Genomic DNA, 246187 nt, shown 5'->3' with positions numbered 1-246187 from the left:
CTTCTGAATGTGAAGTCTCCCCCGATTTGGAATTTCTGCCTCTGGGCCTAACATGGCTAAAAGAAAAGGAAGGGAAGGAGGGAAAGAGAAAGGTAAAAAACTGAGTTATCACCAAAGTGGGGGGAGAGATTGAGAGAGAGAGAGAGAGAGAGAGAGAGAGGGAGGGAGACTGGTGCGGCTGATGTAACTCGGGTCAGGTGTGTGGGACCCGAGCTGCCAGCCTGAGCAGCTCTTTCCCCTAAACTATCATTATGGGAAGAGACTTTTGACAGACAACAGTGTTTATCGCGCTGGCAGCTCTGCTCTCAGGAGCCCTGCTGTCCCCGGCGGTGGCAGAGGGAGCACACAGCGGGTGTCCCCTGGAGGGAGCAGTCTGCTCTTGGAACGTGCTGGGACCCCACCCTCCCCTGCCCCGTCTGCTCCTGGCAGCCCAGAGCCTAGGCTGGAAGGCTGGGGCTTGATTATATCAAGGGAGGCTTGGGGAGAGTGTGTGTGTGTGTGTGTGTGTGTGTGTGGGTGTGTGTGGGGTATTTGGGTGTGTGTGTGTGTGGTGGGGGGGTATTTGGGTGTGTGTGGGGTGTGTGGGTGTGTGTGTGGGGGGGTATGGGTGTGTGTGTGTGGGGGTGCCTGAAAGCTTGCCTGGGGAGTAAGGCGGAGAGCAGCCACCTGGACCGGGTGTCCAGTTGGGCTCCTTACCGCTTCTAGAAAACTGGCCCAGAGCCCACCCACTTCCTTAAGAAGTTGATGCGAACAAACCGATTAAGCTCCTAACATAGACCAAAAGGAAGAATTTGTACTAAAATGCTTTCTGGAACACATTTCTGGGTTCGATTTCCTCCCCCGTCTAGGGAGGTGGAGGAGGTCGGGCCAGTGGTATGGATTCATTGGTCTCCAAATCCCTGATCAGGGATTTGCAAAAGAACAGAGCCGGGGGCGGAGGGTGGGCTACTTCCTGCCCTTCCCGCGGGCCCAGCTCACCGGCCTCTCGGACTCGACTGTCCAGTAGGCACAGGCGCGGCGCTCAGGACCCGTCTCCACTCCCGGGAGGCTGTCCCGGCCACATGTGAATGCTTCACGCCCCTCTGATCCTTTTTATCCTCTGATTTTCAAGATCAGTTCTGTCACTCACAGGCTTCTGCACCCAAGGATTCCTGATGGAAACCACGAAGTGAAAGGTCCGTGATATTAAATCCCTTTGAGCTGCAGACGCGGGGAGAAAGGTTTTCTGATGAAGCAGGTCAGAGTGGAGGCGGAGGAGAAGCCCCACGTGGCTGCTGCGGCTTCCTGCGGAGCCTATGCCCCTCTCACCCAGGAGAAAACAGAGCTCGGAGGGGTTAGGACACTTAACCCAGAGTCCAAGTTCGAGCCCACGGAAGCCGGGGACACAGCGGCCCAGCTCGGAACCCACAGCCTGAACACCACCCGCCGGCCTCTCGACACTGCCGTGGGACTCGCAGCAGACTTTTAAATTAAAAAGTGTCGGGGCAGCCCCGGTGGCTCAGTGGTTTAGGGCCGCCTTCAGCCCAGGGCCTGATCCTGGAGGCCCCAGGATCGAGTCCCACGTCGGGCTCCCTGCATGGAGCCTGCTTCTCCCTCTGCCTGTGTCTCTGCCTCTCTCTCTCTCTCTGTGTCTCTCATGAATAAATAAATAAAATCTTTAAAAAAAAAGGTTAAAAAAAAAGTGTGGGGATTTCCTGTCACCTAACAGAGGCTGTTGAGCCAGTCACAGCCTGAACCAAGTGCCTGTTCCTTCAAGTGTGGCTGGACAGAAGCACTGCATCACTTGGGGGCTCTCTAGAAACATGAATTCTCAGGCCCCACCCCAGATCTCTCAAATCAAAAACTCTGGGTGTGGGACGCAGGAATCTGTCGCCACGAGCGCTCCAGGCCACCCCGCAGCACGCAGCTGGAGAAGCCCTGGTCTGGTCACAGCCTGGCTGCACGTTAGCATCCCCCGGGGAGCTCCGCGGACACAGCTGAGGCTTAGCCGCATCGGTCTCGGGCTGGTGTGCGTCCGTGCTTTTCGTTTTCTGTTTGTAGCCAGTAGTGTAGACAGGTTTGTTTTTCAGCTCCCAAAGGATTTGCAATATGCAGCAAGGTTTGAGACTTGCCAGTGTCACACAGAGAGCTGGAGTTTGAAGTCCGGGAACTGGGTACCAGTGATGGTTCTCCAGGCCACCAGCCGTGTCTCCGGCTTAATGAAGCCCCACTTTTTTTTTTTAATAAATTAATTTTTTATTGGTGTTCAATTTACCAACATACAGAATAACACCCAGTGCTCATCCCGTCAAGTGCCCCCCTCAGTGCCCGTCACCCATTCACCCCCACCCCCCGCCCTCCTCCCCTTCCACCACCCCTAGTTCATTTCCCAGAGTTAGGAGTCCTTATGTTCTGTCTCCCTTTCTGATATTTCCCACACATTTCTTCTCCCTTCCCTTATATTCCCTCTCACTATTATTCATATTCCCCAAATGAATGAGAACATACACTGTTTGTCCTTCTCCGATTGACTTACTTCACTCAGCATAATACCCTCCAGTTCCATCCACGTTGAAGCAAATGGTGGGTATTTGTCATTTCTAATGGCTGAGGAATATTCCATTGTATACATAGACCACATCTTTTGATGGACACCGAGGCTCCTTCCACAGTTTGGCTATTGTGGACATTGTGAAGCCCCACTTTGTTCATGGGGTGCAAAGGTGGAAGTGACCACTAAACAAGGTCATTCGTAATGCAGCTGGCAGTGTCTGGCCAACTGTGGGCACTCGAGATATGGGCGCTCTCACCTTGCAGGTGGGCAGCCCGCTCATGCGCCCCAGCTGGTGCCCGAGCCCGCAGCAGGAGTGGGGTCCGGGACACCGGGAGTGACCTTGGGGCCAGTCCATGCTGAACCCCCGCCCCGGGGGTGCGCTCCCAGGCACGGCCTGTGGACATCTGGTTTGGAGCTGGCAGGAGGCTGAGCCGAGCTGTGCTCCTGGATCTGGGGATTCCTGAGGGCACCAGCCTTTGTAGGAGTTCTGAGGGCGGCAGCTGTAGGGAAGGATCATTCACCGAGTACTTCAACATTGGACATTTATTTTCTCGCAATTCTGGAAGCTAGAAGTCTGAGATCAAGGGGTCGCCAGGGATCAAGGCGTTAGCTCCTTCTGAGGCTTATAGATGGCCATCATCTTCCCTTTGTGCGTGTCCTGATCTCTTCCTATAAGGACACTGGTCCTATTGGATCAGGGCCTCCCCAATGACCTCACTTAACCTCAGTGGCCTCTCTCAAGACCCTATCCCCAAACACAGTCACATTCGGATGTACTGGGGGTTAGCACTACAACAGATCAATTGCGGAGGACACAATTCTCTTTGGGGAGGGATATGACACCCTGTGCTATGACCCCCCCCCCCCAATCACATCCTTCTTATATGCAAAATACACTCACCCCATCCCAATAGTCCCGCAGGCCGGGACCCATTCCAGCATTAGCTATAAGATCCAAATCTCACGTAAACGTCACCAAAAGCAGTTATGGGTGAGACTAGAGGTACGATTGTTCTTGTACCATCTCAAACTGTTGCCTCAAACCAGACAACAGGTGAAAGGGGATTTCAACCACTCCATTTTGACCTCAGTCTGGACTAATTAAATTCTTTCCCGCTTATCTCTTAATGTAGGCAGAAGACCCAGCGGGCAAGCATCCCAGACCCCAGGAGCAGGAGGGGCTCCCCCCAGCCGGCAGGACCCCTCGTGACTGCCTGCAAGACAGTGACCCACGTGATGTTCCACCCAGCTGCACGGACCCACCCACCTCTGTCCTGCCTTCTCTTTTCATAAACCCAGGAGTCTTTTCAGCACTTTGGAGACTGTCTTTGAGGTGCTAGTGCACAGTCTTCCGGGTGTTGGCCTCACTGGACTAAATCCCTTTCTTGTTTCACCACTTTTGGATTTGGTCAGTGGTGAGTGGCTGGACCTGGTCTGTTCGGGACGCGCAGGGCAGGTGCTCTTGGACCCCAGAGCCCCGGGTATGCTTAATTATCTCCTTCCAAAATACAGCAGATCAGGCCTAAGACAGACATCCCCAATCCCAAAGGGAGAAACTGGAAACAAGAAAAGAATGACAGTCCCAAGCAAATCCCTACCAGTATCCCAGGGCAAATTCCATTAGAGTTTAAAGCTCAAGAATAATCCTCTTTGGCTCCATGCTCTGCTTTTTGGGCCAGCCAGGATGGTGGCCGTGACTCTGAGCCCTGGGGACTGTGTGTCAGTGGCAGCCCTGTGACCTCTAGACTGCCTTCAAGGTCATTCTTGTCTTTGCCTGAAGGATAAGGCATTCCCAGAGGGATGGCTCTGTTGTGCTACCCTGCTGAATCCCAGAAGCCCAACAGCCTTCCTTCATTTTGTCCTGTCTCTGGTCCCCTAGGTCTAAGCTGGCATTCCTGCTGCTATGAAATTCTGAGAACACTTGAGATGGGTCTGACGGGTCCTAGCCATCAGATGGGAGGCTCTTCATGGATCTTTCCTGGATAAGCCTGTTTCTATTTCTGGCTTCCATGGAGATGGCTGATCAGATCCTTAAGTGACACCCATAATCTCTTTCTCATTTTTCAAAGTGTAGACAGGTTGAGAATTTTCCAAATCTTCAAGTTCTGATTTCTTTTTCAATTTGTCTCTTTTCTCTTGTATTTTACTACAAATGGCAAGGAGAAACCAAGCTGTACTTCCAACCATTTGCTTGGAAACTCCCCAGCTCCAAGCTGATCATGCACGAGTTCTAGCAGAACACCCCGCAGTCAAGTTGACTGCACTTTTTGACAAGGACGGCCTTCCTCCAGTTTCCAGTCGCCAGTTCTTCATGTCCATCTGAACTCGTATTAGCACCTTCAGAGTCTATATTCCAACAGCAGCCTGTTTGTGATGATTCATGGGTCTCTCCTTTTTTCTCAAGGAGCCCTTGACAGAATTGTCTTTCATATCTATGTTTCTACCAACAGTTTCTTCAAGGCGATCTATGCTTTTTCTAACATTCTCCTCAAAACTCTTCCAGCTGCTACACATCTCTAGTTGTGAAGCTACTTCCATACTTTTTAGGTGTATATTACATGGCAACCCATCTCCCGGTACCAAAATCTGCATTATTTTTCTAGGTCAGCCAAGAAAAGTATCATAGACTGGGTGGCTTATTAGCAGAAATTTATTTTTTCAAAATTCTGCAGGCTCAGAGTCCGAGATTAGGGTGTTGGCAGGGTTGGCTCCTTTAGAGGCCTCCCTCCTTGGTATACAGACGGCCCTCTTCCCTGTGTCTTTGTCCAGTCTTCTTTATAGGCTTCTGTGTCCTAATGTTCTCTTTTCTCTCTCCTTTTTTAAAGATTTTATTATTTGAGAGAGAGACAGTGACAGAGATAGAGAGAGAATGAGCAGAGAGGAGACAGAAAAGCAGGCCCCTGCTGATCAGGGAGCCTGACATGGGGCTCAAGCCCAGGACCCCAGGCTCATGGACTGAGCCCAAGGCAGATGCTTCACTGACTGAGCAGCACCCCACCCCCCGGGTTCCCCTAATGTCCTCTTCTTATAAGAACACTAGTCATGCTGGATTAGAGCACCCCCTCCAAAGACCCCACTTTAACTTATTCATCTGTTTAAGGACCTTATCTCCAAATATAGTCGCATCCTGAGTTATTGGGGTTTAGGACCTCAGCACGAATTTTTGAGGGGTGAGGGGGATATAACTGAGGCTCCATAATAAGCCTTAAACACTCACCACTTGCTAAGAGCTGACTCACATGGCTTAGTGACGTCACTCTGTGGCTGTGTCCTGCCCGCCCCACTCCAGCCCTGTGAGCTGCTGTTGCCCCGACTGGAGAGACATGGGCCATGCTCTCATCGTGGCTCACTCCAGGCATTTGGCTGTGGGGAGGGGAACACTTAAAAGTGAGACATGCGGGGTGCCTGGGTGGCTCTGTCAGTTAAGCATCTGACTCTTGATTTTGGCTCAGGTCATGATCTCAGGGTCATGGGATCAAACCCCACATTGGGCTCCATACTCAGTGGGGGGTCTACTTGAGATTCTTTCTGCCACTCCTTCTGCCCCTACCCTCCCCCTGTCCCCTCCCCATGCAGGGGCACACACTATCAGAAAAAAAAGTAAAATCTTTAAAAAAGAATGGAGAGGTGCTTAGCTGTCCCTCTGAGGCCTCTGGTGCCGCTTCTGGGGTGTGTGATGGCAGGCCTGACACCGGTCACTTTCTTGCCCACGGTGACCTTTCACTGAGAACTCAGTCTCTAACACCGACCGCCTCAGCCCCCCTGTTCCTGCGCCCACATGCCTGGGGGGGAAACCACGGTGGCTCGTGGCAGCTGCAGCCCTGGCCCGGGAGGCAGGCACCCAGCCATCATCCTGTGGGGCGAGCCAACTGTCCCCATGTCACAGACCGGGTTAAATGACATTCCTCAGGTGACACAGGTGGTAAGTGGAAGCGCCATCTTTCCACTTTTTTTTTTTTTAAGATTTTATTTTTATTTATTCATGAGAGACAGACAGAGAGAGAGAGAGGCAGAGACACAGGCAGAGGGAGAAGCAGGCTCCATGCAGGGAGCCCGACGTGGGACTCGATCCCAGGACTCCAGGATCACGCCCTGGGCTGCAGGCAGCGCTAAACTGCTGAGCCACCTGGGCTGCCCCATGTCTCCACTTCTGAGACCTCACCTTTCACTCACAAGAAGACTCCCGAGGCTTCTGGAAGTCTCTCCTCTAGGCCTCGGCAGGCCATCAACAGCCTTTCTCACCAGCCGGTCACCTGCCCCCTGCTCCTCAAAGCGCTCCCCCCCCCTCCGTCCCAGCCCAACACACTGCAGCTCTGCATGGGCTCCACGCTCCCCCTTAACCGCACTCTGACCCTGTCCTGTCTCAGCGCGATCGTCTCCTGGCGGTCCCTCCCCCGTGGGGCTGGGAGGAGCATGGATCAGGGGAGTCTCAGCTTCCCGGATGGTGAAATGGGGTTAATGACAGCGCGGCAGGCAGGCCAGAGTTATCTGGAGGGCGGTGCATTTATTCCAGGGTCAGGCAAGTCACAGCCAGGCTTCTTGGGGTCACTCCAGTACCTCCTTCCTCTTGCCTTTCTTGAGTCCCCCCAGGCCTTACTCCCTGCCCTTAAACTTCTGTCCCCGATGGCACCCAGGGGTGGTGTCCGACAGGTGATACCCTCTGTCCCTTCCCATCCCACTCTCCCCGCAGCCTGTGGCGAGGAGCTCCGTGGAAGCAGGGAGTCCGGAGCTGCAGTCCACGCCAGGTGGGCTTGGACATGACGGTTTCCTGCGTGAGGCCAAGCCCAGGTTGGTCAAGAAACACCTCCATCTCTCTTATCAAGGCACTTTTACAAAGTCCTTCTTCCGGGTCCCTGCTCACTGGGCAACCTTCTGCTGTAGTCCCATGTGGCTCCAATATGGAGAGAAGTTGGTTAGATAATCCCAGGCCCCTTCCAGCTCACCTGTTATAGGTTTTAGCCGGTGGTTGTTCTGGGGGCCCGGTGGCTCCCCTGCAGCTGCTCCTGGGCTTCCTTGCCCACCTGGCCAAGGCATTCATTAAATGCTGTTCTCAATATAAATGAAAATTCCATGACTATGAGTCTCTGGGTGAATGGCTCACATAAGTCCATCCTCAGGGGCACCTCTTCCCACTTGGTCTTCGGAATTGGGGTGTGAGCCCAGGTCCAGTGTCCATGTCAGACTCCCCTCTGCTTTACTTTGCCTCACACCCCATTTTCAGGTGATGCTACAGCAAGGGGACAGACCCATTGAAGCTGGGGGATGGTTCAGGCACAGACAGGTCACGGATGTCATCTACACTGAGGTTCTTAGGATTCAGGGGTTCCAGAAACTTTGATGGGGAAAAAAAATCTTTTCTTAAAAAATAATTTTATTATTATTTTAAGATTTTATTTATTTATTTATTCATGAGAGAGAGAGAGAGAGAGAGAGAGGCAGAGACACAGGCAGAGGGAGAAGAAGCAGGCTCCATGCAGGGAGCCCGACGTGGGACTCGATCCCGGGTCTCCAGGATCAGGCCCTGGGCTGAAGGCAGCGCTAAAACGCTGAGCCACCTGGGCTGCCCAACATCTTTATTTTCATGAACCTCCAATTGAATATAAAACTGGGAACTCTTGTCACCAGTTTAAAAGAAAAAAGATCACAGATATTTTCATAGAACATTAATTATCACAGATTTTTCAAAATACTGCTCATGCTCATCACGACTTTGAAATTACAGTAGCTATGAGATGTGAGGCCTTGTTATTTAATGCACTGAGAAGCACTTATTATAAAAATATTTTGATAATTGTGTCCTAGTCAAATTAGTCGTGTCTGTAATCCCAGGCCATGTGTTTCACTTATTTGAGAAGCTCAGAAGAAACCCCACGTTGCCAGCAGACATCAGACATCAGGAGACCCAGAAGCCGCCACCACGGAGGATGCCCCCGCCTGTCCACCTGCTTCCAGAATTCTTCCGGGGGTAGCAAACGTGGTGGCTGCCATGGTGGCCCAGTGGGTGGCTGGCCCTCCCGGTCCTCCTCGGCAGCAGAACCCACGTCTGTGACCAAGGACAGTGGCCCCGGAGAGGACGACTGCTGGCCGTCTGAGCACCTGAGCGCCTGGTTCTGGGCTGCGGGCCCGAGAAGCCTGCGGGCGGTGGGGGTGCTCAGTGGAAAGGGGAGGAAGGAAAGAAGGGAAAGGGAAGGAGAAAGGCAGGCAGGCAGGAGGGAGGGAGGGAGAGGGAGAGGAGGAAGGAGGGAAAGCAAGGAGGAGGGAAGGGGGGAGGGGAGCCAACCTGGACAGGGAGCCTGGGGGGTGGAGGGGGGCAGTCAGGCAGAAAGCCGTTCTTTTTGTTCCGACAGTGTCGAGCCCCAGGACTGACCCGGAAACCTGTCACCTTTACACTCCTCGTTACACAGGATAGTAAATGTCTCTTTTCATTCAGGCTGCATGTAACTGAGATTTCTTACCCTCGACTCCGAGCGCTCCAAAAGTCTCCTGCAATTCGAGAGCGATGTGACGGCTCATCCTGCACGTACATCAGCGAGCCCACAGGGGCCACTCGGAGGTCTCACGTGGCGGCCCCCGGAGGGCCACCCCCTCCCCCAGCCTGGGCTCCAACAGGACCGAGGAGGCCAGCGCCTTTTGGAGGCCGTCTTTATTCTCATAACTGCGTTCAAGGTCGTCTGACCCCCGCCCCCCCAGGCCGCAGGTGTGACGTAGGGTGAGCACCACAATGGTCTATTTTGCAGCCTTGTCCCACTGACCCCAGGTCCCCAGGGGCTCAGGCAGGGGCTGCAGAGCCATCTCATTACTGTTTTGGGACCCTCTGGTCCTACAGTGTCTTGGAAACAATGTGTATCATTTGCAGCACACACGATACAGAAAATCAACTACCGACCCTTGTATTACCGGTAAATTGGTCAGGAATATTAGTAAGTTGGTCTAAGAAGGGAGTTTGCTTTTTTGCTTTTAGGGAGGTCCATGAACAGAAGAGATGATGAGAAGAGATTTTATTTTTCTGGCGGAATATTTTTTAAGAGTGTGGAATGTACTGTAGAATCAAACAGCTGAGTCAGGTTACATATTTTGTTATAATCAATGTTGCACATCTGATCCTCTCCAGCTCCAGTCCAGGGCTCACAGAGCTCCCTTCCCCCTGTATCAGCTGAAACTCCTTCCAGAGCATTCCAGAGCCCACACCTGACTCGACTACCCAGGCTCGTCTCTGCAAAGGCCCCACTCGGAGCCTGCAGAGCACCCTGTCATCTTCTTTTTTTTTTTTTTTAATTTATTTATTTATGATAGTCACACACAGAGAGAGAGAGAGGCAGAGACACAGGTAGAGGGAGAAGCAGGCTCCATGCACTGGGAGCCCGACGTGGGATTCGATCCCGGGTCTCCAGGATCACGCCCTGAGCCAAAGGCAGGTGCCAAACCACTGCGCCACCCAGGGATCCAAGCACCCTGTCTTCTTGCTTGGCATGGAACATTCCCTCCCCTCCTAAGACTTCAGGACTGTCAGGGCAACACAGAGTTTCTCAACAAATACTGAATGAATAAACTTTTCCCTGATGCCAAAGCAGGAACCTCACACACACACACACTCCTAGGACTCTGAGGGACACTGCACAATTATGCTAAGATCTTTGTTTCTCAGATGGTAGGAAAACTGAGTTTTTGGTTGTCTCAGATAATGGGGAAAGAGGACGCAGAAATGTGGTCTCTGGAACATTAAGAAAAACTCATCTGGGCCAGCCTTTCCAGTGTGCCCCTCTCAGCACCCAGTCCCCATCCAAGAACAGGCCATTGTAGTGTTTTTGTGATGTACCTGCGGGGTATTTCAAAGGTAGGTATTTTCAAAGGCTGAGAATAAGGGGGAAGGGTCTCAGGCAGCCTCAGATAGCCCCAGAGAGCCCCAGAGAACTGGTAAACAAGCCTGTGGGTTTTATTTATTTTTTATTTTTTAAAGATTTTATTTATTTATTCTTGAAAGACAGAGAGAGAGAGAGGCAGAGACACAGGCAGAGGGAGAAGCAGGCTCCATGCAGGGAGCCCCATGTGGGACTCGATCCCGGGTCTCCAGGATCACACCCTGGCAGCGCTAAACTGCTGAGCCACCTGGGCTGCCCGCCTGTGGCTTTTAAATACTATAAAAACTGTGAAAATGTTTGCCCCCTCGCCCCACCCCAATTCGGTGTGCAAGGCTCTGAGTGCCCAGGACTGACTCCAGGTGAGCACTCGGGAGTGGTGTGACCTTGAGCAGGTTAGCCCCTGCTCTTGAGGTTAAGGGCTTCAAGCCACAGCCTCTCAGGCCAGCTGTGAAAGGCACCCCATCACATCTTCTCTCAGGTTACCGCGAGTAGGACAACAGAACGAATCCCAGGGCTTGGCTCGGTGCCTGGCACGTCATAAACACTCCACCGACGATAATGGTTATTACTACAAATAAGAATAAACACCACAAGGGCGCAGCAGTACTTAGCAAATGCTTTTAAAAGTGTGCTAAGAAATGGTCATTGAGCAGGGTCCCCAAAGAAGACAGGCCGTTTCTCAGCCATGAGTCACCCCCCTCCAGTAAAGCCCAAGAATGACCGCAGCCACTGCCAGAGAGCGTTATCTATAAAGTATCTTCTCTTTATTTAAGTTAAACAATTTTCAAGGATGGTTTCCATCTATAAAATGGACAAAGTACAAGCTCTGTACAGCAGTTCTTTTTTAAAAATCAACTGGAAAAAAAATTACCAAACTATATTTTGAATTTGCAAAACATACTCACAGATACCATCATTTTAGCTTTTATGAAGACATAAGAAAGACCATCAGAGAGAAGACAACTAACTTCGCCACGCTTTGCTCAAAGGGCTCTTGGGAAAGAATCTGTATTTGTAAAAATGGGAGTGAGAGAGTGGGATCGTCCCGATGACTAAGAAATAATGCAACCACAGTAAGTCACTTTGGCACACTGTTGTCTTGTAAACATAGCCCACCTCCAGGGAGCCCTCCCGGCCCACCTCTACTCACGAGGCCCGCACGGCCGGCCACCCCTGCCGCCCCCACCCGCTCAGGGACGGGGAACAGCCCCAGAACGGGGGGGGGGTGCAGGGATCCTGATGGTACAAGCTCAGTGAGAGTTCTGGGTGGGGTGGGGGCATGTGGGGGAAGGATTCATCAACAACCTGACTCGAATTGGTTTTACATCAAAGCCAGATTTGTTTGCTAGCAACGGGTATTTTTTGCTAATGCCTGCAGGAGCTCACAGGTGACAGGGTCTGATGATGGAACCCAGGTGCTGGGGCAGAATCACCAGTACCGAGACTGGTTCCTGCCCCACCTGCCCTCAGCAGCCTCGCACAGGGAGCTGGCGCTGTCCCCAAGGGCCTACCTGCAGTCCCGACAGCCTCTGAAGACAGTGCAGAGGTCAGCCAGCTGTGGTTTCCCTGTGCACTGTGAGCACATCTGGTTGCTTGACAGAGGGCAGGAAGACGCAGGATGGTGGCCCAGCCACGCCTCTGTACCTAAGCCCAGTGTCCCAGGGCAAACACATGGGGCTTTTGCAGTGGAGGAAGAAAGACCAATAGTGTCCCCTTTCCTAGAAAGGGACAGGGAAGAGAGTGGCACTCTCACACTTTGCAGAGTGTCAACCCAGCAGAATCTTCTAGGGCCACTTCTCACTCTGTGACCTCCAGGCCCTCCCCAAAGGGGCCTGAGGATGTGCATGTCTGACGCATGCCCCACCACGCAGCAGCTGTGGGTGGTCCCGGGGTGGCCTCTCTGATGCTGGGCATACGTGTGGGAGGGGTGGGTGAAGGCAGTGAGGGGAGAAGGCAGGAGGGAGCCATTCTGTAGGGGGCCAAGGGGGCTCTGCAGGCACCTTCCTGGGCATCCCTTCCTGCTACAGCTTTTAGTTCCTAACTGTCTTGTGGTTTATACGGACCCCTGCTTCCTAAAGCACAAGCCTCCTGTTTTGTGCCTGGAATCCTCCACGTCAACTGATTAGGCATCGTCTGGTGTCCCCCTCTCCTAACTCTTGACCCGGGGCCCCGTGACCAAAAGCAGGCACACAGGCCTGGGAGGGACAGTGTGGGCAGGCTAGATTCGGGCTGTCTTGCCAGCTCATGGGACACTCACGATTAGCCCGATGCCCATCTAGGACAGCTTCCTACCTTCACCTATTGGAAGCTGTGGGGCTGGGTTCTTGTTTTTTTGCTTTTTCCCTAAGAGAAAAAAATCTAATTTTAAAAGACCCAAAGTAATGTTTGTCAAAATAAGTAACCCATCCAGGTTTACAGATACCGGGGGCACAACAAATGGATTCCGACACTTAGCAGCGACTCCCAAGCTGAAGCCCCCAGGGGCCCCCGCAGCACCTGCTCACTGATGGGGTTCCCAGGGGCCACGAGCCCACCTCCTCCCCGGGGGAGGGCCCGGTCCCCGTCCTTCCGGCTGTGAACTGCTTTGTGGGGAACTGACACGATGAGGACAACCTACAGAAACCATAAGGAACTGACCGTACATTCTTTCCTTATATATATTTATACTTAGTGTCCCACCATAGAAAAGTTCATATTCAAACAGAGCAAGTACATCACGTGGAAGAGGGGGCTGTGCTGGGAAGACAGCGGGGACGGAGGAGTGGGACAGGGGAAGAACAGAAAGCTGCAAAATGACACGGTTCGGCGTCGTGGAAACCAGACGGGATTTCGATGGGATCGAAAATGGAGATTTCAAAAGAGTTCTCCTCGCGGTGACGCGGTGACGTCGCAACTACACTCCCTGCACCCTCCCGCCCCTGCCCCCCGCCGGTACGTGTTCGGCGGCTTCTCGGGCCCTCCCAGGGATCGCTGGGGCTTTGGTGGCGGCGGCGGCAGCCCTGGCCGCCTCCCACAGGACGAGGAGCGCGGTGTCCACCCGGGCCCTGGGCCTCGTGCAAGTTCTCCGACTTTCAGACCATGATGGAATACTGAGGTATATAGTTTCGCAGAAAGTTCAAGAAACATAATCAATAAGGTGATCACCCCACTCGGCCTGCTGCTGTGGGCGCCGGGCCGGCTCGGCCTCGGGGCGCTCCTAGGGCTGCAGGTTGAGCGTGAACTTCCACTGCTGGGACAGGGCGGGGCCGCACACCTCCACGCTCAGGCCCCCGTTCTTGGCCGCGCGGCTGTCCAGGCACAGGTTGCTGCCCACGTGCCGCAGCTTGGAGTTGCCCTCGATCTGCTCCCATTTCTGCAGGAGACAGGACAGTCAGTGCCTTACGATCAGAGCCCATACCAAACAGTACGAAACACATCGTTTGCAGGGTCTTCTAGCTACGTTACAGACAAACAAACAAAAAAATCCAAGTATTTTTTTGGGGGTGAGGTGGGGGTGGAATCTCTGATCATAATGGAGGAATTACCAACTGTCCCAAGACAAAGCAGCCCAGGGGTGGTTCAGCATCCAGGAAGGAAACCCACACTCTCTGCCTTGGTCTGCAACTCAAAACCTCTGTGCTGGGCCTGCTAAGGATGGCTTCTCCCACCCCACGGCCCCCCTTCCCTGGTTGTCCCCGCAGCCAAGGACCAGTGCTCTGGACACGTGGCCATTCTGAGTGATTAACGCAAGGACTTGAGGTAGGGAGCTTCCAGTAGGGAATTTGCATTCATCCACAAGAAGGCCTCCTCTGAGGATATTTCACCATAAAGAAGGAGCCCCAAGAAGCTGAGCCAGAAAGAGGACCCCAATCCCTCCCCTGGCTACGGAAGGTAGCCCTGCCCAGAGGCCGTGGCCTGGGCACCTCCGTGCTCCCACTGAGGGCCTTATGCACAATTAAAGCAGGGGAATGGTACGAGATGCTTGAGTGGACAGGATGTCATGCTGAAGAACCCGTTTCTAATACTGTTTTCTCTACTAGTCTGTGAGCTCTTCAATGGGGGGTGTGACAAACCTGTCTCGGCCACTCCAAGGGCCCCCAGTGCTCTGCATGGCAGGGACCAAGCAATACTTGCTGAGTTCCAAATGTGACACTTGCGTTTTTTTTTTTCTTTTTAAATATTTTGTTTATTTATTCATGAGAGACACACAGAGAGAGGCAGAAACACAGGCAGAGGGAGAAGCAGACTCCCTGTGGGGAGCCCAACGGGGGACACTATCTCAGGACCCCAGGATCACAACCTGAGCTGAAGGCAGAAGCTCAACCACTGAGCCACCCACGTGCCCCTCAAATGTGATACTTGTAAAGCACAGGGTGTAGCATCTTCTTATTTGAGTGTGTACATCCTCCCTCCACCAAGACCAATCCACTAACCTCAAACAACCAGCTAACCAAACTCAACCAGTCAACCAACCAGCCAACTCACCAATCAACTAATCAACCAACCAAACAAGAAAGAAAACAGCCCACAGGCTAGCCTAAAAGAAATCTGAGGTCCCCTCATCTTGTTGTTTACCCCTATGTAAAAATTTCTAATGTTTGTTCTTTAAAAGAAAAAACGATCACACTTTTTTTCCCCAAAAGCTCTCCCTTCATTAATATAGTCTGTGATTCTAATTAATTTTTTACACTGTGTGCACTAAAGCTCCTTTCTGTAAGTATTTTTACAAATCCTTTTGACACCGTGGAATTGAATTCTCTTCCTCCTGCCTCCCTTTCCCCTCTGACTCTGCAAATGCACACACAACATGAACACACAGACGTGCCTGGAAACCAAATAGCCCAACTGGCAAGACGGTGTAGTTTCAAGATAAAATTAGCCGAGGATCCTCCTCTCAGAGGGCAAATGGATGAGATGGGGAAAGAGGTAGAGCGAGGCAGACAGGAACCCAGCACCTCCAGGACTGGCTTGTGCACAAGAAGAGGATGCTAGGATGTATCAAGGCCCCTATGATACTTACTCACGCCATCTCTAACCTGGAGTTTCTGCCAACAGTGAAATTCAGTGCAATCAGATGAGCAGTGGGGAGGTCACAGCTACCTGCCCATCATGGCCTCCTTTCTGGCTCCCTGGCTGTCAGTCATCCCTCCATTGTCATGTAAAGTGTGTATGCGCTGCCAACATCCCGGTGTCACTCTGAGCGGCCAGAAATCAGGCTTGACAAAGAATGTGGAATGAATGGAATCTGATTCCCTTCTCTGGAGGGGCTGTGCCTGTCATGTGTCAAAGCTTCAGCTAAATGAGAGGTCTTTAAAAAAATAAGCAAACTGCAGCTCTGTGTCTGGAAGGCAGTGTCGTCAGCCCAGAATCATGGGTCAGATTTCTAGGACATCGAGGCTCTAGCGAAACAGCCCCCACACGGCTCTCCTCTGGGCGAATCTCGGGGTCAGACAAGCTGTTTGCAGGACATTTCCACCCCATGGTGCGAGCCTTGGGGGCATCATTATGCTTCCCAAGACTTGGAGTCCAACCAGGAACAGCTGTTAGCTCTGAAATTAGGTGAGGTCCTACTGAACTCCTCCAGATGTTAAGCGTCCATCACAAGCCAGGCTGGGGTTCTGCAGCATGGGGAATGAGGGGCACCCCGCAAGCAGGCCAGGGATGGACAGATGGAAGCATTTCCCTGGCAACTGGGATCTAGGCAAGGGACCTGGTCCTGGCAGGTGACATCGGAGAGATGTGCTGACTCTATGGGTCTCAGCCTCCTCTTTTGTGAAATCTGTGTTGGACTAGAAGCCCACTGAGGCTCCTGGCTCTGGAAGGCTCCATGTCTCAGTTTCCGTACACCCACCTATCTCATATAAAAAGGGATTGTACAAAGACAAGACAGGGCTCCATGTGTTGGCATACTGGAAGTTCCTCTCGTTGGCTGCATCTCTATTTCTGACACTAGTCGTTACCCCATGGCTCAAGAAAAGGCATGTCTCCAAGCTACCACCAGGGAGCATGTCAGAGAAAATCAGCTTCAAAGGTTAAGAACAATCTGAACTGTTTGGAAAAAGTAATATATTCAGATAGATACTTAGAAGAGTATGTGTGTGTGTAGAAGGTCTCATCAATCCGACCTTACTCATTTAGCATTTTTAGAAACTTAAAAAGTAAAAATATTTAATGGATAAATAAGAACATGCAACTGTTCTTTAAAATATCTGGTGGCGTGGGAAGAATGAGAACGTCATCAGAAATAAGCAACATCAGACAGCTGACTTGAGAAATGGTGTGTGTGTGTGTGTGTGTGTGTGTGTGTGTGTGTGTTTAAAGGTGTGTTTATAGGCCTTTTCTTCAGGGCTGTGGGTTTACTAGCACACCAAAATGAAACAGAATGAAAGCACCTCCCCCTTTGGTGATGTTGTTACAAACCTCACTTTGTTTCCTAGTACTTATCTGCAGGTCAGTGTTTCACTAACTTCTCAGTGGGCTCTGAGCCTGGACTGTGTTCTCCACGTGGCGTGGCTGGCCACTGTTGCACACCCTGCCCAGTCCTTCCGGCTGTCCCTCTCCACTCCCTGGCCTGAGGTCCGTGCCTCCACATGTGGGGGTCTGAGGAGCCAGAAAGTGATGGGGTTCCAGTCATCACAGCCAGCACTGACATACACACGCACAGCCACCAGCACCCACCTCTCTCCCGGGCTCACTGACATCACCAGACAAATCTCTCAGGAGGCCCACATACAAGTGGCTGTGACAAAGATGCTTCTGAAAAAGGGACCAGCAGCACTGCTCACCTGGCACTGCACAGGGAACAGGAAATGACCTGTAGGTCGGGAGCCCCTACTGCAGTGCCCAGCCTAGGGAAGGTGTTTACAGACCTTCCCAGGAGCTGGACATAACAGATACAGCCCCTTCCTTTTCAGTCTGGTTAGAGGGTGAGGCACAAATATAAAGGGATTAAGCAAGAAGTTATGGAATGGGGTGCCTCAGTGGCTCGATCAGTGGGGTCTCTGACTCTTGATTTTGGCTTGAGTCACGATCCTGCGGTCCTGGGACCAAGCCCCATGTTGGGGTCTATGCTCAGCAGGGTGTCTGCTTAGGGTTTCTCTCTCTCCCTCTCTCTCTGCCCCTCCTGTTGCTCTTTGCACTCTCTCTCCCCCTTTAAAATAAATGTTAAAAAAAAAGTTATGGAAAGACATAACCTGGGATGGGTGAACTCAAGGTGGAGCAGCTCGGAGGAGGCAGAGGGCAGAAGGCATGCTGCCCAGAGCCTGTGCACCTGGGAGACAGGGACACCTCCTGAGCCCTTGCATCCCACACCTTGCACACAAACACCCCACGTTCACCCAGCATGGGATTCAGGGAGTGCTTGCTAATGCCAGGAGCTCCCCAGCAGGGTGGGAGACGGTGGAGAGCAGGGGCGAGCTCTGACAGGGCGGCTGGACATCGCTAACCAGGGCAGGCAATCTACTTGGGGTGCGCGCTGCCGCCAAGGCCACGGAGGGTGCACAGGAAGGCCGGTCCCAGGCGTGCAGGCGCCCTACCTGTCTGGTGTCATTCTCTCGGCAGCCCTGCAGCTTTATGACCGAGCCGGGCGCCCGGTCCACCACCGTCAGGCACAAGTCCATGTGCTTCACCGACTTCTCCTTTGTCAAGGCCCATTCCTGGAACATAAAACAGGAGGTCAGGGACATGCCACGTGCAGGGCTCGGAAGTGACGGGGCCCTGAGAGGGAACCGGCCATGCTGCGGAGTGCAGATTCGGAGCCCCTGAGCCAATGGTGCCTCCGACACATGACCTTCTGCCAAAGGGCAAAGCCACAACTGGCGCCTCCCAGTGTACCACTGGGTTGACTGGCTGATGTGGCAAAAGGGCTTTGAGAACATGAGTAACTAAGACAAACAGTATCCATGATTTTAGCCCCAGACACAAAGCGAAGTGCCACATCCAGCTTTCTACCACGGAAGGTGAGCTGGAAACAGGGTGGCTTATGCATGGTTCCCATGGGATGGACAGTTCAGGGCCAACTTTTCCATCCACACTATTTTGCAAAGACCCTGTCCCCCAGAAGGTGTGCTTTGGAAACCACCTTTGTGAACGTGGATTGTAACATATGAACACGATAAATTATACATGGCCTATTTAAGCAAAATACATGGTGTGCAGCCTCACCACTGAGCCGTGAGTTGAACTGCTGATGCTCACGAAGGTCTGAGATCCCCAGGGATGGATCTGTATATTTACACATACACCTCTCACAGCTAACACCGCGCACCTATGTGTTGGGTACCACTTCACGCTCCAGGAGAGGGGCTTCTATTACCCCCACTTTACAGATTGGAACACCAAGCCAGAGGATGCTAAAATAATTTGCTCATGATTTTTACAAATAGAAACACAAACACACACACACACATCCCTTAAGGGCTGAGAGTACAACCATTTATTCTGAGTGCTAATTAAGACTGTCTAAAAGGGCAAGAGGCCAGAGAATGGAGAGGATGGGTGAGCGTGGCCCCAGGAGAAGGTTCTGGGCAGGGCCACGAGTGTGACAAGAGGAGGGATTTCTGACCTTCACTGTAGAATCTGACCTCTCCAAGGAGGCGATACCCAAGCGAGACCTCGGGATCCAGAAGCAGCCAGGCGTCTTCCAACCCAGAATAGCACTGGGACACACTCCCTACCACCGCATCCCCCTCTGCTATCTGTGCAGGAAAACTGCTACGACTGAGCCATTCTTCCAGTAACAGTACACTGCTCCCTGCAGGCCTCGGGCACTCCCAGGCCTGGGTCTGGGGCAGTGAAGGACCTCACACCAGGCTGGCTCTCCAGCGGAAGAATGACTAACTCATGAATACATTTATATATAACTTTAGGTGCTATTAAGTGCTATAGAGAGATTACTTTTCTTTTTTTCTGTTTTCAGGGGATGGAGATAAGGGAGGGAAAAATGATCTTTTCATTCTTTCATTCATTCATTCACTCACTCATTCATTTATTTATAAATGATCTTTTAAAGAGGCTTCCCTATTCGGTACTTCGGTCACCTTGGAACAAACGGTCTGTCCCAGACAGGCAGCCCACCTAGGAAATGGAAGCCTGTTCCCAGCCTCCTCCTCTCCTACAGGGAGGCAGACTGGAGCCAGTCCCCTCACCTTCCTTGGCTTCAATGTTATCACTTTTACTGAGTGTTTCTCAAAGTGTGCTCCAGGAGGGATTCTATGAAAAGCTAGTTTCAGGTCAAATAAGTTTGGGAAACAGTTTGGGCCATGTTTCTTTCATGTTTCTTTTTGCAAAGTCACAAAGAAGCTCTTAAAGGCTCTGGAAGCCTGAGAATAGAAGAACCTGCTTAGGCTGTTTTCCTTAGTGTCTTTCAAACTTCAGAGCACAGAGCCCTGTTCCCACCTGTCCCCATCAGCAGCTCCTGGCAGTGAGCACTGCAGAGCATTCTCCGGGAAGGGCCACACGCCTCCCCCGAGGGTTGATTCCAACCTTGCATGCTGTCGCTCCTCAGCCAGGGCTTCCGAAGGGCCAACAGGTCCTCAGCATCATCTGTGCTTCAGGGCAGCATTCAGGGCCAAAAGGTCCTAGGAAGGAGCGCCTGCACCCCGCCTTTCATTCATTCATCATGCCCCCACTCGTGGGTAAGATTCTAGATACTTCTTTGGAAGCAAGTGTTGAACGATGTTGGAAGGGTTGCAGATACCCAGTGAAAGCTCATGTATGGATGTTTCTACCACCTTCTTGCTATTGTGTGCTTAATTATTTTAAAACAGACTTTACACTGAATTCCAGAAAACCTAATTCAGCTGTGCAAACAACAGAGCTGGCTGCCACTTTGTTCTTCTGTTGCATTTCAATGATCTGAATTTGTAAAATAAAGTTCATAAATATTTAAGAATTGCTTTTTTGAGCTGCCACTCTTAAAAAAGCATGGCCATTAATTTTCCCATTTCCTGTGTGTCTGCTGAGGCTCAGCCAGAAACAAGATAACAAACCTTACTCGTCCAGAGCATGGGATCCTGTTTTCAGTTAGGAAATGTTATTTATCCTCTCATTCCTCACCCGTGTGGCACACCACTCAAAAAAGCATCGCTTTCCATCAGTTCAGATGGGACTTACTCATGGCAGGGTTATGAGTCGGGACATCTGCAAGTGGCAAGCGTGAGCTCTGGCTTCCTGCTGCCTCCAGAACCATGCTTCCCCATATGGTGGCCACTATCGACCTTGATTAAGTCAACAGAATGAACACCTGACAGCCTCAGCCACACCCTGAGGGCTCTGTAGCCACATGTGGTTGGTGGGAACTATATAGGATGGTGTACATATAGAACATTCTCATCATACAAAGCACAACTGGGTGGTGCTGCTCTCTGGGCCACAGGCTGGTCCAGGAGGAGGGTGTTCCCAGGTTGTAGATGACCGTACACTACGTTGTCATGCTGCCTGTCACCCACTCATGTGGTCTCTCCTTCTAGAAAACTCTTTTTTTTTTTTTTTTATTTTTTAAATTTTTATTTATTTATTTATTTATGATAGTCAGAGAGAGAGAGAGAGAGGCAGAGACATAGGCAGAGGGAGAAGCAGGCTCCATGCACCGGGAGCCTGACGTGGGATTCGATCCCGGGTCTCCAGGATCACGCCCTGGGCCAAAGGCAGGCGCTAAACCGCTGCGCCACCCAGGGATCCCTACTTCTAGAAAACTCTTATTGTGCAGCTGCTTGTTTAGGGTCACCCACCTCGGGAGCCATCACAAACCACCATGCTCTGCTACCCCAGGCCTGTGAAATCAGACTTTCTGGGCAGGAGACCCATCCCCAGAATTTCCTAATAAGCTCTTGGGGCGATTCCAGCACAAAATCATGGGAGGAATGCTCAGATCAAGTAGAAACCTGCTCCCTGGACAGGCAGGGCTATGTCCTCCTGTCTAGGATCTCCGAGGGCACCGCACCTAGCCCAGTGGGCACTCAGCAGATACCTGCTGGAAGGAAGAAAAGCCCCGCTCTGCCCCACATCATTGTGAGAACAGCAATGGTCTCATAACAGAAGGGAAAATAGTGGGAACGGAGTGCTCTGCACCTGCTGTCATGTCTGTTCTTCATGACAGCCCCGCACAGCACTGGGACAGGCCGACATCTGGGCTGGGCCATGGCACAGCAGTGTCACCCATGCACCCAGCTAGGGGGCGCTTACCAGTTTCTTACACAATGAAGAACGTGATGCAGGACACTCAAGAGCAGCCAAGTGGACAGGGATGCGGTAGAGGTCTGGGAGGCCCAGAGCATGAGAGCTTCCTTCCCTGTGGACTTGGGGTGCCCCTCCCTCCCCACACTGGGAGGCGCAAACCCAGAAGCTCCCCGAACGTGTCTGGGTGGCCTCCTCCACCGTCCCAATCTATTTTCTCCCCCCCAAATGGCATCCTGAGAGCTGCTCGTCATCAGTGAGCTCCAGTGCCTATAACTAGGGTGACTGAACCAGGCTACTTTGAGACCGGGAGTGGGGGAGGCTATTAAAAATTGCACAGGAAACAGGTGTAAACCAGCAATGTGCTAGGCAGGCCAGGCCAGTCAGCCTCCCTGTGGGCTTGCAGAGGAGTGCTGGTTGGCTCAGACCAACTTGCAGGCAGGATCTGGGGGATCCAGAGCCACAGCCACCAGCCATCATAGGTGGTGGTGGCCACACAGGCCATGGCAGCCTGCTGCCCAGCAGCCACCAGCTTTGGTTAATCGGCTGTGGGGTAAAAGGTGCCCTCCCCTCCTAAGAACATGTTGAGTGGGTGAGAGCCAAGCACAGGGCCCAAGACAGAAGCAGGTGCCTGAGACACGGAGAAGGCGGGGTGTGGAGCAATGGAAAATCCTTCACTCGCAGCCATGGTACTTACTTTTCAAATGCTCTACAGAGTAAGGCTTCTCATGGCCCAGTAGAGCTGCTACAATATAAGGGACTGACCCCTTTAACTATCACCGAATCACCAGAACACTGCAAACGTGACAGAGGGAAACCCCAGTGATTCAATGGGGAGATGCGGGAGTCCAACTTGGCATTACAAGTCCAGCGATATAGATGGTGGATAACGTGGGCCACATGTCCTCTGCTGTGTACCACGCAGGGGGAAGGTGCACTTCACCCAGCTGCATATGCATGAGCCAAATTTCTGAATTTCTGCTGTGAAGACCAGAAGCACCCTCATGCTTACCAGAGGCACGACCTTTCTGAAGCACCACCTTTCTGACAAAGATTCAACTGAGCTTCTGGAGAATCGTTAGATCCAAGAAGCTTGTCTTCCCCCAAGCTTAACTTTTTGGAAGGCAACATTTTAGTATTTCCATTCTGGCTATGGAGTCCTCCCTCCCTCCTGTCCCCATCTCTGCCTGCCTCATCTTCCCCCCTACTCTCCTTCCTTCTCTCCTTACAGCTCTTCCACCTGACTCCTAACATCTATGGGGTCTGGGAAAGAGTACTAATGGGGACCCACATATCATAGGTTGAAATACTCGAAATCCACAAATCTGGCTGCACCCAGGGCTGGATCTGTGCTCACCCAAAGCTCCCAGTCTGTCCTTGGGGCATCTGCAGGACAAAGGTGAGACCCCAGGAGCCCGAGTGTGGCATGTGTGTGCTGGACCGGCCCTGGCTGCCACCTGAAGCTGGCTCTCCCTCCCTTGTCTAGTTTAGGACATCTGGATCGGTCCAAGCAACTGCTAAAATGACATTACCAAGCGAAGAGAGGAGGTAAAGCATTTGGAGATTGCAGTCTGCCCAGGTACTCCTTGGGGGGACTTGGAACAACCAACTCTTTTAAAAATACTTATATTTAAAGAAGGTTCTGGGATCAATAAATCTGAGATACACTGAGTTAACCCCCTCCCAGCACCCCCACCATTTAAACTGCAGGTCCTCTTAGAGCTTGGCATTTTTTTCAAAGAGATGAGAGCATTACCCAAACTTTTTTGTATACCCAGCCCACATTTTACCAAATGCTTATTATTTTCTTCTGGGAAAACTGCTTTCTAGAACATTATCCTCTGGAACATGTAGGCCTACAGGCTGTCACTTCTCTGTCTTGTTTTCAGTAAGGACAGAAGGTGATGGGGGTTTAGGCTTCCAGGACAAGTTGTGTGTGTCAGCCTGTCACTGTCCAGGACAAGTGACGACTAATATTTTCTATCTAACCCACTGTTATCTTATGGGCAGGGACCGATATGACTTTGGCAGCAGCCATAGGGGCTGTGGTTAAGCACCAATTAAACCAGCCAGGGGGCTGGTGCTTACAAGCATGCTCAGAGACCAGACACAGATGTAGATATAGGACGGGTGCTTTGGGGTGAGCACACACCACAGGGATGAGAGAGGTGACAGGAAGACGAGGAAGAGGAAGAAGAGGAGCAGATAAAGGTCCCAAGTGCTATGGCCCTGCCTTGACAACGGATGTTGGATGTCAATGTGAAGTACTATCCCCCTCATTGCTGCAGCAGGGCCTGGCCCGAGGCTGATGACAAAGTCTGGGGCATCCCACCTGATCCTGCAGCCGCAGGTGGGTGACCAGCAGGGGCCAGGGGCTACTTCAGACATCTTGGGTCACAGGACAAAGGCAGCAGCTGAGACTTGTAAGCTCAGAGCCCTTTTCTGTTCTCTCTGGGCCTCCAGGTGCTTGAGACCCTCACACACATACCTGGTTGCCCCCTGCATTGTGACACTCATAGACTCCAACGACACCATCAGCAAAATGTCCCAAAGTGTCCAGGCAGTTGGTTCCCTGCTGCAAGGCCCCAAAAGCTATATCCTGGTGGTCAGGGACCCTGGAAAGCAAGGGGAGAAACATCTGCTTGATTCTGCAGGCTGCACACCCCCGTGCTCAGTAATTGTCTCAAGCAGCAGGAACCACGGGAGGAGGCCTACTCTCCTGGCTTGTAACCTTCCTCCCACAGGCGGGCTGTGTCAGCCAGGCAGCTTTTCTCACAAGCCCTGGTTTGCTAACCCTAAGTGAAGACTTCAAGTTGGAGAAGGATTCTTTCTATTCCATTACCAGGGAAAGGTTTCTGCAAAGGAAAAGCTCCTCTATTCTTCAATCTTAGGCTGCTGGAAATTCTTTAGAAAAGCAATTCATAAGGTCAGGTCTTGTTGCCTTGAACTTCCCAGGAGACTTTTGATCTGACCTTTACCTAGTGGAAGGGAGAGCTCGAGTGGCTTTGTCAGGCGGCTGAGACAAACAGAAACAGGGCACGGTGGCTGGGGGCAACATGCCTTAGGATTTGACCCAAAACTGTGCCTGGCCTGGGCACCAGCTGTGTCACTTCTCAGACTCCCACTCTCTCTAAACCTCAAACCCCTCTTCTGCACAGCACCTGCGAACAGGTCTGTTGCAAGTATCACAGAAAACATTTCACTGTAAGCACGCAGAGCCTAGTGCCTGGCATATAGCAAGCACCCAGTAAACAGTAGTGCTTATTATAGACACAATACGAATATTAAGTTGGTGTTTCCCTTCCTTATCTGGCATGGATGTGGGGAAGCAGATTCACCTGCTGGTGTGGTGCTCAAAGCTTTACATATGGTCTTAAGTGGCACAGGCCCAATGTCATGGGTAAAATCATGGGTGTCCTCAGGGTGAAACTGCATTTAATGTCACTCGGCCTGGCATCATCACCCACCAAGTCACAGACAACTGTGACAGCAAAAGCAAAGTACGCATCATTTCAGGGCAACAACGCATTGGTGTGAAGCCCCTCACTGGCTAGGAGGGGGATAATGACTGGAGGCTTCCCATGGGTGAAGCCCCCATGGCTTTCTCAGCCCTCAGCGAAAGCCATCTTTCATGGAGGCGGCCAGAGGGAGGAGAACATTCTGATGTCCCTGCTCTCTGGGGTGGGGTGGGGGTGTGTGGCATGATGTTGTGCATTACTTCCCCAAGCACAGGAAACAGTTCCAGAGGGCGATGTAAATGAATAGCAGCGATGAGGCAAAGCCACATTATCTAACTCTCAAACAAATCTCTGTAACAAGGGCTCTGAAGGAGCCGTTAGCACAAAAGATAATGGGCGTGACTCTTGCATTCACTGTCCCTGCGCTGGAGATAGGGACTCGCTGTGCGATGCTCTGGGAATATTCACAATAAGGAATGTGCCACATTAAAGCAAAACCTGTCTGGCAATCCCGTTATGAAGATGAAGTTCAGATGGATCCCAAAACCCGCAGACCTGCAGGCCCTCTGATTAGGGTCTCAGTGCTCCCTTAGGATGTGGAGCTCTCATTAATTTAAGACGAAATGCTGGGTGTAGAGAGAAGACTCAGAAGAGTATTTCTGCCATCAGTGAGTCTCCGGGTGGGAAGCAGGGTACCGGTGTTATTACTTCCATGTCACACGGGGAAGAACAAGCCTGGAGGGGGAGGCGCTGCTGTAGGCAGGGTCCCGGGCTCTGGACCTCTGCTGGGCGCTGCCATCTGTTCACCAGCCCACAGGAGGGGCAGCGGCATCCTCGCAGCAGAAGCAAGGTGGGGAGTGGCAGAGTGGATTTATTCTTTGGCCTCTGCCAGGACCAGCACTAACCTTGGCTCTGGACACTTGCTCACAAGGGCAAGATGAGCAACGTGGGTGAGGCTCTAGGAGCCAGAACAGGGAGGCTGGGGAGAGGTACCTGCTGGGCAGAGGGTGCACAAAGTGCACACCTGGGGGGGCCAACTTACAGAGCTGGTGACACAACAGACCTTGGTCACTTAGCCCCTGTCCTCTCCCAATAGGGCAGGAGGTAAATGAGGTGACACCCGGAACTGTTTCCACCTCTGTGGAGAATGGGAAGGTCACTTGGCAGGAGGCCGCTGTTCAGGGTGCGTGTTTGCATTCTCAGGGGTGCCTTGGGACAAATGCAGGGTGAGGAAACCGGGACCCCAGCTCCTGGCTTCTTGCCTGAGGTGCAACCTTCCTTCACTTCTTTACCTCTTGGGACCTCACTGCCTCTCTGACATCCGTTGAGCCCTTACAAAGCGAGACCTCTGATCCCCGGTGGCTTACCTTAGTTCTGGGTAGACATTTTCCAGGTACCACTTGAAAGGCTTGCAGCTAAGTTTCTTCCTAAGCTCCAATCGGCTCTGAATACTGGAGGAGAGGGAAACAAGATTCCTTTACCAGCTTTAAGAACAGACAAGTTCCTTACATCAAATCTGAAAAACTGCTGATGAGAAAGGGTTGAGCTGGGTAGTGGAGTGGGGCCCGTCCACACTCCTGCCCCCACACCCTCGTTCCACTTCCCATACGCCTCCTGCCTCGGGCCCTCGGCCAGCCTAGCAGAGGCCCCTGCTTTGATACCCGGGCAACCGTCCTGGACTCCGGGAGGCAGAATGGTTCATGGGGTGTGGGCTGACCACAGGCTCTCCCCACCTCCAATGATCCTGAGCAAAGCAGCATGAGAGGGCTCAAGTGACACTTACTTTCCATAAGGAACATTTCTGGCGGAAGGCACCGCTGCGTAATAGAAATTTTTGTATTCATCCATCCAGACCTCTGCTGCCCGGCGGGTGTTACTAGAAACAAAATAAATCTCCTTGAGCTGTGATTTGCTTCCTGGCCATCAGCATCATTTCGTTTGTACTTGTCTGCATGGAGGGCTACTAAGGAAGGTCCTCTGAGGAGGGCTGGCAGCTATGGCAGTGATGCAGAGAGCGGGCTGTCCCCCTCAGCACCCATACCTATGTCTGCACGTAGTTGGCATTCAGTGGGTGCTTCCTGAACTAATAGAACTCGCTTTCTTGTCTTTCACAGAAACAAATTGCCAAAGAACAAAAGTCAGAGTTAGAACTGAAGCACAGGCAGGTACTGGAAGAGACAGGGGCTGGGCCAGCAAGAAGAACACAGAGCGTCACTGCAATAGCCTGCATGACGTATGCACAGATGGCTGGCACCAGGGAGTATAGCCCAGAAACCCTTGGCCTCTCTGCCCTGTCTCATCGCAGCTGTAACGCTACTAGATAATTCTGTGGAAAAGTTAAAATACATAAGAATTACTATTCAAAAGACTTTTTTTCCCCTGCAGACTTGAGCTGAGAGAGTGTCCTGTTTGGACAAGGAATAACAGTGCGAAGGGGAGAGAAGCTTTATGGCCCACATCGGGGGCTCCCACTAATGACATCGTGCTGGAGGGACACAGATAGAATGGTTTTTTTCTGACAAGCGAGAAAACCACATGCTTAAATCTCAAAATCATACCTACTTAAATCTCAAAACCATGATGTATGATCAGTCAAAGCCATTGGAACAAGCTACTTTTGCGTTACAGCCTGTATGAAAGGCTCCTGCATGCGTGGGCATCAACATTCATACCGTAAGCCTCTCTGCTCCCATATCCTGGACTCGGTTCCAAGGTAGACTCACTCCTCCTTAGAACCCATATAAGAGACATTATGTTCTTCCAAAATAAATACATCAGGGAGGCAAGGATCACCTTTGAAAAGAATTCCTTTTCTCTACCAGGAAGATCTCTTTTCAATGGTGAGCCTTTCAAATTATCTGAGCTACAATTATTAAAATAATTTCTATTCAGGGCACATTTCTTTCACATAAAGTGATGTATAGCCCTTTCCTTCCTCTTCGTGCAGTAGATGATGAACTGTTGAGAATGCCATTTATGAGACGGGCAAGACAAGATGAATGAGTGGGCCCTCACTTCGGATTCAGCAGTTCCCACTTCTAAAAATTTACCTCAAGGAGAATATATATATGTGAAGATAAGCTCAGTTCAGCATTGATATTAATGGCAAAAAAAAATTAGAAACCATATGATGATCGACAGGGAAGTGATTGAATAAATGGGTGACTCTACAGTCATTGAAAATACTGGTGGACATTTTACCTGCTGCTGTGGAATGATGTCCCTGACTGGTTGCTGGGTGAGAGACCAGTACAGGGTAGACCTGTGTGTGCAGGGAGAAGGGAAAAGACAGGAGGGGAGGACGGGGTGAGAGATGGATCCGCCACATTATAAGGCTGTCTTTGGTAATGAGATTGAGGATACTTTTTACTCTTGTTCTGTAAGAAATGTAGATGTACAGCAATGAGCTGAAGTAAAAAAAAAATAAAGATTTGAAGTGCCTGGGATGCTGGATCATAAGCATTGTTTCCTAGATGAGCCATTAAATACTCTTACTAGGATTTGGGGGCCTTCCGAAGTGGCCCATGCCTCAACTTCTGCCCAGCTTTGTGACTTCAGGGCTCTTAGACTTGGATTGCTCATCAATAAGATGAAAGAATTGGATTCAAGCATCTCCTAGGTCCCTTTTAGTCCTAATGGCTTCAGGGTTTTGTGAATTCCAATGACACAGTGGTTCTGAATCAGCTAAGTCATTAAGTAATTAAGTCATTTCTTAATTCCTAAATGCAAAGCAATATCCTTCTGTCTACTTGCTAGAGAAAAGATACTAGATAACTTCAAAAAATCAGCTTCCTGGGCTACTCAGTGCTCATTTCAATTCATTCATTCAAAAGTTTATTTGGTACCTACTATGTGCCAAACCATCTTCTTGGTGGTGTCCTCTAGAAGGGTCCACTTTCATTCATCCAGGCTCCCTTTGCTTTCTGCTTCCCCTCTGCCCAACCCTATACTCAGTGTAGACAAAGTAGCACTATCAGGAAGCAGGCAGCAGAAAGAAGGTGTGATTCCCATGGGCCAGCTCTACTGCTTGGTGGTTAAGAAAGTAACTTTAAACCATTGGTTTCCCGTATTTAATTTAAATCATATTAGTAAAGTCTCACTGTCTCACCGTTAACTCTAAACCTAAAACCAAGTATCCACCTAAGGATCTACCCCACCTCTACACTGTTATTCTGATTGGGACCTTCTCTGGCCCCTGGGGAACACATCCACTCAAGCAGACACAGAGCCCTCCAGTCTCTTAGGGGCTTGTAGGAAGCTAACTGGAAACACAGAGACCTGTCCAACTGGATCACTCTCAACTGGTCTTACGGGATGTGGATGCCATAACCAGAGACAGGAAGAAAGTTTTTGTGGGTGGGTCTCATCACCTTACCCTTTCTAGCACCCACATGCACACCTGGGAGTGGTAAAACAACAAAGGACCCCACTAGGCTACTTGCTCCACTCATTCATTCACTCACTCATTCACTGACAAACTAACCTACACAAATGAGATCATCCTCCACATGCTGTTCTACTGCCCATTTCAGAATCTCTATCTAGAGATACGTGGGTGGCTCAGGTTGTGATCCCAGGGTTCTGGGATTGAGTCCCACATCAGCCTCCCCATAGGGAGCTTGCTTCTCCCTCTACCTATGTCTCTGTCTCTTTGCCTGTTGTCTCTCATGAATAAAGAAATAAAATCTTTAAAAAATATATAAAGAAGAGTGCTTTTAAAAAAGCGTATAAAGCAATGTTCTGTGTATGCTAACAGACTCTTTTCTAAAAGCCCGCCGTGTGCTGGTAGCAACCAATAGCTTTGATTTGGGTATTTGATATGTCTACACAGGAGGTTTTGGGGAGGAATCTCACATTGTCCCTGGGGAAAAAAAACATACCTATCACTATTTGCTCTTGTAGAGCTCACTGGATAAGAACACATTTTTGTTTCTAATAAAGAACAGAAATGAAGTCAGACAACATTCGAGAAAGGACAGGCCTTTGAAAGAAGATCATTTGGTCAGAAGTTTTGCTATCTGCCTTCATGAAAGTTTCCCAGAACCCAGATTCTTTGCTGAAACTAACTTGTGTGTAATATGTGTGTATTGTGCAATCTGTACTTTGAATCCAAGTTTTAAAACACTATACAGGAGATAAGTTAGTCATTCTCTCCAGCTCATTTCCACCCTCTCTCAAGTGCCCCTAGTTTGGTGGGGGCACCAGGTCAGCCAAGTTGTAGGACCAACGTCCAAGGATTCACTCTTAATTCCTGGCTCTTGGTCTGTCACTGCCAGGCCACTGTAAATGCTGCCTTCCAGAAGGTGGCCAAGCCTGGCACCCCCTGGCCAGGGCACTTCCTCTTGGCTTGGGCCACGGCAATGGCTCTAAGAAGTGCCCTCACCCCTGCTCCTGCAGTGGAGGGGAGGGATGTTTGCACCATCATTTCCTCCTGGTGTCACCTCCTTGCCACCCTCTGTCCAGTGGCCAGATGGACCTCACGGTAGCTTAAACCAGAGAAAGTCAGGAATGTATAGCAGCTTTTCCTGGCATCAAAACAACATCCAGTTTCCCATGACCTACACAGGTGCTTGGCTAGGGCCGGTCTAGCTCCCTCATCCTGTCTACGGTCCCCTCATTGTCTCAGCTTCAGTCCCACCTGGTGTTCTTCTGCTCTGAAGAAGTCATGCTGCTCTCAGCACCGAGAACCTGCTCATCCTGCAGGAAGCACTGCTCCCTAAGAGTCCATAGCCCCTCCCTCCCACCTTTTGGGTCTGAAACAAGTGCCACCTCCTCAGAGGGTCCCTCTGCTGCATGCCACCCCACAAACCTCTCCTCCTGTCTCTTTCATGCTCAACCACATGACCACATTTTATCTTTTTTCACAGCATTTATCAGTAGTTGCAATCATCTTATTTAGCTATTCATATATTGGATTGACTACTCCCACCTCCTGGAGGCCAGGCTGGCTGGCTTGTGTGCAGTTTTATCTTTAGCATCTAAAAGAATTCCCTAGAAAAAACCGTGGGCCTGAGACTGGTAATTTGCCTATTTTCTTCAGAAAGCTCCTCATTTGGCATCCTCATGTTTACTAAAATATATCTATTATCTATCATAAATCACATCCCCATGCCCCGTCTTTTTGGCTTGAATTTAGTATGGCTTGACTTACATATTGTTCCTTGGATGGTAATGCATACAAAAAAATAAGTCCCTCTTCTTTACAATAATGCTTTCTCATACATTTTTGGAGGTGTGTACAGTTGTATGAGCTTTCACACATGTACAGTCTTGTGCGATGACCATCACATGAGGATTCAGGACAGCACTGTCACCCTGGACACCCCTCAGGCTGCCCCTCTGTGGTCACATCCCTGCCCCGCCCTGCCCGTCTGCTCTCCATCACTTTAGCTGTGTCTGAAACTGTGTTAAAAGTGGGATTGTACAGTATGCAACTTTTCACTCAGCGTAACGCCCTTGAGAGGTACGCACATTGCAGTGTGTACAGCTGATCCCTATCAATGCTGTGTGGTATTCCAATGAAGGAAACCTATTTCCATACGGCCCAGGGCTAAGTCCTGTCTGGGTGTCTGGGTGGTGGTCACCAATGTCCTCGTCCCTGCTCAGCCTCCCACAACCACTTACCGGGCAAAGACAGTGCCGCTGCCCCCAGGGAAAGTGTAGGGGTGCTGCTTCCGGAACACATGTCCCACGCGGCTGCAGGGGACAATCTCCAGGCTGCCACCGCACTGCCACACTCGGAATGAGATCTCTGCAATGAGGAATGAAGACAGGATGACTGAGAGAGCCCCAGACTGCTCTGAGCAGCAGCCACCCCAGACAGGGTACAGACACCTGCCAATCACCATCCCATCAAAGGGCACTTGTGCCCTCAACTACTGAAAGAGATGTGAATAAGGAACTGGCCTCCTTCCAGAACATGGTCCTAAACTTTCTACAGTGGAGACATCCGACACACCCTGGATCTCCTGGCTCCATGACACAATCCAGAAGGTATGTGCAGGCGGATATCTCAAATCAAGCTGTATACCTTAAATGTATACAATTCTAAATTGTCAATTGGACCTCAATAAAGTTGAAGAGAGAAAAAAAGATCGCATGAAAGTTCATCCTTGGGTTCACTAAGAGGGTGTTTCCCCAGTGGTGTTGTTTTACAGAAATGTAAAGTGATACAGACAAAATGAAGAATAATGTCAAATAAACTACCTACCCTGGAACATTTACAATCTTAGATTTTATTTTATTTTTTTTTAATTTTTATTTATTATTTATGATAGTCACACACAGAGAGAGAGAGAGAGAGAGAGAGAGAGAGAGAGAGAGGCAGAGACATAGGCAGAGGGAGAAGCAGGCTCCATGCACCGGGAGCCCGATGTGGGATTCGATCCCAGGTCTCCAGGATCGCGCCCTGGGCCAAAGGCAGGCGCCAAACCGCTGCGCCACCCAGGGATCCCACAATCTTAGATTTTAGCACAGATCTGAATTAGGGAAAAGCCAATGAGATCTGTGTCACCAAATCCGGTGTTTTCATTAAACAATTCTATTCCAAATTCAAAAGAAAGAGCATGTGGAAACACTTTCCAGATTCAGATGAGACACCCTGAGATAAGATAAGTGTGAATCTTTGGTCTATTCTGAATATAAAGGACACTGAGCATAAGACCATGCATGTCCACGTAGCATCACAGTATCTACCAATGAAATGCTCACATTGAATTCTTCACTAGCTGGTTCATGACCATGGGGTAGTACATTTGCACTTGCTTAGGATCAACACTGTTAGAAAAGGTGTCGCTGAAGGTGTATAAACATTGATAGGCATGAAATGCCCACAATGTAGCTTTGATTTTAGAAACAACAGGCCACCATATATGCCATCTTCCTCTAAAACTTACTTCCAGGGCACTGAGCATTACTATGCACCTGGGCTTTCTCCATCCAGGTGAAAAAACTATTCCTTAAATTTCAAAATTGATACTCATCCATAACTGTGCATTATTAGCAGGCTTCAAGTCACCTGGGAAGCTCACAGGTGTCTCTTGGACTATGGTAGTGACTAAAGATGCCTGAGTAATTCACAGATCCTTCAAAGTTGGCCACTAGCCAGTTTACTAGCCAGTAAACAATAGTTCGCCTGCTTTGACACAGAATCAACCTTCAGGAGTAATGAGATGCTTAGTTACATTGGCCAGCACTGCTCAGGCCAATGTCAACACAAACACTGTTCTGAATAACCGTATTTGGGGAAAGCTCAGCACGTGGCTGCCACCCACTGACCAGGCACCTGTCCTAATCACTAAGCATCCAAGTGACTGCAGGAGACTTCGTGGTTGGTATAAAAGGGCACTTTCTTGACATCAATAACACAAGGAGGAGGTAAGACAATCCACAGAATTAGCAGTCACTGCTACAAGTAGAGAAGGATCAGAAGTAAGGGGGGGATTACCGTAGACCATGAGTGAGGTGCTGGGTAAATCCTCTAGATAAAGCCTCATCTGTGGTAGCCGCAGGTGCCCCGACTGCTCAGTTGAAGGTGTGTTACTCCCACTTAGGGACAGAATCACAAGAGCTCGTACTGGATGCGGCAAGCTGAAGTAGTAGGAATACCCCATCGGCTGGAAATGAGTGATCCTGGCAGCTGTCATGGGCCTTTTGTAACCAATACCCTTGAACCCTTGAAAAATGTAGGGTCATGACTACCCACACCCCCTGCAGTCAAGGACTTCTGATTTTCTTTCTCAGAGTCCAAAAAAACCTTGAGTAAGAAGTTCTCTGTATTTCAGGAAATAAAATTTAGATATGTGGTTGCCTAACTGGAACTTCCAAAATTGGGGGCTAGGAAGGCCCGATGGCTTCTATAGGCAGAAGCTGTTAAACACGAAGGGATCCCTTCAGAGATCTAGTGGGAGATTTTGAAGGCCACATACAATTACAATTATATTCAGCTCTGGTTTTGCTTGAATTTGGGGATACTACAACTTGGGAATGATTCCTCAAGATAACTGGGTGGATTCTGAATTAGGGAGCTTGTGTTTGCATTTTAGCTCTACTAACGACCAGCTCTGAGATCTGAGGCAAGAACTTGGTCCTTCAAGAAAGCAGGAAATGAAGTGTATGAGTTGTGGAAAATTTCTATGTTATATACCTGAAACTAACGAAATTAACACTGTGTGTTAACTACTTAAATTTTTAAAAAATGGGGTGGGGGTGGGGCGCCTGGGTGGCTCAGTCAGTTAAGCATCTGCTTTTGGCTCAGGTCATGATCTTGGGGTCCTGGGATCAAACCCTGCATCGGGTTCTCCACTCAATGGCAATATCTGCTTCTCCCTCTCCCTCTTCATCTCCTTCTGTGATCTCTCTTGCTCTCCCTCAAATAAATAAAATCTCAAAAAAAAAAAAAAAAAGAGCATATAATGAGCTGATGTACCAGAAGCAGCCTCTACCTGAATACTGTGGGGACATGACACAAAGGATACAGGTATCCGAGGAGCCTGACCCTATGTCTCATGGGGGCTAGGTATCAGGTTCTTTGTCTTTTTAATTGCTTACATTAGCAGGTAGGAAACATGGAAGCTGTAGTGGTTCTTTTTTTGGGGGGGGGAGGAGAAGAGGGTGTACTTGGAGGAGGTGGTTTTGGATTTTGAGTAAAGGCATCCCTGCACCCTGCCTCCCCCGACACATATCCACACATACCACGCTGGCTGGACACCTGCTGGTATGCACCCAGTGCTCAGAAAAGGAAGTCAGAGTGGTGTCAGAAAGATGGACTCAGACTGGGGACTTCTGTTGCTGGAGCTCTGAAGACAGTGGAAGACTCCTGGGGCTCTTTAGCTTTACAGAGCCAGGTAAGGGGAGGGAAGGTACCAGACGGTGCCCAGGCAGGGGCTGCTCCAGCCCCTTCCTCCCTGTCCCACTCCACCCTGATCCCAATCCCCTCAAGCCGTTCCAGGGAACCTCACCTGTGTCACAGCTACATGAATATAAAAACCAAACCAACAGCAGCAACAAACAAACCAGGTCATTTAAAAAAATTCTCTCCCTTTTCTGTTCTCTGGGCGAAATACCCCTCTGATGCTTCAATCAATGCTCTTTCTCCTCTGTGACACAAAGGCTGGCCACCATCTCATCTGTCTAATCCGTGCTTTCAGCTAATGGCACACATTGCAAAGCACATCCTGGCTTCAGGAGATGGTTGCCTAAGTGATGCACTGTCCTATTGGGTGGGTTGGGGGGCTCCTGGCTGGCAGGGTCTCCACAAAGCCATCAGGGGATGTCTGTGCAGTGAGGGGGACTCAGAATTCTCTTCAGAAGGTTAATAAATCTTCTGACGCCTTTCGTGCTCAAACCACTTTAATACAAGTCCCTCCTACCTGTCAATGTATTGTTAAAAAAAACCAAAAGGAGTTTGACTCCTGGTCCTTTGCCCCAAGGTAGTTACTGAGCCTAGAGAGGCTTTCAACATCAAAACACCACAGACAAACGCTCCACAGGAGATGTTGCCACTAACTTTAGCATCATAAAATGAGAGAAAAATAAGAGGCTAGTCTAGTTTTTTCTTTTAAATGAAAAATATCCAAATTTCTGTTACAGGAAAAACCACTAAAAATGACAGTGATGTCACGTTTTCCTCACTGTCCTTGCCCTGCTTCCTCCCAGGGTGCACCCATCCAACGATGGAATTAACTCGACAGCATCCGTAGCTGAGGAGAATCAGTTCAGAACCCCCGACAGAAAACCCTAAACAAATAATTAAAAAAAAAAAAAAAAGAATTGAGTCTTTTTTCTCTTAATGCAATAAATATGATTTGGCTACTAAATGTAGACCAAAGTCTATAAAATTTCATTGTCCCTAAACCTAGGAAAACTGATTTGCATGGGTTATTAAAAACAAAAACAAAATCAAACCAAATTGGAATCATTCACAAAGTTGCAAAGGAGGGCTTAAATGCCAAGGCCTCTGCTCTGTCTGATTTCTACCATCCCAGTTTGGTCAACCCCAGAGGCTGGCCAGGGCTCGTTTTCCACTCCACATGGCTGAGCACAGATCCCACAGTCTGCCATGTTTCCCCATGCCTGTAAGCTCTTCAGGTGAAAGAGTTAACACCTGACCCCAGACACTAGTGAAAGGGATGCTATTGATACTTGTATGGGGGCCGATGGCAAGTGATGGTGACCAAGGCCTTTAGAGTTTTTTCCAACTGGCTCCCTGCACACTGCCAGCTCCTGCCTAACAGCCTCTTCAAAGCTTCCACTTTTCATTTGGACATCGCTGGTGGGTAGGAAAAGGCCACGGTTTCATCAGACTGGAAAGAAGAGACTCAGCCTCATACATACCCAGGTTTTCTCCTCCCCACACGTCCATCATCATGTCATACTTCCCCAGTTCTTCAAAGTAGAGCTTGTCCATCACGAATAGTCCACCAGCAATCATAGGGGTTCTGGAGAGGCAGAGAGAGGGTGGGAGGGAAGAGAGGGACGGGCCAGAGGCCAAGGTCAGATCTTCTGCATTCTCACGCCAACGTCATGTCTACAAGCTGATCTTAAAAGCAATGGCATAGCCATGGCTCCCCATTCAGAGCTCAGGACATCCTCACTGTTTTTCCACTGCTGACTTCAAATGCCTCCACCTGCCCTGCTCAGACACTCCCACAGAGCCAGGGCCTGGACCCAGCCTTCCCTGTAAGATGGTGACTGTTGGAGCTGGGGGCACTCACTGACAAGGGGCCCTAGGCAGGGACTTGGTTTTTCTGTGCCTCAGTTTCCTCATAGGATTAGAAAAAATAATATGTAAATAATACATATAAGCCCTTAGCATACTCAGGAGATGCTTGATAACGTCAGCTATCCTCATTCTCATCCTGAAGCTGGTTCCTGTTAGCCGGGACTCATCACTTCTGTGTTTCCTCAGCCTGGGCAGGGTGGTGGTGGGGTTAACTGAGCCACCACCTCCTTCCCAGTAGATGCCCTGAGAACTCAGTGTCAAGTGCTGGCAGGCTGTGGCAGGGCTGCCACCTAAGTGTGTGTCTAGCATGGAGGGGCAGCCCACACTCACGCCTCCCACAGGTGGTGGACTCCTGACTCCCAACCGCAAGTTTCTCAGCAGGGCACAGGCCTGAGTTCTCTCCTCTGTGGGCAAATGGGAACATAGGGGTAGCTCAGGGAGGGAGGCTGAGCAGGAAGGGGAGCAGCTGAGGGGACTCACCGCCCCCCCCCCCCAACCCTCCCTGTTCGCTTTAGTCTCCAAGCTCAACCTGAAGAGCCGGCCCTGCTGGAAACCGCTCTATGGCACAAATGTGAAGGAAGTCCCTAAACTTGGAGATTTGTCTCATACATATGTACGTCAGGCTTCATCTGAGGAAATCTCAAAGTACTTTATTCTGTGATCTGATGGAAGAAGCTAACTCTCCCTTGAGCTCTGACAGGGGAAACGGGGTGGGTGGTGGGCAGGAGGACAAAGAGCCTAACTTGGCGTCTAGGAAACAAATGCCCCGAGCGGGGTCACTGAGGGGGGTGCCCCCTGCAGGATGCTAACACTTACTTTATGGGGGCAACTGGGTTCCCCTGCCGGGATCTTCTCTGCTCAGGGGTCATATAATCCCATTTGAAGACCAAGTTCCAGTCAAAACCTGCAGGCCATAGGAAAGAAACCAAACATTAGGGCGCTGATGAGAATGGAGGGTGCTCCTGGCACCCCGTCCCTCACAGCTCAGACGATTTGGTATTTGGACTGGACTGCGAGCCACACACAGAAAAAAAAAAAAAAAACCCAAAATAATAAAACCACCACTAGAGAAGCAGCAGAGGGGAGGGCGCCTAGGGTGGACCCAGGGCCAGGCAGCCAGTGAAAAGGGCGCATACCAGTGACTCCTTCCCTGAGGAGCTCACCCCCAACAGAAAATGTGGGGCGGGCTTTCCTACATAAAATGCCTGCAAATAACTCTGACAGGGAACACAGGGCGGCAAGGAGGACAAAGTCCAATTTGCCACTGTGCCTCCCATCCTGTCCCAGGCCAAAAGAGCCCAGGGAGGGGACGAGAGCACAGGTCTCTCAGCCGGCACACTTGGCTTCCATGTCCCTTGACTGCAACCAAACCATACAGGGCAAGGTGGCAGAGGGAAGGCTTTTAGATGAAAATGAGCCCAAGGAAGTGGCAAAGCTGGCAGCAGGCTGCAACTTCTGAGAAATACGGCGGCTGTCCCAATTCATTTGTAGAATCTACAGGCCAGTCAGGATGGCTCAGCCCAGGCCTGGTGCCTGCATGTAGTTTATGACATTTGACAAGCTGCTGGGTCTCACCCTTACTCAAAAGGTCCCCACGTTGAGCCAGTGGGCACCAGTACACCCCACCCCATCTGCTGATGCTCTCAAGACGCATGAGGAGACCATTTCGTGGTGACAGGTGGCTCACTTACCGCATTTCCGAGGGCCTGGCAGCCAAACCTAATTACTCTAGGGTCATCTATCCCTCAGCTCTATGCCATCAGGCTTTTTGTCAGCAGGCCCTGTGCAATACCTATGTTTGGGTTTCTCCTCAGGGTGCTCTGAGGTCAATGGGTCTGTATCCTGAACAGGCCAGGATGCGAGGTTGGTGGTCTCTTGGGCCAGCACAGGATGTAGTTTCTGGCCCAGCCAGGGGCATGGGACCCAAATGGTCTCCCAGCTGTCACTGCAAAGTGTGGCAGGCTGGCCAAAAAGGAGTGAGCAGCCGGGGAGCCAGGCAGCAGAGACAGTGGCACAGAGAGGAAACTGAGGCAGGCCCCAATGGGCTTTCCTGAAGAGCCCAGCTCTGCCCGAGGGAGAAGGCCTGCCTCAACCAGGAAAAAAACAAACGTCCTGCCTATGTTATTACAGAAAATGCAAAGTCCTCAATGGGCCAGGTGATGTAACATTACTTGCACTTTTGGTATAACTGTTAATATTTTATTAATTTGGTCCAAAGAAACTAAATTAGGTTTTGAGAATCTGCCAAAAATGTCATCCTCGATTTTTTTCTTAAAGGAATTTGAGTAAACTAGGTGCCTACTCTTCCTCCGACCCAGCAGGAGGCCAGCACTCTTGCCCCCCGCCCCCACCCCAGAGCATCTGTGTCCCTGCACTGACTCTCACATAAGCAGCCCATCAAACCTCAGCTCTTGCAAATCCTCAGGGGAAGAACGCATTATGAACACTAATGTTCTCTTGATAACTAAGGATCTGTCCTCTTTAAAACTTCAAACCTTCTTACCATTTCCTAAGCATCTTCTCTGAATTTTACGTTTCCTGATGTAAGGAGAGTCGTCCCACCACGGCTGCCCTGTTGCTGATGCCCTGGGATGGGGGAGCTGCTCACTCACATCTTTGACCTGGTGCTGGCCACTCTCACCCCTTTACTACCCCCGTGGCCAGTGCTACTATGCCCCCACTTCTCAGATGGGCATGCTGAGGTGCAGAGGTGAACTGGCCGGCCTGCGGTGACAGGGCAGGTGGGTCAAGAACCCGAGTCTCACGGACTCTTGGCATTCTGTCTTCAGAGGCTATGCCCAAATTTAGTTTCACTGTCTTCTTCTTCTTCTTCTTTTTTTTTTTTTTGATGTTAGACTATCAGTTAATCCTGTGTGTGTCTGTCTGGAATGGTCCAACCTCTCTACTCAGCTCAAGGTGTTAGAAGATGGGAAAAGAAGGCCCTTGTTTCCCACCAAGCAAGAGGGGTGTTGGACAACTAGAAAAGAAATCATGGATCTTAGGCGTAAAGAATCAATAGTGAATAGATTGCACAAACAGAAGGCAAAGGCTTTGACATCTCTTTTAGCAGTCCTGGGGAGTCTTCGCTGACCTCTTGGCCCTCAGCCAAGTTCTGAGAGGTGTGGCTGCCAACCAGATGAGTTTCAGAGTTCAGGGCATTCACTGCTCTGACCCTGGAGCACAGGTCACCAGCCCCCAACCAACCCTGCCAGTCCCAGGGACATGAGGACAACCAGGAAGAACCAGATGTCATGTGACCAGTTCCTTCAAATGGCTGCCGTGATCCCTATGCACCTCTGAGCACCATGAGGCACCGCATGAGACCAGTGGTTCTCCAAGCATGGTCCAGGAGCCCATGGGGGTCCACACACCCTTTTGGGGGGGTCTATCACACCAAAACTACTTTTATATTTACATGCCTCTTTCACTACTCTCACTCTTTCAAAAGCATATGACAGAGCTTTTCAGAAGCCGCAGGACATACAGCATCGGTACTCTGATGGACAACAGGATGTGTACCAGCGTCCTCTTGTGTTTTAACAATTTCTTGCCTTTAATTTCTAATATAGCAAATGCTCATACATACACATAAGTTCTTTGGGGCCTGTGATAGTTTCTGAGAAGGTAAGAGCATGAGACAAGTCACTCGTGGGGCCCGAGGGGTGGTGGGTGTGAAGAGCACATCCCGAGGCTGTGAGGACCAACAGGAAGCTGGTGTGGCCCTTGGAGGCAAGGATGTGGGTGGTCAACAGGGTAGGGAGCAGGAGCCCACCACCAAGCCAGGTGCAGGGGTGACTAGGGGGTTTGGGTGGTCAGCGAGAGTTGGGGTGACCCAGGTGGTGGGGTAGATGGCTTTGCCCCCAGGGAGACACAGGCTGTCAGAGGAGCTGGTATCAGGAAGGAGGCAGAGCCGAGCCCAGCCCTGCTACTCTATAAATCCTGAGCTCCGTGATGCTCACCACACAGCCTGTCAGCTCTGGCGACTCCTCATCCCAGGCTCTGACTTGGGAAGGCTTAATCTTCACTGATTAAAAATGACACTAAAACTATGCACTAAGCCCCACATGTCATAACAGCCACAGAAGGTCAAAGAGATAAGAGGAGAACAGGAAACACAGGAAGTTCTTTAAGGGAAATGAGACTATTTTTCTCTCTTTATGAGATGCTACTTGTCCAGCACGCAGGCGCCCTCTGCTCGCAGCATGTGCGGCAGTGGTGTGAAAGCTGCTGTCACTGTTGCTCACGACCCTGAGGGGGAGCAGGGATCAGCCTCCAGGCGGACGGCCTGAGCAAGGCAGGGTGGAGCAGGAGCGGCACCTACCGCCTTTCAAGTCAGCGGATGCCCCCACGTACTGAAAGTTGTCCATATTAATGACATCGATGATAGGGGACACGACCCGAGTCCTGTCCTAAAAAACAAATCAACAAAAGACGGGAGTAGGCATCACCAACAAAACAAAGCCTCCTGTACCCCCCACCAGAGGCAGATATCCGTGTCAGGCAGTCTCAGTAACAGCCACCCCCTCTCACCACCTGTCCCACTGGGCCTACGGGGGCCCCAGGGCTCCCCACCCCACATGCCCTGCCCTCTGCCGTCACACTGATGGACCCTGGTCTGTGCCGAGCGGGGTCGGGGAGGCGAGCAGCTAGACAGCTGTGGCCATGTGACACCTCCGGCACTTGCTTTCTTGGCTGAAGGCAAGGACTGCACCCGGGTGTCCCCAGTATTCTTTACTGTTTTCCCAAATGTCAAAACTTCCAACCACGGGGGGATTTCATTCTGATAGAATCTAAGCTCAGCTGTCTTTAAATGTCCTAATGTGCAAGCTGCGGCCAACCTCGGGAATGGACTCATGGCTGAGATCCTTACACGATGATGCTAGGAATCTATTTCTGTGGGCCTGAGGGGTGTGTGATGAGGAGAGCATAGCTATTATTATGGCCGAGGGTAACCCAAATCAGCTCAAGAATCCCAGATTCGAACTTTGTCTTACCTGTGACTCTACCCAACAAAACATTTTTTCCCCCTTAGATGGAGGCATTTCTTTCACAGCCACAGTTATTATTCTGGTTGTTTGTGAACACAAGGTCTTTTACCTTTCCTGCCCTCTTTAAAATCAGAGGCTTGATGCTGGTGAGAGGCACTGCCCCATGCGGCGAGTTAATAAAAGGGTAAGTGCTTTCCTTGAGCCATTTACAGAACCCGTGTTAACCAGAAGAAAGACTTAGAAAAACAAATTAGTAACAGAATCTGGAGAGCTAAGAACAGAATACATCAGACGAACACATAAGAGAACAGTATGAAGTTCCAGCACCACCCAGCTTCAAGTTTACCGGAGGGGGGGGGCACTGCAAACAGAAGTCAATCTTCCTTGCCTGGCTCAGTCTGGACCTGGGGGTGGGAGTCAAAGACCATAATATCCCCTACTTTTGACTTCTTTTGGTAGGACTGGAATTAGTGGGAATTACAATTTTCCACTCCTTCTACTATCCTTACTTGAGGAGAGGGTATTTGAAATAATCCTGACAGCTCCACCGTAGAAATGTGTGGTCTTCACCAGTAGTATCTTGGTTGTGGCTTTCCTGTGTCCTCTGCTTCCCTGGGGGATAGTACGGTGCTGTGAGAACTGGCAGTGGGGTGGGATGGTAGATACGGGTTGGGGGGCAGGGATGGGGATTCCAGGGGGGCTTCTTTCAACTAGATGTGTGTTTATGTGTAAGAGGACTCAGTTAGGGATGTAGTAGAACCTGCTTTGCCATCCTGGCTCCGCCTCCTGTATGAATTCTGGACATGATATCAAGTTCTTCGTGTGCCAAATGGGGGTAATACCTAAATTAAAGGTAATATGTAATATGTCTAACATGTAGTTAGTACTAAGTAAGGAGTACTGATTATCGTAATATTACAAATTACAAGTGGACAATATCAACATATTATATCATAATTACTAGTAGCTTGTAGTTAGTATTTCATGACTTACCGTCCGCCAGCTATACCCTTGTCACACCTGACTTGTAAAAGGCATGACTTGTTCATTTTCCATTTCTCTAGTACTTTCATTAAGTTGGCTGTATCACCCCAAAGAAACACTTTCTCAGTAGGGAGGAAAGAAAGTCAATAAAACAAGTAAAAAGCAAGAGAAATGGCAAAAGGCCAAAAGTAATAGATGTTTCGAGAGACAAAGGCTCACAGAGTGTGCCACGGGTCACCCTGACAGCCTCAAAGTGTCGGTTGTCTGGTTACGGGCGCCCCGTGCTGCCACAGGCCTGCGGGGCAGGTTTCTCAGGGGGCAGTATGGCTGGAGAAGGCCAACCTGCCCCCCAGCACTCAGGCAGCCAATGCTCAGATCACACTTGGATGCCAGGCCTTGTTCTAAGCGCTCTGCCCCTTTTGAGCTCAGAGAGTTGGCTGCAAAGCTGCAGGCAAGGAAAGAAGGTCCTTGTGAGAAAAAGCAAAGGGTTGTATTCGACAAATCCGGCTTTCACCAGCCTCTGCTGATCCTTGCCTCCTACCTGTCAAGTGCTTTCCCCTCCAGACGTAGTTCCCTATGGTGAATAAAATACTCTTCGAATAGATGTCCAAGAGGCACCCCCTGCCCCGGTTTCCGGCATCAGGGAAAACCACAGTGTGAACCCTGGGCCTCACCTCAGCCACCCTCTCCAGGAGGGGCTCCAGCCAGTGCTCGTTGCACTCACAGTGGCTGTCCAGGAACGTCAGGACCTTGGCCTGGGCCGCATCAGCCCCCCGGACCCGCGAGCGCATCAGGCCTGCGGAAGGAATTTCAAAAGCGCATCAGGGTAGCTGAGCAAAAGGCCACAGAACAGCCCATCCAGCACCGCATCGCCTCCCCACCATGCGGCTCTGCAGCCCTCGTGCAAACTTGGGTGGTAGGATCAATACCACCCTGTGGTTACAAAGACACAGTTCCGTCAGGACTTATGTTTCCAAATTAATTGAATGACCGGGAAGACAATTTTCTTAGAACTACTGCCCTCTGAGAAAGGCCTTTACATAACTGAAGTCTCCTATATCAAGCAAGTGAGAGTGTGGAACTTTCACAACTACTTTCCTGCGACACAGCAACAGAGTTTTCTAATTAGCTGGGCCATAGAAGGTGTTACTCAGATGCTTCAAAGGGCTGATGGAGCCGATGTGAATGGTGATAATGTAATGAGAACAATGCTGCAAATATCTCTGTCTTTCTAAGACTTACCACCGCCCAGTAAACATACATGACAAACCTCAGGTGATTGGCTTTTACACAAAATTAGTCCCATTATCGGTCCAACCATACCATTTATCATGTATTTGTGATCTGTTCCTAATATACAGTGTTTACTACCACACCAAGTCCTATCACAAGTAGTATATGTGTCACTAAACAAGGTGGTTGTAAATGGTGTTTGTTCTTCATGCTGGGCTCTCTGCAGTACCCCCTGCTTCGTCTGTGGTTTAGCTTTTCACAATTTCAGTTAGCCATGGTCAACTGCAGTCTGGAAGCAGACGATCCTCCTGCTGATTGATGTATCGTCAGAAGGTCAGTAATGGCCTGACACTACGTCACTTTGTCACTTGTGTCACTTCATCTCATTACGTGGGCATTTTATCATCTCATGTCATCACAAGAAGGATAAGTACAGTAGAACAAGGTATTTTGAGAGAGGCCACATGCACATAACTTTTATACAGTATACTGTTACAATTGTTCTACTTTATTATTGTTGTTGATCTCTTACTGTGCCTAATTGATAACTCAAACCTTGTTGGAGGTATGCATGCATAGGAAAGAACACAGTATACATGGGTCCCATGCTACTCATGGTTTCAGGCTTCCATTGGGGTCTTGGAACGTATTCTGTGGACAACGGGGGATGACTATTTATGAAGATAACATGACTATTCACAACCAGTAAGGACAAGTGTTTTAAGTTCTTTTATACACAGTCATCAAAATGGGTGTTCAATGGTTCTTACAGAGCTGCACACCACAGGAAGGAAGAGACAAAGGTTCCAGGCCTGGTGTTGCAAAGGCAAGAGAATCCATTTGTACTGGGCATACCCTTCCTTAGAGCACAGTTATAAACCCTGATCAAAACATAGGAAGCAAGTATCGGGAAGGGCCAGAGAGCAGTCAGGAGCATGCAGAAACTAGAGAGGGTTCAGTCCATCAAAGAAGAAAATCACATGGAGTGAAGTCCCTGTGTATGTGCTGTTTCTCCTGAGGTTACTCTATGATCCACCACAACATCACGTTTTTTGCTTGTGGTGTCAGAGGACAGAGTTCAGGGTCTTTACAGTGGCTGGACTCTAGAGGGGGAGATCTGGGAAAGAAGGTTAGCCCCCAGTCTGGTGATAACCTCCCCAGAAGTTCTTGGCCGACTCCTGAACGTCAGGCACAGTGTGGAGGATCCCAAGGAGTCCAAGGAAAGAACAATCCAGAAGGCAGAAAGAACAGAGAGTTTGGCTGGTAACCAGCCCAGCCCTGAGACACAGAATTTGGCACACAAGTCCTGCCAAGTTAGAAGGGCTTGGTCATCTTTGAATTTCCCCAGCTGATTCTAATAAAGAGCCAGATGAAGACTCACTGGCATATAAAATCCCCAGCACTAAATGGGGTTACAGCCATTCCTTCACTGCCATAATACCTTAGACAACTGATTTTCTGTCATCAAGTAGTAATACTATAGGCACCTGTATATATGCTTAAATATATGAGATACACACACAAACACACACGGGTACACCCAAGCACACATGCAGTTGTATGCGTGCATTTTCTCACTCAACTCTCGCATACTTCATTTATTCCATACAGGCTTCCCATCCTCTGCCTTCCCCCAGCTGCCCCTCTTCATCCTGTTTCAAAACAAAGCATCAATATGGGCTCTTACCCAAATGAACATCCTAACCTGAAGTACTTAGACGCACTGATTTCTGAGGCTGAAGGCACTCTCTGACAAGGCAAGCAAGTGATCTGTCAGTTATAAAACGCCGACATGAAAAATAATTTCTTTCTTTTCCTCCTCTTTTTTTTTTCCTGTGCTAGCAGACACTTTGGGTTTAAATTCAAAAAGTCATTATGCAGTTTGGGAGCAAATAGAATTCAAGATTTTCTGTCTGATCTCAAGGTTTTGGTTTATTCTAAGCTTGGGAGACAGATGTGAGTCCCGTGAATAGAGCTTGCTTAGGAGCAAGGCTGATCCCATTGTCTATGTATCTTGAACATCTGGATTGACAATTTTAGTTGGTTAAAATACGGTGCTGAGGGCACTGTCCTAACAGGCTCAATCACTTTATCGTGGCTGAAAATTCATGCTAAGAAAGACTGCATTGCTTGACTCAGGCTGGACTGTACATTGAATCAGAAGAAAGAGTATACACTGGTCAGGGAATGCAAGCACCAGTCCAGGGCCAACAGTCATTCTCATATAATCCAAAGGGCACGTGTAAAATCTGTGCATCTTCCTATACTGACAGATTTCTCTGGATGATGCTAGAGCCTAGAATCCAGACACCGTGCCCTCCAACAGCACTGATGCACTGGATGTTAATTACATTGTGATTTTAGCTTCCTTTCCAGACACTTCAAAGTAATACTTTCCCCCTTTGGAGTCTCTCTTATAACTGCCAATAAAGTCAACTCGATGAGCCCAGCTCTAGCAGATAAGAGTGACAGCAGGTTTTGAAGCTGGCATTTGCAAGATCCAATAAGCATGTAATTGCAGTGTTATCTTCCTTCTTGGGATGCCTCACCTTCAGCGAGCTGTCAAACTTGAATCCCTTATTTTATCAGATGCCTGGAGCATAGAGTCATTAAACTTCTCATTGCTAAATCTTTGTTTTTCTTCTAAACTCTCGTACTCCAGGGACTGATAAGACTTCCTAGGTTCTAAAAGGAAAAGAGGAGCCAATTTTCTAAATACATAAATAAAAATGTAATTTGAACTCCTGCCCTAGTATACAAACAATTTCAATTAAGCTTTGAATGTCCTCCCTAGGCTTTGCTGGGCGAGGCTCCCAGGAGGCTCTGGTAGAGAGAGACAGACAAAAAGACTAGGAAGTTAATTGTGCTTTCAGCTGAAACATTTCTTTAAGTTATCTCTGGGCTTGGGAAAGTCAGAATTCAACCGTCTTGGTATTGAATTAAGAAAAAAGAGTCTTACCTTCTCGCCGATCATTTCTGAGAACCCGCACCTTCTCAATTTTTCCCAAGAGAGCCCCATCCTCAGCTGGGGAGAGAAAGAAGCAGGGCATTTGGAATCTCATTTACAAGGTTCGTATTCAAGGATTGTGATTCTCGGTCATCTGTGGGTGGAGGAGCTCCTGGGGCATCGAAGAGGCACCTCTTCTTTCTGTGGCCCTGACTTCTGGCTTTTTCAGGAAACTCGTCATTAGCACCCACAGTAAGGAGAGCTGGCATCCAGGAGAAGGGCTGGGGAGGGGGGCCGAGTCAGACTCAGTACTTACGGTCATTGCTGTAGTCATCCACCAAGATGATCTCTTTTATGAGATGGGGTGGGCTTTTCTTAAGCACACTGAGGAAACAGATAAAGAATGGAGGCCTTTTAGGGGCATCATTTGGGGTGGTCCCAATCCTTGGTTGGAGAAGCTACTGGCCACTCCTTGTGCTAGTGACCTGCCTGTCCCCCCACAGATAGTCCTAGCCCAGGTGTGCTGGGGTCTCAGGGCTGTGGCCAGCATCCCTGCCAGGGAGAACCTCCTGTAGGTCTAATGGGTGGCATCTCCTGCCCTCACCTGACCACTGTCCTCAGCAGGGCCGACCTGGCTTCATTGTGGAACGTGATCACCACGCTGGTGGCTGGCAGGTCCACCCGCCACTGCTTCCGCTGACACCTAAGGGGAGAGAAAGATGGTTCTCTGAATGAAGGACCCTGACCAGCCTCGGGAAGGCTCTGGAGAGCACAAGCAGCCCAACCTGCAAAGGTGGACACTCTGGGATAAACTGGTTATCTGCAGAAGGGACTGGTCTATTCTGAGAGAGAGTGATGGCGGGACATAAGGAAACAGAAAAACACAACCGGAGTTACATTTTAAAAGATGATTTTGGCGAAAAGTAACATATTGAGAACATCTTTCTAACGCTGAAAAAAAAAAGCGTGTTTTAAAACAGTGAAGTCCCATTTATTCTCACATGCAGATACACCTCTAGAGATGTGCTTTTCACAATTCACAGTGGTTATTTCTGAGGGGTGGAACCAAATTCGTGTCGATGTTCTTTTCTCATTTCGGCAGCAAGCACGTAAGGCGTCTGCGACTCTTGGCAGCACTGCATGTGGAACCTGACTCGGTCCCCAGGCACGGATGACTGCCCTTCCCAACCCAGGGCCACAGGGATGCATGTCTGTCACCCTGCCAGGCTGGGGCAGGGTGAGGGCCAGGCCCATGGGAACCTGAGCATGCCCGCTCTCGCCTCTCACTCTGAGGAGTACTGAAAGACCCCAGGGACGGCCTCTGAACGAAGTCGATCGGAGCAGCCAGGGATAAACTAGGGGCAGGTCAAAACAAGGCACTTCTTAGGTCTGGTCTCCACAAACAGACACAAGACTGCAAAGACATGGAATGGTTCTTTTAAAAAAACAGGACTGCTGCTCTAGGTTGAGGATGCTAAAGGGCCCCACGCTAGAGAAAGAAGTGACCCATCAAGGTATAGATGCAGCTCAGCAGAATCCATCACAAGGGACCTTTCAGAGGAGGCCCCATGGACAGAGAACATGCCAGCATAGAGGTGATGGTTCCAGAGACAGAGAAATACGTCCGGGGTGGGCTTACAGCCTCTCAGGACCACCAGGCAGCTGTCAGCTTGGGGTTTAAGTGCATTCAGAGAGTTATTAAAATGATGGTACCATGGATGCCGGCTTGAAAAAAGGCTGGGGAGACAGTAAAGAAGCTTTAGCCTGCGGGGAAACAGTTCTCGAATCGTCTTTTTTTATACCCAAGGTCCAAAGAGTGAAAAATTTTTGCTGTGAGCCTGCAGTAGGGTGGGGACCTGTCATTGGCCCCACAGCGAGGCCCCTCCAGGCTGGTCTCTGTGATCTGTAGACTGTCCCTGTAATTCACGCCATGAAGCACACTGCCACCAGCATGGAAGAAACTGAGAACCTTCCACGGGGCCAAAACACTTTAAAAACCTCCTTTTACCCGTTAGCTCTTAACGCAGTTTACCGCAGCTGTGAGCGATCCGCTTCCAGAATTAAAGGTACCTCTCTTCAATGGCGAATCATTGGGAAAAGGAGACAGATTTAAAACAAAAAAACCAACTCATCTTTGGAGCTCAGCACTTAAGCAGTTAAGGCCTGACGTGGCTGTGCAAGCAACTCACAATGGCCAGCAACTCCACACAAATGGGTACATGTGAAAGGCAAATGGTCCACAGACACTAATTTTCCCTCCTGACTGGGCAAACAACTTCAGAGGAGCACATTTTGAAAAGGAGCAAGAAAAGCACTGCAATTAAGAAGCAATTAGGTCACAATCACAAAGTGGACTTCTTTTGTTTATTCTGGTTATCTGGATAGCTTGCTTTTCATTCATCATGAGAAAACAGCATAATATACTAGTCATTGTTGCCTGGGGGACAAAATGCATGCTGGCCATTAACATGGTACACCTCATTCCGGCTCCCAACAGCCACATCTTTCATGACACGTAGATGGATGGGCAAGTTCCTTGTCTTTCAATTTCAAGAACTGACCAATTGTTAGATTTGGAAGGTTCATATAAACAAATTCCTGAGGACTGTCATTCCCCGGAGCTCCATCCGCAAAGCTAACGAGTAGCATTAGCATCAGGAGGGCAATACCCTCTGCAGTGAGTGAGCGCCACCCAGCCAGGTGGGAAGTGCGGAGTGGAGTGGGCTGCACGCACCCCATCTAGGCTCACCTGCTCACCGAGTGCCAGTCACCCAGCCATGAGAGGATTCAAACAGGGAAGCACTTTTTCTCCTCGAATCGTAGTCAACTTAACCCATCCAATCATGTCCTATTCTCTCGGCTTCCTTTCCTCTGTGTTCTCCGTGAGCACCAGGAGTCTCAGGGGGCCCTGGAAACATCTTCCTGAACACAGAGGGCTGCTGCATCCACATCGTTTTATTAAAACTCCTCTACATATTCATAAGGCACCCAATTTTGCTAGGACTTGGCAGTTGGGAAGCAGCTCCTTTTTAAGAGGTATCCCATTTTTAAGGCAAAGAGGGATAACGAGCAAAAACTGAGAAACAGCTTACACCGCATGAGTTAGGAGTGTATGTGTGTGTGGACGTGTATGGATTCAGATCCGAACTCCTCACACTGAGCCAAGAGAAGTAGGGGGTGGGGGGGGGGAGAGTGAAGAATTTCTTTAAAAAGAAACAGAATAAATCTTGTATTTAAAGAGTCCTATCTGTGCCAACCAGTCTTCACTACTCCAGAGCGAGTGAAAGGAGGCTCGATATAGCCACTCATCAGGGGACTTGGCTGCCGAGGGCACTTTCATACTTGAGCTTTCTTGGGGAATGGAGTACCAACCGCAGCTTATTTCAAGTCAGGGGCAGGACAAGTCTGCAGTTAGTTTTGTTCTCCCAGCTGAAGCTAGCTGGAAGCGATGTGATGCCTGGGGAGCGAACCTGGGCTCTGGTCACATGCCTGGGACTCTAGTTTGCATGAGTCCCCACAGGTCTGCTACTAGAGTGATCACTCAGGTAGCTTTCTATAACACACTTAAAACACAAACATGACTTTTTTTTAATCTTCAATTTAGTTTTAAATTTCTCTGGGACCACAGAGCTATCAATATTCGAACTTTTAAGGGGCTGGAAATGGAAGAAATAGTCGATCTCAAGCACCATGTGCTTCCGAGACCTTCTGAAGAGTGAATTTGTCTCTGGGCCCGACTTTTCTCTGATGCGGGTGTTGTATTTGGGGTTCATCATAAAGTTGATCCAAGAACCCAGTACACCTCTTCAGATGTATCCCCAGATGCACGGGGAAGCCAGGGTCTCTGTTTAATAATGGAAAAGTTTAATAAGGTGTAGTTTCTCCTCTACCCCAGTGCCATGGCTCACCATCACCCTGGCTGGTCTAGTATTTCTGCTAAGAGCCTGTGGTAGCCTTGGTTACTGCCTCTGTCAACTGTGAAGATGGTCCTCACAATCTTGCATGGTTACTGGGAAAATCAAATAAAAATATATGCAAAAAAACAATGAAAATGGGAAAGGTCAGTATAATGTAATGCAATGGAATACGCATTTGGCGGTTGTGCATCATTGGTGCCTGTCACAGGAACGTGGAGGTTAGCAGAGTTTTATATTTTTTTTTAATATTTTATTTATTTATTTATTCATGAGAGACACAGAAAGACAGAGAGGTAGAGACACAGGCAGAGGGAGAAGCAGGCTCCATGCAGGGAGCCTGACATGGGACTGGATCCTGGGTCTCCAGGATCACGCCCTGGGCTGAAGGTGGCGCTAAACCGCTGAGCCACCCGGGCTGCCCAGCACAGAGTTTTCTGTAGCAACCTGGAGTTCAGTTTGTGGTTTTCCTACTTCAAACCCCATCCTCACGGGAGTAACCACCAACTTGAATTTGGTACTTCATTACCCCAAGTAGGTCTTTAATAAACTATATATGTCCATATTCATAAATAGTATGTAGTATTGCTCTGCATATATCTGAAATTTATATGGGTGACGTTGCACCATGACTTGCTTTTTGCACCTTGTGGGAATATGCCTGCTTTGATACACGTTGTTCTATTAATTTCAAGTTCACTGCTGACTAGCTTCCCACAGTAGGCACACAATACATTTTACCTTTTCCGTGGATTGCCAACTTCTATTAGGAATAATGGAGTAGCGGACACTGTCTTTTGCACGCTTGAGAAGGCTTCTTGGCATTACCTACTTGCATGTGAGACTGGTAGTTAGAGATTATGTACTTCTTCATCTGAACTTGAGACAGCCAAGGGCGCTGGAAAATGGCTGTTGTAAGTTTCACCCCTACCCACAAGGACAAGTTCATCTTGCTCTATGGTCTCACCACCCCCTGGTACTGTCAGAAAGTTTTCATTCTGTCAGGCAGATTGGTATGAAATGGCTGCTTAGGATTCCGATTTTTATTTCTCCAGTTCCTAGAGCCACACATCTGTCCATACGTTTGTAAGTTCACTGGAGTCTTCTGTTAACTGCCTGCTCATATTTTTTGTCTACTTTTTGATGAGATTTTTACCGCACTATAACCTGATGACAGGAATTTGTATATTCTGGACATTATCCTTTGCCAGCCAGATGCGTTGTAAAAGTCTTGTCCAAGCCTGTGGCAGATCCTTTAATTTTGTGATGTCTTCTGTCCAACATATGTTTTAAGTTTGTTTTTCAAACTGTGGCCCTGGGGTAATTGTCCTCATGACCTCAGGTCACTGATACATTCACATAGATTTTCTTCCAGATGTTTTAACTTTTACAAATACTTTTCACATTTATGTTCTCCACCTACCCATTTACATTTTTATGAATGGTAGGACTAAGTCATCTCATTTTTCTTACGTGGATGATCCGTTGTCTTAGCACCACTTAATAGCTCATTACTTCCTCCCCAATTTGTAATGTCACTGCTGTCACACCGCATTTTTTATATGCAGACATCTATTTCTGGTTCCACTTCTGCTCTGTTCACCTATTCATGTAACCCTGCATTCACGCCACACTGCCTCAACTGGAAGTCCTCCCATCGGACAAGGCAGGTTGCCCATGATTTTTCAAGACTTTTTATTGGCTATTTGGGACCACCTGCCTTTCCTTTTGAATTTAAAGATCAGTTCTTGAAATTCCATGAGAAAAAGCACCATTTGACACTGTACTGAATTCCTACATTAATTCGAACAGAATTTGTATCCTTGTAATACTGAGTGGGGTGTTTTTTTTTTGTTCTTCCATTATGTTTTACTGTTTTTGCTTTTGTTTTGTTTTGCTTTTAAGTAATGGCTACACCTGACGTGGGGCTCAAACTCAGGATCCTAAGATTAACAGTTGCGTGCTCCATTGAGGGAGCCAGCCGAGAGCCCCAGTCAATTACATTTTGTACTTTTCTAATTTTCTCCAGAAAAGTGCATGGGCAGCCCAGGTGGCTCAGCGGTTTATAGCCCAGGGTGTGGTCCTGGAGGTCCAGGATCGAGTCCCATGTCAGGCTCCGTGCCTGTGTCTCTGCTCCGCTCTCTCTCTCTCTCTGTGTGCCTCTCATGAATGAATAAATAAAATCTTAAAAAAAAAAGTTGTGCATATCTTTTGTCACATTTATTCCTAACATTCCTACATTCTGCTTCCTATAAAGAGTGGGGTCTGCTGACAGGCTGGTGTGGTGCTTGATTTCGCAGGTGGATGTTGTGCTTGGCAATCTCACTGGGCTCTCTTCTTGGTTCTGACAGTGTGTAGGTTCTCTTGGATTTTCCACTAATCAATTCACCCACATTTTGTCCTTTTCTTTCTCATTTCTTGTATATATTATGCTTCTTTTCTTGGTAAGGCAGTGATTATGGGCTGCAGCATAACATGCGATTTTAAAAAACGGGTAGAAAACATCCCTGCCTCCAACCCATCTTTAATCTAATCACAATTTTCATCATTAAGCATAATGTTTGCTGTGGATGTTTTATAGATGCCTTTCATCTGGTTAGGGAAATTCCCTTGTTAAGTGCTACATTTTACTGATTTTTCCCCTCTTCCATCTATTAAATTGGTCATATAGCTTTTCTTTATTTTTTAAAAAAGATTGTATTTATTAATTTTAGAGAGAGAGAGAGAGAGAGAGAGAGAACACCTGCATGTGTGCTAGCGGGGGGAGGGGCAGAGGGAGAGAGAGAATCCTAAACAGGCTCCAATGCTGAGTATGGAGCCCAAGATGCAGACAGGACTTGATCTCATGAGCCTGAAATCATGACCTGAGCTGAAACCAAGAGTCAGATGCTCAACCAAGTCACCCAGACGCCCCTAGCTTTGCTTCTTTAATCCACTGAGAAGGTCAACTGTATTCATACAGTTTCTGTTGCTCAGTCATTCTCGTAGTCCCAAAATAAACTCTAACTGGCTATGATTTTTTTTAAATATTAGATTTTTGAGTATTTTGTTAAGATCTTTTGAATATATAACCATAACTGTGATTGGTCTACAAGTTTCTGCTCTTATACCTTCCTTTTCCAATTTCATAGCAAGGTATTCCTGCCTTCGTGAAGCACACTGGGTAGCTTTCCTTCATTTCTATTCTTTAAACTGGCTTGTGTATAGAACACTTGAGTAAACCTGTGTAAACCCACTTGAGCCTTGTCAGTTTGGGGAAGGCAAACTTTTTATTGCTGATGGCTTGTATGTATGTATGTATTTATTTATTTTTAAGGATTTTATTTATTTATTCATGAGAGACAGAGAGAGAGAGAGAGAGAGAGAGAGAGAGTGAGAGAGAGAGAGAGAGAGAGAGAGAGAGAGGCAGACACAGGCAGAGGGAGAAGCAGGCACCATGCAGGGAGCCTGATGTGGGACTCGATCCCAGGACTGCAGGATCACGCCCTGGGCAGAAGGCAGGCGCTAAACCGCTGAGCCATCCAGGGATTCCCCCATGGCTTGTATTTATTAATATTTTTTATTTCTTGAGTGATTCTGGTAACTTCCATGTTCCTAAAAAACTATCCATTCCATGTAAGTTTGTCACCTCTATTTGCATAAAAGTGTACTTACTATTTTCTTATGGTCTTTACAAGCTTTACTGTATCTATAATAATGTCTGTGCGTTTTTCCTAATATTATTTAATGATGGTTTTTCTTTATTTGATTCATCAGTATTCTTGAAGATTCCTATTTTTGAAGATCAAGCTTTAAATAATCCTGCCTATTTTGTGATTTACTAGTTCATTAAATTTTTCTTTATCCTGCATTGTCCTTCCTTCTGCTATTGAGGTTTTACCCTCAACGGAGTAAGTTTACTCCCACCTTCTTGAGTCACAGAGTGGGCCTGGGTTACCCTACGGAAAAAACAGGTGCCTTCAAATCCAATCAAAATTTACAGACGAGAAACAAAGACAGCTCTGTCCTCAACCAAGAGGAGGGTAGGGTGAAATGGGGAGACGTGGCCTGAGGTGTAATGATTAGCTTTTTAACTCCAGGAAAGAACGAAGTGGCACATATCACCATCCTATGCCAAAGTACACACCAAGGGCCAAGCCCTGGGGCGACAGGGCCACAAAGGGAGCCCTGGGGTTGCTCTGAGCACACTGTCCCCACAGACCCAGCGCCTGAAAGCGTCAGCCTCCACGCACCCCTGCCGGCCGGGTGAGACAAACCAGGAGAATGTATGAGGCTCAAGCTCAGACAGCAAGGCCAGGACGTTTCAAAACCCTCGAAGCAGATTCTGTTGCTTTCCAGCCCCTTTGCTTGCTGCTTGTGCTTGGAGACGTGTGTGTGTGTGTGTGTGTGTGTGTGTGTGTGTGTGTGTAGGGATGTTAACACCCAGGACGCTGGAAGGAAGGCTCTGAACAGCAGGTGACCCCAAGAGGCCCCGAATGCACATTTGTCCCCTTTGCTCACCCACAGAGACCATGTGCGTGATTTCCATTTCAAAGGGAAGAAAGGGCGGGTCTGTTCCTTGTCTGCATTCTGGCAGCCTGAGGGACACAGCTGTCCCCACGTGACCTGGCATTTCCCATATAAGCTGTACAGCCAGGGCACCTGCCAGGCTGGGGCCAACCAGGGTGCAGGCACCTGCTGGACACATGCTCTTCACTCAAGATGCCAAAGGATCTGGGGGGCAGGGCAGCTGCCCTGGCATGGACTCCTGATCACAAGGTCCAGACAGTTCGTGTCAGACTTTCAGAAGGGAGTACTAAAATGCCTGCCCACCTGAGTAGGTCTGAGTGATGCCTGAGATTCTGATTTTAGAAGATCCCCTTTTCCCCAGGTGAAGATGATGCAGGTTGTTCTTGGGCCTCATTTTCAGAAGCTTTGCAGAAGACTGCGGGACAACGGGCCTCCGACACAGAGCTGTGAGGAGCTCTGGAATTATACACCCAATTCTGGTATGGACCACATAGCACAAAGGTTAAAAACCACTTCTCTAAAAGATCTTGGTTTCCCATTCCCCCTCCACCTCAACCTGAGTCCCAGTGTCCACCATGTAAGGACCCCACCAGTGCTGCGTTCCTCACGCTCTACCACGGCTGTGAAGCCTGACACTTAGAGTCAAGTCTGAGGCCTTTGGACTAAGGTCCTGACACATCCAGGGCCCCGGGAATAAGCCCCAGCCCATACGTGAAGTCTGGACACACTATAAGAGGTGGGATGTACTTGAAACAGGCTGTCCCTCGACCTTTAGAGCATGAAGAGCATTTATAGGCCAGACTGGGTGGGATGCCTCCCTCACCCCCAGGCGCTTCCTCTCTGGCTGCCCACAGACGATCAGCCTCCCATGGCCAAGTTCACGGTGTGTTTTGCTGCGGAGTTCGAGGAAGGCTGCACACACCATGGCATGGAAGGGGTGTTGGAAATGGAACAGAAGGAAAAATTCAAAGGGAAGAAGAAAAAGAAGAAGAAAGCTAACTAGCTGTTGTATGGTGTTCATTTAATTAAAACACACTCTGAATAATCCTCCAGCGATCATGGCACAATATTCCACCTAATCAACTAATTTCTGATCAGTCCTAATAGCTAGAGAGCTTATTCTACGGAGGTCTCTTAATGCTGAAGAGAACCAAATCCTGAGACATTTAAGAACCCATCTGAAATTAAGCTTCTTAAAAATCTAGTTGGCAGGATATTTGAATAAGCCCCATTAATCACCATGGGTTTGTCTTGCTTTGAAATTAGTCTAAAACAGCTCTCTTGAATTCTGCAGGTTCTTGTATCCTGCACTTCATATGAAATAGGAGCCATGTCCTCAAACAAAATATTTATCCTCACTGTGGCACGGGAAACTCAAGCCAGTCTTATTGACCACACTCCCTGTGAAGTCCTCTGACACCCCTGGAAAGCCAGGGGTTCCAGAAACAAAAGCACACACACCCCTGGGGCAGGAGGGCAGATGACGCACCAACACACACTTCACGCTCAGCACCAGCCACAGCAAAGGGCACCCGGGATCCACAGGCGTTCTCCTCCTGGGAAAGGAAAACAGTAGGTTTCTACCTGCTGCCTGCTGCCTTCTTTCATTCAAAGGGCATCATCTACCCTTCACTGCCTCCAGTTTTACAGGCACTAAATTTTAACTGAAAACTTTTTCAGGAGTCCAGAGTTATTGAAAGTTGCAGAAATGACAGCCCTGTATGAAGCCATCTGAGCTTCACAGAGCATCCAAGGACACTTCAGCCATCCACTCAGGTCACCATTCTGGTGGGGTCAGTGCAGAGATGGAAAGTGCAGGACTTCAAACTTTCCTTCCTCCTGATGCCAGGGAAAAGGTTGTCCCCTCTGGAGGGAAGCCCATGCTGCTTATCAGACAATAAGAACCATATGCTCCATTTCTTGCCCCTTGCCTATTCCCCTGGGCCACGAGGCACCAACTGTCCTGCTCAACGACACCACCTCTGTTTCCAAGTTGCCAAAGATTGAGTTTTTATTTTCAGTGCTCCGTGAAGAGATGTGCTTTTATTTTATCTGCTCCCTACTGTCTTGAAGTGGCCAATCCTTAAGAGTATCCCTTTTGGGGATTATTCAGGCAGTGGGCTTTCTTTTCTGCCCTGGATCTTTCTTTTTCAGCTGTGGCCTCAAAATAATGGAGTCTGGGTGGCCACCGAGCAGCAGTTCTGACTTTTCAAACTTGGTAGGAGAAAGCGATGTGCCGTCAAGGATGATGTTTGAAGGGACCACTTCTTTCAAAGATATAGTTAATTGCTCTATGTTGTTGACTGTCATACACAGATAACGTTTCACATAACGATCCTATGACTAGCAACTGAAGACTGCACCAGATCCCTTCGCTTATAAGGATGAAGGCAGACAGCTCGTTCTGTCACTGGACAAGTGTAAAAGGGGAGCCTGGGTGGCTCGGTTGGTTAAGCATCTGCCTTTGGCTCAGGTCATGATCTCAAGAGTCCTGGGACTGAGCCCCAATTGGGCTCCCTGCTCAGTAGGGGGTCTGCTTCTTCTCCCTTTTTCCCCCTCTCTGCCACTTATGCTCTGTCTTTTATACTCTCACATAAATAAATACAATCTTAAAAAAAAAGTGTAAGAATGTAACCTTGAGGGACACCTGGGTGGCTCAGAGGTTGAGCATCTGCCTTTGGCTCAGGGTGTCATCCTGGAATCCCGGGATCAAGACCCACATCAGGTTCCCTGTGAGGAGCCTGCCTCTCTCCCTCTACCTATGTCTCTGCCTCTCTCTCTCTGTGTCTCTCATGAATAAATAAATAAAATCTTAAAAAAAAAAAAGAATGTAACCTTGAAAGAGAAGATTCACTATTTTAATTGCTCCTCTGGCCTAGTCTATCAGTGTTCCATATAGAGAACCAAACACCCAGTGTTGGTCTTGACAGGTCTTATGCATATTTTTTCCAACCAATGTCAGGATAATTTGTTTGGTTCCCTAATCCTTGGTTCATGTTAAATGTAACAGCAATTCTGGAATCTCGGGAAAAATCATCAACTTCTAGATGATGACAGAATGGCATATTATGGTAAAGAATGATAAGGTTTTTTAACATGTCCGGACACTGACAGTTACTACATTTTACGTTCAGTCCTTCTGACTCTACTACGATTCTGGATTCTGTGGGATGCCTCTAGGCACACCTGAAGAAAGATACATCCTTCTCATTAATGCAAAAACCACCCTCTCTTGTCTTGTTCCTTTCTACCGGATTTTGCTTTGGGTGAACTGCCAAGCCCCTGAGGTAAATCCTGAATGCCTCAAGACAAACTCATTTTCCCAACCTCAGTCATGGTCACAAATAGCCATGACTTAGTTCTAGTCCAGGGATTACAACAGTCTGCTGGGCAGACTTCCAGAAAAGTAATAGGCCACTAAAGAAAAGAGCATTTTTGACCCCTTGACTTCCTGTCTTCAAAGTGATTGTGATGCATGGAGCTACAGCAGCCTTTTTACAACCAGAAGGCAAAGACGATGAGGCTGAAAAAAATGCTGACTATGGCGGTGAGGACAGTTCTCAGTTCAGCAGAAGCAACTCTTAGAGGAGTTACCTCCTTGTTAAATAATTCAATAAAATGTCTTTCTTTAAAAAAAAAAAGATTTTATTTATTCATGAGAGACAGAGAAAGAGGCAAAGACATAGGCAGAGGGAAAAGTAGGCTCTTTGTGGGGAGCCTGATGTGGGGCTCGATCCCAGGATCTTGAGATCATGACCTGAGCCAAAGGCAGACGCTCAACCACTGAGCCACCCAGGTGCCCCAATAAAATGTCTTTTTTGCTTAAAGTATCCTGACACAGCACAAGAAATGAACACAATCAGAATACTAAACAGAAAACTATTAAACAGCATGTAAGAGTCTTAAAAAAAGACATGCCACAAGAATTCTGTGCATTGTGAATTTACCATTCGTGTACAAAGGGAGTGGAAAGTAATTCTTAGGATGAGCAAGCCCACGGAGCACTTCAGTTATCTGACTGCCTGAAAATATGTTTGAAGATCTACTCTAAAATAAATAAACTTAGAAAAATAAATAAAACCAAGATTCAACTTCTGGGAAAATATGGTAGGACTTGTGAAAAATACTTCAGTAGTAGGATCTTAACAGGCTTGTGTAAATATGGTGGCGCAAACAAAAAACTGCTTTAAAAATCATTATATGAAATATAATTAAATGATGATATAAAAGAACAATAATTTGTGTCAAATTCCGGGTAAATCAACAAAACCAGAAAGTGAGGAGAAAGTAAAAGCTTATTAATTCATCACCTGGAAATATGTATGATTTTATTCTTGGCATTAAACCAGTACTCCTTTAATTTCAGTGTTTTTGCTGAAGTTTTATAAACACAAAAAGGTGCAACTAGTTGACTCCTATGTGGGAAACAAGCTCTCTTAGCCACAGGAGGGAAAAATAATGGACAAAACAGAAGACCAACAAGTAAAACATGACATATTTTCCACGTGACAGAGGAAAGAAAGCGGTGCAAAAAGCAGGCATGAGAAAAACAGAATGACATGAAACAACCAGAGAACAGATCCACCATGAAAATGGCAGGGCATTCTCTTACACTTCAGACCATCAGGTTGGCCTAAACATAAAAATACAGTACTAGTTGCTTACAATAGACAAATCTTAATAAAAATGACACTAACACAAAAAGAAAACTAACAGAAGACAAAAATAGGGATGCCTGGGTGGCTCAGTGGCTGAGCATCTGCCTTTGGCTCAGGGGATGATCCCAGGTTCTAGGATCAAGTCCCACATCAGGCTTCCTGCATATAGCCTGCTTCTCTATCTGCCTATGTCTCTGCCTCTCTCTCTCTCTCTCTCATGAATAAATAAATAAAATCTTAAAAAAGAGAGATGAAAATATATCTAGAATGTGTAGAATAAAGTAGAAAATTAACACTATAAAAAGTAAGATGTATGGCCAAACAGGAAGACATTGGATGCAATACCAGAGGGTAATTTTTTGTTAATAAAGGTATAATCCATCATGAATACATAATTTCTAGGTACCAAATCAGAGTAGTCTCACATATCAAGCAAATACTCTTAGAAATAAGCAGAAATTGGGGCACCTGGGTGGCTCAGTGATTAAGCATCTGCCTTTGGCTCAGGTCATGATCCTGGGGTCCTGGAATCGAGTCCCGCATTGGGCTCCCAGTAGGAAGCCTGCTTTTCCCTCTGCCTATGTCTCTGCCTCTCTCTCTGTGTGTCTCTCTCATGAATAAATAAATAAAATTTAAAAAAAGGGCAGCCTGGGTGGCTTAGTGGTTTAGTGCCACCTCCAGCCCAGGGCATGATCCTGGAGACCCGGGATCAAGTCCCACATCAGGCTCCCTGCATGGAGCCTGCTTCTCCCTCTGCCTGTGTCTCTCATAAATAAATCTTTAAGATAAATTAATTAATTAAATAAAATAAAAAAGAAGCAAAAACTTGGATCAAGAGGTTCTGAATGCAATTAACCCGTTTAACAGGTAAATTTTGAACTTTGAAACAATGATACTATTAGCCTTAAAAAAAAATCAGATATTTATAGAAATGAGAAGGAAAGATTGCAGCCTCTGGAGTCAGGCTGTAGTAGTTTGACTCTACTATTCATGAGTTATGCAACCTGGGGATTCTGTTTCGTCCTATATAAAACCACAATACCAAAAGGGCCACGTATTTCAGAGTTCTTGCCAGAAAGGCCTGTGAGGTGCTTAGCAGAGCATCAGGGAACAAGACACTCCACTGCAGGCAACTACCCCGGCTGTCACGCATCTCACATCACAAATACAGCCCTTTGTGTCCTCCAGGTCAAACTATTACGTTGTAATGTCTGACTACAACACAATAAAGTGAAAAAAAGAGGAAAAAAAGATCCAAAAGAAAAGGACTTAAGTTTAAACAAGTAAAAAATAAAAAAAAAATCAATTTCTTATAATTTTGATACTCTCTGAAATAAGCAAGGTATTAGAAAAGAATCCAAAAGTAGAAATCCAGACAGAGTGAGGAATAACAGTATTCTGGTCACTTAAGAGGAGGTTTGAAATTACAATGCTACGTTTCATAATAGGGGAAATTCAGTCAAAGCGAAACAAATGTTAACAGACAAAAAGTAAACATTCAGTTCTAATTGGGGGGGGGAGAAGAGGGAAGAAAATATAAAATAACATAGGCTGACATGAATATGCTAGAAAACAGATAAATCTTAGAATTCACCTATAATCTTAGCACTTGGTTCCCAAGGATGAAAGGAAGAAAGAGTAAAGGACAAAGAGGAAAAAGTGAAAAAAACCCAGAGAGACAACCCCCTGGCATTTCTAAGCAGTGAAGAGATTTAAGTGCATATGCACAAAACTCACGCCAATACATTTGAAAATCGAGTGAAACTTATGATCTTCTGGGAAGATATAAATTATCAAAATTAATTCAAATACAACACAGACAAACCTACCATATGTCCACATCCACGAGAGAATTTTTAAAAGTCATTAAAGGACCACTGTGAGTAAAACAAAAACAGCTCTGGGTTTACATGACTTTTATAGTGAATTTCAGGAAACAATTTCTTTGTAAAGAAGTTTTTCTAAAGCATCCTTTTTTTTTTCTTGAAGATGATTGTTCTAACATTCATTTTACAAAGCTAGCATAAACATGAAACCAAAGCCAGATGAAGGGAGGGGAGGAAGGGAGGGAGAGAAAGCACAGATAATTTCAATGAATCTTAATCCAAAACCCAAAATAAAATAGTAGCCAAACTCAGCAATATATGGAATACATTCTGGTAGATTCTCAGAACCAAGTAATACAGTGACATTTAAAACAGGACTTCCTTTCAAATGAGTGGGCAAAAAAAGGTTATTCAAAAATATTCACCCAACACTGTTTGCATTAAAACTGAAAAGAAACAATCTCTCCTTCCGTCACCAGAGGACTAGCTAAATAAACATAAAATGGAATATATAAAGCCATTAAAAATGAAAGCTATATTTAAAATGTTTCCTATGGATCAATGAGTGAAAAAAAGTAGAATGCCAAACAGCAAATATAGAAATATATTTTTATATAATGCACATGCATCTATCGGAGGATAATATAAGAGATGGATCAGGAAGGGCATCGACAAGAATGCTAATGCTTGTCCCTGCCTACTGAGATTTTCAGATGGGGTTAAATTCCTTTTAATTCTTTAGATAATTTCCTTTTGGGGGGAGTGATATATAGCAAATGTGTATCTACTTTTTAAAAGCTACTATCAAAAGAAAAAGAAACTGGAGACTCCTGGGTGGCTCAGTGGGTCTGGGATGGAGTCCCAACTGGGCTCCCCGCGGGGAGCCTGCTTCTCCCTCTGCCTCTCTCTGTGTCTCCAACGAATAGGTGAATAAAATGTCTAAAAAAAAATCTTAAGAGGATTTAAAAAAAATAAAAACTGTTTAAGAAATTAGGTATTTTTGAGGAGGTCTGATACAAGCTGTCCTATGTAAGGTAGAACAAATTCTTCTGGGTGGATCACTGTCCATTTAGAAATGGACAGATTTTAGAGATTTTTCAGCTATCATTTGCTTAAGATACAGTTTGCCAATGACAGGAGGGGACATCGTCGTCACCATCACTATCAGCACTGTCATCCGTGTCTTGCCCTGAGCTCCTCAGGGTTGGTGCTGTTTGCATCACAGAATGGACAAATCCTAGGACCCTCTTCCCCTTGGAGGCCATGATAAAAGCGTGTTCAGATGACGACACCACCATGCACTGGTGGGCACCTCTTTACAAATGGGATTCTAAAGATGACAGTGCCAACTGAGTCATTGCATAAAGGGAGCTACCAAGTGAGATCCGGTTCTGCCCACTGGGCAAGTGGTGGACGGTGAGTTACAGAGAATACCAGGAGCTGCATTAGGTGCTAATCTGCAGGGGAAATCTCCAGGTAACTCCAGAAGCATTCCAGGAGACTGAGCTGGTTAGAGACTATTCCTAGGGTCTCTATTCTTCTCTATGACCTCTCTTCCACCATCTAATATACCTGAGAGTGAATACATCTGATAACTTGGGTTGTCTTAATCTCGAGCTATGTTAATGCAGGAGAAGTAGGCTCTGGTCCCTCTAGGGCTAGCTGCAATTCATCATGTGTGACAGCAGGATGACATTTACTTTGCTACTCTTCTTTATTTACCTACCAGGAGTCCATAATTCCTAATCTACATTTCCAAGGTTTGAAACTCTCAAAAAAAAAAAAAAAAAAAAAAAAGAAAAAGAAAAAAAGAAAAAGAAAAAAAGAAAAAGAAAAAAAAAACACCTCAGATCATATTTCATGGCAAAACCTGAGCCCATCTGAATTCATTTGGCAGTAAAACCTGACCCCAACTGAGGTCTATCAGCTTCATCCATCTCACTTTGTGTGAATGTTCATTAAGTTTTCCTGCAAAAAATATTAGCATTTAATTACAAGATATTGCCCCGGAATTAAGGATATTATGTAATAAATCTATGTAATATCTATCTAAAGTGAAAAAAATCTGAGTTCTTCAGGAGTTTAAGTGAGGGACTAGGGAGCCGTATGATCACAGATGGTCTCTATCCCCAAGAAGCTTACTAAATGTCTGAAGAAAGAGTATATGAGCTCCGAAACAAGGGAGCCCCTCCAGCACGCAGTGGGGATGGGGAAGGGCTGTGGGTGTAGGTCATCTGAGGGCACTGATCCCTGGGCATGGGGCCAGTCGGAGGTGGCCCTTTGGGAGAAGCAAGGTGAGCTGTGTCTTGAAGGATGAGCAGGGGGAGGAGGCAGGGCCAGCTGCTGTGGGATGCTGAGGCAAGGCCAGGAGGGCGGATTTGGCTCGCTGAGGTCTTCTGTTGTTTCTTGCATGGGAAGGAGCAGGGAGGAGGGGTGTTTGGGGAGGTGGGTCTGAGTGATGGGCCGAGGCCCCTGAGGGGAGCACCTGCAGCAATTTGGGGGGTGGTGGGGAGCCAGGGACTGGAGTGAGAGTGGCATGGAGAGGAAGGAGCTGCTTTGAAAGGAATGCCAGAAGAGAAAGGCACTCTAAGCCCCATAGGCCGTCCCTAGTCCCACAGGCCCACACATACCAGGCAACCTGGACCAGAAGGCAGGGCCCTGCTTTTCTTCTAGCTCAGAACACACACAGGGCTTCTCCAGCGCCAATACGCAGCCCCTGGATGTGAGTATCAAAAACATGAACTACCTTGGCCTTTGCACTTAATGCAAGAGCATATAAAAAGCATTTATCAACCATAAAAAGGTGCTGGTTTCAGGGTCACAGTGTAGGTACCAGAGGAAATTCAGCAGTCACCATAAAGGAGAGAAAGTCCATGAAGAACAAACCTATTAATACTGAAGCCATTCTGGTGATCAGAAATATCTCCATGCTTACTAACACACATTCAGGGATGGGGAACAGAATGGTCATTAATATCACAGAGAACTGCTTTGAAATCCCAAATGTGGGGGCCCCTGGGTGGCTCAGTGGTTTAGAGTCTGCCTTTGGCTCAGGTCGTGATCCCGGATGGAGTCCCACATCGGGCTCCCTGTTCAGTGGGGAGCCTCCTTCTCCCTCTATCTGTGCCTCTGCCTCTGTGTGTCCCTCATGAATACATAAAATCTTTCTTAAAAAGTCAAAAATGTGTATCTTCTACCCAGGCTTGTGCTCTGAATTTCAGATCTACTGCCCACTTGACCCTTCCTTCCACTTGGATGGCAAGTTCCATCCTAGTCCCTACAGCAAGGCTTCCCTACCCACAGCTGATGTTCATGCAGCGCCTACCACGTGCCGAGGAGCTGGATGGAGTTAACTCCTTCACACCTCCCCACAGCCCCATAGAAGGGCCACTGCCCTTCATCACCCCAACTTATACCTGATGGAAGTGGCAAGGGGCTCAGGGCTGCACCAAGGTTGGGCAGCTGGTGAGGGGACACCAGGATTCAAACCTGGGCACCACCCCCAGCACTCCTGCTCCTCTTCTCAGGATAGGGCCTCCTTCAGGCTGCTCGGACCAGAACCCTGGCCTCTTCCTTCACACTCCACATGCTATTGCTCAGCTTCCTTCTTGTCTCTACCATCAAAATGCATCCAGAATCAAACCACTTCTCACCAGCTCCTCTGCTAACCCCTTGCTGCGAACCACTGGGTTTCTTGGATTGTCTTTGCACCTCCCACTCCCCCAACCCCCCATAAGCCTGGTCTTAGCACACCCACCTTTAAGGGAATGATCCTCTAGATGCCTAATTCAGGTGATGTTTCTCTGCTCTAAAACCTGCAGTGGCTCCCATCTCTCTCGGAGGAAAATCCAGTGTCCTTATAATAAGCCTCCAGGCTTCCCCAATGCCCTGACCCGTCACATCTCCTGCTCCCCCTTCCTTGATGCCCTGATACGCCTGCATACTCCCTCTTCAGGAACTTTCCTCCACCATGTCCCAGGAAGGGACCCCTTCCCCACTATCCAGATGGCACTCCCCTGTCCCTCCCTCAGAACTTTGCCTAAATGTCCTCCTGTCAGGGAGACCCTTCCCACATGACCTGTTTAACTTCCCCCAGTTTTATTGAGATAAATTGGCATACAGCACCGAATACGGCGCAGAGCACGATGACTCACCTTAACACATACTGTGAGGTAATTACCACAGTAAGTTTAGTTAACATCCATCATCTCATACAAATACGAAGGAAGGCAGGAAGGAACGTAGTCTTCCTTGTGATGACAACTCTCAGGACGCTGTCTCTTAGCACACCATACTGCAGTGCTGACTAAAGTCACTAAGCTGCACTGACATCCTGAGTACTTACTTCTAACCGGATGTTGTACCTTACGGTCACCCTTCCTCAAGGCTCCCCCCCCACCACCACCACCAGTAATCACAAATCTGATCTCTTTTTCTAGGAGTTTTTCTTTTTTCCTTTCCTTTTTTTTTTGATTCCACATGTACGTGAGATCAGAAAATATCTGCCTTTCTCTGTGTGACTTATGTCACTTAACATAATGCCCTCAAAGTCTATCCATGTTGTCACAAATGACAGGATTTCCTTCTTTTTTTATGGCTAAGTTTCCACTGTGTGTGTGTGTGTGTGTGTGTGTGTGTGAGACATTTTCTTTATCTAGTCATCCATCAACATACACTTAGGTTGTTTTATGTATTGGCTATTATAAATTTTGCTGCTGTGAACATGGAGGTGTAGCTACCTCTGAGATGATTTTGTTCCTTTGGATAAATCCCCAGAAGTAGAATTATTAGAGTGGAGGGTTGCTCTACTTTTAATTTTTGAGGAATCTGCAAACTGCTTTCCATGGTGGCTGCATCAATTTACACTCCACATCCTCACCATTTCTTATTTCTTGTCTTTTGCTGATAGCCATTCTAACAAGGTGTGAGATGGTATCTCCTTGTCGTTTTGATTTGCATTTCCCTGATGATTCGTAATGCTAAGCATGTACCTGTTGGCCATTCACATATCTTCCTTGGAAAAATGTTTATTCAAGTCCTTTGCCCCTTTTAATTAAATTATATATTAATTATTAAATTTTTGCTATTGAGTTGTATGAGCTTTTTATATATTTTTGATGTTAACCCCTTATCAGATATATGATTTGCAAATATTTTCTCTCATTCTGTTGGTGCCTATTCACTTTATTGTTTCTTTCACTGTGCCTAACCACTTGTTTAATATTGGACCTTCAACCTTGACTATCACACTCTCTGACCCCACCCTTTTTTATTTCCCTATATAATATTCAACATCGTCTTACACTATATAATTTTTAATCACTTATTTTATTGTCTCCTACCCCTACCCCCTCCATGTAAGCTCTATGAAGGCAGAAATTTTTTTAATCAGTTTTGTTTATTGAGCTTTCCCTAGTGACCAGAAAAATACCTGTCACACACAGTAAGCCCTTAAATGCTTCCTAAATGAAAGCATGAATGCAAGAGTCAAAAGAAATCAACATGGAGTATAAAACTTCAAATCAAAGTTCAATTTTCCTATTGGGATATTTCCTTCTTTTAATAGGCTCGAATTTCCAAAGATGTGTATTTTCTTTTTCTTTCATCATTGTCAGATGGAGGAAATCACAGTTGATTCAGTATAGTTAAGATGGGTGTTATTTTAAAAGTTTGTACTTCTAATTTTACAGATTGAAATGGAGAGCTGGGTTCTCACAGACTCCACCACTAACACTTAGCACTCCAGGGCCCTGTGAACAGGTCAGTTACACCAGAGGGCAGGCAGATGGTTAGGTATAAGAACGCAGGTATCATAAATTGACAAGGCCACCTCTTTCCAGCTTATCAGAAAAGTCACAAGAAATGTCTGAAATCATATTTTTTCAGAAAAAGTAAAATATACAGTTTAAGGGACTGAGAGAGCTGAAACACAGTTTATACTATTTCCTAAAATATACAAAACCCTTCAGTTAGAAAAGAAAAGAAAAACTTTTAACAGTTACGTGGTGACAGTGAAGCAATGTGTTTAAGCGTGTGGCTGACATAGGAGGGTTTGTTCAGACCCAAAGATTCATCTCATTTACCAACAAGATGCCAATGACCTCCATCTTTTTTTTTTCTCTAAATTCTTTCTGAAATAGGCAGGATTACCATTTCAAAGTTAGTTCCTCAACTGTTTTTGATCAATAACAACACTCTCCAATGTTGTGCTGCACGAGAAGACCCACTTACCCCTCAGCACAACAGAGGCATTCATACAGAGAAGGCTGAACGTCTGCACTCAATGGCACGCACATATCGAGAGCAAAGCTTAACAGAATAACAATTCAGTCTTTGCTCAAAGCTGATTTCTCATACACAAGCTGCTAGTCACATAAAATAATAATACAAACTATCCTGTATTTGTGAATTTGTTTGGCTGCTTATGAAGTTCTTTCACAGATATCTGAGCCTAATAGCAATATGTAAGTTGGACAGGGCATGCACTATTGTGGTTTTGCAGATAAGAAATCCAGAGTTTACAGAGATTATTTCAACTTTAGTCTGGGAGTTAAGTGACAGAGCCATTAACCACTCAAGTCCACAGCTATTTCTACTTATTATCACTTGGGATAGACAATGCTGTTCAGGGCAAAATTTAAGAATGGTCAAGATTCAGGTTGAATTTGGATCACAAATAGAATACTCAGATTTTTTCCTATTTTCAGTAATAGTATAAAGTTCCTTGGTATAGACCAATCTAGTCACTAAAAGCAACTGCAAAGTTTGGGTGAAACATACCAAAAAATCTATTTGAAGGCATTGGAGAGTTGATAAGGCAGCTGGGTGTTAGAGGACCAGGTTCCCAGAAAGAAGAGAGGACCTCAGAGTAAGGCCAGCATTCTCTAATCCTCTTCCCCTCAAATAGTATGAAGCCAAGAGACTGGATAAGCCAAGCAGAAGTGAGGGCTTTGCAGGTAGGAAGGCAAGCCAAGTTTCTGCAGGTGTCATGGTGCTGTGGAGGCCAGAACTGGAGTTCAGGTCTTGCCAACGAGAGAGGGCTCTAATAAACTTCCCAGACTTCCAGGTGGAATCCCAAAGGGCTACTTCCTAGTAGCAAAAGAGAACTGGAAACTCACCAGTGCTCTACAAAAGACCAAAACCCAGCTTTAAGGCAGCTCAATTCCAGACTTGACCCAGTTGATCTGCCCTATTTTAACTATCTGCCAGGCAGCAAAACGAAATCCTCTTTGGAGGATGAAAACACCAGCTAGGGCCTTTAAATATCTCTACATTTGTCCGCACGCACCAAAATACAGTAAGTAAAATTAAGAATTCAGTAGATGGACTTTAAAAGCAAAATAGATACAGCAGAAGAAAGAATCCATGAACCAGAAGGAAGGCCAATAGAATGATATCTAGATTAGAACACAGAAAATAAAAAAAAGAATAAATAATATGGAAAAGAGCACAGAGGGGCACAGGACATTTAGAAATATCTAACAAAGATGTGATTAAGGCCCAAAAGGGCTCAGAGGGAGGAGAAAATGGGGCACAAGCAAAACTTACCAAAGTTTGAAGCTGTGGATTCAGGAAACTACAAACCCAAACAGGTTAAATACAAAACAAAACAAAACACCACACTTTAACACATTTCAGTGAAATTACTTAAAATCAAAGACAAAGAGAAATATTTTTAAGGCAGCTAGAGGAAAAAGTTAAGATGTCTGCAAAAAACCCCCACTACAGGTGAGAAGGTAAGATTAACAGTTGATATTTTACCAGAAACTAGGGAAGCCTGAAGACAAGAGAATGACTATATAAAAGTGCTCAAAGTACTATCATCCTAGAATTCCAAATTCAATGAAAATACTTTTCAAAACTAAAAGTGAAATAAAGTATTTTCAAATAAAAGGATAGCATTCATTGCTAGAAAAGTAGCACCAAGAGAAATACTAACAGAAGTTCTCAGATGAAAAATGGTCCCAAGTAGAAAAGTGAAAATTATAAGAAATGAGGAAAAATGGAAACATAAATATATGAATAAATTGAAATATGTAATAAATTTATACTGCATAAAACAACAGAAAATGCACCATGGAGTTTACACATAAAGAGGGAATTAAAGCCATATGACAACAAAGAATGTCAAACCGACAGGAAAGTTAATGGGGTGAAGTGCTGTTAAGGTCTGTGGGTTGTTCAGGAAATAATAAAATTATTCATTAATGTTAAAGTCTTATAAGTAAAGAAAGCAATAAGCTAGTAGAGGGGGAAATATTTAATGCAAAAGAAGCAGAAAAGAGGAGGAAAAGAACACAAAGCAGGTGGCATAAAAAGGACACCAACAGGGAGATGCTAGTGTCAATCCCAAATACCTCAGAACTTCCACTAAATGTAAAAGGGCTAAATAATTAAAAGACAAGATTGTCAGAGAAGATAAAAATCCAAAATCCTATTAGCTGCCACTTACATGGGATATAGTTTAAATGTAAGAACAAAAAGGTTGTAAGTGAAGAAAGCATGGGAAAAGATGGACAACAGAAAACACTAAACCAAAGAAAAGATGGGACAGCTTTACCAATACTGAGCATGACAAAAGCATTACCAGTGGTACAGGCCACCCAGAAGATAACAGCAACTCACATTGGGTCTAAAACACAAAGACAGAGTGCGGTGAAGAATAGCCTCAAGCTGGCCGGTTGCACTTCCTAGACCATGCAACTTTCCATTTAGCCGTTGGCCTCTTTCACTGCACTGTAAGTTCCTCAAGGACCAAAAAGACCTTTGTGTTCATCACTGTATCCCAAGGATGTTGGTAGAGAGGGGACCAAAGGATAAAACAACAAAATTATATTACTCATTTTGGACCATCCCATCTCTGCCCAAACTACAGCTCAAGAGTCACAGCCAGGGAAACGGAGCCATGTGTGTGCACAGCCACTCAGGGATTCAGCTTTCAAAATGTTCGCTACTGATCTTTTAAGAGGGGACCTCCACCAGGCCCTTTGGAGTTGCTAACACAGGCACAATCTCCACTGTCTATGCCTCAGACTGTCTCCCAGTTCAGGGCATTTTTAATTTTAGGCCTCAAATAGTCAAAAAGGGGACTGTATAAAGGGGAAGAGAGGAGTGGCCTGTTGCTGGAGTTGGTTTTATAAAAACACCAAAAATAAAAACAAGCAAACACAAAACAAAAGAAGCTGGTGAACAGAGGCATGGCTGTAGTCTGAATTTTGCATGAAAGGTGTAAGTCAGGCCCTAGGACAAGGTGGCAGGGGACCTGTGAAAGCAGGGAGCCTTACAGCTGGCTGCCTCTGACTGTCCAGGTCGCATGCATGTCCTGAGCCTGCCCACAGCTCTCCCAGGGGAATGAAGACGGAGTGCACCCTTCCATTACATTCCCGTGGAGAGCCTGAGACTGGAAGGAGAGAAACCAAAATCTTGCTTCTTCTCAGGATCTCATCAGCATGTAGCCAGCGGGGAACCAATGTGTCTCAGGCATTTGGCTCTAAGACACTAATTCTTGGGGCTTTTTCAGTGCATTTAGGCCTCACGCCTGAAAACCAGGAGTGGGAAAGACGTCTGTGCTGAGCCATGGCAAGGCAGTTGTGCTGGAGATGGAACTCCAACGGGGAGGTCAGGTGCTTGGCACTCCTGCTCCTCCACTAACTGCCGTGCTTGACCGCAGGCAAGGGGCTCGGCTTCCGAGTCTCAGCTCCCCATCTGTTGCGCAGACATGCCATCAATGTTATGGCTTCAGAACTGCAACTTGCCAGGACTCCCCAGGGGCTGGCTCAGGGCTCTAGATACAGGTGGTGCCTCAGGGAGGGCTGGGGACATCCCCCGTGCCCGCTGAGCCCTAAATGTGCTCCTGCTGACAACGTGACCAAGGATGGCCCCCTCTGCCCAGATGTCCCCTCTGTCAGGGACTCTGCCTCCTGGGGAGGCTCCTGCACCTTCTGGAGGCTGGGGTCTCAATTCACCGGCTTCTGGAGATTGGCAGATGATATCATCAGAAGAATAATCTCTCTACCTACTTCGCAGGAGTGCTAGCAGATTAAACAAAATCAATGCACATAAAAGGCTGAGCACAGGCCATGACACTGATAAAATGTCCAATAAATACTGTTATTGTTATTACTGAACAGCCTCTAAAGCCTGTTATACCACAGCCAAACTCCCTCTGCCCCACCGCCCACAAATGCCCAAGGCCACTTGAACTTACAGCAAGCTGTGGCCCTTGCTTAGAGAAGCATGTGTCTCACGTGCCATGCCTTGTGTGGCACCTGCCTCCTCCTCCACCAGTACCCTGCCCGCGGGACAGAGGAAGTAGAGTTCAGTTTGCAAAGCAGGTGCCAGGGATTCATGGGGCTGAGCCCACTGAGATGCAGAGGGAGCAGGTGCTCTGGCCAGTTCGGCCCCGGAGCAGCTGCCACACTGGGAGGTCAGTTGTGTGTTTATGAGACCACTTTTATAAGAAAAATGTGAAATGAAAGCAAAGCCCTGGGCCCTCTGAAAAGCCCCCCTTTCATGCACCTACTCACAAGGAGCCAGATTCCCTTCAGAGCTGTGCTTCTCATTTTGTTTCCCTGGATCCTCTGCTCTCCTAAAAATCGGACTCTGGGTCCTATAATAATTGCCTGCACCAGAGCATCCCTTCAAGCAGCTGAGTTTATGTAGCAAACTTTTTCTTGGCTTCCAAAGTGTTTATTCTTACTGAGTAACAATGAGAAGTTTAGATTGTATCTTTCCCCACAACCCTTAATCCTGATCAGCCACTCTTTTCAAACAACTGACATCAATGCTGACATTCCAGCCAGAATAAACAGCACAGCCCATTACTTAAATGCCTGCCTTTTTGTTGAAATTCTCTAAAAAATCAAAGAAAGAACGGAAGAATGGCCCCCTCAGGAGTCCTGATTTCTGTGTTTGGGCAGCATTACAGCCAGACATTTAAAGCTCTGCCTTAAAACACAGCCCCTCAGTGATGATCCTGAACCAAACCAAACCAAACCAAACCAAACCAAACCAAACCTTTACAACTCTAATTTATAGACTAAGTAAAAGCAGTGTTTTCTTGATTTAAATCCTGCCAGATGAATCCATTAGGTGGGTAGTTTGGACACACTTCTCTCTAAGAGAGGATCCTTTGTGGGATGTAGCTGAGACAGCCCTGCTCACAGGAGCAGTATTTCAGCTTTAGACTCAAAAATGTTTCACAACCTTTCATTTTAAATTTAGTGATCAAAGCGAAAGGGTGGTAACAGAGAGAAACTTTCAAATCATTTAACTTTTGCAACCTGAACAAAACCTGTTCTATCAAGCAGTTCTCATTTTTAAGGGACTTGAATAAATAAATGAAAAGGAATGGTGTTTAGCTGACAGGGAAAAGAAGAAAACAAGATAATAAGATTTCTCTCCCTAAAGGTTTATTTGATTTTACTTATATAAACAATTTTAAAGCAAATCAGCTCCAGCTTTCCCCAGTAGGCAGAATGATATTTGATAAACTTCTTGGGTTGCACTTGATTTCTGGACTTGACTTTCCCGTCAGATGCATTTCCAGGCAAACAAAGCAAAACAACCCACACATGCATGCAAACGAAAAACAAACTACACAAAACCCTTTGAGTTGGATGCTGGAAAGGCCTTAACATACCCCCACTCTAAGAAGTACAAGAGCACTCCCCCACTGGGGCCTTGGCACTCACAGGAAATTGAAAGTGGTCTACCACACTAGACTGTACTCCAAGTGTTAGCCTTGGCTTCAAATTTATAGGTGAACATTTCAATGGTGGAGTCATCTAGAGCTTGATCTTTGGGCCTCTCCTTATTTCTGTCTACATTCACTGCCTTGGAGCTGACATCAATGGCATGGCTTTAAGAACCATCAGCATCCTGACCATCCCCAAATTTACATTACCATTAAGACCTTTCTCGAGAACACCATACACAAATCCAGTCACATACAATGCATCTGGAACTTAACGTGCCTGAATGTTAATTCCAGATGTGTCCCCCACACCTCTGCCCCCAGGCAGACCCTTTGATCACTCTATTAGTGCGTCCTGTTGGCTCCGCCTGCAGTATATACGTATTTGGATTTGTCCAATGTGCTTTGCATGACCTTTTGCCACGGCCGTAACAGCTTCCCAGAGGTGGGAGGGGTACGAAACAAATCGTCTGAAAAAGCACTTTCAAATTCTCATCGGTTTTTAATTTGCTTTTACTCTTGATAACTTATTTGATTTCAAGTAACAATAAATGAGGTAGAGAAGCTTTTTTTTTCTTTTTTTTTTTTTTTGAGTGAAGAAACTGTACTTTCAAGAATAGGATGGGCTTCCACTGTAATTTCTAAGTGTCCAATATTTCCTGTATGTCAGATCTAGGATTTCACTCCCAGCAATCTTTCCTAGGCTTCCTGCGTCTATGTTCGTATTTTTTTGGCACAGTATTTTTTGTATACTTAAAAAAGTAAATAAAACACAGCCCAGGGCAGCCTGGCTAGTTCAGCAGTTTAGCACCGCCTTCAGCCCAGGGCGTGATCCTGGAGACCCATGATCAAGTCCCATGTCAGGCTCCCTGAACGGAGCCTGCTTCTCTCTCTGCCTGTGTCTCTGTCCCTCTCTATCTGTGTCTTTCGTGAATAAATAAATAAAATAAATTAATAAAATAAAATAAATAAAATAAAATAAAATAAAATAAAATAAAATAAAATAAAATAAATAACACAGCCCAAGAGTTTTTGTTTTGTTTTTGTTTTTGCAAGGCTCTGATGCTCTGACTTCTTTTATCTATCTCAAAGGACCGAAAATAAGGAGTAGACACAAACACAGTATAGTTATTTGGGGTTCATCATAGGGTTCATCTGATCTCCACTGCCTAAAAACCTCCCCTTTACTCTCCTTTATTCTTTTATGATTGTTAATATTACTAACGACTTAGTAGTTACTCACCATATGTCAGGCTGTGTGCTAAACAATACACTCACTCAACAAATATTTACTGAGTTTACTGAGTGCTGTTAATTGTCCAATAATAACCCTGGCCACGGTGTCTCACTATTCTAATAAGAAAAGGCAGATGAACATGTAAATAAGTCAAATGCATGGTGTGTAGGTGGTGATATGGATTATAGGAGATCAAGTGTGTGTGGGGAGATTAGGAATGCTGGTGTAGGGGCCAGAGGCTGCACTCCTAGGGCAGGTGGTCAAGGTCAAGGGCTGCCTCGTTGATGTGGCTCCCAAACAAAATCTTGTGGGAGGAGGAACCAGCTCTTGTGAACATTCCATTTAATCCTCAGGGTAACCAGAGTGATCGTGTGACATCATCTAGCAAATGATAAAAGTCACAAAATTAAGAACTGGAGAGTTTGGGATTGCAACCAAGATCTGTGTGACTCCAAAAACCTTGTTCTTAATTAACCACGTGCACTGCTTTCAGATTTATCTCAAGTGAAGACTGAATCCAAATGTTTCCATAATCCTAGACCAATGGGGATTCTGCAGAGACAAACAAAAACAAGTGACATTTATATGGAAGGTCAAATGCCTTAATTGTTCTCTATCAGAGAAATGGTGGGGGGAGATTCACAGTGGTAACTTGACCTCCTTAACCTGACATTCATATGAGCAGGTTATCCCAGGCTTATGCTTGGAGGAGAGCACACTGGCTCAGTTCCAGGCATCGCACAGACTTGGGTGGACTTTAATTTAGCCAAAGTCAAACAAACATGGAAGGCATCCCAGCTGTTCCTTTAACACATGCAAATGAACATGACACAGTAGCTGCAACTAGAATTAAACCCACCTATAACACATACCATCAAGGGATGAATAAACATCTGTTTGGACAAACTCATTTTTCAAAAACTGAAAAAAAAAAACTACATATATACACATACACCACACACACACACACACACACACACACACATATACACAGTTTGGGGGACTTTGAAAGGGCTTGCAGTGGAGGCAGAACCACAGCCCACACACTGATGAGCCATCACAAAAGACACGAGTTTCCCTCAGCTCTAAGGAAAAATCTATGGAGGAAAAGCCACAGCAGAAAAACCACTCAAACCCAAACAGTGCAGAGACACTCACATCAACTTACAGAGATGGGATTCCAAACAGTCAGTTCAAGTCACCAGGTTAGGTTTCTGAGCTAGATCCTGCTAGAACTTTAACTACTCTCTTGGGCTTAGGCCAAGACCCTCTTAAAAGCCACACTGCCCCTTCCTGGCCTTAAGTTTTTAAGGACAAGTGTTTACAGCAGGAGCCTCGGTTTCTTCTCTGTGCAAGGAGGCCATCCTTTGTGTCTGGTGCCATGAGTCTGGAGGACTGTGTAAGTGCAACCCCCAGGAGCACAGGGGCAGTGCAGAGTCCAGTTAGCTTGGGGGGGAGGAAGGTGTGGGGGAGACACAGGCACCTGGGACCTCTCCCTAGATATACCTTGGGACTGTACACACAGCTTTGGGGCTTTCAGGGTCCCAAAGCTTCCATGTGGGCTCCCCGGTGTCTATGGACCCTAGGTCAGCAAATCCTAGTTTAGATAGGGTGTTAAACACTTAACCATGCTGACTTTAACCAGGAGCACAGCATTAGGACTGAATAAAGCTGCCTTTGAAAAAGAATTAATGGATCATAGGAAATATCAGACAGACAACCTCCTGGACTGGACTTAGAAAAATGGTAAGAATTAATGTTATGTATCACATCCATTTATACACCAATCGCATGTTTCATATATTGAATACGTATCACACACACACACACACTGCACACTTCCTTCCCTGCTCCAAAAGACCTGTAAACCTATATCTTTATGCACTGTTATGGGCAAATAGAGCTATCTAGAAGGCAAAGACAACTGTTAGGAAGTGAGCACCTGGCAGTTAACTGGTACCTACATAGTTAAGTCAAGCTCCTCTGAGAGTGGGAGAGGGAAAAAAAACAAAACAAAACTTTTCCATCTATATTACTAACTCACGAAATAAATAAAGCCAAACTTTAAGATGTGTTCATGTGGAATTTCGTTGAATTTTGTCTCTTGTCCCTTACCCTCCTCTCAATCCCTGGAACACAAACCCAGAGCAATCTGATCCCTGGCTGGCTCTCTGGAAGCCCAGGGCTGCCTGTCACAGCCTTGTCCCTCTTTCTTTCTGGAGGCTTCTAGCTCAGGACCTACCTGTCCTTGGAGCCTTTCCTGACCTTCCCACTTCCATTTGGGGCCCCATTTGCATTAATTTGGAACAGACTGTCCAAGCCTCAGGGTACTGCATCCCCTTGCTTCCTGGCGTACTGTCATCCCCTGACCAGCCAGAAAAGGATAAAACATTCATTCATTCATTTATTTAGATTTTACTTATCTATTTGAGATAGAGCAAGCACGAGCAGGAGGAGGGGCAGAGGCAGAGGGAGAAGCAAACCCCCTGCTAAGCAGGGAGCCTGACTAGAGGCTTGATCCCAGGACACCGGAATCATGACCTGAGCTGAAGGCAGATGCTTCACTGACTGAGCCACCCAGGCACCCCAAGACTTTTCTGACTGGAATCCTGAGACCCAAACACAGTGTCTGAGTAGCAGCAGATGTGTAATCCATGACAGAAGGATGTGACTCTCTAAATTACTCAGTGAGCAGCAGTGCCTATCAAGCACCCAGGAAAACAGTTCTCCTCCAAATGCAGCTCCCTATTTTTTTTTTTTTTTTTACAATCTCAAACAAGACTAACCCCTAGTGATGCCCATGTGACAGCCTCCCCAACAGAGATTCTTAGCAGCAAGGCTTAGGGTATAGTTGCAGTGAGGGCTGTGGATATCACTTTTGTGGTATGTGGTGACAAACAAACACATGTTAGCATGTCTGGAGACCTCATCAGCCAAGCCTGATAAGCCCCAGGGTACCCTCCACCCTCAGGTCCCAGATCCCTGAAGAATCAAGAGAAGGACGTAGACGAGAGCACCTGGTATGGTAAGATGTCACCCTGCCTCTGTCTCCATTTTACACCTACTCTGCTAGATTGTTTCTTTCCCCTTTGTGGTCTCTACATCATTTCTGACTTAAGCTGTCCTAATAAGCAAGAATTCAGATTTTCTTCCTTCCAACAAGGTTGTGAACAGTGGAAAAATTATGCTTGTTTGTGAATGGATTTTAGAAACGATAAGTGATTAGTGAACATGAGGCCAGTACCACAGGTTTCTCTTGCTGATTCCCACACTCTGGCCAGCAACCCACAGCCTCTGGATCTGGCCTTAGGGCAGCTGAAAGACTAGAATCCGATGTCAAATGGGCCTGTCACTTCCAGTGGGTGAAGTTCCATTGCTATGTGCCTCAGAAGTTTTCCAAGTTTTACCACCCCGTTAAAGGCCCCGTATGCGTTCAGTTTCACAGAGTATCAGAAAAATGTTAGTGTTACGGTAAAAACTGCTTGCTGGACTGTGGGAAAGCAAGTGAAGCCCCAGGCCAGCACACGGCTTTGTACTTACTGGTCATGTCTGGTGTCGGGTATGGCTCTGTCCATCCGCAGCTTATCACTTTCCACTTGGTTGAATTTGTTGCGGGCATAGGGGTCCTGCCCAGAGCGGACCATCGTCCCTCCGACGTAGGCTTCCTGATTAAAGTCTCGCCACCGCACTTTTCCTGAAAACAGCAGAGCAGACGGTGTGGGACAAGGGGGAAATGAGGCCAGGGTGGCCAGCACGCACCTCAGTAACGGTGCTACCTTAAGAATTAGTGCCCAGGGCTTCCTCGGACGGCAGTTGTAATCAACAAACTAGTTAGAAACAGCCTGAGCAAGCATCATCATGCCCATAAATTGGAAAGCTGAATGTTTACAGTTCGCAACAGGGAAGTTAAAGACTTGGACCTCAGGTGTTGTCTAATGAACAACACTTTCTGCCAGCCAAAGTGTGCGCAAGCACGATACCACATTTTGTAAGAAAGGAGATTATTATCTGCTTGTCTCACCTTTCCAGGGGTTATGGCAATGCCGAAAAGCATCTCAGATATGGTGAAAAAGATAATGTCCAAATTAAACATAAGGCATCCCATTGTGTTACATCAGGTAACTCAAAAATAATTTTTTTAAAAAAGACTTATTTATTTTGAGAGAGAGAGAGAGAGAATACGGGTGGGAGGGGCAGAGGGAGAAGGAGAGAGAGAATCTCAAGCAGACTCTGTGCTCAGTGTGGAGCCTCTCACAAACCAGAGATCATGACCTGAGTGGAAACCAAGAGTCAGATGCTTAACCTACTGGACCACCCAGGTGCCCCATGAAAATAAATGTTTAAACAAAGAATAACACCCCCCAAAGAAGAGGCTGTCTAAACACCCCTCAGTGAGACTCCCTCAGGGATTCTTCTCAAAGCTGTTGCCATGTCTGACCCCACACGGAGGTGAGCGAAGCCATTCCTACCAAACATGCCTCTTAGCACACACTTCAAGAGGGAACAGAGCCAGGGCAGCCTGTCCTGTCCATGCATAAGGCAGCCCTGACTCATGACCAGATAAGTGGCTGCTGCCCTAGAAGGCCAAGCACAGAGTTCTCCAGGAACACAATAGTAGAGTGGGTAGTTTTTACTAGGATCTGGCGTAGGGGCAGTGTTGGCAGTACCTTGGGATCTAGAAGAAAGAGCATAATGTGGTGGAAGAGCCTGGACAAGCCTGGGCATAATGAAGGCAGAGCTGAAGAAGCATGCGAAGGTGTCAGGGCTGAGGCCAAGAGGTGGAAGGGAAGACAGACTCAAGGCAAAAGAGAAAATTCAGGACTTGATGTCTATCTGGCTTTAAAAGACCACTGCTTGCTACTTGCTACCTTCAGGGTCATGGTCAATTTTTTTATTCTTTGAAATAGTTTCCTAAAGATAAATAAAAGTAATAAAAAAGGGTTCTTCATGAGGGATATAATGGCCTACTATGTGCCAGTTTGGTAGGTGTAGCTAACTCAAACCAAACTCAGAAAAAAAAAAAAAATAAAGGAAAAAAAGGAAAGGGAAACAATGACCAAAACCCTGCCCCCATGCATGATACTCATCAAATTCCAGGTAGTCCTAGTGCTGTGACGAAAAGGCATAAAGGGACAGATCATCCTGGGGTTGCTGTTTTATGGGGTGTCTGATAGGAGCTCTCTACTAGGGAGACTTTGAGCAGACATGCAGACAAAGGGAGGGAGAGGGCCATGTAGCCTTCTGAGAAGAACATAGGAAAATGCTCAGGAAACCACAGTGCCAAGGCTCTAGGGTGGCAGTGAGCTCACCTGTCCAGGACCAGGCAGGAAGCCAGTTTAACAAAGAAAGGTGCTAGTCAGAGAGCTGAAAGCAGGCCTGCGGACAGCTACTTGGAACAGGCAAGTATGTGCAGGCAATAGTTCTGCCCCATGTCAAACGTCAGGTTGTTTAGTCAAGACCAACAATACCTACATACAAGCTTTTCCAACATGGATCTTTCCGCATACAATCAAAAGAATGTCCTGTTCCTTCCTCTATTTCAGAGATGAGGAAACTGAGATTCACTTACAGGAGATTTGTTCAAGGCCATAGAGTAAATTTTCCATCTAAAAGCTCATCTGCTTCTTGTTGCAATTGTCCTGCGAGGTCAAAACCCTCATCTCATCACAGCTGGTTGCCGTGGAAATGATACTTGGGGTCACAGAGGTCCAGTCTCTCAAATGGAAAAGCAGTTTCAAAACTCACGAGCTCCCTGGCTATGACGATGCCATGCCCTCAATAAGTGTCTGCTTATGGAAGCCAGCCAGAGTGTCAGCATTCTCTCCCACCTAAAATAAAATGTTTCCAAAACATTTTTTTGGAAACATATTTTTTCATGCTAAGGTGACCCTAGAAATAACTTGATCCTCCTCTCACCTCACCTTTCTGCCTTCACCCTTATAGACCCCTAGGGATGGAGAAGAAAAAAACCACCCACCTGTGCTCAGACTAACACAAGTCAGAGCCTCAGCCTAAATCTATACCTGCAACACTTACTACGGAATCTAAATGAGCTGGTTCCCACTAATGTTTAATGGCCTGAATATTCTTTACTGCAACGTGAAGCTTGTAACTATGAACTGGGAATTGTGGAGCTCCATCCATAGCCAAAGAAGAGACTGTCACCCAAGAGATGGTCCATCTATAATTTTGCTTATGCTTTACATGATCCTCGCCTGGAGCCCTGGGAACAGTAAGGTCACCTCACTCCCGGTTGGTGTGGGTCTATGTGCGGAAAGAGCAGTGGCTATTGGCCCTTAGCCTTAGGGCCAACCTTAGCCACTGCTGACCTCTTGGGGCTTTCAACCCACCCATACATCTTGTGCTATCAAAACCCCGCCCCTGTTCTGGAAAAAGACCTGAGTATTGCAGAGGGTTTTACGGGATGCCTGGTGTCAGTCCACTGCAGGTACTTGGCCTCAAGCCACTGGTGTGTATTAGGTATGGACTACACGCTAGGCATCACATTGGCTCCTGCAGGTGCAATAAGCAAAAACAGACCTGTCCTGGGGAGGTCATGTTCTAGGAGACGGAGGGAGATCGACAATAAAATGACCATAATGTGTCATTAAAAACTGAGCTAGGTGTTCTGATGGTAAGGAATGTAGTTCTGTGGAGGCATCTAGCAGAGGAAGCTGACAGAAAAGGGAACAGGGAGGGTTTCCCCAGGGAAAGACTTATCTGAGCTGAGATCAGAACAAAAAGTAGCAGTAACAGAAGAGAAACCATCCTCCAAAGACTACAGGAACCCACTCAGAGGCAGTCCACAGTGACTCTACCACCTTGGGAACATTCTTAGACAGGACTCGGTGGCTCTGCCTTGCCTTGTGACAATTTTCCCAAGGCATACAGCCATTTTACTGGAGACAGATTATAACTGGTTTCTCTTTCATAAAAATTTAGCAATATGTTAGAAATTGGCAGGGACTTTCTAGTATGTTTGACTAGGACACACATTTTCTATCCTGTCCCAGATGTCATGATGTGCACAAATGCACACAACTGAAATGAAGGTTTCACCCTTCTATGTGTGAACAGATCTAGTCTATCCTATTTTTCTTACGTGGGTCTGACACACCTTCTAATAGTCACAACCCGTAATTTGAAAAACGCAGGGCTAAAGTACCATTATAGGAATGAGTGATTTCTGTATTATACAGAATTCCTAGGGTTGGAGCCACCCGAAGAGGCAGAGGCAGGAAAAAGAGAGAGCAGGGCTCCCAGAGGGCATGCGTACCCCAGTCTGATCCCAGGTAGCCCCCCAGATGCAAAGATAACAGAATAGGAGGGGCAGGTTGGAGAGAAACAGTCCAAATGATAGATACAACGTTTGAATAACTTGACTTTAAAAAATGCCACTCATACATCATCTTGTACTTCTATCACCTTCTTAAAATTATTAGAAAGAGCCTTGCAAATGAACTTTAGAAAAATAAAGAAATACAGGCAAATCTAGTGACCGTGCACTTGGCTAGGCAAAAGCAGTGCACAGGAAATACCCTGGAGATAGACAACTTTACAGAGAAGCCAGAAAGCAGCTTCAACCCCAAGGAAAATGGGAAAAGAGCTGCAATTAGAGAACACTAGAGCAGAGAGCCAACATTACCCTACGAAGGCCCAGGAAAACTGCTTTTTATTAAATGAGGTTCTGAAAATGCTGACGAGGAAATGGATTTCCAGGAGGTAAACTTCTCTGAGAAGGAGGGACTGTGTGGCCTTGAGAGCGTGGAAACCTATGATTCTGTAAAACTGAGATGCTTCCTGGTGGTCATGTTCGGGCAGGAAGAGCCACTTGTCCGCGCCCTCATATTGACTGATGGGGCTGCGTAAGAATCCCCACCCCATTCCAGCCAAACCCCCAGGCAGCCTGCCAGGGTCCCTGACCCCTCTGTGAACACACACAGCCAGCCCAAGGCCAACCTGCCTTTCAAGGTCAAGTTTGTCCTTCAAGGCTAATAAGCTTCTTGGAGAAGCAGGAGGCTTCTGATGCTGCCCCACCTGCCTCCCATCACCCCAGACATACTCCTCCCAGCTGGACTGGGAAGGAACTCCTCGCCTGAGAGCGGAATCTCCTGTTTTGTTGCTATTTCTCACCCACAGAGCCCAGCACCCTATGCACACATGACCAATTGCTTCTGACATCCACCTCTGAGAAGCTTTCTCTACCTGTGCTGGACAGTGGCTTCCACTCGTTTGCTGACACTGCTGCCCTCGTGAACCCATCAGTCAGATCATCGCTCGCCATGCAAGCAATTGAGGACTCAGGTTGAACAGCAGTCCTGTGCCAATGCTCAGGTCACAGTGGGGGCTTGGAGGGCCACGGCCGGTGTTCACAGAACGTGAGCAGAGAAGCAGCCGTGAAGAGCAGGGGTCCCAGGCCGAAGACCTGGGCATGAGCTCAGTCCACCCACCCCTCCTCACCCCAGTCTGCATGTAATCAGAACATTCCACCTCTGAAGTTGTGAAAAATAAACGAAGTAATGACAGCAACAGTAATTCCGAAGCCACTAACTACTGTACAACATTAACTGACTTCATAGGCGGAACTGGCCAAGCAAACTCAATTATCACTTTGCTGATGTAACCCCTACCTAGGCTCCTTGCTTGGGAGGGTCGCTGGGAGATGCCGAGCCCACCCAGCCCCTCCATGGCTTCCCCTGGGGGTCTCACCTCTGCAGCTGAACCTGGGAAATGAGTGGAGAGCCTCACCTTCCTTCCAAGGTTCCTGTGAGCACCTGCCCAGGTGAACATGGCACCTGGCTAGGTGAGCATGGGCTAAAACACATAAGAGAATGCAGTTCATACCTCAGTGCTGCCCAGGAGCACCTTCTGCCTTTGGCCTACAGTGCCCACAAGAAGAGAGAAGGGGGACCGTGGGTAAGTTAACCTATGTCTGCACCTCTATTCCTCCATCTCCATCTGCTATGCCCAGGAAGCACTTAGAAAAAATAATAAACACAATGTCCGTGTCTGCTTGCTTCAGGCAGGGGGACAGTGTGATACCGTCACATTTCAATCATGGGCCACAGGGAGAGGGGAGGGAAGGCCTGCTTGGAAGCATGGGAATTACTGCCTGGAAGAGGAGAGTCAGGCTGGAGACCAGGCTAGAACATGGGAATTCTAGTGGCCTATTCTCAGATAATATTAGCTTTGCTGTCAGTCATATCATGATCAGTGAGGCCCCTCAGCTTCTCACTTCCATTGTTTCTTCTTAGAGATAGATACCCCAGGAGTGCAGGCAGGAAGCAGCGCGCCCAGCAGCCTACCCTGTATGCCATGGGCCAGCAGGGGCCAACTGCAGACACAGATGCCATGCTTTGGCTCAGTAGGGAGGGGGAGGGAGGGGGAGGGAGGGGAAGGGCCCCAACCCTGTGAAGCCGTGTGTGTGTGTGTGTGTGTGTGTGTGTGTCTGTGTGTGTGCGCGCGCGCGCGTGTGTGCACGCGCTCGCAGAGGACAGGAGACAGGGTGGGAATGGATTTCTGGTCCCATTTCTACCTTCTCATTTCCTGGTGAGTCCCAGAACCCACCCTGTCACCTATGACATCTGGAAGCCTCTTTTGTAGGGCAGCTCACATTCTGTTTCTGCTCACATTTGCAGTCCTGGGGAACTACTCACTGCATAAGACAGCCGTTCTATTCTGGGCAAACTTACTGTAAGGAAGTTCTTAATTTTGGAGGAAACATTCACTGCCTTCTGTTTCCCCCAAGCTGGGTGGAACAGGCCAGGACGGAGAAGATGCCAACCCTGAGCAAGCATACGATAAGGCGTGCAGCCTCTGGCCGGAGCTATACATACCTTGTGGGAAAAGGTGTGCCAAGTGATATGAACAAGATGAGAGGAGTCTGGAATCCAGAGGTAGAAAAAGCCCCAGAAGAGGGGCATTTGGGCTGGGTCTGCAGACATGAGTAGGAGCCTGCCACACCCTGGAAGGGCTGTGTTGGAAGACACAATAGGATGGAGGGAAGGGGGTGTGAAGATGGGATGACAGGAGAGAAGGCCAGTCCGTGCCCAGCCCCAAGTCTCAGCCCTAGCTCCACTGCTCCAACTATATTCTCCACATTCTGAGGAGCACAGAAGCTCTGAGCAGGTGAGTGCTGACCAAATTTGTACTCCAGGAAGTGATTCTGGCTGCGGGGAGAAGGACGGATGCTCAGAGGGGGAACCCCCAAAGTAAGGGCGTGGTTGACCCCCCAAACACCTGCCCCCTCGACTCCCTGCTGAGGAAGACCCCGTCTGCCCCCAGGGATGCGTCCCAGGTCCCCAGAAGCACATCTTTTCTTCTCTAAGCCCAGCGCCGTGGACCTGAACCTGTGAGGACATCTATTCTCTGGTGTGCGCTGCCCTGCTCTGTCCTCTCGGCATCTCCCATCTCCTCAATGAGGAACCGCAGCAGAAGCCAGGGCCCCAGGATGGCACTTCTCATTTATGTGTGAGATCTCATTCCTGTTGTCGTCAACCTCGTCTCTCTACCTCTATGGACTACCTGTAAACCTTTACTAAACCCATCCATGCAGAGCTCATGCTGTATGTACTATGAGACATCACGACACCGTGAGGCGGGGCTGCTTCTCAACATGGTCACCTCCTCCAAGAGGCCCTCTCGGGTGTCCCCGGCTACAGCATTCCTCTTCCCTCTTCCTCACACACACAGCTCCATTCCAACCACAGCTTTGGCACAAGCCTCCTACCCTCTAATAATTTAGCTCAAAATTCTGCCTAGGACAGAGCTCAAGTCCACCCTCGAAAACAGAGATGACCGCGTGTGCTCTGCCCTTCCCCAGGAATTACGGAGCGGGTTCTGCAGTCACTCATGGGTCCTCGCAGGGCCCATCTCTGCTTATCTGCACTTGGAGACGCTTTCATTAAAGCCATCTGACACCAGTACTCAGCCCCTCTTCATCCTGCTCAGCCCTTTGGTTTGGACATCGGTGTCTAGATAGAGGAGACAGAAACCAAATAGAAACTGATGAGCTCTGCGCTCTCCGCCCGGCGCCCTAGTTCCAAGCCAGGGTGGAGGCTGGCCTCCGTCTGCACCTCCACCCTCATAGGCCCGAGCACACCTCCGGTGCACCACACACATGCACTTGCATCGCCTGCCTGCAGCTCTCTTTGCTGCCTGGTCCCTTTGCTTGCTTGTTCACTCTTTTTGCTCCCAGGCAGGGGCCGAGCCTCAAACCTGCCACACAGCACATGTTTAATAATGCAAAGGAGTGTCCCACAAAAGGAGCCTTCTACAAGCAGGGCATGGCCGGCAGCCTCAGCTCGTTCTGCGGCCGCTCCCACGGATCCAGGCAGTGCAGGAACCCTGGCCCTCTCTGGGTTCCACGCTGGGTTCCTGGCGGCCCGCCTGCCAGAGCTGCTACCTGCTGGGAGAGGAGGCCAGGCCAGGGCCGGGGGGGCTGGCTACCGGCAGGGGGAAGCCAGAGCACTCCCCCCTCACACCCTTGGATCAACACCCCGAGGTCTCCCGGTGTGGGCCGGTCAAGGACACAGTCCCTTTCTAGCCTTCCAAGCCACAAGAAACAATGTCCAGAGGCAGGAGAGCATGAAGCCCGGGGCCACCATCTTGGGAGAGAAGGTTCGGACCAGACCCTCACACAGGCCTCATGAGTCTCAGCTTGCGGCCCCCGCGGACTAGGGGTCCTCAGGTCAGTAGTGAGAAGACAACTTCCTGCCACTTGTACCTACTGGTCCATGCCGCAGACGCGCACCTGCCCACTCTGTGCAGCTGTTACCACACTGCCTCCTGGCCACATGGACCTCAGCTCGGGCCCGACAATTTCTTCCCGTTTTCTTTTCCCGTCTTTGACTTTCCCCGGCAAGCCTGTCGCTCACATGCTTCCTCTTTCACGCTGCTTTCTGAAGCCAGAGTTTCTTCTCTCCCCCCGTAATCGGCCCCAGCAGGCTCTTGAGCTACTCCTGACTTTTCAGAATCTTTTTCTTCCTAGCTGAGTACCAGTAGTCCCCCCATTCCCACCCCCCCCACCACATACCCCAATCTCATCCACACTGTAGAGCAGCACAGCACCCCTCAGGCAGAGAGACCAGCTGGTGATCATAACTGCACACGATCCACGGGGCCCAGACAGAGGCCCCACAGGTGCTGAGGTCTATGGGAGGCCTGGCTCTGTGGTCTAAGGTCAGGACCTGTTCCAGCTACCGTGGGGGTCCTAAGTGCCGCCCAGGACAGCATTTCTGCAGAAAAGCTTGTTCCAGGCTCCTAATAACCAACCCTAAAACTGATCTTTTGGAAAAGACACTTTCATAACCAGGAACTGCTTGCATTTGGATGACTCTTTCCATTAAATTTAAAAGAACACCACATTTCCAAACAACATCATTTCTTTCTCAAAATTTGTTTTTGCTAGGCCTCATATTTAAAGCAACAATGATGTCAATCTATGAAGATGAACCTTCTAAAGGGTTAATACCACGAAACCTATGAAAACCCAAGTGCTTGGGGACATACACATGTGGTCTTCACATTAGAGACCTGTCAGGTGTGATGGTCCTTTGGCATATCAGGGCTGTGCTGACATGTGTCCATCCCCGAGGACAGCCTTGTTGTCACAAGTGTACAAGGGAAGCAAAGTGCCCTGGCTGGTGTGGGTCCCGCCGAGCCAGCAGATTGGGGGGTGGGGGGGCGGGGGACGGGGGCAGGAGACTTCTGGATTCTGTGCTACTACCACGGCTGTGCTGTACTGTAGTGCTTCACTCAAATCCTCCCCGGGAAGGATGGCTTAAACAAATTGAAAGCCAGTCTGTGTAAAACAGAGCAGCCTCTTCCGGGAAAGCAGCCAAGAAGGGAAATAGAATGTATTTTAAATCAAAGGACAAAGCTCTCAGATTTATTTTAACCTCCTGGTTGATCTCAAATGGAATGTAATTTTACTATACTTAAGAGAAAAAAAATCCCTAATATTTTTTCTCTAGAAGGTCATAATGCTATAACATGAAAGAGGAGACTGGGGCAAGGCTCGAGCTACAAACAAATATATCCATTTAATGACAATGACATGTAAATAATATTTTATTATTATTTGTCACTGAATAGCTGGTAGGTAAAGAAATTTTACTCACCAATGAGAAACTGTCTCCTGGAATAAGAAATCGTACACAATTCATTTTTAAGAATGAAAAACGGGAATTCAAAGAAGAGATTAAAAGTTCTTTAGTCACATAATGAAAAGAAAAACTCAGATGTTACAGGGTAAATACCCTTAATTTATTTAAAATTACTTGTGCCATCAAAATAACTACAAAAATAACCACCCTGAAGCAGTTATGATTTGCATTATGAGGTCCATACCTGTCTTGAAATCATGCAATCTTCATATATTTCTTTTCCAAATTTTAAATGGAAACTCTTCATTTTTCCTCTAAGTGACAGTGTCTAATTATAATTGATCTAGTTTGTTGTACTTGGTCTCCACTGATCCCCTATTTCATCCCCAATATTAGTAGAAGTATCAAAGTGAACAGAACTGAAGCTGTTGCATTGGAAGTACAGGTGGAGAAAGAGGTAGTAGCCTATTAACCAGTGACCACAGGACAGCCACTTCACCCAGACCCAATCCAATACCATGCAATCACCCTGTAAAATATGTATTATTACTGCTCCATTTTACAGATTGGGAAAGTGTAAAATGATGGTACCACAACTCAAACCCAGGTCTCTCACTTCCCAACACTGTGTTCCTTCTACTGTGGCCTACAACGCACTTTAAAGGAATTGAAGCAAGCACCAAAGGTAACTCCACAGGTCTGTGCAGGTCGCACTCCCCCTGACAAGCACCCTGTCACATGGCACAAGCCATGGCACGGCCTTCCCCAGGTGTGATGGAGCCCCTGAGTTGAAGCCATGTACTACTCTCTTGAATGCTGACATCCTATGTGGCTGGAGTCAGAAGGAACCAGGGAGGCTATTTATCTATAAGTGTGGGAAAATCTTTTCATTAAAACTCCTAGCATCCAGCCACTGCTTATGAGTTTCCAGTGATGGAGGAATCATTGTTTCAAAGGGAGTCTGTTTCACCAGACAGCTGGAATTGTTGGCATAGGCTTCCTTATACAATAACAAAAACTGCCTGCCTGTAACTTCCACTCTCTGGAGTCTCAAATAAAAAGAAAAAAAAATGAGACTTTAGCCTCTTTTGTATGGCGGCCTTCCAAATATTTGGACATCACGATTCCATTTTCCCCTTCTAAGCCGTTCTGTAAAAACATGCTGTTATTTTAAGTGCTCCTCATCAGATGCTGTTTCCGGCCCCCTCACCGTCTGAGTCACATCATCTGGACCTACTCTAGCTTATGAGCATCTGTGAAAACCCTGTGCCCAGAGCAGAACAGAGGAGTTCAGGTGTGGTGTGTCAGCATGAAGGGCACTAAATGCCATCTGAATTATTTGCAATGCTCTATTTCTACTAATAGAGCGCAAGACAATTCTACTTCTGGCTACTGACCTGATCTCTGTCTGCAGCTTTTTTTTTTACTTGTTGGAAGGTGGGGGGAAGGACATTAGAAGGTTTGTTTTTTTTTTTAATGCTGGCTAGGGTGCAAGGAAACAGGCCACCTTGGGAGACAATCTGGTGACCGATATAAAAAATTCTTTAACACGTGCCTTCCCCCTGACCCTGCAGTTTCACTTTTAGGGATTTATTTCAAGGAAGTAATTAAGGGCATATAAAAATTTATCTCTTTACTAGAAACTTTCTATATGTCCTACTGCACAGGATAAGTTCAGGGAGCTTAGGTAACAGTACATTGATGTCATTAAAAATGCTGTATAGGGGGAACGCCTGGGTGGCTCAGCGGTTGAGCATCTGCCTTTGGCTCAGGGTGTGATCCCAGAATCTCGGGATCGAGTCCCACATCGGGCTCCCTGCATGGAGCTTGCTTCTCTCTCTGCCTGTATCTCTGCCTCTCTCTCCATCTCTCATGAATAAATAAATAAAATCTTTAAAAATGCTGTATAAAAAAATAAAAATAAAAAAATGCTGTATAGGAAATATTCATGGACACGAGAAGGTGTTTATGATAGAATACCCCAGGAAGAAACGGGTGAAGTCCAGTGTGGTGTCTCATGTATAAAAATGTCGACGTAACCAGCTGGTAGAGGCTGCTTGTGGCCTGTCCTGAGCCATTCCAGGAGGAGGAGGGAGGATGGAGGCTTGAGGTGTCGTCCATGACAGACTCGGAGAGAGCCCTGAGGTGCTATGCCCGGGAGCGGGGGCCTGTGGGGGTAGACTTCTCAGCTAACCCCCCAAATCCTTAGCAGTGTTACGTGGTGGACTACTTGTATATTTTTTGTAAAGATTCATGAAAACATGAAAAGCCCAGGAGCTGATTCAGAAATTGTGCCTAGGCCCCAGGCCTCCCATACCTGCGCTTGGCACATCTGGCTGCAGAAACCAGGTCATCTTAGTCACGTGGGTAAGTGCATCTGGATATATGCCCAGAACGAATCCAGAGGAACAGGCAGTGGCAGTAACGGTGGTGACTTTGGGGTAGTAGAATTACACTTGAATACTTTCCTTATTTTTGCTGATCTGAGTTTCTGATTTTTCCACAATAACATATTGCTTGTTTTTAAAAAGATGCTTCCCCGAAGGATACTCAACCACTTATTTTCCTAAAGACAACGCTGTGCAGAGCAGAGCCCCGGGCCTCAGGTCTGGGTCATGGCGAGCCACACAGAGTGAGCTGTCCCATGGCTGTCACACAGTGCTCCCTGACCATGCGGCCTGCAGGGCGCCAGGCACAGAGAGATTATGGGGGAGGAGTGTTCAACCCTAAGCAACAACCCTGACGTGTGCTACCACATGTGTGAACGCAGAGGACGCCACACAGAGTGAAACACACCCGTCGCAAAAGGACAAATACCATATGATTCCACCTATGTGAGGTGTTGGGAGGAGTCGAGTTCATGGAGACAGAAGGAGAATGGTGGCCAGGGACCAGGCTAGGGGGAATGGGAGTCAGTGTTGAATAGAGACGAGTTTCAGGCTGGAAAACGAAAAAGTTCTGGGGATAGACGGGGGTGATGGTTGCACAACTGTGTGAATGTGCTTAATGCTACTCGACTGTATGCTTAAAAATGGTTAAAATGGTGAATCTTATGTTATGTGTATCTTACCATGATGTTTTAAAAAACACATACCATGCTGGAACCCAGTAAATCCCTGAGAAGGAGAAAGGTCAGGGGAGCATTTCTCCTGACTCTGCAGCAATGCTGAATAAATATACAAGTGGTTCATCTCATCTCTCTTCCGGCAGGTGGGAAGTAGAAAAGCTAAAACGTTTCCATTAGCATCAGCGGCAATTCACACCGGGATTTGGGTTCTATTACACACCTCGCCATTCCCGTGTCATTCATCTTTGTGTGAACGCAAGCCATTTCTGTTTGGAGAAATCAACTGTCTCAGGTAATGAAGCATCAGCGGGCAGGGCCGCGGCGGGAGAAGACCCCGGGACAGATCGGGCCACCTCCCAGACAGGCCAGAATGTAATCAGGACTCTCCCCCTACCTGTGTCTCTCCCCCTTCCACGAGGTTGTAACAAACACCACGGTTTCAGAGAGGCAGAAAGAAAATCTCTCAAAGGAGACGTCAGCATCTGAAGGATGAGAGCTGCTTACGAAAAACGTGCCTCAGAGACAGGCCTCGGCCTTCCCACCCCTGGCCAACCTCTGCTTCTCCCTGTCCTGGATCATCGGCCATCCTGCCCACTGGCCTCATCAGTCAGAGTGGCAGATGCCGAGGATGCAGGATGAGAGGATGCAGGAGGCACAATTACTAAGAGAGACTAATTTTTCAAGGCAGAGGACTTTTTCTGTATCCAGGGGGGGAAAAAAGATTAAATTTGTCTCCATCAGGGGGCACCTGGGTGGCTCAGCAGTTGAGCATCTGCCTTTAGCTCAGGTCTTGGTTTGGGGGGTCCTGGGATCAAGTCCTGCATTGGGCTCCCCACAGGGAGTCTGCTTCTCCCTCTGCCTGTATCTCTGCCTTTCTCTGTATGTCTCTCATGAATAAATAAAATCTTTAAAAAAATTCATCTCCATCAGATAGTTTTTAAGAAAACAAAAAAATAGACAATCAGCACCAAAAAAGAAACTTCAGTAGTTGAAATGGAAGGAATCAGTCCTGGAATCTCAGGGCCAAAGGCCTTCCTTCCATTCCAGACCTGAACTCTGCGAGGAGGGAATCACTCCATTTCTGAGGCTATGCGGTTGGTGATCCCAACCTCGGATGAGAGGCTGGAAGGCAGCAGAAAGACAGAGGTGAAACAACAGAATCTAGGGCTCTCAGAGTGAGAAAGTGTCTCTTTTACATAGAAGGGAAATGAAACTGCAAATAGTCACGATTTTTCTAAGGCCAAATACCTGGGGGCAGCGCTAGGCCCTGAGGCCGGTGCCTGGCTCAGGATGCCTTGTCCTTAAGCCCTGTGGTTCTCGAGGACAGCTCTCACATCCCAGTTGCTGTGCGGCTGCTATTTCAGAAATGGCAAAAACACTGGAAAGAGGACACGGGGTGTTGCTATCCAACGCGTTCAGGAGTTCAAGAATCTTACAGCAACTCCTCAACCTCTAAAAAAAATTGTGATAGAAGAACGTGTCCACTTGAGAATGCTGTGCACCCTCTCTGATGCCAGTGGACTCCCTGCGAGCGCTGGGCAGTTAGCAGGACTCTCCCCATGAGCATGACCTCAGCCTCCTCTGCAAGGCACCAGGAAACCCACCCCTGGTGCAAAGAAAACACACTACTCCCTCCTTCCTTAGGCAACCGGAGGAGAACTATCTGACTTCTAAGCTGTCTGTGACCCAGACAAAGTGCAGATCTATGAAGGAAAACGGAGGATTCCCTGAGTGACCCTTGAGCCCAGGGAGCTTCCAAGGGAGAACCCCTGGCCAGCATGAGCCGGGTGAGGGCCAGCCCACTTCACAACCGCACCCAGTCACCCTGATGACAGTGGGATCCGACTAAACAGAAGTAAAAGATGATGCTGACCAGATCTCTCACCCCAATTCCCAGACCTCCTTCTTGGATGGGGTTTAGACTGGAGAGCTTGCTGAGGAAATCACAGGTCTCTAAAAGGCAAACACTAGATTCAATTGTTTAAGGATTTAGCTGCTGCTGTTCACACACTGTGGTTCTGCCCCTGCCCAGAGCTCACAAAGCCCACTGGGGCTGTGCCCCGGCTCAGTGTGTAGCGCGCAGCTTGGTCTGTGCTCAAGCCCCTAGAATCTACAGCTGGGACGTACATGATTGAGCTTTCAACAGAAAATGAAGGCCAGGACCTCAGCATCCAGGCCTCCCCTCTGCCACAGCCACTTCACTGGCATGCTTTATTGAAATTCCAGATTCTCCCCCAAAGTACAATGGGCTGGGACAGGAGATCTAGTTAAAAAAAATAATCTGGGCTTTTGTGGCCATGGTTGACCCAAGAGCAGTGATATCCGAACTGGGGCCACATGAGACACTCTTCAGGGATAAAGAAACAGTAGATATTTTCAAGTATTTTTCCTAATCCATTATAATATCCTATTGAAAATATGCCTTAGAATGCATCAATAGATTCGTAAGGTAATATGTGTTTAATCTATGAATATTTTAAGATATACAGAGGGAGAGTGAGCTATACTCAAAATATTTTTGCTTAATAGGGTGTTTGGTCAAAAAAGTTGGAGCTGTTGCCTGGGGGCATCATTGCTATCTCTAATCTGGCTCCTACATCTGTCAGTGGGTTTCGTGGCCATGCTGAAAGACATCAGGCTCCTATATTCGGCTTCATGCTGCCTCCTCCCACCCATCTGTCTACAACTGCTAGATATCCAACACCTAGAACACAGGAAGCTACTGAGCTTCTGAGCAACCCACTTTACAAAGTGGAAAGTGCTATGAACAGTGGTTCCTTACAGACCACAACTCTGGCACTGCCCATCATTCTTGTGGAAAATATGTTTCTTAACCACGGCAAAATAACTTCTAAAGGGAAAATTCATGTGTATGCTGATTTAGTGAGAAAAAAAGGTCACAACAGAAACAGATGACATCCTCTGGCAAAATAAAAGGACACAGTGCCTTCATCAAAAGTTATTAGTAGTAACTCAAAAAAAGAGGAAAATCAGTACATTCCTATCTCTGAAGGAAATTACTGTGTAACAGCTAGAAACATGAAAGCCAGGGTCACTATCATATTGAATGGATTTTAACTAGAGTATGACTCTTAATAGTAACATCTAGTATATGCCCTGAAGATGGCTTCCCCCTCCCTCTCCATATATGTCTTAAAATCCACTAGAACACTCTTTTTTTTTTTAAACAGAAGACAACCCACAGGAAGTCTCTCATTAATCCACACAGTAGAAGCATATCCTATTATTATAATAAAGAAATGCTTATTAGCTAAGTATTCCATTCAGATGCTCCCCACTGCGTGGGTAATGCCTATTTTACATAGGAAGGAACTGTGGCTCACGCTGCTGACTCATCTAGGAGTTGGGAAAGAAGAGAGGGGGCCGCCCTAATAGATATATCTAATGCGCGTGCACACACACACATTTCACATCTAGTGTAACTGGGACAATGGGAAGGGTGGAGACAAAGGAGGGTCTGTATTCCCTGGGGTGATGCTTATCCAAGCTCAGTAAGAAACATGAATATACAGACTCTTCATCATCATCAAAGTAAAAATGTCACGGACCAACTTCTGGTTTCTGGTCTAGTGTATAAAGAGCTTGGAAGTTATCATTCCATTCTAATAATAAAGCAAAACACTGAACAAGGCAAAACATCAACTCTTCTTAGCTTGCTCAGAGAAGTGAGATCATAGAACATGCTGCTACTCCAAAAACTGGAGAGACCAACAGGTGAGTACAGGGAATCACAGCAGAAATCTCTAGGGGAACATTGTCTGGGGAATGAAAACCAAACTGTAGCGGATGAACAGCTGGAGGTCACCACAGACAAGGCTGAGAAATAAAAACTCCAGGGGCCTCAGCCATAGGTGGGCCCCCACACCTCTGTAAGTTTTACCACCAGGAGCTTAACTAGGTTTCTCATAGTGAATAGTGGGAGACAGATCCCTTCATGTTTCCCACAGAACAGGAGAGGAGAACAGGAGAGGAGAAAGAATCATTTTGAAATATGCCAGAGCATTCTGTTCTTAACAAGGCCTGCCCTCAAGAGAAATTGTTTTACCACAGCTAACCTATTGGGAGTTTATCAGAGTCTAATCAACCTGGAGAAAGGAGAATACTCATTTCAAATCACCTCTAGCCACACTGTCCCACCTATTTGATAGAGAAACTGAGGAGTATTTGTGAAGTTGACAGCCCAGGGGTGCAGATCTATCCTATGACTATAGAATGTGTCCCCTACCCCTGGAGACCTTATCATCATGTCACTGAAGGCCTATTTACTGGAATTCCTTTTACCCAGCACATCATATCTAGTGCTGAAGAAATACAAAGCATACTAAAAAGCAAAGAAACATAGTTTGAAGAAACAAAGCAAGCGTCAAAACAGACTCAGATATGTTAGGGATGCCAGAATTATACCAGGAATTTAAAACAACTATGATTCATATATTAAAAGTTCTAATGGAAAAAGTAGACAACATGGAAGGACAAATGAATACTGTAAACAGAGATATGAAAATTCATGTTAAAAAATCATAAACAATTATTGGAGATCAAAACACTGCCACAGAAATGAAGAATGGCTCTGATAGACTCATCAGTAAACTGGGCAAAGCTGATGGAAGAATCTTTGAGCTTGAGAATAAGATAGCAGAAGCTTCCAAACTGAAAAGCAAACATTAAAAAAAACTGAAAAAAATCAGAACAGAGTATCCAAGAAATGTTGGGCAACTACCAACAGTGTACAAACATGTGTAATGGGAATACCAGAATGAGAAGAAAGAAAGACAGGAATAAAAGAAGTATTAGAAGTGATAATGACTGATCATTTCCTTAAATTAAAGTCAGACACCAAAACACAGCTCCAGGGAGCTTAGAGGGCACTAAGCAGGATAAAGAACAAAGACTAACAAACAAACAAAAAGCACAAACTATACCTAGACATAGCACATTCAAAGTGTAGAAAATTAGTGATTTTTTTTTTAATCTTAAAAGAAGAGTTGGGGGGGGCAGTTTTACAGAAACAAAGATTAGAATTCCATCCAACTTCTCATAAACCATGCAAGCAAGAAGAGAGTAGAATGAAATATTTAAGTGCTGAAAGAAAAAAATTGCCAACCTAGAATTCTTTATCCTGTGAAAATAATCTTCAAAAGTGAAGGAGAAATAAAATAAAGACTTTCTCAGACAACAAAAATTGAAGCAATATGTTGCCAGTAGACCTGCCTTGCAAGAAATAATAGAAGACGCTTTTCAGACAGAAGGAAAATTATATAGGGCAGAAATTCAGAACTCCATAATCAAAGTAAGAACATCAGATAAGGAAAAAGTGATGGTAAAATGACAACTTTAGTTTTCTTATTCTTAATTTATCTGATAGATAACCGTTTATTCAAAAGAATAATAGCAACAATGTATTTGATTATATATGCTTATATATATGTATATACACACATACATGTGAAATAATAACAGTGATGATACAGGAATGGAAGGGAAGAATATTTTGTTATAAAAAACACTAAGTGTGAAGCAGGCTAGTGCTATTTGAAATTAGACTTGCATTAGTTGTAAATACATATTGCAAACTCTAAGGCAACCACTAAAACTAAGGAAAAAAAATAGGAGAGAAAAATGGATTCATGTAGAATGGTCAAGGAAAGCTAAAGAAGGCAGAAAAAAGTGTGGAAGATAAAAATAACAGAACAAGAAGAAAAGAGTAGCAAATATGGTAAATATTAATACAACTAGATTAATAACCACTCTAAATGGCAATGGTTTCAATACACCAATTAAAAGATAGAGATTGTCAGAGTAGACAGAAACAAGACCCAACTGACTATAGGTTATCTATATAGGAAATCCACTTCCAAAACAGAAAGCACTGAGCCCAGATGGGTTCACTAGTGAATTCTACCAAGCATTTAAAGGAACAAACCATATTAATTCCCTATAATCTCCTTCAAAAGATAGAAGCTAAGGGAATACTTTCTAACTTATTCTATGAAGCCAGCATCATCCTAGTAACAAAACCAGAGGACATTCCAAGAAAACAAATCAATATCTCTTATGAAAATAGATGCAAAAATCAACAAAATATTAGCTAATTAAATACAACAAAGTATAAAAAGAATTATATACCATGACCAAGTAGGATTTATCTTAGGTATCCAAGGCTAGTTCAACATGTGAAAATCAATATAATCAATTGACAAAATCCAACTCATTCATGATAAAAATTCTCAGCAAACTAGGAGTGGAAGGGAAACTTCTTCAACTCGATAAAGAACATCTGCAAAATCCTAGAGCTAACTATACTTAATGATGAGACACTAGAAGCTTTCCTGCTAGATCAGAAATATGGCAAGGATGTCACCACTTTCCAACATCATACTAGAAGTCTCAGCTAATGCAATAAGGAAACAAAAAATATAATATAGATTAAGAAGGAAGATGTTTGCAGTTGATATGACTATGTAAAAAATCTGAAAGAATCAAAAACTCCTAGAACTAATAAGTAATTACAGCAAGGTTGTAGGATACAGGGTTAATATACAAAAGTCAATTGTTTTCTTATACATGAATAATGAACAAGTGGAATTTGAAATTAAAAACAAAATACCATATACTTTAGTACCTCCCCAAATATAAATACTTTGATATAAATCTAACAAAACAGGCACAAAATTCATACGAGCAAACTGTAAAACTTATGATAAAAATTTTTTAAAAACTAGGTAAAAGGAGAGAGACTCCACGTTCACAAGAGGAAGACTCAATATCGTCAAGATGTCCATCCTTACCAACTTGATCTAGAAGTTTGACATAATCCAAATGAAAATCCCAGCACGTTATTTTGTATCAACAGATTCTAAAGTTTATATGAAAGGCAACAAACAAACAGAATAAGGAACACACCATTAAAGAGAAAGAACAAAGTTGGAGGACCAACATTATCCGAATTCAAGAATTACTATAAAGTAATCAAGATAATGTGGTATTGGGAAGAGAATAGGCTAACAGATCAATGGAACATAATAGAGTCCAGAAATGGACCCACATAAATATAGTCAACGGATTTTTGACAAAGGTGCAAAAGCAACACAATGGGGTAAAGACAGTCTTTCCAACAAATGGTGCTGCAACAACTGGAAAACCACATGCAATCAATCTAGACACAGAACACCTTCTGTGACACCCTTCTCAAAAATTAACTCAAAATGGATCACAAACTTAAATATAAAAGCATATTATAAGACACTTGAAACGTAATATAGGAAAAAAAAACTTAGGTGACCTTGGGTAGGGCAATTACTTTTTAGGTATAATATCAAAGCCAAGATCCATGAAAGAACTGATAAACTTCATTAAAATTAAAATTTCTGTTTTGGGAAAGATACTGTCAAGAAAATGAGAAGACAAAGATGGAGAGAAAATATCTGCAAATGAATATCTGATGGAGGACTGTTATCCAAAATCTATAAAAATGCTTAAAATTCAGTAAGAAAATGAGCAACCCACTTTAAAAAATGGGTGGAAGACCTGAACAGATACCTCCCCATAGGAGATAAACAGAGGGTAAATAAACATATCAAAAGAAACTCAATATCATACATTATTAGGGAAATGCAAACTTGAACATTGAGATTTCCACTTTCCACCTATTATAATAGTCCAAACTGAAAACACTGACAACACCAAATGCCTGCTGAGGACGTGGAGAAACAGGAACTGTCATTCATTGCTAGTGGGAATGCAAAATGGTACAACTACTTTGGAAGAGTTTGGTAGCTTCTCACAACACTACACATACTCTTACTATATGATCCAACAGTCTTATTCCTTGGGATTTACCCAAATGAACTAAAAATGTATTATCTACAAAAAAACCTGCACACAGATGTTTATAGCAGTTTTATTTACAACTACCAAAGCTGAGAAGCAACCACAATGTCTTGCAGTAGGTGAATGGATAAGACAGACAACAGAATATTATTCAGTGATAAGAACAAATATACTATTAAGCCATGAAGAGACATGGAGGAGCCTTCAATACACATTACCAAGTGAAAGAAGCTAATCTGAAAGGGCAACATACTGTATGATTCTAATAGGAAAAAGATGAGTGGTTTCAGGGATTGGGAGGAGAGGGGAACGAAGAGTTGGAAAACAGAGGATGCTTAGGGCAGTGAAACTATTCCGTAGGATACTGTAACAGTGGATTTATGTCCCCATAGATTTGTTAAAAGCTATCAAATGTACACCACCAAGAGTGAAGACTAATGAAAGCAATGGACTTTGGATGATTGTGATGTGTCCCTGTTGGTACCCTGATTGTAGCAATGTATCACTCTGGTGGGATATGTTGTCAGTGGGGGTGGTATGCATGTGCAGGAGCAGGAAGTATATGGGAATCTCTGTACTTTACACACAATTTTGCTATGAACCCAGAATCACTCTAAAAAACAGCCTTTTAAAAAAAATTGTGAATCGATATACTATCCTGTATTTTCTATTTTATTCTATTTTTTTTTCTTTCAACAAATTTTGGGCATTTCCTAGTACACTTATTTCACCACCCACTAATGGGCTTGAAGGAAGACCACAACACATTGCCAAAGAGCAGTGTCTCCAGCAGCCCTATGAAATCCATGTTCTACCCTGCAGGCTCCACAGGCTCTACAGGTCACATTCAGCTCTACAGTTTCTGAGCAAGAGGACTTCCCAGCCACTAGCCACCAGCCACCAGCCCAAGGCTGGATGGGTCCCCAGGGGCTGCTGTGGTACCTGGAGGGAGGGTCTCCATGCTTTGTGCTTTCTCATCCCCGTTGCTGTGATGAAGGTCTTTCTTTTTAATTGGGTCAATTTCATTCCAGTCCTCCTACGGGGAACAAAGACACCAAATGAGTTGATCAGTTTTTCAAGCACACCTGCATTCACCAGTTCAATAAACAGTAAGTGTTAGGATGCCAGTGGACTCCGGGGATGCAAAGGATGAGGGAGAGAGAATTCTCATCTCCAGGACCTGCATCCTAGAAGTTCTCAAAGGGTGGAGATTTGAGGGGAGAAAAGTATGGGAGTGACTTTTTCCAGTGAAGGATTTCCACGTCCCTCTTCATTTTATATTTGCATTGTGTATCTATGGGAAGGAAATACTCGGGGGAAATCCCAGGTCTCTGTGGATCCGCAAAGGTAGGGAAGGGAGATGGGGGAAAGTAGATTAAATAACTCAATAGTGGTTAAATTAAAGCCATTAAAATCAGGGTAGCTCTCCAGACATCTTAGATGGTTTAAGGACACCCTAGGACCCCATTCTCCCTCCGGGCCCCTTGGAGCCCTCCCTTGAGGTTGCTAAATGATTTAATTCCGCTGAATAACAGTGGACAGAGGAGGAAGGACCAGCCAAGCTTTTCCTAGGGCTAACTCTAATAAGACTGCCAATGGAACAGAGCTGTAAATTAAGGGTTTAATGTGAAACCAGAATAAGATATAAGTTCTGGCAGAATTTATTCAGCTCATCTGCACAAACAATTTAATCCATCAACATTAAATCAAACTAAAAAACATCTCCATGACCACAGAGCTAAATATATTTTTCAAGCACTTGGAATCTGATTTCTGCGAATCAAATAAGAAAGGCTTCTGTATATAACCCAGATCAGAAATGTCCCATGGCTAGTCATTTTCCTACACAGACTTGTGTGTGCCAAGCATTGCCGACTGGCCATTCTCCTGAGCAGATGCTGCCGGGATGATCCGCATGCAGCATTAAGCCCTTCCTCAGGGAGACCCGACCAGTTCCGCGCAGGTCTGTCCAGCTAGCATTCCTCCAGACCAACGTGGGCTGTGCGCTGTGCAAAAGCTGTCCACTGGAGACATTTTGGCTCTTCAACATGTAAAGTGAGATCTGCAAGGAGGGCAACCCTCGGGGGCTGGGCCAAATCATACATTTTTCCCAAATGTGACTTGCTTTGCCAATAATCTGCATTTTTACTCAAACGGTATGGTAATTAAAGAGCAATCATGCCTAAGCTTCCTCCCTCTTGAGGCCAGCTTTTCCTTCAGCTGCTTCTTCAGTGATAAAGCTAGGTTTAAACCAGCAGGGTCAACATGGAAATGACAGGTTGAGGCACCCAGGAGGATGACCCCACTGCAGAAACAGTGGGCTGGTGAGGAGCCCTCTGGCACCTTGGAGGTCTTTGTCCCACCCAGCTGTGATAATGGCCTCAGTCCTCCAAGCATCCCAAGTCCTGGGACTTTTGAAGATTTTTATCCTGCATTTTAACAAATGTATTAAAATGCATCTGTATCCCCATTCAAGTATTTTTTGCTGCAAAAAAAATTTTTTTTCCAAAGGTATTTATAATTTGGCTTTTGAGATTATTTGATTAAAAATAAACTTCTGGTTTACTATTGGCAATGATTTCACAGCAAGTTTGGCAGATGCATGAGAGGGAGAGACTAACCTACTACTGCCTTTACAATATATGGAAACGTGTGAATACTAATTCAGTAAGTAATAAAGTAACCAGAGTCATGCTGTGCAGGCTTTTAATTAAGCATTATTAATTTTTATTTTGCAGCTTGCTTGTAGCATTTTGTGGCTAATAACTTTTTTCTCCACAGGCATTATACTGGTTAACGGATCAAACCATTTAACCTTGTACTTGAATAAAATCAAAAGTGAAAGTTGCTGGTGGGGCTGGAGCCTTACTTTCTACGTGTAAGAACCACGGCATTCGCTGTACTGTTGACAAAATCAACATTGAGGTAGGCCAACCATCCACATGTTCTCAGAAAATAAATGCCTCTTTCTCCCCACAGGCAAGACTGAGTAGTCCACAGGCAACATTCCTTAACCCTACTCCCCACCCCAGTCCACGAAGCTCACCACAAAACTAAAGTGGGAGATGAGAGTATGCTGAATGACAAAGTCCCAAGCAGGTGAAATAAAGCTAAGTGCTGTTTATGAACACCTACCATGTGCCACATGTTGCACACAGATACCTCCCATCCCTGCAACAGCCACCCTGGCAGTTTATAATTCCTATTTCACAATGGGGACGTGGAAGACCAGCAAGCCTAAGCAATTTGCCCACACAGGTCAAAGAAAAAAGTAAGAAGCTTAAAGGTGGCTTTTCCTAAATCAGGACTCAGGTTAAACCAAGTTACAAAAGCCAAATTATCACAAAATCATAAAAATCCAAGGATACTAGGAGGTCATTCGTGAAGGACTCTCTTATTCTGGACTCCCAAGTCAAGAACTGCAAATTACCATGGTAACTACCTTCTCCTAGAGGAAAATGAGGAGAAGGAGGAGGAAAAGGAGGAACTGCCTAAGCTACTAATACGGAGCGTTCAGGAGATGCCAAGCTCCCCTCTAAACACTGTGCACACACTGATCTTCCTTACGGTACTCTAACTAGCCCCATTTTACAGAGGAGGAAGTTGAGGCACTGAAAGCTAAAGTAGCACAAAGGTCACAATGAGGCTACAATCGAACCCCAGGGGGTTTAGTATTGACTCCACGGTCTCCATCATTCTATGCACTGCCCTTAGATAAGAGAGCTTCCCCCTCTACCAGCAAGATAGACACAGTAAAGCAAAACAAAGTATTAACTATTCATCTCAGAGTATGTCTGAGCACCATAAATTCTTGATCGTTCACGATCATTGATTGGATTCGCTGCCTGAGACAGCCAGTGCCCATGTATGACCCACCACCTGTCAACAGCTCACCCTTCCAGACACCTGTCATGTTCTACTCTCTTCCTGAAACCCTGACCTGTGGCCTTCGCTGGGTTGAAGAAAGTCCCCAGAGACATGGTGGGGACCTGGCAGCTTCACCTCGGCTGAGTGTGTCCGCTGGGGTGCAGACAAGCATCCAACAATGATGGCACCGTGCCACTGAATACTGGCACACCTTGAAGACTGTGGGGGCAGGGCACACTGGCAGGAGTGCCAGGAAGGCTCCAAGAAGCCTATGTATGAGAACTGACAGCTTAGTAGAGATCTGAGGGGGTCAAGAATTAACCTGGCAAGGAGAAATGATGGGCATGAGGGAGAGGAGGGTTGTGGTGGAGAGAACACCATGAAAGACAGGAAACAAGATGTGGAAGTGGCAAGATACGGAGACTTGAGACTTGTGTTCCAGAAACATCACTCTGGCTGTAGTGTAGGCAGCAGAGGGAGGGGACAGAGGAGAGGCCAGGGGGCCATGAGGGCAATGCAGCAAGGGATGGTGGTGAGCTGGCTCACGTCCGGGTCTTGGAGATGCAGAGAGGAGGTCGGCACAGCCGTGGGGTGATGGCTGGAAGAGAAGAGCAAGGAAGGAAGGAAAGGATCAGAGATGGAGGCTTCCAACCTGGACATTTCAGACAGGCGGGGCATTCACCACTAAGGAATACGACGACGCTGTGTGGGTGGGGTAATGAATGGTGCTGGGAAATAAAGACCGCTCTGTTTGGGAAATGTTGGGGTTACTGAGAGATACCTAGAGGAGGTGGCTGGCAAACATGGGAGACATGTGGCTGGAGTTCTGGAAAGGCAGGATGAGCATGTGAGAGCACCCAGGGAGGGCAGGAGCTGAGTGAGAATGGGTCCTGGGCCAGTGGGAGATACCAATACTTGAGGGGCATGTTGGGAAGAGTCTCGGCCCGGGAGCTGGAGCCTCGGGTTCTAGCACAGGAGTCTGAGGAAGTCACCAGCCTCTCTCTCCCCATGGGGGGCCCTGGGCTGAAAGTCCCAAGGTCCCTGCTTGCCCAAGCATTCCTGGGGACCAGATACACCCAGCACTTTTTTATCCTTTCTACCTATCTTCCATATGCTTGGTATCCGAAAGCACTTCAGGGCCTTTGAGGGCAGAAGGGCTTTGTCACATCTCTGGTGTATCCCCGTGGCACCAAGTATGCTGCTGGTCGCACGTCAAATGCATAATAATAAACAGAGTTGAAAAAAGCTCTCACACTACTTACTCAGATTGATTTGACTGGCTTCGCCCACTTTGCAGTGGAAGCTTTTCATTACAACAACCCCCTGCCATACATCTACATACATTACGAGGCTTATTTACGCCCGTGGAGGCTCCTTTCAAACGGGAAACGTGCAGAATGTAAATAGATGGAGAAGCCTCTGGTGCCCAGGACCCACTGACAGCCGGGATGCGCTACCAACTGATCTGTTTTCTCCCAGTTGAGAGAAAACGATGCGGTGACAGACAGGTCCTCTTTTTAGTGACAAGGATAAACTGCTGAGATTAGAGGAGTCATGATGAGGTTTGATGCTGGGTCAGAAGTTGCAGAGAATTCAAAGCCCGGGATCTGGTAAACTGCTTTTATTCCCGGGCTGCAGCCCCATCCCTGCATTCTCTCTCCCACCCTCTGAGGAGGGCTGCTGACACCAAATGCATAATGAGTAACCCACTGAGGGCCAATGCTGCTGGCAAATGTAGACCAGGGAGGGCTCAGTGCTTCTGGCCCAACACTGGATTGTGTCAGGGAAGTTTAAACAGAGGTCTGCCAACACCCATCACCCATCGTGGAGCAGGGGGTGTGCTGTTCCCCGCGCCCCTGGACTTTATCATTTTGACCACACTGCAGGAAAGCCCTGGAGAGCCTCACCTACGGCATGAGATGGTCTCATCCCTGTTAAATGTTTGAGTCAGATAATGCAAACTCAATTTCCTGTCCTCCTACTTACTAACTGACCTGAGCTCACAGCTGTTATTATTCGTATTTGAATTGGTTGAGTTTTCATAGAGTCTTTAGAAGCTCGAGATATGCACTTTGCCCACATTGTTCTTACAAATGTGTACAACGGAAGCAGTCTATTACCTGAAGCACAAATGGAATTAAATCAGGCCGGGAGTGAAATCAGATGGAAACAAATGACTGAGTGATATCTATTTACCTACCGTAATTAGAGAGTACAAAAGCCAAAATTCATCCTATTTCCAAGAAGATAAAAGAACAATGAGTTTTAATAAAATGACATTATTTTCAGAAATAGTAAATTCAGTAGGTTGGTTTATTGAGTAGTTATGAAAATTAATTTAGTGTAAATATAGCTTTACTTATTAAAAGAGTATTACCCATATTCCCAATATGCTTTGTCTCCGTTTCAAAATAAGAAGAAGTAAGTAACAAGTGGACTTGACTTTTGCCAGAAACAGCCGTCAGTGGCTATGAGGTGTGGAGGCAGAAAAGCCAGTCGGGGGTTGGGGGGGAGATGCAGAGGGTCAGCTGGTTTTTGAGAGCAGCCTTTTACATAGGAATAGATTGTCATCAGTTTATTCAGGGCCCTATTTCATCCCTGTTTCTTGTCCCAGATGAGAAAGTGATCCAGAAGGGCTAAGTGACTTATGTTATTAACCACTGCAAAACAAGTTCCCACAAAACTGAGGAGCTTGAAACAAGAAACATTTTTTATCTCACACTCTGCTTCTGCGAGTCAGGCATCCAGGTGGCTCATGGTCCCTCATGAGGCTGCAGTTAAGATGTAAGCCCGGGCTGCCACCATCTCAGGGTCCGACTGGGCTGCTCCCAAGATTGGTCACTCACAGGGCTGCTGGTGTGCCCTCACAACACAGCAGCTGGCCTTCCCCGTAGTAAGAGATCAGAGAGGAGAGCAAAGTTGGGGGAGACAGGGAGAGGGGCAGACACCAGGGCTCCTTTTACAACTTAATCTTAGAAACCATATCCTGTCACATCAGCACATTCTGTTGATCGGGAGCACATCACTATGTCCAGCTCACACTCAAGGGGAGGGGAAGTAGATCCCACATTTTGAGAAGAGGACTGCCAAAAAACTGGTGAGCATACTCTAAAACCACTCTGTGTATCAATGCCTAAGACGGAGAATGGCAGAGCTGAGGACAGAATATTCCAAAGGGAGACAGAACACTGCTGACCCAGACAGTCAGTTATCCACACATGGGAGCCATGAGATGATGAGAGTCCAAGAGATGAGTCACGAAAGGGTCAAGTCTGCACAGTAAAAATGTCACTTCATCTCACATTCTCTTGTCCACAGTCCAATATAAAGACTAACACCACTTATGGTAACACGTTTGAATCATGAACCACCGAAGCAAACATGCTTACACACGTAAAACTAGATGATAAAGGTCGGGGTATACTGTAGACTCAGCAAAGGCTGTCTTCATAAATTTTAAGTGGCTAACATTGTATTTGTTAACAGAGATAAATATATCACTGTGGAAGGAAAAAGGAAAATAAATAGGTTGTTTTCAATCTCCCGTTACTGAAATATATTTTGTCACTGTTAAATTATTTCAGCCGGCTAGACCATATGCTCAGAGGCAGATTAAGTAACCAAAAATATCATCTGAATGACTACTTGATTTTTTTCTTCATCAACTGTCTACTTTCCACTGTTATTTAATGACTGTTCAGTGATCACCGCTACCACAACCAATCTCTAACAGCAACATTTGAGTTCTGGGAGGTAAAAAAGAAAGCCAGGTTGCTAGACCTGTTAAAAAGATATGATCATTTATATTTCCACAGCCCACTGATACTGAAAACTAACTAGTTACTTGAAAGCAAATTTTTTAAAGAGTAAACTTAGTTTCCTGCTAAAGACCAAGACTTCCCATACTCCAACATTCTCACTATAAAGTGATCCATAGAGGAACGGAAGGACTATTTATTATTTCTAATTCTTCAGGGTGGATATCCCACCACATCAGTGCAAAAGAGTATTCCTGGGTCTTCTTATGAGAGGATGGAAAAAATCTGCTGATATAAGGTATCACTATCAAAATTTTAGTTTCCAAATTAGGTATGACCCATTAATAAAGTGGCAAATGTAATTTTAACTCACTGGGGAAACAGCCTAAGAAAAGAATGTCAGAATACTCAGGGGAAGCCTCCTTAGCTAGGCTAGGAGTCAGGTCACTCTGAACCATGATCAAATTTCAGTTAAGACCAGAAACCTGTACCCTGCAAACAATGACCTCTACATTTATAAAAGAGATGGTTTCTGTGACACTGTATATCAACAAAGATAGTAATCTTTTTTCAAATCAAAGCAATAAGACATGAAAATAATTGGTGGGAAAAAAGATTTCTGCTTCTAAATAACAGTTCCCACTGAAAGCAGTAATTTAAGAGGAAGAGTGTGCTCCTCCCTGATTCTCAGGATAGAAAGGGGACATAATATACTGTAGAGACCAGAACCACACTGGCTCAGTTATTCAACCATTTCTGAACATGCATTTTGTGCGTGGGTACCAGTGAGAACCCCTAATGCCAGGTTTCATCACTTTAGGAGAGCGAGTCAAACAAGCTAGAAGAGTAGGAAGAGTTCAGGGTGAGCTTCCAACGGCAGCCTCCCAAAAGTTTCCAAAACTTTTATTCAGGTAAGTATCATAACATAGGAAGGGTTTAAGAATCAGGAGCTGGGTAGAGTGGTGAGGGAAGAAACAAGACAGAAAGGCCAGGTCCTTGCCCCAAGGCCTGGTCCGTGTCTCAGTTTGGGTGTTTTCTAGAAGCTCCCTCCGCAGCTCTAACACACAGTCAGGCTTGAGAACCACTGGCTTCACTAATGCACTTAAAGTTGCTCGCATTCATTTCTCCAACTGAGTTCATGAAACTCAATGCTGCTAAGATGGAAGGGGAAAATTTTTACTGTGGATTCAATTCACAGGCTGCTTCATACATAATCACTTGCTCGCAAATAAAAAATATATTATGATAAAGGTCACTGCTTTGTTTATCTTACAGTGTAGTCTCAGAGAAACGTGGGCTGGTGAGAAATACCATGGGGCTGCTCGTTATTTGGGAGCTGTAATGATCAATCGTACTGAAGGCATGAGTTAGAAGAACACCGCTTTTTATCCTCCGTTATTTAACTTTTCTAACGTGCAGGGGGCCAGGTGCATTATCCCGCACAGTCAGTCAACTACCTTAATTCGGTCAAAATCTTCCTGTTCACAACCTGGTGGCCACATATAGATGAAATGTCATCAGTGACCCCCGCCTGCTCAAGTCCAGAAACTCTAGAGCCTAAGATGCAATTAGGAAAGGTTTGGGATGTGCTTTGGGAATGGCAAGGTGATCCTGGTCTATCTCTAACACCCTGGGCAATTCAGGGCCTTGGGTTTCCAATATGCAACACAGAAATTTAAAAACCCCTCTATCCTATCCCATAAAATGTGACAGGGCTCCAATGGACTGTAAGGCATTATACACGTTAGACATTAAGTCCCATTACTGAGAACATCAAATTTGCCTTCTTCTAATCTGAGGGACCGGTCTTCCTCTCTTTGTACTCACACTAGGGTTACTGAACATCCCTCCCCGCCTCCATCATTAGCTCATTCACTGACTTGTTAACATGCCATACATATGTTACCTCTGTGGTCTTCCCTCCCCAAATCCTAAACCCCAGTCTCACCATGATGAAAACATTAGATAAATCCCAAATGTGGGATATATTTTTACCAAATGCTTGACCAGGATGCCTAAAAACTATCAAGGTCATCAAAAATAAGGAAGGCTGAAGACTGTCACAGCCCAGCCCAAAAATATCTGACAACTTAATGTAATGTTGGATCTGGACAGATCATAGAAAAGAAAAAGAACATTAGGGGAAAACTCAAGAAATCTGAATAAAGTAGGGACTTCAGTTCATAAAAATGTATCAGTATTGGTTCTTTAATTATAACATTCGTACCATCCTAATTTGAGATGGTCATAATAGGGGAAACTGGGTACGGAGTATATGAGAATCTCTGTACTTGTGTTCTCGTTTTTTTCTGCAAATCTAAGACTACTCTAAAAAACAGCTTAAAATGTTTTAAACTAAATGTGTGCATAAATCTTATTTACATAAAGGGAAAATAATTACATTAAACACTCCTGGTCCAACATCTGTCAACTGTATTTCTAGGGTGTCTGTCAATTTTTAATAGCAATTTTAATTCCACTCCCTTTCCCTGCAGGGAGCTAAGGTGTGAATCTCTTGATAAATGCTGATTTTAAAGCCAATTTTTGCAATGAGACACAGAGCCCAGGAGTAATCCATTTCACACCACAATTCTCTTTTCAAGAGCAATCAATCCATCCTCAACTCCCATGTTCACAGTAGATGACCAAAGCAGTAGGAAGCCCAGAGCAGGGGGAGCACAAGGCAGGCTATTAACATGCAGCTTTTCCTTATTCCGGCTTCTAAATAAGAGTTTATGAAGCAAGACGACTCTTGGGCCAGATCATAAACATTCCTGAATGCAAGAGCAGCAGGCCTTTTAATACAGAGGCACAGGATGGCAGAATGAGAGCCCACAAGTCAGCTAAGTACCTGCTATTTTAAGGAGCTGTTTATGGTCTCATTTTCTATCACTTGATCTGATTCTACCTCTTTCTTCCTATAAACAGAGAAACAGCTTCTCCTATTTGGGGGAAGGGGCTCTTGGACAAAGCCCCTTCTTAACGGCTACTCTACTTCTTGTTCTGGAATCTTCAACATTAGCTGAAGCAGATTCTCTTTAGGGAAATGATGAATAGCAGCAACCTTGACAAGAAAATGTCTTTTTTACCAAAAAAAAAAAAAAATGTATTCTAGAAAATTACTGGGGTGCCTGGGTCACTCAGTTGGTTAAGCGTCTGACTCTTGATTTTGGCTGAGGTCATGATCTCAGGGTCATGGGATCAAGACCCGCATCGGGGTCTGCACTCGGTAGGGAATCTGCTTGAAGTTCTCTCTCTCTCTCCCTCTCTCTCTACCCCTCTGGTTGCTCATACACACGTTCTCACTCTCTAATAAATAAAATCTTAAAAATAAAATTATTTCCCCCATGACTTTTGCGAAGATCACTTGTATATTAAAATTAAAAAAACATAATTCCCAGTAGATGAGATAAAAGTGGGAAGAGAAAGGTTAGGCAGGCAGTGGGCATGGCACGGTGTGCAGCAGCCAGCAGGGGGAGTACACAGGTGGCACCCTCCTCAGCCTTGAGGACCAAGAGCCACAACCTACCCTCACCAGCCTCTCTACATGCCACACCCATGCTGTCCCACCTTCCTCCACCCCCCACTACCACCAGGATTCCTCCAAGTCTGGCAGCACCCTGACTTCTGTGTCAACACCCCGGTAGAGCTGCATCCCCACTTTGCTTCAGCTCACGGATATATCAGGTCTCATAGACCTGTGCTGCAATGCTCCCCTGCCATCAGTAGGTGCCACCAACTTGCCCATTTGCTGATTAAATCCAACCTGCTGGGGGGGGGGGGGGTCCTCCCCTTGCTCAGCTCTGTAACCACTTGAGTCAGATATAAGGGAATGATCCTCCAGGAACAACAGATCTGTTTGGAAGAGCATCTGCAGGAGAAAGTGAGTCCTAGAATGATATGCTAAGGGCTCCAAGGGGACCCAGGATTAGAAATTAAATGGAAAACATGGAATTATGCCCCCGCCCCCTTTTGGAATCACAGGTCATTAGAGTCAGAAATCCCTGGTAGCACAGCCCAGGTGCAGCTGACCAGGAGGGATGATCTCTTATTAAAGCCTCAGCTGGTCTTGTCTCATTTCCTCCTCCTGACCGTCCAGTGAGGCTGATACAGCCATTCTGCCCCAAACCCGAGGTTCCCCTTACAGTACCTGACCCGCGCGTCTCAAAGGGTAGACTCTCAGTCCAGGTACAACAGAGATTTCGACTCTCTTTTCTTTGGGGCCAATTAAATTCAGAGAGATCTGGATGTTAGAAAAAGGAAAGAAGCAGAGAAGTGAGGGGAGCTCCCCCAAAGCTGCCCTAGGAGAGAAGGGGAAGGCAGCAAAGCCCAGCACACCTCTGTGGCCAACACCAAGGCTGTGCAACCTGAAGGCTGAGGAAGGATGTGTTTGGAAAATAAATGATAATTTGGGTCTTTTTAGAAAATCAGTGTGTATGGCTAGAGGACCAGAGACACCACATGTGAGCCACACCTTGGAAGATGCATGTCATGAGCAGTGAAGGAAAATAAACTATGAGCATCTCAGTGAGATGGTGGGGAGGAGTTTTCTGAAGTTTCTAACCAATGAGTAACAGCAAACGGGAACTATACAGCATTGACCTTTATTAATGTAAAATCTATTCTCATTAACATTCTCTTCATCTGGGGTCGATGCCTAGGAAGGCATTCTGCCATGGGAACACATGAACATCACAGAAAAACCCTAGAATGGGTTGTCCTAAATCTGTTTTTCTCACTGAGCTTTCATTTTATGAATTACAAATTCTTCTTTCACAAATGATTTGTGCAAACAGAACACTGTCGTACATCATCAGCCCACTTTATAAATGGGTAAACATGGGGGAAGGTGGGTGACCTAGCACCGCCTGAGCCCAGATTCCACTCCGGCCTGTTTCCAAACAGTGTTTTTCCCAAAGCTCCATGCTCTTCTCTTAGGAGGTTATTTACATCAGATCACAGAAGTGAAGTGGAGTGTTTGCATCCTTTGTCTGGTGTGAGGGGCATGCAGCAGGACGCTGCACTCGACAACACAGAAAGCCCTGCCCAGCTGGGTACAGTCTGCTGGCATGTTGCAGGGTGCTGGTTGCCACAGGAGCCTCCCACTGTCTTGTGTTCTGTCATGGGACAGGACGGACAGCCCTGGTCAGGGACAAGCTGTTTGCTCCCTCAACCCCTGGCACATTTACTTACATGTCCATTCTTTGCCTCCAACAGCTGGGACATTTTCCAGACTATTACAGTATGTGGTATTACAACATGAGTTGTAAATGTCCCACTATCTTATTAAAAAGCAAAAGGAGGGGCGCCTGGGTGGTTCAGTCAGTTGAGTGCTGCCTTTGGGCTCAGGTCGTGATTCCAGGATCCCTGGATCAAGCCCCCACACGTAGCCTCCTGCTTCTCCCTCTGCCACTCCCCCAGCTTGTGCTCTCTCTCTGTCAAATAAATAAAATCTTTTTTTTTAATAAATAAAAAAAAAAGGCAAAAGGAAAGAGTGTAAATTAGTCCAGCCTGACTGGAAAGCAACTGGGCACCACACATCAAGAAGTAGAAAGACACCTATAACCTTTAAGCTGAGAAATTGCATTACTGTGAATCTATCCTAATGAACTAACCCAGAATAAGGAACAAATCTTATGCACAAATGTTGCAGCATTGTTTCTTAGGGAAAAAAAAAGGTACCAATAAGAGGTTGGTTAAATTATGTTATAGCCCCTCAAAAGAATATTATGCCACCATTAAAAATTCTAATTATAAGGATCACACAGCCATATGTAAACGCTTATAATATGTTAAATGAAAAAGCAGGAAACAAAATTTTATGTACACAATGAAACAACTATATAAAACTACGTAGCCATATGGGTTAGCTTGGAATGAAATGCACTAAAATAAAAATGGTGTGTTAGAGTGAAGAATAATGAGTTTTGTCTCTACTTCTTAAACTTTCTGTCATGTTTTTAAATTACCTTCATGAATAATAAATTTAAGCACAGACACGTCTAGGTTGGAACTTCAAACCTATGCACTATTTCACATCATTAAAGGCATTGTGGCAGAAGGCTTCTATCTGGCCAGAAGGTCTGGATGCTGCCCAAAGCAGCCAGGGAAACCTGTGGTGGCGCAGGACCTGTTTCTGGAAATGGACATGAGCCTAGCCTCTCCTTTCAAGATGTGAGGACAAGACACTATTCTAGAATTCGGGGAGGTCTTCTCTTCCCTCAGGCCCTGGAAGGGCCCCTGCTGTTCTGGACAGGATTCAGCACTGCCAGACCCATGGAGAGGCCCATCTCCTCTGTGTGCATCTCTTCCTCTATTGAGTGTTCCTTCCAGAATGGTCAACAAAAGACCAAACTGATCTTGGATACTTAGCGCCACTGCTGGTGCTGACCTGAACTAAGGGGTACGCTGGGCCCTAACACTGAGTTCACAAGTATAGACACAGAAATCAAACCATTCTCTTCCACCAGGTCACCCATCTCTGGCTTGACTGGCCCTGTTCCTCTAGTGTAGAACATGTAGGCAATGGGAGTCACAGTGGCAGTGGCACTGCCTCCACAGAACAGACATTTACAGAGAAGTCCCTAGGTGCCAGGAGTGGTTGGGTAGCTGTATGTATGCTCTTTCTGCCATTCCTCACAGCATTCTGGAGATGCAGTATTAATGCCCCCATTCAAAGACGAGAGAATTGAACACCAAAAAGAGAATTGAGGGCATGTGACAAACAGGCAGCGCATCCAGGGTCACACCCGGGTCTGACCGGCCCAGGGTCTGTAATCCATCCATCATATCCAGGCAGGTCTGGGGTGGACTGGATGACTCAGTGCCTACTTACATAGTTAGAATAACCAAATCCAGCTCATCTAAGTTTCTGGCCCACAGTTTATAAGACAGTAACTGGGGGCTCCCCACCCTTCCTCTTTATCTAATCTTACTCAATTTCAGAAAATTATAATCTTACACTAATATTTCATTTCAAAGACTGTTTTTCCTATTCACAAACTTTATCTCATTTAATCATAAAGGGAAAGTTGGGGAGCAGGTGATCTGCTGCAGGGAACTTGGGCTTTGCAGGCAAATTCGGATTCCTGCTCTGGAGCTCACAGCAAGAGGAATCGTGTTTTCCACCCATGGTGATGTTGCAAGAATTAAATGAGTTAACATGCATGATGATAATGATGCCAGCAGGTTGACACACAGTAGGTTCCCAATAAAAAGTGAGCCTTTGTCCCACACAATAGTCTTCTAAGTTATGAGACACTCTATCTTATAGCAGAGAAAACTAAGCACAAAAAATCACCTGGGTTACCCAAGACCTCATAGTTACTGACAACCAGTCATGAGCCTTCTTTCTGCTGCAGACAGAGTCTATGGGACTCAGAAATGGACACCAAGGTGAGTCAACTCCACAGAATTTGTTTCAAGTGGTGCTTGTATCTCTCCTCTAGTACATACTAGGTCTGAGAAGTTTATACTCTTTTGACACAGTTTTTTTTTTTTTTAATGCTGCATTCCAAAGAGCCTGTTTGCCTGCTAATTTACTCTTGTAAGCCAAAGATTCATGTGCCCATTGGCTTTAAAACAAGAAAGAACTAGATGCAAATCCAGGTTCTAGAACCTTTTTTTTTTTTTAAGATTTTATTTGAGAGAGAGAACATGCGTGAGTGTGCACAAGCAGGGGGAGTGGCAGCAGAGGGAACAGGGAGAAGCAGGCTCCCCGCTGAACAGGGAGACTGACGCGGGGCTTCACCCCAGGACCCCAGGATCATGACCTGAGCCGAAGCAGATGTTTAACCAACAGAGCCAGCCAGGCATCCCTAGAACTTTATAAATTATCCCTCTAAGTCTTGGTGGCATTATCCAGAATGCTAGCCTCCAAGAGTATTTGAGCAAGTGTACCTGAACATAGCAGATAGAGAAGCTGTGATACAGCTCAGATACCGAAGCTTCACCCAACACCTCGAGGACATGGTGGACCAGATGTAACACGTGCCAGAAGGAACACACTACAAAGCTGACTCGCCCATGTGCTCGTGAAAAATGGCAAAGTTCATCTGAGTCAAATCAAGCAGGACATGCAAACTCACTTGCATTCCTGTGTACACAAGCTTGGGCAGCAGTACAAGAACCCAGAGATTTACCAGCAAAACCAATGAACTGGCAGTGCCGGGAATTTTTAGCTTTTTAAGGAATTCTGCTGGTGGGTCTTACCAAAGGTTTATACCCCATCTTCCAAAAGCTTAAAACGAAAGACTTAAAGAGCAACACGGAGGGGATGGGACACAGAGACTGGGGAAATGGGGAAGCAAAATACTGTGGTCAACTTGAATGTTAACTCTGAGCTTCCCAGGCACAGGAGTATAGGGAGTAAGATGAACGAGAACTGGGCTGCAACGAGCATCAGCCACGAGCCAGAAGACCTGTATGCAAGTAACCTCCCAAAGGCAAAGCGGTACGTGATGGAGTCCGTCTCCATTCAGCCCAGATCCGACGGCTACGCTTCAACGCTCTGCATTTTCAGTCCCCAAGAGAAGTCATAATTACCTTAGGAGAGACTGAATTTCTGGTGCAAAATCCTAAATTTGTCACGAAAGTCACGGACTGGAGAATAAACGTAACGTGGCGGATCCAAGTGGGCCACGTTTCTTGGCTCCTCCTCCCGCCCCTCGCGGCCGCCGGGCGTGGGTGGGCGTGGCCATGGGGTGGCTCAGCCAATGGGACGCCTGCCCCCGAGGCCGGGGGGGTGGGGCTTGCACCTGCCGTGCAGGGGGCGTGTCCTCTCAGGCCCGCACAGGCCGCAAGGAAGCAGAGGTCCCTGGCACTTAACCTGGGCCTTCGGGCACGGAGGCTCCCAGGCCGCGGCCCTCAGTCCTGGACCAGCCAGCCAACTGAGCTGTCACTTGACGGCAGGGACACACGCGAGCCCCGGACGGATCTGGAGAGACCTGCAGAGGCACTGTCCCACGGCGTCGTGGGGAGTCATCAATCATTCCCATTAGGGCCACTATGCTCAGGGGGACCTGCCAAAAAGCAACAGATAACAGACAAGGATGTGGACTGAAATAATACAGGAAATCCTCAACAACAGCTGACAGAAAACAGGAAGTGATTTTCCATGGCTGTTGCCCATAAAAACAGCGGGAGCATGACATGGAAGGGCAGTCACAGGATGCTACATGGAGCAAAACCAAGTATCAGACACAGTCTGAGCCAACAGCCCCCAGTTTAAATATTATACATGCCCTTAAGTAAATATAAAAAGGGATGGGGGATAACCTGTGCATCAGCAGGGCTGAAAGAGTTTCTGAGCTTCTGAAGCCATCTGCCAGGGACGATTTATTCCTTTAACAAGTTTGAATGCTTACTATATGCCAGGTCCTCTGCCAGCTAGTAGAGCTGCAGAGATAACTGCTCAGTCAGGCCCTGTCTTCAAGAACACCACAAGGCATTCTTCCTGAGTACTAGGTGGACACCGTGATCTTGGGCACATCTACACCCTCCCTAAGGCTCAGCTCTTGTCTAATGAATGGGAACAGCACTTGATAGTCACCACACAGGATTTCTTGGTATAGTGCCTGACGCACGCTGTATATTCAGCAACATTACTGTTATTAATACTGCCATCAGTACTATAATCCCGAACTAACACAATATCCCTTTGCTATGATATGGAAGACGGGCTGCAGAAGTCGTCAGTGGGAGGAAGGGAGGATGGACTTTCACATGACAATGGTCATCCTGGAGAAAAGAGATGAAGGTCTGACCAATAAGCAGAGGCTTAGGACACTGGCCCAGAAGCCAGGGAAGAAGCCCCTAGTGGGTGGCTCCTGGAGACAGAACACACCACAAGGGCTGTGACTTCCGCCTCCCCACCCACTCCTCCAAAACTCTTCGTAGTCATTCTGGCTCAAAAGGCAGAAATGGAAGGCAGGCTGGCCAACTCCTCCAGAGCTGGGAACAAACTGGCAAACATGGGTTGGCCAATGGCTTCAGAAAGCTGGCACTCCTCCAGGATTCTGGTTCCCTAGAGGCATAATGGTCTACCAGGTCCACCAGGTCCACCAAATCCCTGGTGAAAAAGGGATGAAGGGACGAGGAAGCGCGGTATGGCCAGAGCCAGCCTGCCTGCAGGTGGTAGGAAGACTCCGCATTTCCATCCTGGAGCTGACCGATATTCACTTGGCCTTGCTGCACATGAGCCATCCAATTCAGTCTTCACTGTGTTCAGTGGTACAGCCCACCCTGTCAGAACCAAGATGGACCAGGGTGATTCGGCACCCAGAGGCCACAGCACGCCCCACAGTTCCCTATGGACTCAGTGTGTGGTCTTCAGGCTGGCCATGGCAGTGTGGAGCCCTAGGGCCAAGGGTAGAGCAAAGTGACCATCCCTTTCCCATTGAAGAAAGTATGGTCCATGTGGTCTCAAACTAAACTATAGTTTTTAAATATTTTCTTCACACCTGGCCGAAATGCAATTAGGTGAACTTCTCTTGCTGATCCCCTAGTCTCACAACGAGTATCTTCTCTCTGGAGATCCTCCTAATAAACTCAAGGGAGTGCTCAGCATTTTGAGAGAAACGGATAGAACGGCTTGGTGTCGTGCAAATAGAAGTCATGTGCATCAGATATCTTTGTGGAGGCAGGAGCAACCAGTAAGAGAAGAGAAGACCGTTCCCTGCGTAAATAAAATATCACATTGATAGAAGCCAAAACTGCAGGGTGATTGGTGCTCTTCCTGGGCTGGGTAAGCTCGCATGTTTACAGACTATGGGTGAAAGAGCGTGCTTCTGATAAAGCTCTATTTCAACCCCGGCTTTCTGTATCATCAAAAAGCAGTGTCAGTGTCCTGGGCAGACACACTGGGTCGGCCCCTTCACCACTTCAGGCATGTGATGCAAGAAGAAACACACTGCTGCCCAGGTGCTGGACATTCAAGTAGCAGGGGCTGGGAGCCGTGCAGAAACACTGCCTCTGAGCCTGGTTCTTTTTGTGGTTGCTTGTTCACAGCTCTGCATAGAAACAAAGCCATCAGAGAGCATTCATCCAACCAACTTAGGGGCCAATGGTACAAAAATCTTTATCTGTGCTAGGATGGCAAAACACAAGAGCTCCCGAGGGAGAGTCAACTTGACTTGATTTACCTGGAGGGAGAGATGGTAGGAACCCTTCCAGTAGGCCAGACCAGCTGTCTCATGAGGTGGTTTAAGCTCTACTCACTTGCTGGCCACTTCTGCTCTCATGGGAAGAGGGGGATATCTGGCTAAAAATATTCTGCAGACTACCACTGGTCCCATATGCAAAGTCTGGCAGTGTCACAGGAGGTCTTAGCTTTCTCCTCTATTGGGTATTTTTCCAAAACAAAAGTTGTTGACTTCATACCTTAGTATTCCCATCTCTAGAACATGCAGCATATGTTAGTGATGGCCTCAAGCCCCTCTCTACAACCCCTCGACAGATCCACTGCATAGGCTTTACCCACATGCTGGAGAAATGCACTGGTCCCTGGCTGCTCCCTTATCTGTCCCTTGCATGACACAAAATGCCACCATCACTCTGCCTCCCACTGCCTGGGTAGTCCTGAGGGTGGCTCACCATCTTCTATCCCCTCAGGTACAAACACTTTCAATCCCCCTGTAGCCAGGCTCCGCCTTACCTACCCAGGTTTATTTCTTACTGATCCTGACAACGGCCCAATTCCAGGCCTGTTCCAGCAGGCTCTTTACAATGACATGATGGTTCTAAGTTCCCTGACTTGGCTCATGATTTGTTTTAAATTAAGATACAATTTACATACAGTGAAATTCACTCTAGTGTTCAGCTCTGTGAGTTTGGACAATTGCACATTCATGAACCACCACTACACGCAAGATATACAGCAATTTTGTCAGCTCAAAAATTCCCCTGCATACCTTAACTCAGCCCCTGGCATCCCCTGATCGGCCTTCTCTCTCTGTAGTTTTGCCTTTCTGGAACATCATGTAAATAAATCATACAGTAAATGACCTTCTGTTTTGCTTATTTCATTCTTGTTGTGCATGGAGATCCGTCCATGTGTATGTTTATCAGTACTTGCTTCCTTTCTGCCACGGGGTGGTATCTCACTGCGTACCACCACGCTCTTTCTTATGGGTGTACCACAGCTTGTTCACCCATTCTCCAGCTGAGGGGCAGTTAAGTGGTTTCCAGTTTTGGGCAAATATGAATTAAGTCATCAAAAATGCTGTGAGCACAAAATTTTCATTTCCCTTGGAGAAATACCTAAGTGGGATTGCTGGGTGGCATGGGAGCATGTGTTGAACTTTATAAGAAACTGCCAACAATAGTCACACCATTTTGCTTTCCCACCAACAACATGGGAATTCCAGTTGCTCTATATCTCTGCCAGTGCTTGGTATTATCATTTTGGTTTTTTTATTAAGTCATTCTACACAGATGTATGGTGACACGATATAGCTTTCTTATTTGCTATAATTATACTTCCTACCTGCCAGGCACCATGTTTAGTGGCTCATATACATCGCGATTCATGCTTATTCCAACTCTACACACTAAGTTCCTATATTTTCTCTGCTTTTAAATGCAGAAATTGAAGGGCACCTGGGTGGCTCAGTCAGTTAATCCTCTGCCTTCAGTTCAGGTCATGATCTCAGGGTCCTGGGATCTAGTCCCATGTCGGGCTCCCTGCTCAGTGGGGAGCCTGTCCCCTCTCCTTCTGTGCTAATAAATAAAATCTTTAAAAAATGCAGAAATTGAGGTGGCACTTGATCCAGGGTCATATGACTACAAAGTTCATGGCCTTAAATAAGACTTCACCTAGAATGACCTTATTTATACCTTCCTGAATTCTCTCCTTGCTTTTGGGTTCTGGCTCAAATTTCACTTCCTGCGTCAGTTTCTCCAAATCATAATGTAACACGGCCCAGTCCGACCTTGCATGCGTCCTATTGTACTTGATCAATTCCCTAATTATTTATCTTCAATTAGAAAACCAAAGTATTCTTCAAATACCTCATGTTTCTTGCTTCCCAAACAGGATGTTCAGCCTCTTGAGACCAGAGCACCCGTGTTCCCAGCACTACTTTTCACCCTCTACATTTCAGGCACTGATTGAAATGAATCAGAACTTGTAGAAAGTGTTTGGAAATTGAGGAGGGAGGTGTGCTTGCATGTCATGGCCTCAGAGTTCCGTAGTGCTTTACATAGCCACAACCTGCAGGTGGTATCTGCCCTACTAGGGGGACCAAGAAGTTAAATTACAGAAAATAAGATAGGTTATGAGTCAAGGTAAAGTACATTCCTCCCCTACCCAACAAAAATTACCGTAAACGGATCCATGACAAATGATAATAAAATATCTAGTGTCTGGAAAATAGGGTGAAAATTGTTGGTGACATCTGAAGGATCAGTTTTAGGAAACAAACATTGAAAGGCAAAAGAAACACAAAATGGAGCCTCTTGAGTTAATTAACCAATTAACATTCTACCAGGGACAAGGAAACTTCTTAGGATGACAATGCAAAGTAGTGCTGAAGCCAGAATAGATGCTAAAATAACACAGCAGGCCTCAGCCACGTCACCAGAAGCTGCCGGAAAGCAGCCACACCTGGAGGCCAACCAGCACACCCACCAGCTCCTCCCGTGCTCAACCCCATCATGTTGCGTTGCCCACAGGATTCAGGAGCCAGGTCCTTGCTGTAAGTCCACATCTCTGTACTCTGCTCCCTCTCCTCCCCCACCCCACCCCCAGTCTCATGACATCAGCACCCAAAGGCGAGGCCTACATGCTGTCTGGTCAGCATTTCACATCCAGGACCCACATCCTAGAAAGTGAAAGCCTTTGCCTCTTTTTCTATCCGTCACCCAGAGAAAGCTCCCAGTTACCTTCCCTCACCCCAGCCTGTGTCCTGGAGTCCTACCACGGTGTCATTCACATGGCTCTGGCCATCCGCAGAGCCAGGGACCCCAAGTCCGTGGCATGGATTCCATGGTGTCTCCTGACCTGATGCAGTGCTTCCCTCTTTCTCCATGTGTGAGCCGCTAGGGAATCTGCCCTTCACAGCAACACTTCATCCTCTGCTCAGGCCCTAGAGCAAGCCGTGTTTCACTTCCTAGAACCCTCAGGGCACTCTCCTGACCTGGCCCCTTAGCTAACCTGTCTTGGTCAGCACTTTGTCCTCCAGTCACACTAGAGATTCTTGACCTTCTGTGACTTCCCCATTCTGTGTTCTTCACACTTGGGAATCCAGTTTGGGTTTATAATCACTCTTTCTCTTGGACACGGCCTTCAGGTTATAAAAGCTGCAGACCCCAAAGCCTGACCCTGCCTGTGGAGCCATGCTGGGAGAGTCCTGCCCCGTTGCTACCAGCCCGGGGGACGAGACCCCATTTGGCCATACACCCTACACTTGTACCCCTATCATAACACTTGGGGTGGGATGAACTTACTGACCTATCCCTGAACATTTCTGATCTATTTTTGAAGGTCCTGGAATAAGATAAAATTTCTTTTTCTTCTTAAGATTTTATTTATTTGAGAGAGAATGCTCATAAACTGGGGGCAGGGCGGGGGGCAGCAGAGAGAAACAGACTCCCCGTTGACCATGGAGCCCAAAGTGGGGCTTGATTCTACAACTTGGAGATCATGACCTGAGCAGAACACAGACACTTCACTGACTGAGCCACGTAGGTGCCCCTAAAATTTCTTTTTCCTAAACATCTGAATTAATGGCCGTTTCTAAAAAATCTCCTGGTTGAGTTGTACGCCAATCACCGGTTCAGGGACAGCCAAGCCAAAGTATGGGCTGGGAGTGAGACACCTCTCACTGTGATGGGGAAGGCAGAGAGGGGGCCACTCTCCCACAGTTCAGAGGCAGCAGGCCCAACTGCAGAGATCAGACCAAGATTCTAGACAGAGAGCCTGATGCAACAGGAGAGAGAGACTTACAGAGCCAGAGCTCAGCATGCACAGCTTCGAGAATCCTTGGGCAGAAATCAGAGGGCACTCGCTCACCCAGATGCAGGGGAAAGTGATGCTCTTCAACAGGAAGGAACCCACAAATTTGGGAAACTGCTTAGAGGCCAGCCACAGGCTCCAAACCTAAACCCAAGTACTTAAAAGTAAAACTGAGTGGAGAGCCAGCCCTACCTGGGAGGCCCTGATGTATAGAAAACTAAGCCCCAAACCTAGATCCCAACCAGCAAGTCTCTGAGTCCAAATGTTTCCATCTGACAAGGATACCATCCTTGCTGGAATAGGGCTCATCTTAATAACCTTATTTTAATTTGATGACCTCTGTAGAGAACTTGCTTCAAGATAAGGTCACAAAAAAAAAAAAAAAAAAGATAAGGTCACATTCTCAGGGACAGGGGGTTAAGATTCACCATATCTTTTTTGAGGGGATGCCTGTAAGATGACCTCTCCCCCAGGGCAGCCCCAGTGGCTTAGTGGTTTAGTGCCGCCTTCGGCCCAGGGTGTGATCCTGGAGACCTGGGATCGAGTCCCACATCAGGCTCCGGGCATAGAGCCCGCTTCTCCCTCTGCCTGTGTCTCTGCCTCTCTCTCTCTCTCTCTCTCTAATAAATAAAAAATCTTAAAAAAAAAAAAAGGATGACCTCTCCCCCAGAGATTTCACAGCAGGGGCGGAGGATACAAATAGAAGGGCCTAGACACCTCCTGTGGCTCAGCTGCGGGTTTTCCCACTGACCTGAGGCTATTTGTTTTCATCCTATCTGACTCAAGACTATTTCTTAAAAAGGCAGAAAGCATCAGCTCTGTGCTACGGGGAAAGCTGGCGCAGAGGTCAGTGAGCTGAGAGGCCTGTGGTCCCCCCCTCTATGCAGAGTTCATCTCCTGTGGCGAAGAACTCACCCACCGCGTGACCAAGGGAACCACATCTTGATTCCAGGCACAGGCAGCTTGATTTCTAAAGGACTGAACAGTGCAATATTTAAAACGTACAAAATATACATTCCCATTGCACAATGGGGATAAGTTCTTGGCGTAACAGCTCAACAGACACTCTGATTACGCAAGTGCTTTTCAAAAAGCATCGAGCCTCCAAGAAGCTAATCTGACAGAGACTTATTATGCTCTCCAAATAATGGGTGAAAAGAGAAACCATTTCTGAGTCTTTAGAAGATAGACACTCAGGCAGACAGGCCACACAATAAATCTGCACAGAAGTTGGTAAGAGGCCTGGACACCAGTAGTTTTTATGAACATATTGATTCCACCAGACTCCAGTGAAGGAGAGAGCATGAATGTTCAGGGCCACCGGCAGGAGGGCCCCCCACCCCACACCCCGGGGCCCAGGGCCTCCTGCGGGCTGCTGGCGTGCCAGGCGGGCCAGGGGAGCAAAACAATGGCAACAAATGGCTGTAATCCATCCCGCGGGGGTGGGGACCAGGGGCCATGGCCAGACAGGCTCAGCTCACTGGGTCTGACAAAAGGAACTTTTCACCACTGAGACCTTTGGGTTGCAATTATGAAAAGGCAGCAGGGGTGGGGGGGTCAGGAGGGCACTCTGGGGGACTGGTGATTGGTGAATTGAGAAGCCGTCCTCAGACAGGACTGGATGTTCCCTGAGAAGTATTTTTCGAAAGGACTGGGGAAATGAACACCAAGGCCACTGTAATGCTGGTTTCAACGTAGCAAGAATTACGGGGATGTTTTCTGTTTCCCAGAGACATGAAAATGTGCTTATCGTGATGTTAAACAAAAAAAGAAAGAAGAAAAATCTTTAAAATGTTAAGAGATGGGTCCTCATAAATTGCTGTTTAGGGTGTCTGTCAAATCTGACTACAGAAATGCTCTTTTTACTAAGAGAAACAGACCTGGTAATCAGTGGGTCTCTACTGTGTGTGTGTCCCAGGCATGGCACTGAGCCTGCCTGTCCTCGTTCTCTGTTTCCATCTTACCTCTTTTAGTACCTAGGAGGGCTGAATGCACTGGAGTCAGGTCACCAAGTATTAAAAGCTTTACTCAAAGTGGTGGACAAGAAAATCTAAGTGCACGGAGCTGGGAGCTCTGTCCCAAACCAGAGCCAGGCACGAGGCAGGAACACAGGGGACAGGGGACAGGTAACAGGGTGCAAAGGCGACCCAAGGTGGACAGTGCAGTGTCTGAGTAGTGCACCTGGGAGCCAGGCAGCAGGCGCTGCAGGGAGATGTGGGGCATGGGCAGGTGGAAGGGGACCCTGCCCCATGAAGATGATTTATGAGGAGCCATCTGAGGAGTGGACCAAGGCCGCACATGACAATGATGCCCATCTTGTCACACTTACCCGAAACATGAATACGTGTTCTAAATGGGATTGGCTAGCTCCTCTCCTCTCCCTAGCCTCTCCTCTTACTCCTGTCCTGTCTATACTCTGGCCCAGCAACTTTCAAATTTTTTTTTGCCAAAACCCACAGAAAGAAATAAACTCAAGGTAGAGACCTAGTATTACATAATTTATATTAATATATAATACATATATATTACACATATCTAATATATGATACATATATTGTGTGTTATACATTAATTATATTAATATATGTATTTATTATAACTATAATACATACATTAAATTAATATATACACGTACACAGATGTATACACATCCACATACATGTAACAAGTTTCATTCAATACTACCTACGCTAGTAGATGTCACGTGCTCCAGTATCTTCTCTTCTATTTTTCTTTTAAAGATGGATGCCATCTTCCTAAAGGAGTTTCATGATCTGCTTTATGGGTTGTGACTTAAAATCTGAAAAACTTGGCCCTAGCCTTTGGAAGAGTCATGTTCCAGATTCCAACTGGGTGTTGGGTCCACTCACAGGCCACAAGTTCAAGCCTGAGTCAAGGAAGTAAAAGGGAATAAAGAGCCCGGACCCTCCGAGGGCCTTCTTTCCATTCACCTGCAGCTGAGGACACAGGTGGAGCCTAGCAGCTGTGTTGTCCTTCCTCACACCCATGTGGCAGGAGCAGAGCCTAGGAGGGAAGGTACCTTGGGCGAAGGCAACTGTGAGTGGATCAGAGGACTAGAAATCCTCCTCCCAGGGCCACACTGGGGAGGCCGGGTGCTCAGGGTCACTGCCTTATTAAGGAAACATGGGCCCTGCACTACCTCTTTAGCATCCTGTGCTCTCAGGTAGTTTTCATTTCTGGCTGGGCCATCACCAGGCTCCTGGAGGCATCTAGACGGAAAGCCCCACCTTTATCATCGCCCTTGCCTGGATCTAAATATGCAGCACTGATTGTACCTGAATGGAAACAGGGCAGGAGATACATGCAGAAGGCTCTGCTGGAAATGCTCCTCCAGGCTCCTGCCTCCCAGAGCTTGCAGGGATGTGAGGGACAGGGCAGGACAGCGAGGCAGCAGTGACAATCAGGTGCTCTGGAATCACTATGATGACAAAGCTACAAAATCTGATCCAGAAGGCCACACAAAACCTGAACACATCTGCCCAACAGGAGGAATATTACGCTCCAGGAAGCAACTTGGGTCGCAGATTAAACAGAAAAGAGCTGCATGACATCACATAAAAGCCCCGACACACCTGTATATTTCTGCTACATCTACCCTAGCCCAAAGAGTTGCACACAGCAGCCCTAAGTAGAGGTTCTGTGAGTTGCCTGGAGACCACAAGGACAGATTCCTCAGGGAAGGGAAAGGCAAAGACGGGTTCCTGTGTGCTCAGAAGACAGATAGCAGCTTCTGTCCAGAAAACTCATCAGAGACGAGCAGCAGAGCCTCTACTTGGGAGGCTCACTCTCCAGCTTGTCTGGCTGCCTCTTGCCATCTTGAAAGGCTGAGCGGAGGGCTGGGTGTTCCAGCATATCTTCCACGGGAAGGCCAAGCACTGCAGCAGCTCTACAGAGGTGCCCTGGGCAGAATTTTTATAAGTAGAGCTTTAAGTTTCAAAAGAAGAGAAGAAGAAAGAAGAAAGAAGAAAGAAGGAAGAAGGAAGAAGAAGAAGGATGAGGAGGAGGAGGAGGAGGGCTCTGAAACCGCTGTATAGGGGGTAAGACATCTCTGTAAGAAAAGTTTTTGCAACAGAAGAGATTAGACTTTCCTTTCAGAATAAAGTAAGACACACACCCCTCCCTGATTCCCAACTCAAACTCCAGCGGAGACATTCACTTTTCCGGGGAGGCTGTTGACAAAAACAAAGCATAAGAAAAGAGGAAACGTGAAGTTGCTGTTTTAATACATCTTCTGAAAGTAGGTTTCAGAAATAGGTTCAAAAGTTTAAAAAAAAGAGAGAGAGAGAGAAAGGATTTTTGTTTGTTTTATCCAAACATAAGTTTTTGGGAGCAAATATGCCACCTTGGGAGATGTATGAAATATTGCCTTTTATTTCAAGCCTGTGAAGTCTCTTCTGGGTTTTCTATCTCAGGCTTCTTTTGGTGAAATAAAGAAGTGAGTCTTCTGTACCGAGAAACAAGCACACATAGGTGGGCAGCTGCCCAGGCACCAAATGAACTGATGACTCCCTGGCTCCGAAGCTCAGGAATGGAGAGCAAGCCGGCAGGTCCCTGGTTCACTGGCTCCCAAGCCCCTGCAGCCATCCCCATCCTGGGGGCTGTCACACTCCATTATGACACAATCAGGTAAGACACAGGCAGGACGCGGAGCGTTCGAGAGGATTAGATCAGAGTGGGAAGCCCGCAGAGCCTACACGTCAGCATGGACGGCTCTGATGGCTACCAGAGAAGCCCTGCCAGACTAATTCAACAATCTGCCCCATCTCCAGAGAGGAAATCCTAATGAGGCAGGAGAGCCTGTAAGGCAGTTTTGTGGGTGTTCCGTCCAGCCACACTATTCTAAAAGTGAAGAGCATTTGGCTGCAATTTCCTGCTCTGGACACAGAATTATGCATTATCTGTCTGTTTATATTTACATGGCCAACATATAAAACAACAAAACCAAAACAAAGCCCATCGCCCACCTCGTTAAGCCAGCCGAGGCGGCACATGCATGTGCACACACACACCAATCAAGTGGTGTTTTCAACCCTCTAAATGCAAGGATCCTCAAACTTCTGTTGTACTCCAATGCATGGAGGGGGCCCTATGTGCCCCTGCCATGACACTGGGCCACCCCAGTATCACTACAAAGGAGAGGGGATGTGTTCAGCTGAGAAATGTCCCTCCCCACAACACCAGACCTAAGAGTTGCCATAATCATAGAGCGCCCAAACCAGTAGAGCTGCACATGCTCTGGGCCCCAGAAGCCTGCAATCAGGCTGCACCCATGGCTACCACTGCTAAACCCTAAGCGGCCCTGCAATGACCCCCTGCCAGGAGAGACGAGATCTAGGCCACAGGATGACCTCTAGAGCCAGGTGACAGCAGCAGCAGTTCTTGTAACCAGACAACCAAGACTCAGACTAGGAAAGCCCCTCAAGATGCTGCAGACCCCAGAACTGACTTTGAGGGAGTGAGGCACATCCTTCTGGAGAGATATGCAGGAGCAAGGCATCTGGCCCTCTCTGCAGCAGGGAGGGGGCCACAGGGTGCTCTTCCAGTCCGGCAGGGCCGGAGGAACCCCTGACTCCACCATCCCACCACCATGCAGACTATATTGAAATGTTCTAGATCTTCCCCTGGTAGAAGGTATCAGGCTTCCCCATTTCAGTTTGGGAGAAAAGTAGCTCATCACCATGCATTCTCCCTCACTGAGCACTGGGCACATGCGGGCTTTCTCGAGTGATCTGGCTGTTGGAGGGGCAGTGGTAGCCTTCATCTGTGGGCCACTGCTTCACCCCTCTGGGTCAGTGCTTCAGTCTTTGAAGACCCAGCCTAAAAGCAGAGGTGGTGAGGGGTGGGGTCTGGGTCCTCTAGGCTGGTGCCAAAGGGCTACACCTGTATTTATTACTATCAACAACTGTCTGAAGGGTCAGCAGGTGTAAGAGTTTCAGAAGCAAACTGGATGATACATAAGATGGCGTTTGCTATGAAGACCTGGGACATGTGCCTTCCTCTGTCCAGGCACATTGTATAAGGGCCTCCAGCACATAAACAACCCTCGGAATACTGCTCAGCTCAAGCTCCCAGGCTGGAAACCACGACACCCACCAGGCAAAGCCGAGACAGAAGCCTCCCATGCAAGCGGGGCAGTGCCAGGGGCAGTGCCAGGGGCAGGTGCGCTCCCCGCAGGAGGCAGCCTCCGCGAACAGTGACCCCCAAGCCTCAGCCCCTGCTCAGGGGTGCAGCAAGGTCATCAGCCAGCAAGTGCTCCCAATCAAGACAAGCTCTGCTGAGAGCAGGCATGAGGTGCAGCCCTGGCCTGAGATCTCAAGAGAGGGGAGGGAGAGAGAGACAAGGGACCTCAGGGCCAGGAAAGGGGGACCAGCTCTCTGTTTCTATTTCTTCTCTCCCAGGGGAGAGGCACTCACCCACCCTGCACCACAGCAGTCCCAGCCTGACCAGCTCTCCAACAGTTTCTGCCAGAAGTTGAGGACAGGCAAAGTGAACACTAGGTGAAACCACACTTCACCAGGAAGTAGGCTGCAGTCTATGAGAAGTTTCACCATAATAAATAGTTTTTTTGGTTTGTTTTGGTTTTTGAAAAGATGTATTTAAGAGCAAGCGAGCTCACATGCATAGGGCAGAGGGAGACAGAGAGAGAGAATCTTAAGCAGACTCCCCACTGACCATGCAGTCCCACATGGCTCGATCCCACGACCCCGAGATCACGACCTGAGCAGAAATCAAGAGTCAGACGCTCAAGCGACTGAGCCACCAAGGTGTCCCACCTTAATAAATGTTGCCATATGTATCAGTCAGGGATCAACATGCTGAGAAGAATACAAAAGCAATCCCTCCAAACTGAGGATGGTGTCAAAGCACAGAACTGAGGATGGAGAGTCATCGCTGGCCATTTCCCTGGACTCAGTGACTCCACCGCCCTCCCTCTCACCCCCAGCACTGCCTCAGGCCTCGAGTTCTGAGTCCACTTCCCATTTCTCTGGCTCCAGCCTCTCCCTCCAGATTCTCTCAGAAACACCCTCCCAATGGCCCACCTGCCTCTAGACTGGTTTCCCACTTCTCCCACGCAGTGCTGTCAGGGGAACATTCCATTCACATGCCCTACATGATTCTCCCCTTTACCTTCTCATGGGTATGTTTACAAACACACACACACACACACACACACACAAATGAGCTACACGTAGCTCCCCAACATGCCATCACCACTTCTTAGGCAAGACCCCCTGTTCCCTGTCTCACCCAACCCCCAGCATGGGCCACACTTCCGGCTCAGTCCTGATGACACTGCATCATTATCAATTATTTTGGTGCCTTCTTTCTCCTAAAAACATAGGCTCCCTGACCACAGGGTTGGCTTCTTACTCTGATGCCCACCGTGTGGTACACGCACAGTAAAAGCTGACCCAACTGTAAAGACATAGGGGAGTGATTCTGAAACATGATTTAATTATTAACAAAAAATACTGGAGAAGGAGGAATGGTCATGTCCATACATGACGCGGTGTAATCAAATTCTCGGCCTGGGGCTGGAGACGTGAGTCAGGACCACCCCCCAGCCACCCTGTTCCTCTGGGGCTCCCTCACAGTCATAATGAAAGGGGGTGGGCAAAAAGAGCCAGTCTGCCTTTATCAGTTTCTCATGCCTGACTCCAAAGTGCAGAAGTACAATGACTGTCTTTTTAATTCCCAGCTCAGGAGGAAGAAGGAAAAAGCGCTTATTTTTAGCCAAGCCAAAAAACATAAGCATCTACAGATCAATAAGGAGCAAAGGAGAAGAAAGAAATCTCACAAGAGATCAGAACTGGATCCAAACCCTCCAGGGAGCACCAGAAACGTGTACACTGATCACCTGAAGCGGCCTGGACAAGGAGTGGACCGTCTTCTCTCTTCTCTAGATAATTAATCTCAGGATAATGGAAACGCATGCCGTAAGCTTCTTGAAAACACACACACTTCCCAAAGGAGCTGGGCAAGTGGGTAAGAAAACAAGCAGTGTGAACGCCTGTTTTTCTCTGTAATTATTTACAGAGACCTTGTTTCAAATGTGATCTTTCCAAGTTCAGAGAGAACCACTGCCACCAAGGCAAGAGCTGGTTCTCTGTGGGGCATCCTACCTGGGCCTGCAGATACCACCACATTTCCTCCTGCACCCACTGCTCAGAGGCAGCACCCAACACCCACTTGGCCAAGCCCCACACAGGCATCATGCCAAGGGATGGCTTTCAACACTAGCTATGAAGCAGAGTTTTTGTTTTTGTTTTTTACATGGAAATGCCTAAGCCCCAGACTCAGCTGAGTCCAAGCTGAACAATCCAAGCATCCCCAGGTGTTTCAGGGGGCTGAGAGCCACTGACTTGGCTGTGTTTTCTCACCCACCACTGAAGTGCTTTAAAAACAAAATACAGAGGAAACTGGAGACTGGCTTCAAACACTAGACACACAAGGAACAAATGCACATACGCTTCCATGACAAACCATCTTTCAAGTTGTAGGCCTGGCCCAGAGACTCCCAAGCCTTGGGTGCCCAGGGTGGGAGTTTAAAATATGTATTTCAGAGCCCCTTCCCTGCTCCTCCAGGGATTCTGATTCAGAGGGTCTGGACTGAATTGGCCAGTTGTCAAGCAACACAGAGGCATTCTGAGAAATGGTGGTGTGAGGATCATCTTGGTAGTATGATGAAAGAAAGGATGAGTGAGAAAGTCTCCAGATGCCCTAACTCTGGAGGGGCCACCGGGGAGCCACTGGGATGCTCAGCCCCTTCTCTCCCTGCTTTTGCTGGTTATCAAGGAAAGGGAGCCCAACCTCCCTTGAGAACTTTCCCGAGGATCTGCAGGGAGATATCCAAAGGTTGCCAAAGGGAAAATGAGTTGCCATCCTCCCCTCCATGTTTGGAAGCCATAACATCAGAAATGCTCACCATAACCTCCGCCCTGAATCAGCTCCTCACAGGGCGTTTTGACACCTTCTAAATGCAGCTTCTCCCCCATCCTCCAGTCTCTAATTAGTCCCTTCGCTCCTCCTGCCCCTCATGAGAACAGGGACTCAGGCCAGAGATGCTTCCTTTGAAGTAAGCATCACAAGGAGAAAAACGATGCCTGGGATTTGCGTGAAACTACAGGGACAGAATAAAGTGCACATGGAAAGAGACAAACCAAGCACAGTAAAATCCCAGTGACTACTGAGAAGGTGGTCAGTACACAGTTCGCTGCATCAACTTCTGCGGGTTTTTCATTATTAAAAAAAAATTCAAGAAAAATTACTAAAATTCTATATATTGATTACTATCATAATTCTCACAGCAAGGAACAGAGACCATGGAGAGACCACTGGATCTGTGGTCATCTGAGGTATACAAGTGACCCCAATTGTCCTGATCTGGAGCTACTGTTCCCCTGTAATTACTGACTCTCCTCTCCTTTGCTTTCACTCCCAAAAGGGCCCTGGATCCTAAATTGCAGTCACTCTGGATATAGGGAACAATGAGCCTGTCATAACAGAACTATCTCTTTGAAACGCAGCCCAAAAGCAGCATAGTAACATTTATTCCCCTGACCTGCTCTAAATCATGATCTAGGTCAAAATACTGACCCAGATCTGTTTCTGCACACCTCCTTGCTACAGACACCAGGCTGCAAAGCATTCATGGGTGAGGCTTTTGGAAGTTGAGCATGTTTCAGCAGATTTCAGAGGCATGGTTGTGTTTGAAAGGGTCCTATTTTAAAACTGATTAAGATTCAAAGGTTAGCATTTAAAGCTATTAAAAACAAAACTCTTGGTATCTGACAAATGCCCAAATGACAGGAGGAACATCATCTGGGAGAAACAAAATGAGCCATTTACCACTGAACACGGTGACAGTCAAATGCTGCCTGAGAGAAACGTCAACGAACAGCTGTTGCAGCTGGAAAGTCTGGCCATCTTATGGATGTCACCCACGTGACTGTCACAGATAAAGACAGGCCTAGTATCCTCTGAATCATCAGAATGGTAAAAGAGGCCTGGGAAAACCAGGGGCTTCAGTAAGGGTTGTCGGGCTGACACTTTCTCACATGAAAACCATATGCTACATAAAGCCAAGGAAAAACAGTGTTCAGGGCCAGCTGGACCATCTCTTTCTCCTTGATCCCTTCTGCATCTGTCACATCTCTTTACAGAGCAACAGCAGCATTCACAAAAAAGGCAACTGGTCCCCGTGGCAGGTTCCTGATGGAACATCAGGGTTATCTGAAGGGTAGAAGCCAGCACGTCATGCTAATGTGGCCACCTGAACACACCCACACTGCTGCAGCTTCCACCTCACCTCATGATCCAGTTTCTGTGTTTCATTCCTGCTGCTGCAACAGATGGACAGGGGGCCCCTTGGCGTCTTACCAGAAAATAATTACTTGCCACAGAACCAGTCATATGGCCCCTCCCCCCCAAGTTTTCAGATGTGGAAACCGAAAGCCAGAGAGCAGGGACCCTGTCCAGGTCACAGGGCCCACAGTGATGAGGCAGAGAGTGCTCCAGTGCCGATTCCTAGGGTCTACTGCTGGAAAAGACTCCAGGGTTCTGCCTTTGGATTCACACTCCAGGAATACCAGAAGCTAAACTGAGCAAGCACCATTCTCTCTGCCAGCTGCTCACACACAGACAGCCCTCCAGCCCTCTCTTCTAAAACCAGCTGGGCTGAGGCTCTGATTTTCAAGTAGCCACTGCTGGGACTCAGCTGGGGACTCCCCATCTCCCCCTGGTATGCATACAGGCTGATCCGCACTTTGGGTTTAAAATCAACATTAAAAGGATAATTTATAAGTGAGTATTCAGAGAAAAACCATGAAAACCAGCCTTCCTACCCAGGTGAGGCAGGGGGATGAGAAGTAGCTGACCAGTTAAGTACCCAGAGAGCATTTAGTAAATAAGCAAATGTATTTTATTAAGGGATCAAATAGACCAGGCAATGTCCAGTTCATAGAAGTTATATTCCAGACTCCCACACTCACCAGAAGCCTGGCCTATCTTCACATATCTATCTTTATATGCCTGCCTCCTCTATCTGTCCCACACACCCCTGCAGGGATTCCTGATCCTGCAACAGCCCAGTCCCTTCCACCAACACACACACAAAGTATGATGATTTTCCAAGTTCCAAATAATCAACTCACAGAAAACTAAAAATGTTTTATACCTGCTTTCAAATCACTTGCCAAAAACAAGGAGGGGACCTGCCAAGACACTGAGAAATACGAGAAAGAGGGGACCTATCCCATCCCACCATCTTGATGCAGCCGGGAGGTGACTCATGGTGTGCCTCTGACCTATAGCAGATGACCCTGAGCCTGAGGAAGGGTATGTGTTGCTGTCATCAGGGTCTCCCCTCAGCTTCCTTATCCACAAACTTCAACTTGGCACAAATCATCTAGTCAGGTCTACAGAGCGTTTACAAGACTTGGTACCCTTTATAATCATCAACTTATTTCATTCTCTTAACAACCCAAGGTCGAGGGTACCTGGATGGCTCAGTCGGTTAAGCATCTGCCTTCAGCTCAGGTCATGATCTCAGGGTCCTGGGATTGAGACCCACATTGGGCTTCCTGCTCAGTGGAGAGCCTGCTTCTCCCTCTCTGTCTGTCCCCCGCCCCAGTTGTGTACTCACTCGCTCACACACACACTCTCTCTCTCTCTCTCTCAAATGAAGAAATAAAATCTTTAAAAAACAAACAAACAAAAACAATCCAAGGTCAAAAAGCAAAGTAAGATCAAAAAAAAAAAAAAAAAACAACCCCACCCAAAACTCAGAAAATAACAAGTGTTGGCAAGGATGTAGAGAAATTAGAACCCTGTGCACTATTGATGGGAATGTTAAATGGTGCAACTGTTAAAGAAGATAGTATGGTGGTTCTTAAAAAAATTAAAAGTAGAATTACCAGATGATCTAGCAATCCCACTTCTGAATACAGACCCAAAAGAATGGAAAGCAGAGATCTCACCAGATGCTCATAGTTGATTTGTAATAGCTGAATGGTGGAAGCAACACAAGTGTCCACCTACAGATGAATGAATCAACACACCATGATACATACATACAATGTAATTCCCTTAAAAAGGGGGAAAAATGGTACACAGATGAACCCTGAGGACATCACACAAGTGAAATTTGTCCCACCAGGACAAATACCGTATGATTCCGCTTATGTGAGGTTCCTAATGGTAGTGAAATTCCTAGAAACAGAAAGTAGAATGGTGGTGGTCAGAGGCTGGGGGTGAGGGAGGAGAATGAGGAGTCAGTGTTTAATGGGGGCAGGATTATAGTTTGGGATGATGAAAAAGTTCTGGAGATGGATGGTGGTGATGGTTGTACAACAGTGTGAATGTTCTTAATGTCACTCAATTGTACAGTTAAAAATGGTTAAGATGGAAAATTCTGTGTTATATATATTTTACTACAATTTTTAAAAAAATTTCAAAGCAAAGTAAGGGGCACAGCCAGGGTCTGAAGCCAGCATCTGAAGCCAGCATCTGAAGCCAGCATCTGGACCTGAAGTCCATGATTATCTTAAATGATGGGTAAGGCCCCTTCTTTCAGGGGTAATATCAAGACTCCATGATTGAAATACTGTGAACGTTTTTGAGATAAATCAGCTCCTGTGATCCTCCCAAAGGTCACCCAAATCACATGCGAAAAGAACACATCTTCTGTTTTCATGTTTTTAAGAATCTTTATTTCATAGCCATGCATTCTTTCTTAGTTTCTGGTTTGTTCCAAAATATACACATTTGCAGGGAATGCTGACATTTCCCCACGATGACACAAAACCAGAGAAATAAGGATAGAGCTCTTCCAAAACCACGAAGGACCCAGGAAAGCACAAATCTTATTTTTTTCTTCCCCTTAACACCATCATTCAGTAATCAGAAAGAATGATCCTCTGCATAAATTTAAATACTGTAGAAGTGGGTTGTATAAAGGCACGTGCTACCAGAGTCACCTTATTTTGCGTTATGCTAAATGATTTAGACAATTCATTTACCACTGAGACACACACGGGCCTCTCCCTGAGGAGAAAGGGAAGGGGGGCTGAGGAGGAGGATTTGTAAACAAGATGATATCTAAACACTGACACACGCAGAATCAGGCGTAGGAGGGGAAAGGATGGAACTGTAATATATTTGTAAAAAAGCCTCCCGCCGTGGAAGTGAGCTGCACTAGGAAACCCGGGACACAGATGCATCCTCTCATCAGAAGGAACATACACAGAGAAGAAAAAGCACTTGGGTGGCTCAGTCAGTTGAGCATCTGCCTTCAGCTCAGGTGGTGATTCTGGGGTCTTGGGATCAAGTCCTATGTCCGGCTCCCTTCTCAGCAGGGATGCTGCTTCTCCTCCCCATTGTGCCCCTCTTTGCCTCATGCTGTCTGTCTGTCTCTCTCTCTCTCTCTCTCAAGAAGGAAACCAAGCAAGCAAGCAAGCAAGCGAGCGCATATGCATTTCAACATAAAAACCATGACTCTTCAGATTTGCCAGTTAGACCTTCATTTACTGGAATTTCCTAACTATAAGATATACCCATGCTTAAGTTTCACCTAATTCCCTCATTTAAATACAATATTTGCTAAATGTTCACCTAAATTTCCTCATTTAATGTAAGAACTCAGAGATGGGGATGAGTCTACCTGCTTTGAGAACAAGCAAAGGGAAGCTCAAGGAAGTGGTGACTGCCAATGGTTGATGGTCAGTAGTGGCTATGAAGAGCCAGAGGCTTCTAGCTGGACTCAGCAGTCTGTAACTCCCTGGAGAGCAGATGCCAGGCACTCTTGCCTGGGTCTCCAGCAGGTGCTTGGTTAACAGCTGATGAGGCAGTGGGGCGGGGCCACAGCCAGAAGTCACAGGAGAGATGCAAGCAGTGACAAACAAGGTCACTTTTTCCCATCAAACTGGCACTGAACAAAATCCAAGGAGAAAAAGGCAAAAGGGATAAGTGAGGCGTCAGGATGCAGCACAGCAACTTGTAAAACAAATCAGAACTAAAAAGCCAGGGAATAATAAAAATATTTAAAGTCTGGAAGGAAATCTTCATTTCTAACACCACATCAAAAAAAAAAATCTAAGGAGAATATATTACATTTCTCATTAATGAAGGAAAATAAACATTTTTTTATTTTTTATTTATTTATGATAGTCACAGAGAGAGAGAGAGAGAGGCAGAGACATAGGCAGAGGGAGAAGCAGGCTCCATGCACCGGGAGCCCGATGTGGGATTCGATCCCGGGTCTCCAGGATCGCACCCTGGGCCAAAGGCAGACGCCAAACCGCTGCACCATCCAGGGATCCCTAATGAAGGAAAATAAAGGCTTAACCATATAGAAGCTGAGCTAAATCCTACTTTACCTTTAGGGCAGTTTGCTTTTTTAAAAAAAAGATTTTATTAAGTAAATAAATAAATAATAAATTTAAATAAAATATTTATTTATTTTTATTTAATAAAATAAATAAAATTAAAAATCTTTATTTATTTATTCATGAAAGACACACAGAGAGAGAGGCAGAGACACAGGGAGAGGGAGAAGCAGGCTCCATGCCAGAAACCTGACGCGGTACTTGATCCCGGGTCCCCAGGATCACATCCTGGGCCGAAGGCGGCGCTAAACCGCTGAGCCACCCGGGCTGCCCGATTCTCCCGTTTTTTTTGTTTGTTTGTTTTTGATTCTCCCATTTTTAGTGTGTTTCGCTAATGAGGTCCCACTCTTGAACTGGACATGTCCAGAAAGCTTGGCAGATACCATGGTGGTACGTGGCACTGGAGTCTGGCACGTGTAGCGGAGCCAGGAGAACTCAAGTGCAGGGCAACGACCCTTCTGCAAATCAGTCGGTAATTCATATCCACCTGCCAGCCTTGGAAGAGAAGGGAATTGCCCCTCTTCACTGTTAGACCAAGGCCACCAGCAAGCACCCCTGCAAGCAGCAGCAGGTGAGGAGGTGTGAGACCCACTCCCCAACTGCAGCACCTGACCACATGCACTTCTGGGCAACAGCACCCAACACAGTATGAGTCAGAAATGGACTTGGCTCCCAGTTGAAATCTTCCTGCTGCGTCTGCCACGTCCACGCAGGCTTTCTGCTGTGCAGCACAGACCCTGCCTACACTCCATTCCATGATGGAGCCCACGGCAGCAAGACAGACCATGTGATTCCTCTCCACAAAGCACTTGTGCCTCCTAGCACCCATTCATGCCAAAATGAGCAATACCATCTGGCTCCACCCAGTAAACCCTGGGGAAGCCCCCTCATTCCCCTAAGGAAATGGGGTAGAAAAGAGAAGCTCCACGTAGGGAAAGATCAGCCTTTTGTCTCAAAAAATGGTCTCTTAACTTAGGGACAACGCACTGACTACCTAGGGTTGCTCTCACCCCTCAGCCCCCTGCCTGTCTCCCACCCCACACATACCATCAGAGAAGCCTGATAAGGAAGCAAAGTGGAAAGCCAGGGCTCAGGTTTGAGAAAACCAAGCTATGCGGACAGTGAGCTCTCAGGTCTGAGGGTTACTGTAATAGGTTCTTGCTGAATGACCTTGGACCAAATACGACACTGTAAATTCTTACAAAATGACATTATCAGGACCCTCCTCCCACTTGTCCCCCTCCAAGTCTGGTAAGGCTAAAGACACACGGTGGTTTGAAGAGTCTAATAATAGCATCAAAGCAGAATATTGCCCCCACGATTTCTGATCTTACTCTGTCATGTCCAGTGCTCCAGAAGGAGCAGCACTCCAGAAGTGAAGCCCTACAAGTTGGTGATCTGAAGAGCACACCTCTCTCCTTAGGGATGAATGTATTCAGACAGGGAAGATGGTGAGTCTGGTCAGGAGGAGGTCAGGAGGCCAAACTGTGCTAGAAATCATGACAGGAAGAAAAAGGTCTATGGACCTAACTGTATTTTTGAAATGCTAGGTTAAATGTAAAAAGTACAGCTTGCCATCTCAGGCCACAAGGTATGGACCTTACTCTCTTGTGGGAGCTCTGTGGCAGGGTCATCTATAGAGGGCAGCCAGACACAGTTACTGAAGGGGACCCTAGACACAAGACAAGAGAAGCAAACGGATCATGCATGATCCAATACCGCATGCAAATACACATGCAGGTTCAACTGGAGGTACTTGATACACCACCAAGGGAGTAAAACTCACATCCCCTGCACTCTGCTGTCACCTACAACTTGTAAGAGAGGCAAAAAGGAAGGTGATGTTTATGGATAATCTACAATATGCCCAAGATACGCTGCTAGGGCTTCATACACATCGGCTCATTGAATCCTCTTGACAAGGCTCCAGAAAAAATACTTTCACCCTCATTTGCTAGAAGAAACAACTGAGGATCAGAAGGATGGCACTTGTCTCAGATCCCTCAAACAATAAATGGCAGAGACAGAATTCAAATTCAAAGCCAGACTGCAAAGGGTTCTCCCCCCACCCCCACATCTCCACAAGGGGACAGGATGAAGGGCTGCTGACTTCCACACAGAAGGCAGATTCTGATGGCTTCTGTGGCTTATGCCTGACAATTCAAAGACAAGAGGAAGACACCTGGGCTGAATTCAGAGCTTCTCTGTCAGCACAATGGAAATGAGATGTAGAAATTTGGAGAATAGCATCCTCTCTAAGAAAAGCATCACAAAGTGGAATTACAAAGAGGAAAAACGAGCCTCAGGAACTGGTGCAAAATGAAGATTCTGTATTGGAGAAAAAAATCTGGGTATCACAATGACTGTCTTCCCCTACTGTCCTTACACGAGCACCCAAAAGCCATGCCTGCGGTGAGAGCATGCCTCAGGAGAGGCAGGTCCAAACACCAAATGTCATTTGCTCAAAGATGCATGATTTTTCCCATCTTGACATCTCTGAAACAGAGAGGAGTCTTAAAATTGATTGCAGAACACTTTGGTCACTGTTTTGTTTTGTTTTGGATAATAAGGTGATGGTATGTCTTACAATCCTTAGCACCTAAGATTGAATTTAGTAGGCTATAATGCTTCAACATTATAACATTTCATTATTTAACATTTGGAGGATTCAACACAGCCTCAAATACTTTGTCTCATTTGAGCTTCAGAGGCAAGCCCAATAGGTTTTGTTGTTTTTGGGTTTTTTTTTTTTTTAAGATTTTATTTACTTATTCATGAGAGGCACAGAGAGAGAAAGAGGCAGAGACACAGGCAGAGGGAGAAGCAGGCTCCATGCAGGGAGCTCGACGTGGGACTTGATCCCGGGTCTCCAGGATCAGGCCCTGGGCCCAAGGCACGTGCTAAACCACTGAGCCACCTGGGCTGCCCACTGATAGTTTTTTAATTCCCACTTTTCTTACTTAAATAAAAATGGAGCAACCAAGGTAGACTGCTCGGGGATTTGTTCAAGCAAGTGGCAGCATCAAGACCGCACTTGAGCTGGGCCCAAGACCTGAGCTGGGCCCAGGGGAGGAGTATGGAATTACAGTGTGGACCATGCAGAGTGGGATGCTCCAGGACACGCTGTGTACTCGCTTTGCTCCTCCCCCTTCCCCGGCGCCTCTCCCTCACGTGGTCAGGAGGGTGAAGATCCCAATCACGAGATGTCCCATGAGCCGTCCCATGAGCCGAAGTGGGGGAAGAGCTTTGTCAATACAGAGCATCACTACCATCAAAAGAGGCTGAGTCAAGGAAGCTAGTCCCCACCCAGTCTGGGACTCCCTCCACCTGGCCCCAACCCAGAGAGGGGGGAGCACGAGGGAGGGAAAGTTAGAAACTGCTCCCCTGGAAACAAAGAAATAGCAAATGGCTGTCACGCCTGGACCACTACTTTATCAGCTTCTGAGAGCAGAGAGGGAAAGCGACTCAGAATTTCACTTCTCAAAAATGCCAAATAAATTCAGAGGAAGAGTTAAACATGGAAATCAAGCAAACAAACCAAACACCAGAACAATATGTAATTATTTTATATCTGATTTCTAGATGAGAAGGGCATTTTCTAAATTTAAAAGCAATGTAAGAAACCACAGAGGAAAAGAATGAGAATTTAAATGTATAACGTGAGGTCCTCCCTATTTAAAAAAGACAAGAACAAAGTCAGAGAAAATATTAGCCCCAGAAATAGATAAAGGGATACAATTTGTAACCCTTATTAAACAGTGTATACAAAGTGATGGGGAAAATAATCCAGTTAGTACACACGGGAAACCTATCAAAAGATTTAGCAAGGTTCAAACTCTCTGACCCTGTAATTCCACTCCCAGGAATTTCTTCTAAGGAAATGGTGAAAAACTCAGCCAAGGTTTGTGTAAAAACATGTTCACTTCAAGTTAAATGACTGGCAGGGAATTAGCTAGGTAGACTGGGACATAGCTATACAATCTTAAAAAAAAAAAAAAAACTTTTCAGATCATGTAAAAATACTTATGATGTAGTGTTAAAATTTTCAAGTAAGGAAAAAAAAAACCCTAACATGTTATTATCTCAAGTATATTAAGAAACAAAGAGAATGAAGCTTAGAAGGAACCATGGCAATGTCACTTATACATACGGATTGTGTATTACTTCTTTCAGCTTCCTGTGCTCTTCTGGAGTTTATCATTAATGTACAACAGCTCTATAATGGGGTGGGGGGTGGTAAACAGATTCTCACCCTCTCCCCCCATGCTCAAAAAACACAATTCCAAAGCAAAGGGAGGCCAGCACAACGGGTACTAGATATTTTTAGAGGTATTCAGAAAGAAAAGAAGCACCTAATATAGCAGGCCTTTACTCTCCAACAAAATGCTCAAAACATGTTTTTAATCACTGGTTTAATTCTTTCAACACTAGCTTGTACACGCTTGAAGAAAGGCACAGACTGCCCTCCTTCATTTGAATATTGCCACCCTGAATTTCTTTTTCCTAAGTAAGCTCCAAGACAGTTTGCAGGTCACCACGGCTCACTGTGGTTCCTTCCTTGAGATGCCTAATTTCACATTTATCAGCAAGACCCAGCCCTGACACAGAACCAGAGGAGGGGGCAAGGCAAGCTGGAGGGGCCCATGACCTAGTCCTCCCCTGGGCTTTCCCAACATTCGAGGAGCTTCCACATATAATCAGGGACCCACACCATGGGTACACCAGACAGATGGACACCAAACCCCTCCTAGGAGAGGAGTCAGGGTTTCTATCCCCTACAGTTCCGGATGGAGGTCCTGATGTTCCTCATCTCTGTCCCTTCTGGGGTTGTAAAAACCAGCTCAGGGGCCTCTGGGTGGCTCAGTCAGTTAAGAGTCTGCCTTTGGCTCAGGTTATGATCTCAGGGTCCTGGGATCAAGCCCCACATTGGGCTCTCTGCTCAGTGGGGAATCTGCTTCTTTCTCTCAAATAAATAAAATCTTAAAAAATAAATAAATAGGGTGGCTGAGCAGTTTGGTGCCTTCAGCCTGGTACATGATCCTGGAGACCCGTGATCGGGTCCCACGTGGAGCTCCCTGCATGGAGCCTGCTTCTCTCTTTGCCTGTGTCTCTGCCTCTCTCTGCACCTCTCATGGATAAATAAAAAAGCTTTTAAAAAAAATGTTTAAAAAAATAAATAAAAAATAAAATAAATAAATAAATAAATAAATAAAAACCAGGTCAGAAGACAGTTACTCCAGGAACCCCACACCTGGACCAGCCAAGGCCCCACATTCCTTCCTCTTTGGGGCTCACATTCCAGTTTTTCACTCCCATGAGAAACAGAGAGCAGTTGGGCGTGGAAGGAGTGAGGGGCCAGTGCCTCTGCTGCTTCTGTGCAAGTGCACCCAGAGCTCATCCTCCTCCTTCTACCTTAGGTCCATTCATCCCCCCAGCTACCATCCTGACCCAGTCTGCTGCATTGCTGGTGGCCTAAAAACTCATTAAAGCGATTTAGCCATCATCAGCCAAGTTTGACCCTGGACACTCGGAGCTGTCTCTGAGACTACCAAACCTGTCTAAGCAGAAATTCCAGACACTCCTTGGGGCACCGCAGGCAGGGGTTCCCTACTTGGGAGAGGAGAGAGGGTCAGCCAAGGTCCCGCTGTGCTCCAGATACAGGGCAGCTTCTGCCGGCTGGCTCCTCAGTGAGCCCCTAACAGCCTCTGTGTGCAACTGGTGTTCCTTTAGGCAGCCCGGCCAATAGTGGGGGTAAACACAGGGCTCCTGGACCCCTCCCAGCTGGGCTCCCAGCACAATGGAACCTTTGCATAAGTTAACGCACAGCAGCATCGAGAAACGAGCATTTAATGAGTGTTCTCTAACTGCCAGACCCCATGTTAAGTGCTTTTCCAAAGCCACTTAATTTATTTAACAAGGAAAGCAATAGTGGCCTCTGCTTTGCGCTGACATTAACTACAATGGACAGTGAGATCACACACAAAGGGAGCACGGCTCTGGTAAAGAAGCTCCAATGAGCATACAGGCAACTGGAGCAGATGGGGGCTGGTTGAAGGAAGTTCTCAAAAATCCTAAAATGTGAAGGAATTGGACAGGTTTCTTTCACAAGTGGCAGAAGAAGGTGGTGGGAGAGTAGTTTTCAAATATTTGGGAGATTCTCATGTGCCAGAGGTAGAAGGACCAGTAAGTTCCAGATTTGGTGGAGATCAGCTAACTAGAAGCTTTAGAGACGCAGAAGCTGTGTCTTCAGGGGCTGTCTACCCTAACGCTGTAATTTACAAATAAAGAAAATGAGATCCCCCAGACCTTTCTACATGGCTCAGACAAGAGCCTGAGTGAGGCTGCAGTGGTGCTGGCTCCGGGAATCCCAGCAGGAAGGTGAGGCCTGTCCTCAGGGATGCAGCGGAATGCTTGGGCGGGGGCCAGCGGGGGTCACTCTGAGTTCTAAGACTCTGATACTAAGTAAGTCACAGAACGAAGAAATCTTTTCAGTACCAGGGCACATGGCCGTTCCTGAAGGACACGCGGTGTACTGTCTCCTCTCAAAAGATTCTAGATTTGTGGCTTTTCTCCCCCAAATAGCACACAGGCTAGAGGATAGGAAAGAAAAAAGTATTAAGAAATAGAAAAATTCACAGCATATCTGCAGTCAGAATTTGGCTTTAAATCCTGGCAACATAATCTATTTTGAGCATAAGACAAGTTTGCTAATTCCTAATGAGCCAGATTAGAAACAGACTACAAACGAACAGCAAACTCATCACAAAACTATGAGAGTGCCCAAAATACACTGCATTACTTATGCACCGCGAACAGCGGCATGTGGCTACTGAGTGAAAACCGTGTCACGGGTGCTCTGGGAAGAAAGGGCTTGCAGAAGTATTACCGATCATCCAGAAAATCCTCTCCACGGACTCTCAAAGATCCAGAACATGCCAGGTTGAGCCGCTCTGAAGGATGCGGAAGCACTAAAAGTCCCGGGCAGGCAAAGTGCAGAGTGCCCTGGGACAGCGTGTAGGGCCACTGACCCAGATTCTAGAAGACAGCGGTTCGACAAGGCTCTTCTGGGCCAGGCCCTTCCGGGCACATGCAAGAGTGCTCTGGCACAGGCAAGAGGGGATTTCAGAGGAAAGGGTCTGGAAAATGCTTCCCAGCCAAAGCTCAGGTACTCTGACCATTCAGGTAAGACGCACCCAGAAAAAAAGTCTCACGTAAACATCCTTATCAAAGTCCCTTCTCTACTTTCCGATAATTCCTGCTTTTCTTTCTCGTGCACCTCCCTGCCCAAGAAGCGATGAGTCTATGTAGACAGACCCAGAAACCAGTGTTTCCAACCCTAGTATAAGAACCAACTGAGGAGCTTTATTTAATAAACGGGACGGACAGAGGACACCTGGGCTCCAAACCCTCCAAATGATGGGGCGCGCCACAGAAAAGGCAGGGCACGAGCCACCTCCCAGGGACTGAGGGGCCAGTGCCCGGAGCCACCATAGTCAGCAGCACCAGGGCCCTCACGTGACCCCGTCGAGGCTGGGACAACACAAGGTGGTGCAGACACTGCTTTTCTCTATAACCCCCTGAATGCGATCCTCAAGTGCACCTGCATTTAGAACGAGCTGCATATGGTGAGTGGGGTGTGAAAGAGCAGTTATAACAGGAGGCCTGTTCGGAAGGCAGGACAGATGGCCTAGGATGGGCTGGGAGGGCGCGAAGTCACAGCCGAGCCCCACAGTGCCCTTTTAGGGCCCATATGCTCCCCGCCCCCACGGGGACTAGAGAGGACCTAACCAGCAAGCTTGCAGTGAGAACCTCCAGAGAAGAAAAAGAAAAATGACAGCTGAGGCATACAAGCCAGCTCTCTGCTCCCACACCCACCCCTACTGCAGCCCAGGAAGGCCACTGCGTTAATGAACCCCCAGAGGGCATTAAGGGCCAGAGCCACCCACACACAGGGCACGACCACAAGGACACTCTGTCTTCACCTGCAAAGATGCTCTATATCCTGCACCCTGGACACAATGCTCTGGTGAAAGGGAGGGAGTTGTGGCACGATGACCTCACACCTGAGGAGAGCGCAGGCACCCTGCATACACCCCACGCTGGGCCTGGGTAACCGGGCCTGGAGTAGCAGACAGGCAGCCCTGAGGAAGTGGAAATGCAGCCCATCACTCAGGGCGATTAAGGTGCACAGTGAGGTGCTCCAGCATACTTGACTCTTCTTAAAAGCAACTGCTCACAGGTTTTAAGTCAAACTATTAAGAGAGTCCTCCAAAGCAGGTGGGAAAGGGGCGGAACAGTGAACTAGGGGAACCCACCACAGAGCGCCAGTTGCGGGGCTCACGGTGGATTTGGGAGGAGCCTCAGACCCTGTCCTCCTTTTTAAACCATGGGCCGCTGGCACCCAGCAGGAGAGAGCATATGTCTCCTGGATCTTTCTCAGGCTCTAGCACTTGGCAAAATATGAACATCCGTTAACCGACCACTGGGAATATAAAACCCCCAGACTGAGCTATGGAGTTGTATGTTTACAACCTCAGGGCTTGGGTGTGGAAACAAAAGTCAGCCTCGTGGATCCCTCCTGCTCCCAGTAAGCCCTGAGGGGAGAGTGGCGCACTTGCGGTCCTGGGGCCAGTCATCCCACGGGGCTCCAGTGGCTTCAGGAAAGCCCATCACCGAGGCCACAGAAGCCTGCAAGCTGGCAGCCCAGGCCTTGTCCGACTCAGAGATGCAACGGTTTTGGACCTGGCTGGGTGCATGATGGATGTGCCGTCCTCATTCCTGCTCTTTGGCCTGGAGGTGCTGACATATTTCTACACACCTTGGGGTGGGGAGGTGTGAAGCCCTCTCCTTCTCACCCTAACCCTCTCAAAGCGTCAGCATGCATTAGGCCTCAGCCGTAGCCCCCACAAGCTAGAGTAAAGAAGCACATGGCTCCCCAGTCAGCAGGCTCCTTGTCCCATTCACACCCACCTCCTCACAGCACCCCAGGAGGCCCCCCACCACTACACTCCTCATTGGGCGCCTCTCTGCCCTCTGCCCCACCCCATGATCTAGCCCTGCCCGTGACCCCACTCCGGGCTTTGGGGCCTCCTGGAGTGCCTCCCCACACCCAGCCCCCGCTCCACTAAGTTCTCAGGGTCTCTGCTCAAGCCTTCCCCTTAGCTAAGACTGTCCTGTCCCCACCCACCCTGCCAGCAAATACACTCTCGTCTGGATAACTCGCCAATCCTCAGGTACGGCTCAGGGGTCCCTGCTCCAATAGGCCTTCCCATGGCTGTCCTCTCCACCATTAGGGGCCCTCCCTCTTTCCCCCCTCCACCGACACCTACCCCAGCCCCACCACAGCGCAGGGCAGCTATCCATTTACACGTGGCCTCCACCTAGACCCCAAGCTCCTAGGAGGCTACCATTCTCCCTGCGTCTGGCCTATTTTGGTCACTGAAACACAGACTTGAGGGAAGGAAAGACAGACAGGAGGGGGACATCAGGAACTCTGCCAAAAATCCCTTTTAGAAGGATTGGCACACATGTTGTAGTTCTGAAGAAATGATGATATGAGGCAAGACAAGAGGTTTAAAAACAGCTTGACTTTTCACTTAAAGGGAAGACTGGAATATCACGGGAAGAGCTCTCAGGATCGGGTCATCCAACACAAAGTTGCCTGTTACCCTTCACACCCCAATTTAATTTTCTCATTGCCTGGAAGCTGCTACAAACCCCACTCTCCAGCCTACAAAAATCTAGGAGCTCTGGTGAGACACTCCCACTAGCCCTCCACACAACTGTGGACTTTTTTAAATGTGACTGGCCTTTCCATAGTTGGTGATATTATAAGATACAAAATTTAAGACACAATCTTGGCTGAAAGACTCACAATCCAAACCCAGAAAGTAAACCTTTCATCTCTCGTTATTCAATCTGCCTTTAATTAAACTATCAAATTCCAGCCCAGCCTGGTGTGACATCCTCAGGGAGGGGTACCCAGCAAACTGCAGAATTCGGAAAACAGAGAGACCTTTCCCAGCTCTACTTTCTTTCTCCACTGCCCTACCCCACCTCATATAACTTCCTTCCCCCCATTTCAGTTAGTTTGCTTTGGGGAAAGACACTATATTGTAATTGTGTGACGGGTTAGCATATCTTCACTACAAATGCTCCAACTGGTACTGACTTCAGACTTTGGCTGTCTTCTTTGGAAGTCTATTGACTTCAAACATTTTTTCAGCCGACAATGCATAACCAGGCTTGGGAAGCCTTCATATTTAACAAGAATAAAGAATAATAGCTTGGTGGAGATCAGCTTACATGGCACAACAAGTCAGTTCAACTTCATCAACAAATAAAGCAAAATCTGAAGGTCACGCCTGGTTTGTTTCGTAAAGAACAATAGTCATGAAAACAAACGGTAGTGCAGAGGAACATGATGATCTTCTAGTATTCATACAATTGATGAGAGCACAATATCCTGGATTTGATGACCATGCAGTTGGGTTCTCAGAAGGAAAGACCATATTCCCTAATGGACCCTAAGCCTTCAAGACCTCCATTTTCATTGCTGAATTAATGGGAAGGACTCAGGGCAAAAATCAGTAGAAGGTCCCAAGATCCCTGTCCATGCTTTCTCCAAGGACCTGAAGAAATTTGGTATATTCCGGAACACAAGAAAAGTACCTTCCCATCTCTCTAAGGAGAACAGCCACCTGCTTCCTTGAAGTGCCAGGAGCCCTGGAATTACTCCCACTATGCTACACCACAGCCACTTCCCCACGTAGTACAACCAGGGAGATTTTTCATGCAATGGACAGCCTTCTAGAGAACTCCTAATTATATTTTCTTTGCTTTTTAATAACATTAAACATTCCACTGGTGACAAGGTGACATGGCAGCTTGTCACAAACCCAGTACAACCACAGCTTGGGTTTAGAAGGGCTCTTCTGGTAAACAGTTCTTCCAGTGATGTTTACCACAAACCAACATGCTGAATTCGTAAGAGTTGGTGTGTTCCACTCTCCTAGTCTCCATGTTTGCATCAACACTAAAAGGAAATGATCAAAATTTACTGCAAGAAAGTACCTATCAAAACCTGTACTTAATTTAACTCCATCTAAATCTATGCTGGATGATATTTTTGACATTATACAGATCTGAGAACATCTGTGCTTCTTTTTAAATCTGAGCTGGACATGTGAGTAGTTGAAGTGTCACCAGAAGTCCAGAGGACAGGGACAAAATCTCTAGCTCATGCACACATCACTCTGTGCCTGCCTTCATTACATGGCAAGAGCTATACTTTGGGGCCCTACAAAGTTCACCAATGAGGGAGAATGCCTAAGAAAAGCATTTTTATGGCACTCCCGCATTTTCAGAGTGCTTGCTCAGTGTGGGCTTGGGGTTTGGTTTCTGTATCACATCTGCTAAGTGTACAAGTCATTTTCAAAACTGCAGATGCTGGAAAACAAACGAAAATTATGATCATGGGGCTAAAGTAGACAAAAGAAAGCAATTAGAACATTCTGTTCCCACAGGACAGAAGGGCTTAAGTACACCTGCTGCCTTATAAATAATCTATATACAAATCACACACACACACACACACACACACACACACACACACGCTTCCCCTTCTCATCTCAGCAGAAAGCGAGGAAGCAAAAAAGGCTCCTAAGAAATGCACTAAAGGTCTTTCACAACATAGACTAAGGGAGGATGATCCCAAGTGGGTACAAAGTGAAAGACAAAAGTAAAAAGTGGTGAGGGGCCAACTCCCAGAAGCCTGAATCGCTTAGGAGTCTATACTTAAGGGTGGCGGCAATGTAAATATGGCCATCATTGGGTAAGGTGGGCTACTTTCAGATCCTAGAACTCACACACCTGTTGTGTAGGCCGCCCTTCAAAACAATCCCCTTGGGAGACCTTTGGTATACCCACGAAGGTGCCAGTAGCTAAAATATTTCTGGAGCCCCTGTCATGGCTTGGTTCCCCCCACCCCAGAGCCAACAGCATAATTTTCATCCCTTAAGACATATTTGATTTTTGGAAATAGCTACTAATCACTCAGAGCCAAGAGTGATGAATAGAGCAGGTAATCAAGCTCAGTAATTTCATTCTTGGTCAGACACTCACGGTGGGTCCCAAACAGCAAGTGCAGTTTTCTCACACAGCCTGTAAGCTAGCTGTTGATGATGCTGTTAAAGGCAGAGCTCCAGCACTGCTCTGAGCAAGGACAGCATCAGTGAAGTAAGTGGATAGCCCCCTCTGAAAGTAACATCTTTGAAGATCATCCTTCCCTCTGAATGCACACACACTGATGAGTGTATTATTTTTATAAAGATTTATTTATGAGAGACACAGAGAGAGAGGCAGAGACACAGGCAGAGGGAGAAGCAGGCTCCTCCCAGGGAGCTCGATGTGGGACTCGATCCCCAGATCCAGGATCACACCCTGAGCCAAAGGCAGACGCTCAACCACTGAGCCACCCAGGCGTCCCTGATGAGTCTATTAAACCCAGTCTCCTGGGGCGCCTGGGTGGCTCAAGTGGTTAAGTATCACGTGGCTCAGGTCAGGCTCTTGCAGTTGTGGCACTGAGCCCTGTGTCAGGCTCCATGCTCAGTACGGAGTCTGCTTAGAATTCTCTCCCTCCCTCTCCCCCTCATAAGCACTTGCTCTCTCCCTCTCTCATAAATAATTAAAATCTAAAAAAAATTCCAGTCTCATGATTTTATAGCCATCCCTTAATATATCACTACAATGCCTGATGCCTTCCCCAACTCAACACAACCCCAAATAAGTTATTATTAATGAGGGACACTGGGCACTTCAACAGCTAATCAAGAAAATCCTGAACCACAACCCTGCAGGGACATTCACATCCTGTGGGTATGTATCAGTGTCCAGAAGTATACACATGTGTGTGCAGGTACACACACATATGTATATATATACAGCACAGATTTACAGCTCATCCTCGAATCATCTTTAGTGGGTTTATCCTAAGTTTAGATAATAAATTCAGTGTTAATAATAGCTGAGACCTTTAAAATCCTCTGGAGGAAAACACACACAGCGCTACCATTCATATGCCCTCACATTGATTGATCGACTGTGGTTTTCTGGTTTATCTAGCCTTGCAAGAAAAAAGGGGCATTAAAAGAAATACAACTAAGAAAGCTAAGATACAGTGCAAGTGCAAACATCAACACGGGATTTCCCCCGAACACAACACACCTGCTTCCTGACTTACAACTTGAAAAAGTGTAGGTTTCACAGAGAGACAAGATCAGGGGAGAGGTAGGATCAGTGAGCAGTGACTGGTTTGGAAGCTTTGAGGTTTGGGATTCATATTCTTTAAACCCTGACCTAATCCAGAAGGAACTTTTTTAAGGCAGAGTTACACTATTTTCCCCACCCAAATATGAATGAGTCGGTGATTAGCCTCTAGTTAACCAAATCTATCTGAGAGAAGCAACAAACGGCCAACCCACGCTTGTGGGCAGAGGTTCATTCTGCTAAGTCCTAGCACCTAGGCTGCTTACAAGAGACGATACTCATCCAGGAGGGAAGGGGAGATGTTAGAATCAGAGAGACCTGGGTGCGAATTCTCAATCTCCCCTCCTTCTAGCTGTGTGACCTTGAGCTAGTTGCTACCTTCCCATTGTCCCCTTTCCAGGAGCTATAAAAAATGGGTTCTGTGATAGCATGTGTCCTCCCAAGGCTGTTGGGAAGACTGAACCTGTTGTTAAGTGCTTGGTGCAGTGCCTGGGACATTATCCAGCTGCTCTTCCTTATGGGGAAGTCAACAAATTTCCCCCAGTGTAACCCTCCTCCAGGGGAACACACACACACCAGCATTAGCAGGTTGTAAAGGTGACACGGGGGCACCTGAGTGGCTCAGTGGTTCACTGTCTGCCTTTGGCTCAGGTCGTGATCAGGTCCTGGGATTGAGTCCCACATCGGGCTCCCCGCAGGGAGCCCGCTTCTCCTTCTATCTGTGTGTCTGCCTCTCTCTGTGTGTCTCTCATGAATAAACAAAATATAAATAAATAAACAAACAAATGAACGAATGTGATACCACCCATCTTTTAGGGGATCAGAGTGAAAGAGGGCATCTGCCCCAAACAAAAACAAATACTGGTGTTCCCTTACAATAGAAACAAAGCCTTGCAAAATGTCTCCTTGCCCAAACCTGGAGTATTCAGACACTGGAACTCTCCTTACCAATGACAGAGCCCATCAGGAAATGGATGAACTAAAAGAGAGATCCTGAGCATTGAAGAAAGGACTGAGGAAGAAGCAGAGAATATGAGAGGGGGCAAAATGAGGAAATGAACAGGTGAGGACAGGTCAGTAGAACAGAGTTGCCTCTTCATGCGTGAACACCTTGCTGGTGCTTCCTTTTTTTTTTTTTTTTTAAGATTTTATTTATTTATTCATGAGAGACACAAAGAGAGAGAGAGGCAGAGACATAGGCAGAGGGAGAAGCAGGTTCCATGCAGGGATCCCAATGTGAGACTTGATCCTGGGACTCCAGGATCATACCCTGGGCCAAAGGGAGGTGCCTAACCGCTGAGCCCCCCAGCAGTCCCTGCTTCTTCCAATACTGGAAGCTGCTTCTCCAGTGCTGGGGTGGCTCAGACTTCCTCACATCCTCACGGGCCTCTGCCAGCATATGGCAGGCACAGGGAGGACTGATGCTCCAGCAGAAAAGAGAGAAGAGTGGGAAGCAGACATCCAGATCTGGAAGCAGATCCAGATCCAGGGAGTGTAAATAAAGGGAGGCAGCTCCAACCCACTGGACACTGGCTCTAGCTCACTCACTGCTCTAAGATCACCCCTCCTCAGGGAACATAGGGCCAGCATCATGCACCACCATGGAGAAACATCTGGCATATACCCATCCTAGGGAATGCTTTCAATAAAGCTGGAGAAAGATGGGAAGTCCAAACCAAAATTAACCAATTTCTAGCCTGGTGTAAACCTCAAAGTTTGCTATGAGCCATTCAGTCTATCAAAAAATTAAGGAAGTCACTGGAAGTTTTATCTTAACCAAGGGGTTGAAGCTATGCCAGCATGACCTAGCCTGAGACTCAGCCATGTCTGGCCATGTGTGATGACCTCCGGCCACGGGCACTACTAGAAATAAATGTATTGAAGAGTAAGGATGTGTGTGTGCTCTTGTGTGTCTGTGTATGTGTGTGTGTAAGAGAGCTTTTTCACCCAGGCAGCCTAGAGAAGAGAGGAACTTTGACTCCTGTGGAGGGAAGAGCAGAAAAGAAGCTAAAGGAGCATTTCCACACCCAGCTCTGAACCATGAAGGTCCGGATAGCAGTGTCCAGCTGGCATAGTGACACTGGAGGGAAGAGATGCAGGGGCTCCATTTAAACAAGGAACACAGTGTTCCATGAAGCAAAGACTCCAGGGACGCACTGGTAGGACTCAGACACCAAGAGGGTTTGCAGCTTGGCAGCTCCAGGAGATACACCCTTGGCAGGGACCTCATCCCTCTCAGGAAAAGTCCTAGCAGGGCTGATTAGGGTGCAGGCAACATCCACAAGGCAGATCAAATCATACATCAACAGGCTGTTACTGGGCAGCAACCCCTGGACCACTTAGAACCAAATGGAGACTCTGAGAAGAAACAGAGGTTACCCTTACCATCTAACAACCTCCTTATAACCCAGGCTAGGAGTTGGGACCTGGAGAAATTCAGGGGTAGCCTTGAGAAACCCCTCACAAGCCTGATGAAGGGTCAGCAGGGGTCTGCATTAAGATGTTCTATGTGGCAAGGTTAGTGCTGGTGGCTAAGCATCCAAAGATGTGCGAGCCAGCTACTGACCCTGGGACACTTATATCCTAGGTAATGGGAGGAGTCACAAGGGTAACAAGTATTGGCAACATATGGTGGTGGTATCTGCAGAACTATCAGCCAGGTATGAGAGGGTCTAGGGGAAGAGCATGAGAAGCCCGCCGCCCCGGGGAACAGACAATGGCTACAAACACCACTTCCTAATAAAAGGAAGCAAGGCTCTCTGGGAAAATGGCTAATCCCAGGTCTGGGGCAAGAAATGCACAATGTGACCTCAGAAATCTTTTCATACCAGATAGCAAGACAGTGATCGAAGGTGACCAGGATCACATTGAAAGGAGCTAGGAGCCACCTAGAGAAGGGCTCACTGACCAAGGCTGAGATAATCTGAACATTAAACAGAATACAAACTATAACAAATTGAAACACATCATTAAATCCCTGAGTTCCCGGCACCTGGTTGGCTCAGTTGGTTAAGCATGTGCCTTCAACTCAGGTCATGATTCTGGGGTCCTGGGACTGAGCTCCACATCGGGCTCCCTGCACAGTGGAGAATCTGCTTTTCCCTCTCCCTCTGCTGCTTCCTTTACTTGTGCTCTGTCAAATAAATAACATCTTTAAAAAAATAATAATAAATCCATGGTTCATAATAATACAAAGCCAAGTCAAACCAACAAAACACTCTATTTGTTCACAACTCACTGAAAACCAATAAATAAAAGACAAAGAATCAAGCTGTGTGTTGTCTTTCCCATATGGGCAGCACAAGGTAGGCAGTGGATGAGAAAGAGTTTTCCTTTCTACAAATATTCTACCAAGGACAGTAAAAATGGCTTACAGAATTAAAATGCCACGATGCTGCAATCCCCATGAACTAGGGATCCAGGCATGAAACATTCACAGCTGCTAACATCACAAAGAGACAACCACAAGATACCATGGGTCAGGGACACTCACTGAACAATGCAACCCCAGCACATGATGAACATTAATCTTGCTCACTCTCTCCAAAAATGAAAAATTAAAACTCAAACCTGAATCTGATCAAACTTCTAGGTCCAAATTCTAATTTGCAAGAAATAAAGAGCACAAAGGAGCTTGCTTACCTATACCATGGGGATACAATCAGCAAAATACAGACTGTGGAGAAGTGTAAGGCAAACGCCTGGTTCCCCCCAACAAATGAATTGCAAAAACAAACCAAGAAAAAAATAAATGAGAGAGATAAAAAAGAAAGAAAGATATTTAAAAAGATTTAAAGGCAAATGAATCATCAGAGTGACTTTATCTAAATCTTTAGTTAACAAAAAAATCGTAAGATAAATTTGTGACATTTATGAACAGGAAATCTGAACTACTGAATATTTGATGATTAAATAAATGTGCTAATTTTTAAAGGTATGATTTATGATACTAGGAATTATTTTAAGAGCCCTTATATTTTAACAATGCATACTAAAATATTTACAGATGAAAATAATGATTTCTGGGGCCTGCTTGAGAAGGCACATGGATGGGGCAAGACTGTCCCCAGGCTGATGGCAGTTGGAGCAGGGGAACAGTATGTGGAGTTCATAATAATATTCTGTCTACTTATGCATATTTGAACTTCTTCACAAAATTTTTTAAATCAGGCTAGACTGAGAACAAGGGCCTCTCAGAGGAGGTGAGATCCAAATCAAGCCTTGCAGGGTAAGGACAGGCTGGGATGGCGTTGACACTAAAATGGCGTGAACAAAGGCTCTGAGGTGAGGTGGAGCCACACATAGAGCAAACTGCCTGCCAGTCTGCCATGGTCCAAACATCTGTGTCACCCTCAAGTTCATGTTTGTGTCCTAATGCCCAATATGATGATGTTAGGAGGTGGGGCCTCAGGAGGTGACTACATCATGTATGGCTGTAGTGCCCTTATAGAAGAGACCACCCCCATTTCCAGCTCCCTTCCATCAGGTCACCAGGGTGGCTCATTGGTTAAGCAGGTCACCAGGTGAGGACACAGCAAGAAAGCAACCTGAGAAAGGGCTCCCCCCAGAGCCTGACCATGCTGGCACCCTGACCTCAGCCTTCCAGCCTCCAGGGCTGTGAGAAGTTAATGCCCGTTATTTACCCGATCTGTGGGGTTTCTGGTCACAGCCCAAATGGACTGAGCCCCACACAGTCCTTACAGGGCAGATGAGAAGGAAGGCTGAGACCTGAGCGAGTTGGGGAGAAGCCTGGTCATGCACGGCCTTGCCTCCTAGTAGTCAACTGGGGACTCTGATGGGGAGCCCAGCCCTGTCACTCATAGCTCAAATACTGCAGACCACCCTGATGCCCCTGCAGATGGTAGCACTAAATGGGACTAAAGTGGGGGGACCACCCCAGAAGTCACACCGACAGTCCTGGTCACCATGCATGGCTAACCATCCTGGTCAATGTGAGGCCTGCACACTGGAAATGGCGAAATGACACATCGCCATCTATCCTGTTATGTGACACCAAGTGTTTATGCCAAAGCTCAAGAAACCAATCCAACATTCTAGATGCAAAGGTGAGCAGAAGGCACATTCCCTGGGCCATGCCTATCCCAGAAAGCCAGCTCGCTATGTCAGATCATGACTCACGTGGTCAGTATAACTCTGACCCACCTGGTCGGCCCAACCCTAATTCTGGCGTCCTGATCATTACAGGACCTAATTACGGCCAATCACCCTCCTCTCTGTAAGAAATCCCTCCCACCTCACTACCACCTAAAAATAAATCTTTCAAAGATAAAGAGATAATAACAAGGAAAACGTCTGTCAATGTATTAAGCTCAAGTGTCTTCCTAGATTTCACCGAGAAAGAGTCACTTGAGAAAACTCCTTTACAAGTAACAGTCTGTAGCCACCAGGTGACAGCGGACAAGAGAGGGGAATGAGGCATGAATTCACCAGGAAGCTAAACTGAAAACCTCATATTCAATATGGTCAAAAAGGAATCACAGTGGCCTAGTTCTCAAATCCTGGGTGACTCGGCAACTGCTCAGTGGGTGGGAAGCTCCCCCCGCACCTGAAGCCAGCTCCAGACTTCAAGGAAATACACGTCAAAACTGGCTTCCCTGAGGGGGAGATTCTGGGGCGCCCAGGGGGACTAGCCGCTGAGCGTCTGCCTTCCACTCAGGTCATGATCCTGGGGTCCTGGGATCGTGTCCCACACTGGGCTCCTTGCGAGGAGCCTGCTTCTCCCTCGGCCTGTGTCTCTGCCTCTCTCTCTCTCTGTCTCATGAATAAATAAATAAATCTTTAAAAAAATAGAAAAAGATGAGATTCTGACACTCAAGGCTTGTCACAAAAAGACTTTCATTCTATCACATCAAGCGTTGCACAGAGATTTAAGCCCTTCATGCAACTGCCTCCCCCTGTATGTCAGAGATCAGCACATGTTGAGTCGAGTCCACGAGAAAGAACCAGTGGCTCGCCCTCGGCCACAGTGACACGTCACCAAGCACAGGGAAGAGAGCCCCCCCCATGCACCTCCCAAATGGGCACTCCGACCGCAAGCCCAGGAGCACCCCTGACCCTCTTCCCCTGAAAGCACCTTCATGAGACCATGACCCCTTAACCACTCAGGCACAAACAGGCCTCCGTCACTCACTGGGCTCTGAAGGGAACCCAAGGAGTACCTGAAACCCCACATGCTGGTGGCATTGGGGAGGTCCCCGCACCCAGGCCCCATCAACCCTAAAACTCTCAGCTCTTAACTACCCCCCCGCCCCCGGCAGCAACGGGCCATGCCATCCACTCCCTTGGCACACTGTACGGGGCACTCTGCTCTTCTCATTTTTGCTCAACTCTTGCCCCAAGACAGTCTTTGGCTGTTCTGTGCAGGGTCATTGCCCTTGAGGGAAGGTCACATCCTCTAGTTCTTACACATCTCCCACAGTCCCTTCCTCAGCCTCCTTGAGAGCGGCTGTACCCTCTGGTTCCAGGTACAGACCAGACAGACACAAATGTCAGGCAAACAGGGCTGGGAGTGAAGGAGGAGAGAAGAAAGGAGAAAGAAACTTGTACAAGGAAGGCTCACCTTTGCTCAAGGGCCCCTGGCTCTCTGTGCTAGGCGGCTGCAGCCCCAAGCAGAGCTCTGGGTACCACCAGCATGGCCTGGACCAGACCATTCCAACGGTCTCAGCCCCGGGGCTTGCTCCTCCAGCACTCGCTGTGCTCCACGCACAGGGACAGTGCAGGCAGCTTTCTGAAGCAGAGATTCAAAGTCCTGCACACACAAGCCCAGACTCTCAGGTCCTGATGTCCAGCTGCCACCCAAGCAAAGTGGGCGTAAAGCACCTCAGCAGGCCAGACGGCAAGGGAAGAGAGCCCCACCAGGATGTGCTTGGAAGGGAGGGTGCAGGTGGGAGGGTGCCAAGGACATTTCTGCGGTCTCCCCATGCCCCTGGCCCACTCCTGCAGTCATCCAGGAGGCCTCAGTGGCGGGACAGGACGCGATTATGCCACGCGTTGTGTAAGTACCTGAACACACCATGCTTTACCAGGAAAGATGCTTGCTCAGGGTGCACTTTTGGCCTGGCTGGCACCCAAAGGCAGATCACAGGTGGTCCCTGCTCCCCACGCAGGCCCAGGGCAGGCAACAGCCATACTTCCCCTCTCCCTGGCCACCCCCCCTCTTCTCCCCATCGCCACCCTCACAGCCCACACACAGGGAAGGCTGACACTGGAACACTCGGGAGAGATCCCTGGGCCCATGCTGCCACTTCCTCCCCTCTTCCTCCCCTGCCTGCTGTCAGCTCAGGCGGGGGACCGTCGTGGGCAGAGCTGGAAACCAAGTGCTTTCAGATCCTTCACCAGGAGCAACCTAGGCACTTTGGACACATGCTTCAAAGGCAGGTACTCCTAGCACCTTGGGAGCCCGCAGTGCCCTTGCCCCAGCACACAGGTCATGCCACAATCCCTCCAGATGTGCCAGCAGTGAGCAGACACCCACGCTATGCTAAGCCAAGCAATTCCTCCGGGGAGGTGCTGGCTCAGTCTAGGCTGGGAGGCCCAACCAGGGTGTGCAGATTAGGATTCCCAAGGCAGAGAAAAGCCCTCTGCAGAGAGAAGAGGGAGCAGCAACCTGGGGGGGGGGGGGGCTGCTGTACCTGGGGCATGACCCAGGCCATGACCTAGGCCATGCTCCAGGCTGCTTCCAAGTCCCACCTTCAGGAGGCCAGGCAGCCTTCCTACTCTCAGCAATGTGGCATACCCTCACATCCTCACAATAAATTCCTTTCTCCACTTAAGCTAGCCTGCATTAGGCTGCTTTTGCTTGTAATCAAGAGGACGTTGTTGTTTTTTTTTCAAGATTTTATTTATTTATTCTTGAGAGACACAGAGAGGCAGAGACACAAGCAGAGGGAGAAGCAGGCTCCATGCAGGGAGCCTGATGTGGGACTTGATCCCAGGACCCTGGGATCACACCCTGAGCCAAAGGCAGATGCTCAACCGCTGAGCCACCCAGGCATCCCGAGAGGACCTTTTAATAGGACCTTTATTAGAAAGCAAAGAACGACAAAAGCAGGTGGCTGCAATGTGAATCCAGCGGCCCCTCCCAGGAAAAAAGCAAAAAAGCATTTTGCACCCAAATCTCAGGTCTTTAGCTCTAAACTCTGCATTCAGGGTACTTTTCTCTTTCCTCTATAAGACATTCCAGAGGGAAACAGTTTTCATTTTAAGAAGCTTTGGTGCCAGGCAACCTGACAATTAATTTAATGCAACAAGCTAATCACCGTGAGAGGCATAACAGCAAACTTGTTTCCATTCAAGGGCTGGCTCTGGCGTTTAAAGGGAAAATCATAAGTTAAAACTTTAAAACAATTCCTGATGATCTGAGCTGGCTAAAGAAAGCCCACCTGGGTCCCTGCATGAGAGTACAGAGCTTTCTCAGGACAGTGTCTTGAGGACCCAAGAGCATCTCTGGTCAGAACTTAATGGGGAAACCTCACTGTGGAACATGCAAACACACACACATGCACATGTGCACACACCCAGGTGCTTACATAAATATACACCCAACCCTTCCCATATTCCCATGACACCTTCAGCTCACCTGTGATCAGCTTCTACCTTGCAGCGGGTGTCTCTTGCATTAGAGAGAAGAACATGAATTTCCCCCAAGGTCCTACAGTTGTACTAGTAACCTGCCCAAAGAAAATCATATACCACAACCTCTCCATTTCTGCGAGAAGCCCAGGCTCAGGTCCAAACCCCTCTGAACTCATACTCAATGCATCTGCATTCCTGGTCTCAAACCAGGAAAAGTCCCCAGAAAAATCTTGGAGACAAACAAAACAAAACAGAAACAGAAACAGAAAAAGCACAGCTGAGGAGGGACCCTCAGGGCTTAGGTATAGATGTCTAGAAACCAAATAAATAAAGAACAGCGGCAGTGTGAGCAATTTATTGCATTATTACTGTGTCCAACATCCTGTTACACTCACTCATTCAATCCTCCCACAAGCCTCTAGACATCCCCACAGTGTAAGAGGAGAAACAGAGCAGAAGTTGAGCACCCCCCAGGTAACAGGGCTGGGGACAGACCCCAATGACCCATCCTGGGGTCACTCCATAGCCTGCCCCTGCGTGATGCTAGTGGGACACCCTGGCCACCACAGCTCCTGACAGCCCAGTGACTCAGACAAGAACAGCATGCACAGGGCATGCACAGGGCAAAGCCAGAGATCCCTTCTTCCCTTAAAATGTTCCTACCACACAGGAAAAACATAAAAGAGAGGTTAAAGAGGCACAGAAATTAAAAACCACCATAGCATTGAAAAAAAAGGAGCTAGAGGCCAGACTGCAAGAACCAGAAGGACCGCTTGGTGGGTGGTCAGGGTGCTTTGGTGGCTCTCACCAGTTGCTCCATGCTGGTATTCTGAGCAGGAGAGCTGTACCAGGCTAGGGGAGACCATCACCCCCAGGGCCTGCCGGAGGGCAAGGTGACAAGTCACAGGGGCACATGCTGTGCAGGTGGTTCCCCACCTTTGATCCTACTACAGAAACAGAAATAAACCTGAACGGTAGATAACCCATGTCCAAAACGAGGTAAACCATTAGTACACTGGCGCAATGGACTCATTTGGCCTTCTGACTTGGGGGCTCACTGACTGCTTGCCTAAAGGCTCCTCCCTAAGCATACCCACCACCCTGTGTCCTATGGCTGACCCAACACCCCAAGTCTTTCTGCCCAGGTCACCTGAGCACCAGCATCAGGTGTGCTTCATAAAATTACTCCAGTCTGCAGCCTCCGTTGAGACTTCTGTAACTCTTCACAGTGCTAGTGACCCAAGGTCCTGCCCCAAGAATCACCCTCAACCATTCTTCCCCAGCCAACCAGGCTGCCCCCTTCCTTTCCCAAACCTGCGCTTCTCCTGGTTCCATCCGGACACCACCCAGCCTCTGTGGTCCTTCCTCCCCACCTGTTTCCACCACACTGGCCCCTGTGAATGGCAGGGCTCATCAACTAGAAGGCCACCTACCACACTGTGCCCAGAGGCTTCCGTGCACACTCCAGGCGCTCAAGATTACATGAAATGGTGTAAGTCATGCAGTCACATCTACTCTGGCCACACTGCCTGTAGGAGCCCAAGAAGCAGTTTCAAAGTGTAGCCTCCACTATATCCTTCAGGCAATGTCCTTTTCTTTTGGATCAAATATCATCAAGGGACATGGGTAAAGCAGCCTAGAAGCACGAGGTAGAGCTTTCCACACCCCCTCAGGGGACTCATAGGGAAGAAATCTCTCTGAGTCAATCTTTCTTTGACCTTGCTCATGGGGTTACTTTTCCATGACCCCAACTTCGTAACTGTGAAAGCACTCAAATTCTGTAGCACATTCTGCCAATTGAGAAATACTTGCTGCGCAGCTGCATTGTGCTGGCTCAGCGGGGGGCAGGAGGGTCCCCCTAATGCCTAGCACTGCTGCCAGGCTCCTCCCATCCTATGGATGAGTGGGTACAGGTCATCAGAAGAAAGGTCTTCTGACAGAAAAACAGGAAGTGAACAGGATGTAAGTAGGAAGGGTCCTCTCACCTCCTTGGGCTCTCTCTGTTCTAGGACTCAGGGGTCTGTCGGGAGGACTCAGAAGTCTGTCTGGAGGCCTCGGGTAGGGCAAGGCAGGTGGTGTCCAGAAAAGCAACTCACATTCACTGTGCTTGGTGAGCACGAGCACTAAGCTAATAAGCCTTTGCATGCATAACAGATGGATGTCTGTATCTCCTTCTCTTCCTAAGTAGGGAAACCCCAAGTCCAGTTGTGAGCATGAGGGCTGCTGCCCCACGGAAGAATGCTGGGAGAAGGCAGGGCACCTAAGCCAGCCCCCAACTGCAAGAAGGTGGTCAGATCTAAACTGGTTACCCAGCAGTCTAGCTGTGCAGCCCTCTGTCAAAATGTCCACATGGGCCCCAGCTGTGCTACAAAAACCTGAAGCATGAGATGTGTTCTCATGTCTAGGCAAGAGAATTCAAGGGGAGCTCTCCCACCTCCAGGCTGGTGTAAAGGCAGCAGGGACTAGGAGGGGGCCACGCAGGGTGTGAACCTAGAAGGCTTCATCTGGGGCCTCCTGCCCTCCTGTCCATGCCCACATGGCAACTGCCCCTCAACACGCTCTTCTTCAAGTCCCAGGGTGTAACTCTATTTATCCTTGCCTTACAAACTCCCGGTATGGAAAATAAACAGGTAAACCACTATGCCAGGGAAAAAGTAACTGTTACAGAGATACAGGAAAACACTCTGGCAGCAGCAAAGAGGCGATTTATTTTAGCACAGTGGTTCCTAACCTTGCCTGTGGATGCCTGTCCCCATGCCCCAAGAGATTCTGAGCCTGAATGAGGGCTGGCTGGCCTGGCATCAGAACAAGCCTCTGGCTTACAAGCAGCCAGGGTCACTCCTTGTTCCTTATGGGCAAATATGGTCTTGGCATATGTTACACTCCTCTTGCATCCCACAAAGCCTAGGACAATTGCTGAATAACCACTGGTTGGTTTCTGGTGAATCCTGATGAATGATCTGCCAATCAAATGCACAGCTCTGAAAGAAAAGAGCTACCTTTTTTAAAAAGATCTTTTAAAATTTTATTTTAGGGAGAGGGGAGGGACACACGGAGAGGGAGAGGGAGAGAGAATCTCAAGCAGACTCTGTGCTGAGCACAGAGCCCAACATGGGACTCAATCCCATGACCCTGAGATCATGACCTGAGCTGAAAGTCAGATGCTTAACTGACTGAGCGACCCAGGTGCCCCAAGAGCTATCTTTTAATAAGCAAGGTCCATTTATTGTTTTTGCTGTTAACCCTGTAGTGTCCAACCTGAGCAGCTTCCACCTGCCCCATTTCACCACTGTCTCTAAATGTCAATAGGTCTAAACTTTATAGATGCAGCAATTTTATTATATTGTAACCTAAATGGTAATGGAGTCATGATACATACATGGGATCCAGCCCCAGCCAGGCCAGAGAATTCAGGAGCAACCCCTAATGGCTCAAAGGCATTGGTGGCTCCAGACACAGATACATGTCACAGAGAGACTGACCATGCAAACCCGGTGGCAGGGCTGGTGGCCCTCCTTCTGCTGACCACTGGCAGGTCCCTGCCATACCCTACAGGGAGCCTGCATAGTCCCATGCCCACTGCTGCAGTAGGTCACCCACCTGCTCCCCGAGGTCACACGCCTGCTCCCCCCCATCCCGCCCCACCCCCGTGCCTACAGCAAGAACACCTGGGTATTCTCATCCATCCACTACTCTCTAAGCATCTGGCCCAAATTCACCCATCTGAGAAAGCCTCTTTAAGCAACTAGATCCCATTTACAGGACTGCTGGAGCCACTTCTCCTAAGGAGACACAGATCTTAGGGGAATGCTTTTCAACTGCCAGAGGAGGCCAGCAGTGGAGTGTGAGATCAGTTCAGTGGGCTGAACAAATCCATGTGGCTCAGAGTGAGCGCTCCTGGTGGCATTGAGCTCGTCTTCTACCACTGTGTTTACCCCCACCCCACACCCTGTGCGATGCAAGCCAGTAAGCCTGATGAATGAGCCTGTCCAGACCTCAGCAACACCTTCCACAGTGCTTTACGGTTTACACCACTGACATCCACCTGTTTGCACCCGCAGGAAGAATGGGGGTACATGCACTGCCCAAGGCCGCACAGCCAGCGGGTCAGCTGAATCCAGGCATCTGGTGTCACACCACCACTGCCCAGAAGCTCATCACCCACCAAAGCTGCCCAAGGGACCGCTCAGGCTCTGCTTCTCCCTTCCCTGAGCTCTGTCTCTGATTTTTAACATCTCAAGTCTAATGAAGATCTAAGAAAATTTTTTGTTTTAATTGTTCATATAAACTACCCTACGAAATTCATGCTCTACCCACGATACGTAAACTACTTTTACTCATAGAAAGCCTATTTGTGGGACGCCTGGATGGCTTACCGGTTTAGCACCTCCCTTTGGCCCAGGGTGTGACCCTGGGGTCCCAGGATCGAGTTCTGCATCAGGCTCCCCAGAGGGACCCTGCTTCTCCCTCTGCCTGTGTCTCTGCCTCTCTCTCTCCCATGAATAAATAAACAAGATCTCTAAAAAAAAAAAAGAAAGAAAGAAAACCTATTTGCAAGTTAGAAGACCTCCATAATTCTCTTTTCTTTAATCAACAGTTTAGAATGCACACACGCGCACATGCATACATGTGCTCATACACACGCAGAATCTGTGAAACTACAACCCGTTTCTTCCCAACTATGTCTCGGTCCGTACACGCAGCTGACCCCGAGGAGGAGGTGAGGGCCTGCACGTATCAGCTGCCGTCTGAGCCCCTGCCACCTCTGCCAGTCCCCACACTGCAACATATGTCCCCAAAGCACCCCTTCTGCTGACGGGACTCGATCCTCTCCAGAGTGGCTGAGGAGCCCTGCCTTCCTGGAACTGTGATCCAGCTTCCAGAACCAGCGTTTCTGTGTTCAACCAGAGCACTGGATTCAGGGCTTGGCCTGCCCAGACCCACAGGGGGACCCCCACGTTGCTGTCACATGCCCACTGGCAAGTCTCATAAACGGGGGGCCCCGATTATCACTGAAAATACGGGGAGAATACAACTGCCTTTCTCATGGCGTTATTACAAGGAGTAAACGAGATGACACATGTAAATAGGATAAACTCGCTCATTTCGTCCAAACAGGAACGCTTCCAGAAGTGAGAGGGAACGTGTTGGTCGCCACTGGGCAGCAGGGCGCCCCACGACCACCCGGGATGGCAGCATGGGGCCAACCAACGAAGAGGGACCGTTTAAACAGCGCTGATGAGGGGCATCATCAAATTCTCTCTCACCAGTGCCTGGCCTACAGTAAGTGTCGACCCTTACTCGTGATGGTTCCATCATCCGCTTCCCATCCCAACCCCTGGAGCCTTTAATGTAAAATAAGAGGAACAGGGACTAATGCTCAACATAAAACATCAGCACTGAGGTCACAACCTTAGCGACCAGGTCGAGGGACAGCAGGCCAAATCACCAAAGGTGTCAGCAACCGAAGGGACATGGGGCCTTCAGTGTCCAGGGCCCTGCCTCCAGGCCACCAGGATGCCCCGGCTTCTGGAGACCAGCACTGGGAAATGATCTCCATCCACTGCTGCTCCTCATGCTGCAAACTCCCGGCGATAGGACACTCTCCCCACACACACGGCCAGGCTCCCACGGAGGAATAAGCCGTCCAGAGATAACATGGCTCATGCATGCAGAAAACACAGAACTCTGCTCTCAAAGTCCAGGACCCAGAGCAGACGATACCTGGCAATTCTCCAGTACACAATCCTAAGCAGAAAAGAGCCTGTATGCCCTAGGTCATGGAGTCTCCACATGGTTAATGTACAACTACTGCACAACACTGGCAGGTTTGAAAACTAAAGAATGAATCATGTCTACTGCATTCACCCGACTGCTCTCGGGGACAGGAAAGGTAAGCGAGAAGGACTGGAGAGACAGTGTGCACATTGCCACGCACACAGGGTACTGGACTTGGTATCAGACAGAGCTACTCTGCCGCTTACTAACTGTCCATCCTCAACAAGCTGCTGGGCCACTCCCTGGGAGCCAGGACCCTGATGTGTAAAGGGGTTTGATCATCCTCGTGAGCCAAGAGGACATGAAACACCAACACAGAGTAAAACACAAGTATGAGTCTCCTAAAAAGGCACACTGCGATGACAGGGACAGAAGCTCCCGCTCGCTGTCGTGTGCCGCTGCTCATGTAAGCTTCAACGCTTCGCCCGTGCTGACTACCATGAGTTATATATATGAGGTGGGCCAGAAAGAATCTGCTCCCACAACAGCATAAGCAAGAGTGACATGGGTCATTGAATGGAGATACCATCGACTGCAGGGCATGCCATTAGTTTTACATACCACTTAGGAAGAAAAATGGCATTAAACCATGAAACACTGTCCATTGTAAGATGCACCCTGGTTTCAGAGATGTTAAAACATAAGAGAGAAAAAAGGTGCATTTTAGAATCCATGAGATACAGTGTGACAAGGACCCCAGGGCGGCCTCGAAGTCAGGCTCCAGTCCTCACTGGACAAGGTCCGAGGCCAATTTGAGCACACTGGGCAGTGAGGGGTCTAGCGGAGAAGGCTCTTTATAACCACCAGGAACTTGCATACATTCCTTCCCCCCACCCCAACTTCTGGCATCAGAACACACCTTCACTAAAGAATGATCAGGACTGAAGCTGTGGGTCTCTACATACAGCACCATTCTGTGGCCCTCCCACACTTCCATTTCTGCTGAGTTTCTCTTGCACACTCCCCCCTCCCCACTCTGATTCATTTTCTGAGTATGCAGTTGCAAACCTCCATTTAGAACAGGGGGGGAATTGAAGGCGTCCTGTGTGGCATTTCCCTAAGTCAGCTGTGACTCAGCCTGGCAAAGCCCCAAGTGCCTTTATAGAGGCTTCCTTCTGCCCCTTTATTAGCTCAGCGAGCAGCAAAGACCAGTAATAACAGGCCAATCACTGCTCAGGGGCGCATTTGCCGCACCTCCAGGGACCCAGGGAAAGAGAAGGAATGAGGGCCCCTTCCTCCCAGCTCTGCAAATTTCATTTACATTTTGAAGCGACAGGGGACATGGGTGGAACTCCACGGTTGCAAATTATGCACTCCAGGATTTCTGAAACCCTATTAAGAAAGGGGAGCCTAAGTGGGTGGCGAGCATGAAGCAGCTCCAGCCACCTGTTCCCTCCTCCCACCCCTGCTTAGCACATCACATTTATTTTATGACTCAAGGTATCCAACTAGGCAGGGGTTTTAAAGCTTCCCATTTCTGATGCTAGAGCACCAGGGGGCTGAGAATCCAGATCCTCAAGCTAAAATGTCAGCTCCGGCCCTCCAAGGCCCACCAGCTGGTTCTGACAAGGCACTGCACTGCAGGAGGAGGATTCCCCAGAAGACAGGATTTCAGTTTTTTAGACAGTGGTTTCATGAAGCTTTGGGGAAAGGAGCCAGGGTGACAGTGGGTGAGAGAGCCCTGTGCCAAATAAAGTCCATGCCCATATGCCCTGCTTCCTGCAGCACTTCCTGGCCCCAGAGCCTACAGGCCTCAGGGGGTCCAAGATCCCTGTCCCACATCCTAGGAGAACACAGACAAGCCAAGGGTGCTGTACCCCAAATGTTGCTGTATCCTGAAAAGGAACACAGTGCGAGCCTCGCCCAGTGAGCACGCAGTGAGCAAGAGTCGAGTTGATTTGTTTAATTGAACCCAATACATGGCTCTCTGGGACAAGCGTCTGCACCCTGAGTGAGGAGAGTCCTGCCAGAGATGCACAGCATCACTCCAGAACATGCTGAATGGAAATCAGCGAAGGTCAGGCAGGACCAACGCTCGCTGAGTAAATGACTAGGGAAGGAAAGGCATACATAACAAGCCATTACCTAATAAGGGGTCTGTCTAAGCAGCTGACTTGTTCCAGAAAGGAGGCCAAAATCAGGGTTAACTGCAAAGTGCCTACATGATAATTACATGGCTGGGGGGTTTTGGCATTTTGTTTCCTTCCTTCCTTCCCTCTCTTCCTTTTTTTCCTTTTCTTCCTTAGCCACCTCATTCTCTCCTTACAGCCACACCATAAAAATCCTGCAAGATTCTCCTTTCTAGAAGCAGCGACTGATCCTTGAGAGCCCCTGGGGATAAGGACAGCCTGGTCCACATCTGATCCCAACCAGGCAGGAGGGAAGCCCACCAGCATTTCTTCTCAGCCCCAAGGCTGAAGACAGAAGCTTGCTCATGGCTGTAGACGTTCATCTGGAGGAAAGACAGCAGTCGTGGGAGAGCATCTCCATGCTCAACCCAATTCCTGCCAAATGAAAAATAATCACCTTCTCATGAAGGCAGCACAGTCACTCACATCCATGAGCAAGGGACAAAATAAACCAAGGTGAAGAGAGTAAGAGCCCCATTACGTCCCAGGATGTGCAAACTGAGATCCCACAACCATTATCAACGTCCATTAAGGGGATTCGGGGCTCCCAGAGATCTAAGGGATGATGACTAGAACACAAAGGACCATAACCCTCTGTCTCTGTAAACAGCTCTTTCTAGCAACTGTCACCTAGAAGGACGTGGAGGCTGTTATAATTTCTCCAAAACCAGACTTGCCTAGGGTCGTCAGATAGCCTTACTGCGAAGTGCAGTATTCCCAACGCCACCCCAGGAAGGCCTGGGTCTCAGCCTCAGAGTGACCTATAAAAAGCAGAATGTCACTTCCGGTCCCACAGAGGGAGTCCTCAAGTAACACCCTTCTCCATGCCACTTCTGAGTACTCTTCGCTCTTCTCCTACGGCCCACGCTCACCACGGCTGCCCCCAGAACAGTCCCTTAGCACTTCCACTGTCACAGCTACCGCAATGTTTTCAACTTCTGCATTACTCGAGTGTCTCTTTGCAGTCTGCCCCACGGAATCTGTTTCCATCAATGCCTACGTGAAAAACTGTGTGAGACTTACTTTGCTCTTTAAAAAAAAAAAAAAAAAAAAAAAAAAAGCCACAAGCTGTCCCAAGTTCTCATACTAAGTGCATGTCATTACAACTAAGAAGCCTGTGCAGCCTTATGTCAGATCAACAAGCAATTTCCACCTCGCTCTTGCAGATATGAATACTTCAAAGACCCCAAATTGGGTATCAACTTTCCCCACAAAACCACATCTGCCACAAGCTCTTCCAGAAAATAAACTGGGAATTCTAAAACAAGAATTCATCCATTTGGGCTTATAATTTCAGAGAGACACAACTTCACTCTTGAGACCAAAATTACTGATTTATTTTGAAGCTGCAGTTGCCGTCTCCAACAGAAGCTTCCCCTGAGAATGCTCCGCCCCTGCATTTACAGCACAGAAGACCCATTTGCCCACCACCAGTCACTCTGGAGACAATAAACCAGACACATCTGCCCGGGAGACACATCTGCCCTCAAGGGGCTTGTCTGGTCTCCCCTTGTCTGCCTTGAAAACAGTTAGGCTTGTTTTCCAGGTGGAAAGGGTGCTTCTTCTGAAACAACAGAAACAATTTTGAGCCTCGTAAGCCCTTAAAATTTACTAGCACCTAAAATTAGCTCCTCTGACGGACAATTTGTCTTTGCACTTTTACACAACGCAGACAGCTTACCAAGGAGGGCAAACAGTGCCTATGTCAACCAGTAAAAAGTGTTGAGGAACGAAGAGGAGAGCTAATTTTAGGAGGCAACTTTTCACTGCAGCCACTTCTTGTGCTTCTGTCTGGCACAGGGACAGAAGAGGAATACATACACCATCCCCAAAATCTCCCCTATGAACTTCTCACCACGCACCAACCTCTATTCCAGGCCAACTCACTCCAAAGTGCCAGGAAAGGAATCCATATTATACAGCTTCTTGAGGAAAGAGGGGAAACCTCAGGAAGAATGGGAATCATTACACACAAAAAAAGCAAAGACAATAATCCATCAAATTCATAAAACCCACACTTCCATTTATGATACATGCTTTTTCTCCATCACCCTTACATGGTTTATTAAACACTTATTCCTAGCCCAGAGTTTGGCTGACCAGGACTTGAAAACCTGTTCAAACACCATTAGGATCATGTCAAGAATCTTTTAAGTCATCTAAAAAGGCATTGTTTTATCTGTCTTGACAAACTGGGAATATACCTGGCATGCTTGGGAATCTCAGCTCAACAAACATGCCCTGGCACCTGATACGCTCAAGAGCAGGCATAAACTGTCTGAGAAGATGTGTGTCCAGTGCCTGGACCCAGGGAGCACCTGACAGGAGCCGGCCACAAAAGCCAAAGAAGGAAAGCATGGTGGAAATGCTTGTATAACACTTACTGCCAAAGCCAGAATTACAGTGAGGTGCCCCTGTTGTAGAGCACATTCAGGAGGTGTCAGGGGAACCTACACGTACATATACACACATACACTTGACCCTTGAACCACAGGACGGTCAAGGACACCACAGAGTCGAAAATCTGCATCGAATTTTTGACTCCCCCAAAACATAACTATGACTAGCCTGCTGTTGACCAGAAGCCTTATAGAGAACATAAGGAGTCGATTAACATACACTCTGTATATGTATTCTATATTGTACTCTTACAATGAAGCAAGTTGAAGAAAATATTATTAAGAGAATCATTAAGAAAATACATTCACAATACTGTGCCCTATTAGAAAAGGTCTGTGTATAAGTGGGCCTGCACAGCTAAAACCGTGTTGTTCAAGGGTCAATGGTACATTGTGTGTGTGTGTGTGTGTGTGTGTGTGTGCATATTTCCCACACGTACACCTCCTAAATGTGTCCTACACCAGGGGTGTGCGTGTATACATCATGCACATATATATGTATTTCTCCATCTTCTAAATATGTACACACATACATAAGTATGTGTGTATACTTTTTTTCCCCATTTGAAAGTAGCCATTTATTAACTGACCAGATTATAAAAATAATCATGGTAGATACTTGAGTTCATTAGCCTATTGATCTGATCTTCCCTGTTGCCAGCATCTCCACCTTCTACAAAATGGGTGGCCTTTTTTTTCATTCCCCCCAATGGAGAAGAACATTTGAAGGGCCATAAAAAGTTGTTTGCTTCTTTGAAACATTTTCCAACCATACAGATCTCATGAGTCAGACCCTCCATGCTGATGATGCCATATCTACCAGAGATCAGGCAACCAATGTGTTCTCTGCCATGGTAATTCACTTCTTGTTAATCTTGCCATAACCACGCTCGTAGATCAATTCAGTCACCGACTTCAGGTTTGGGTCCCCCCATGCTATATATAGTTCCACAATCCTTAGCATGTTAACTGAAGCCTTGCTGAGCCTAACCAAGGTGCCATTAAAGATCTGGTGAAAGCAAAGAAGCTGTAACACTTTTAGAACCTGTGGGCTCACACCATTGAAGCCTCTGATCCTGATGACAAATGCCAACCTGGGTTCTGCAGGCACATGGAAATTGCCAGCTTTTCTTACCAGCCCCACCATTCAAACCTCAGTTCTGTACATCTGCCTATATTCCTTGTGGTAATGCTCAGCTTTTTCATAGATAAGCTTCCTCCTTGCCTTTTCGAAGCATCTTTTGGGCAAACTTTTTTCTCAGACACTTGATCTTCAACTCTGCAAAATTCCTTTGCTTTTTCTTATGGGTTTCTGGCAAAGCAGGAACCTTCTTTTTCTTCTCTTCTGCACCCTCCATGGTTGCAGCCAGAGAAGAGGCCATATATATATTTCTGTGTACACAAATATGCAGGCACACGCACACACACACAGAGATTCTGCAGGGAGGCAGCCCTACATGTTAGTTACACTTGTCTAACTTAAGAGCATTGTGACCATGAGTGAGCTATTCAGCTCTGTGGTTGCTCATTGCAGAATGAGGGGAGTAATACCTACACCTCACAGGATTTGCTAAGTTGACCACAAACCCTGGATGGCCCAGTTCTGCACGGTAGCAGGCACACAGTAGGTGGAGAACCAAGGAAGTTTCTCCAATGTTCTTTGGAGCCACTTGAGGAATATTAGCTACACCTTAGAACTTAGAAAACTGAAGCAGAATAATGGGGCACATTGCCTGGAATTGTAGCACGTTAAAACTACTTTCAGAACCTGACCCTTCATTTTCCAGTCGCTCATTGAGCAAAAACCATTTTGAACTTCAATTCTTCACCACAGACTGCATGAGAAGCTGGGATAAACCATGGGCCCTGCCCTTAAGGCACCTGGGTCCTAGTGGACAGGAAATAAATGCTATTAACTAAATATTCACATATGCAGCATCTGGGACATCAAGCCATGGATGAAGCAATTCCTTAGAGCCAGGTGTCTCATAACCCTAGAATGGAAAGAAGCTGAGAGTGATGGGAGCAACTGGCCTCCTTGCAAGCATCAGGCCCAAAGAAAGGATGGAGCCCTCTTGCTTGGGTCTACAAAGCCATCTGCAGCGCCAGATGGAGGGAGACTCCAGGAACTCCTGCCTGGCAGCCTCAGAACATGGGGGAAGAAAAAGTCTCCTTCCAGGAACAAAGGCCAAAATACCATTAAGCTGTCCACAGTGAACCCTCTGAGGGCAGGGGCAGTTGCCAAAAGACTTGCAATGGCTGTGGCCACAATGGTGTAACATATGCCATCCCCGGGGTTTCCCTGCTGGCGTCTCCTGGGTATCACAGCATGGGACATGTGAAGAGCTCTAACAAGGGGAAACAAGCCATTCTGGTGAGAGCTATAGAGCTATATGGACTTGCTGCAGATTCGGAAATGCACTAGTAGATTAATGCTTTCAAAAAACTTGCAACAAAGAAGCATATTAACTCTGTTTACTGTCCCAGACTCCCAAGACGTCTGATGTGATGTGCTCCTGCCATGCACCCCAGCCTGGGGCTCAGGGAACCCTGGAATCGCTATCATAGGGGTGTAGAATAGGCTGTATACATGACAGCCAATTAGCAAAATGGATAAAATTGGTGCCAGTAAAGAAAACAAACCAGGGCCAGGGGGCACTGAGACTGCTCCAAGTCCACAAGCAAGCCCAACAAACCACATGGTGAGTTGCTTGTAGAAATGCCACCATCAAAGATGGCCAGTATGATACAGGAGGGTATGGAAGGCCACCTCTGCTGAGAAGGCAATTAAAAGTCTATGGTTAAATGGCACTGCTGAAGCTCAGATTCTCCTTTCACATATGTGATTTTGCGTGATCAAGAACATCAAAACTCGGGATCCCTGGGTGGCGCAGCGGTTTGGTGCCTGCCTTTGGCCCGGGGCACGATCCTGGAGACCCGGAATCGAATCCCACGTCGGGCTCCCGGTGCATGGAGCCTGATTATCCCTCTGCCTGTGTCTCTGCCTCTCTCTCTCTCTCTCTGTGACTATCATGAATAAATAAAATCTTTAAAAAAAAAAAAAGAACATCAAAACTCAACAGATGATTGGGTCTGTAACACCATACCAGTTAGAATTTCTACCAGTTAGAATTTCCCAGATTCATCTAGGACTGAAGTCCCTCATATCTCCTGCCACATCTTGGGCAGTCCCTGGCATATGATCAATAAATACATCCAGGAAGGGGACATGGCAAATCCACAAGACATCTGGGTGGTAGCTTTGATGCGTATCCTCCTGGATTAATTTCTGTGTCCTAGAGAGGGTGTTTTGGCTATGGCCAGCCCTCAGGGATCCTAGCAGCCTCCAAGAGCCTGCGGCCCACACAATGGCTAAAATATGATATAATCTGAAAAGTTCTCACTTTGGGGTGGGCTACCAACACGGCCTAGTGGACCAACCTGGATAATCACTGGGAGGAAAGAAACTGAGGAGTAAGGTAGACACACAAGTTTGGAGGAGGCAGGTTTAGTCCAGTCCTCTAACACCCCTACCCTAAGCTGAGCTGTCAAGGTGTGTGGTGGGCAGAAGCCAAGCAGCCTAGGGTAGGACATAGCCCCTGCCACCTCTGGAGTGCTGCTCCCTTCACCTGTGTTGTGAGGAGCCCTCCTGCCTGGGAGCTCATTCTTTGGAGGACATTGGGCCCAAAGTAGCCACAGTCAAGTTAAATACTCTGGCACCCCTGCCTGATTCCAGGGCCCTCAAGGTTAAGAGGAGCCATGCCTCATCTCCTTTTTCATCATGCTGGATTTGTTACTATTTTGCACTCAACATCTGTCAATAAATATCTACACTGAGCCAAAAGAGAGAGAGAGAGAGAGAGAGAGAGAGAGAGAGAAGGAAAGAAAAAAAATCATGTGCATACAGTCTAAAACGTATACTATCCTACATTATGGCCATCAGACCTCATACGAACAGATACAGCCAAGCAGAACAACAGGAAAGAAGAGAAAACTCCGGCATTCTTCTACAGGGGTACAGGACATCCTGCCACACTAACTCTAGAGAACCTGCATAATATTTAGATATGCCTTCAAAACCTCATAATCCCACCAATAACACCTTATAGTCCAAGTCTGTGCTAAAAAGAGTGAGTGTAAAGTGTCTGAAGTTTCTAGAAAAACATGGTTATAAATGTGTACTTACCCAGAAGGCAAACAAGGAAATTCAGAATTTATCCTGGTTATTAATTACTAGCATTTATATACTTTTTTTTTTTACAAGGGGCACTCATACATATTAACTTATCTTTGATCTCTGAAACCAAGGCAGAATTAGCAGTATTATCTATTTTATAGGGGCCAACCTAAAGAGTCAGTTACACATGTCCACCCTAAACTGCCAACCAGTTAAGTATGATACAACATATTATTTGGTACGTTACCATAATTCTCTACTATTAAAAGAGATTTCATGGCGCATGAGTGGCTTGGTCAGTTAAGCGTCTGTCCAACTCATGATTTCAGCTCAGATCATGATCTCAGAGTTGTTGAATCCAAGGCCTGCCTGGGACTCCACACTCAATGGGAAGTCTGCTTGTGATTCTCCTCTCCTCTGCCCCCTCCCCACTTGTGTCACAGACAGGCATTCTCTCTCTCTCTCTCTCAAAAAAAAAAAAAAAAGGTATTTCAAACTTTCTAATATCAAAAATAGATAATTGTTTCATTCTTAAAACTAAAATGTAAGGGACGATGTTATTTACAACAGCCAAGAGGTGAAAGCCACCCAGGTGTCCACTGACAGATGAACTGATAAACGAAACGTGGCCTACGTCCGTACAACGGAATGTTACCTAGCCTCACAAAGGAAGGGAATTCTGTCTCCTGCTACAGTGTGGATGGACCTTGCAGACATATTGCTAAGTGAAATAAGCAATCACAAAAAGACAAATATTCCACAATTCTGCTCATAAGAGGTCCCTAGAGGAGTCAAGTTGACAGAGACAAAAGAAGAATAGTGGTGACCAGGGGCTAGGGAAGGGGAAACTGGCAGTTAGTGTTGAATGGAGACAGAGTTTCCGTTTTAGAAGACGGAAGAGTTCTGGAGCTCAATGGTGGTGATGCACACACGACAATGTGAACATACTTAATGCCACTGAATAGCCACCTGTAAATATGGTTATGATGGGGAAAAAAAAGTAGTTGGTTTGCTGAAACATAGTAATCTCAACATGATAAAAATTGTATCTCCTGAGCAAAGTACCTAGCAGTTTAACAATTTGGATAAATAGTTCATTAAATTCAAGAGTCTGGTGAGGAACGTTATCGGTGTCCCCCATGACCCTGAGTCTGAACTGTGAAATCTCTATCCCCTCCCTATAGACGTAGCTCTGGACACTAACTTAGTATGATCCTGATGTTCTCACAACAAATTTAATAGGAAGAGGGAATCATTTTGTTTGCTTCTAAACAAACCATTCAGACAGAAATGAAGGAATTACTCATCCTGCAGAATCTATTTACCATCTGTTGCTGAAGGGGAAGTCTTCGCTGAATAAGGAGCCTGAGCTGGAGGACCTCAGAGTGAATTAAACACTTGCAGCTTCCAGGTCCCACTGATTCTAAGCCTGTATATAACTCGGATCACACCGATTCTTCCCTTGAGAAGAAATACATGAAGGGCCATTAAGGAAACCCAACGTGGACAGCACCTCCCCACCTGCACCCCAGGCTGCTAAGGATTATACAGAAGAGGCTGGAAAACTGAATTACTTATGAATTAAGAAAGACTCTGCTTGATGGATAACAGAAATCTCTCAAGTAAGATGAGAATCGAATGCAGAAGCATTAAAGAGGTCCTGGAGGGGAGGCGGGAGAGGCTGCTGTGGGGCCTCGGGTCAGCCTCCCAGCCCCCTCAATGACCAGCAGCTAGCATTGCCCCTAATCACCAAATCACTTCAGCAAATAACTAAGCTGCATTGGTAAGAAATTCTTCTTCATAATTATCACAGATAAGTACGTATTTAATATGTTCGGTTTCACTACTTAAAATCTGAAAAGGTAATATTTTCTATCCTGGTGCAAGCCACACTGACAGGTCCTAGAATGAGAAGACAGCACAAATGCAAGCTGATTTGTAGGTTTTCTGAAAGCAAACCCAGCTGAAGCCAGCCAGGATCAGTGAGAAGAATTGTGAGGGCAACTGTCTTCAGACCTAGGGCAGAGCCCACTCCCTCCTGCTCCCCAGCCTCAGGAACTCCAGGCACACTCCCACAGAGAAGCCCTCTGCAAAAGCAGTGGCCTGGACGACAATGATTTATCAGATCTCAGGGCACTTTGGGCTGCCTGGGCAGTCCTTTTTTTTTTTTTTTAAGATTTTATTTATTTATTTATTTATTCGAGAGAGAGAGAGAGAGAGAGAGAGAGAGGCAGAGACACAGGCAGAAGGAGAAACAGGCTCCATGCAGGGAGCCTGATGTGGGGACTCGATCCCCGGACTCCAGGATCATGTCCTGGGCCAAAGGCAGGCACTAAACCTCTGAGCTACCCAGGGATCTCCCTGCCTGGGCAGTCCTGATGGCCCACCAGTGTCACTGGGCATAAAGGGGGCAGGCCTCTCTTACCAGAGGCACAGGCCCGTGGTTCTCCATGCCACCACCACAATGGAGTGTTCTATCCCCCAGGGAAACTCCCCTAGGCTTCTCTCACCAGCAAGAGGGGCCGGGACTTCTCACAGCACAGTAGCCCAGCTCCAGGAGAGAAAGGCAGAGACTGCCCAACCTCTGAAGGCTGGGCCTACAGAGCTCAGTGTCCCCCCTTTGGCAGTCCACTGGTCATGTAAGCCACCAGACTGGCCCAGACTCCAGCCAGGTGAATTCAGCACTTGGAGCAGGGGCATGCAGAGCAAACAGGGAGGAGAACCTGCCAGGACGTCGCTGCAGACCTCCTCTCACAATAGGACACCGGAGTCACCATCTCCTCTGAAGCCAGACTACTTGGTTTTGTTCTGAGAAGTGTGCACTGGAACCCATCACGTGGAGACAGCAGTGGAGTGTGATGGTTAAGGGCAGGTCCAGCCTAAGGGGCCAGCAAGAGCAGGTGTCAAATCCAACACCTAAGGTAACTCTTTTAACCCCTCTTTATCTGGCAGTCTGTCCACAGAGGAGATGATAAAACTGCCTCATGCCGTTTTTATAAGGATTAGATGAAGTAACACATTACCAAGTGCTCAAAAGAGTCCATGGGACACAATCAGTTCTTGGGGTCACTGTTTTTATTTCCCGCTGGAGGGGCCACACCAAAGTCTGTCCAAGCCACAGAATGCACAGACGCAGCCCCACGGGTCTGCTGACCACTGACACATTCCATACCAGTTCTCTGCAGGCTGGATACATAGAAGAGCCAGGTTCTGGGTCCCCAGCTCGCGCTGATCGCTTTTTCTCTCTCACCCTGTTCAATCAGAGACAGATAACAAAAATCTGGGAGTCAGAACACCTCGGGCAGAGGGGCCAGTTTTTAATCACAGTGAAAACCCAGAAACCAGGAACCGGAACCATATGTGACTCAAGCCCTGTGCTGAAAGCTTTCTCCACATCGCTTTAATCCTTGCCACCCCAATGGGAGTTAGGAGCACACCTAACACAGGCTAGGTTCCACGTGTGAAGCTGTTTCGTCTATAAAGAGGGTATCAGCCCCCCACAGACCTGTACACAGAACAGTACTCGAGGTTAGTTCCCACGCACCTGGCTCTTTAGCTCCTTTCCTCAAATTGTTTAGTTCTATTTCCTATTTGATAGTTTTTACTTCTACTACATATATTCCTTTTAACATCAGATGTTCTGGGAAAATGTGCAGATTTAAATCAAAAGAACAGTAACATTATAATTACCCCACACACACACACCTTCTGAGTGACAAAACTAAGGCTATGACAGATTGAGGAGCTTACACAGCCCGAGTTTACACAGCCAATAAATGGTAGAGGGTGGATTCAAACCCACTTATCAAAAGCCTGCCCTCTTGGCAACTGCCTCATGTGCCTCTCAGGGGTTAAGTGAGCAGGATGAGGCACGTGGCCCACAGACCCCTGGGTCTCACCCATGAGCCGTCAGGGCCGCAGAAGGTGGGCCTTAGAAGCAATCATTCTCTCTCACAAACATGGACTCCATATCCTTGCTTCAGCTTTGGGCATTGACTTAAATAAATGGCCACATGCACCTCTCTGCATTTAGTTTTTGATATTTTTTTTGTCCAACTGACACCATCTATTATGATGTGCAGTGATCTTTAAAGTCCAGTATTCTCATCAAGTGTAAAGGCTACGAGATGTTTGTCTCTCATGAGGAAGTGCTTCATTCTGTTAGAAAACGAGGACGATGTAACTCAACATGTTTCCTTTGGCTACCAAGATCCAACTTATGCACAACTGACGGAACTTCCCTTGGTCCAGTATCAGCGGACTTGTTAAAAAGCTCGTGGGCACTGAGCTATTCTGTTAACTCTTTGGGTCTCAGGCTCATGCTCTACATATGGGGATAATAATACCCACCAGGCAGGATTATGTTGGGGGTTAAACTCAACACAGATGGGCAACACTTACCCAGTATCTGGCCCCACAGAGATGCTTCATGTTCATTCTCCTTCATTCTTCAATTCTCCTAGCACTTCGGTTTTCTTCCCCTCTTTCTCCCCACCGCTGCAAATTATTGGGCCCTAGATTTTTAAGCTCTTGTTTTAATGAGTCTGTGTTTATATACAATATACACATTTTTTCTTATGTGCTGCCTCAAATCTTTTTTGGAGTGTACACAGCTTAAATACACAACAGCCATGATCTAGATAGTTGAAGGAAATTTCAGAGTTATCACATAAGGGGCATAGAATTTAGTGATAAGGTTGGAAAATGTCACCCTCTGAAAATAAAGCCAAAAAGAACCAAGAGAATGAATGGCATTAGCCATCTGGGGTGATCTTTCCAGGAAATAGCTCACTCTAGCTGATGACTTAGAAGTGTAGCTGATGAGAAAAGAGTATGTCTCAAATCTCATAGAGGAATCAAAAACAAAATCTCATCAGAATGACTTGAGCAAAAAATCTATGGAACGTAACATAAACCGTAATCTAATTAAGTACAATATGTCTCAGGAAATAGTTCTGCTGGCTGAATACTAAAGAATGTTGGCAAGAAAGTCAGATGTATCAGTCAGGATCCAATTAGAATTCAGATGCCACATGAGCTTTTTAAACAGAGGGTAGCTTTAACAGGAATTGTTAACTAGGTGTAAAGTTGTTAACTAGGTAACTGAGGTATCAGGGCTGTAGCAACTGCAGAACCGGCCAGCGCCCCCAGGACTGGGGGGACGAAGGGGAGAAGCTGGAAGGACTGACCCTTACAAACTCAGAGAGGAGGCCCTGATGCCCAGAGCACTGATGACAGGGCAGAGGCCATGAGGCAGTTTGAAAGCTAGATTCAGCTGCTGCAGGTGAAGTGGACAAGTGTCCCTGAGGGACTGCTCATGGGAAGAGGAAGCCTAGGGGAAGGACTAAGTCCTTTGCTGGTCCTTTGACTGCCCCCTACCCACACCTGGCCTGCCAGGGAGCTGCTGGCAAGAGCAGAAATGAGCTGGCATGCAGAGTACTAGCTTGGGTATCACAGAGCAGAGTCTGGAAGGATTTGGGGCTGAGATAATACGTTCATAAATTGTACACTGGGTTTTTGTGAAAAATTAGTCTCCACTGCCACCTTAGGAAGAGGGTATTGATTCTATATACAGAAATATCCCCAGAATGGTGAAGGCCAATTCATCAAGCTTCATAGGCAGAGGGAAATAAGCCTACAGAAAACATAGCTGCTCCCTCAGCAGTGTTGTGGTTTCCTGATTACACGAGCCCCTAGGAGCCTTCTTACAACAGCATGGTTCTCATCATCAGTTAATAAACTGTCAATCTTATTTACCAAAATTTTACAACCCTGATTCATGGAAACCCCAATCTTTGATTGATAAATTCCAAGGTGAACTAATCAAATTCAGTTTCAAACCTGTAAAACCCAGAGTGAGACCCCAGACCTGTGGCAATTCCTCTCTCAAAGCTCTGACACAGCTTGGTGGCCTCTGTTATTTTAACTGTGTGTTTGACCACATGTGATTTACACATTGGGAAATTTATCAGGTATTCTAAAGACAATAACTGAAGTCTCAACTGTTTCTACAAATTTGTTACACACACACACACACACACACACACACACCTGTGCAGAATAAAGAAAACAGATGCAAAACTTCAACCTCCCCGTGGATAAACCCATTCATGGCATTCCTAAATTCTAGCCAGTTTATCCTTCAACAGAGAAATCGGCCGATGTTCATAGATTTCAGAAACCTCAGAACCACGGGGACCTCCTCCCCTTCCCTCCCAACTCGGCTTCTCAACACACACAAAGTAAATCATCCTGAGTTGATAACAATAGGGAGACAAGGACAGAAGTGCTCCTGGAAGGTCCTCTACCTTCAGTTCAAATGGGCATGTGTGAGACTGTGGAGGGGAAGCAGCCGGGCTACTGTGCAGAGTGCTTAGTAGCACTCACCAATTCCAGGTCAGACTGGGACAGACAGCTTTGTTTATATCCCCCCAGAAGATAAGTGGCTAACAGGCAGCCTAACGACAAATGTCAGTGTCCTCTAATCATGTAAAAGTTCCCAACACTCCCAATCAGCGGGTACATGATCCATAACAGGTTGTCTAGAATAATTTTTTCTGGAGATTTACAACCACATGGTCACTGACACTCAACATTATGGGGTCAAACCTCCCTCCTCAAAACAAAAAAAAAACAAAAACCCATAAACACAACAAAAACCACCAAATCCAGAATAAAAAAATACACAAAAATAAAACCCATGATTGCTCAATGACCGAATACCCTACTCCCTGTATCACTCAGTCCAGAGCCTATAAGAAAAGTTACATTTTCTTTAAGCTCTAAACTGTCACTTTGGTATCTTTTGATCATTTTCTTTTTTTTTTTAATTTTTTATTTATTTATGATAGTCACACAGAGAGAGAGAGAGAGAGAGGCAGAGACATAGGCAGAGGGAGAAGCAGGCTCCATGCACCGGGAGCCCGACATGGGATTCGATCCCGGGTCTCCAGGATCGTGCCCTGGGCCAAAGGCAGGCGCTAAACTGCTGCGCCACCCAGGGATCCCTGATCATTATTTTCTATTGTAAACAGCAAGCTTCTTGGAGATTCCAGAATAACTAGTTATAACTAAGAGCCTCATTCAGTAATCCAATGGGCAATCCATTATATGCTCGTCAATATTCAACTCTAAATCAAGCACCCACAGAGAAGACCCAATTCAAAGTCCACAAAACTGACCAAACATATATGCAAGGACTCCATGATGTTTAGCAATTATGGCCAAAGATGGAAACTCTCAGTAATTAACCTTCCTGACCACTGTTTCCAAACCTGACTGCATGCGAATCAAGAGTGGGGAGCTTCTTCTAAAACATTCTTCAGCCCTATGGCCCAACATTCCAATTTAATTGGTCTGGGGTAGTGACTGGGTGCCTGTACTTTTAAATCCCCCCAGGTGTTCCTCTGTGTGGCCAGATTGAGAAACACTGGACAACAGTTTGCAGGGTGGGCTGGTATGAAAGATGTAATAAGCTGCAAGGAAAACCAATTAAAAGACACAGGGGAAAAGCAAGGGGGGGTGGGGAGAAACAAGAAGACAACAGAGTCCAAGGCTACTGCAGTCCTCGAAATTTCATTTCAAGCCAGCAAATCAAGTGCAATCAATGGATAAATTCCTTCACTCCACATATATTGCCTTAGTGAAATTACTAATTAGTACTGGTCCTCAGATGAGGCAGCTCTTAAAATACGGACACTATGCATGTCCTAACAGGCCACGTCCCCTCCTCTCCGGGGACACTGTGTACAGGTTTTGAAAGGGCTGTGCCAGATGCTTGCTTGGAGCCTGCCACGTGAAAGAAGGGGACAGAAGCCAGCTTCAAACCAGGATCTTCATTTCCACCTTCCCTGGCAAAGTACGTTTCTCTCTGTAGTAGACAAAAAGTACGCAACCTACGCAAAGTAACCTTACATTTCTAATGAAATGACATACACACCTTTTCAGCCAGGAAGAAGCAAAGTTGTGGGAGTGTGTGGCTGCATGTGTGTGTATACACAAGTGTATGAGTACATGTGTCTGTAGCTGCAGACAGAAAATGACTGAGAGCTAACAACACACACTATATTGAGCACTTTCTACCTACATGCTGGGGCACAGGTTTATACTAAGTGCTTGACAGACATCTCACTTAATCCTTGGAACAAAAGAGGGCTTGTTATTTCCATCTTACAGGGGGAGGTGACAGAGACTTAAGGAAGGTGCCTGCCCAGGGACAGACAGCAGAAAGAAGGGCTTAGACTGGACCCAGATGATGATTCCAAAGCCCAAAGCTGCCCACACCACCTCTCCATACACACTCTCAGGGTTCCCCAAAAGCACAAGCAGCATGGCCAACACTCAGCTGGGGAGAAAGTGCTGTGCCCTAAATCCATGTTATTAATCATAAGTTATTAACCTTCATAAGTTACCTAGGGCTCCCATGCAGGAGATTCAGTCTGCAATTGGATCCTCATTTCTACAGAAATTATGTCCTGGGTGGTGGACGGGCGGGCGGAAGGGGTTGTAATTGAGGAGGAGGAATAAGGAGCAAAGAGGGAAATCAATGCCCTTGGCACACAAAGAACTCACTTTGCAGCTGTTTTCCTCCCCAGGCAAGGAGCACACCCCAAATAGGTCAGAGACAGGAAGCTCCAACCTCCAAAGGGGAGCCAGCTGTGCTGCAGGACAGTCTCCCTCCAGGCTTGCTCCCCCCCCCATTCGCCCTCTTCCCTTGACATGGGCAATATTCCAGCCATCCACACCCCATTCACCCACCAGTTGTTTAAAAGTGAATTAACCACTCCTCGGCACAGGGCAGAGAGATGCGCAGGTATCATTAATTATCACTACACATTCAAAATTCTTGCTCAAATGACTCCAGATGCCATCCCCCAGGGTCTCATTATTCCGTACCTCCAAACACTGCAAATAATGGAGGACAGAATTTTCTCGGTTCCTAAGCATGCCAAGTCCTGGAGTAAAATCCTGTTGTTGGGTCTCTACATTGCACAAAGGCTGACAGAACTCTACCCTGTGGCTCAGCACACTTCCCGTGGCACCCGCATTCCTCCCTTACCTTGGTGGGTTGGCTCCATACACTTCACAAATTGCTCCAGGCATCCCAACAAATGCTCCAGAAGAGTCTGCCCCTTTGGCAAGCAGTGTCCGACGACCTCAGGGGCACTGACTGAAGTGTGACCAGGCCGTGTGCCGACTCAGTGGCCCCCACATTTCACAACACACATCCACCTCCACCCTATCTGTCCGATGCCCTAAACCTCCCATCCTCTATACCAGAAGTCAGTAGTATTATCAACAGTTTTATTTATTTTATTTATTTAGACACAGTTTTATTTTATAAGTGGCCATCGAAGGCACAGAGCATTAAAATAAGAAGTCAGAGGTAGCTCCCAAAACTCAGGAATGTAATGAATAAGAGAACAATGGATGCCTAATCCCTAGCCTATCAGCGTGTCCACCCAGAGACTATTTTAACCTAGGTGACTGCCTCCAGATTACCATCCATGTGCAGAGCAGTTTTATGATTTGATGAATTGGTGGAAGGAGAGTTCACAATGGAAAAACTTTGCTAAATACAGCTAGAAGGAACTAAGAGGGTTTAAAAACAATTGATAATTGTATTGTTCATTATCTCTCTCTCCTCTCCTTCAGCATCCTGGCGTGGTCTCCGTGCGCTCCTCAGACGAGGTAAAGCGGCACCCCCACTGATTAAGGCCCAGTGATTTAATAGCACACAGATACAGCTGGGGCCTGTTTGGCTGCAAGAGCAATGCAGCATTTCTGGAGGAAAAAACGCTCTAGGATGCACTGCACTTGAGGAAAAGCCAGATTCACACCCAGAAAGGATGGTGACTCCCCACCTTGACCATGTCTGCCAGACCACAACTGCTACAGACCAGAGACAGTGCATAAAGGGGCAAATGACTTGTAACAGAAGGCTGGGTCACCAGGCAGGGAAAAAGCCCAGGGGAGGGTGGGGGCAGGGGCCAGCATGTGCTGTAATAGCATGGCATGTTTACCAAGCAGCAGACCCTCCACAGAGTCTGGGCTTGCAGCCATTCTCATCACAGTGACCCCAGCAGTCTGAGACTCATCTCACTGACCAATGGTCACAGAGCACCAACTGTGTGTTGGGTGCATACTCAGGGAACCCAATGACACACACGAATAAATTCCTAAGTGCTTACCGACCTGATGCCTCCCTTGCCCACTGTGCTTCCATTCACCAGCCTTCTTTTTGCTTTTAATTGCCCAATCACACCAAATTGGCCTCAGGACCTTTGCACATGATTCCTCTCCATCCCTTCCACCATGTCCTCATGGCTGGATCCTTCCAGTCATCAGTTCTTCTCCAAATGTCCCCCCTTCAGTCCTCTCTGCTGGTTATGTGAGTCCCCTTGGAGCGCCATATAGGGCTATCCAGTACCATTTTGGTGGCCTTCAACCTGCACCTCTCCCAGAATGCAGATTCCCAAGCCCACAGGGCCCTCATTCCCCAAAGCCTCCCTCAGTGTCAACACACCATGGTTGTTAATGCATCTCCCTAGGAGGGAGGAGGGCAGGGAAGGGGAGTAGCTAAGCACGTGCCAGCCCTCAAGACGCTCACAACCTGTAGGATGCAGGCATTCAAATATTATATGGCATGGCTCAGCAGGCTGGGGAGGTCCTGGGTGTCAATACCAGCACACAGTTAAGGACCCAGGGAGACTGGACAGCCTTGGACCCAGATAGCCTTGCTATCTGCTGGACTAGCAGGATTCTGGGGCTGCAGACCTTCTCCCCCAAGGGCACACAGCCCAGCGTTCGGGGCTGGTGAGAAGAGCTCAGACCAACACCCGATCCAGTCTCTTTCCTCCTTTGTCCTGGGCACCACTTCCCTCTACTTGCACACAGATCAGAGGACAGGGCAGTGGGGCTCCTTCTTGGGGGAAGGCCTAAGAAATGCCCAGGGGGATCCTCAACACTTCATACACACACAGGTAATGTTGGTCCGAATCATTCCAGAGACACGGAGCACAAACACAGTGTGTCCCGTTCCCCCCCCCATTACCCCCCACAAGAAACTAAATGCTGAATGTTGTCCATCTCCTAAACTCCCTGGGCACCATTTAACAGCCCAGACAGCCTCTTTAAGGGAAAGAGCAACGCCTTAGAACGGGAATTCTATATCTTGAAACATCTCAATGTGCTGTATCAGAGGGCTGCAGACAACCTTTAAAGGTCATCTCTTAGCCTGGCTCCCAGGCTCCATCATCCCAGCTGCCTAATTAGCACTTAAATGGGTATGTTCCATGCACAGGCCTTCCTGAGCGTCACGCTGGGCAAGGGCTGGTTCCCTATTTCTCTGTGTGCGGACCTCCAGAGCCAGGACTTGCCTTCTCACAGCTCGACACTCCCTTCTTGAAACAAGTAAGTACTGCAGACCCTTTGGAAGGTCCCTAAACCAGACTCTCCCCCAGCTCAGCCCTCAGGGGGAGGGACGAGGAGAGCCCACCTCGGGGGCCGACAGAGCACGGGTGGATCTCCAAGGGTGCGCCAGCTCCAGAGGCCCCGAGCTGACCAGCCTGAACGCGGTGGACTGGGAAGGCAGGACTTAAAGTCAGACACCCATGAAATTGCCATCCCATCAGCTCACTCCCTCAGGCCATTAATCCATTAGGTCTGCTTTGTTCTCATGCCCCTGGGATCCACACAGCACTTTGACCAATCACGGAACCTTAAAAATGTCACCCAAATGTGACACTTCTAGCTTCGCTCAGCACCACAGCTTCCATTATAAACGGGGCCCTCCCTAGATCCACGCGATTTCGTGGGGCCCAAGAAAGGGAGCCAGACCACAAAGGGAGGGAAAGTTTCCACCATCGGGGGTTCTGCACCTGATGTCATTTCTAGTCCAGTGAGTCATACCATGACATCACCACCCACTAGGGTGTCTCCTTCCAAGCAAGCCCCCTCATCTATGGGAGAAGCCCAGAGCCGGCACCAAGGAGCATCTGCAAGAAAGGAGGGTGAGCACACGTGCCAGGAAAAATAAAAGTAGGCCCTCGCTAAACTGGTCAGCACCACACCAGCAGCTCAGGAATTTCCAAAAACCCTTTTTATGGATGAGGAAATGGAGGCCAATCAGAATACCAGCAGCATCTGAATGTGGGCCTGCCGCCAGAGCCAGGATCTTTGAGTTATCATAACCAAACATCCGGAATTTTGTATAGATCATACTTCTTAAAATCATCACACAGTGTATCTATTAATCTACAATCTAGTCATAAATTGTCTTAATTAGAGGCATCAGAGAAACCACACGAACACCGTGCTAATTGACAGAACTAGTCCTGGGCCCTCCCGGGGTGGGGGACTTCGTTTCATTGCCACGATTATTAATTTGTCTTCCACTTGTCACTCACCTACAGTTTCAAAAGCAAGTCAGAAACTGAACTAATGAAACTAAAAGAACGTTTACTAATTAAAACCTTGTGGAAAAGTTTTCAAATAACACGTTGCATTCGGATAATAACAGCTCAAGATATTGAACGAACCAATTGCCAATTAGAGTTAAAAAATTAATTATACAGTCACAGAGTTAAAAAACCACATCCTGGTGTAATTTGCAAAGATAAGAGATTAAGGGGTAAAAGTGGGAAATAAGCTCTTGGTAACCACGTGCGGGAGAAGGGGCCTGCCGCGGCCCCCAGAGCCCGCACTGGCCGCCCTGGCTGCCCGGGGCCCTTGCCCCGCTCACCCCGCCGCCCCGGGCTCAGCCTCCACGCTGGAGAAGGAGCAAGATCTGTGGGAATCCCTCCCGGCCTCACCCTCCTTCCACGGCAATGGTTCCAGGCCAGGCCCGTGGAGGTGGAGGGGCTCTCTGGGAAAGGAGGCTCTTCTGCTTAACCACGGCAGAGGGAGGCCAGCTCCAGTGGGCACAGAAGCCCCAGGCTGGTGAAAGCCAGCCACGGCGGACAGCCCCAGCCAACTCAGGGTGCCAGCACCTGCCACCCTACCAGCCCAAGAGTTTGTGTCAGCACCAGCAGCTAGGGGCACTTAGCACGTAAGTTCCAGGCCCCATTCGGACTTATTCTTCACTGAACAATCCGATGAGCTACATAAATGAGGGAACGGAGGAACAGAGGAGTTAGGTAACTTGCCTGAGTTTCCACAGCTAACTGGAAAAGCCAGACATCCAACCCAGGCCTAAGGCCGCCGTGCCACATGTCCCCTCAGGCGTGTCGCCCCAGAGCCAACTGCCCACAGAAAACTTCTCTGCGCAATCTCTCTGGGCTCCGCAAGACCATTTCCCGAGGCTCCAACATGGATTTACTTAGCTGTCCTGGCAACCCCCCCCCCCCGAGACTCAGTCCTCCTCCAGACACTCAGTACCCCTCCGGACACCAAGCAGGCTGAGCTACCGGTGCCCAGAAGTCATCCCTCATCACACACAGAACCTGGGTCACCAAGACTCCACTCTATGGGCAGCTCAGACCCTGAACCCACTCTAGCCCTGCACAGAGGCCTCCTACCCTCTGCTGAAACCTAAAATAACGTCTCACAGTCCTGAGGAGAGCTCTGCTTCAAGATACCTATGACACAGGTGGTTAGGACACCAGCGCTTTCTAGTGCTTGCGTGAAAAACTAGACCGATGGCATCGTCAGAAATCCCATTCTGGGGCCAGTGCAATGTGACCAGGAGACGAGCCTCCGCGGCCCTCACGCGGGGATGCTCCACAGGAGGCCCCACCGTCTCTGAGGCCTGTACACCCACCCTCAGGCTGGCACTCTGATCTCCTAAGAACCCAGGCCGCTCCCCCTCCCAGCTCACTGCCAGCTCCCACACACCAGCAGCTCTCACTGAAAAAGGTTACCGAGATGATCCCCAGCCCCAGAAATTAGCACCTTCCAGGCCTGCAGCTGTAGCTCTGCGTTCATACACAAGAAGCCTGTTTGTGACTTGTCCCTGACTGCAGCTCTAAGACCAGGACAGCCACAGCTGACTTTCTCCAAAGCCGTATCTTAGCTGGGGGACCGTGACAATTCCAGCCACGACACTGCTACCATGTGACCTGGGGGACAAGTTCACCACCTTGGGGCCCGCGGAAAACCACATGCGTGAGTGCGGGAAGAAAACTAGCTCCTGATGTTCTTCTGGGCACAGAGAAATGAAAGAAATGAGCACTGTCTCTAAAACTGTTTCGGGCATCTCTGTGACAAGGCTGATACAAATTTGAAGTACTAGGAATTATAGAATTATACCTTCCAGAAAACATGCATTACCATTCATTTGTCACAAGTCGCTCATTTACAAATCTGATGTAAAATATGAGGTGTTAGCAATAATATCCTGCTGGAGAAACAAAAGGGAATAATGTGTATTTATTAAAGGTCTCCCACCCTGGCTTCCCAAATCATCCACAGCTCCCACTAATGGACTGTTTATTGCAACAAGCAAACTGCCCAGGATGAGTGGAAAAGCTGGCAGAAGGACTAAACATAGAAACGTGCTGTCTGCCCACTCACACCTGTCAAATGAGAAGGATGGAGTCAACATAATATAATAACCCACCAAACTCAGGTGGGTGACAGGGTCTCTGGGCCACTGAGCAGGCTGGTTAGGTGTAAGCAAACTCACAGAACACCCTAAACTGACACTCTACCATCAAAATGATCACCAAAATTAGCCATCTCCTAGGAGTTTAAATAATTTTTTTTAAAGATTTTATTTATCTGAGAGAGAGAGAACACAAGCAAGCATGAATAGGGGAAGGGCAGAGACAGAGGGAGAAGCAGACTCCCCACTGAGCAAGGAGCCAGACAACATGGGCTTGATCCCAAGACATCAGGACCTGCCTGAGCTGAACGCAGACACTTAACCGACTGAGCCACCCAAGAGGGCCTAAATAATTTTCATAAAAGAAATGGTATCAAACATAAGAATATTTTCCTTGTTATACGGGTGACAATTCCAAGATCTTAGGCAACCCTGAAGCATCCTTTGGAAGAATCACCACTAGACATTCCTAAATTACAGAAGATACACAAGGCTGATTACGTCTTTGCTAACTATGATACTGTGGTTTACAAGAAATACAAATTTCATCCACAGTTCCTGGCTCATGATTCCCCAAACCCTTGAATTTCCTGGGAACAAAAGGAGCATCTTTTCTCATAATTCTTTAGTCTCTCGTCTCTGTTCCTGAAAACTCCTTACAGCCAGAAAGGTGAAAGAAGTGTCTCCTAATTTATAACAAGCCCCCTCCCACAACTGGGGTTATGTTAATGAGGTGATTTTTGAAAAGCTCCAGGGGAACCAACCACAGGACTAGAGGGCTGGAACTTTCCATCCCCTGATTTCTGGGGGTGGCTGAGGAGGAAAAGACTGAATAAATTACCAATGGCCAACGATTTGATCAGTCATGCCTTTGTAACAAAAACCCTAAAGGAGGGGGTACGGAGAGCTTCCAGGTTGGAGAACCAGAATGCTTCCTTATGCCACCATGCCAGGCCCCAAATTCCATAAGGACAGAAGCTTCTTTGTTTGGGACTGTGCCCTGCGTATCTCTTCCTCTGGCTGTTCCTTCATATCCTTTGATGTTCTTTGTAATAAACCAGTAATCTAGTCAGTAAACAGGCTTCTTGAATTCTGTGAGCTGCTCTAGCAAACTAATTAAACCCAAGAAAAGGGTGATGGTAACCTCTGATTTACAGCCAGTCAGTCAGAAGCACAGGGGACAACCTGGGCCTGCAACTCTGGCGTCAGAAGTGGAGGAGAATCTCATAGGACTGAGCCTTTACCCTGCGGGACCTGGTGCTGTCTCTGGGCAGACTGTATCTGAATCCGACCAAACTGTAAGACACTCAGCAGGTGTTGGGGCATTGCTTGGTAGAACCTTCCCTGTGATGCACATGCTGGAAACTGAGAGCAGAAACCTTCCACTGACTCTATCACTAAGCCTTCAAGGTACTTTTCAAAAAATATTAGTTTTCACCCGGTTTGCTAGTTGTAGCTACGAACAACTGTAAATTTCTTTTTAAAAACATTAATGAAATTTTCAAAAGTACACAAAAATAAAATAGTAGGATGGACCCCCGGTAACCATCAGCCAAATTCAATAACACATAGCCCTATCGTATTCTCCCATAATTTTCCCTCCAGACATGGTATCATTGCATCCATAAACACTTAAGATTGGATTTACAAAACATTAGGATTTTCAAAAAACAACCCCAAGACTCCACTAATAAAATTAATAGTGATGCTTTATATTTCATCTACTATTCAGTCCCTATTTGACTTCTAGTTTTTTTTTCTTTTTAGGTCTTTCTCTAGTTGGTTTGTTCAGTGATCCTGAGCTCCATGAAGGAAGACAGAGTATCTTGCTCACTTCTGCAGATCCCAGAATTCAACAGGGTAATTTGTAAATAGAGAATGCTCCGAAGTGTTTGAGTGGGTTCGTGCTCATCACTGTTCACCTCTCAGAAAGAAAGAAAGAAAGAAAGAAAGAAAGAAAGAAAGAAAGAAAGAAAGAAAGAAAGAAAGAAATGGAAGTAAACTTCTGTTTATACGGATCCTGAGAATTAGGTCATTACCAGCACATGGTCAAACATACAACAGACTAGCAGCAAAGTCTACACGATGCATGTCAGCGGCCTGGAAGAAAATCCCAGAAACAACAATAAAGCTCTCACAGTCCTTAGAAACCAAATCAAGTGGAGAAGTAGATGGTGAATTGGGGAATCAGGAAACATTCCCAAATGAGTAAAAAACTGGCTAACTCTACATAACTGCCAAGCTACATTAAAAGCCCAGAACCAAGAGCTTTTAGCGCTTTCATTGATTTTTTTTAATGCTGCATCACCAAAGGTCTTGGTGGCACAGAAGACTTTGAGGAAAACTGGCACAAATATCTTGGGGTCAAAAACTAGACACTGGAAAAGTTTTAGGAACACCTTACCCCTACACTTCATGTGTATTTTCCTTTTTATCTACGTACAAGAGTGATATATGGAAAAATCAATGTCTAATTAAGTCTAAAAGAGCTCTTTAAATAAGTAGACAAATAAAAATGTTAACTGACAAAGAAGCCATGTGTCACAGTTCAATGAACAGTGTTTTTTCCTTGCCTACTGGTACATAAAGTGGTGGTTTTATGAATAATGGCATCTTAGATTTGATCAAAAGAGGTATATTCTATATGAAGGGGAAAATCAGAGATTATCAAAAGTGAGGAGCAAGAAAAACAAGTAGGTGAGCTTGTCCACACAAGGGAAGAGGGAAGGAACAGAAGTGGGCAGGGACGGTGAAAAGAGGAAAAGAAGGTGAGCCTCGTGAAGGTCACAGCAAAAGCCCAAAATCTTGGTCAGTGGGAGAGCCCCTGAGGTGGAAAGCGCCAAGATAATGACACCTGAAGCCTCCCACGCTGGCCAATCGGCCCATCATCAAGGACAGCCTTGGGCATCCCCATGCACAAGAGGCACCGCCACTTGCCACAGCCTGATAACAGAGTATTAGTTTATGGGCATCTCCCAAATGCAGACCTCTAATTTCCATCAACTGCTCAGCAATCCCAGGTGATTCAGCTTAGACCCTTCCATTGAAGTGTGTCATCCTTCTAGTTCACTCCTTCACTGGCCTCTGAAGAAGCAGAGTCAAAGAAACCATCCCAAATGCTCTTAAGTCTGAAAGTCTTTAAAACTACCTTTCCTTTGCTGCCATGCAAATATTCCAGTTGTTTCATCCAGAAACAATTGATGGCATCATGCATAACCCCCATAAAGGACCTAAGATCCCTCATAAATGCCAACATTTTCTCTGAAAAGCAACTGGAAGCTCTCACTTGAGAACCAGGAGAATCTGCAGTTTCCTACCATGCCACCTCCCTACAACAGCTGTAGGCAATGAAGTTACATGTCCATTTTATTTCCCACAAATACTACAGATTGCAGAGCATCAACGTACGCCACATTGCCAAGCACAACCTCTCCAAGGCCCGGGCATCAGGCAGGCTTCTGACCTCTGGTTTCCTACAGGCTGGTTTTCCTGCAGGAATCAACAAGCCCCATCGCCCATAGCAACTCCCAGAGATTACATCACAGTGGAAATCCTGCGCTGGAACAGGTGTGCAGGGACCGCAAGGATTTCTTGTTAAGTGATAACATGCGTGGAAAGCATTCTATCAATGTGCAATGCCATTTAACAGTGTACTCAACAATGGACAATGCATGCTTCCCAGGTCCAACTTAGCATCTCATAGAGATCAGCCCAGGAATCAAGCAACGAGATTGTTCCAAAGGCACATTTTACTGAGTTGATGAGCAAACTAACCTGCAGGCACATAAAGCAGCCCCAGGTCCAAAGTGGGACACGGGCATGGGAGCAGGCGTACCATTCTCCCTAGGATGGGTACACGTGGCCCAAGGCTCCATGGGAACAAGAAGACCCAAGGTTCCCACGCCACACAGGAAATCCCACCTATGACAAACCAAAGGCATCAATCTACAGAGGTAAAAAACTAGCTCATTTATTTGGCAAAAGTCAGCATCACGAAGACAGGACACAGCTAAAACCATTGGCTGCGTGTGAAGCGAAGTGAGTCCCAAACATTCATCTGCTTCCAGTTTTGGCTCAAAGCTCACTTCTCCAGTGAGCCGGACCCCCACTCGGTTCCTATCCCCTCCCTCTGCACTTGGCACCTTTCTTCACACTGCAGCAGCTACTTACCTATCCCGGGTTTCGTCTAGCTCCCCACTAAAATCAAAGTTCCATGAGGACAGGGATCCTGCCTGTTGTAGTCCTGCCACGTTCCCAAGCACCCAAATAGTGCCTGTCACACACTAGGTGTTAAAGAAATACTCATTGAAAGGATGAATGAAAGGGACCAGAGCCTGTTTTGACTTCTGCTCCTGCCAGAGGGGCAGCTGGGGACGGTCGTCTTCAGGACAGGCAGATGGCGGATGGAGAACACACAAAACCTCTCACAGCGCAAAAGGTTAAAAAATGAAAAAGGCAAAACAGACTGACACTACCATCAAAGCATTACTATGAGTGCTCCAAAATGCCTTCCAGGAATGCTCTGACAAGGGGCAGCAGGATGAGGGCATGCCAAGAGCACGGCAAGGCCGGCTCCCGACAGCAAGCCACATGCCATGCTGCTGGCCGCCAGACACCTTCCAGGCCCCGAGCTGCCACAAAGCCCACCACCCCCCGAGGCCCCGGGAGATTCCTCCCAGCAGACGACTCTGGGTCAACCACCCACCAGCTCCGCCACCTTGGGAAAGTCACTCCCCGTCTCTATACTTCAGGCTCCATCAGTAAAATGACAGAACCGAAGGGGCTATCAGGAGGAGTCGCTGAGTTCATATTGACAGAGCAGCGTTAGGACGTGGCCTGGCACACAGTGGGTGCTAACAGCCTAAGTGTTTATTAGATTAAAACCCTTGTCCCGGGGGTTCCACCCCTGACCACACAAAGAGGCCATCCTGCCCTGCTAGGATCTAACCATAAAAGTCACAGAGAGAAAAGAAATGAAAGTTAACATAGACACAGCAGTGGCTCTCAATGAGGGATGTCTCTGTCCTCCAGGTGACAATTGGCAGTGCCTCAAGACTCTGTTGGTTGTCACATGTGGGGTCAAGGCCACGGAAGCCACTAAACGCCCGATGATACGCAGTGTAGCCCCACACAACAAAGATTATCTGTCTCCAAATAACAACCAGGTCAAGCCCGAGCAACCCTGATCGGGGGTGATCACGCCCCACAAGGACCCTGACAAAACACGTGTCCAGTTTGGGGCTCTGGAAAGTCAGTAACTCCGTCCCAGCTAGACTGACCATTCCTCCCCGCAAAGAATCCCCAGGCCACAAACAGCTACCCCGGCAGGATCGGGTAACCAGCACTCAGGGCCTGAGAGACCCTGGGGAGGGCAGAGGCCGAGGAGACAGAGGAGAGTTTGCCCAGGCAGGCGGCCCAAGGCAGCTTTGATGCCCACTGTGAGCCACAGTGACCGGCCCATTCCACGTCCCCAGACAGCCACCCCTTAGCCGCTGCTTCACAACAGCCAGCTCCTGTAACACGTGGGGCTCACGGCACAGAATTCCCAAAGCCTGGCAGAGCTGTTTCAATTTAGGCCCGGGAGTGAGATTCTATGTGACCGTTTTTGGTTTTCTCAGACCCAGCCCCAGTGAATCACTGCCTTCTACATTCCAGCCTGCTAAGAAACCCAATGTGTATAAAACGACATGTTTCCCAGGCCTGTAATCCCGGACATGACGGAATGCAAAAATGCCAAGTGTCTCACTCTATGCTCCAAGAGGCAGAGTGAGGGCAGGAGCAGAGATCTACCTGCCTAGGCCAAGGGACCAAGGGTGAGAGTGACGTGCTCCACCAGGGAAGGCCTTGTTGGCTCCTTGAGTCTGGTTTTTGTTTTTGTTTTTTAAGATTTTATTTATTTATGAAAGACAGAGAGAGAGAGAGAAGCAGAGACACTGGCAGAGGGAAAAGTAGGCTCCCTACAGGGAGCCCGATGCAGGACTCGATCCCGGGATCACGACCTGAGCCAACGGCAGATGCTCGACCATGAAGCCACCCAGGTGCCCCGAGTCTGGTTTTTTATTTCCTAGAAATGGTCCCATGATCAGAAAGGAGAAAGGTGGAGGAGGCTCTCCTGAGTAGACAGGTAAACCAGACAGGTCCTCCTGGTACCTCCTGCCATGGAACCAATCCTTAAGGTCAAGCACATGGCTGAAGGCTAGAGAACCTTCACACCAGCTAAGAAACAAAGTCTGATTCCACTCTGCGGGCATGAGTGTCCATAGGAGGGCTCCCTCCAACACGCAGGCATGAGTGTCCACAGGAGTACTCCCTCCAACACATTCAATCTAAACTCTCAAAGAAGGGACATTCCTTACCAGGCCCAGCCTTTCCTAAAACCCTCTCAGGTGGGTTTGCTTGTGGAAGTACCGGGAGGTCTGCCTTCAAAAACTTCACCAAAAAGGCAGTCTGGAGGCAAGGATCCAAGACAACAAGAGGGGAACAAGGGTCCCCAGTAGCAGAGACTCAAACACACCCTCAAGGGGAAAGATGACCCTTCAGGTCAGAGAAGTGAGACCAGGCCAACAATTCCTTGGATCCAAGCAGCACACTTACATGAGTGATACTCAGCATGTTTAAGTATCACCGTGATGTGGACGCAGAGGTAGGGTACAAAAGGCCCCTGCAGTGGCAGCTTTCAATTCTTTGGTTGCTGATCATGGTGAAGGGATTCCCAAGGGAAGAGACCAGGATAGCCAGGGGCTGGGAATCATTCAGAGTCTTAGGAGTGACATTTACTTACCAACCAGTATGGAAGTATCCCCCTATTTTAATCTGTGTGGCATCACTGTATGGGTGTGTTTCCATTTGGACATCCACCCAGCTTATATGTCTCAGCATCATCTCATCCATGCAAACCTTCCAGAAGAGGATTCACAAGGAGAAATGCAGAAGAACAAAAGCAGGGAGTGGATTTGGCCAGGTTTGGCTACTTTTCTCATCCCTCGAATTCTGCTGGGCCAGCTAGGAGGCTGCATAGATTTTCTTTTTTTTTCCCCAGGAATACCCTGAGTCCTTCCTGGGATCTCAGCCAGAACCTCAAAGTGAACTCCTGTGTGTGCCTGTGTCTCTGCCCCAGGCAGTCTCAGCCTCACCCTCATCACCATCACCACCACCACCACCACCTCCTCCTCCTTCCACTAAGCCAACTGCCTCGGATTTGCTAGAAGGTAGGCAGCATAGCATTGCCTGCTTTGAAATCGACATCCTCCCAAACTTACTTCCCACTCCCCAAAGATCTGAAAAACATGAATGGCAGAAACAAAATATTATATGCATATAGAGATATAAATGCGTGCATGCCCAGTCATTTTCCTGACCACCTCTTGATTACCTCTTCCTCTGATCCAAATAGGAAACCCACCACGCATGAGGAGGTATGGTGAAGAGATTTACAGAGGGCCTGAAGGCCACGTACAACCTCTACCAGTTGGGTCTCCTCAACCCTACCTCAAGGTTTGACAGCCTGAGCAAGCTGACCCTACTCTGTACTGGGTACAGCCACTTCTTTTCCATTTTTGCTAGAGGGTTAAGGGAAGCGCTCATTACTTTGGCACTGTTTATCAGTCACAATCTGTTTCCATTATGTTTGAGCACCCAGAGGCAGCCACAACATAACTTGGGAACAGGGAAACTTGATTTTCTTTAGAGAAAAGTTTATATTACAGTGCCATTTGTCAGATTCTCTGGCGATAGTGTTTTTCCCCCCTCTGCTGCCCTCCCTGCCTCAGCTTCAAACTCTCATTTCAAATGGAATTTCTTTAAACTCCAAACTGATTATAGGTGGCGAGGTGTAGTATGGGTCCCCTCCTGCACATACACCCACAGACTCACGTATCTACTGACACCCATCAAAGCACATGGCAGCTTCATGTTCCACCTCAAACCACTCAGCCAGAGCAGTCATAGCTCCCCTCCCGCCAGGAGAAGCAAGGCTGCAGAGACAGCGGGGAGCCCAGATCGTAGGTGGGGAATGGAGCAGGCTGGCTTCCTTGCCACAGGAAGTCTCCACTGAAGGGCACGTTTATCACACACTCTGTTCACACAATCGCCAGAGAAAGATGTGCCCTCCATCCAGCTTGCCTGCTGGCTGCCAACAGGTGGGGACCCCACTCCTATACCGCAGCTAGGCAAGAGAGAGCTGGCGAGTCCGGACTGCGTCCCCCAAAGGCAGTCCTTAATGTCATTCAAGGTTCTTTAGAACAAGCCCAAATAAACCAAACAAATCAATCTCAGAGGAATGGATGAAAGCTAAAGAAAAAATAAAAACATCAACGATTTTCCAGAGAGCAAGAAGACACTGCGGATTCCTGGTTCAATATTCGGCTTTTTCAAGGAGTATTGTGGCTTTTTACTTGTTCTTTATCACCACCCCCAGCCCCAAAACCATTTATTCAGCATCTACTATTTCTCAACACCTACTAATGGCATTTAGCTGCCATAAGGTGAAAACGATTATTGCCACTGTAAAGATGAAAAACTGAGGGTCAGAGAGTGAATTAGTAAAGGTCACTAAGCAGTAGGTGGTAGCAAGCTAACGTCACTCAGTGCCAATAAATGGATTCATGCCATTCCTCTTCCTGTGAATGTCCATAACCCAGCTCAAGAAACATGACTGTTTCCCTGATAGACCAAACTGAGAATCAATGAGTCAGCTTGGCATGTGAAGCCCTCTTCGGCCCAGTCCCCACCTCCTTCTCCAATTTCATAACCCACTGTTCCCCTATACACGCACCACACTCCAACCAAGTGAGGTCTCTCACCACTCCCTCCTCCCTGCAAATGCCTCCTACAAGAATACTGCCCCCCCAGCCCTCCACCCTCGAACCCCCAAAGCGAGGGCTGCAACAGTTCATCCACTCATCAAGGAAGGATGGGAAGTGAACAGGATGCCCAGGCCTTGGTCATGTCCTTCAGCTAACACTCTCCCCTACCTCCTGAGGATGTGAGCAGCACAGACAAGGGATCTCAGGCTGGACATGCTCTCTTTTGGTAGAGATCATTCTTCACAAACTGGGAAACCATTCCCTTTCCATCCTCAACCGGCCACACTTTACCCAGAGGCAGGCTCACTGCAACAGAAATCCCTTCTTCTCTTCTATAGCTCTATCCACTGCCAACCTGCCAAGGCCTGGGGAGACTTAACATGATTAAAATTGTAAAGCATTTAAGATGTTTAAAGGAAAGGCATCATTGAAGTGCAAATCATCAATTTGGGGGGGGGGGGAAGCAAACTATGGGAGGAGTGCAGAGATCTATACATGTGTAAATGGTGTAATTTTAAACATTATGCATAAACTGATTGACTACCCACCCTGAACCTCAGCATTGAGTCCCAAATGGTGCAGCGATGCCCAGATTGCTTTTGAGCACCTGTTCCTGTTCACTGTATTAGATCTGCAATCTGAGGTGAGTTGACTTTGTGGGTTTTGCCAAATGGAGAATAACAGTCCTGAGATCAGTTATTTAACAGGCAGGGCACACAGCGACAAGCCCGGGCAGGGGTGCTGAAGCAGCAGAAACACCAGGCAGGCTCCCATCAGACAATCCCCCAAAGCCTAATACTGAAGCCTGGTACCCCGTGAAAAACATCAGGGCAGAGCGAAACGTGCTAAATACAGAACAAGAGCCTTGACTTATAGCATAGTATGAATCAAGAGAAGAAACATTAATTCCACTTGCATCTAAAAAACTATAGCTATTATTTACATTCTGCCTTCACTTGCATACCACATGATCTTTTTTAAGTCCATACTTTGCAAGCCCCCCCCCCCAAAAAAAAACCAACAGATTTCCTTTCATCATAAGGATGAACTAAATTTGAAGACTCTTTAGTCTTTAAATCCATGGAAACAATTCAGGAGGAAGGAAGACTACCCAGTTTTACACTCTAGATTAGGAAATTCAGGACAGCGGGGTTCTATTCAGGTCCTCCAGAATGGTCTCACAGCTTCGACTTTTATACCAGCATCCACAACCCTAAGCTAATGAGTCTTTTGCTGTGATTTCAAAAGCTATTGCATTTACACACCTCTTCCTCAACTGACAAATCACTAAACCATTCTAAGGGCTAGGATTAAATTTTATGGTTCGTTGACAGAAAGAATAGAATCCCAAATCACCAATCCATGTATAATTGTTCATTTCCCACACATTTTTTTTCCTACCTGATCTCCATACCTTCCCATTGCCACTAGGTCACAAAGAGTTCTTGGATTTTTTTCTTTCAATTAAGGATACCCCTCAAAAACCAGCCGCTGAAGGCCACCAGGGAGAAAGCAGCCTCTCTGGATGCTAAGGACACACTGTTGCTGTTTCTAATCACAGGTACTAAGGAAAGTACTAAACCCAAGGAAAGAGAAATACCAGTGTGGCTTATTTGTTTGTTTTTCTTTTGCATGAAAGGCAGAAGGCTTTGCCAGGGCCCACCAGCATACCAGACCTTGCAGACCTGCCAAGGCCTAGTTTATTGCAAAGCAAAGTCTTGAAAAGAATTTCAGTTTAACATGAGCATAGTTTTCAAAGGGCTGCAGTGCTCCTACTGGAAGCAGTGCTCTTCACCATTCAAGAATAAACAAGAGACTTCAGGTACATCTACAGCAGTTCTCTGCATTAAAAAAAGAAAAAGAAATTGGGCTAAGAGCACCCTGTTGGCGCAGAACTAAGCTAGGCCAATTCACCACATGGAAAGACTTTCCATTTCTGTTCCCTCCGGATAAAGCAAACCCATGCAATTTCCCAAGACTCAAACAAGATACCTACCTCCATCTAATACCTTCAGGTGAGAATGAATGAATCAGTGAATCAATGACACAAACAGGGGGGGAAACCTCAGAAGCGGCCAAACCTCAGCGTTGACTTCACCTGTCTGACTTTAAAAAGGCTAAAAAGTCTGTTCATGTACAGTCGGTCCCGTCTGGCTTGTTCCAGGCTACCATTGCCTAGTTCCAGCCCAACCCGCCGCCCACCTCCTTGAACTCAGAATTTCCTGGGTTCGCGGTGACACTAAACGCCACAGTAATGAGGGTTACAGGATTTTGGAAAAGACAGCGCTGCTTCCAAAGCCTCTTGCCCACTAAGCGCCACAACCCCGCGGGCGGCATGTGCCCAGCCAAAGCCCTCCGCTGGCAGCGGGCACGCGGCCGCAGGACCCCGCCGTCGGGGCTTCCCTGGCCGCCCCATTTCCTCCCGAAAACGCCCGGCTGTCCGGGGGGCTTACGCGGTCCCCAGGGCCTAGCCCCTCGGCCCCTGGGAGCCTGCTCAAAGCACGCCCATAGGACAGGGACCATCCCCGCGTAACCAGGCAGCGGGGCTGGGAAAGGCACGCGCCGGGCGCCCGGGCCAGGCGGGGCCAGGAGGGTCGGGCCGAGCTGGCCGGAGCCTAGAGCCGCGACCGAGGGGGGGGGGGGAGCCGGGGGGCGGGGGCGGGGGTGTCTGTGGCCGGCCCCACTCCGGGCGCAGGGGCGCGCGGGCCCCCGCTCACACCCGCCCAGGGAGCCCCTTCTATCCGGCACCCGGCTGGCTGCACCCTCCGCCGCCGCCCCCAGGGCCGATGGGCAGAGAACGCGGCAGGGACCCCGAGCTGCCCCCAACTCCCGCCGCGCGGTGACAAGGGGGAAAGGGGTGAGGATCTGCAGCGGCTTGTATCAAAGGGCTGGGAAGAAACTTGGACTCCTCTCCCGTACCTGGCACTCTGGAAAGGCGGCCGCCTCTCCCTCCCCTCCTCCCCTCCTCCCCTCCTCCCCACCCCTCCGTGTGTCCCAACACCCCCGCCGCCAAACTTCCCACCGCAGGGACCGGGCTCCCGGCGGCCGGACCAGACTCAACTTCAATTACGCGGAGCAGACGGGGGGACGTCTACACAGCAGGACGCGCACGGAGGGGCAGGGGGGCGCCGGGGAAGGCGTCCGGGGTCCGGCAGGGCCGCCGTCTCCCGAGCCGGCCGAGCGCCGAGGGGCCGGTGCGCCCCTGCCCCGGGGGACCGGCTGGGAGGCCGGCGGAGGGGAGCGGGGGCCCGAGCGGAGGTCCGGGCGGAGGGGCGGGAGCCCCGGTCGGCGCCCGGCCCGCCTCGGCCCGCCTCGTCCCGCCTCGTCCCGCCTCGTCCCGGCGCGGGGTCCGCAGCGGGGCAGGGGGCGCGTCGGCGCGGGAGGGGCTGGCGGGGCTGGGGGGGAGGGGGGGAGGGGGGCCGGGGCCCGGGGGGGCGGTCGGGCCCGGGCAGGGCGCCCCACTCACCTTCCTGCCGGCGCCGCCGCCCGCGCCCGCGGCCAGCGCGGAGCCGCCCCCCGAGTACATGTAGTAGGCGATGCCCAGCACCCACAGGAAGGCGAAGCAGAGCAGCATCCGCGAGCGCCGCCGCATTCTCCCCTCTCGGCCGCCGGCCGCGGCCGCCGCTGCTCGCGAGTGCTGCCTGGGGCCGGCGCGGGCGGGGAGCGGGGAGCGGGGAGCGGGGAGCGGGGAGCGGGGAGCGGGGAGCGGGGAGCGGGCCGGGGGAGGAGCGGAGGAAGGGGAAGGGCGCGGCGGCGGCTCCTCCTCCGGCGCGGGCTGCTGCTCGGCGGCGGCGAAGGCGGCGCGCGCCCGGCGCCCGAGCTCCGCCCCGGGCCGGGAGCGCGGCGCGGCGCCCGAGCAGGAAGCTGCGGCCTCGGAGGCGGCGAGCGGGTCAGGGAGCAAAGGGCGACCAATCGGCGGCGGCTGCGGGGGCCGGGACGCGGGCGGGAGGAGGGGATTGCCGCGTCTCCATGGCGGCAGCACGCGGGGCTCCGGCGGGAGGGCGTCCGCGGGCCCGGCCCCGCCCCGCCCCGCCCCGCCCCTCTGCGTCCTCCCCGCCGCGGCCCCGCCGCCCCCGTGAGTGACAGGTGGCGGCCCGGCCCGGCCCGGCCCGGCGGAGCGCGCGCACGTGCGCACACACACGTGCACCCGCACCGGGGCCCGCCGAGGAGGCCGTGGGCGCCCCGCTCCCGGGCCTCGGGGACCCCTCGGGCTCGCCCTTCCCGGCCGGCCCGCCTGAGCGCTGTGGTGCAAACCCGCCTGCTGGACCCGACTTCGCCCCTGCTCGCTGCAGTTTTCTTTCTAATCTCGCAGCAAAACATCCCTGGTCCCCGGTTGTGAATTGTATGTATTTATTTAGTCAGAGGTGGGGGCCCACAGGTAGAATGCGAGCGGTCAAGGGAACGTTTTTCCGAGAATGGACAGCCCTCAGTCGCAGGATTGTTTTTGTTTTATTTTGTTGTTAAGAAACGCGAAAGAGGAAGAAGGGATGCAACGTGGTTTTTTTTTTTTTTTCCATCTTTTCCTTTGAATGTGTTGCTTTCTTAAGAGAAGAAAGAAGAGTTAGCACATAAACATCTCAGGAAAATACATGTCTTGTAACAGATCTCTGTAACCTTGACGATGCCCTTGCCACACGCAAAGTTTCCCCGTGCTCCTAAGAAGAAAGAACTGTTACTCGGCGCTGGTTGTTTCGAAAGCGATTTCAGGAGCTTCTCCGTCTGCAGGATAAGGCAGCTGCCTGAATCTGAATCTCTACTCACCAAAATACAAACACAAACAAGCCTTCAGCACCACTAGGAGAGGGAATGCCGGGAACTGAACTTCTAATTACTTCTTGAGTAGAAGAAAGAAAAGACATCCGATTCCAGCAGCGCTCCTTGCACTGCTGCCAAGGACTTAAGTGAAGTCCCGGCTTAAAGCCTCTACAAAGAGAAAGTCCAACACCAAAAACTAAAACTGAACACAGGTCAGGTACTTAACAGGGAAGAGGTTTGAAAGAGAATGGGACAGGAGGTGGCAGCCTTGAAGAAGCCTTGCTTCTGGGAGAAGTCAAATAAATAAAGAGAGGGTAATGCCCTTTGGAGGCCTAGCAGAGAAGGGAAGAGAAGGAAGTACAAAGGGCAAATTAAAGATCCTACAGAAATAAAAGACGGCCAGTCCCTCCCCCAGACAGTTATCTATTAAAAACTGCACTTCACTCTACAAATAGAACTGGGAATCCAGTGTCAAAATTCTTAGTAACGGGATAACATCAAATTGAATGAATACAAAACTACCACAAAAAGAAAACAAAAAAGGAATCACATTTCCTATGACAAAAAAAAATGAATCCTGACATTTTTGGCTGATGACACACACACACACACACACACACACACACACAAAACCAGGAAGCAGAAGAAATTGTTACACCACACATCAAACTACCAAACTGAACAAAGCATCATGTATATGGACACACACACACATACACAATATGTGTACATCTAGACAACTACAATCAGAAATTCAAAAACTAAGAACAGACTAGACAAAAATTAAGAAGCAATACAATTAAAGCTCATCAAATTCAGGAAAAATATGGAAAAGAAGACAAAAAAATCTGAGAAACAAAAAATAATTATGAAATGCCCATGGGAGAATATAGTCAAATATATGTAAAAGGACACTGAAGAATGGCAAGAAAATAATCAAGAAATTGAACAATAAGAAAGAAAGAAGCAAAAAGTGTTCAAAGAGAAGTGGTTGAGGTAAAAGGAAAGAAGAACCAAAATACATATAACTGGAGTCCTCGATGTAGGCACACCAGTGAAGCAGAATTAGTATTAAAACGAATCCCAGATGTAATGTTTGACATGTTAGCTACATCATCATGGGTAATGCTGTATGGCATATTTGAAAGTTATTAGGAGAGTAGGTCCTAGGAGTTCTCATTACAAGGAAAACTTTTTTTTTCTCCTTTTGTATCTATATGAGGTAATGAATGTTAACTTTATTGTGGTCATCACTTCATAATATATGTTAGTCAATTCATTATGCTGTACAAATTATATGGTGCTTATGTAGTTATGTAAATTCTGAATTCAGAAATAGGAGAAAATTTCAATTATATATCAAAATTACCTTCCATGTACCTTGAAAAACTATTCTGGAATAATCAACTCCAAAATATATCTGAGTAAAACTATTGGATTTTAAAGGCAACAAGATCAAATTACTTATGGGGATCACAAATTTAGGCTGGCATCAGACTTCTTTTTTTAAAAAAAAGATTTATTTATTTATTCATGAGAGACACAGACAGAGACATAAGCAGAGGGAGAAGTGGGTTCTTTGCAGGGAGCCTGATGTGGGACTCGACCCCAGATCTCAGGATCATGATCTGAGCCAAAGGCAGGAGCCACCCAGGCATCCCTGCATCAGACTTCTTAAAATCAACATACAAAGCAACACAACAATGGAGCAGCATTTATAAGAAACTCAATGCAAGAAAATACCAGCCAAGGATTTTTGTGTCCAGCTACGAACCAACAGATAGGAACTGAGTGCAAAAATTCAGAGACCATTATATGCCTTTCCTGGAGAATTAACTTCCTTCATCCAAGAGAAAACTCCTAGATAATTAACTGAGGAAAACCAGCAAAATGATTGATGGAGAGCATTTATATATTTAATTGGTTGAAAGAATAGTATGTATGCATTATCTTTTCTGGTAAAGTAAAACACAAACAACTAGAAGCAATTGAAGGAGAAGGGAGAAAGAAAAAAACAATCATATCATTGACTATTAAATAGGCAATAGATGAAAAAAATAGGCAATAGATGGATGGAAGTCAAAGGAGACCATGTAGAATGGACAGATGAGATGTTAAAAGAAACAAAGGAAGGAACTAAGGGTAATATAATAATATAAAACTTGACCACAAAGCAAAATATAAATATTCCCAAATATCAAATCCTATTTTAAAACCCTAAGAGAAAAAATTTTAAAACAGCAAAGAATACATGCCAGATAGTGGGGGCAAAAAAACACCACAGTAAGTATAGCATAACACATGTGGTATTGTAAAAGAAAATAATATGACAGAATTGATATCACAGTGTCATTACAAATGGGCTTAATTTACCAATTAAAAGATTTCCAAGGGGTACCTGGGTGGCTCAATTAATCAGCTGAGGTCCTGATCTCAGGGTCCTGGGATCCAGCCCCAGTGGGTCTCTGTGCTCAGCAGGAGCCTGCTTAAGGATTCTCTCTCCTTCTCCTTTGGCCCCTCTCCTGATTAAATAAACAAGTCTGAAAGAAAGAAAGAAAGAAAGAAAGAAAGAAAGAAAGAAAGAAAGAAAGAAAGAAAGAAAGAAAGAAAGAAAGAGAAAGGAAAGAAAACCCAAATCTAAAAAATGCAGGAGCTGTGATCCCAATATCAAAGCAGAACAGACCAAAGAACATCAAATGAAACAAAGAAGGACAATTAATAGCCAAAACTTCAATTCCCAATGAAGACATATCAATTGTATATCAGTAAGGCTTTGATCAGAGGAGTAAAACCATTATTAATGTTATAGAATAAGGAACATATGATAGGGTTTAAACTTTTACAATGTTGAAGGGTAGGAAAAAAGTTAGTCAGACTTCAGGTAGGAAGTCTATTTCCATTTGTGTGGCAACAGGTCTGAAGTCATTGAAATTTTCAGACCTGGCAGTCAAAAAATTTTTTAAAATGCTAGAAGTGACAGTCTGAAGTCATTGAAGTCACTGAACCTTGAGGATGTGAGGCCAAGAAAATAAGCCAGTCACAGGAAGACAAATACTATATGACTCCACTGATACGAAGTACCTAGCATAGTACAACTCCTAAGTACAGAATTTCAGTTTGCGAAGATGAAAAAGTTCTGGAGATGGATGAGGGTGATGGTTGCACAACAGTGTGAATGTATACTTAATGCCAACAGAGCTACATACTTAAAAATTGTCCAAGTGTGGGATCCGTGGGTAGCGCAGCGGTTTAGCACCTGCTTTTGGCCCAGGGCGCGATCCTGGAGACCCAAAATCGAATCCCACGTCAGGCTCCCTGCATGGAGCCTGCTTCTCCCTCTGCCTGTGTCTCTGCCTCTCTCTCTCTCTCATGAATAAATAAATAAAATCTTTAAAAAAAAAAGTCTGTAAACATATGAAAAAATGTTAAACTTCACTCATAGTGGAGCCACAAATTAACAGAGAAACTACCCCCTCACAAACTGGCAAAAATTCAAAAACTTGATAAAACAGTGTTGACTGGACTATAAGAAAGAATAAGGAACAGTTCTGTGAACAGATATGGAGATAACTTCCAGGATATGTTATTAAGTTAAAAAAGCAAAGAGTATATATTATATGCTATTTTTATAAGGTATAAAGGAAAATAATAAACCATACAAATATCTGCTTTTTTTTTTTTTTTTTTTTTTTTGGCAACACAACAGATAGGAACTGAGTGCAAAAATTCAGAGACCATTATATGCCTTTCCTGGAGAATTAACTTCCTTCATCCAAGAGAAAACTCCTGGATAATTAACACAATCACAAGCATATAATAATGATACACCAGAAAACTATGAAATTAGTTATCTATACATGGTGAGAGGATAAGATGGAGGGGATAGAAGGAGGGACACCTCCCTGGGTACAACCTTTTCCTAGATTTGACTTTTGGAAACATGTTAAGGTCCTCCAAAAAGTAAAATAAAATTAACAAAGATGGGGAGGTTCCTTAAAATGTAATCCAAAAAGAAAGACCTGAACCCAACTATATTGCAAATGAATGCCACACTGTGAGAGGGTAAAAGAACTAATATGCATACCTTTCAAACAAAGTACTTGTTATATAACCTCAGCCTACAGAAGGAAACAACTTAAAAAAATTTTTGAGCTCTTCTTTATGTTTTTTTCATAGTGTTATGGTGTGGCAATTAAACTATTTTATGCATATTGTGCAATTGAACACATAAGAAAATGCATTGCTTTGGGGAGCTAAGATTGTTTACTGTAGAAGAAAGAAGATGTGATGTGGAATGATCTATAATGAAAGACAAGGAAAGGGTGAGGAAAGCAAATAAGATTCTTGTGGAGTAGATTTGAAATCAGAATTAACAGTAAATATGTACATATATGTTTATACACCTACATGCATGTACATATTCCCTAGATCTGTCCACTGAAAAGATCCCAGAGCAATGATACCTCAATAGCAATGAGCCCATTTGCAACCAGATCTTGGTTTCTAACACCATTTTCCACTGTAAGAAGATTTCCTTGGAGAAATGATCAATTCAATGACCAGAGTATAGAAGGTACTAGATGAGCCTAGAAGATCTTTTTGTAATGGAGAGTAAGAAATAGTGGTGGAGGAATGTCAAAACATCACAGGAGTCAGCTTGAAGGGCCTCTACCGGCTAAATCTAGACATATATGTATCAAAATAAATATTGAATAAATTAGGAATCTTGAGTACATACTGATAGTAAACAGATAACTAAATAAAGGAGATGGGAGAGATCTTTGTTTCCATAGAATGCCAACTGATAAATGTGAATGGAAGGGTGAAATTGAAAATCACCATTACAGTAAAGATTGGTCGGTGAAAAGGGAGTTTGATAAAGAGGATATTTACAGTGTCTTCAAATATTTTTCAATAGGACATTTATTCATTGCAGAAGGAACTTAGTAACTGTATAGTGAGAAACTGGACAACACCTTGGCCAGGTGATTAAAATTAACATCACTCACAAGGGTCAGATGGATATCATAGATATCTCAGATACCCTGAGAAGGACATATCACTGTTTTGGTATTCTGGCTGAGGGTTTGTAACTTGAATCTCATAATGAATAAATACTGGAAAAAAAAACAAAATTGAGGAACATTCTGTAAAGCAACTAATTTGTATCTGCAGAAATGTCACTATTGTGAAAGACAGGGAATAGGCAAAGAACCATTACAGACTAGTGGACCTAATGAGACCTAACTGAATGCAATACATGATCCTGTGTTAGGAACTCAAAGAATGCTGTAGAGGACATAAATAGGACAATTAACAAAACTGGACTACGGACCGTAGATTAGGCAACAGTATGATGTTACATACTATATAGCATGCCTTAGTGTATCACACAGCGTTGTACTTTCTGATGCTGATAACTGTGCTATTGTTACACAGGAGATTCTTGTTCTCAGGAAATGTGAACTGAAGGTTCAAAGGTCCAAGGGGCAAGATAGAACACAAGTTGCTCTCAAAATGTCAGAAGAAATATGCACAGAGGATGATGCAACAAATATGGCAAAATATAAGAGGGTCTGGGTAAAGAACATATGGGAATTGTCTTCCTAACTTTTCTGTAAGGGTGATATTATAGATATTGAAATCATTTTCTTTAAAAAGTGATTTAACTTACAGTGTGTGCACCCTGGTTGTTAGTTTCATCTTGCAGGTTAGGAAAGCTGGAGAAGCCTGAAATCATTTGGCTAAAGCTATTATAACCTAGGACTCTAAACCCCACTGCAGCCAGCACACACGCAGCTCTGTCTTACCACGACTTTTACCTTTGCTGACTTTCCTACCACACCTCAACACACACTTTCAGCGACTCGTGCATGGTTTCTGTGTTTTTACAGGTAACGAGCTGAGTAGCTAAGTCTCTGTAAATGTTGACTTGCCCTTTATTCAGTGCTGGCACTGTACAGCACTGTGGCTGTCATTTATCAATGTAATATTCTCATGCTGGAAGCCCTTAGGGTTTTTTTCTTGACTGTATAGTACAGTATGAACAGCTACCTATTTGTAGCAACACAGAAATGTAGCTTCAGTATTTCTCTGCCAGTTCACTGTTACTGTTGCCAGAGATGTCAGGAGCCCTGCACAATTTAATGATATTTGTGTCTTTATGCAATGGAAACTTTATGATCTGATAGCTCAATTTTTCTTTGCCTCAAATATTTGAATGAAGGCAAAATACCCAACTAAGAGAGAACAGAAAAACAAAATTACAACGCCTTAACTAGGACCAAAATATTAAACACTAAGATTGGATTATCAGAACTCTTTCTCCCCTGCTGCCCCCAAATTTGAAATGTGTTTACTCAGAGGCTTTTGTTGAAAGAGGAGATTAAAGAGTGTGGCTCAGGTCCCGTCACAGTCCCAGGACCCACCACAGGCTGGCTTTAATGGGAAGGGACACTTTGGAGTATAACACTTCTATCCATTGTGAGTCAAGGACTACTGTCCCTCAAAAGTGCCACTCTGAGTGACAAAAGCTCAAAACTTGCATACCCCATAGAGACATGTGGTGACCACCTGCCACAATCTTCCCTGAAATCTGACTTGCATCATAACTGAGAAAGAATTCATCAATGTGATTTAAGTTAAGGAATTCAATTGCCCTAAAAATATAAACATTAATGATGTGCTTACTACATGCCAGGCACTGTTCCAAGTGCCGTTCATGTATTATTTTATGCAATTATTATTAATCTTCACAACAGCCGATGATGTAAATGCCATTATTCCAGCTTTATATTGAGGCGCGACACTGTTGCATTCCTCGCCCAGGGCAGCTCTGTGCACTGCAGAGCCTGGGAAGGTGAGTGACAAGGAAACATTTGGCCACACCACAGGCAAAATGGGTAACCTGGAGGGCTGGGGCTGGGACTTGACTAAAATAGCACAGCAGGGGCTTTGGGGAGCCAGACACCTTCTGGCTCTTGGTCTGGGTGCTGATTCCATGCTGTGCTGGATGTGAAAAAGGTCAATGGCTTGTGATGTATGTACTCTCTATATGAAATTATAGTTCAGTAAAAACAAAAACAAAAAAAACCAAAACAGGGTGAAAAATCATTGACTTCCTTTCAGTCTCCGTAAATGCGGGGTGAAGCTCACCCCCACTCATCAGCCTCTGTCTGGACCAACCTCAGCACAACTACTTCCTGTCTCCACTTCCCTTCCATGCCTGCCCTGCAACCCACGCTGCTGGAAACATCCCCAGAAACCTCCACACAGCCTCCTGGGTGTCTGGACAAGGAGCTCCTCACCTCACATTAGGGGAATGTCAAGCCATTAATGATGATGAACAGGCCACTGGGCTGCTCACACACCTGATTCTTGCTTTGCATCCCATGGATCTTTCGACCTGGGGCCTCATCTCTGCCTCTCTTGGTCCAGAGGTGGGGAGAGGAGCTCCAGAGAAGAGCTGGGATGTCAGCACCATAGTCCCTCATTCCCCATAGCTCTTGCCCCGTAACCCCCTGCCAAATGGGCCTGGGGAAAGAACATCACCACAACTGCCCTAAAAGGGAATTCTTGTTGGTGGCTTCAGGGTGACCCCCAGCCCCTCCAAGTCCTCTGTAGTGCTTCCTGTTCTCTTTGGCAACACCATGTTGTCAGGTGAAAGTTAGTGTTCTTGCTCCACCTTCCCCTTTTGTAAATCCCTTTACCCAAGACTCCCCCAGAAGACAAGTCCACCGGGTGGCTATGCCACTAGCGCCCCCTGCAGTACAACCTCTGTTAATGCCGATGCAGACCTGCGCTGCCGGTGAGTTTGAGAGCTGACCGGGGAAGTAGGGGACAGCCTTCCGCTGTCCTGGCAATGTGCCCTGTCCACATTCCGCAAAGATGGCAAAGAACCAGTTCCTTTAGTTTTTGTACACTCTGGCATGATAACCTTTCCCTCCCTATGCCCTGGACAGCGAGTAGAACCTTCCAGGTGAAGGGCAGATGCTTCCCTAACCTCAGATGCCCCTCCCCTTCCTCCCCTCCAGCCTGTGGATGACCTCCCTTCCTTTCCAATGAGCTTCTTCCTGGGAGGTCTCTCAGTTCACTGAGTAAATGAACTCCCAGTGTGCCTGTCCCAGCAGTCCCCCAGATAGATCTGGGTTCTGGGGTGAATATATCTCCAACTCTACTAGACTCCTGCTGCGTATTTTACAGCGTTTTCACATACACTATCCCATCAAATTCCTCCTGAGGTAGGTAGTACTCTGCTCATCTTGGAGGATGACCTGAGGCTCAAGAGAATTCAGGGACATTATCCCAAACCATCCAGGAGCTAGCTGACAGCAGCACCAAGGGTAGAAACAGGTCACCTCCCTCCAAATCCCCAGCCTTCTCCCCCACGGCCTGCCCATGCCAGCTGCAGAGTCCCAAGATTGGCTCCGGTGCGCGTGGATGTTCTGAGGAAGTCTCTGATTTATTTATAGTCTATACTCCACTCACTTCCAAAGATAATTGGAGTCATCTTACAAAACCCACAAACACACATCCATAAGATGTACAGAGAAGTGTTGTGTAGGCAGACCATGTAATGGGGGATTTTCCATACCTCCTTCCCCCTGCCAGATTTCTAATCCTGGAGAGCTTTGTAAAAATATAATTTCCTGAGATTCCCATCCCAGACCTACTGAATCAGAATTGCCAAGAGATGAGCTGACTTGTATATAGTGTTTTTATTCCAAATACAAGGAGATAAAGGAGGCTAGCAACAGATTTAAGAGAAGAAGATCATACAGTATATGGCTGATATGGGCTAAAGAGCTCTAATGACTATTGGGAGCCCATGGCAGGCCTTAGTGTTCCCAAAACCACACTTCTCCTGCCCCTGCTTAAGGATGGACACGGTCTATTCTGGAAACAATCCATCTTTGGGGCCTAAACAACCCTTTATCATCCAATAACCAGAGAATGCAACACTATCCTGTGAACTACAGGTCTTTACCACACCTATAAAACCCAAGAAATCTATAAGGAACAAGAATACAGTTTTGGAAAGCAAAGTCATTTTGTGGTCCAAAAACAAATGTCTCCAACTTAAGAAAACATGAAAGGATATTGGATTATTATTTTTTTAAAGATTTATTTATTTATTCATGAGAGACACACAGAGAGAGGCAGGAACATAGGCAGAGGGAGAAGCAGACTTCCTACTGGGAGCCCGATGTGGGACTCGATTCCAGGACCCCAGGATCATTACCTGAGCCAAAGGCAGATGCTCAACCACTTGAGCCACCCAGGCGTCCCAAACGGGTATTGGATTATATTTTGAAATTATTATTAATTTTTAGCTATGATAATGCTGTTGTGGTTATATGGAAAATGTCCTCATTCTTAGGAGGCATGGGCTGAAGTATTTAGAAAGTGAAGTGTCATGATGTCAGCAACTGACTTTCAAATGACCCAGCAACAAAGTTTTTCTATTATACAGAGTTGTAAAAATATGGGTGTAGATTTAGTGAGAGAAATATATGGAGAGAGATAGAAAAAACAAATGTAGAAAAATGCTAATTGTTGAATCCAAGTTGGAGAGCATAATAGGGTTATTGTTGCGTTCTTTCAGTTTTGTCTATGTTTAAAACTTTTCAAAATGAAAAATGGGGAGAGAAAGAAAGAATAAAGAACAAATGAGGGAGATCTGGTGAATAATTGCAGTGAAAATAATCACAATTTTTCCTGGAGAAAAAAAAAAATCCCAGACATCGCAGCCAGACAGAAACATCCGGCATGCTTGGCTGGCTGTCAGTCAATCAATTATTCAACAGGTGTTTATTATGGGTCTGTGCTGGGCTAAAACTTCTCTAAACAGTGAAAGGGAAACAAAGTTGTATACATGGGGCTCCTGTCCTCAAGGCCCTAATGATTAAATTCCGTTTCATGAAACTTTTTTAAAAAAGATTTCATTTATTTATTCGTGAGAGGCAGAGAGAGATGTAGGCTCCCCTTGGAGAACCCAATGCAGGACTCAATTCCAGGACCCGGGAATCACGCCCTGAGCCAAAGGCAGACGCTCAACCAATGAGCGACCCAGGCGCCCCCATTTTATGAAGCTTTTTTGCTCTGGATCTAATTTCTTGGTATAATCTAAAAAAGCCTCTAAGTGATACCTCTGTGAGCAAAGACTTTTCAGCCCCAAGAAGAATGTCTTTGTCAGACACTTTACCGGGAAGAGAAATAATACAGGATGTTCCAGATTTTCAGAAAAAAAAAAAAAAAAAAAAAAAAGGTTATACTAAGAAAATTCCTGAACCATGGGACTCCTGGGTGGCTCAGCGGTTAAGCATCTGCCTTCAGCTCAGGGCGTGATCCCGGGCTCCTGCAGGGATCCCTGCAGGGAGCCTGCTTCTCCCTCTGCCTGTGTCTCTGCCTCTCTCTCTCTCTGTGTCTCTCATGAATAAATAAATAAAATCTAAAAGAAAAAAAAAAAGAAAAGAAAAGAAAAGAAAATTCCTGAACCAGATCCCAAATATGGCCAAAGATTATAGAAATGTGACCTGCTGTGTCTGAAGGGAGGTGAGAGCAGAGCTGGGTCAATGTTAAGGGCAAGTGGAAGCAAGGTGGGACCTCAGTAGCGATGAAGGATGCAGGGAGCCCAGGAGAGAAGAGAGCTCCAGAGGCCCAAAGAGCCTGTAGACACAATGAAGATGGTTCAGGAGAGAGAGACACAGCCATAGCCCGACCTCCTCCAGGGACCAGCAGGGAGCAGGGATGGCAGCCAGTGAGGAAGTCTCGGGCATCACCTTACCCTGGGGGCAGGTCAGGCCAGCTATGGGATCCCTTTCACAAGCCTAATGGTAATATTTCAGGGGTATTTTTGCTTAAAAGGGTAGAGGGAATGAGCATATTTCTCCCCATGAAGATCATTGATAATTCCTCAACATTTCATTGAGTAATTGGGGATAAAGGGTTCAAAGTATGAACTCCCATGGAGGTAAGAGTCATTTGTTCCATAAGAGTATTTTCAAGTTTGTGCTTCATGCCAAGCTCTGTTCTGGATTACTGGAGCACTTTGAGGAAGAGCACGTAGAAGTCTCTGCTGTCAGAGAAATCTGGAGGTGTCTAGTGTGATGTATGCAAGCACTCATCAGTGAGCAGGAAAGACAGGCTCCGGCACCCATCTGCTCCAGAGGAGGCCCTGGGAGTGGGGAGCAGGGGGTATGTCCTAAAGAGTTCCCTGAGGGGCCTGACGATGGTGCTACTGAGGCCAGAGACACAGTGAAGAGGCTCCAGGTTCAGCGACAAACCTTCCAGGCTGCTGACACCCCCTGTGATGGGCCCCATTGACTTCAGCATCCGAAGAGACAAACAGAACCTGCGTTGAAGTATTTCTGACACGCAGCTGTAAGCAGGCAGCTCTGCTTAGAATGATTTATGAAGATGTTTTGTTTTTATTTTTGCACATAGTTGACTTTGAGTAAATGAGCCTTGTTTCTGAGGAATTTCTAATCAAGGTATCGCTGTATAAAACAGCCTTTGCCCTCAAGGAACTTACGGCCTTGCTTGAAAGACAGAGCACACAATAGATAGGAAGGCAATAAATAAAGTGACAAAATGCTGGGTAGGGACAATTAAGGGGTCAACGGAAAATTTAAAATGCAATATACATGATAGAGAGCAAGCCAGGTTTCTACCCGAGTCTCTTTTGGATTTCCAAATAAAAAAGGCTTACGGTGCTTCATCTCCTGCTGATGATCTGTCTTTAAATCAGAAGCTGCCCTCGACCTCAGGTATGAGAAGTCAGAGAAGGGACACCCACGTCATCGTGGGACGGCCCCTCAGACCGCGACATCCAGTTTGGTGAGGTGGGAGCCAGAGGGAGCCAGAGCAGAGCTTTTTTAAAAAATGAATTCAATAGATGATTCCAGGAGGCCCTGGGGTGAAGAGAACCATCCCCTGCCTGGGGGTGGCCGACTGCTGGGTGGGGAGTGAGAATGTTTACGAAGGAAGGAGGCCTGTGTGAAAGACAGAAGCCGCCTCCTGAGCCTCCCACTTCAGGGAGCGCGTGGACAGTGATGGATGGCTTACCAGAGAGTTCTAGTTTTTCCTCCAACCAGTACCTATTAGGCACATGCTTGGCGCCAGGCACTGTGCTAGGAACTTGGGTTATATCCGGGACAGAACAGACTTAGGTTCTCTCTCGAGTTTCTGTTCTAGCAGAGCCATGAGACGAGGGAGCGAGGGCCGGGCCCTAAGCATTGCACATGATCATTGCACCGTTCATTGTACGTGAACGGTGTGCCAGGAGGTAGAAGGTGCTGGACAGAGCGCCCGCAGAGCCCGGGAAGGGGGTGATGTGCATGCCCAGCGGGTGCTCAGGCACGTGGTGTAGGCGAGATCCAAGCCTAGGAAGGGGGTAGGGAGGAGAATTAGCCAAGCAGGTAGCTGGAGGGACGGGATCCCAAGCAGGAGCCAGAGCAGCCAGTGCAAAGGCCCCTGGGGCGGGAGCTAGCCTGGCCAGAGAGACAAACCCCAGGAGGCCAGTGTTGCTGGAACACAACGAGAGAGGGGGGAAAAGGGGAGATCAGATGGACCAAGGCCACAGGGAGTTGAAAATGGAAAATCCCAAAGGGCTAACATAAGGATTTTGCTTCTATTCTGAACACAACAAAAAGCCTGCAGAGGGCCTGGAGCAGAAGATGATACTGTGGCACTGAGGGCCCTGTTGAGATTTGATCATAGAGGGCGGGGGCAGAGGCAGGAAGATCATTCGGGAAGGCACCCAGATGTGGTAGCTCAGACCAGGGTGTGGACAGTGGAGGAGGCAAGAGGCTCAGCCTCTGGATGTTTTGAAGGTAGAACCAGCAAGATTACCTGCGAGGTGAGAGGTGGGGTACGGGAGTTAAAAAACAGGTGATCCCTGGGACATGGCCCTGAGCCCCTGCAAATCAGGAGCTGCCTCAGCTGAGAAGGGAAGGTGGGAGGCAGGGCTGGTTCTTGAGGGATGGTCGGGAGTTCACTGTGGGATGAGTGGGGTCTGAGCCATTTCCAAGACGCCCAAGTGAGGAAGTCAAGAGGCAGTTAGATGCATGTGCCTGGAGGGTGGGAGGGGGCGTGGGGAAGAGACACCTGAGGGTCTGGGTGGAGAGGTGGCGGTAAAGCCGAGAGATGGCAGAGAACACCAAGAGGCAGGCCAAGGACTGAGCTCTCTCTAATGTTACTTAAAAGTTAAACTCAGGGGATCCCTGGGTGGCGCAGCAGTTTGGCGCCTGCCTTTGGCCCAGGGCGCGATCTTGGAGACCCGGGATCGAATCCCACGTCGGGCTCCCGGTGCATGGAGCCTGCTTCTCCCTCTGCCTGTGTCTCTGCCTCTCTCTCTCTCTCTGTGACTATCATAAAAAAAAAAAAAAGTTAAACTCAGTAAAACACGCTATACGTCTAGCATGCAAATAAAGAGAACGGGGCGAGGGGAATCAGAGGGAGAGAACTGAATGTGCTCTTAAGTTTTGCTGCACAGAGGAACAAAGAAATGGGGTGTGATCGGTGAGACAAGGATCAAGAAATAAACATTGTATTTGAGGAAGAGGAGTTTGTGAAGGGAACCAGATTGGATGGCGAGATGACTTTGAGACTGAGGAGATGGCAGGCCATCTGGTGAAAATGCTAGTCACTGTCAGCACTGTGAGGGCCCGCTGAGAAAGGGTGAGTGAGGCCACCGGCACCTGCTCGGGTCTGTGGACCCCAATGGTTAAAACCAGAAATAGACAAGACTACTTAACTCATGCTCTAACTAAACCCATTGTGACTATTTCTTGCTGCACTTCCTTGAGACATTGATGATGGTGTTTTGCAATGACTAGAACTTCCCAACTCCCAGAGCAGAAAAGCCCTGATAGCAATGGAATACCTGAAAGACCACTCCCCACACATCTGCTTTTCTGTCTGTGATCGTGGGCTGAACACATCCTGCCCCCAGCCATGATCATGCAATCACAGCCTGCTGTCTCATACATACCCCCTGAACCTCTCCTATAAAATTCTAGGTGTCCATCCGGCAGGCAATGGTGGAGGCGTGAGCCTGACACCTCCCTTGGCTGCTGGCACCTGAACTAAAGTTCTCTGTTTCTCTTGTCCAAACTCTCATCTCTTGAATTATTGGCTTACTCTTGTGACAAGTGTGTCCGTGTTTGTTGGGCAACAGTGTTGGCCAACCCAACCAAGAGCTATGCCTCTGATTTGTCCAGCCCTTGGGGTTTCTTAGGATGGAGCTTTTGGTCCCAACAGTGCTCCAGAGCTTACCTGTTCCTTTCCTTAGTTAGGGTCTGTGATAGATGGGTCCCCAACATGAAAGAGGGGCAGAAGCGAGTTAAAAATGAATCAGAAAAGACCCCGAATAGCCAGGGGAGTTTTAAAAAAGAAAACCATAGCTGGGGGCATCACAATGCCAGATTTCAGGTTGTACTTCAAAGCTGTGGTCATCAAGACAGTGTGGTACTGGCACAAAAACAGACACATAGATCATTGGAACAGAATAGAGAATTCAGAAGTGGACCCTCAACTTTATGGTCAACTAATATTCGATAAAGGACGAAAGACTGTCCACTGGAAGAAAGACAGTCTCTTCAATAAATGGTGCTGGGAAAATTGGACATCCACATGCAGAAGAATGAAACTAGACCACTCTCTTGCACCAGACACAAAGATAAACTCAAAATGGATGAAAGATCTAAATGTGAGACAAGATTCCATCAAAATCCTAGAGGAGAACACAGGCAACACCCTTTTTGAACTCAGCCACAGTAACTTCTTGCAAGATACATCCACGAAAGCAAAAGAAACAAAAGCAAAAATGAACTATTGGGCCTTCATCAAGATAAGAAGCTTTTGCACAGCAAAGGATACAGTCAACAAAACTAAAAGACAACCTACAGAATGGGAGAAGATATTTGCAAATGACGTATCAGATAAAGGGCTAGTTTCCAAGGTCTATAAAGAACTTCTTAAACTCAACACCAAAGAAACAAACAATCCAATCATGAAATGGGCAAAAGACATGAAGAGAAATCTCACAGAGGAAGACATAGACATGGCCAACATGCACATGAGAAAATGCTCTGCATCACTTGCCATCAGGGAAATACAAATCAGAACCACAATGGGATACCACCTCACACCAGTGAGAATGGGGAAAATTAACAAGGCAGGAAACCACAAATGTTGGAGAGGATGTGGAGAAAAGGGAACCCTCTTACACTGTTGGTGGGAATGTGAACTGGTGCAGCCACTCTGGAAAACTGTGTGGAGGTTCCTCAAAGAGTTAAAAATAGACCTGCCCTACGATCCAGCAATTGCACTGTTGGGGATTTACCCCAAAGATTCAGATGCAATGAAACGCCGGGACACCTGCACCCCGATGTTTCTAGCAGCAATGTCCACAATAGCCAAACTGTGGAAGGAGCCTCGGTGTCCATCGAAAGATGAATGGATCAAGAAGATGTGGTCTATGTATACAATGGAATATTCCTCAGCCATTAGAAATGACAAATACCCACCATTTGCTTCAACCTGGATGGAGCTGGAGGGTATTATGCTGAGTGAAGTAAGTCAATCGGAGAAGGACAAACATTGTATGTTCTCATTCATTTGGGGAATATGAATAATAGTGAAAGGGAATATAAGGGAAGGGAGAAGAAACGTGTGGGAAATATCAGAAAGGAGACAGAACATAAAGACTCCTAACTCTGGGAAACGAACTAGGGGTGGTGGAAGGGGAGGAGGGCGGGGGGTGGGGGTGAATGGGTGACGGGCACTGAGGGGGACACTTGACGGGATGAGCACTGGGTGTTATTCTGTATGTTGGTAAATTGAACACCAATAAAAAATAAATTTATTATTTAAAAAAAAGGAAAAAAAATGAATGGAGAGACACTGGAAGGGATGCCTGGCCTGCAGAAAGAAATAGAGGGGTGACATGGGACCAGGGGAGCCTCAGCAAGAGACATTAGCCACAGGGACAGGGACTCCTTCAAGGGGTGGAGACTGGCCTCCTGAGGAATAGTGTGACCAAGCCATAGGCCAGGAGGATGGAGATCTATGGTGTTCTGTTGACTGGGGCTGCCATGACAAACCACCACAGACTGGGGGCTTCAGCAGGTCATTCAACAACAGTTCTGGAGGCTGGAGGTCTGAGGTCAAGTTGTTGGCAGGTGTGGCTCCTTCTGAGGCCTCTCTCCTGGGCTTACCTGTGGCCAGCTTCTCTCCATGTCTTCCTGATCTTCCTTCTGTGTGTGTCTGCGGCCTAATGTCCTCTTATAAGGACACCAGTCCTGGGATTAGGGTCCACCCCAATGACCTCATTTTACCTTAATTACCATTTGAGACATTCAAACACAGTCACATTCTGAGGAACTGGGAATTAGGGCTTCCATGTACAAATTTTGGGATGACATAATTCAGCCCATAGCACATAGAGAGTAGATTAGACCTCATTTCCTCCTGAGATGGTAAAGCTAGTGTCAGAATAAGGCTGCAGTTAAGCTAGAGGCAGATGCTGTCAGCTAAATCTCCCCACCAAATTAAGAGTGAGGTCAGGAGCAGCAATGGTGAGGGGTACAATACACAGATTCTTCTCCACTTAAGCAGAAATGGGAAGGCCAGGAAACGTGGCCAGGCCCCAAAGGAACTGGTTTTCACAACTGAGATATCCATGAGAAATGGCTTCCCTGCCCCTTCCCAGAGCCCCCAGTTATGTTCATTGCTTCATTCTTCTCTCAAAGCACCTGCTTTCTGCACCTCTGGGCTGATGAGACCAGACATGGCCCTCCCCGGGCCTGGCCTCACATGGCTCCCCAGTCCTACGACCAACAGATTATAGGGATGCTCTCTGAGATTGAACTCCTGATCCCCAGGAATTGAAAATTTGATTGGCTGGGTTGAGTAAAATGCATCCCCCTTTCCAGACAGCTAAGGTCCATGGAGAACAAGTACATCTGAGGTTCTCTTCCAGGTTGCTGGTAGAGAGAACATGCACAGGCCAACCTGGGCAGCTACTGGAGAAGGTAAGGGGTGGGCTAGGTAGGAAGGAAGGAGTCAGAGCTGGGGGTTTTCAGAAAGCCAGAAGTAGCCTGTGTGCACATTAGACGAGAGCAAGAGAAGCCAGGACTGGGTGTGAATGGCTATGGGAGTGTGAGAATCAGGAACACACAGGAAAGAAAGTGAAATTTCCCCAGAGGAGGACCATTTAGGCCAGGTAATGTTCTGTGGAGTGTGACTGCATATAATGAGGCAGAACAGTAGGGAAATGAGTGAAGTCTCAGACACTTTCGAGGGGCTGCTACAAATAACTTACCATGGTTTTGTGCCATTCATGGACTTAGAACACAGATGGTAACTTCAGGCAAATTAGTTTTTTCTGTACAGAATAAAGAGGAAAAATGCCCCGCAGTTTGTGTTTATCAAGTAGTTCAGCCCAAATGCAGAAACCAATCCACTCTAGAATGAAATTAATCTGCCTAAAGATAGAAATTTGTGAAATATTCAAACCTTTAAAAAATCACTGACTTTGTTTTTGATGATTGGAATTTAATAAATAAGACTAGTTCTGCCTTCTTGGCCCTTCTAAGCCCTCAAAGGCAAAGAGCCACAGGTGACAAATCTTTTCTTACTGGGCCTTGTCTTACCAGAAGACCATGGGTCTGCATGTCTTGAAAATGGACACCATAACATTTGTCCTCCAACCTCTCCAGGCTACTGGAGACTTGCCGTGTGTGGAGGGATTTGGCAAAGAGCAGAGCTAATCTGTCCTTCGGCTCACCTGCACCTGTGGGGAGGTGCATGACATTCTCCTGTGTCTTGCTCTACAGCTGTGGCTATCAGCGGTGGTGGTGGTGGGCAAGGGCGTGGGAAGCCCCATCTCCTGCCCGGGCACTGCTGCAGTGCAGACTGACTGGCTGCCAGCCCAGACCCACTGGGGACTTGCCATGTTACATGCATTTCAGCAGCAACTGTAAGTGACGTTGACAGAACTCCACATGCTGAATGCTACAGTGTAGACAGCTTTATAAACGATGAGTGCAACCACCATCTTCTACGTACGCCCTCATTCGCTCGTTCGATAGTTCATGGAGATATAGATTCAGAGTCTTCCAGGTTTATTGCTCCGTAATCTGGACCCTGGTGCCAGAGTCAAAATACCATATTCACAGCAAAGTAGTGTAGCTCACTGTCATCAAAGTTAACAAATTAAATCCATTGTTTCATTTAACAAATAAGATGAATTTTGTTCCTCTCCCTTCTATCTATTCAATGATTTTTCGTTCCTTTGTTCCTGGGGCCCCAAGGCAAAATGTGCTGGATCTGCAATTCCATGAGGAAAAGCCCCAGACATACATGGCCCCGTATCCTTGTGAACAGCACGAGGGCATGCACTCCCAGTTCAGCTCAAGGGCTCGAAGAAGCTGCTGAAGGCCTCCTGGATCAGGCAGGATGTTTTGGTTACAAGTTCAATTAGAAGTGGCAAATAGGGCAGCCTGGGTGGCTCAGCGGTCTAGCGCCACCTTCAGCCCAGGGTGTGATCCTGGAGACTCGGGATCGAGTTCCACATCGGGCTCCCTGCATGGAGCCTGCTTCTCCCTCTGCCTGTGTCTCTGCCTCTCTCTCTCTCTCTCTCTCTCTCTCTCTGTGTGTGTGTGTCTCAGGAATAAATAAATAAAATCTTTAAAAAAAAAGAAAGAAAGAAAAACAAAAGTGGTGAATAATGTTATTCATGGACCCGGAACGTCTGGCAATAGCGATTTACTGTATGTTTGTCAATCTTGGCTGCTCAAAATCTTTTAAACATCCTCCTGGTGTTTTGATCATTGGCCACATTGTGACTGCCACTTTTTCAATGTAGAGACTCAGCCCCCTTGCTGCCTTGACATGGATTCCACCAATCGGTTGTGCCCTCCTGATCTTCGATTGGTAGGTAGGCCATCCTGGTTTGCCTGACACTGAGAGTATATGACACTTTTGATGCTAAAATTGGCCAAGTCCCAGACAAATTTCACCAAATTGATCACCCCATCTGACACTACCTATGTATGGAAACAGGCTAGACTAGGGCATCCTGTTTGTGGGCCTGGGGCAGAGGTGGCATAGGGTAATGGTGGTTGCAGTTTCTTTTCATACTGTTTCTGCAAAGAAGTGTGTGTGTGTGTGTGTGTGTGTGTGTGTCTATAAACACAGTCTAAAGCCTATTTCCAGTCATTCTCTGGGCTTCGAAATATTCTCTGTGGTATCCCTTCCCCTGAACTAGCTAGAGGAAGATCTGTGACTGACAAAGCAGGGATTTCAGGTTTAGTTGATCAGGCTGGATGGCATCCAAGACTATTTGCTATTTCTCCAATCAGTTGTCCAGCTTAGGTGGCTCCCCTTGTGGCTGTTGGATGACTGTCACATGCCAATAAGGGATTTTTCTCATTGGTATCCAGTGAGAGAGAGAGTGCTTCTGCCCCAGATTCCCAAGCAAGATTCCAGAAGTTCTGATTGGACTGCCTCAGGCCATATTCCACACCAAAAAAATGATGTGGCTCAGGGAACAGAAGGTGCCAATTGGCTTCAATTGAGCTAAATGTTTTTCCAAAGGACGTGGGTTGTGCTGGCAAGAAGCAGATACCAGAATTAATATCTGTCTTCTGCTAGGAAGTGGAAAGGTTGGGGGAAGTCGGGGCCCGGGAGGCTACAACAAGCGTCATCACCTAGGGCTCCTGCCTCTGCTGCCTATGAAAACTGAAGTTTCAGGGGCTTTGCATGCTGCCTTGCACCTGACAGCACAGGGTGGCTGCTGAATGAACAGCCCCCTCAAAGTCCCTGATTCCATCCCCTCCTAGGAGTCTCAAGCCTGGTCTACCAGGATCTCTGTTCCATAAGAACTTGCACTATGAAAACATGAATAGCTCAACTTTTAATTTATTTATATATTTGTTAGTTACTTAGTTAATTGCAAGGTGCTGAGGAGTCAGGCCTCTAGCTTTCTCCAAACAGTCTTCGTGCCATTGCTACCACTTCTGCTCTGTCTTTTGTCACCATGGAGCATTTTCATCCCGGGGAAGCATATGCCCTTCCCTGCTCATTGAAAACTAAATGAAGTTGTGTAGGAGAGTGGTCAAGACCTGGCTTTGATATTGAAAGAAGCTCTCCACTTGGATCAACTAAGTAAGCAGTTTGAAGTAGAGATGGTGGCTCATAATTGAAAAAACTTCTCCCTGTCATTCTTTCCTTGGTGGTTGGGTAGGGATGAGAACTGAGAAGATGACTTTTTTTTTTTTAAGACACCTTTAATCAAAGAGAACTCAGTAGAAGGGCTGAAAGAAAAAACCTGTCATTTTTTAAATGAGCAGGCCAGTTGTTTCAAAGGAAATTATTAGCATATTTCAAGAACAGCATTGGTAAAGCAGGTTTGAGAATGCAAAAGCAGGAAAATCACACGCCGAATGTTAAACAGAGATCAATCAGGTCTCAGTGCTGAAGGGGCTGGATTCAGAGACATAATCAGCAGGCATTTTCCGTAATTATTCCTGTTTCACATGCAGCTGGCATGATTACAGAGGGGCCTTGGCATTGCCTCTTTACCTGAAGAGAGCCCCCAATCCCTCTTTAAATTTCAGAGAAAGCAACAATGGGAAACAGGGAAAACAAAAATCCACACAACAACTTCCCCCAAGAATATTCTGAGCAATGTTTGTATCGTGAGATGCTCTGTAATCACCTAAATTTGAGAAATCCTCTTTAATCTGATTGGCATGTTAAAAACCCTGAAAAGTTCTGCAGCAAAGGAATCTGTTTAGTTGTCTCTACTCCTGGATTTCTCAAGTATATTTGGCCAGACAAAAAAATTTTTTTTACCCATAACATGCCTGTAGTACTAGTGTTTCATAGAGCATAATTTGAGAAATATTGCCTTGGCCCATTTCCAGGTCACATTTTGGCCATCAACTTCAGACTCTTCTTCTTCTTCTTCTTTTTTTTTTTTTTTTAAGGTTTTATTTATTCGTGAGAGACACAGAAAGAGAGAGACAAGCAGAGACGCAGGCAGAGGGATAAGCAGGCTCCATGCGGGGAGCCCGATATGGGACTCGATCCTGGATCTCCAGGATCACCCCTGGGCCGAAGGTAGATGCTCAAGCGCTGAGCCACCTGGGCTGCCCAACTTCAGATTCTTCTACCGAAACTTTGTGAAAGAACCACTTTACAGTTTGAAACTGGACTTTCATGTGTTCATGCTACCCACATTCTAGGAGTGACACTGAGGAACAGCAGAAGATCCCAAATACTGAAGTCAAGAAAGAGCCCAGACCCCACCTGCAGTGAAGTGCTTCCTAAAAAGATCCTACAGGTCAGGCCCAGGGTCAGAGCAAGTCTGGTAGCGTTCAGGTATGGGGTCAGAACAAGGCCCCAGCTTAGCAGCTTACAGTTTGAAGGGTATGGCCCATGCTCTTTTGGAAATGGGAGTGACTAGCAGGAACATGAAAGGATAGAAGGACTGGCTTGTCCTATAGATTGACAGCCTTTGGTGGGGTGGGTGGAAAATCGTAGCTCCATTCCCATAATGGGCTCCAGGAATTCAGTTCATCTAAAACAACCTGGCTAGCAGACATTGGCACTAGATTCCATGACCCAAATAGAGAGGTACTTTCTGTGAATACATTCCCTGTCTTGACCTTCATTGGTTTGGGGATTAGCAATATGGAGCAAATAGCCAGCAGGTATAATCCACCTGGGTGGGATTGGGGCCAACCTGGAGGGACAGCCGTAGTGGTTTTATAAAAATTCAGTAAATTCAGAGGTCAAGACCCAGCTTAGCAGGCAAAGCCACTGTTAATTTTTAATGCCAAGAAAAAGGAAACCAAGGCAAGAAGAGTGAGGGTACCATGCCAGCTGTGTGCAATTGTGTGAGCTCTATGCTGTACAAGGGTGACTAGTCAAGGAGATGTGCAGGGGCTGAAATCTAGCCTACCTCCACTTGCAGAGCTAAGAACCCTCATATGGAACTATGTGTACTTATAGAAAGGAGTATCTTTTACAAATTCATGCAAAGTCTAAGATATCCAGATGGGTGTGAAGTGAAACCTTAACTTGTGAAGTGGAAGAAGAAAAGGGACCTGACTGGGGTCACTTAGCACACTTGACATACAAAATTTGGGCAAAACTTGGGTCATAAGCTGAGACAATAGGCAAATCCAAAATCTAAAGCTGGCAATGATTGACAGGCAAACTAGACACAGAGAAAGGGCCTCATATGTGGTCACTCCAGGTGAATCCAACTGCCCTATTCAAACAGTGCCTCTCTGAAAGCTCCAAGTGCCCACCCCGTGGTACTCTCTCATAAGAGTTAAAGGTGTAGGGGATCCCTGGGTGGCGTAGCGGTTTGGCACCTGCCTTTGACCCAGGGCGCAATCCTGGAGACCTGGGATCGAATCCCACGTCGGGCTCCTGATGCATGGAGCCTGCTTCTCCCTCTGCCTGTGTCTCTGCCTCTCTGTCTCTGTGACTGTCATAAATTAAAATTAAAAAAAAAAGAGTTAAAGGTGTAGTTCTAACCTCAGCATCTGACCATGTATGAACTCTTCTCTATTTTTAATGAGTAACAAGAGCCAAGGATTTTAGGAAGGCTTTACAGCCAGGCCCAGGAATGGACTGGAAATGCAACCCTGGTGGTCTTTAAGTTCTGGGCTGTCAATCTTGTTTGGATTTCCAGTGGCTGAGGGAGTCTAGAAGAGCGATGTTTAATAAGTTACAATGTACTTGAACCTTTGATGGTGAGTAGTGGTCTCATGGTGAAGGGTTTCAGATAGGGTTTACTCCTGCTCTTCAAGTTACCTTTCTTCTTCTTGGTCAGTTTTGTTATAAATTTATGCATCTTCTAATCTGGTCACCTGTCTTTTCTCCCCCTAATTAGCTCTACTTTACGCTCCTTGCCTCTACCAGCTACTCTTTATTTTATTTTCTTTACAGATTTTATTTATACATTTGAGAGAGAGCAAGTGCATGAGCACTGGGGAGGGGCAGAGGGAGAGGGAGAAGCAGACTCCTCGTTGAGCAGGGAGCCCAATGCAGGGCTCAATCCCAGGGTCCTGGGATCATGACTCAAGCCAAAGGCAGGTACTTAACCAGCTGAGCCACCTGGGTGCCCCTACCAACTACTCTTTAAATCTTCCCATTTTCTAAGTTTCACACCATTTTTACTGGATTACTGCGCTTCCCACATTTCAGAGAATATAAGTGTCCCCAGAGATGAGCTCTTTGAAACTTTCTACCCAGTGTTGCTGTGTCATTGTGGTATAATAAGAAATACATATTTTGCCTGTGGTTTCTGACCAGAGCTCCTAAAACCATTGTGATTTCCTAAGTTATAAGAGCAATGGGAGTGTCTTTCATGATAATATTTAGTTTTTATCTCAGCTCAAGAATGGAGTAATAAAGATGAAACAAGTATCTTCTGTTGTTCATAACAAGTCCCTGTCATCCACAGGCATTTATGTTAATGAGGTGGCTTTCTAAAAGGTTCTAAGGATGGGAGACCATTTGCTGGGCCAACCAATCATATGATTAGAAGTTTGGAACTTTCAACCCCACTCCCTACCTCCATGAAAGGGAGAAAGAGCCTGGAGGGTAAGTTAATCATTAATAGCTAATGATCTAGTAAATCATGTCATGTGATGAAGCCTCCATAAAAAAACGTGACCAATGGGGTTCAGAGAGCTGCCAGGTTCATGACCACATTGAGATATTAGGAGGGTGGTGCATCTGGAGGTGGTATGGAAGCTCTGAGCACCCCTACTCACAGACCTTGCCCTATGCATTTCTTCCATTTAGTTGTTCCTGAGTTATAACTTAAACAAAATATAAGTAAGCATTTCTCTGAGTTCTATGAGCCATTCTAGAAAGTTATTAAACCCAAGGACGGAGTAGTGAGGACTGTGATTTACAACTGGTCAGTTGGAAGTACAGGTTACAGCCTGAGACTCTAATGTCTGACATAGAGGCAATCTTGTGGGACTGAGCCCTTAACCTGTGGGGTCCATGCTAACTCTAGGTAGTGATTGTAAGAACTGTCTAATTTAGGGGGGGGGAAACCCCACCACATATTTGGTATCTGAAACATTGTTAGAGTATAGAGAAACAATTGTTTTTTCTTTGAATTGCAAATTTTAGTTCTAATGCTGTTTATCCTAAGATACAGGGAAAATTTTGCAAGCAACCAGAAGAAAACAACACAGAGAAACAAAAATAAGAATGTCAGAAGAATTATTGCCAGAAACTATATAATCCAGATGACAACGGGATGACATAAAGTTTGACCAAACAACCTGTCAATCTAAAATATCACACCCAGCAAAAATAGCTTTCAAAAGTGAAATAAAAATAAAAACTTTTCAGATAAATAAAAGCTGAGCTGCTTATCTTCAGCAAACCTGCACCATAAGAAATATTACAGGAAGTTAGTTCTTCAAAGAGAAGAAAATGAAATTTGGGTCAGTTTCCAATAAATTTTGTGGGAGATCAGGACCTTAGTGGGTAAAAGAAACAATAAGAATAGGAATACATATAGCTTTATGCCTGTGGCAAAAGTCAGTTATTCCTGCCCTTGGTTCAAACCAAAAACAGTACACAATGAAAACAGCAATGATGGTGTATAAGATAGCCAGGTCTGCTGAGGTCAGTTCTCCCATTCCCTGCAGCAGCTCCCTAGTTAATGCTTCTCTGAGACCCTTGCAGATAGTCACATATGCAGTTCCCTGCTGCCTCTCATGTGATTGGTTTTTTTAGTTGTTTTTCCTTCCTTGCTTCTGCATACTCTACATTCTATGATAATAAAACCAAGAGCCAGGACTTGGGGCTTCATCTTGGCACCTGTACTTCTTGGCAGTGCCTAATGGTATAGCTCTTTTAGGCCTCTCTTTGTTCCAAGATATTGAATCTGAGCAATCATTTCTCCTGTCATCAGAATGTGCCACACAGCATAAAATATTTGGAAATATTTGGAAATGAGACAATATACTTCTCAATAACCCATGGGTCAAAGAAGAAGTCACGGGGAAATTAGAAAATATTTGAACCAAAAAAGGAAATATATCACAATTTTTTGGTTTCTTTCTTTTTTCTTTTCTTTTTTTTAAAAAAGATTTTGTTTATTTATTCATGAGAGACACAGAGGAAGAGGCAGAGACATACACAGAGGCAGAAGCAGACTCCCCATGGGGAGCCCCATGCGTGACTTGATCCCAGGACCCCGGGATCAGGCCCTGAGCCAAAGGCAGATGCTCAACCACTGAGTCACCCAGGCATCCCAATTTTTTGGTTTCTGCTAAAGGAGGAAATCAACAAGAAGACACAAATTACTAATATTAGGAATGAGAGATGAGCACTATTCCAGATTCTAAAAGTATATAAGGGATATCCATTAAAGGATATAAGGGAACAGTCTGAACAATTTATGTAAAAAAATTCGATCAATTAAATAAAATGGACAAAGGCCTTGAAAAAACAAATTTCACTTAACAGGAAATAAGTTATTAATAACCCTGTATCTATTAATGAAGTTAAATTTATAGTTTAAAACTTCCTAAGGATAAAAAAAGAAGAAAATTTAAGATAGAGAAACCTAAAAACACTACCTCAGCTAGGTAGTCAAAGTTAGTATAAATAGTGATAAGTTGTGTTAATAGCATGTACACTTGGTATAATGTGATGAATGGTACTTTACCTTTGTGGTCTTCCTCCCCAAAACTCATCACCCCAGTCTAATCATGAAAAAGCATCAAACAAACCCTAATTGAGAGGTATTCTACAAAATAACTGACCAATATTCCTGAAAACCATCAAGGTCAACAAAACAAGGAAAGTCTGAAACTGTCACAACCCAGAAAATCCTAAAGTGACATGATGACCAGAGCTAATGTGGTACCTTAGATGGGGTCCTGGGACCAAAAACAAACACACGAACGAAAACAAAAAACACCAATATCAGCCAATAGTTTTGACAAAGTTGCCATGTAAATGCAAAATATTAGTAGAGTATATGGAAGCTCTCTGTACTATCTTCATAGCTTCTCTGTAAGTCTAGAACCCTCCTAAAATAGAAAGTGTATTTAAAAAACCACACACACAGAAAACTGCTTATAAAGAAAACCCCAGGCCCAGTTCACTGGTGAATTCAACGAAACATTAAAGGAATAATATCAATTTTATAGCAACTCTTCAAGAAAATAAGAAGGGAGAATATTTTCCAACTTTTTCTGTGAGACCAATGTTGTCCTGATAACAAAAACATAAAAAGACAATACAATAAAAGAAAAATTTAGACTAAAATTCTTCAGAACAGAGAAAAAAAGTCTTAGCATAAGTTTAGTAAATAAAAAAAAATTTTTAAAAAAAGTTTAGTAAATAGAATCTAGTGACATAATCTAGAATATATCATTACCAAATAGAATTTACATCAGGAATGCAAGTTTGGTTCAACATGTGAAAAGTCAATGAAATTCACCATGTAAATAGGTTTTAAAAAGAAAAGCCATATAATGAGCTCAACAAATGCAAAAACAGTAATTGACAAAATTTAATACCTATTTATGATTTTAAAAAATCAATACTTGGGGTGCCTGGGTGGCTCAGTCGGTTAAGTGTTTGCCTTTGGCTCAGGGCATGATCCCAGGGTCCTGGTATCAAGCCCCACATTGGGGTTTCTGCTCAGTGGAAAATATGCTTCTTCCTCTCCCTCCATGATCCCTCTCACTCTCACTCTTTCTCAAATAAATAAATAAAATCTTTTTTAAAAATTAAAATAAAAAAACTCACCAAACTAGAAATGGAAGGGAATTTTCTTAATCTGATACATCATGCTTTTTGATGAAAGACAGATATTTTATCCCTTAGATCTAGAACAAGACAAGAATGTTTGCTCTTGCTTTTTCCATTTCACTTTGTACTGGAGAAGTTTACTGATTCAGTAAGTCTAGAAAAAGAACCCAAATGCACAGAATTCAAAAGCAAAAATATAAAACTGATTATATTCCCAGGTATTGTGACATGTACCTGTACAAAATACTAATGAATTTACAAAAATGGTGGCCACATATTAGGTGAGTTTAACAATATCAACATACAAAAGTCAACTGTATTTCTATATACTAGCAATGAACAATTAAATTTTGAAATTTAATACCATTTATACTTATATCAAAAAATATTTAGGGATATATTTTACAAAATATGCACAAGACCTGTACACTGAAAAACTAGTGTTGAGAAAAATTAGATAAGACCTAAAGAAATGGGGTGATATATCATGTTCATGAATTGGAAGATTTAATATTCTTAGTGTCACTTCCACCTAAATTGATTTATAGATTTAGAGAATTCCAATCAAAATCCCAGCAGGTTCATTGGGTAAACATTGGTAAGCCATTATCTAAAATTTATATGTAAATGCAAATGACCTAGAAAAGCCAAAATAATTTTGAAAAATAAGATCCAAGTTGGAATACTCAGCCTACCTAATTTTAAGATTTACTATAAAGACACAATATTAGAGATAGTGTGGCATTTGTATTTAGATAGGAGATCAAGAGACAGGGTTTCAGCAAGAAGGGCAGAGTAAAGACCCTGAAAATCACCTCTTCCATTAGGGCCATAAGACCACTGGAAAAAATCAGTCAAGTTCAGCTTTTTCTGATCTCTAGAAATTACTCAAAGCTTGAAGCAAACTGGGAGTCTTTAGTCAAGAAAAACAGCAGAATCTCAGTAAGAATGTTGACTTTTGTAGGGTTTTTAAAAAGGTTTTATTTATTTATTCATGAGAAACACACAGAGAGAGGCAAAGGGAGAAGCAGGCTCCATGCAGGGAGCCCAATGTGGGACTCGATCCTGGAACTCTAGGATCACATCCTGCGCCAAAGGTAGACACTCAACCACTGAGCCACCCAGGCATCCCTTTCGTGGTGTTTTAACTTGCCCTATTCCCATCCCCTTTTCCCAGCTCTGCAGTGGCTTTGAAAACAAACAGCTTACAGTCACATGAGAACCAGCAGCCTGTTGTTAGCCACTAGAGGAGGCAGAAGCAGGTTGGAACTCTTTGAAGCCCTTTCCCAGAGAATTGTCATTATTTGCCCCATTTGGTGGTTCTTTAAAAGAGATCACTCCCAATACGTCTCTTTATTTGACTTGACTAGGAGCTTGCCAAATGTGAAAAGCCTTTTCTCAAGGAGTATTTGTTGGAAACAGTCAGGGACAATTGCTTAACCTCGCAGCTGTCTGAAGCAGTAGGTTAACATTTTGGGAGAACAAAAGTTACCCAAAAGTTTAAAAGCAAGTGCTGGGGAATGAGATGTCTACAGAAAGCTTTGAAAGCGCTGAGATATTTCTGGCAATCTAGAAGTTCACATGTTCATGTAGGGCTATGTGCATGCTCAGAGCTATGAGGATCCTCAGGAAGGATCTGAGAAGGTCTATATTCTCACCCTGATCTTGAGGCTATGTACAAGCAATAAGTGAAGGCCAGGGCAGAAATGTAGACTGCTTGGCTAAGGGTTGAATGTATTCCTCAATATATACACAGAGTTCCACAACAAAGATTGGGAGTCTTATTGGTTTCAAGCATTTAAGGGAATTTCCAATGAGCTGACTACTAAGCTATTCATGCAGAGACTTCAGAGGCCAAACATGACAAAAAGTATAGGCTCAATTGAATTAATTCAGAAGGGTCACTACACAAACAGCAACAACAACAATAACTATAAACCCTAGAGAGGGGTAGATTCTGACTTTCAGAATTGCCTCATTCTATTAATAAAAAGTACGAGAGATGCAAAGACACAAGTACATATGGCCCATGGACAGGGAAAAAACAGTGAATGAAACTATCTCGGCTTCCGGCCCTGTCGGGGGTCCGAACCCGCGGCAGAGGAAACATGGAGACGATCCTGTAGCAGCAGCGGCGGTACCCTGAGGAGAAGGAGCAGCTCATGGACGTCATGGCCAAAGAGATGCTCACTAAGAAGTCCACGCTCTGGGACCAGATCAATTCCGACCACCACACACGGGCCATGCAGGACAGGTATATGGAAGTGAGTGGGAACCTGTGGGATTTGTATGATGATAAGGATGGGTTAGGAAAGGAGGAACTCAATGCCATTTCAGGACCCAATGAATTTGCTGAATTTTATAATAGACTCGAGCAAATAAAAGAATTCCATCGGAAACACCCAAATGAGATCTGTGTGCCAATGTCAGTGGAATTTGAGGAGCTTCTGAAAGCTCAAGAGAATACAAGCGAAGAGGCACAAAACTTGGTGAAGTTCACAGATGAAGAGGGATATGGTCATTACCTCGACCTCCATGACGGTTACCTCAAATACATTAATCTCAAGGCCTCAGAGGAACTGGATTATATTACCTATCTGTCCATCTTTGACCAGTTATTTGACATTCCTAAAGAGAGGAAAAATGCTGAATATAAGAGATACCTGGAGATGCTGCTTGAGTACCTTCAAGATTACACAGATCGAGTCAAGCCCCTCCAAGATCAGAATGAACTTTTTGGGAAGATTCAGAATGAATTTGAAAAGAAGTGGGAGAATGGTACCTTTCCTGGATGGCCGAAAGAGACAAGCAGTGCCCTGACCCATGCTGGAGCCCATCTTGACCTGTCTGCATTCTCTTCTTGGGAGGAGTTGGCCTCTCTGGGTCTGGACAGATTGAAATCTGCACTCTTAGCTCTAGGCTTGAAGTGTGGTGGGACCCTAGAAGAGCGAGCCCAGAGGCTCTTCAGCACCAAAGGAAAGTCCCTGGAGTCACTTGATACCTCCCTGTTTGCCAAAAATCCCAAGTCAAAAGGCACCAAGCGAGACACTGAGAGGAACAAAGACATTGCCTTCCTAGAAGCCCAGATCTATGAATATGTAGAGATTCTTGGGGAACAGTGGCATCTCACGCATGAAAATGTACAATGCAAGCAGGTGAGGACAGGGGAAGAACGAGAAGAAGAGGAAGAGCAGATCAGTGAGAGTGAAAGTGAAGATGAGGAGAATGAGATCATTTAACAACCCCAAAAACCTGCCCCTCGGCTGGGATGGCAAACCTATTCCCTACTGGCTGTACAAGCTTCATGGTCTAAACATCAACTATAACTGTGAGATTTGTGGAAATTACACGTACCGAGGTCCCAAGGCCTTCCAGCGGCACTTTGCTGAGTGGCGTCATGCCCACGGCATGAGGTGTTTGGGCATCCCAAACACTGCCCACTTTGCTAATGTGACACAGATTGAAGATGCTGTCTCCTTGTGGGCCAAGCTGAAACTGCAGAAGGCATCAGAGCGATGGCAGCCTGACACCGAGGAAGAATACGAAGACTCCAGCGGGAACATGGTGAATAAGAAGACCTATGAGGACCTGAAGAGACAAGGACTGCTCTAGTGTTCAGGGATGTAGCTCAGCTTCTGGGCTTGCCCAGGCTTACCTGAAGTCTCCTTTTTCTATTTCTCCCAACCAAATGCTCCTTAAAGACTCTCCTACTTAGTCTTAAGGTCTAGCATGCATCTTGTGAAAACCAAGGCATGCTGGCAGGTTGCAGGGCTGAGATGTGTTTTATCTTTGTTTTATATTAAAAGATTCTGTCAGAAAATAAACCCCCCCCAAAAAAAAAGAAACTATCTCTATAGACATTAGGCTTACTAAACAAGACTTTAGGTCAGCTAGTTTGAATATATTCAAAGAACTAAAGGAGATCATGTCTAAAGAACTAAAGGAAAGCATGAGAACAATTGAGATATAAGAATATTGAAAAACAATGTCTCAACAAAGAAAATAATAATAGAGACAAAAATTATGTATGTGTCTGTATGTATCTAATAGAAATTATAGGGATCCCTGGGTGGCGCAGCGGTTTGGCGCCTGCCTTTGGCCCGGGGCGCGATCCTGGAGACCTGGGATCGAATCCCACATCGGGCTCCCGGTGCATGGAGCCTGCTTCTCCCTCTGCCTGTGTCTCTGCCTCTCTCTCTCTCTCACTGTGTGCCTATCATAAGTAAAAAAAAAAAAAAAAAAAAAGAAATTATATATGCATGTATGCACAAAAGGAAATTAGAAATTCTGGAATCAATGGGTACAATGCCTGACATGAGGGGCAAGAGGAGCTCAACAGCAAATTTGAACTGATAAAAGAATCAGAAAACTTGAAAATAAGCCCATGGAGGTTATTCAGTTGGGGAAGAGAAAGAAAAATGAAGAAATGTAAACAGAGCTTCAGAGAACTCTGGGATTCTATCAAACATATCAACATATGCATAATGGGAATTCTAGAAAGACAGGAAAGAAGAAACAGGCAGAAAGAATATTTGAAGAAATAATGGTTGAAAACTTCCCAAATATGATGCAAAACATTAATCTACATAGTCAAGAAGCTCAATGAACTTCAAATAGGATAAATTTTAAAAAATCCATACCTAGATACATCATAATCACATTGTTGAAAGTCAAAGACAAAGAGAGAGCCATGAAAGCAGCAAGAAACAAACAATGCAATGGAATCTCAAGAAGATCAACAGTGGACTGACTTCTCATCGGAAACCATAGAAGCAAAAAAAAAAAAAAAAAAAAAGGAAACCATAGAAGCCAGAAGGCAGTGGGACAACATATTCAAAGTGCTGAAAGAAAAAGAAATTTAATCAAGAATTCTATATCCAGCAAGACAATCTTTCAAAAGTGAAGGAGAAATTATGACATTCCCACATAAACCAAAACTGGGAGAATTGGTTTCTAGCCAACAAGCTCTACAAGAAATACTGATGGGAGTATTCTCAGCTGAAATGAAAAGACAAACAGTAGTTTAAATCCACATGAAAAAATAAAGAGCTCTAGTACAGACAACTACATGGGTAAATATAAGTATAAAATACAAATACAGTATAAATGTATTTTTAAATTTTTTTATTTTAAAAAAGATTTTATTTATTTATTTGAGATAGAGAGAGAGCAAATGAGTGGGGGGAGGGGCAGAGGGAAAGGGAGAAGCAGGCTCTCCACTGAGTAGGAAGCCCAATGTGGGGCTCTATCTGGGATCATGACCTGAGATGAAGGCAGACACTTTACCAACTGAGCCATCCAAATGGCCCTGTATTTTTTAATTTCTCACTGTTTTTTTCTCTTGACTGATTTAAAATACAATTGTAGAAATCAATAATTAGACTAAAAGGGAAAAATAGAGGCCAGAAAGAGACCCACATGCATATGTTGAATTAATTTGGGGCAAAGTTATCAAGATAATGGTGGGAAAAATAATTCAATGGGGGGTAGATTATCTGTTTGACAAATATTAGGGCACCATATAAAAATGAATCTTAGATCATGTTCAATATTAATTCTTATTGGATAGTAAACCTAAATTAAGATATAAAATTATAGAGGAAACTCCTAGATAAAATAGGAATATATTTTTTCTTGTGTTGAGTAAAAATTTCTTAGGTATGACACAAAAATCATGAGCATGAAAAAACCAATAGGTTGGACATCATCAAAATTAAAGATTTTACTATTCAAAAAATGCTGATAAGAAAATGAAAAGGGAAACCTCAGCCAGGGAAAGAATATTTGTAGAAAATGTATCTAGAGACGCCTGGGTGGCTCAGTGGTTGAGCGCCTCCCTTCCGCCCAGGGTGTGATCCCTGTCCTGGGATCGAATCCCACATCAGGCTCCCAGCAGGGAGCCTGCTTCTCCCTCTGCCTGTGTCTCTGTGTCTTTCATGAATAAATAAAATCTTAAATATATATATATATATATATATAATAAAGAATTTAAGTCTAGAACATATAAAGAACTTTTACAACTCAATAACAAGAAGATAACTCAATTAAAAAATAGGTAATGTTTTAAATAGACACTTCACTAAATTAGATATATAAATAAGCCTATGAAAGATGTTCAACATTATTTGTCATCAGAGAAACAAAAATTGCTATCCCAGTGATATTCTATCACACATCCATTAAGATAGCTAAATATAAAGAGCTTGTTGGTATCAAGTTTTGGCAAAGATGCATGGCAACTTTGCCAAAACTTGCCATTTTTTGGTGGAACTCTCACCCATTGCTGGTCAGAATGCAAAATGATAGCCACTTTGATATAAACAGTTTACCAATTTCTTATAAAGTTAAGTGTAAACTTACCTTATGCCTAGAAATCTTTTGTTTTTCCTAGGTGTTTGCAGAAGAGAAATGAAGATATATGTCCACATGTTCTCATTTGTTTCTAGCAGATTTATTCATAATAGTCCCAAACTGATAAGCAAATGTCCATCAACTGGTGAATGGATCAGCACTTTTTTGGATCTTAGAAATATAATATATTATTTGGTATAGGAGGGAATAGTATTCAGCACAAAAAAAAATGGGCAAACTGCTGAGACACACAGTAACATGGATGTATCTCAAAAGCATACGCTAAGCGGAGAAAACCAGAAACAGACCACTGCATAATGTATACTACCATTTATATAAAATTCTTACAAAAAACCAAAACTATAGTGACAGGAAGTAGTAGTAGATCAGTGTTTGCTAGGGGGCTGGAAACAGGGTTGACTGTAAAGAACACAGGGAATGTTTGGTATAATGAAATCGTTCCGTAGCATGGCAGTTACACAACTATATACATTTGCCAAAGATCATCAATATATATGCTTAAAATGGGCGTTATTGATTGTAAACTTATATCTCAATAAAGCTAATTTAAAAACACATAGAGTGAGTAACACTCATTTCATGTTCCCCCTCCACCCTCATCACAGCTCAGGACATACAGTCATTTGTTCTGTCCTCACCTTCCTCCCAGCTCATCTCTAGGTCCATGAGCTGCCAGTTACTTCAGTCTCCAGCTACTCTGTCTTCCACATTTCATGTTTTGGTCATTCCCTTTCCTTCAGTGTTTTCTCTGCTGGCTTTCTTAATCTCCCTGTCTCCTGTGTTGCCCTCACCTCTTGCTTCATTTTGGTTTTCTTTTCAAGTTTTTCTGTCTGTCCCTTAGAGGTTGGTCTTCACTAAGATGCTTGTGTTTTCAGTCCTCTGCTCTCCTCAAAATGCTAGGCATGACTGATCTCATCCCCACATGACCTCACTCACCACTTCCAAATATAACAACCGAGACCAACCCAGTCTTGGCAAGCAAAGTGTCTTAAATCATGTCAAAGGATGTAAAGAAAGCCTTAAAAAGAAATGAATCCACATTTGCTTTAATTAAACCCAGTATATACCCACAACTGGAAAAGATAGGTAGAAAAAATGAACAAATGGACATTAATGTTGTAACTCCAGTGAAAGTTTATAATCACTGCCCTTAATCTAATTGGAGTTTGATGTATAGCACACAGATGAGACGTCTACCCTCCATTATATGATAGCACTAACTCCCCCTGGAACTCCCCTCCCCCCAACTCCTTTTGCGCCCCCCCTTCCCACCTCCCCATTCCCCCATCCCCCCACCCCACCCCCGCATTCATCATGTCAATTCTATTCCTTCTTAGGCTGAGTCCTCAGCACATGGGCACAGCTAACTGCAAGTTGGCCTGCCCACTGGGAGTATTTTCCAGACAAAAGAACTTCCCTTTGTTGTTCATTCTCCTTTTGGTTCCAGGGCACTTTTCATACCAAGGAACTACCTCATAAAGCAATGTGCCTGCCACCCTACATGAGTCAAAGGAGCATGTCACCATGAATTTAAGAAAATAAAATCATAGTCCACAGTAAAATAGATTTAATGGTCACAGTGATGTTCATAAAACACCTCTCCTCAGCTTCTTAAGCATAGACTTTAATAATTTAATGTTTTTTCTACCATGACACTAAGATTTTTCTGAGACAGAAAGGCAGCAGTAAGATCAAGCCTACATCTTCCCCCACTTTGATGGCGGCAGAACTAATGCCTCTTCTGCCACCTTTCACCCTGCCTATGTGGAAAGTCTCTTCACACCAACGCACTGATTTGGGACGCTGTTGCCTCCCTGACTCATTGGCATGAAAGCCTCAGTTCTCAAAATGTTTAGTACAGAAGAAAACTCCCAGTGCTTGCATTTGGTCAAGCTTATTTTAAATTATTTCAAATTCTAAATCTTTACCCTAAAAGCAAAAGCAATTAACATATAACAATATAAAAACAAAACAAAGCACTTGCTAACTCACCATATTAACCAGACAAATGCTTCAGAATCACTTTCCCTCATATGGCTTTATTATAGTTATTAAAAATTTCCTAATTAAAGCTTTAAACTTATGTAGAATATATAAAAAATAAACATATGTAGAATACATAAATATATATATATATATAATATTTTAAAAATATAAAAAGAGGGATCCCTGGGTGGCGCAGCGGTTTGGCGCCTGCCTTTGGCCCAGGGCGCGATCCTGGAGACCCCGGATCGAATCCCACGTCGGGCTCCCTGCATGGAGCCTGCATCTCCCTCTGCCTGTGTCTCTGCCTCTCTGTCTCTCTGTGTGACTATCATGAATAAATAAATAAAATCTTAAAAAAATAAAATAAAATAAAATAAAAATATAAAAAGAAATAAATATCCGGCCCATTTCCTAAATTTGGAAAATAGAGAATATACAAAGAAGAAAACTAAAATGACTCATAATTCCAGTGGTGAAAGATTACTGTTAGAATTATTTTATAGCTTTTCAGTTTTTTTTATGGATATGTACAACTGATTTACGAGGGTTTGTGTGGTCATACTATACATATACTGTTTTATAACCTGCTTCTTTTAATAATCCACTATGAGCATTTAGTCTTCATATACTCCCCCACAATCATATTTTTAATGCCCTTGATAACGTTCCATCATATACCTTGTATCATTTATATAATGGGGATCCTATATTTAAATAAAAAGATGTTTCAGCTATTTCTATTTGTTTATATATATCACATCCTTTTCTAGTTTTCTTTAGTACACATGTATTTCCAAAGGATGAATTCCTGGATGATATACCTATAATTTTTGATGAGGTAAACTTAGGAGTCTGAAATTCCCTTCAAGGTCTAGAATATTCCAGTTAAGAGCCTATGCCTCTAATAAACTCTTTCAAATGATTCTTCTTAGAACTCAGCTGCAATCCTGCGACTTGTAGTTCTTTAAGAGCATGTACTGAATTAGATATTTATTCCTTAACCTGACATTTCCAGACCTTTTTTCTAGTTATGTGCCAGGCACTTTACACACATTATCTCTAATCCTCACAGTGGCCTGAGGCAGGTAGTTTTGTCTCATTTTATGGCATGGAAATCGATATTAAGAGAAGTTTGATAACTTGCCCAAGGTCACATCACTAATTAATGGGTATTTGAGTCCAGGTCTGTAAAGCCTGTGTTCTTTCCCTGGGTGACTCTTCCTAATGCTCCAATCCAGCCTTACAGGAGAGAGGCAACCTGCTACACATGCAGGAGCCAGTCTTCCAGGATTTGTACACCAGGTTTACATCTAGCCTTGTGACCTCATGTGAGATACTGTCTTTGTCTATTCTTGTTTCCTCAACTCTAAGATGTGGATAATAATAGTAGCCACCTCATAGGTGTGTGGTAAAGATTAAATTATTTACTATACATAAAGTGCTTAGGCTTGTGCCCAGTGCATTGGAATATTAATTACTTTTATTATCATCACCATCATCATTGTTGTTCTTTTTTTTTTAAGATCTTATTTATTTATTCATGAGAGACACAGAGAGAGGCAGCGATACAGGCAGGGGGAGAAGCAGGCTCCCTGCAAGGAGCGCAATGTGGGACTCGATCCTGGATCCTGGGATCACACCCTGAGCTGAAGGCAGATGCTCAGCCGCTGAGCCACCCAGCGTCCCATCATTGTTGTTCTTACTGTTTTGTTTTAAATACATGAAAAATGTCTAATCTCACTGGTAAGCTAGAGAAATGCAAATTAAACAATATATTAGTATTTTTTCTTCACAAATTAATACAACAGATCATTCAAACCACTCTAATACTCAGTGCTGATGAGGGGACAGCAGGACAGGTATATTTTATTCTATTGCTGAAGGTGTAAATTGGCACAAAGCTGTTTTTTTTAAAGATTTTATTCATTTGTTCATGAGAGATAGAGAGAGAGAGAGAGAGAGGCAGGGACACAGGCAGAGGGAGAAGCAGGCTCCATGCAAGGAGCCCGATGTGGGACTCGATCCCGGGACTCCAGGATCACACCCTGGGCCGAAGGCAGGTGCCAAACCGCTGAGCCACCTAGAGATCCCCTGGCACAAAGTTCTTAAAGGCAGTTTTCAACATATGTGAGATGATTATTTTAAATTGTTATTTAAAAAATTCTTTTTTATTTGAGTGTAGTTGACACACAATATTACATTAGTCTCAGGTGTACAACATAGTGATTTGACAAGTTTATATGTTATGCTATGCTCACCACATATGTAGTCATTATGCAAGGGTCTTACAATATCATTGACTGTATTCCTTATGCTGTGCCTTTTATCCCCATGACTTATTCATGCCATAACTAGAAGCCTGTATCTCCCACTCCCCTTCACCCATTTTGCCCATCCCCCCACATCCTTCCCTAATGGCAACCACCAGTTTGTTCTCTGTGTTTACAGGTCTGATTCTGCTTCTTCTTTTTTTTTAATTCCATAGATGAGTGAAATCATATGGTATTTGTATTTCTCAGTTAGACTGAGGGTTGGCATGTGAGAAGAGGGCTGGGGGCTGGGCAAAATGGATGAAAGGGAGTGGGAGATACACACTTCCAGTTATGGAAGCACATGTGTTGCTTACATATTTCAGCCGCTGTAAATCATGGTGTAATAAACATAGAATTGTATATATATTTTTGAATTAGTGTTTTCATTTCTTTGGGTAAATAGCAGAATTATTGGATCCTACAATATTTCTATTTTTAATTTTTGAGTAACCTCCATACTGTTTTCCACAGTGGCTGCACCAGTTTGCATTTTCAATGGCAGTGCATGAGGGTTCCTTTTTCTCCACCTCCTCACCAATACTTTTTATTTCCTGTCATTTTTATTTTAGCCATTCTAACAGATGTAAGGTGACATCTCATTGTGGTTTTGTTGTTGTTTTTGTTTTGTTTAAGTAGACTTCATGCCCAGTAGAGCCCAATGTGGGGCTTGAACTCACAACACAACCCTGAGATCAAGACCTGAGCTGAGGGATCCCTGGGTGGCGCAGCAGTTTGGCGCCTGCCTTTGGCCCAGGGCGCGATCCTGGAGACCCGGGTTCGAATCCCACATCGGGCTCCCGGTGCATGGAGCCTGCTTCTTCCTCTGCCTGTGTCTCTGCCTCTCTCTCTCTGTGACTATCATAAATAAAAATAAAAAAAAAAAAAAATTTAAAAAAAAAAAAAAAAAAAAAGACCTGAGCTGAGATCAAGATGCTCAACCAAATGAGCCACCCAGGTGCCTCTCCTTGTGGTTTTGATTTTCATTGTCCTGATGATTAGTGATGCTGAGCATCTTTTCATGTATCTGTTGGCCATCTAATAGGTCTTCTTTGGAAAAAATATCTATTCAGATCCTCTGTCCATTTTTAAATTGGATTTTGGGGGGTTTTGGTGTTGAATTGTATAAGTTCTTTACATACTTTGGATATTAACCCCTTACTGGATATAATATTTGCAAATCTCTCCTCCCATTTAGGTAGTTCCCTTTTTGTTTTGTTGATGGTTTCTTTCACTGTGAAAAATGGTGTTCTTACTATTACATTCCAGGCAAATCAGCCTTGCTGGCCATTTCTAAACATAACTTGGTTACTTGATCTAATGCCTTTGCTCACACTGTTTTCTGCTCTTGGCATGCTTGTCCCATCTCTTCCTAATACTAACTTGATAGCTAATATTTATTGATGAGGCTAGTAGAAATAAATCTTCTTATCTTTTCAAAGACATTCTCTTTCTTATTGTTACATGATCTCTTCCTTTTTCTTATGCCACCTACAACACTTTTTTATTTTTCATCCTCTTTGTCTGCTTTTAGAGTTATGCGTGTACTGTTTACTTTCTTACTATACAAAAAGTTTGCTGAGGGCAGGGATCATTCTGGGAACCATCATATACACAGTGTGGAGAAGAGCATGAGGTAGAGCCAGACAGTCCATGTTTAATTTCCAAGTCTCCCCTTTACTATCTTGCACATTATTTAACTTCTCCATGTCTTAGTTTTTTATCTGTAAAATGAACATGATAATAGGACTTGTGGAGTTTTGGGGAGAATGAAATGCATAAATATATATAAAAAAATAAATGCATAAATATAAGTAATATGCTTTGGAAAATGTCTGGGGCATAGTAAATGCTCAATAAATGCTAGTTTTAATATAATTTTACATAGTAAGCACTAAGTAGGTGTTAGTTTAATGAATAGAGGCACTCATGAATCATAATTAGTCACTAGACATTTGTCTGAGCTGTGCACTCTGATTATTTCTAATTATTTCCTAGAATTAGTCTTGTCTTTGGGGTGCTAAAGGGATTGAGGATAGTAGTGGTGATTGTTGAACTCTAATCTCTGGGTCAGAAGGTGAAGGTATAGGTAAAGCATGGAGAAATAAGGAAGAAAATAATCTTTGGCAGGTGATTTTTTAAGATTTCTCCAGAATTCAAACTCTTTCTGAGAGAACAGGCCCCCTCTGATGCCAACTTTGAATACCTCCCCTGCTGAGGGCATCTCGGGGCCATAGCAATAGCATTGTTTGGCTCATAGTGCTACATACAAAAAGGTGATCAAATATAAGTAGGTATGGGAGAAGCTGCAGTTGTCCAGTACATTTTATGTTTCCCTAGAACTTTTTGCTCCCACCTGAAAGAGCAACACGGCCACCACATCCCATAGTCTCATTTACCTGCTGGTGCTCTGACTTCTCACTTTTGATCTCCTGCCCAATTTGAGATCAGTCTCCAGGTCACAGAATTTTGCACCTTCCTTCTCTTGGCTGGAGAGTTATGCAGTATATTTCTATACTTTTAGTGGTTACCCTAGGAATTGCAACATATGTTCTTAATTTATCACAAGCTAATGTTAATCTATACCTTTACCCTCCTTCTGAATAACATATTGCCTCTCTGCCAAAATTATTGTATTATATCACATGGCTCTAAGTCCATTTCTCTAGTCTAGGGACAAGCCCTTCTATGATTAAAACAGGTTATGTCAAGGAAGAAGATTAGGTTTCAGTTTTCATGCCAACCTCAGTTAGTAAGAGCCAGAGTACTGAAGCAATCTTCAAGGTCAGAGGGGAAACCAAGCTTTGAAGTTTTAGGAGCCTAGGAGGAGCCCAGTAGAAATCAGAGATTAGATAAGAGAGTAATAAGAAATCAGATCTTGCTAGAAAAATATAACCCACTAAGATTGAATCATAAAAATTGAAAATTGAAAGTCTGAGCTAACCAGTTATTAATAAGGAGATTGAATCAGTAATCCAAAAAATTCCCAACAAATAAAAGTGCAGGGCCAGATGGCTTCAGTGGTGAATTCTACCAAACATTTTTTTTTAAGATTTTATTTATTTATTCATGAGAGACACACAGAGAGAGAAAGGCAGAAAAGCAGCTCCATGCAGGGAGCCTGATATGGGACTTGATCCTGGGACTTGATCCTGGGACTCCATCCTGGGACTCGATCCTGGGACTCCAGGATCCCGCCCTGGGCTGAAGGCAGGCGCTAAACCGCTGAGCCACCCAGGGATCCCCTCTCCCAAACATTTAAAGAAAAATTAATTCCAATCCTTCCCAAACTCTTCCAAAAAACAAAAGAAGAGGGAACACTTATAAACTCATTTTATAAGCCAAAATCCCACACTTGTTTTTCTTTTTATTAGCCAAAATCAGACTGTGTCTCAGCTTACTGTATAGCAAAGGAAATCATAAACAAATTGAAAAGACAATTTACAGAATGGAAGAATATTTCCACAAATCATATATCTGGTAAGGTGTTAATACTCCCCAAATATAAAGAGCTCCTACAAATCAATAGCAAAAGCAATCTGATTTTAAAAATGGGCAGAGAAACTAAGTGGACATTTTCCCAGACATACAGGTACATATAAAGATGTTCTGCATCACTAATCATTAGGGACAGGCAAATCAAAACCACAATGAGATATCCCCTCACAGTTGTTAGAATGGCTGCTATCAAAAAGATGGGACAATTAGCATTGGCCAGACTGTGGAGAGAGGGGAACCCTTGTGTATTGTTGGTGGGAATGGAAGCTGGTGTAGTCACTATGGAAGATAGTATGGAGGCTCCTCCAAAAACTGAAAATAGAACTAACTACCCACTAGTAATTCCACTTCTGGGTATTTGAATGAAGGAAATGAAATCACTATCTTGAAAAGATATCTGCACCTATATTCATTGAAACTTTATTTACACTAGCCAAAACACAGAAACAACCTGTGTGTGTGTGTGTAGTGAAATAAGTCAGAGAAAGACAAGTAGTGGAGGATATTCCACTTACATGTGGAATCTTAAAAACAAAACAAATTCGTAGATGATGTAAGAAAGATGTTAGGGTTCGAAGCCAATCACCAAGAAAGAATTCTTGAGACATCTTTGGTGCAAAAAGGTGGTTTTATTATATAAAGCATGGGGATGGGAACTGTGGGCAGAAAAAGCTGCACTGAGGTCATAAGAAGAGGCCCATTATGTACTCTCCAGTTGGGAGGGGGTTAGGGAGAGCGCAAGTCTCTAAGGACTTTTGGAAGCAAAATTTTGCCTGTTTTAAGGTCATGGGGATCCCTGGGTGGCTCAGTGGTTTAGCACCTGCCTTCGGCCCAGGGCGTGATCCTGGAGACCCGACCCGTGATCAAGTCCCACATCGAGCTCCCTGCATGGAGCCTGCTGCTCCCTCTGCCTGTGTCTCTGCCTCTCTCTGTGTCTCTCATGAATAAATAGAATCTTAAAAAAAAAAAAAAAAAAAAAAAGGACATGTCAGTGGGCTATAAGTAATAAGGAAATTTAATAGTTTTTTTTCTGCCTTTTTTCTCATATCAATAGATACAGAGAACAGATTGACGGTTGTAAGAGGCAGAGTGGGAATATGTGAAGGTGATGAAAGGTAGGAACTTCCAGTGTAAGATAAATAAGTCACGGAGTGTAATGTACAGCATGGAGAGTACAGTTAACAGTACTGTCTGGTATATTTGAAAGTAGCTAATGGAGTAGATCTGAAAAGTTCTCATCACAAGAAAAAAATTATAACTAGGGACTGATATTAAAGCCGGTGATGACTGTGGTGATCATTTCACAACATCTACATGTGTATCAAATCACTATGTTGTACACCTGGGACTCATACAATGCTTCACGTCAATTACATCTCAACAAAACTGGGGGCAAAAGATTTGCCTAAAGAAAGACCTTAGCAGCCCAAAGGCTTCCCCTGGGGTTGTGTTTGGGTTTCCTGGATTACTGGTGGCTGGGTTCAACGCAAAAGCCTTGCTCTCTAGGGGAGGGGCCAGTCACTGTCAGAGGGGTCAACATGTAAATAGAGACCTGCGAGTGACGTAATCAGGATGGTTGCCACCACACTGGGGAAACTAACATGCACAACAAGAAGTTAGCAAACAGAAAAGTCACCAAAAATACCTTTCTGGACAAGAAAGAAGGCTGTTCATCCTCTGTGGTGCTTCCTTCTACTTATAAAATGTGGGGCACTATTTGAGCCACCAGGAGTGGGAGTGGGGCTCAGCCTTGAGGTGGCCTTTAGAGAACTGGTTCATGTTTCTTCCACTGGTGAATAGGTCACAGATTTCCTAAATCACTGTGGTGTTAGGCTAGCGGAGAGATAACAGTGTTAGCCATGTGTGTTGTGTAGCAACGTGGAGAAAAAGATAAATCCCGTTGGACGGGAGCCTGTGAAACCTGAGATCCCAGGTTTCTAGACCCTGCTAGGGAGCACCTGGGGGTTCCCAGGGAATCCCTCCTCCATTCAGTTCCTCTGCTCCCAGGAAAATCAGCCCTTGGGACACCCAAGGACGGAAGAACCAGACTTTCTTCCCTGCTCCCCATCTCAGAGTCTGGGGAGTGGGGGGGACTTTGAAACTGCAGAGACTATAGATCGTTAAGTAGAATGGGGTAAATCAACATGAAATCTAGAGAAACAGTCTTTCTCCAGAGACAGATCCTGCCTGCTGAGACTTGCAAATCAAGCTCTAGGAAGCCACTGTGTAAATACAAACCGAGAAAGCCAGGCCCTTCTTCAAATTGCTTTTGGAAGAGAAGTAACCGCAAGATGACATTGGTCCCCCCCAACCCCCGCCTCCTGAGGCATAAAATGAACACACTGAAGGAGAAGCTTGACCTGAAAAAATATTCAGCTTAATTGGTGTCTAGTGCTTAATCTTTCTAGGTGCAAGCTGGGAACCACTGAGAATTGGTGTCTAACTGGACTGACAGGCAAAATGAAGGTTTTCTCTGGGGCTCCCCCTCAACCCCCCAACCTGGTTCTCTCAAAGAAAAACAAAGATTGCTGATAATACCCCGAGGTGTGAGCCATTCCCAAGGACGTTTGCATTTAAATGAACCAAACTCATCAAACTGAAGGACTTGATTGAGAGAAAGATCTGAGGCACCAAGACTGGGAGGCTTCACCTGGCTTTCCTGTGACCCAGGATGGTTCTGGATAAAAATGATTGGGTGCCCTTTTTGCTCAATCGAAGCCAGTATAAGTGCGCACCACTTTTATGTCCTTTTATTCCTCCTGCCCTCCACCCAGCTGTCCTCAAGCCCGAACAACCTAAGCTTTCATGCAACAGCCAATTTATTTCTGCATTCCTTCTAACTGGTGCAAAATTTAATCTAATTAAAAACTTAATCAGGTGAAGCAATCAACACAATATGGAAATCCAGGATTTCTACCCTTTGCATAATGTGCAAATAAGAAAAAAACATATTTACCTGAAGAAATAGTAGTTTCAAAGTGTCTAATAATTATTACCTGCTGGGACCAAACTCTTGGAGAGGAGGGAAGGTAGAATTAATTTAGGGGGCTGATCAAGAATGTGTTGTGGGTTACCTGTTTTAAAAAACAAAATCAACTGAATAAATTTGAAGACCTAATTGTCTTTATAAATCAATTCATGAATTGGGCAGCAGCCCATCGAGCAAATAGAGAGGAGCTCTGTCTGTGGAGTTGTACAAAATGGAAGGTTTTTATAGGAAGGAGGAAGAGCCAAGGAGTTATCAGCAAAAGGAAAGACAGGATTGTTTATCAGCAAAAGAAAAAAACTAAGGATTGTTTCAGGCAAGGTCACTTTCCCTTAGGGGGAAGACTAGAGGGTCTTACCATGCAGAGTGAGCTCCTCACATTTTAGGGGAGAGGATGGAGAGGGCCCTGGTGAGACTACCTCCCTATGCTGGGCAGAAAGTTTCCGACTGACCAGTTAAAATTACATTTCCAGGGGAAGCCAAAACTTGTCTTAAGTGCCACCATTTGGGGCTTATAGTTTTCTATTTAGCACCTGGTTGTTGGGGAATAATGCAGCATCCACCTGAGCAGAACGCCTGGCCCAGGCAGACCAGGAAAGTCAGTAAAAGGACAAGGACATGAAGGACAAAATAAAGGAAACAAAGGACACATGGGTATTGAGAATGGGCTAGGTCGACCCTCAGTTCCTAACAGGCTTCAGTTCTGAGAGTCAGTCCTTGGTCCAGGGGGCCGGGACGTGAGTTTTGCCTCTGGAAAGTCTGTCTCAATCTCTAAAATTCTGGGCAGGAGCCTCAGTTTTCTTATCTGACCAATGGGGACCCAGTCCCTACCCATCCTTGTTGACATAGCCGCTGCCTGGGGTGACGTATGTCCAAGCCTGTGGAAAGCTGTAAAGTGCTACCGAGATGTTCCATATGTTTATTAAATGAGACCGGTTATATAATAAACAGGCACAGGAAGCAGTTGACTAAACTGATCAACAGCACGTAGGGGACCCTTGTGACAGCGGAGCGCGGGGGCCATTGGGACACCCAGGGGCTGATCCACAGCGTGCGCCCCCCGTGTGGGAAAGAGATCAACGAATAGGTTTGGGCAGGGGCTCTTGGATTCGTTCTGAAAAATGGGTAAAGTCTGAGGAGCATAAGGGTTTTAAATCTATGAGGACAGGGAAGGAGCTCTTTTCTAGCTGACACAATCACAGTATTCATTTGCTCATTCAAAAAATTATTTGCTCAACAAATGTCTATTGTGTGTTTGATCTGTATCAGGCAGAGGAGCACATGCCCCAAGGCGAGAATGTGCAGAGCATACTGGAAGCTTCTGGGCGAGCATTGGGAGGGGCACGGGAGCAGAGAGGGGAGAGGAGGGGGAGGGGAGAGAGTGGAAGAGCAGCCGGATCCGGATCCGGATCCGGGAGTCTGCAGGAGTGCGAGGCTTGATTCGGTGGGTGCAGAGCACTGCCCTTGAAGCCCACCCAAGGGGAGTGAGGAAGAGTCTCCCTGAGTTGGCGGATGTCCCCCCACTAACAGGTGCACGTGGAGAGCAGCTAAGAGGTACGTGAACGCACAGCAGCCAGCTCAGAGGCGCCTCTTCGAGTTGCTGGAGGGAACCCAGGGGACCCTCTGGAGCTGGGCCAGTAGGCGGCCGGCTCGAGCCTAACGTGATTCTGTGACCCCGGTTCCTTTTCATGGTGGAAGTCCTGGTCTCTTCTCCCCGAAGCCTCTGACTTTTCGAGGCCTCTTAGGATGGAGAGGAATCCAGGGAACCAAATGCACCGATCTGGGGAGAGCCTACACCAGGCCAAACCCAAGGCCCTTGTGAGTACCCCGTGAGCCCAGATTGGCTCGCAAGTGCAGGGGGCCGGCAGAGAGGCGTAGGCGTGTTCACTTCCAGCGTGTCCTTAGTTTGGAAATAAGATGGGTACAATCAGTCCTCACTGCTTCATCCCCCACATGAACTACTGGATAGAATCAAAAGAAGGTTGTCACTGTCGGTTGGATTGGTGCAGTTGTAGAGCTGGCCAGAGACTGGCTGGGGGTCAGGAGGCCT

General features: G+C 46.5%; 1 protein-coding gene and 2 pseudogenes across 1 annotated transcript; 1 reads left to right on the top strand and 2 right to left on the bottom strand.

The window, feature by feature from the left end:
* Window positions 1-11134: 11134 nt before the first annotated feature.
* GALNT2 (polypeptide N-acetylgalactosaminyltransferase 2) lies at window positions 11135-199224 on the bottom strand. Its single transcript, XM_055308792.1, has 16 exons — window positions 198881-199224; window positions 99684-99777; window positions 78258-78411; window positions 47483-47581; window positions 47195-47262; window positions 46891-46956; window positions 43373-43494; window positions 41048-41135; window positions 37543-37630; window positions 36339-36442; window positions 31629-31755; window positions 26788-26880; window positions 26372-26455; window positions 24035-24161; window positions 17907-18026; window positions 11135-13744 (listed from the first exon to the last, which is right to left on the bottom strand). The coding sequence occupies exons 1-16, from the start codon at window positions 199004-199006 to the stop codon at window positions 13589-13591; spliced, it is 1716 nt and encodes a 571-aa protein (XP_055164767.1). The 5' UTR covers window positions 199007-199224; the 3' UTR covers window positions 11135-13588.
* On the bottom strand, window positions 168473-169249 carry LOC129499230 (60S ribosomal protein L7-like; annotated as a pseudogene).
* Window positions 199225-229094: 29870 nt separating the features above from the next.
* On the top strand, window positions 229095-230646 carry LOC129499219 (splicing factor 3A subunit 3-like; annotated as a pseudogene).
* The last annotated feature ends 15541 nt before the right edge of the window (window positions 230647-246187 follow it).

This window comes from Nyctereutes procyonoides, unplaced genomic scaffold, assembly GCF_905146905.1.
Source record: "Nyctereutes procyonoides isolate TBG_1078 unplaced genomic scaffold, NYPRO_anot_genome, whole genome shotgun sequence".
NCBI classification, from domain to species: domain Eukaryota; kingdom Metazoa; phylum Chordata; class Mammalia; order Carnivora; family Canidae; genus Nyctereutes; species Nyctereutes procyonoides.
This window is presented reverse-complemented; position numbering and strand designations above follow the sequence as displayed.

Bases quoted from the DNA above. Each gene is read 5' to 3' on its own strand.
- GALNT2 (XM_055308792.1), bottom strand. From the start codon at position 199,006: ATGCGGCGGCGCTCGCGGATGCTGCTCTGCTTCGCCTTCCTGTGGGTG. The intron at 41,136-43,372 runs GTGAGGCCCAGG...TTTGTTTTTTAG, and splicing joins TCCTGGAGAGGGTGGCTGAG to GACAGGACTCGGGTCGTGTC. The intron at 26,456-26,787 runs GTAAGTGTCACT...CCTCTCCTCCAG, and splicing joins AGAAATGTTCCTTATGGAAA to TATTCAGAGCCGATTGGAGC.